Source organism: Dama dama, chromosome 25, assembly GCF_033118175.1.
Source record: "Dama dama isolate Ldn47 chromosome 25, ASM3311817v1, whole genome shotgun sequence".
Lineage (NCBI taxonomy): Eukaryota > Metazoa > Chordata > Mammalia > Artiodactyla > Cervidae > Dama > Dama dama.
In genome coordinates this window covers 18,228,184-18,452,698 of record NC_083705.1, presented here as the reverse complement: position 1 = coordinate 18,452,698, position 224,515 = coordinate 18,228,184, and the positions used below count along the sequence as shown (strand labels likewise).

Sequence of the window (224,515 nt, the reverse complement as noted above, 5' to 3'; positions counted from 1 at the left end):
CAAGTCCCCGCTGGAGCGGACACGGGGCCCGGGAGACCCCGCCCTCCTGTCTCACCAGCGCCCTCTACTGACAAAGCTCCTCACTGTGCCTGCTGACGAGGCTCGGGTGTGACAAGGTCCAGACCCATCACTGCGGAGCAGGCAGTGAAGGCTGGATTTGGACATGAAGGCAATAACGTCCTAAGTGGTACAAGTATTACTTATTACATTTCATAGTTCTGACTTAAAGGAAACAGAACCTAGTTAAATTTAAGATTGAGAGCATATATGTACTTTCAGGTTCATACTGTCATAGAAAAACTTCCTAAATACACAAGAAACTGGTATTAATGATGCATTTCAGGAAGAGGGGCAGGATAGTGGACAGGGTAGGGAGGTTTATTTTATATATAATCATCTAAATTCTGCACCATATACATGTACTATTAAAACTGAAAATACACTCAGATCCAAGTCCTACTCAGCCCTTTTCTTCAAACTTCTGGCCTGTTTTCAACAAAGCAGTCAGCAGCTTTTTTTTTTTTTTTTTGCCAGACCACTCCGCGTATGGGATCTTAGTTCCCCAACCAGGCATCAAGCCTGTGTCCCTTTAATGGAAGTGCAGACTCCTAACCACTGGACCACCAAGGAACTCACCCAGAAGCCTCTTCTTATGCCTCTGATCACACAATACCTTTGGTTCAAAAAGTTTCCAATGAATTCCTAGCTCCAAGAAATGTTGAAGACATTGCAATGGTCTACATATGACCTGACCCCTGGCTACCTCTCTCTTACTTCCATTTCTTTCATTTCTCTTTACTTCCACTCCAGCCAAGCTGGTTTCTTTGCTGTTCCCTGAACATGGTAAACACTCTTGTCTTAGGGCCTCTGCACCTGTCATTTTCTTTGCTTGGGAAGTTTGTTCTCTACATACGTGAATGGCTCTCATTTTCTTTGGGTCTCTATTCAAATGTCACCTCAGTTAGGAGTTCCCTGTTCTTTTTTTTTTTTTTAAAAAGTGTCCCTGCTTCCAATGCCCATCTGCCCAACTCCCTTTCCTATTTCCCTTTTCTCTATGACATGAAGCACTATGTGCTACTGAAAGGGTGTTGCTGAACGAAAAGACGCCGGGATTCTTGGCCTCCAGAGAAGAATTCAATCCGGGGCCAGAGATGAGGCTTGATCAAGCTCAGAGCTTTTGTGTAATAAAGTTTTATTAGAGTATAAAGGAGATAGAGAAAGCTTCTGACACAGGCATCAGAAGGGGGCAGAAAGAATACCCCCTGCTAGTCTTTGGCTGGATGTTATATAATCACTAGCAGTCTGTTAATGGAAGAAAGTAATGTCTTAAAACTCAGAATGGCACCAGGCCCCTCATCCATAAGATGCATTTTGGATAATCTTAGCACCAGATGATTCATCCCAGGCCACAGACCGATTGACTTGAATCTTGTAGAAGGGCAGATTACCATACAAATAGTTTCGTTTACATAAATTAGGGCAACAATATCTGAGTATAACATACTGGTTTGTAAAGCAGGTTCTGAGCCATTAGGCAAACCAACTTGAAGACAGAGTCTGGGGTAAATGCCTAGCACATTAACATAGCTTAAGACAAACATTTCCATAAGAAAAATCCATTGGTTAACTCAAGGTTTGAGAATGGTTAACTTCAAGTGAAACCAGGTGTCGTTAATGGCAACACAGTATTCTAAGAGAAACTTCCTCTTAAATTTGTTTCAGTTCAGTTCAGTTCAGTTGCTCAGTCATGTCTCTTTGCTACCCCATGAATTGCAGCACGCCAGGCCTCCCTGTCCATCACCAACTCCCGGAGTTTACTCAAACTCATGTCCATCGAGTCGGTGATGCCATCCAGCCATCTCATCCTCTGTCGTCCCCTTCTCCTCCTGCCCCCAATCCCTCCCAACATCAGGGTCTTTTCCAGTGAGTCAGCTCTTTGCATGAGGTGGCCAAAGTATTGATTCAGCTTCAGCATCAGTCCTTCCAATGAACACCCAGGACTGATCTCCTTTAGGATGGACTGGTTGGATCTCCTTGCAGTCCAAGGGACTCTCAAGAGTCTTCTCCAACACCACAGTTCAAAAGCATCAATTCTTTGGCGCTCAGCTTTCTTCACAGTCCAGCTCTCACATCCATACATGACCACTGGAAAAACCATAGCTTTAACTAGACGGACCTTTGTTGACAAAATATCTGCTTTCCTTCCAAGGAGTAAGCGTCTTTTAATTTCATGGCTGCAATCACCATCTGCAGTGATTTTGGAGCCCCCAAAAATAAAGTCTCTCACTGTTTCCACTGTTTCCCCATCTATTTCCCATGAAGTGATGGGACAGGATGCCATGATCTTAGTTTTCTGAATGTTGAGCTTTAAGCCAACTTTTTCACTCTCCTCTTTCACTTTCATCAAGAGGCTTTTTAGTTCCTCTTCACTTTCTGCCATAAGGGTGGTGTCATCTGCATATCTGAGGTTACTGATATTTCTCCTGGCAATCTTGATTCCAGCTTGTGCTTCTTCCAGCCCAGCATTTCTCATGATGTACTCTGCATATAAGTTAAATAAGCAGGGTGACAATATACAGCCTTGATGTACTCCTTTTCCTATTTGGAACCAGTCTGTTGTTCCATGTCCAGTTCTAACTGTTGCTTCCTGACCTGCATACAGGTTTCTCAAGAGGCAGGTCAGGTGGTATTCCCATGTCTTTCAGAATTTTCCACAAATTTCTTTTCCTATACATTTGTGTACAGAAGGAAAAAAAAATATCACCAGTTTGTTTCCTCCTGCTGCTTAAGAGAGATAAAAATGTCTGGCACCTGCAGCCTCTTTCCTCCACCTGGAGACCCCTGGCCTTCCTGCTTGACCTCTCACTACCTTATAAACGTCACTTGTTTACTCGCTAGTTCCCACAACTGTGAGCAGGAACATTCATCTGTGTTGCTCCCAAGCACGTAGAAGAGTGCCTCACACAAAGTCAAATAACTATTTGCTGAAATTAATGACTTTCCTGAACCTACAACTACTCTCCAACCGTATTAGGTATTAAGGAAGGTAACATCCAAAACTCTTAGAAAGCAAATAAGCTACCTTCATAACTAAATTTAACCTGGCACATTTTAGGCAATATATTAGCTGCTTGTCATGAAAAATGATGAAACTCTACTTACCCTGTACAAAAAATTTTGTAAAGCTTATCAATCACTTGAACATTCACTTATTTATTCAATAAATACTAATATGCTAGGCACATGTAGTTTCCCCAAGCAAAACCTCTGAAAGAAACAGCTCTTATCATATTAACATCTCCCATAGCTAAATGGACTAGGGAGACTCTCAGGCTATGGACACCAATGCTTTAGACTGAACTAAACCAGTATTATGTTCTACCTCTAGCGAATTTGAACAGAGACTCACATAGATACAGTCAAATGGATGGTAGATGGAACTGCAAGGTGGTGATGAAGAGAACGGCTTGGGCAATCATGTCAGGCAGTGTGTGTGAGGAAGGTGTGGAGGAGGCAGACAGACAAGACAAGTGCTGCCGGAGAATGACAGTATGATTTCCACGCAACAGAACACAGGCTTAGTTCCCAAGCAGCCAGGCCCGGTCCTCTGACATTCCACTTCAGACAGGCCTCCTGCCCTAACCTTGGGTTGTCAGCAACAGTGTTTTACAACTGGTTGTATCTTTACAATACTATCCTTTACCCAAAAAAGCCTATGTAGTTCTGTTTACATCTTTCCATAGGCTCCAACCTACCATATGTACTCCAAAGAAAAGCATTCAGATAGTCAAGTCTTTTTTTAAAAAGTTATTTATTTTTAAAGGCATTAATAAAAAGCTTAACATACTTACTAAGAAAATTACAATATACAAATGGGCTCAGTTACAATTTTGACAGATTGACTTTCTGCACTGTATGTGACTTTGAATTTCTTTTAATCATATTTCCGTTGTTCAGTTATTCAAACTGATTATTCCCTTAAAATATCTGTTTATTTAAGCATGAATCACATGCAACAAGGGGAAATGCAGATGACATGCACCCATCCAACTGTGCATGAAGAAAATGATGAAACATTTGTTCACTTCAACCAGGGCACATTAAAATACCATCTCCTTGGGAGAGAGCTGCATCTGAATCTGAAAGATAAAAAACCTAAATACAATCATGAATCTAAACAAAACCTATTTTCATATAAAATCATGAAGAAGAGAGAAAACAGCAACACCTTCATCAAAGTAAAGTAAATAAAGCTAGAATAAAAATGTGCTAATGTAAAAGACAATGTAATACTAATTTTGATCTTTATGGGACAGTGAGGTATTTAGACAAACTGTGAGATTCATTTGAAGGAATAAATAGACAAGAGTATTCTTTAAAAAAATTCTTAAGGACCACTGGTATTTGATTTGTCCTAACAGAACTTAAGACATATTAAAAATAATGATCAAACTTCTGTGTTAAAAAGAACAGTAATTAGACCAACACAAATGACATTCTACAATTACAGTAACAATAAAACTAGAAATTAAACCTACCTACCTAAAATTAAAATTTATTAAAAATTTCTTAGAATTAAAAACAATTTTGAAATTTGGAATATCCAGAAAATAAGAATTCTACAGAATCAACTAAATTTTCGGAGAAAAATTTATGGGCCCTGAAATATCCATTTTAATAACTAACAGATAGGAAGATATTTTTTAAAACTTCTATGAAATGCAGAGAGTGCAAATCAATCCTGAATATATCATCTGAGTCCAATTTTCATTTTTGTGTTTGTTTTTCTTTCTTTTTTTATTGGCTGAGTCTTATCTTAGTTCCCTGATTAGGGACTAAACCCAACCACAGCAGTGAAAGGACCAAATCCTAATCACTGGACCACCAGGGAATTCCCATTTTTGAGTTTCTTATTCAAGCAGTTCTAACTATTTATAAGGATTCAGGACTCACTCTGAGCAATCTGCCAAAGAACAAAGATTAAAAAAATAAATAAATAAAATAAAATAAATAAAAAATTTTAATTTATTAAAAAAAAAAACTATCTTGCAGTTAAGCTGTAACTCTACTGGACTCTTTCATAAATCTGCAATATAGTGATTTTATTATCCCTTACTTGAAACATTCTGTTAGTCTTCATCTCAGGATTTAATTCACTGTGGTAGCCAGCCTTCAAGAGAGTCCCCAGTGATACCTGCCCTTGTCTAATCCCTTCCCGTTGGCTGTGGGCTGCACTTCTTCAAAAGGACAGAAAAAGGTGAAAGCGATGGTGTGTGATTCAGAGATTGAGTCATAAAGTGTATGGGGTGCTGCTCACTCAGTACTGGATCACTCGCTCTGGAGAAGCCAACTATCTGCTTGTGAGGACTCTCAGGCTGCCTGTGGAGAGTCCCAAAGAGCAAGAGAGCCTCCTGACAACAACCATGTGGGTGGGCTTGAAGCAGACGCTCCAGCCCCAGTAGAACCCTGAGATGATTATTGCCTTGAGCCTGAGGACTTGCAGTCTTAGGAGAACCACCCACCTCAGTTGCCCTTGCATTTCTGACCCACAGAAACTAGAGATAAATAAATAAATATCTGCTGTTTCAAGGTGCTAAATTTTAGGATCGTTTGTTATGGAGCAACACATAACACATTAACCAATGACCTCGAGCTGTGCTTTAAAAAAAAAAAAAGACTAAAAATAAGAACATGAAAGGATGGAATCCCCGAAAAGGATGATGAAATAAATCATTAGCAGTGAAATAAACATCACTATTACACCATCCTTCAGTATTTTTATTCTGTTGTCCGAAATATCGGATTATCTTTCAAGAAGTGTTAACCGAAGTCTAGAGACACCATCCTTGTAATCTTTTTCTTTCTGTAAGCTTTTTTTGATCACAGTTGAAAATTCAGACCTTTTCATTTTTCTGTCCATAAAAGCAAAGAGAACAAAATCGACAGAGAGAGTAAGTTCAAAATTATTAAAATGAGGATTTCCCTGGTGGTCCAGTGGTTAAGAATCAGCCTTCCAACGCAGGGGACGTGAGTTCCATCCCTGGTCAGGGAACTCAGACCCCATGTGCTAAGCCCACACGGCGCAACAACTGAGCCCACACACCACTAAGGCCCGATGCAGCCCAAACAGACAAATAAAGTCACAGAAGAGTCCGCCTTCCAATTCAGGGAATACGGGTTTGATCCCTGGTCTGGAAAGACCCCATGTGCTGCAGAGCAACTAAGCCCGTGGGCCACAACTACTGAGCCTGTAAGCTCTAGGGCCCATACATCCCAACAAGGTAAGTCGCCGCAATGAGAAGTCTGCGCATGGCAGTGAAGAGTGGCCTCTGCTTGCCATAACTAGAGAAAGCCTGCATGCAGCAATAAACCCAGCACAGCCAAGAAAAACACGAAAGAAACAGAACTGATGCCTAACCTTTCATGATGGGTAAAAGATCTGACCTGAAAAAACTCCGAAATCTCACTTCCATTTACTACTTTCTCTCTCTGACATTCCATCCAGTCTATACTCTAAGCCCATCCTAGACTTCAAAACACTGCCAGATACTGAAGACATGATGGAGAATGGGGTCTAGTGCCTTATCTCTAATGATGGAGGAAAAACAAACACATAAATAAAGATAATATACAGTGAAAAGCTATGTAACAGAAATAAGCAGAAAACAGAAGAGGGGAAGTAACACAGATGGAGAACGCGTAAGAAAGCTGAGTAGCATTAGAGACAGTGGCATCACCTGGGCTAACTTAGGCCTTGAAACACGCTATCCTAATGCTCCAGTTTATATGTTCTCTGACTGGAACACGTCAACCCAGTTCACTCCTTGCCTAATCTTTCTGTTCACCTTTTTAGACTTAGCACTTAGCTAAAGAACTTTAATTAAATAAAAACAACTTTAATCGAAGAATGAAATATAGGCAACTATACAGTTCAGTGTGAGGATTTATATTATTTTAAAAATACCCCTCCCAGGAATGCATCGATTTGGAAAAGATGGTTTTTGAAATTTGCTTTTCAAGGTAACATAGAAATATCCACCAAGAAGCATAATGCCCATAATCTTTACTAAGAGTCACAGCATAGAAAGTTACCTTAAGGCTAAGACAGAAGAGAATCAAGCACTATGTAAAAGAACATATTTACTAATGTTATCAAGACGCCAAAGGTTACCAAACTAAAGGAACAGTGATGTAACATACAAGCAATCTAACAGAGAGAATGTATCAAAACATTAAAAATGTGATGTTAAGTGCTCGGGCCTGGTACACTGGGAAGACCCAGAGGAATCGGGTGGAGAGGGAGGTGGGAGGGGGGATCGGGATGGGGAATACGTGTAAATCTATGGCTGATTCATATCAATGTATGACAAAACCCACTGAAATGTTGTGAAGTAATTAGCCTCCAACTAATAAAAAAATAAAATAAAATAAAATAAAAATGTGATGTTAAATGGGGATACACACACACACACACTCTCACAAAATACAGATGACAAACATCAAAATATAGATGAATATGGACCAAAAGTGTAAAATAAAGGCAAAACGGTTGTCTCAGGACGCCCTATAAACAGGTGAGAAAAGAGAAGTGAAAGGCAAAGGAGAAAAGATACACCCATCTGAATGCAGAGTTCCAAAGAATAGCAAGGAGAGATAAGAAAGCCTTCTTAAGTGATCAATGCAAAGAAACAGAGGAAAACAATAGAATGGGAAAAACTAAAGATCTCTTCAAGAAAATCAGAGATACCAAGGGAACATTTCATGCAAAGATGGGTACAATAAAAGACAGAAACAGTATGGACCTAACAGAAGCAGAAGGCCGAGTGCCGAAGAACTGATGCTTTTGAACTATGGTGTTGGAGAAGACTCTTGAGAGTCTTGGACTCTCAAGACTGCAAGGAGATCAAACCAGTCAATCCTGAAGGAAATCAATCCTGAATATTCACTAGAAGGACTGATGCTGAAGTGCTAATACTCTGGCCGCCTGATGCAAAGAACTGACTCACTGGAAAAGACTCTGATGTTGGGGAAGATTGAAGGCAGGATGAGAAGGGGACGACAGAGGATGAGATGGTTGGAAGGCATCACCGACTTGATGGACATGAGTTTGAGCAAGCTCCGGGAGTTGGTGATGGACAGGGAAACCTGGTGTACTGCAGTCCATGGGTCACAAAGGGTCAGACACTACTGAGCAACTGAACTAAACTGATCCTATACTGTATCACAAATCAAAAAGCAAGTCTGATTGTCTATAGTAATACAAAGTTTCGTCTCTGATTCTAAGGATCTCTCTTCAAAAAAGAATTTTTTTTAAAATTTATTTACTTATTTTTGGCCACGTTGGGTCTCAGGGCTTAGCTGCCCTGTGGCATGCGGGAATCTTAGTTTGCTGACCAGGGGCTGAACCCATATCCCCTGCATTGGAAGGTGGATTCTTAACCACTGGACCACCAGGGAAGTCCCTTAAGGATCTCTTTATTGTAAAGGTATGTTTTCCTTTCCACACCACCAACTGACAACATTTGCTGAAAAGATACTTTGACATCATGAGGATTCTAGAGGGGATATAGATCTACCTTTTATCAAACAGTTTTGCATCAAAATGTCTTTAATATTGTTTTACATTAACTTTTTTACTTTTCAACAATTTTCAAACATATATTTTTCACAAACTATAAAATTCATATAAAAGTAAGATTCTCTTTTAAAATGATGGCAGACTTACTCCTTAATTGAAATGTGAGTGCCTTCCTTCTTTTCGACTTTGTTTGAAACCCTGTAAGGAAAATAAAGGAATTTAGAAGAACAGAATACACATTTTATATAGAAGTAAACATTGTTTCACATAAGATATTTCACTAATTCTCTTTAATAAAATATCATCAGAAAATAAGCTTATAGCCTTCAAATGTGTTTTTAAGGCTTTTTTTTTTTTTTGATGTGGACCGTTTTTAAAGACTTTATTGAAATTGTTACAATATTGCTTCTGTTTTTGTTTTGTTTTTTTGGCCCCTAGGCATGTGGAAACTTAGCTCCCCCACCAAGGATCAAACCTGCACCCCCTGCATTGGAAGGAGAAGTCTTAACCATAGGACCTCTGGGGAAGTCTCTCAAATGTGCTTTAAAGTAAACAATTTCCTTCTTTCACTAAGTCTAAAGATGTCTCAAGATGTCACGAAGTCTAAAATATACATACAATGTGTCATACTCATTTATTAAAACCATTAAAATATTTTGGCACTAGACAGAAACATTTCACAAGTTAAGACTGAAATATTTACTATTTTTCCTGGTCTCACCTAGCAGAGTCCTACTCCTGTCTTCTGGCTTCAGTGAACCTCTACCTTCCCCTACACATATACACTTTCTATTTCACTACTCATCTCTATCTTTGAGGCCATAAGATGTATTTTAAAGTGATTTGTTAGTAATAAGCACCAAAGTTAGAGCCTATGTTATTTTAATAATATTACCCTTATTTATTTGCATTCTGTTAGGATTTCTAGAAAAAGAAAAAGGTATAGTTAAGAGCTAGACCCAAACCCTCTGTTGCTCTTATGGGAACAGGTTAGCAATGGAAAAATTGTCAAACATGTATGCTTCTGTGGAGCAATAGTTAAGAATTGCAAGCTGAAGGCAACAGTCTCTAAGCCATTGGAAAACATGTAAGCCATTGGAAAACATGACAATGAATAGTAGCTTCTTCTTTTTAATGGTAAAAATTTCCAAGAGAAAAAAATGTAAGACCTAGGAAATGTGAATTTCTTTGTTTCTGAATATGAACCTATATTTATATTTTAATTTATACAGATATACAAGTAATGCCTCTAAAAGTAAAGATCATTTTCTCTGCAACAAGCTAATCCTAGTACTGAATTTGTGGCAAATATATCAGACAAGGCTACCTTCCCAGGAACTGTTGCTTGAACTGTGAAAGAAACAGAAACAGCTGCAGTTTGCGGATCAGGACCAGTGTTCAGTCTGCTGGGGACTTCCCTGGTGGTCTAGTTGTTAAGAATTCACCTTGCAATACAGGGACACAGGTTCAATCCCTGGTCTGGAAACTAAGATCTCCCCTGGCGAGGAGCAACGAAGCCTGTGAGCTGCAGCTACTGAAGCCTGCAGGCTGTGCAGTTACTGAGCCTACACACCACAACCTGGAGAGTCCGTGCACCGCAACCGAAGACCCTGCATGCTGCCACTAAGACCCAACAGAGCCAAATAAATACAGACTTTTTAAAGTATTTATAAAACAAGCAACAACAAAGTCTACTGAAAATCTGCTAGGTTTTAACAACAGTTCAATCAAGTATGTGAAATATGAATATTTGAGCACAGTTAACTCACTGTACGCATTTCATCAACTCTAATTTTCATCTGTCATCCTTCAAATCAAATATAGTCTAACACGTTAGAACACTGCTATTTTTTAAAAAAACATGCTTATTTATTTGGCTGTACTGGGTCTTCATTGTGGCATGAGGGATCTCAGCTGTGGCATGTGAACTCTTAATTGCTGTGTGTGGGATGTAGCCCCCTGAATTGGGGGTGTGGAAGTCCCAGAACACGGAAGTGTGGTTCTGGTGAGATGTGTTTGAGGTGCCCCTAACAGCCAGCCAGGTGGTGGGGGAAAACAGCCAGCTGGATAGTTCAGAACTAGACATCTGAGAAATTAACAATACAAACATGGCATTTTAAGTCCTGGAGTAGATGAGGTCACCTAGTGAGTTTATAGTTAGAGAAGGGGGCTATAATTTGGGCATGAGGAATCTCACACGGGGCTGTCTATGGAGTCTGGAAGGAGCTGCCAAGAAGGAAGACTTAGGACTGGTAGACTACAACATGTTATTGAAGGCTGTAGAAAAAAGTGCAGTCAAATATATTAAAATGTTCCTGAGAGGAAAGAGAGATAAAGCAGAGAACTGACCATGGAGGTGAAAATCTGAATACAGTGGGGAAGACACATGTCTACCCGATAGGCCTGAAGAGACAATGGGAGGTAAGGAAGTAAAGAGGACAACTAGAGGTAACTTTTTAAAGAAGTCTGTCTTTAAAGGGGAGAAGGAAACGATGTGATAACTAACTAGGGAAGTTAGAATACAGTTGAAGTAAAAGGTCACTAAGTTTAGTGAAACTGGTCCCCAAAGAACTGATGAATAAAAGCAAATTTCGCTATTTTTCTGTGTGTGGCTGCACCTTGTTGCATGCACAATCTTAGTTCACCAACCAGGGATCAAACCTTTGCTCCCTGCAGCTTTAAATAGCTATACTGTTCAAACAAACTGAAGGTTTTGTGGCAACTGTGTTGTCAGATAGCAGTTAGCATTTTTTAGCAATAACGTACTTTAAGGTCTGTACACTGTTTTTAAGACATCGTGCTATTACATACATTCTAGAATACAGTATAATGTAAACGTAATTTTTATATGTACTAGGAAACCAGAAGAGTCATATGTCTTGCTTCACTGAGGTATGCCTATAGTTTTTAACTCTAAGACTCTACCTAACAAAGAAACCACTTTTTAGTTACAAGCAAAACGAAGTCACAAAACCACAAAGTGACTGTCAGGGAAGATGCTGAGTGATCACTTACCATGTAATAACCAGTATGATAACCACTCATGTACCAAGAGATTAACATACTTCCCAAAGCATCAGCATCATCCAGAGCATCCGGACATATGGGAGGTGGTGGCGGAATCATCTGGAAACAGAAAGATATACTTTAAAGTCAGTAGACAAAAACACAAAGTACGGTCATCTATTTTATGTACAGAATGCTGAAGTTAGCTGTATCTTTCCTGACATCCCATGTCATCTCTTGGTTAAATTTTTAAAAAAAAATCTGGTGGAGAAGGAAATGGGACCCCACTCCAGTACACGTGCCCGGAAAACCCCATGGACGGAGAAGCCTGGTAGGCTACAGTCCGTGGGGTCGCAAAGAGTCGGACATGACTGAGTGACATCACTTTCACTTTTCACAGTTAATTTTTCAGATTTGTTAGGCTGATCTTATCTAAGGTGGTGAGAGGTTTTTAGGAGTTAAAAAAAAAAATGTGGGATTTGGAGAAAGCTAACTAGTAATGAATAACAACAAAAGACCAATAAAGTTAAACTGAACAAGAACCAAAAGACAACAGGTCCCATAAAATATTTAAACATTTTGCATTCATTAGACCTATTTATCTATTCCATTATGAATCGATAGGTAAAAAAATCAAGGATAGATACTTCTATGACTTTCCTCAAAAATCATCCACATAGCATTTCAAGTAAAGGTTCTGGCTAGAACATCTACACCACCCCCACACCAATACAGTCTGCCAAAACAACTAACTGTCTTTGTATTTCACCTATTATTGATATTTAAAAGTCTACCATTAGATATCCACAGTCTACATGCCTTGAAAGGTAAAACACTGATCCCTAAGCATGGTGTCATTAAATCCTTCTAGATAGGAGCTACCTCCCTTAGAATGAGACACTTCTGCCAGGAAGGAAGCACACACAACAGGACTCAGAGCTGGGGCTCTAAGAGCACTGAGTCTGCGAAGCAGAAGCTCATTAAAAAGAAAAACCCGAAGGTTTAGCCTCAACTTTTACCCATCAGAACCTGGCCACAGGGATGGTATACAATGACATTTCCAAACTACCTGTGTTCTGGCTAAATCCCAAACTCTGTATGAAAGTAAAGTTTAATCCGAACTCTTCTGCACTTACTGGTGGTCCAGAAGGAAATGGAGGCAGCCAGCATGACAGGAAATGCGGTGGTGGTGGCGGCGGCGGCGGCGGCGGGCCACTGAATTTTAGACCTGACTATAAAGAATATTTCAAAGGAAGATTTATTTACCAGTTTTAAAATGTAAAAAGCAAACAAAAACAAAAACCCAAAACACAAAAAACCAAAACCCCAACGTCCAAAGATTCAAAATAGCTGCCCAGAATAACATCTATATTATTCACATCAAAAAGGTTAGACAGAATCTCACATACCAAATGCTGACATCACACAGACTCTTTTTTCGGCGGGGGGAAGGGGAGGGGGGCCACGCTGTACAGCACGTAAAATCTCAGTTCCCTGACAAGAGAGCTAACCCTCACTATCTGCGTTGGAAACACAGACTCTTAACTGCTGGACAGACAGAGAAATCCCTAGACTCACAAATTTAGCTTTTTTTCATTTCCTTTCTATATAGACAGGGAAAAAAAGCAAAGTAAGGAAAATTTTTCATTACCTAGTAAATAAGAGATCAAATATTCAGCAAGGCATTTCAATCATATAAGACCATATCTCCCACAATTTCATAAACTGTATAATCTATTGGATGTCCGTTTAGTTACATATGCTAACTTAAGAGTATGTATTATAAAAATACATATTATAAACTATAAGCCTCTTCCTTAACAAGGAAATCAGCCCCTGAGACCAACAAAGCATTTTATATATATAAATTAAGAGGTCTGATCATTCTGAAAAAGGTAATATAACACAAGTTTCAATAAGGAGCTCTCAACAGGAAACCCTAAGAAAAAGTTTTAATGTCATGCTTGATTTAAAAAAAAATATTTAGTTATTACCATTGCTTGAAGAGATCAATGTTTTAACAAAACAACTGGAAAGGGATTTGGATTCCATAACATAACCAAAGGTAAAAACCTTTTTCATTTGTTACTGATAACCAAAAAAACCATAAATAAAAACAGTATTTACATTTTACTCTACAAAACAATCTGGGAGCTTCTTTGGATTTCACCTGTACCAGATGTAAATATTGGGTTCTCTTCCAATTTTTATATACCTTATACAACTGTCATAGGGAACTACAGCACAACATCCAGCTGATGATAAAATATTTTCAAACTTAAGTTTGCTAAATTATTACTCTAACATCTAATACTTGATAAAAATTGCTGGGAAAGGCATTTCTATCTTATTTCCTTTTCAGAGAATTCTAGGTATCTATTTACAACATCTGTAGAAAGCTACAAAAGTTTCATGAGGGAAACTCTGGTGGTCCAGGTTCAACCCCTGGTCAGGGAACTAAGATCCTGTGAGCTGCATACCACAGCCAAAAAAAAAAAAAAAAAAACACCACACCCAAACAGTTTAATGAGAAAAACTACAATTCACTTAATGCAGGGGCTGAAGGTTCCAATACTGGTAACCATGTCCTGGGAAACCTTTTCTGGATAGAAGTTTACCTTTCCTGGTCCCAGGCCTGATCCTGGCATATGGGGTGGTGGAGGCAGAAAAGAATTCCATGGAGCAGCTCTCGACCTAATATTATTTGGTTTATTTGGAGGAGACCTGGAGGAGTTCTCACTTTCATCTGTTGAAATTTGACTTTCATTTTCATTCTTTTAAGAGAAAGAAATATACGTATTTTTGTTATAAAGGCATCATTGAGAAAAATTTAAAGCTTCAGTGGATCAAACTGACAATCAGTTATACTATTTAGTTTCTCCTCTAGCCTCTACATCTAAGAACTCTAATTTTTTTTATCCTTACCTCCTGAGCATTTTGCTCTATATTAGCTACTTCAGAGGTTGGGGAAAGTAGATCAGACAGATTTTGCTCCTCTCTATTTCCGTATCCAGTGTAAACCACAACACAGGTTTCTCTCTTAAAATCAATTGAAGCGATAGTAGCTGGGTAAATGCATCCGTCTTCTGACCAAATGGCACAACATTCGTCACCAACTTTCCACTGTAAAAGAAACAAAAGACACACAAACACATTTCTTACAAAAAAGTAAACTGTAATCTTGTTTGAGTGGGGTGGAGTTGGGGGTGGAGTGGGAGTCTCCAGTTAACTGTTCTGGGAGGCAGAATGTTATAGAGAAAAAGATTTGGGGCCCAAAACACAGAAATTTGAATTCTAATAGAAATACCACATCATTCCGCCATTTATATAATCACGGACACGTTTCTTAATCACTCTGAGCCGTGTTTTCCTATGTTACGCGGCTGTGCTATGATCTGCCTCACACGCGTGCTGTGAAGAACAGGGAGGATGGGAAGCGTGTCACGTGCCCAGTATCCTGGCCCAGCACGTGGCAAGTTCTCCTCACACGTCAGCTCCTTCCCCCTTGTGAGACACCAAAATAATTACCTTCGAGGCTGACTGTTTAAACAGAAGTAGTGACTCTGCCCAGAATATTTAGTCCCTGGGTATTAAGAGTTTTAGGAGTCTGAAGGAAGAGGAGGACACCTCTCTCAGTTCTAGGAAAGTCAAACACCGTCCACTGAGGGTGAGCCCTGGGGTACCCCTCCCAGGCAGCACCACCTTCCTCCCCGCCGCCCCAACATACAGTGGACACTGTCCTGAATTTAGCATGTGTCATTTCCTCCTAATTCCTTATGCTTTTACTAACATGCATGTTCCTAAACAAAAAGTTGAGGTGCTTCAGAAATTTTATGATTACATGTCAATGGAAAACACTGTACTAATCATTTAATTAAAGATATTTTACACTATTTAATAAGGACAGTAACAAGAAATTCTTAGAAGTTAAATCTTATGGTTTTAAAATAACCTGCTGTGAAGGAGTTGTGGTGTTCTTTCTTTGGCTTTTATTCTTCTTAGCAGATTTTCTTTTAGGTGTGCCTTTGGGTTTTTCTGAGGCTTCGGAAATGTCACCGTTCTTCAGAGCGTGCTATGAAAATGTGAATAGAAATGTATGTGTTACAGAGTGATATATTATCAAAAAGTCACAACGTAACTCAGCCACTATAAACTGGTCTCCAGGCCCTACCACCTCAGAGAGGCTGTCACCATCCCACGGGCTACAGAAACTGCTCTTGAAGATATCATATACTGATCACCAGCTCTAAGGACCCTTTCAAGCAAGTCTCCTCACTCTCAGCCTTTCCGTAATATTATACTCTGCCAATCATTTTTCTTCTTGATAGTCATGGCCATTTTTGATGACATAGCAATGCAGAGCCCTAATGACTTTTATTACGTCTCTCATTAAGTTCTAAACTTGGGCATTCCCAATAAGAACTGCCATCTTTACCTGCTTAGGATCATCTATTCCTATTACTTCAATTATACTTACTATGCTAACAAATTTCCAAAACTATTATCTAGTTCTGGCTTTTCTCCTTAGTTCAGTATTTCTGACCGCCAATTTCAGACCTTCACACTTACCCCACATCAGTTCTTTGCCCACATCAGTTCTTTTCCTCAGTCTACTTCCCCCTTCAATACCACCATCCCATCCCACATTCAGCCCTATTTGGCTCTGCATTTCATAGCACTCTCTTGGTAACTCTGATTGGTATATTTCTAGTCTAAATGTATGTTGGAAAGCATGATATTGATAAATTGAGAGTTCAGCATCAAGGATGACATGCAGATCTCCTCTTTCCCTCATGCTGCAGGAGTGACTAGGAAAGGAAGCAGACTCCACCCTTCATGCTCTGTAGGACTGTATGCTCTGTGCCTGGACTACTGACGGGCCAGGCAAGGTGCTCAATGAGACTCAGCACCTCAGACAGCACAGAAAATGATCATATTGGACAACTGTGTAAAAGTCTTGTTTGGGTTGCAAAAAACAGGCTTCACCCTGCAAATGAACTGTGTATTTTCTTGACATTTATCACCATTAGGAACACTTGATACCTCATAGGATTTGGGGAGGATTAAATTAATTTAATGTATGTAAAGCACGTGGAACTGTGCTTTAAACACCCTGCAAGTATTCATTACTGCACTATGGCTATTTATCATCAATATTATTTCAATAAGGGCTCGTTAAATATTTTAAAAGTATAATTCAGACTGTCCTTCCACTAATCTGAAATAGAAGACCTCAATAGTTTGATATAGTACAAACATATTCAAAATAATGTTTGAAAACTATTTAAATTGCCTCTGTTAAAGAGATGACATACAGTCAGGTTACCAACTTCTGAAGGAAGATAATTAATTTATGTTATCTTTTAATCTTCAAAATTAGAACTGAGTAATATGCACTGTAACACTTTAGTGTATGTTGTCAGTTTCTTCCCAAATGAGTATACATGAGGAAATAAGGAAAAGAATAAACAAACATTTCATACCTTAAATGAAGCCACAGCTTTATCATATGCTTTTATCAATGCTGTATCATCCCAAATGTCAGAATCATCACTCTGGGAAAGGTAAAGAATAAAAATAATTCATGTTTGGTTGTGTTTCACCAAAAATGTGTCTGAGGAACAAGAGTTATCTTAATCCATACATAATGTTACACTAAAAAGGGGTATTTTAGAACCTAAATAAATCACAAGAAGCCTATTTGCTTAGAGATTATGTGACATTACCCCCAAAGCCAGACACAAGTAAATGTTCTAGAAGTGCCATGAAGTAAATACTTTACAATGTAATTCCTATCCACCAACCACAAGTGGATCTGTTCAGGGGTAACCCATGTTTCAGTCTTTTCAAAGAGCAGATGAAGGGGTTCAGTTTGGCAGAATGGGAAAACATCTGGCCATCCGCTCAGCTGTATCCAGACTATGGGAAGGCTGTTCTAACCACTGACTCTGTGTTCCAAAGAATATTTTTTCCTCTTGATCTTACAATGTGTCTAGAGTATCCAAAAAAAGAATTCTCAAAATGTTTAAAGATAAAAACCATTAATAGTGATTTATCAATTAATTTTAATTTTAAAAGGCAGTGATATTAAGTAATCAAGAAAATACCTAAATAATTAAGCTATTTCTTTTTATTTGAATTTAATCCAATCCAAAAAGAAATATTTTTGAGCACCCACCATATACTAAGCACTTTTCACTGAGAGGTACATGAAATCATGTTCTCAGGAGAGATGGTCTGATCAGGGATGTAAGACATATTGTCACACAAAACAAAAGAATGATATAAAACAAATACAATAAAATATTAAAATGTGAAGTCAGGAATACGTGTAACTCTATGGCTGATTCATATCAATGTATGACAAAACCCACTGAAATGTGAAGTAATTAGCCTCCAACTAATAAAAAAAAAAAAAAAAAGGTTAGTTACCAAAAAAAAAAAAAAAAAAAGTTAAGTCAAAGAAGAAGCATTTTAATTCAAAAGTGGGAAGGAGAGGCTGAGAAAGAATTTTGCCATAAACTCTACTCCTGTCGTGCGACCCACAATCAGGAGGAAACACAAAACCTGCATCTTCTTCCTGAGGAGGAAAAGGTCTGAACCCCAAATTAGGTACCTCAAGTTTTAAGACCAGTAACTGACAGATGAGTCACCAAAACATCTAACTTAAAAAACAAAAGGGGACGTCACGTCCCTGGTGGTATGGTATGGTATGGGTATGAGGATGGTGGGTAAGAATCCACCTGCCAATGCAGGGGACATGGGTTCAATCCCTGCTCCGGGAAGACCCGACAGGCCGCGGGGCAACTAAGCCTGTGTGCCACAAGTACTGAGCTTGCGCGCCAGAGCCCGGGAACCACAGCTACAGAAACCTGTGCGCCCGAAGGCCTGCTCCACAACCAGGGCGCGTGCAATGAGAAGGCCACGCCCTGCAACCAGAGAAAGCCCTCGTGCAGCAACGAAGACCCAAATAAATTTTATTTAATTAATTAAATTAATAAATTAAATTAAAATAAATAAAATGGGTCACTATTAAAAAACAACAACAATAAAACAAGGGGATGTTTGTCTACAAGTCACACAAAGGAACAGAACTGAGGAATGGCTCTGAAAGGGTTCCCATGCTTGGAACCCCTCCTTCCCCATAATACCAGTGCGGAAGCAGCTGACCAAGAGGCGCCCAGCCTTCCTGTAAGAGGCTCACTTGCTTATCTATAAAGTGACGGCCTGCAGGATACACACGCCGGCAAAGCTGCTTCAGTCCTGTCCCACTCTGAGTAACCCTATGGACCGTGGCCCGCCTGGCTGCTCTGACCATGGGATTCTCCAGGCAAGAATACTGGAGTGGATTGCCATGCCCTCCTCAGGGGATCTTCCTGACCCAGGGGTAGAACCCAAGACTTACTTCTCCTGCACTGGCAGGCCGGTTCTTTACTGAGAGCCCCGCCTGGCAAGCCCAGGCATTTAATTTATCATCCATCTGGTGACCGGCTAGGACACTGAGATCAGAGGCGAGGAGTACCGTCTTTATGCTATCTGCCCCACTCCAGCCGGCAAGGGCCCTCTGCTGCTCTCCACAGCACCAGTTGTCTCCCACGGGCGACGTCCGTCCGTCTGACGTCCTCACGTCTGACGTCCTCACGTCTGACGTCCTCATCATCTACGTCCGCTGCACTGGTTTCTTCAGCTGCAGCCCCGGGTGGGCTCATGTTCTTGGGTCCCACAGGACCATCAGTCAAAGAAATGGTCCTCGGCGGGCTGCCGCCCCCAGGGGACGGCACCAATAACAGACTGGAACACACCTCAGTCTTTCTGTGAAACAGGCCTATTTGCTTGTCCAGAAAATTAGGCTTGAGGAGAAGGCTTCTAGTTTGGTGCATATCAGGGATCTATGGAGATGCTCAGAGGCTGCCGGATGCAACATTTTCACCCCCTCTCTCTGTCTGGCTCAAGCTGATTGTACTCTCAGAATGAAGCTTAATGTAAAAAGTGACATCAAAGGCACAATGTGGAGGGGAATAAAAGTGCAGAGCTCTAGAATGAGTTCAAACTCAACTCATTATCAACTTAAAATAGATGATTGTAAATGTAAGTTATTATATGTAAGACTCGTGGTAACCACAAAGCAAAAATCAAAAATCTATAGGAAATACTCAAAAGATAAAGAGAAAAACATCTAAACATACCATTAGATAAAATGATCAAACCACAAAGGGAGAGGAAAGAAGGAAACAGAAGAACTATGAGACCTCCAGAAGAAGTTTCACACAACGGCAGTAAGTAACCTATGCAACAATTACTTAAAATGTAAATGAACTAAATTCTTCAATCAAAAGACAGACTAGTTGAACGGATTAAAAAAAACCCAAACATCTATATGCTACCTACAGGGGACTCACTTCACTGTTTACATTATTTTAGGTATTACTTATAATAACGTATGCAGGAATGGGTACATCCAAAGACATACAGAAGGCCACCAGGTACATGGAAAGATGCTCAACGTCACCAATCATTCAGTTCAGTTCAGTTGCTCAGTCATGTCCGACTCTTTGTGACCCCATGAATCACAGCACACCAGGCCTGCTTATTTAACTTATATGCAGAGTACATCATGAGAAACGCTGGGCTGGAGGAAGCACAAGCTGGAATCAAGATTGCTGGGAGAAATATCAATAACCTCAGATATGCAGATGACACCACCCTTATGGCAGAAAGTGAAGAGGAGCTAAAAAGCCTCTTGATGAAAGTGAAAGAGGAGAGTGAAAAAGTTGGCTTAAATCTCAACATTCAGAAAACTAAGATCATGCCATCCGGTCCCATCACTTCACGGCAAATAGATGGGGAAACAATGGAAACAGTGTCAGACTTTATTTTGTTGGGCTCCAAAATCACTGCAGATGGTGACTGCAGCCATGAAATTAAAAGACGCTTACTCCTTGGAAGGAAAGTTATGACCAACCTAGATAGCATATTAAAAAGCAGAGACATTACTTTGCCAACAAAGGTCTGTCTGATCAAGGCTATGGTTTTTCCAGTGGTCATGTATGGATGTGAGAGTTGGACTGTGAAGAAAGCTGAGCGCCAAAGAATTGATGCTTTTGAACTGTGGTGTTGGAGAAGACTCTTGAGAGTCCCTTGGACTGCAAGGAGATCCAATCAGTCAATCCTAAAGGAGATCAGTCCTGGGTGTTCATTGGAAGGACTGATGCTGAAGCTGAAACTCCAGTACTTTGGCTACCTCATGGGAAGAGTTGACTCACTGGAAAAGACCCTGGTGTTGGGAGGGATTGGGGGCAGGAGGAGAAGGGGATGACAGAGGATGAGATGGCTGGATGGCATCACCGACTCGATGGACATGGGTCTGAGTAAACTCCGGGAGTTGGTGATAGACAGGTGCAAATCAAAACCACAGTGATACATCACCTCACACCTGCTAGAATGGCTATTACCAAAAAGGCAGTAAGGGGCGGGGAGGAGGCTTAAAGGGAGCGGACAGATGTGTGCTTGTGGCTGATTCACTCTGTTGTACAGCAGAAACCAACACAACATTGTAAAGCAATTATCCTCCGATTAAAAATAAATTTGAAAAAATAAAATAAAATATATTCACATTAAAAAGAAAGGTAACAAGTGTTGATAAGGATGGAGACATAAAGGACAGTGGTACACTGCTGGTGGGAATGTAAACTGGCACAGCCACTTCGGAAAATAGTATGAAGGTTCCTCAAAAAACAGAACTACCACATGATCCAGCAAATTCCACTAAAGGAATTTATCCACAGAAAACAAAAACACTAACTTGAAAAGATTTATGCACTCCCCACATTCATTACATTATTATTTACAAAAGACAAGATATGGAAATAACCTAAGTGTCCAACAATAGGAGAATGAAAAAAGAAAATGTATACAGGTTTTCCCCACTACCTGAAAAACCTGAGAGTATTCTTATGAAATCTTTTATAAATGGAGATAGAATAATGCAAAGAATCAATTATGTTAGAATATAACTTGCCAATGGATTAAAAAAAAACAATGAGGATAAAGCACAGATGCTCACAGGCACAGTTCAAAGCTACGCTGCCTTGATGCTGAGTGTGGCTCCTGGGGAAGGAGCTTGGCGGCGCCACGCTCACTACCTGGGCTGCAGGCGGCCTCTAGCATGCCTTGCTGCAAAACACAACACTGAGTGTCAGTTTTACTTTTCACTTTTTTTTTTTTCCATAAAAGCGAAAATCCTCTCTGGATTTCTTTCAGTTAATGAAAACAAGTATTAATGTAGGTCTTTTATGAAAGCAAAGTGGCAGAAAGTCAACTTAAAAAAGCAGGGGATACCTGTTCATATACAATAGAATATTATTTAGCCATAAGAAAGAATGAAATCTTGTTATTTGGAGACTACATGAATGATCCTTGAGGGCATTACACTAAGTGAAATGAGTAAGACAGATACATACCATGTGGTCTCACTTTTATGTGGAATTTAGAAACAAAAACAAAACAACCAAACAACAAAAAGCCCAACCTCACAGAATCAAGGAACAGACTAGCAGTTTCCAGGGACAAGGGTGGAGGAGTTGGGGGAGGGGTTGAAATGGGCACAGGGAGTCAAAATATACCAACCTCCAGTTATAAAGTCAGTCAGTCATGGGGGTGTAACATGCAGCATGCTGACTACAGTTAATAACACTGTACCACATATTTCAAAATACAAAGATTAAAAATCTCAACACCAGGAAAAAGACAATTGTAACCATGCATGGTGACAGATGTAAGGAAAGATATACCCATTTGAATGCAGTTCCAAAGAAAAGCAAGGAGATAAGAAAGCCTTCTGCAGTGATTAACACAAAGAAATAGAGAAAAACAATTGAATGGGAAAGACTAGAGATCTCTTCAAGAAAATTAGAGATACCAAAGGAACATTTCATGCAAAGATGGGCTCAATAAAGGACAGAAATGGTATGGACCTAACAGAAGCAGAAGATACTAAGAAGAGGTGGCAAGAATACACAGAAGAACTGTTCAAAAAAGATCTACACAACCTAGATATATCATGATGGTGTGATCACTCACCTAGAGCCAGACATCCTGGAATATGAAGTCAAGTGGGCCTTAGGAAGCATCACTATGAACAAAGCTAGTGGAGGTGATGGAATTCCAGTTGAGCTATTTCAAATCCTAAAAGATGATGCTATGAAAATGCTGCACTCAATATGCCAGCAAATTTGGAAAACTCAGCAGTGGCCACAGGACTGGAAAAGGTCAGTTTTCCAATCCCAAAGAAAGGCAATGCCAAAGAATGCTCAGACTACCGCACAATTGCACTCATCTCACACACTAGCAAAGTAATGCTCAAAATTCTCCAAGCCAGGTTTCAACAGTACATGAACCGTGAACTTCCAGATGTTCAGGCTGGATTTGGAAAAGACAGGGAAACCAGGGATCAAATTGTCAACATCCGTTGGATCATCAAAAAAGCAAGAGAGTTTCAGAAAAACATCTATTTCTGCTTTATTGACTATGCCAAAGCCTTTGACTGTGTGGATCACAACAAACTGGAAAATTCTTCTAAAGAGTTGGGAATACCAGACCACCTGACCTGCCTCCTGAGAAACCTGTATGCAGATCAAGAAGCAACAGTTAGAACAGGACATGAAACAACAGCCTGGTTCCAAATAAGCAAATGAGTACATCAAAGCTGAATATTATCACCCTGCTTATTTAACCTATATGCAGAGTACACCATGCGAAATGTGAAATGGATGAAGCACAAGCTGGAATCAAGATTGCTGGGAGAAATATCAATAACCTCAGATACACAGATGACACCACTCTTATGGCAGAAAGCGAAGAACTAAAAAGCCTCTTGATGAAAGTGAAAGTGGAGAGTGAAAAAGTTGGCTTAAAACTCAACATTCAGAAAACTAAGATCATGACATCCAGTCCCATCGCTTCATGGGAAATAGATGGGGAAACAGTGAGAGACTTTATTTTGGGGGGCTCCAAAATCACTGCAGATGGTGAATGCAGCCATAAAATTAAAAGAGATTTGCTCCTTGGAAGAAGAGCTATGATCAACCTAGACAGCATATTAAAAAGCAGAGACATTACTTTGCCAACAAAGGTCCATCTAGTCAAAGCTATGGTTCTTCCGGTTGTCATGTATGGATGTAAGAGTTGGACTATAAAGAAAGCTGAGCACTGAAGAACTGATACTTTTGAACTGTAGTGTTGGAGAAGACTCTCGAGAGTCCCTTGGACTGCAAGGAGATCCAACCAGTCAATCCTAAAGGATATCAGTCCTGAATATTCATTGGAAGTACTGATACTAAAGCTAAATCTCCAATATTTTGGCCACCTGATGTGAAGAACTGACTCATTGGAAAAGATCCTGAAGCTGGGAAAGACTGAAGGTGGGAGGAGGAGGGGACGACAGAGGATGAGCTGGCTGGATGGCATCACCGACTCGATGAACATGATTTTGAGTAAGCTCTGGGAGTTGGTGATGGACAGGTAAGCCTGGCGTGCTGCAGTCCATGGCGTCACAAAGAATCGGACACAACTGAGCAACTGAACTGAACTGATGGTAACAGATATTAACTAGACTTATTGTGATCATTCTGAAATATGTATACATTTGTATTCATTAAGCAGTATAACTAAAATTCATATAATGTTGTATGTCAATTACACCTCAATTAAAAAGAGGAAAGTAACATATGGTGGATGATCATGGGGGAAAAAGGCTAGGAAATAAAAACTAAAAGGATTTAGATAGATAGAAAAGAAACTACCAAGCACTCTAAGGACAACCACGAGTCAAAAAAAGCATGGAAGCAAAAATAAACACACTGATTGTATGATTCCACTCATATGAGGGACCTAAGAAGTCAAAGTCATAGAAACAGAAAGCTGAATGGCAGTTACCTCAGGGTTTAAAAGAGGAGGAAGTAATAAATAAGTGTTTAATGGGTAGAGTTTCAGTTCTGCAAGATTAAAAAGTTTTGGAGATCTACTGCACTACAATATGAATATATTTAACACTACTGTAAATGTACAGGCTTCTCAGATGGCACAGAGGTAATGAATATCCCTGCTAATGTGGGAGATGCAGAGACACATGTTCCATCCCCAGGTTGGGAAAATCCCCTGGAGTAGGAAATGGCAACCCTCTGCAGTATTCTTGCCTGGAAAAGTCCATGGGGTCGCAAAGAGTCGGACACAACTGAGTGAGCACACACAAACACACTGAAGTGTATGCTTAAAAGTAATTAAGATGACAATAGTCTTTTTTTTTAAACCACAATTTAAATAAATAAATAAACCACAATTAAAAACTCTCATGGCTCAGCTGGTAAAGAATCTGTCTGCAATGTGGGAGGCCTGGGTTTGATCCCTGGGTTGGGAAGATCCCCTGGAGAAGGGAAAGGCTACCCACTTCAGCATTCTGGCCTGAAGAATTCCAAGGGGTTGCAAAGAGTAGGACAGGACTGAGTGACTTTCACTTTTACTTCACTTTCAAAAATAAAAATAAACACTCTGACAGGTCAGTGAGGCAACAAGTCCAACTAGAATAATTTCCATGCTATAGAGGAGTTGAAGGTAAGTTTGAATACATAGTGTTGGTGAAGGGAAGACAGGTTACAAAACACCATCAATTAGTGTGTTGGATTTTATACAGTATTAGTCAACTGATGAGTTCCAAAGAGGCTGGATATAAAACTCATTTAGATGTAAAATGAATGTCTCATTTTCTTGTTACTATCCACAATACACAGAGAAATAGGTTCTGGTATAAAACTATTAATCTTGCTCTATGATAAAAAGTACTTAAAAATCATTAAGTCGGGGGAGGTGGGAGGGGAGATCAGGATGGGAAATACATGTAAATCCATGGCTGATTCATGTCAATGTATGGCAAAAACCACTACAATATTGTAAAGTAATTAGCCTCCAACTAATAAAAATAAAAGGAAAAAAAAAGGAAAAAAAAAATCATTAAGTCCGGCTTTTCCAGTGGCCTCAGTGGTAAAGAATCCACCTGCCAATCCAGGAGACATGGGTTCGACCCCTGATTGAGGAAGATCCCACATGCCTCAAGAGCAACTAAGCCTGTGTGTCGCAACTATTGAGCCCGTGTTCTAGAGTCTGGGAGCTGCAACTACTAAAGCCCTCATGCCTTGGAGCCTGCATTCCGCAACAAGCCACTGCAATGAGAAGCCCTCGCATAGCACGTAGAGTAGCCCCCGCTCTCTGCAACTAAAGCCAGAGCAGCACGGAAGACCCAGCACAGCCAAATATAAATAAATATACATTTTTTTTAATATTAAATCATTTTGCAGATAAGGAAAGTAACCACAAACAAGTAATTGACTTGTCTTAGGTTATGCTGCCCTTGGAATGGGAGATGTTCCTTGAAGCAGATGATATGTCAATTCTGCCAATACAAAAGGTACTACTAAATAAAAGAAAGTCATACTCCACTCCATCATTAGAAGTGAGCACTTGGGGGAGGGGAAAAAAAAAGAAAAAAAAAAAGAAGTGAGCACTTAAAAGACACAAATACACAGCAGCCCAAACTCATCACATTTCAACTGTTACAAGAAATTTCAAAATGAACCACCAAGATACCCATACAAAGCTATTATAAGAAGAAATATTTTAGGTGATAAAAATTCTCAACCAACAATCACAAACAGAAAATGCAATAGCCATCTGAAATTAAATTGTCAAACAAGCATTTGCAATATGGAAAAAAAAACACAATCAAAATTTCTAAAAACTCAGATGAGAAACGAAGGCAATAAGGAGTCAAATCAGAAGTTAAACAAAATCAAGAAAGAAAAGGAAGAAAAAGTAATGCTGACTACAAGGTACCCAAAGAAGAAGATACTTGACTGAAAAATCTAACGGGTACCAAGGAACAGATGAAAAGAAAGGAAAGAAGAAAGAAAGGAAAATAAAGTGGTAACTGGCAAAAAATATTTAGCCTATGAGTAAATGGGGTTCCTGAAGAATAAAAACTAAACAATTTAATAAACAGTAGTTAGGACTCCTGCTCTTACTGCTAAGGGCCTGGGTTCATTCCCTGGTAGGTGAACTAAGAGCCCAAAAGCCTCGGAGCTGAGCCAAAAGGAAAAAAAAAAAAAAAGAATTAAAATATATCTACTCCATGACCCAGGAATTCGCCAAAGAGAAATAAAAGCATATGCTCATACAAAGTCTTTTACACTAATATTTATGGTGTTTCTATTTTTAAGTTGCAAACTGAAAGCGACCCAAATATTCATGGACAAGCGAATGAATAAACTGTAGCACATTTATGCAACAGGATCCTACAGCAATGAAAAGGAATGAATAACTGATACATAAATGGATGGAACGCAAATTATGCTGAATAAAAGATGCCATATTAAAAAAAAAGATTCCATGTTTGTAAAATTCTAGAAAATGCAGACTAAACAAGGGTGACAAAAAGTGGGTCAGCAGTTGTCTGGGGACAGGGCACGAGGCGGTATGAAAGGGAAGAACTACAGAGGGGTATAAAGAAATTCAAATCCTCCCACACACTGGTAGTACACGGAGAAGCTGGGAAAACATGAAGAAAAGAGATGGCTTGTCGGTCCCTAGCGGCTCAGTCACCAGCTACTGTAGCTCTGACACCGATGTGCATGCAAACACATGAAAGGTCTGCAGGAGAACCGCCCACTAAGACCTTCACAGGCTCCTGCCCCACAGAAATTATGAGAAATAATGACTATTGTTCCAAGCCACTAAGTTTTGGGTGACTTGTTACCCAGAAATAGCACAGAGAACAGACCATCAGAACTGCCTTTTTATTTGTTCCTCAGTCATCAACAGTAGCCCACCTCTGTCCCTACAGGCATTTCAAAATGAAATGTCGTCTCCATATCTCTCAAATCAGTGTGCCAGAGGTGGGAAGGAATCTTCCTTGTTCCTCACCTCCACTTCCAGATGATTCTTCCTCCCTAAAACTCCCAGGTTTGAAAACTCTGTCACCAAACTCTACTTACTGTCCACTATCCCTTCTCACAGCAATCACCTACAGCCTCCTGGGTCACCCTGCTTCATTCCCTGAGGTTTATATCCCAGTACTCTCTCCAACACTACTCTTGTCATAAGTTTTGGTTACTTAAAAACCCGTGTACATGATCCTTCCAATACCCTATCCTTGTTAGTTCTTTAAATGCTTCGCTACCAATGATCTTTTAGAGTGCCCAGTCTCAGCTACCCACTTCTCTGGTCTTTAATATAATCATTAACTACAACCTCTCCATAAACTCAACTAAGAGTCCTATTCTCCAGCTACCACCCGTCAGGCTCTACAACTTACTCCCAGAAGGTTGATGATGACAATCATCTCACCTCACTGGGCCGGGTAAAACTGTGATCTTCCCACTTTTTAAACTGTCTCTCACCATCCTAATGTCCTCACTTTCTTTCTTAGCCAACTCAGAGTCCACCATCAGTCAAGAAGGTAATTCTCTGCACTGGCCTCCTCACTTCATACTAGGTTAAAACTATAACCCTATTAACTTATACTATTCATTGACTTTGTCTGCCCTCACACACCTGGATTTGAATTTAGCTAACGAAAGACACAATCATGCTATCTAGTCTCTTTTAAACTCATAACCACAAATCTGAAGTAGGCCTTGAATATTGCCTAGCAACAATTCCACTACATTTAATCCAACACTCACCCACTCTCCTAGAGGCTCACTTCCTACCTTCTCTCTTCCCAAACCTCCAACACCTGACCCCTGCTCCCTCCTCACTACTGAAGACTTGCTTCTTTTACTGAGAGAATAGCAACAATCAAAACAGAATTTTCATAATCTCCTGCCACTATATCTGCCCATCCACACAAATCTGTACCCATATAACTGAACTGTCAATATTTCTAACAATATTTCTAACAATATTCCATTCCCTCCTACCTACTCTAGAACATTGCTGCCACAATCCTCTTCTTTCTTCTGAAACAACAATTATATCGTCCTTATTGGATCTTTCCTATCAGCCCACAAACATGCTGAAACATTGTTACCATCTTCAAAATAAAAAACCAATTAAGAATCCTCTTTATCTCACTCCCTCTCCATCTGATTTCCTCTCTTCCAGTACCCACAATAAAACCTGAAATACTTGCTTATATGTGTTGCCTTGAATTTCTCCTCTCCGACTCTTGAACTCACTCCAACCGCATTTCACTCAAGAAGGAGTTCTAAACTTCCACAACATTGTTAATCGGCTATACCCCAATACAAAAGCTAAAAAAAAAAATTTTTTTTTAAAGAATGAGTTCTAATCTTACCCCCTTATAAACCTGCTGTACCTGTAGTCTTCCCCATCTTAGTAAAAGACAACTTAATCTTTGCAGTTCTTCAGAACAGTCTTGGAGTTATTCTTCACTTTCCTCTCTCAAGCCTCTATTATTGTATCCACGTGCACAACCTGTTGCCTCCGATTTCAAAATATATCCAGAATGCAAGTGGTTTTGCTCTTCACGGCTAACAACTGGATCATTTCAATAAACTCCTAACTAGTTTCCCTGCTTCGCCCTGGCCTGTCCCTACAGACATCCCACCCCTTCTCAGAGCTAGGGGCTGGACAGCCAGGGTACAATCAAGTAGCGGCAGCGCTCAAAGTCATGAAGGAGCCCAAACTGGGCGAAGAAGGAGCTTGAGGCTGAGGCTCCCAAGTGGGGAAAGAAGTAGAAACATGCGGACACAGTGAGCGGACTGGCCGGGGAAGGAGCGCGGGGGCTGGTCGGCGACAGCGGGGCCTCAACCTCACCTCGCCAGTGCCGCGCCGGAACAGTACCGAGTCCTCCGGCTCCGGAAAGCCGCTGCCACTGCCGCCACCGCCGCCTCCGCCCATCGCCATTGCTAGCCTGCTGCCGGGTGCGCAGCGTGGGCTCTGTCCCTCAGCGAGTGACGACTTCCGCCGCCCGGCCTCTGGGACCGGAAGAGCATGGCGGCCTGGGGGCTGCCGGCCGGTGCGGGGGGGCGCCGTGTGCTCTTCGCTCGCGGGCGCCCCCTGCCTCCGTCGGCCTCCGTCGGGCGCGTCGGTGTGCCGTCTCTGTATCCTGTAAGTTCTTCGATTTCACTTTTGCGTCTGCTTGTAGAGTGTTTCGACCCACAATAAATCCTCTTAGAAAAACAATGTTCGTTGCAGGTCACTTAGAAAATATGGGTAAGCAAGAAGTAAAAATCAGTCCACTGTTAACCGATAATAATATAGCTGCCATTTTTTAAAAAATTGCTTTTAAGAGCTTCATGTACTTGTGCTAAGTTGCTTCAGCCGTGTCCGACTCTGTGTGACCCCATGGACTGTAGCCCACCAGACTCCTCTGTCCATGGGGATTCTCCAGGCAAGAATACTGGAGTGGGTTGCCACGCCCTCCTCCAAGGGATCTTCACAAGCCAGGGATGGAACCCACATCTCTTGGTTTCCTCCATTAGCAGGCAGGTTCTTTACCACTAGCGCCACGTGGGAAGCCCCTTTATGTACTTATGTTCACAACAATCTTTTGAATTAGGGGCTGTTATTACCATTTAATTGATGAAGGCAATGGAACCCCACTCCAGTACTCTTGCCTGTGAAATCCCATGGACGGAGGAGCCTGGCAGGCTGCAGTCCATGGGGTCGCAAAGAGTCGGACACGGCTGAGCGACTTCACTTTCACTTTCATGCATTGGAGAAGGAAATGGCACCCACTCCAGTGTTCTTGCCTGGAGAATCCCAGGGACGGGAGCCTGGTGGGCTGCCGTCTATGGGGTCGCACGGAGTCGCACACGACTGATGTGACTTAGCAGCAGCAGCATTACCATTTAATGGAGAAGGAAATGGCAGCCCACTCCCATATTCTTGCCTGGAGAATCCTATAGACCGAGGAGCCTGGCAGGTTACAGTCCGTGGGGTCGCACAGAGTCGGACACGACTGAAGCGACTTAGAATGGCAAGGCGTTCCCATTTAAAGATGAGGAAACTGAGGCACAGAGCATTTACACAGCTGTCTGTAACCCAGCATTCCTTTAACACGGCCCAGCCATTGCATTTAATATTTCTTCTCTCAAATCTTCTCGTGACTTTTTGAACTTAAAAACATGAATTGTATTGTTTTTTTTATAAATCTTTTTGTTTACATGGGTCAAGCAGGTTTTTAGTTCTTTGTGGAAGCTTACCCTATACTTTTGCAGTATTCCTTATTGAGCATTTAGACTTGCTAAATGGCTTCCATGTTTCTATTGTAATTGAATTTAAAAAAAAAAAAAAGGGAAATTTGAGGGCTCTCTTCTGCTTCTGTAGATGTAAACGCTCACTTAGATTTCTTCAGTCATAATTCTCAAAATGGCAATACGATGCAGAAGTTTAAACAGTTTGGAACCAGGTTTCTTTTTATGTAAATTTTTAAAGATAGACTTTGCATTCTATAATACTCATCATTTAAAAAAATTTGTTGGTTTTTGGCTGTGCTGGGTCTTCCTCGCTGCATGGTCTTTCTCTAGTTGTGGCAAGGGAGCCTATTCATTATTTAAGGCTACAATTCAGCGGGTTTTAGTGTAGTCACAAGACTGTGCATTTCCACCACTAAAGTGCAAAATGTTTTAATCACCCCTGCAAAAGAAACCTTGTATCCAGTAAAGTCACTCCACATTCTCTCCTTTTTCCAGTCCCTCACAACCACTAACCTACTGTCTAGATTTCCTTGCTCTGGGATCATATGTGATCTTTTGTGCCTTTCTTCACTTAGCATGTTTTCAAGGAGGAATTAGCTTTAATTAGTATTTAATGGCAAGTTTCTTTGTTGAAAAAGTATTTCTACTTACCAGAAAGTAAAGAAGTAAATTTCTCCTTACTTGGCTCCTCAATAAAAATGAACCCACCGCAATTTTTATCAGAGAAAACACGTTCTTTTTTCCTTCATGGTGACATCCAGATTTGAATCACTATGTGGATTTTACAAAGTTATTCCACATGGTAGACAAAGCACTCAAAACATAGGGTAGTGGGTTTCCAAAGGAAACCATTTCATCAGATTTGAAGGCACTTATGGAAACACTGGTGATGGACAGGGAGGCCTGGCGTGCTGCGATTCATGGGGTCGCAAAGAGTCGGACACAACTGAGCGACTGAACTGAACTGAATTGATGGAAACACTAAATTTAACATCACAGTCATGGAGGGTCCCCAGTATGAGTGCCACGCCTGACACCTGGCAGGGCCCCACATACATGGCTGGATGTGTAACCCCTACTGCAGGAACAGCTCCGTCCTCTGAGGCCATGGGACCCTCTTACCGGCTAGTCCTGGTGGTTCTGCCCTGTACACACACCACTTTATTTTCATAACTGTTTTTCCTGCTAGCAGCCCCTGTGAGCAAGTGTCTTCATGTTTTATTTCTGTTCTTCTCATGAGGCCAGTTCAGAATAAGTGATGCCTAAAAAGTGTTTGGTAAATCAATGAATTGTGGGAACCCAACCCAGCTCTGGCACTTCTGTCAGCAGGCTAGTCTACTAGAGGAAGGTTATTCACAGATGTATAAATTGCGCTTGCATGAGAAAGAATTTCATTAAGTAGACCTCCAGATGTTCAAGCTGGATTTAGAAAAGGCAGAGGAACCAGAGATCAAATTGTCAACACCCATTGGGTCATCGAAAAAGCAAGAGAGTTCCAGAAAAACATCCGCTTTATTGACTATGCCAAAGCCTTTGGCTCTGTTCATCAACACAAACTGTGGAAAATTCTTAAGGAGATGGGAATACCAGACCACCTTACCTGCCTCCTGAGAAATCTGTATATGCGTCAAGAAGCAACACTTAGAAACGGACATGGAACAATGGACTGGTTGCAAATTGGGAAAAGGAGTACGTCAAGGCTGTATATTGTCACCCTGCTTATTTAACTTATTTAACTTGTATCATGTGAAATGCCAGGCTGAATGAAGCACAAGCTGGAATCAAGATTGCCAAGAGAAGTATCAATAACCTCAGATATGCAGATGACACCACCCTTATGGTGAAAAGGAACTGAAGAGGGACTGCTGGGCCATTTCTTAGCATCTAATCTAGTTGGTGATGAAAGTGACAGTAGTCCAAAGGCGGCTGTTGAAAGAAATAACTCTTTCCCAGCAACAGCTCTTTTGCCTAAAGTTGCCTTCCCTTTGTCACTGGAGCTGTTTTCAAGTTATCGTGAAATGCCAACAGATGGTGTGGGTTAACATTAACAGTAAATCATGGCTTCATAGATTAATCACTGCACAAATAAGTTGATGTATATGTATATACTTTTAAATCTTACATAACAAGAAGTAAAACAAGTCAAACCATTTTCTTTGAAGAACTAAAAGAACAGTGTCTCTGATGATCTTGAAAACTGTATACTGGCTTCAAGGCAGATTGTTCTGTAATCTGACCAACAATAATGTAGAACTTTTCATACATGTTTATAAAATAAATCTTAGAAGAAAAAAATTTAACTTCATGAACTGGAACCAGTCTTTGTGCATATGGAATTTTCACACTAAAAACCTACATTCGATGAATCTTGGAACTTGCCATGATCAAGTAAGTGACTCAAATGATTAGTGAACAAGTTTCCACTTCAGTTCAATTCAGTTCAGTCGCTCAGTCGTGTCCGTCTCTTTGTGACCCCATGAACCACAGCACGCCAGGCCTCCCTGTCCATCACCAATTCCCGGAGTCCACTCAAACCCATGTCCATTGAGTCGGTGATGCCATCCAGCCATCTCATCCTCTGTCATCCCCTTCTCCTCCTGCCCTCAATCTTTCCTAGCATCAGGGTCTTTTCCAATGAGTCAACTCTTCGCATCAGGTGGCCAAAGTATTGGAGTTTCAGCTTCAACATCAGTCCTTCCAATGAACACCCAGGATTGATCTCCTTTAGGGTGGACTGGTTGGATCTCCTTGCAGTCCAAGGGACTCTCAAGAGTCTTCTCCAACACCACAGTTCAAAAGCATCAATTCTTTGGCGCTCAGCTTTCTTCACAGTCCAGCTCTCACATCCATACATGACCATTGGAAAAACCATAGCCTTGACTAGACGGACCTTTGTTGATAAAGTAATGTCTCTGCTTTTTAATATGCTGTCTAGGTTGGTCATAACTTTCCTTCCAAGGAGTAAGCATCTTTTAATTTCATGGCTGCAATCACCATCTGCAGTGATATTGGACTTAGGGTAATATATATCGGTATTGTCATGTAGAACAGCCAATAAACCAAAGACCAAAACCAATTAGTTCCTCACCTTTACTTTATCTTCAGAGTCTATCTGAAGGATAGATCAGGATATCAGAGATGTGTCAGTGATTTGTGTACAAGAATGCTTACTATTAAAGCAGCAGAAAGTTGAAAATTGCAAAGGATGTTTTGGAAGAATATTTGAATGATATTAAGGACAGATAGTAGCATAATTCATAAATGACAGATATAATCACTCATCCAGTATGTAAAGTTTGGATTCATTTCCCTCACATCATATACCAAAATACATTCTAGATGACTTTTTATAAAGTAACCTTTGGGATGGGGGAGATTTTAAAACAGAAATAAGAAACTATGCAAGGACTGAAAACTCAAATACATTTTGGGGGTCAGGCAGGTAAAGGAGATGAGTTAAAGAGGAGTAAGCAATAAGGGGTGCTGGGTACTGTAATCAGTTAACTCAACACTATCCCTCTATCTCTGCACCCCCACTCACTCCACCTACTTCCCATCCTAAACAAAGGCATTCAAGTTCACAGTAAAAATGTTTAACATGTCAGGACAAGTCTGCTGGTTGTCAGTCTGCATCTTGAGTTAGTAAAGAAACTACACATTTAAATTAAAATTACAATGAGATATCACCTCATATCAGTCAGAATGGCCATCACCAAAAAGCCTACAAATAAATGCTGGAGAGAGTGTGGAGAGAAGGGAACCTCCTACACTACTGGTGGGAATGTAAATTGCTACAGCCACCATGGAGAAGAGTATGGAGGTTCGTTAAAAAACTAAAAATAGAACTATCACATAACCCTGTAATCCCACTCCTGGGCATATATCTGGAGAAAATCATAATTCAAAAAGATACATGCATCCCAATAATCACTGGAGCACTATTTACAATAGCTAAGACATGGAAGCAATGTCATTGCTGTCATTGACAGCAATGTGGATAGACCTAGAGTTATTGTACTAAGTGAAGTAAGCCAGAGAAAGATATCATGTAATATTGCTTACATGTGGAATCTAAGAGAAAAAGATATAAAGAAACTTATATACAAAACAGAAATAGACCCACAGACATAGGAAACAAATTTATGGTTATCCAAGGGGATAGGGGGTGGGAGAGATAAATTAGGATTTTGGAATTAACATATACACCCTACTAGATGTAAAATAGATAATGAGTACAGACCTATTGTATAGCACAGGGAACTATGGAACTCAGTATTTTGTAATAAGCTATGAGGGAAAAGAATCTAAAATAAATATACATATATGTATGTATAACTGAATCACTTTGCTATACACCTGAAACTAACACATTATAAATCAACTCTACTTCAATTAAAAAAAGAAACTAGGCATTTGATCATGTAAATAACAACTCTTGACAAAAGTGATGTAAGTAAAATGAAAGGATAAACAATAGTTTAGAAAATATTTGTAACAAGAAAATTGAATATTCTTTACTATATATAAAAAAAGCTTTGTCAAATACAAAAAACAGCAAAGTAAGCTAGTCATAGAAGAAAAAAACAAAAGAGCCAATAAACATAAACAAATGTCCAAACTCTGGAAGCTCAGAATTCAGTCTTCTTAGATTCATATTCTTAACCTGCCACTAACTAGATGGGTGACTTTGGGGAAAGTCCTTAACCAAAACCTCAGTTTCCATAAAATCTATAAAAATGGACATAACAGGACTTGCGTGGTGGTCCAGGGGATGAGAATATGCCTGCCAATACAGGGGACACAGGTTCAATCCCTCATAGTTCAGCCACTTAGTCATGTCAGACTCTTTGCAACCCCATGGACTGTAGCACTCTGGGCTTCCCTGTCCATCACGAATTCCCGAAACTTGCTCAAACTCATGTCTATCGAGTTGGTGATGCCATCCAACCATCTCATCCTCTTTTGTCCCCTTCTCGTCCTACCTTCAATCTTTCCCAGCATCAGGTCTTTTCAAATGAGTCAGTTCTTTGTGTCAGGTAGTCAAAGTACTGGAGTTTCAACTTCAGCATCAGTCCTTCCAATGAACACCCAGGACTGATCTTTAGGATGGATTGCTTAGATCTCCTTGCTGTCCAAGGGGCTCTTAAGACTCTTCTCCAACACCACAGTTCAAAAGCACCAATTTTTCGGCACTCAGCTTTCTTCACAGTCCAACTCTCACATCCATACATAAACACTGGAAAAACCATAGCTTTGACTAGACGGACCTTTGTTGGTAATGTCTCTGCTTTTTAATATGCTGTCTAGGTTGGTCATAGCTTTTCTTCCAAGGAGCAAGCCTCTTTTAATTTTATGGCTGCAATCACCATCTGCAGTGATTTTGGAGCCCCCCAAAATAAAGTCTCTCACTGTTTCCACTGTTTCCCCATCTATTTGCCATGAAGTGATGGGACCAGATGCCATGATCTTAGTTTTCTGAATGTTGAGTTTTAAGCCAACTTTTTCACTCTCCTCTTTCACTTTGATCAAGAGGCTCTTTAGTTCTTCGCTTTCTGCCATAAGAGTGGTGTCATCTGCGTATCTGAGGTTATTGGTATTTCTCCCAGCAATCTTGATTCCAGCTTGTGCTTCATCCAGCCTGGCATTTCACATGGAATACTCTGCATATAAGTTAAATAAGCAGGGTGACAGTATACAAGCTTGATGTACTCCTTTCCCTATTTGGAACCAGTCTGTTATTCCATGTCCATTTTTAAGTGTTGCTTCTTGACGTGCATACAGCTTTCTCAGGAGGGCGGTAAGGTGGTCTGGTATTCCCATCTCTTGAAGAATTTTCCAGTTTGTTGTGATCCACACAGTCAAAGGCTTTGGCATAGTCAATAAAACAGAAGTAGATGTTTTTCTGGAACTCTCTTGCTTTTTCGATGATCCAACGGATGTTGACAATTTGATCTCTGGTTCCTCTGCCTTTTCCAGCCTGAACATCTGGAAGTTCACAGTTCACATACTGTTGAAGCCTGACTTGGAGAATTTTGAGCATTACTTTACTAGCATGTGAGATGAGTACAATTGTGCGGTAGTTTGCCGATTCTTTGGCATTGCCTTTCTTTGGGATTGGAATGAAAACTGACCTTCTCCAGTCCTGTGGCCACTGCTGAATTTTCCAAATTTGCTGGCATATTGAGTGCAGCACTTTCACAGCATCATCTTTTAGGATTTGAAATAGCTCAACTGGAATTCCATCACCTTCACTAGCTTTGTTCATAGTGATGCCTCCTAAGGCCCACTTGACTTCACATTCCAGGATGTCTGGTTCTAGGTGAGTGATCACACCATCATGGTTATCTGTGTCATGAAGATCTTTTTTGTATAGTTCTGTGTATTCTTGCCACCTCTTCTTAATATCTTCTGCTTCTGTTGTGTCCATACTGTTTCTGTCCTTTATTGTGCCCATCTTTGCATGAAACGTTCCCTTGGTATCTCTAGTACTTGTTTGAGGCCTGGCCCAGGAAGATTCCACATGCTGCCGAGCAACTAAGCCTGTTCGCCACAACTACCTGAAGCCCTAGAGCCTATGCTCTGCAACAAGAGAAGCCCCCGCAATGAGAAGCCTGCACACAACTGGAGCGTAACCCCTGCTCACCGCAACCAGAGAACAGCCGACAGCCACAAAACCCCACAGAACCAAAAATAATTAATTATATACATAGTTACATAGTTATATATATGTATATATGTATGTGTATATATATATATATATGTATGTATGTATACATATATATGTATATATATAAATCATTCCACAGGCCATAAGGCATGGTCAAAAAAAAAATACACAGGATTTCTCTTATTCTTTACAATTTTATATGAATTTATAATTACCTCAAAATTTTAAAAAGATTAAAAAGATCAAGTACTTTGAACAATGAATTCATTCAAGGAAGTGCCATAAAAATTAATCAAAAAACATTGTTTTGGTTTAAATTTTAATGATTAACTACAACCTAGAAATCTTCCTTATCAATAGCTGTGTTCTTTTGAAGATGGAAATTTTCTCTAGATTTTTGAGAATTAACTTTTAATTATTTATTTATTGCCATGCTTTGAGGCCTGTGGGATCTTAGTTCCCTGAAGTGACGTGTTAGTCACTCAGTCGTGTCCAGCTCTTTGTGACCCCGTGAACTGTAGCCTACCAGGCTTCTCTGTCCATGGAATTCTCCAGGCAAGAATACTGGAGCGGGTTGCCATTCCCTTCTCCAGAGAATCTTCCTGACCCAGTAATCGAACCGGGGTCTCCTGTATTTCAGGCAGATTTTTTACTGTTTACTAGTTCCCTGACCAGGGGTCAAACAATCCCTACCCCGCTACCCCTGCCCACTTTGGAAGCTCAGAGTCTTAACCACTGTACCAGCAAGGAAGTCTCAAGAATAGACTTTTGAAAAGTCTAAAGTCATTCCTCTACACAGGATATTTTAGACATGAAAATTATTCATTTTTTTAAAAAGGAAATAAAGGGGGACTTACCTGGTGGTCCAGTGGTTGGGACTCTACCCTTCCACTGCAGAGGGAGTGGGTTTGATTCCTGGTCAGGGAACCAGGATCCTGCTGCATGCCACACAGTTTCGCCACAAAAAAAAAAAAAAGGAAGGATGTGGCTTCAAGCATAACAAGCTCTTTGGACTCAAGGCTTATCACTCTAAAGAAATTCTGGAGATAGAATTACAGAAATCAGACTCATAAACAATCTTTGTGGTACAATCAGTCTTCATTATATCTTTTATTGGAATGTAACTTAAGCTGTTGTAATCCTTTTGACCTTGTGTGCACCATCATATAAAGTTGTTTTTTTTTTTTTTTAACCATGTGGTATGTGGGATCTTAAGTTTCCTGGCCAGGGATCAAATCCATGCCCCTGGCATTGGAAGTGCAGACCTTTAACCACTGGACCACTAGGGAAGTTCCACCATCATATAACGTTTTGAAGACGAAAGATAACCCCCACAATAGAACACAGCTTTATTTTACTGAAAATCTGTGTTAATATGAAGATAACTCAGGCTAAAACACGTTTGCCTTATTCATATTAGAGACACTTAGGATTCCACAGTGTTTATAGTTGGTACCATTGGTAAATGACCTAGAACCAGATCTGGTTCAAGATCACTAGAACATCATTAAGATGTTAGGTGAACTCTTAAAGATCTGTCCATTCATGTAGTGGTAGATGTAATTGATGATTAGTAAAAACCTGGATTGTATGATGTGAAAAATCAAGTATTTGAGTAATACTTTAAAGTTATTCATCACTTCATGATATTTTCATTCTTCTTGCAATAAATATGCATGTTTACTTCAGAATAGAGTGAGGTTTCAAATGTCAGTTTCTCTAAGTTAATGTATTTCCAAATTTAAAATCAAATTACAAATTTTTGAAGAGTCTCAGAACAGATTAAATTTGGCATATATATATAATAAAGGCAGTGGATCAGCCAGTAAAAAGCTAGTATGAAGGTTAAAAGACAAAAGCAACTAAAACTATACTTAGAAGCTAAGTAATGCATAAAATAAAAAGATATATCAAAAACATAAAACATAGGACGTGGAGAAAAGGGAACACTTGTACACTGTTGGTGGGTATGTAAATTGGTATAGCCACTGTGGAAAACACCATGGAAGATCCTTAAAAAACTAAAACTAGAACTACCATATGATCCAGCAATAACACTCTTTACAGTATCTGGAGAAAATGAAAACATGCATGCACCCCAATGTGCACAGCAGCATTATTTACAATAGCTAAGATATGGAAGCAATCTGGTGTCCCATCAACAGATGAATGGATAAAGAAGATGTGGTATATATGTGTGTACAGATTCACACATACACACAATTAAATACTACTCAGTGATTTAAAAAAAAAAGAAATTTTGCCATTTGCAACAATGTACATGGACTTGGTAGGAATTACACTTAAAGTAAGTCAAAGACAAATACCATAGAGTTTCACTTACACGTGGAAACAATTAGACTGCAATCAAACAATATTAACTTATCCATAAAAAAAGAGGCACTCTTAGAACACTAAGAGTGAATCCTAATGTAAACTCTGTACTTTGGGTGATAATGATGTGTCAATGTAGGTTCATTAGTTATAAGAAAGGTACCACTCTGGCTGGGGATGCTTGTAACGGGGAGGCTATGCATGAGTAAGGCCAGGGAGTATACCAGAAAGCTAATAAATTTTGCTGTGACCCTAATTTTGCCCCCCCCAAAAAAAAGCCTTTAAAAAAGGCACTTATTCCAGAAAATTTTAAAGCGCTAAGTAGAGTTCTTACTGAGGCTTCATTTAGTTTACCCTCTTTTCGTTGTTGTTCCAAGTTGTTTGCACTATTTTGTAAATTCTTCAAGCAAACTAGTTGATTACAAAGCAAAATTAGATAAATGTATCTTAAATTCTGTTATACTATGTTATATATATTAGTATATGCTATATAGAAACTATTATACTATTATTATAAAGTAGACTTTAAAGATCTACTTTAACAAAGTTTATGGCAAAGATTCTAGACTTGTATACAAGATTCTATTACCTGATCATATTACCTTTCTAATAAATTATATAAATGCTCACTGCTGATAAAAAAAAATAATGTTCACCAATATGTCATATGCATGGTTAGTGTTTTATTCTTTGAAGAATGGTTCTGAAACATCACACTAAGTCAGGTTGGAAGGAAAAGTTTAAAATAGTTTTATAAGGATATAACATATGTACTGACTGTTCACTCTACAAAATCTTGATCATAGAGCTTATGATACACCTAGTTAGCAGTAGCACCCAGGTTTTCCAGATAGTCATTATTTTTCTCTTGTTTGCATAGACTTCTTCTCATTGGCTGCCTTCTGCTTTTGTTGCATGATCTCAGAGTCCCTATAATGGGGAAAAAGGCTATAAGTCGTTATAGAAAAACTATGTTCTCCCTTGTATTCTATAATAATACATTCAGTATCTTAGAAGACAATTAAAAAGAAGATATACAATTTCACGTCTTTCCATTTTCATGGCTGGAGATGGAATGGGAAGGCAAAGAACGGAAATTCTTTGAAGTCAGGTCTTATTTTGAATACAATTTGTACTCAGGTATGTGTGTGTGTCCTAATGTTTCATATATACCACACATATACACATCATTTGACATGAGGCAGTTATATGCAGAAATAATGGTGATTATTCTTGATTGTCAACACAGTTAATTCACTAAATTTTTTCATGAAAGGGGCATTTCTGAAGTGTTCTAGATATCTTAAGTGATGCCTAGGATTAGGACATAGATGTCATTATATTAAGCAATTCAGTTTCTTACAAGCCAAAAGCCAAATAGCTAGTGATGAAAAATGGATTATACTCCAGCAGGATATTCAGGGCATATTCTTAACCCTTTGTGTCTCTGGTTGAACCTGCAAGTACTGTGAACTAAGACCAAACTACCTGGGCAGGATGGTCCATGAGCCCATATTAAAAACATATTAAATCACTATATATTCAACAGCTCCAATGTGCCAGGCACTTTGTTGGCTCTGAATTAAATCCCACAACAACTTTGAGTTATTGTCTTTATGTTTCAGGTTTAAAAGTTAAAGGCTTAGAGCTAACTCATCTGCCTCAAATCACATAAAAACCAAGGTTTGTCCAGTTTCAAAGTCTAGGCTCTTTACTATATTGTCACTGCATATTTAATATTAGCTTTTAGTTCAGGATGAGTAGCTCTGTCCATGTCATTAAGACATTTCTGTAAAGCCAATAGCAAAAATAAAGAATGAGAAGGAAGGAAAAACAAGACAGTTACCCAAAAAATGAGGTATCCTGAATAAAAAGTTATTTTCTGTTTGTGACCAAACTCTGCTGTGTCTGCTGTATGACACTAGTAGTGTTATTGACATTCAGAGCCTCAATCTCTCATGGCTTGCATTGAGGCTACTACTACTTTTCAGGATTGGAATGAATAGAGGTTAATATAGAGCACCTAGCAGAGAGCTTTGTAAATAGTGGGTAGTCATTAAGCAGTGGCTATCACTAAGCCAAGCTGTACTCGATTTCCCAACAAAAATATTATTTCAGGGTTACTGACCTGTACCACTCCACTGATTGGTTCAGCTCTACTCCTAGCTAAGCAAATTTAAAGCAAAGCTTATCACTTAACAATAAATGTCATAGAAAGACAGTGTGAAGTGGTAATTAAGGGATTCAACCTCATTAAACTCTGGCTGTATATCAGAATCACCTAGGGAACTTTTAAAATCAGGTTTAACTTAAGTATAATAAAATGTACTACCTAGAGCACCTTTTGGGGGGCTATGCAGAATGGTGGCATACAGGATCTTAATTCCAGGACCAGCACAGAGTCTTAGCCACTGGACCACCACAGAAGTCTCCCTAAAGCACCTTTTAATATCCAACCCCAGACCAATTAAATCAGGACTGGGTGCTCAAACATAGGTTTGAGCAGACGTCGATGTTTCCCAGGTGGTTCTAATGTGTAGCCAGGCTTGAGGACCGCAGAGAAGCCATGATGAAGCCTGTGCCATCAATTATTCACCTGATCTCCAAGTTTCACATGGACAACAAAATTTGATTTTAGAATAAAATTTCGCTAACTTTTTTTTTTAGAAAAATGAATGATTTTCCTAAAAAAACCCTTAAGCTGTAGTGTTAGAGTATTTCTGTAGCAACTTTATACTATTTGTCATTTATAGTCATATATCAAGGCTGTACATCTGCATTCTCTCCAAGTCAGTGGCTTCTGAAGATATAACTACATATACTTTGTGGCTCTCTCAAAAGAGTTATCAATATAATTGGTGACCTGTCATACAGACAAGTAGAGGTAGGATGTCTGCTTTGAAAATGTTTATCCTTAGCACCTAACAATTCTTTGCACACAGAAGCTAAACGAAATTCTTACGGTTGTTGTGGAGTTGAATGAAATTCTCTGCAAGACAAATTATAGCTTGAGAGCTTCAAATTCTTCATCTATGAGTTGGGATAATGACTATCTCACATAGTTTTAGTATGATTGGCACATAACCGATGGGCAGCTGTTACCTGTTCCTGCAGGTTAGGCCTCATTCTACTAAGAACTTAAAAACTGCTTTCCATTCTTCAAAAATGAAAACTTCTGTGACTTGAGAATTCCTTCAGTATCACTTACCGCTGCTTCCTCTGAGAGGTAGTCAGGCTATCCTCTTTTCTTTTCCCCTTACTAATTTCCTGGGATTTCTTCATGTTTTTCTGGCGGGCAAGTTCTCGTTGATTTCCACCTACAAAGAGAAATAGCCATGTTATTTTTCCATCTCCAAAATTAATAATTCCATTCTAAGGCTCTTATTTAAAAGGATCTGAAGTTTGCTTTTGAAGAGATGAGCCAGCAGCCTACTGCATGCAAAGGTGTTTAGGGATCTGACGACAAGGAGGAAGCTTAAAGGTAAACACTTAAGTTCTTAACAATATTATGGTACCCGTTAAGGTGCTCACTTACTATAAATACCAGACCTCTTAAAAAAGGCATTCCAATGGTCTGTCTATATGGGCCAGTATCCTAAAAAGGTCTGGCTTTTTGAGATGAAGAGAGAAAGATCCACACCACAGATCATATCTCGCACACATTTTGTTGTTTTTAGTCGCTCAGTCGTGTCCTATTTCTTTTGCGACCCCCTTGGACTGTAGCCCGCCAGGCTCCTCTGTTCATGGGATTTCCCACGCAAGAATACTGGAGTGGGTTGCCATTTCCTTCTCCAGGGGATCTTCCAGACCCAGGGATCGAGCCTGCATCTCCTGTATTGGCAGGCGGGTTCTTTACCGCTTAGCCACCAGAGAAGCCCTTGCTTAAGTTGGCCCATTGTAATTCAACTGTTAAGCGAGCAAATACAGATGTTTCCAAGACAGTACCTTCCAGGGCCAAACAAAGAACTAGGGAGGAGACCCTGTGCTCATTAGGCTTCAGGACTTTAAGTATTAAGTACCAGCATAAACCACCTCCAGACCTAGGACCTCGCTCCCAGGGATCTCCTCCACACACCTCACCTCCGGGGAGGGGTTCCTTACGTGTCAACTCGCACCTGTGAGGCAGACACCTACCTGCCAGACCTTTCAGGCCGGACCAGACTCAATCGCCCCTCTCCCTCCGCGGACTAAAAGCCTGGTCCGCGTAGCTGCTAGACCAAAGGGGTTTCACCAGCCCGCCCCTGCCTCCTCGCCCGCCGCGCCGCGAAGCTCGACTTCCTCGCAGGACACTCCCCGCCGCTTTCCCTACCGGTCCGCATACTCACGGGCCATGATGACAACCGGACCGAGCCTGGGAGAGAATGACTCGGAAAAGCAACGACCGCCTCGCACGCTCAGCCGCCGTGCCCAAGCGTTGATCTGGAAGACCGAGCCCCCCCGGGATACGCCTGTGCTCTGCCGGCGGCCCCGCCCACCGAGAGCCGACAACAGCCGCCGGCGTGGCCGGCGAGCGCCTGCGCGTGCGCGGCCAGGAGGGCGGGGCCGTGCTCTGGGGGGCGCCCAAGCCGCAGCTGCGGGAGTGGCACCGGAGGTCGGTCTCAGGGGTCCCTTCGGCCGTGCAAGTTTGGTAGCGTCCTGAAAGCGGCTCCTTGAGTCTGAGAGAGTTATAAGCGTGTGCCGATTTCCCACCCCTGTATCCGGGGCACTGGGGCTTCACTAGCCCCCGTATTTTTGGTGAAGACGTAAACACAACAGTATCCATAACTTTTTCGACAAAGAACATTAGTTTTTGTTGTTGTCTCCCGCATCCCATTGTAGAGGCCGAACGGAGAGAAGGGGGACCGAACAGGTTGAAGGTTAATTGTGAAAGGCGATGTTGGCTGTTTACGTATTTTCCTTCTTTATTCACGCACCAAGCCTGCAAGGTAGGCTTGTGCTGTGCGGTGCTTAGTTGTTCAGTCGTGGCCGACTCTGCGACCTCAGGGACTGCCATGGGATTCTCCAGGCAAGAACACTGGAGCGGGTTGCCATACCCTCCTCCAGGCGATCTTCCCAACCCAGGGATCGAATCCAGGTCTCCCACATTGCAGGCGGATTCTTTACCATTTGAGCCACCAGGGAAGCCCAAGGTAGGCTTAATTTTCATTTTAGGGGAAAAAAAAAAAAAATTCATTTTAGGAAAGAGGAGCCTGAGACTCTGAGACCAGAAGCGCAGACCTAATAAGTAGGGACTGGTAGAAGTGAGGTTCAAATTTAAAAAGGACTCTCAAGTCTCTTCATTTCCCATTTGTCACGGTGGATAGTACTTTAGAGTTCTGTGGATCTGTGCTTGGGTTGTGTGATGGGGAGAGAATGTTAGGGAATGCAGTCTTATCATCAATTCAAAATAGCCGAGAATAAAAGTTATGACCAACCTAGACAGCACATTAAAAAGCAGAGACATTACTTTACCAACAAAGGTCCGTCTAGTCAAGGCTGTGGTTTTTGCAGTAGTCATGTATGGATGTGAGAGTTGGACTGTAAAGAAAGCTGAGCGCTGAAGAATTGATGCTTTTGAACTGTGGTGTTAGAGAACACTTTTGAACATCACTTGGACTGCAAGGAGATCCAACCAGTCCATCCTAAAGGAGATCAGTCCTGGGTGTTCATTGGAAGGACTGATGTTGAAGCTGACACTCCATTACTTTGGCTACCTGATTCGAAGAACTGACTCATTTGAAAAGACCCTGATGCTGGGAAAGTTGAAGGTGGGAGGAGAAGGGGACGACAGAGGATAAGATGGTTGGATGGCATAACCAACTCAATGGACATGAGTTTGGGTATACTCTGGGAGTTGGTGATGGACAGGGAGGCCTGGCGTGCTGCGATTCATGGGGTCGCAAAGAGTCAGACATGACTGAGCGACTGAACTGAACCTTAAACTTACATAAAAGCCATGGAGCATCTACCATTGCTAGAAACAGATGTGTAGATGCTTGGTGCTTATTTTCTTTGTCTATTTCTCTATGACAAACTGAGAAATGTGTAGAGTTTGTCTGGACACCCTAAAATCACCCTATTTTTTTTTACAGTCATTTATTTGAAAGGTTTCATATATATACAAAGGTATAGAAAATACCATGATGGACCTCTAAGTATATATGACCAAGCTTCAACAATTTTTATTTCACCTCATAAAAACTACCTGAGGGTTCTGGACGTGGAATATCTGGATATTGAAAGCTCAGCTTTCCCAATGAGTAGGTGTGTGAACTTGGGAATGTCATTTCATTGTATTAACACTTCCTTACCTAAAAATTGGGGAGGTAATTGTACCTCCTTCACTCATCGAATGAGTATATGTGAAGTGCTCATTGCCCAGCACAGGAATGTACTCACATGTTAGTTATATTGTCATCATTCTTTCAACCTCCCAGAGCCTGTCCTGCTTACCCCTATCCCTGGATCCCACTCATCCTCCTCAGTCTCCTTACAGGGCAGGTGTCTGTTTCTCCTTCGAGTCCTCTTCTGCAGTAACTTGAACAGGGGAAAAGATTGATTTTCTTTATAGAGATAAAGAGATCATCTAGAGAGGAAGGGAGGGGAGTTTGGGATTAAAGTTAAGTGGTAGAATTGTTTCTGTGTGTGGTCTTAAGAGTCTAATTGAGTGTTTTCTTTGCAGCTACAAATGTAGTTTTTGAGTTTCAGGGATAGACATGATATATACTATGTATACAAGTAATACGTGTGTCTGCCAGAGAAAACTGGGGACTTTTAAAATTATAATACTGTTAAGACTATACCAACTTTGATATGTAAACATATCTTATGATTTTATCTTAAATAGTAAAATTGAATCTGACTCTATTCCCATCCCTTTACAAATGAGAAATTAAATCCTAGTCATTATTTACTTCTTTACCTGCAGAATTGTGTGAATACCACAGACTCTTAGGTGCAACAGGACACTTGGGGAAAGGTCTGGTGTCTTCAGTGTATACCAGAATATGCTGTCCAAGGCTGTATGGTTCTGGCCGTAGCTCCGAGATTCTTGAGATATCTTCAGCAGGGGTTATTTTTATCAAGTCCTTGAGATTTCTTAGGTGTGTTTGAGGTCTTGTTCCCTCTCCAGAGTACTGGAGGGAGCCCACATCAGACCTTCATTTCCTTCCCAGTCTTAAAGGAATCTCTTCTGACTTTTCAGCCTTGTTTTCCTACTCTTAAAAACACTTGTCTCTTTTCTCTCTGTTTCTGGATGAACTAGCAATCTCTTTAATCAGTTCAGGATTTTATTCCTTTGACATTTTGTTGTTAATGTAATAAGATGTTCTTGTAGGATTTTCTTCTCCTTCTAAGAAGGAAGTCAGGTCTTTGTTTTCCACCTATGAGTCAGGGCACTTGTATAACCAGTTCAAACACAGGCCCACAGTCTACAGTCTCAGCCTGTTCTCTGGACATTTTCTCTCTCATCATAGAGCACTTCCCTAACCACCCTACACAGAGTAAGTCAGCCTCCCATTAACCTCTGTCATAATTTCCTTTAAATTTCTTTCATGGCATTTAATAATTCTTAAATTATCTTGTTCACTTGAATTTTTCTCTGCCACCCAGTATGCCTTGCTTATTTCTCTATTGCTCCCTCTTGAAGCATATTAAGAATGTTCACATTAATTTACAAAGTTTAAATATAGTAACTTTTAAATTTCTTTAAATTTTTCACTGTGTCACAAGGTTTGTGGGGTCTTAGTTCCCTGACCAGCAATGAAACCAGTGCCCTTGGCAGTGAAAGTGCAGAGTGCTAACCACTGGACCTTCAGGGAATTCCCATTAACTATAATAATTTTTGAACAGAGATTATATTCACGTTAAACAGTAAACAAGATATACAGTGAATGTTGTTCTTCCCGTGACTTACTTCCCAGAAACATGGTTCCCTTCCTAGAAATTAACTATTACAATTTCTTCACACTTGAATTTCTAATCTATGTTCTACTCAATTTAGAATTTTTTTGAGAACTTTATTTTTTGCCTTATTTGTTTATTTGTTTATAGCTGTGCTGGTCTTTGTTGCAGCTGGTGGGCTTTTTCTCTAGCTGTGGTAAGGCAGGGCTACTCTACTTGCTGTGCACGTTGTTATTGTGCTGGTTTTTCTTGTTGCTGAGCACAGGATCTAGGACCCAAGGGCTTTAGGAGTTCAGCTTGTGGGCTCTAGAGTGTGGGCTCAATAGATGTGGTGCAGGGGCTTAGTTGCCCCTTGGCGTGTGGAATCTTAGTTCCCGCACCAGGGATGAGACCCATGTACCTTGCATTGGATCAAGAATTCTTAACCACTGGACCACCAGAGCAGTCCCTTCAATTTAGAATTTTTAAGCCTTAAGATGTGCTGACGAACAGACAGTGTTCTACAGGACCCTCTAAAAATGGCCAGTAGTTTAAAAAGAATTTTTTGGTTACACTACCTGGCGGGTGGGATCTTATTTGCCCAACCAAGGATGGAACCCAGTGCCCTCTGCAATAGGATCATTGGATCATCAGGGAAGTCCCAAGGCCAGCAATTTTAATAATTTCCATCAAAGTGTGGGCTGAGGGATTTACTACTTCCTTCTCCTCTTTTGAACAACTCCTAAGGACCCCAGGAGAGGGAAGGGCACACTGCCACAAGTCTCTCTTTCAGTATTTCCGGTTCCCAGGTAACCCAGGTTCCCTAGTTGACAGTTACCATGGCTCCCGTCGCTGTACGTCATTCTCCGGCGCTGGATGATGACGCGATCAGTTCCGGCGCTCTCCGAGGGCGGGGGAGCAAGCTATAGGAGAAAACTTAGCTATTAGCGTAGCAGGGTCATGAAGAAGAGGCGGCGGCGGGAGATCCCGAGCGGTGGCGGGGGCGCGAAATTGCGGTAGCTGGCCGCTGGGCTGGTGGTGTGGCTTTGTGGGAAGGGCGTAGTTCCTAAAGCCCTCTGCGGGCAGCGGCCGGGGCTCGGGGCTGCGAGCGGCCCTGGGGCCGCCTCCCCGGGCCCCCTGGCTCCGCCATGTTCCGCAGGGCACGCCTTAGCGTGAAGCCGAATGTCAGGCCCGGAGCAGGCGCCAGGGCCTCCACCGCCCCCAGTTCCCAGCGTGAACAAGAGGTTCCAAGGCCGCCGGAGCCTGCCGCAGCCTCTGCTCCGAAGCCAGCGGAATCCACAGATGTGCCCCCGGTGAATTTCGGGGAAGCGGAGCCCCAAGAAAAGACTCCCAAGAGCAGGTAAGTGATCGCAGAGGGGAGCATTTTCATTTGCCCCCGCCTCTCTGGGTGCGTCACCTGGAAGCTGAGCAAAGAAAGTTTACCGTAAAAGTACTCCCTCGCTTGCTCTAAGCCTGACAGTTGAGGCCCACGAACACGCTGCCAACTGCAATTGTTCCGTCTGACCACGGTGTGGCAGGTGTGGGTTTTGTTACAGGGTATAGATTCTCGGGGAGAGGACCATGTCTTCAAGTGGTGGTGGGAGGAATCCCGGTCTAACAGTCTTCGGGAAAACTCACACGTGGTACTATTCATTAGAGCATTTAGGGTACCACTGCTTTCATCCTTTTGAAGTACATTGTAGGGGTAAGTTTTTTTTTTTTATCTTGAAAACATTTATTTTTAAAAGAAGAGCAGTGTTACTTTGATTCTGCTGATTTATGTCAGTGGAAAGGAGGTCTGGTTACTTGTTTTGATTTGTGGGTGTGTCCCTTTAACTTTGGTGAACCTGTTTTCTGAACAGAAAAGCATGTATCATGTACTACATTTGGATTCAGGATTCTTCTACTTAATTTTACAGTTTATAGACTTTGCTCAGGCAGAATTTACTCATTTGCAAAATGGGGATAACTCTCACTTCAAGAGTTATTGTGGAGATTAGAAATAACTGATAAAAACTATCTTGCACAGGACATGCGGAAGAGTTGCCTATCTTTAGGTGTTTAAAAGTGAGGCAACAAAAAAAAAAAAAAATAAAAGGCAACAAAGTAATTGAAGTTAAGATATGTTAAGCTAATAATGACCTCTGCTTCTATACTGTAAATGTGAGGGAACCAATGAAAATCAACCCTATTAAATAACAGTGAGATGGTATAAATTTCTTTCATACTGTAACAGGAAAGTGACAATTTCTTTCTTATTCCTTTTTTTGGTTTGACTTCTTCTGTTGATCTCAGCTGATGCTTAGTAATTTGCAAGTTTTTTAACATGAATTTGTTTAAGAATTTCTCCCAACAGTGGAATACAAATAGCAGTTACTGTAGTGTTGAGACCAGCTGCAGTTGGCAGTGTTCCTGGGCTTCACCTGTTAAATTAATAGAGTTCACAGAGATAATGTTAAGTACATGTGACGCATGATTATTGATAATTTACAGAATTACTCATTCTGTAGTCTTGATCTGTTTAAGTTCAAGAATACAGCTTTCTTACACTTGACATTTTGGAAATATGCTTTGTTTTTATCATATATTTCCTATTTTTTGGGCGGGTCTTTGCTGATTGTAAGAGCCCATAGATTGTATGTTCTTCTTATTGCAACCTCTGTTTAAGTCATTGATTTTTAATAATTGATTATGATTTTAATAATCCAAAAGGCTTTGCTGTTTTGGATTTTTGTCAGACTATTTTTTTTTTTTTTTTGTCAGACTAGTTTTTAAGACTAGAATGTTTCAAAAAAGATCCATAATGCCATTTTTTTTCTTTTTAAAAATAATCAACAGTGTTGAAAAGACTGATGATGGGAAGGATGTTGAAGAATCCAGTAAGCCTTCCTCTACTGTTTCACAGAGAAGAAAGCGAATACCAAGTACTTCTAGTCTGGTTAAACCTAACGTCAGTGTTCCTTCAGAACCTCATCCTTTATCTACAGTTAATCAAGAAGCTCCACAGCCAAGCCCTGTTCCAGCAAAAGAGAAACAGCCATGTTCAGACAGATACCGAATATACAAAGCCCAGAAACTGAGAGAAATGTTAAAAGAAGAATTGAGGAAAGAGAAGGTATGGTAGAAAAATCAGAATTGTGACTGTTGCCTGCTAGATTTCTGGTTTTATGTTAGTTTACTGTCATTTGGAGGAAAAATAAGCATCTGTAACATTTAAAAATTTTTTTTATTTGGCTGCAGTGAACCTTGGTTTGATCTTTGTTGCAACTTACGGGATCTTTAGTTGTGGCATGTGGACTCTGAGTTGTAGCATGTGGGATCTAGTTTCCTGACCAGGGATGGGACCCCAGGCCCTCTTCCTTGGGAGCAGAGTCTTAGCTGCTGGATCACCAGGGAAGTCCCAAAGCATCTATAGCATATTCATGTGGGAAACAAAACCAAATAAGATCCTTCATATTAAAAGAGTATCTCTCTTTGTTAAGAGAAGCAGACTGAGAAGCAGATTGGAGTGATTGAGAAGCAGAATGGAGTTATAAGCTATTTTTGCCCCTATATTAATTTTTCTGTATTTTATTATATCTTTCATTGTTTTTGCTGGAGGCCACAGAGAGAAGTTTTGCATGTGCACACACACATATACACATTCACAAACAAGTGTATTTATAAACTGATCCTTCAGTGAGATTTTTCTCAAGGATGTCCAGTTGACGTGAGTTACATTCATTTGAATTATGACAAGTGTAGTTGAGCAAAATGAATTGGTAATATTTTCTAAACTGACAATATGGGAAATTATGAATGGGGGAAATAAGTGTGTCTAGGTATAATAGAGTCTGCATTCTTTTTCTGAGAGGGCAATGTAACAGAGTAGTGAAACATGTTACCTCTAGAGTTTGATACTTAAGGGCTAAATTTGAGAGTCCTCCCTTACTATTAATATGTGATGTTGAACAATTTAAGTAATCTTCCATGTTTGTTTTCTCACTTGTAAAATAGACTGGTAATAGTATCCATCTCATTGGAAGGTTGTGTAGACTAAATGAGTTAATATGGGTAAAACACATTTAAGACTAGTGCGTACCAATTAGTAAGCCCGAGAAAGGTCAGCTTTTATTATTGGTTTGTAGAGTGCCTCCGTTTTTTTAACTAAGAGGAAGGCGCTTATCTTGGTGCTTTTTTTCGGCTGTGCCTTGAGGCTTGCAGGATCTTAGTTCCCTGTTCCTTAATTCCCTCCCTGTTCAAAGGCTTGAACCCTTGCTCTTGGCAGTGAAACCTGGAGTCCTAACCACTGGCCCTCCAGGGAAGTCCTTCCTTGTGCTTTATGTTTATCTCATTTAAATATCTCAACTGTGTGAAGTGGCCGTCACTATTTATATAGGAGGAAATAAGCTCAGAGCGGTTTTTTCATGCTACAATTTTTTAATCAGTTTATAAAATTTTTCTAAAATTAGGCATTATTATTATGGGAATAATACACTCAATAATACACTTGCAATGAATGTAGTAATGGGCTTATACTTAAATATATACATCTAAAAATCTCTTTAAAATTTTTAAAAATTTATGTATTTTTTTTTGGCCCCCACCAGGAATTGAACCGTGTCTCCTGCAGTGGAAGCACGGAGTCTTAACCACTGAACTGCCAGGGAATTCCCCTAAAGCTCTTCTATATTTGTCAAATAACAGTGCATCTCTGTGTGTTTGTGTATCTAGAAGCAATGGAAAACCAAGTATGCCGTAAATGAAACTCAGAAGCCACCGGATCGTTCCAAAATGACTATGAGAGACTTCATATATTATCTGCCAGAAAGCAATCCAATGACGTAAGTAATCTTTATTTTTATTTTACTTTCTTTGAGTATGATAGTGATTTAAGTGATCACTTTTAGTGATCTAAGTATCACTTTTAGAGTTCATGTTTTCCAAAAACATGTTGATGAAATGTTTAGCACATGTGATGTCCATTTGGATAAGAATTCTTTAACAAAAATTAGTGTTATTTCAGGTAACTATTTTCTTGGGATGGTAAATGATGACCTTTACCTCTGAGATTAAAAATAAATTTCCTTTGTTACATTACCAAGTTGTAGTAAAAACCAACTAAACAGCTTTTCTCTAATCTGGATTGCCCTTTATATTTCTTACGTACTATAATGTGGTCTAAAGGGGTGATCTAACTTTCATACCCTACCTCCTAATTAAATATAGCAACATTTGATTAACCAATCCTACCAGAACAAAACTTCTTTGATCAGAGTTAGTCTGGAGAGGCAGAGAGATTATAATGAATCCCCTCATTGTTGTGTTGTTGATGGTGTGGAAGGTGAATGTAGGGGTAGTGGCATATTTTCAGTGTAGCCTGTTTCACATTCAGCAGGTCTTTGGCCTACTTGAGGGAAGGGCCAGAAACTGAGATTTTGAGTTGTTTGACATCTAGGCGTTGGAAACAAGCCACATAGGTTCCTTCATGCTCTTGCTGAGGAATTGAAGGAAGAGTGTTCCCTTCTTAAGGCCTAACAAATTATTATATTGATAACAGAAGTTTCTGAGTGAAAAATTGAGTGTAGGACCACACCATCATTAGTGGTAGTGTTATGGTATATCAAAAAAAAATTGCAAGTTAAAATTATTTGCTTCTTGCCTCAGATAGAATTGACAAACTGTAAATTACTTATTTATTAAAAGGTATGTTTTTATTTGTGTTTGATAGTTCTTCACTGGAGCAGGAAAAGAAAACTGAAAAATCATCGGCACCAGTCCGAACAAGAGAGTAAGCATCTCGTCTGTTTTGAATATATTCTGTTATGGGTAAAGTTTTTAAAAAATGAAATCAAATGATGCTTCCTATTTTAGTTAAGTTACACATGATAGGAATTTTTAGACTCATAACAAGAATAAAAGCTGCTTGATTTAAATCAATACGAAAGCCTCACATTATGTATGTAATTTGTGTGTTACATAGATAAATAGTGTTATGATTTTAAAGTTTTTAGAATTAAAAAGGATTTTCTTTTAGAATAATGATATTCATATGGTACAAAATTCAAGAGGAACTAAAGTACTGAGAAAAACTTTCTAACTTTGTTTTTGGCCACCTAATCCTTCTTCCTGAAGGCAACAAATGTTACCACACTTTAAATGTGTCTTTCTAGTCTAGTCTATGTCTCTCCAAGCAAACCTGTTTTTTTCTATTTCCTTTTCTTTTCTTTGTTTCCCATTTTCACCTTTTGCCTTTTCTTTTTCTCTCTTTCCATTTTTTTCCCTTAGCATTCTGTATATACTGTCCTTCAATAGGTATAGTTTTGACACGACTACAGAGTCCCTTTTTGCATACAAGCTTTCACTGTCATATATATTAGTTTATTCCTGAGAAATGTCTGCAAAAGGGACTTGCCTGGTGGTCCAGTGGGTAAGACCCTGTGCTTCCACTGCAAGGGGTGTGGGTTCAATCCCTCGTCAAGGAACTAAGATCCCATGTGCCACACAGCACGGCCCAAAAATAAAGAAGTCCCTCCAGGACACTGGAAGTTATTGTAGAGTTGTAATTGTGGAAACATAGCAGAAACATTGGGATTTTCTGGTTATTATTTCAAGTAACAATTCTTAAGGAATGATTACTTTTTGGTTTTTTTTTGGATCATACCAGACAGCTTGTGGGATCTTAGTTCTGTGACCAGGGATTGAACCCAGGCCACGGCAGTGAATGTGCCGAGTCCTAACCACTGGACCTCCAGGGAATTCCCTGTAATGACTGATCATTTTCTTAGAATCTGCATTGTTTTTTTTTTTTTTTTGATTAATTATTTTGGCTTCCCTGGGTCTGTGTTTTTCCTTGGGCTTTCTCTAGTTGCAGTGAACAGGGGCTACTGTTTGGTGCAGTGTGTGGGCTTTCTCTTTGTGGTAACTTCTCTTGTGGAGCACAGGCTAGGCGTGTAGGCTTCACTAGTTGCAGCATGCAGACTTAGTGGTTGGGGCTCATAGGCTTGGCTGCTCTGGACTAGAGATTGAACTCATGTCCCTTGCATTGGCAGGTGGATTCTTATCCACTGTAGGAAAGTCCAGAAATAGGTTTTGTTTTTACAGATTTATAGGTTATGCTTCTTTCAGTAAGACCTGAAAGTGATAATCTAATCGAATGGAAAGTATATGGAATTTGGAACCATTATTTGGAAAACTGTGTTTGGCTTCTTGGTCTTCTCTTATTGTTGTGTAGTGTAGACCAACAGTAATTTATCTTCTCCAAGCATCAAATGGATGTGAAAAATCTAACCCCCAAGGATTGTTCTGAAGAGGTAATAAAATGATCTGAAAATTAATTCTGTATGGGTTATTTTTTGTTAATTTTATAATATCTGTATGGTTTACTCCAGTGCTCTATTGAGATAGAATAGATGAGCATTTATTTCTCTTTTCAAAGAGAATAAAGACTCCTATGAAATGCTACTAGATAAAATTTGAGGAACTCTTATAGCCATGGTCTCAGTAACGCATAGTATTTTCAATTAGGTTATAGCAAAAGTGGAAAATATCTATTAACAGAAGGTTCAAGGTGCAGTAGTTTGTTTTAGAAGTTCATAGTATTCAGGGGATGTTTCTGATGGCTGTATGAACTAACCTACCTTGACATTTGGTAGGCAAGAAGGCAAGACTACTCCTGATGGTGAAGATAACGAAGAAATAGAAGAAGAGTTGGATGATGGGCCCTTGCTGGTTCCTCGAGTAAAAGTGGCAGAAGATGGTTCTATTATTTTGGATGAAGAAAGGTAAGTTAAGAGAGAGATTGTGGTTTTGAGAACAGATGAGTTTTGTCTAACGAGTGAGATTGAATTTCCATATTTCTTACTGTCACGTTGACTGATGTTTATAATTGCATAATGTTATAAATAGAAGGGTGGGTTAGATTCATTTATAATTTTTAGCAATTTTTTATAATTGTGTCCTTTATATGAGAAGATGGTACTGCTGACCTGCCACGGACTAACCTACTACCATTGTTTTACTAATTTTACTGGTAGCTGAAATGAGCTATTGAACTAATCACATGCTGTCCGCAACTAAGCATACATTTCAAAGATTAATTCAGCCTTGATGTCAATATTTATTAACTATTACAATATTCTGGTGTGTGGTGTTAACTGTTGAAAATTCAGTGAAGCATATTTTATGGTTTTTAATTAACTTTCTGGCTTAATTTCTTAGTTATAACATTAAATTTCTCAAATCTGGCAGTGTGAAACTTACTTGTCTTTCCAATGTGTGTTTCTTAAAAAAAGAAGATAAACTAGTAAAAAAAAAAAAAAAAAAGAAGAGGGATGGAAAGTCTCCTTACAGTTTAATTAATAATAAATTGTTTTACACGATATAACTTCTATGATAAATGAAAATATAATGCTGTTAATAATAATTGTTTATGCATGTTGTTTTCCACTATTTTGTGATGATGATTTTATTGCTTATTGTTAAAAGCCTACTTAACTGCTTTGTGTGCAGGAATATAAAATATAAATATAAAATGCTTATATTTCTCAATAACCCCCATTGGGTATTGCATGATAAGATATGTTAAATGTAGGAGACATGCAGAAGTCAGTAAAAAACAGTTATTTAGGTGGCCCAAAGATATTTTGCAGATTTTATATTGCTATTAAGGATTTTGAAAACAAGTTGGCTTTAATTTTTACTCCCTAGCAATCACATTTGAAGTGAATATTGGCAGATTCTTGGAAAATATGCATGCTTCAGATGTATATTACTTTTTTGTTTTGTGTATTATACTTTTGATGTGGTTTTTGCCATGGTAAATTTCAGAATATAACTATTAAATCTCATTTACTGTTTTCCTTACGTGTTTAGTGTGGATTTATTAAAAAAAATATGTTTCTTTCAGTTTAACTGTAGAAGTTTTAAGGACAAAAGGTCCCTGTGTGGTTGAGGAAAATGACCCCATATTTGAGCGTGGTTCTACAACTACATATTCCAGCTTTAGGAAAAGCTACTACTCTAAACCATGGTCAAATAAAGGTAACTGATTTTCATTTTAAATTATGTAGATTATTTATTGGAAATGAAGTGAATTTGTTCCTTGATTTCTGTGTTATACCAGGTATCCCCTGAGTAAAAAAAAAGTAAAATGCAAACCAGCTAGTTTTTCTCTCTAGCTAATTTTATTGGCACCTTTCCCTATCTCCTGCCATGGAACTATGTCTCTGACTTTATCTTAGACATCTTTTTAGGGGTTAGCCTTATGATCATTTCAGCTGGAATATTCTTCATTGTCAAATCCTTGTGCAACAAATATAATTTTAATGAAAAATAACCAGTATTTTTAATGCTCATGATAGTATTCTACCTCACTGTCGTATAATGCAGTCTTTAATGATAAAAAGTACATGTACATGTAAAAAAAGAAAGTATATATTACCTACTGCATGCTGTTGTTTGTTTTACTTACTTTTTATTATAAAAATAGTACAGTTTGTTTTGGGACAAAATTCAGACACAACAGAGTAATACAGAATGAATTTCTGACTTCCCCAGCCCTGTTCTCTTGAGGCTAGTTCTGTTCCTGACTATTTTTCTAGCTACTTTCCTTTCATGTACTACTTAGCACATCTCAGTTGCTTACATAGCAGCAATATACTGGTTCTTTTCTTTTTTTTCAATATACTGGTTCTGACTGAAAGTTTTCTTCAAGGCACTTGAGACCAGATAGGCAGAATGTCTTTTTAAAAATTCCAGCTACTTTAGTATGCACATGCAAATTTTTTAAGCCATATTTTTATATAAAAGTTTAAAGGAGGTGTTCTTAGGTCCATGAGGCTCCTTGCAGTAAAATTGAACTATGTCTGTGTATGTGTTCTTAGGTATATTTCTGTGATTAAAGATTTGATGGACTTTAATAAAAACTTCAGTATTGTCAAATTTACTTTTGCCTCAAAATATATACGTACGTAGGGCTTCCCTGGTGGCTCAGATGGTAAAGAATCTACCTGTAATGCAGGAGACCCAGGTTTGATCCCTGGGTCGGCAGGATCCCCTGGAGAAGGAAATTGCAACCCACTCCAGTATTCTTGCCTGGGAAATCCCATGGACAGCAGAGGTTGGTGGGCTACAGTCCATGGGATTGCAAAAAGTTGGACACGACTGAGCGACTTAACGCTTTTATATACTTAGGTAAGATTTTTTTCCTCTGAAATATTTATAAGATTAATTCTCAGTCTTTCTAAATGTTTTATTTTTACAGAGACAGATATGTTTTTTTTAGCCATCAGCATGGTAGGAACTGACTTTTCTATGATTGGACAGCTTTTTCCTCACAGAGCAAGAATAGAAATTAAGGTAAAGTAAACCCATTACATTTGTTGATTGAAAAGAGATTAAAAATTACTGTCTTTTAAACCTTTGGTTGAAATCTCAGGCCACCCTTTTTTACTACTGTGTTTTTGGTACATCTGTCCTTCTTTATCATTCAAAAAGTAATTAATATAATATTTTTCAATTCTAAAATGAGTACTGTCTCTTTAACCTCAGTATTATATGTTCTTATTTATATCTTTCCGCTTCTGTAATGGATTTGAGGGCATACCAACAAAGCCAATGAAACTGAGGTAAAAGTAGAGTTAGATAATGAAGAGGAATAAATGTACCAGAATTTAGGGGTTAAGGATAGATTTTGAACACAAAATGTATTTTTGAATTTTCTAGGAAAAGAACATGCTGAGTTATGTAGTTCTCTAATTGTTGCTTTCCTAGGCCACTTTAACTTTGAGGAGAACCAATGATACTATATTTTGTTTTTTTTTAAGTGATACTATTAACAACAGCAATGATGTTTATCAGTTAGTGCTTTAATATGCCTAAAAGAATGATCTTTCTCTGTCTTTTGGTTCTTTTTGTTGAGAAACCTCTTCATAAGTTTCCTGGGTTGGAGTGCATTTGAGTGCACACTATTTGCTATAATGCATTTCTAATTCATAGTGAGATTTTTATGCAACCATGGGCTTTCTTTTTCATTAATTAAAGGGACCATTAGGAAAGTTAGATTTTTTTTTTTTTTTAACTAGACCAGGCATAGACTGATTTACTGGAACCATTGTATAACGTAATGGTCTTTCTATTTCTGTAAAAGATGAGGGATCTTGGCTTCTCCGGTAGCTCAGGCAGTAAAGCGTTCTACCTGCAGCGCGGGTAGCCCTGGGTTCGATCCCTGGAGAAGGGAGTGGTATTCTTGCCCACCCCCACCCCCCAAAACAAGGAGCTCCATGGGACATTTTAGGCAAAAACCACTACAACATTATAAAGTAATTAGCCTCCAACTAATAAAAATAAATGAAAAAAAATAAAAAAGATGAGGGATCTTTTATATTCTTTATGTTCCTTTTTAAATATTGATCTCTGATATAATGAGAACAAAATGTTAAAGTTTTTGAAGGCTAGAAGTTGATTGTTTAGGGGAGCTCTCGGATCTGAGTAACTAATGATAAATTTGTCACTAGACTGTTCATGGGGTTGCAGAGAGTCGGACATGACTGAGCAACTGAACTGAACTGAGACTGTTTCTCTTAAAAATAGTTTAGACGCTTCCCTTAAAATTTTAGTGTGAAAAAACAAAAATTTAGTGTGGTCCCAGCAAGTCTTTGAGCAAAGTACAGAAAAGTAAAAATGGACTAGTAAATTATATTGAGTTTCAAATTTTGAACCAACCTTGTATTGCTGTGATAAATCCCATTTAGTCATACTGTATTCTTTTTATATGTTGCTGATTTTTAATATATTTTCTTGAGGATTTTTTGTATCTTTTGTTCTTGACAGTATTGTTTTGTAATTTGCTTTTAGTGCCTTTGTGGTTTTGATACCAGCATTTTGGTGGTCATGGAAAATAAGTTGGAAAGTGTTCCCATCCTGGAATCTGAGAAACTTTATTTAGGATTAGTATTATTTCTCCTTTTAATGTTTGATATAATTTACCAGTGAAATCATCTGGACCTATAGTTTCCTTTGGAGGAAGGGTTTTCATTATAAATTCAATTTCTTTAATACAGATGGGGTATTTATATTTTCAGTTTCTTTTTGTGTCAGTTTAGATGCTAAGTTGTTGAATTTATAGGCATAAAAATTTTATACTGTTCACTTACCATTTTAATGCTTGTAGGATTTATGGTGATATATCTCACTGATTGATGATTTGTCTTTCTCTCTTTTTTTTCCTTGTCTTGCTAAAGGTTTTTGACTTCCAAAGTCTTTTAATGAACCAACTTTTAGCTATGTTATAAATTGTCTGGGTGTTTTCATTTTTTTTTTTTAAGTCTAGCATTTCCTTCCTTTTTCAGGCATACCTCATTTTATTGCACTTCACACATACTGTAATTTTTTTTTTTAATTAAAGGTTTGATGATGGTTTGTATTTTTTTTTGTATTTTTTAACAATAAAGGATTTTTAAATTAAGCATATACATTGTTTTTCTAGACATAATGCTATTGCACCCGTAATAGACTACCTCAGTATAATGTAAACAACTATTTTGTGCACTGAGAAACAAACAAAAATCTATGACTTGCTTTATTGCAATATTCACATTATTGTAGTGGTCTGGAACTGAACCTGCAATATCTTTGAGGTTTATGCCTATACTTACTTTGGGTTTAATTTTCTCTATTTTTTTTCCTTAGCTTCCTTAGATGAAAACTTAGAATGTAGATTTTAAACTGTTCTTTTTTTAATTGAAGACATTTAAAGCTATATAGTTTCATGTAAGCTGTAGATTAGCCTATAATATTGATAAGCTGTTTTCATTGTCATTCAGTTAAAAATATTGTCTAGTTTCCCTTGTGATTTCTTCCATGACATGTCAGTTGTTTAGAATTGTGTTTAATTTCCAACATTGGGACATGTCTAAATATCTTACTGTTATTGTTTTCTTTGACACTGTGCAAGTCACAGGACATAATCTGTAAGATTTCAGTCTTTCTGAAATTTGTTGAGATTTATTTTAAAGCCCATCGTACTCTTATCTCAGTGAGTGGGCACTTGAAATGAACATGTATTCTGCAGTTGTTGGGTGTGGTATTGTCTGAGAGAAGAATTGACCCCTCTAACCACAGTTATCGATTTGTGTTTCTCCTTTTAAATTGATCAGATTTTGGTGTGGTTTGAACTTCATGTGTATTGAAGTTCTTTTATTGGGTGCATTCACATTTTAGCTTGCTGTTGAATTGATCCTTTTATTAGTAGGAAATGTCCCTATTTATCTCTGCTATCATTCCTTGTCCTAAAACAGGGGTTAGGTCAAGAATATGAATATAACTTCTGGTTGGCCTTTTGTATCTGTGTTCCCTATTTCTGGTACTCCACTTATATGAGTTAGTTTGCAAGACTTTGTACTACAGATCGCTAATGCTCTGTCCATTTTTTTCCCAGTCTTTTTTCTTTATTTCAGTTGGCTAGTTTCTGTTACTATGTCTACAGGTTCACTGATCTTGTCTTCTGCTGTCTTCAATCTGCTGTTAAGTCCATTCAGTGACTGTTTCATTTATGGGATTTCAGCTTGGTTATTTTTCTTAGTTTCCATTCCTCTGCTGAGATTTCTGTATCTGTTCATTCCATATTTTCCTTTGAATTCTTGAACATATTTATAATAGATGCTTAACTTTCTGGTCAGCTAATTTCAACATCTGAAATCTGTTTCTGTTGACTCTTTATTTCCTTGACTATGCAACACCTTTTCCTATCTTTTCTCATGTTTTTTTGTGGATTTTTTTTTTTTTTAAATTGCAGGCTGGACATTGTGGATAATGTGTTACACAGTGTTTGGATTATGTTTGTTTTTATTTTTTTCCTTCAGAGTGTTTATTTCTATATTGTCAGCTCTCCTTATTCTTATGAAGTCTTGATTTTAGGGTTTCTTAAGACTGATCCTTACTCTAGATTTCTCTTCTGAATTACAGAAGATAATTTGAGTTACTGTTTTCTGATTTTTCCAAGAACGGTTATGTTACACCATTCTAGATATATAGGGAAGAAGATATAGCAGATCCCTTGGGGCACTGGGGCTTAATCTCATGCTCCAACCCTGGCTGAGAAAGGCTGCTCTAAGGTGTGATCCCTGTCTCTAACTGGTGGTGGTTCTCATGTCTGAGGTGGATGCGTGGATGCGTGTTAAACAAAGTCTTTGCATTCAGGTAGGATGAACCCTGTCATCTCCCTATGTTACCTGGCTTCTAGGGTCTTCTTTCTGTTCCCATTCCTGTAGTAGCTGTTCTCTACTAGACTTTATGCTCAGGGCATACAGAACCCCAATGTAGACCAGCCACCTATGGGATACCTCTACCAGATTCATGAGACTCCTCTTTAAATAGCTCTCTTCTCTGTAGAACCTGCCGCCAAAGGTACTTTACTTCCTCAGCTCAGTGGAATCTCTGGGCTCTGTTTGGCCTTTCTCTGTCTTCCATTGGTTAGGAAATTTAGCCCAGGCAGAGGGTCAGGGTGAAAGCTGGTGTATCTTTTGTGTTCCCCTTGTTTCTGGGATTGTGGAATTGTGGTCTTGCTCTCCCAAGATTGTAGTCTTGTCCAGTGCTTAAAAATAGTTGATGTGTTTATTTTGTTCAGTTTTAAAGGATTTATGGTGGGTTGGATGTGTGCAACAAATCCATTACCAGTTACTTTGTCAAGGCCAGAAATGGAAGTTATGGGATTTATTTTATGATCATGGAATTTGGCTTACAGTGATTCCTGCATGAATTCAGTGACTAATATCAGGGAATTCCCTGGAGTTCCAGTGGTCGGAATTCCGTGCTTTCGCTGCTGGGGCCCAGGTTCGATCCCTGGTTGGGGAACTAAGATCTCACAAGCATGACGAGGCCTAAAAAAGAATGATTAATATCAATACATTCTTAAAAGTTTTAAATTGTTCTGGACTAGATTCTCAATTAGATAAAATATGTTGTAGCTGTGTTTTAGAATTGAATAATGCCTAAAGCCTATTGGCATTCTTCAGGATATTTAGTGATTGTAGCCTGTCACTTTTTATGTGACTTCTGTTATATGTAGATATGACTTCTGTTAACTTTTGAGGAAGTGTTTAAAGAATAATATGATCTTTAAGGGAGAAAGATGATCTTATTGGAAACTTCTATTTTACTTTGTAATAAGGGTTAGGAAGAATGGAAAAGAGGAATAATCTGTAGATTGAAAAATGTTAGTCATGTAAAAAAATGTTGTTGTTCAGTTGCCCAGGTGTGTCCAACTCTTTGCGACCCCATGGACTGCAACACACCAGGCCTCTCTGTCCCTCACCACTCCCAAAGTTTGCCCAAGTTCATGTCCATTGCATCAGTGATGCCATCCAGCCATCTCATCCTCTGACGCCCTCTTCTCCTTCTGCCCTCAATCTTTCCCAGCATCAGGGACTTTTCCAGTGAGTCAGCTGTTCTCATCAGATGACCAAAATACTGGAAAATATAGGAAAGGTTAAACTATAGAGCCTAATGATGTGCCCTTGGATGATGAACAGTAAGGAAATGCAGGAAAGTGATTGCGTTAGTCAGGTTAGTGGGTAGTTTCTTTTGGAGGGAAGAAGGGGTCAGTGAAGAGGTTATTATGTGTGATTTCTCTCTCTTTTTTCAATAATATGATTTTTGTATTCTTAATAAAAGCTTTTAGAGCACTGATCTGTAAAGGGAGAGACTGGCTAATCATTCCCTCCCCTAGGCTGTGTATGTGTATGCCCTCAGACTTTCTGAACATCTTAGGATGCATTCAGCCTTGAACCTTAACCATCTCCATCTTAAAGGAGGTAATCTGGAGTAAAATTGGGACTGGGGCTCTTTGGTGCTCAGGAAAGCATTAGGGAATGTTCCTTCATATAAAGGAGGCTCTAAAGATAAACTTAGCCAGCTTCAAGGTTTTTCTCAGCTGTTTCTTTACAGTCTCCCCTTCATGCTGTTAAAAACATATTAGAATATAAATGTAAGAGGTTTAACTTTGATATAAGTATACTAAATTTTAAAGAGTTAATACTAGTTAGCTTAATTGATCACAGTTTGATCTGTTTCTGTGCTAGTCAACTTTATTTTTTATTTTCTGTCGTCTGTAAATCCAGCTTCCATTGTTAATTCATGTTCTTGATCTTGAGGAGCACAGAGCTTAGTAGAAATCTTTCATCTCTATTTTTTAAAAGCTAAGGGTTTAAGTAATTTCCCTATTAGCAAGTAATTTATTATTCTTTATTTATTAGAGAATCATATGCTATTATAAGAATTTTACTTTGATGTAATTTTTTAACATAATCTTCACTTGTTTAACAGGAGAAAATTACCATAGGGTTTGTTTTGTTTTGTTAACAGAATAAATTTAAACGTGAAGAGAAAACAAATGGATGGAGAATAGACAAGGCATTCCGTAAGTATTAATGCCTCTTTAAGAATGGATGGTTGGGGACTTCCCTGGTGGTCCAGTGGCTAAGACTCTGAGCTCCCAGTGCAGGGGGCCCAGGTTTGATCCCTGGTCAGGGAGCTAGATCCCACATGCTACAACTAAGACCCAGGGCAGCCAAATTAAAAAAAAAAAAAAAAAAAAAAAGAATGGATGGTTGGAAGAGCCCCACAAGTGATCAGTATTTTGTCTTTGGTTCCAGTGTGTTTTGGGTTTGTTTTATCTCCCTATATTGTCATAGGAAGAGGAGCACTGGAAATTTTTCTCTTTAGCAGTTCAGGTCTGGCAGTTGATATAAGTTTGTAGGCAAGGGAGTAACTAAAACATCAAGAAGTGATTAAGCAGGTTTCTGAGTCCCAAGAAATTAGAGGGACCGAGGAAACCACTTCTAAATGCTGTTTATTCTGGAGGAACTGTATTGAGGATGTCATCCTTGTTTCTGGATGACACTATTAAATGATTCCTTACAATGGTAAGTCCATTATTCAGTCAGTAATGCAGACCACCTGCCCTGTGCTAGGCACTGAGAATATCATGGTGAACAGGGAAGATGAGAATCCTGCTTTTAAAGCCTTAAGTCTAAGTGGGTGGGGGAGGAATATAATTGGTAAGCAGGATAATTTCAGATAGTGATTAATTGCTAAGAATCAAAAAAGAGGGAGTTTGGATATTCAGGGAAGGTCTGTCTAAAGGTGTGATATTTGAAGTTAGACCTGATTTGAAGAAATGATGTATGCCTTTCAGGTTTTAACTAATAACCTCATTAAAATGAGGCTGTTAGTTTCTGTTTAAGTCCAGAGAAATACATCAAGGGATCTGTAAAGAAAAACAGAATTAAAGGTACTGTTTGAAGTAGTTCCTATATTCTTTCTTTGGAAGATAATTACCAACATTTCATGATTAATGTGTTCTATGTTCATTTGCTGTAGTGCTAATCTTAGAAAAAAATTCTAAAGCGAGGTACTTAGATTGTGTAGCTTGTATGTTTATTTTCTGAGTATAGACACAAAGGTAGACGAGTGGACACTGCACCTTATCAATGTGGTATTGAGTCCTCAGGAAAACCATTTCCAGGAATGGCTCCTGGAATGTTGTAGTCCTTAACTCTCTCCATTTTAGAGAAGTGGTCTTGAAACTTTTCATTATATTTAATCAGAAAAGAATCCATACATCTATGAACAGTCTTTTTGGGGTGTGGAGTCATTGTTAGACTGTTCTAAAACCTTTAAAATTCACTGTTTGGTGCTTTATAGTAGAAATTGTTTTACTGTTAATGGGTATTTAGTGGAATGGTCCTGATTAATGTTCATTTACCTCCTCCTCTGCGGATATTTGAAAGAGTAGAGTTAATAGTGAAACATTGTAATAAAGTGAGGACATGAAGTGGGTGGATAGGCTTTGAGAACTTCTTGGTCATTCCAGTGTTTTTAAAAAGTATATTTATAATTATGCACAGTGCAATCTTTAGTTTGACTTTTGATAAATAATTCACCTGTGTAACCACCACTCTATAAACAGGCCATGAAACATTTTCATCACTCCAGAAAGACCCCTCTTTCCCCTCTCTAGTCAGTCTCCACTCCAAATCCCAACCCAGGCAACCACGTTTTTCATTTGAATCATCATAGGTTAGTTTCTCTTGTTCTAGAACGTCTTATTTTATTGTTCAGTGGGATTCTGTTATGTGACTGTACTATAGTGATTAAAGTTGTTTGTTCCCTTGCTGATAAGCTCATTTGCTTTTGATGTTATGATACTTAAGAAAAATTAAAACTTAGAAGTTCTTTTCCTTTTTTATTTTAAATAAAAACTTGAAGGTTCTTTTTTTTTTTTTAAACAGAGGAAAAGCGCCCTTTTGACTTCGATTTTTTTGCTCATTTGCTTCAGAAAGTTCTTGCCGAAGAAGAGAAAAGAAAACAAAAATCTGTTAAAAATCAGAGTTCAAAGGAGAAGTCGTCCTCTAAATCACGGAAAAATGTAAAAGGTATTTATTGAAAAGAGTTATTTTACTTAGTAAGAACAGACTTACTGTATTGTCCCTGAAGTCTTAGGGCATTCATACATAGTTCAGGTAGTCGAGATCATTGAGTCATCTGATTGGAGGGAATTGGTTTTCCTCAGTCTTCTAGTTAACTGGCCACAAACAGCAGCTCCCTTTATAATTTTATAATTGGTGTAACTGGGCTGTTTGACATCTTTCTTGTATCTGTGGCATAGTTATAGGTAATACAGGAGCATCAGAATTTTGAGGTGTCATGTTTGCTTACTTATTATTTTTTTGGGTAAATCAGATCTGGCTCAAAAGTGGAACTCTAATTCTTTGAGCTTGTGACTAAATTGTATTGTTTGAGCACAGCTTATTTCTGAGGGTTAATGTTGACTTATACCAGGTAGGAAATTTTTTATATGTGGGTATTTCTATTTTTAGGCTTATATTTTCTTAACTATTTGAATTTTGATCTGAGGACAATGTTTAGCTATAATCTTATAATTTAAAGGATCTTTGAACTATAGGGAACCTTATGTGTTAGCTGTACATCCCAGCCCCTTTCCTTTTGTTTTAATAACCCAGAAATAACCTCAGAGATCCTGTTATTTTTTCTTAATGTATTAACGTGTTAGTAGTGACAGCAGCAGAACTCAACCCAGGACTGTGTGAGTCTGTGATGGGGGACCCCAAGAGGACCCCCAGATTCAATTATTTGCTGAGACTCACGGGATTCAGCATATGTTGTACAAATAGCTGTGATTCATTACAGTGGAAGAATGCAGAGCAAAACTGGCAGAGGGGAGACGCAGAGGTCACAGTCTGGGGAAACGGGCAAGCGTCCACGTGCCACACGGATGTGCTTGATTTCCCAGCATCACGTGGGAATGAGATATGTGAGGGGGCCCAGTGCTTAAGACTCTACCCTTCCAACGCAGGGAGCATGACTTTGATCACAGGTTGGGGAACAAAGGTGCTTTCCTGGTGGCTCAGATTAAAGAATCTGCCTGCAGTGCAGGAGACCTGGGTTCAGTCCCTGGGTTGGAAAGATCCCCTGGAGAAAGGACAAGCTACCCATTCCAGTGCAAGACGATCCAACCAGTCCATCCTAAAGGAAATCAGTCCTGAATATTCATTGTAAGGACTGATGCTGAAACTGAAACTTCGATACTTTGGGCACCTGATGCTAAGAACTGACTCATTTGAAAAGACCCTGATGCTGGGAAAGATTGAGGGCGGGAGGAGAAGGGGACGACGGAGGATGAGGTGGTTGGATGGCATCACTGACTTAATGGACATGAGTTTGAGTAAACTCTGGGAGTTGGTGATGGACAGGGAGGCCTGGCGTGTTGCAGTCCATGGGGTTGCAGAGTTGGACATGACTGAGCTGAACTGAACCCACTCCAGTATTTGGCCTGGAGAATTCCACGAACCGTATAGTCCGTGGGGTTGCAAAGAGTCGGAGATGACTGAGCGACTTTCACTTTCACAAATGACATTGAATTTTATTTTTTGTTTTTTTAAATGTAATTTATTATTTTATCTTTTTTAAAAAGTATTCATTTATTTTTTTGGCTGTGCTGGGTTTTAGTTGTGGCACTCAGATCTCCTTAGATCTTTAGTTGCAGCATGTGCGATCTAGTTCCCTAATCATGGATCAAACCTCGGCCCCCTGCATTGTGAGCATGAAGTCTTCGCCACTGGACCACCAGGGAGGTCCCCATTATTTTACCTTTTTCATATAGTTAACTATTAATATATCTTCAAAGAAAAGCACTAGAAACTGTTTAAAAATCTTTGCTAATAAGGTTGTTCGTTGAAAAACGAATACAGAAAATGAAATTCTTGAACTCTGTCTCCTACCTTGCCCTCAAGTCAAATTCTTCAGCTTTCTTAGGGATAATTATTAGTAAATTATGAGTTAGTAAGAAGGTGGAAAACGCTCAGTTGTGTCCGACTCTTTGTGACCACATAGACTGTAGCCCTCAGACTCCTCTGTTCACGGGATTCTCCAGGCAGGAATACTGGAGTGGATTGTCATTCCCTTCTCCAGGGGATCTTCCTGACCCAGGCATGGAACCCAGGTCTCCTGCATTGCAGGAAGATTCTTAACCATCTGAGCCACAAGAGAAGCCTTTTAGTTAGTATAGTAACTCTTTTCTATAATTTGCCTATATATGTTTGTGTCTTGGAATATATGTAATTGTTTTCCTTAAAATAAAAATGAGATGACACTGTGTATATTGTTCTGCAACTTGATTTTTTAAATGCAACAATAATTTTTGAAATCTTATACTTTACTGCATAAAAGCTACCTCATTATTTACTGCCTAGATTTCTATAGCTTAAATGTATTATAACTTACTTAGTCATTCTCTATTGCACAGTTTAAGTTGTCTTTAAATTTTTGCTAAGACATCCTTAAGTATTTATCTTCTCCACCTTTAAGCATTTTTCTATAGGTTGTTTTTGTAGTTATAACAATTTCTCTTACTTTCAGTGAAAAAAGTTGCCAATGATGATCGAGATGAGTCTGTGAGCCCTAAAATTTCAAACCCAGGAAGGTCGCAAAAGGATGCTCAGACAGTTGAAGAAGAACTGCAGTCTCTGACTTTATCTGAACAGAATTCAGAACAGAATGCATTAGAACTAGACGTAAATCAAAAGAAAAGAAGAAGAAAGAATCAGGGTGAAGGTAGTGAACAAGAAGTGCATCTTTCAGGAAGTGCCATTGTTCAGCCAGGCTCTTCTAAAGGAGAAAAACACAAAAGTAAGTTTATTACATATTTTAACAGCCCCTATATTATTTGTGAAGACGTGTATAACTTAACTGTGCTCCTTCTGATTAATAGCAGCTAATGATGAGTATTCATTGGTTCTGTATTCATGGTACTGTGTTAAACCCTTTTAATTTAAAAAAAAAAAAATAGTTTATTGTTTAAAAAAATGAAGTTAAATGAATTTTTTCCTCTAAATTTTATCTTTGAGAAGTGTTACCTTTTAGGTACTCATATTAACAAGGTTCCAAGTCACGTGTATATAGTTAAATGTGTACTGTATCTGTTAATAAATCATGGTTTTTCATGTCCTACCTCTACAGAGCCCCTCTATGAACCCAAAATAAGTTGTTTAATTTGTATAAAAGGGATGTGTATGTGTTAAGTAGGTTCAGTTGCTCCAGGTCTTTGCAACCCTATGGACTGTATAGCCTGCCAGGTTCCTCTGTCCATGCAGCTCTTCAGGCAGGAACACTGGAGTGGGTTGCCATGTATTCTTCCAGGAGATCTTCCTGGGTCTCGGACCGAACCTGTGTCTCTTATGTCTCCTGCATTTGCAAGGCAGGCAGTTTCTTTACCACTAGCGCCACCTGGGAAATAAATACTCCTGAAATAAATACTCCGTGTTTTCTTTTGTTGACCTCCCGAGAATGTAGACATTTTGACACTTCCGAGTTCCTGGGAAATGAGAGCTAAGAGTTAAGGGACATCTTAGTCTCTTTCTTTAAGAGTTCATATATAGATTACTATATATGTGAATACATATACATATAGATAACTATATCTAAGTAATATAGATTACTTAAAGTAGATAACCAAGTAAAGAGAGGAGGAAAAGATAGTAGCAGACCAGAATAATTTTTCTGTAGAATTTAAATTTTATGTGGTTCAGCTTCACCAAGATTTTAAGTGAATCCTGATAGGTGACATAGTGAGATTTGTAGGCATCATAATATTATGCTCTTTTGTGGCTTACTATTAAAGATATTACAGATAAAGGAGGCTAGCTCAACTATTAAGAAATTGCACTTTGGGCCAGTTTCATAATCCTTACTTTATAGGGTTGTATGTGAATTCCTTTGTGCTTTTTAATGTTTTTGCTATCATTTTTATAATAACATGCATTTTATATTAATAGATAAAGGCCTGTCTTTAAGTCCTGAGATTAATGAAGATGAAGCCAGTAAGGAACAAGAGTTTCCCTGTGTACAGGACACAGATGACCTTGTGGGTTTATCCTCTAGTGAAGACGCTGAGAAAAGAACTGACCCTGTTCTTTCATCAAGGTATTTTTTGTATGGTTACTCACTTTTCTCCATCTTCTCACAGTTCCTGAAGGAGGAGTGTGAAATCTCCACCTGTAATTGTGAATTTGCCTATTTCTCTTTTCAGTTCTGGTTTGTTTTTTCATGTCTTTTGAAGCTCCTTTTTTAGGTGTGTACATTTCTAGGATTGTTGAATCTCCTTGGTGAAACCAGCCTTGCATCACTCGTGTGATACCGTTCTGGTCTTGCTCTTTGTTCTGATGCTTGCTATGCCACGACAGCCTTCTTGTGGTTAATGTTTGCATAGGTTTATCATTTTCTATAAATATTTTCTCTTAATTTTGGTTTTCAGCTGTTTGAATGTGATATATCCTGCTGAGAGTTTTTTATTTGTTTTCACTCTCAGTAAAAAGCACGTAAGATGAGATCCCCTCTTCTAAGTGAGTTTTTAAAATGTACAGTGAGGTTAACCATGAGCACAGTGCTGTGAGCATGGCTGAAACTATCTACTGACAGTGACTCTGTTTCCTCCCCATCTCTGGCCCCTGCTGACCACTGTTCTACTTTCTGTTTCTGTGAGTTACTTTAGATACTTCAAGTACGTGGAATCACATAATATTTGTCCTCTTATCAGTAGCCTATTTCACCTAGCATAATGTTTTCAGGGTTCATCCATATTAAAGCATATGACAAGATTTGTTTTTATGGTCAAATAATATTCCTTTGTAGGTATATATCACATTTGCTTTATTTGTTTGTCTGTCAGTGAATATTTATGGTGTTTCCATCTTTTGGTTATGAATAATACTGCAATAAACATGAAATTGAAGAAAATTCTATAAGATCTGTTTTCAGATCTTCTGGATAAATACTCAGAAGGAGAATTGCTGGATCATATGATAATTCTGTTTTAAATTTTTTGAGGCGCCTTCATATTGTGGCTGCATTTCGGCTTCCCTGGTGGCTCAGTGGTTAAACCGTCTGCCTCCAGTGTGCGAGACCTGGGTTCGATCCCTGGGTCGGGAAGATCCCCTGGAGAAGAAAATGGTAACCCACTGCAGTATTCTTGCCTGGAGAATCCCATGGACAGAGAAGCCTGGTGTGCTACAAGCCCACGGGGTCGCAAAGAGTCGGACACGACTGAGCGACTTCACTTTCTTTCACATACTGTTTTTATTGTGGCTGCATTTTACATTCCACCCAGAGTTCATAAGTATTCCAGTTTCTCCACATTCTTGCCTGCATTATTTTATTTTTTAAAAATTAATATCTGTATATTTTAATTAATATATTTTAGTTAATTACATTTTAAAAATTAATATAACAGCTCCTAATAGGTGTGAGATGATAATTTATGGTTTTGATTTGTATTTCCCTGATGATTGTGATATTGAGCTCTTTAAATGCTTAAATACTTGTCGGCCATTTGTATTATCTTCTGTGGAGAAATGTGTATTCAATTCCTTTTCCAATTTTTTAAAAAATGTTTTTTTATTTCTTTCTTTTTTGGTTGTACCTTGCAGCCTCCTGTGGGGTCTTAGGTCCCTGGCATTGAACCCCTGCCCCTGCAGTGGAAGGGTGGAGCCTTAACTTCTGCCAGGGAAGCACACTTTTCCAATTTTTTAATGGAGCTATTTGTGTTTCTGTTACTAAGTTGTAGAAGTTCCTTTTCTATTTTGACTATTAAGCCCTTGTCTGATGCATAGTTTGCATACCTTTTCTCCCACTCAGCAGGTTGCCTTTGACTTTTGATTGTTTCCTTTGCAGTGCAGGTTTTTAGTTTGATGTAGTCCCGCTTGTCTGTTTTTGCTTTTCTCACCTGTGCCTTTCGTGTCATGTCAAAAAGTCATGGCCAGCACCAGTCTCATGAAGCTTTCCCCCTGTTTTCCTTTAGTTTTATCCTGTAAGGTGTTACCTTTAATGCAGTGGACCTGGGTTCAGTCCCCAGTCCGGGGACTAAAATCCCATAAGTTGTGCGGCACAGCTGAGAAAGGGGAAGAAAAAATGTTACCTTTAAATCTTTAATACATGTTGAGTTAATTTTTGTGTATAAGATTAAGGTCCAGTTTCTTGTGTGTGTGTGTGTGTGTGTGTGTGTGTGTGTGTGTGTATTTCTAGCTTTCCCAACATAATTTGTTGAAGAGATTATCCTTTTCCTATTGTGTAGTTTTGGCACCCTGTCAAAGATAATTTGATTGTATATGCATGGGTATATTTCTGGGTTGTTTTTCCTGATCCACTGGTCTCTATATGCCCTTTTCTGAAAAATCTGATGAAAGCCACTTATTGTCATGTAAAATACATGTATGCACACATGCCAATTTGTTCACACAATTCAGAAGATTAATAGATTCTTTGAAGACAAGCCATAGACCTCAGGTCTTTAACTTGCTGGGTGACAGATATCTAAGTTTTAACTTCAGACACACAACTAACTTCATAGACTATGCACAAAATGATACTGATGACTTTTTAAGGGGGGAAAACAATCCTGTTATGACTGTTTAAATCCCACTGGTTTTGTAAAACAGTGAGCTGATTCTATAATTCTTAAGTCTGTAAGAGTGAAGGGTCATGAATGTAAAGACAATTTTGGAAAACAACTCTGGAGATGAAATGTATTAGCTTATTCTAAAGCTAGATCAAAAGTGTGGTACTGGAAAAGGACAAGTTGAGAGGAACTGGATGTAGAATCTAGGAAGAGAAATTTAGGAATCTGATAGATGGCAGAGGTAGCATTAGCAGTTATCTCCCATATCCTATGATAAACCATAATGGAAAGGAATAGTAAGAAAAGAATGTGTGTGTGTGTGTGTGTGTGTGTGTGTGTAACCAGATCACTTTGCTGAGTAACAGAAATTAACAATATTATAAATCAGCTGTACTTCAATAAAAATAGATAAGAAAAAGAAATATATATGGTAAAAAAGAAATTAGCAGGTAGAGATTAAATTAACCATTCATTAAATGGTGTTTAGATATGAAAAAAATGATAGTAGATCCCTATTTTACTCTATGCAGTAACTTTCATAGATTAAAGATGAGATATATAAAGCAAATCTTTAAAAGTTTTAAGAGAAACTGTAGAGAAATATTTTTGAAATGTCAAGGTTTTCTTAAGACATAAAAAGCACAAAGTTTAAAGGATAAAATTGATAAATTCAACTGCAATAACATTAGATACTTCTATTGACAAAAGGCTCCATGAAGTGAAAAAAAAGAAAAGGCAGCAAAAAATAAAGCATGTCTAAATGTGAATTTGTGTTGAAAGTGAATGCTGGCCACTACCTAGTCATTATCTATATTATTGTTGAAATATTTCATGAATACAGCAGTCCTCTCCTTCCATGGTGTACTGTGAACTGCAACTTGTGTGTATTGCAACTGTGTCCTTGATTTCCATGACTCTTGGGTAACGCGGTAGTACTGTATGAAGGACTACCGGTGATAAATTTTAATGAGAAATAATTCCTAAACTTTACACATACATTTGATTTGTGAATACCGCGTAGTTAAGAGTTTTTCATTTTGTAACTTCTTCAGCACTTAACCCTGTTCTGTGACTGTTGCTGTCTCCAAAGGTACAGTGTTTTAATAACATGGTTCAAGAAGGATCTTAGAGAAACCAAATACCTGTTTTGTTTATTCCATGATATGAAGGATCATCTTCCAAAGTTTTGACTTTGTATATTTTAAAAAATCTTTTAAGTGATTAGTAGAAGATGTATATTACTAAAAGGTTCTTTTCCCAATATATTTTCATTTCCTTCATAGTCAACGAGATGTCATATCAGGAACAGCTGAGACTGCAGACTCAAACACTTCAGACTTGCCTTCATCAGAAGGCGGAGTTAGAGCATTGTGTGAGGTGAAGAGTGCTGTACAGTGTTGTACAGAAGAAAGAGACGTTGACCTAAAAAGTAAATCACTGTGAGTATTTTACATGGTAGGGTTTTAAAGTTTGTGTTTAAAATTTTGATAATTTATCATTAAGAAGTGATAATAATGTTGTTTTCTTAAGGGATTAGGAGGGTACCATAGACCATTTAGTATGTAATTGTACTGTGGACTGAGAGACATCAAAATTTTTTACTTCTGTATCTCATTACAGAAAGATTATCTTTTTTATCTGATGTATAGTGGTGATAGGAGTTATAGCAAAGTGGTAACTTACAGTGAAATTCTAAAATAATTTGGAAACGTAAATATTTGCTATGAGATTTAACTTTTACTTGATCTGAGTTATTTTTCATACCTGTTGTCAAAGTAGTAGATTTTGATATTGATACTTTAAAGAGATTATGTGTTATGCTTGCTGGTGTGAAAATAGTGGTTAAATTAATACCTTCAGTAAAAACAATAAAAGCACTGCAAGACTCTTCCTTTGAAAAGATATCTCAAAAATTCAGATTTCCTTTTTGTCTCCTCAGATGGGCTTAAAAGGTATTTGTTTAGTTTATGAATTTTTATTTTCAGTAAAGCATGGTCACATTGAGAATCAAATTTATTTATTTTTTAAATTGTTTTTGGCTGAGTGGCTTGTGGGATCTAAGTTCCCCGGCCAGGGATCAAACCTGTGCCCTCCACAGTGAAAGTGCAAAGTCCTAACTACTGGACTGCAGGTAATTCCCAAGAGTTATTTTTTTCCAATAAAATTAGAAACTAGTCTTTGGAATAGGCAATATATTCCTGGGGTTCAAACATTCAAAAGTACAAGAAGTTATTTAGTGAAGTATCTCTTCTGCCATGTCCCCATTTACCCAAACAAGTAAACAGTGTTACTTATTTCTGACATTCTTTCAGAGATTAAAACACAAATAACCAAAAAAACCAAAAACGGACATTAAAGCTAATACAGATACACAAAGTACATATTTTTTTTTTCACTCTTTTCAAAAACTTAGTGGTAGAATAGTATACTTGCTGTTTTGTAAGTTTTTGTCTTATATCCTCATATCTTTATGTAAAGGCCTTCTTTATTCTTTTTATAGTTACATACTGTTCTGTTGTATGGATGAATTAAGTTTATATTATCTGTGCCCTGCTGATGACTATGTATGTTGTTTTTACAGGCAGTGTTTAGAAACTTATACCACTGTCCTTTCACCTTTGTGCAGTGTATTTATAGGTTAAGTTTCAAACATGAAATTGCTAGCCCAAAGGATATATTTGTATGTGAGTGTGTGTACACTTATATACATTTGTGATTTTAATAGATGCTTCCAAAATGCTCTTCATAGGAGTTTTTCTAGTTTATATTTCCACTAACAACATAAGAAATGTCTCCCTTAACAACAAACAGTGTTACAAACTTGGATTTTTGCCAGTCTTGATAGATTGTAAAAGAAAATAGTATCTCAGTATAATACATCTACCTCTTCCTCCTTTTTGACCAGGCGTAAGTAATTCTATTATTTTTTTCCCCCTTCAGTCGCTTTTTTAAAAATTTTCTGTACCTAACGAAAAGTCAAAAGATTCGAATAATGAACAATTTGTATATGATTCCCCTTAGAGTCTCTGATTCTTAATATCTTTTCACATTTGTGCTTACTTGCTCTACTTTTAATTGGTATTCAGTATGTTTCTCATTGGGAGTGAAATTGAGCATCTCTTCATATTTCAAACCTATCTTTATTTTTTTTTCTGTGAATTCATACCCTTTGTCCAGTTTTCTAATGAGTTATTATTTTTTTTTCTAATGAGTTATTATTGGTGTTATTTTGCAGGCAGTCTTTACATTTTAGAGAGGTTAGTCTTGTAATATGAGTTGTAAAACATGCCTTGGTTTGTAGTTTGACTTACAACATATCTTTTGGCCATATAAAAGCTTTTGATTTTTATATTGTCAAATTTCTCTCTCTCTTTCTCCTTTTCTTTTTTTTCCTTTTATGGCTCCTGATTTTTTAATCAAGTTTTAGAAAGGCTTATCCTATTTCAAATTTACAAAAGAATTCATTCATATTTTCTCTGTGGTTTCACTTCAATCTTTGATTCATTTGGAATATATTGCAAGTACAATGCAAGGGATGAAACTTATTTTATTCCCTAGTATTACTAGTTTTCCCATCACCATTTAATTGAATATTTATTAAAAAGATGTATTACTTTTGTGTTCATTTCATTCTATTTTGAAATGCTAACTTTATTGTATACTAAAATCATATGTATTTTCAAGTTATCTCAGGTTTTTTTTTTGTTAAAGTTATCTGTTATTCATGTATTAGTACCACAATATTTTAATTATCAATGCTGAGTATTGTAAATATCTGATAAAACAAATTAGTAATCCTTCATTGTCCTTTTGTTCAGTTTTCTTTGCTACTTTTATTGTAAGTAAGCTTAAAAGAGTTCTTTACTAGCTCAAAATGAATTTTTAAAGAATTTTCCAGAATTTCTTTTGAATATGTCTGCATGTTGGTAAAATTTGAAGGATGTTAATTTTCTAGGGAAACTGATCAAACAGAAACTGCTAAACCAATGACAAGAGGACGACTCCAGAGACCTAAACCCAATTTATCAAGGGCAGTTGGGAAGAAATCAGTTCTTTCACGAGCTAAAACAGATGCAGAGGACAAGAGTTTACATAAAGAAACTCCTGTTGAAAAGGTATGGAGTAAGAGGCATATGGAAATTAAAATTATACAGTTTTTTTCCTAAGTAGTTGGAAATAAAAATGTTTAACTTGTAATTACAGAGTAAATGATAATAAAGCCAAGATATAAGAAATTCACGCATTAATAAATTGTCTACTAGCCTCATACATTTTCTTTAGAATGTCAGATGTATCATTTTGAACATCCTTAGTAGTGATAAAGCTATCTTTTGTTTACTTATATAAGATTTTTATTAAATGTATTTTTTAAACCAGCTATAGTGAAATTATACCCACAACTCTCTTTTCTAAACACAGATATAGTCCTCTGTCTTTCCTTTATAGATTTTCTCTTTTTATGAAAATAAACATTTCTGTATTTTTTAGTTATAACATATATTACATTTAAAACTTTTTTCTCTGAAACTATTAATTTATACTCTCTTGGGATTAGTTGATCTTTTTAATAGCTGCATCAGATTAATATTATTATTAATTTACCTACCATTTCTCTGATGTTTAGGTTGTTTCCATTTTTTTTTTAACTCTATAAGTAAAAGCAGTTTTGTAAATAGCAAAGAATAAGTTTCTAGAGGTGGTAGGAATTACTGGGCCATAGTATTTAAATGTATTTTTGGCTCTTGTTATGTATTATCAGACTGACAGTCAGAAAAAAAATGAATCTTAGGAACTCGCTGGCTGTCCAGTGGTGAGAACTCAGTGCTTTCACTGCCTGGGTCTGGAGTCAATCCCAGGTCAGGGAATTAAGAACCCACAAGCTATGTAGCCCCCCCCAAAAAAGTCTGTTTACATTTATATAAGCATTATGACTGTTTGCTTCATTATATCTTTGCCAGTATTATATTATTAAAAATGTTTTAATTTTGCTAAAATAATTCTTTAAATTTCAGTCTGCTTTTTTCCTCTTATGTGAAATCTTTCCATACTTTTTATTATATATTATTATATTCTCATAAGATGTTTTTAAATTCTAGAAAATTGGGAAAATACAGACTTATGTAAAAATTAAAATGGAAATTAATTGTTTAATCCACATGCAACAAACTGTTTCAGGATATATCCTTCCAACTTTTTTTTTTTACAAAGTTGAGTAGTATTGTTAATTCAGTTTTATATACTTTGGTATTTTCATGTTTTATAAATATTTTTTCACATCATTAAATGTCTTTTGAAAACATGATTTTTAATGCCTTCATAATTTTATAACATTTCATCTGTGAGTGTAACTAAATTTATTTAACAGTTTATTCATTATTGGATATTTGTCAGTTTATAGTATTTGCTGTTTTGCATAATGTTCCAGTGACCATCCTTGTACTTAAGTCTTTGTCTATATTTTCTTAGAATAGCATCTAAGAAATGATATTACTGGGTCAAAGAATATGAACATTATTAAAGCTCTTGATAGATATTGGTAAGGATATATCAATTTGTGCTTCTGTTAGTAATGTATGAGATTATGTGTTTAAAATGTTCTCATCTGTGTTTATGATTTTAGCAACTCTCTTCTAATAACTAGAAGTACAAAAAGAAATTTTATTATTTCCACTTATTTATTTATTATAAAGTTTTTATGTTAAGTAGATTAAATATAAAAAATTAAATTTGTAGAATCCCATGGAAAAGGATGGTATTTCTGGAATGGAGAATACAGAGAAAGGGAACCCAGAACCTGACACTGTATCTAAGTAAGTATTTAGGAAATAGAATAAAAATTGTAACTCTTAGGAATGATTGTAATGGCTTGTTTTTTACTTGCTAATGTCTGAATTTTATTTTCAGCTAGTATAATTAAGTCCATTTTTAATTGTAGGGATTGTTGAAACATTTAATAATGCTATTTATGCTTGGTATTACAAGCATAAGTATGCTTAAATAAATTTTGGTGTGGGTCCACTAGTTAACCAAATCTTGTTAGATAAATTAATGGTTAAGATGTATGTTGATGGATAATCTTATTTATAGCAAGGGGTTTCAAAAGGGCCTATTTAGGGGAATTCCCTGGTAGTCCAGTGGTTTGGGCTCTGTGCTTTCACTGCAGGGTCACACATTTAATCCCTGGTTGGGGATCTAAGATCCTACATGCTGCTCGGTGTTGCCAAAAACAAAAAAACAACAGAATATTGAACATGGAGTGAGAACTAGAATAGGTCTTGGTCCAGTATAAACCTGAACCAGTGGATTCCGGACTGTATGTTTATGCCATAATCTGCATCTAGTGCCCTGAAGGTGTATGTTACACAGTGGTGTCCTGAGTGGGTAATAATCTTCCATACTTGTCAGGTATAGATTTTTTCCAATTTTGTGGCGAAAATTTGATTTAAAAGTGCTTTTTTATAGTCATGCTTCTAGGACTATGTCTGTTCTAGAGAGTTAAGGTATTAGAGGTATGTGTATCTTTGCAAGTGTTCTTGACACTTGTGAATTATTTTGTATTCCCAAATGGTTTATTTATTTATACCTGGGAGAAGGGAGTACTGAAAATAAGTCTCTCTGTGATATACGAGTAATTATGTGACTTCAGAATAACCATTGATTTTATTCCTTTGTAATTACTGTAGTTTGAGTGAAAAAACTTGTCTGCAGGAAGATGATCAACCAAAGGCTTTCAGACCTGCACGACTAATGCGGGGCTTATTACAAAGGCCAAAACCAAATGTAGGTAAAGCTGCTGAAAGAAACGAAACTCTTACATCACAGGAAAAACCTGGTGCTGGTATAGAAAAGAATGAAAATGAATCCTGTATCAACAGAGATGTAAGTACTCTGATGACCTCCAGTTTTTTGTTAAACAAAGCATAAGCCTCCTTTCATCTCCTTTTTTTAAAACATCAATATTATACAATTATCTACACTGTTCTTTAAATTTAATGCCCATATGTCACAGCCAGAAGCTTTGCTAATTGTGAAGACACTTAGCTGTCAGCTCTGTGGATTTTAAACATGTATATGATGAATCATCTGCTTTCACCTTATGCATGTTTGGACTTGCTTTCTTCCCCCATCACTCAGCAGGTGTGATTACACTTCCCTTTTGAAGGGAATTACAGGCTTATACTTCTGTTTCGAAAATATAGGTAGGTATCTGAATTTTAACACTGACTTAAACAAAATAGAATGTTAAAAGCTCCCTACTATAATATTCCAACAACAAAGATTATAAATTTTAGATATTTACTTAATAACTGGTCTTTGTGATAAGAGTAAAAATTGGTATGGTTTGAGATTGAAATTTTCTTTTGTAGTAATTCCCAAGGTCTATAATGTGATTATAATAATCCAAAAGATTTAGAAAGACAGAACCCAAGGAATAATTTTAACAGATTACTTGCTTTCTGACTGGGAAGCAAAGGATAGGGGCTTTGAGATGAGATAAAAGGTGTGACTTATGAAATTTTCTGTGTCTTAAGAAAAAACATTAAAAAGTGCCTCTTAGGAAATTCCCTGGTGATCCAGTGGTTAGGATTCTGTGCTTCTGCTGCTGGGGGCCTGGGTAAGATCTGCTAGCTGCACAGCCCAGCCTGGGGGAAAAAAAGTGCCCCTTGAATATCATTTTACAGTTTTGAAATGTTTACCATTTTCCTTGTACTCAAATTGTACATCTTTTTCAATGAAATCTTTTATAAATGGGTGTTTCATTCTAAAATCTAAAACTTTTTTAAAAAGGTATTTGTTTTATTAAGACTCCTGAACAGATAGAAGATCAGTCATGTGAAAATTTTGAGTGTGAAGACGTTGCATCACTATCTGGAAAAAAAGACAGTTCCTTTCAAAATGTGCAGTCAGATGAGCCCAAGGCTGTTAATGAATGTCTGAGGTAAGCATTGTCTTATTGATGATATAATATTTGAATTATATCTAAAGTTTTAGAAGTTATCAAGCATTTTTTAAAAACAATAGCAATAGCAAATCAGATTGATTTGTTATCTGTTTATCAAGTTACATAATATTTGCAAACATACATTCACTTTTCAAGGCAGTTTATCTCACTGTCTTCATGTTGATTTATCACTTGTATTTCGATGAATTTTACCCATCACAAATTAGACCTTGAGTTATTAATAACATGGATAGTTATTAATATCACTTGACAAGCATATTAAATTATGTATCTATATCCAAATGTGAAAATGCTACTTACTTTAGTATTTGTTTCTTTAGGCTTAGATTGATCACACATATGTAAATCATATGTAGTACTTCTATGTATAAATTGATACCTTTTTACAGCCAAAATTCTCTGTATTTGTTATTTCCCCTCTGGAGGATACCAAACTAGATCAATAGAACTATTAGTATGCTTTAAAATTTTTTTTCCTTTTGGGAATATTCAGTGCACAAATAGAATAATAGATTCCTGTGTACCTACTATCTAGTTTCAGCAGTTATTCATATTTTACCAATCTTTGCATTCACAGTCTGGCCTGTGCATACTTTATTAAAGCTATATGAACCCGTTTAAATACTACATAACCTATGAGTGAAAGCTAGGTTTCCTGAACTACTCAAAGATCTCTGTTAGAAGACAAAAAAATTCCTTTATTCCTCTCATCTTTCTCTATTCCTTTGCTTCTTACTTCCCTCCCTGGATCCCCTCCCTACACCCCCAGCCTGTTGCTCTGCACTAGAGATTCCGGGTAGAACCCTGTACTCACAGCTGCATTGCTGCTGCTCTTCAGTTGCTAAATTGTGCCTGACTCTGCGACTCCATGGACTGTAACCCACCAGGCTTCTCTGTCCGTGGGACTTCCCAGGCAAAAGTACTGGAGTGGGTTGCCATTTTCTTCTCCGGGGATCTTCCTGACTCAGGAATTGAATCTGCGTCTCCTGCACTGGCAGGCGATCCTTTACCACTGAGCCACCTGGGAAGGCTGTATAATTGCATTATTACAAATCTCTGATACAAATATTAATTATAGCCTGACACTGTTGAAAAAAGTCTAGGGACTGAAAAAAAAGAAATATCCCTACAGGCAGATGCCCCAGAGAAGGGCTATAATGTAGGTGAGGTGGAGACAGATTTGAAAGAAACTGGAAGAGCGATTTCCCCAAGGGAGAAGATAACTGGAGTTGCTCGATCCTAGTGAGGAAGTCGATTTAGAAGAGACTGAAAGAAGAGAAGTGTCTACACCAGAGAAGGTCTGGGAGATCAAAATAGTACCCAGTCACTGGGTGGTTTTTCATTCAGTTATACATTGTTATTGGTTTTACCACCTATTATTTATGATAAAGCACAAGACAGAGTGTGCTGCTACCTTTTTGGAAAACAAGGTACTTGTAGTAGGTAGTGATTGTTATGTGCCCAGTAGCATTCAGCAGACTGCAAAATGTTTATTTTCTCTTTTGTTTCATTCCCAGTTTATATTATGAAATCACAAGCATTTAGAGAAATGACTGTACAGGAAATCTCAGTTTGAATTGTTTCTAAAAAGTGAGGAGGGGTAGACTTAGTTTTTAGTCATAAGACTGTATCTTATTCAAAGTATACGTCCATCCAGCTATTTGAGATCTTGGTTAGTTCTGGCCATATAAATGAGTTCTTTAACTCTTACGCAGGCATGTGTCTGGATAAAGGATAGTAGGGGTGAAAAGGTAGGCATAGCAGATACAAATTAGTTTAACTCCAAGTAGAGAATGGAAGAGTCTTTCTCAATAGGTATTTGCCAACACTGATATGGATGACAATTAGCAAGAGACTATTCAGGCCCAATTTGCCATTATTCTAATTGACCTAGGGCTTCTGTGGTGACTCAGACAGTAAAGAATCGCCAAAGCACCTGGGTTCAATCCCTGGGTCAGAAAGATCCCCTGGAGAAGGGGATGGCTGCCCACTCCAGTTTTCTTGTCTGGAGAATCCCATGGACAGAGGAGTCTGACGGGCGGTAGTCTGTGGGATTGCAAAGAGTTGGACATGACTCAGTGACTTAACACACTTTCACTCATTGACCTTATTGATAGATTTAATTATTTTAAAAATTTACTGTAATTTCCAAGAATGGAATTTTTTTCTCTCCTTTAATTTTTAAATTTGGCCCAAAGAGTCCTGGTGCTTCATTAATTTTTTTTTTTTTTAATTTGTGAGTTCCTGATTTTTCAGTAGTTATTTCTTAATGATCACATCTTCAATTGACAGTCTGGTTTAAAATTTTATTGTGTGTGTGTTTTCTTTCTTTTCTTTTTTTTTTTTCAGTATTCAGGAGGATAATAGAGCAAATAAAGATGTTCAAATTCCAAAGACTCGATTTCAGAAACCAAAGCCAAATATAGGAAGGAGAACTGGAAGAAGAAGAATTTCCTCAAAGGAAGAGGTACCAAAGGAGGTAATTGCCTCTGAGGAGATGACAGCAGCTTTGAGTGAAACTGCAAGACTGGAAACCTCACTAAGGGAGAAGGAACCTGTGGAGAGTAATGCTACTAAGGAAATGGAGTCAGATTTAAAAGAAATTGGAAGAAAAGACATCTCTTCCAGGGATATAATGCCAGAAATGAGTGATGTCGCTGCAGAAATGGAGACAGATTTGAAAGAAACTGAAAAAAATGACATCTCTCCCAGGGAAAAAATGCCAGAAATAAGTGATGTCACTGTGGAAATGAGGACTGATTTGAAAGAAACCGAAAAAAATGACATCTCTTCCATGGAGAAAATACCAGAAATGATTGATGTCATTGCAGAAATGGAAACAGATTCGAAAAAAACTGGAAAAAATGACATCTCTTCCAGGGAGAAAATGCCAGAAATGAGTGATGTCATTGCAGAAGTGGAGACAGATTTGAAAGAAACTGGAAAAAATGACATCTCTCCCAGGGAGACAGTACCAGAAATGATTGATGTCACTGCAGAAATGGGGACAGATTTGAAAGAAACTGGAAAAAATTACATCTCTCCCAGGGAGGAAATATCAGAAATGAGTGATGTCACTGTGGAAATGAAGACTGATTTGAAAGAAATTGGAAAAAATGACATCTCTCCCAGGGAGAAAATGCCAGAAATGAGTGATGTCATTGCAGAAATGGAGACGAATTTGAAAGAAATCAGAAAAAATGACATCTCTCCCAAGGAAACAGTACCAGAAATGATTAATGTCACTGCAGAAATGGGGACAGATTTGAAAGAAACCGAAAAAAATGAGATGTCTTCCAGTGAGAAAATACCAGAAACAAATGTTATCACTGCGGAAATGGAGACAGATTTGAAAGAAACTGGAAAAAATGACATCTCTCCCAGGGAGAAAATGCCAGAAATGAGTGATGTTACTGCAGAAATGGAGACAGACTTGAAAGAAACCGGGAAAAATGACATCTCTCCCATGGAGAAAATACCAGAAATGATTGATGTCACTGCAGAAATGGAGACAGATTTGAAAGGAACTGGAAAAAATGACATCTCTCCCAGGGAGAAAATGCCAGAAATGAATGTTGTCACTGCAGAAATGGAGACAGATTTGAAAGGAATGGGAAAAAATGACATCTCTCCCAGCGAGAAAATACCAGAAATGAGTGATATCATTACAGAAACGGAGACAGATTTGAAAAAAACCAGAAGAGAGATTTTCCCAAGGGAGGAGATAACAGTGGTGACTGATGCCACTGAGGAAAGAGAGACAGATTTGGAAGAGACTGAAAGAAGAGAAATGTCCCTACAGGAAAATGCCCCAGAGGAAGTTGATATTGGTGAAGTAGAAACAGGTTTGAAAAAAACTGAAAGAGAAATTTCCCCAAATGAGGAGATACCAGAGATGCCTGATGCTGCCGAGGAAGTAGAGACAGATCTAGAAGAAACTGATAGAAGAGAAATATCTACACAAGAAAATGCCTCAGAGGTCAAAACAGTGGGTGACAAAATGGAGACAGATTTGAAAGAAACTAGAATAGAAATTTCCCCAGGGGAAAAGGTATTAGTGGGGATCAGTGCCACAGGGGAAAGAGAGACTGATTTGGAAGAAACTGGGCAGAGAGATGTTTTCCTGATGGAGAAAGCATCAGGAAAGGTGGCTGCCATTGAGGAAATAGAGGCAGATTTGACAGACACTGGAAAAGAAATTTCCTTGACGAAAAGCAGATCAGAAGAGATTGAGGAAAGCCTGGCAGATTTGGAAAACATAGAAAAAATAGACATTTCTCTAAGGGAAAAAGAACCAGAGGAGACTGGGACCTCAGGTCGAGCTGAGGCAGATTCCTTGCAGACCAGTAGTGGTGACGACAGCACTGTGGCTTCACTGAGTAATAGAGTATGTATTTTTCTGTCCTTTAAAAATATCTTTTGAATAGTTTTTTTGGAGAAAAGTTATCAAAGTAATTCCAGGATCATTACCCTTAAATCCAATGACATACAAAATCACTAAAATTTTTCAATTGTGGAGAAGTTACTGTTCTTTTGTAAAATTTTTTTAATTCTTTTTTTTTTTTTAAAGTTACTGTTGTTAATGTCAGTTTAAAGTTACTCTTAGATAAAAGGAGTATAGGAAATTGGACTGAATTTGTGCTAACGCTAATATGAACATACAGTGGAATTATTTCTTTTGATTGTACCTGTATTAGTTTTTCTCTTTATTTTATGCCCCACCTCATTTCACTTTACTTTTAAAAGTTCCTTTTATTAAAAGTGTCCAGTTCATTGAAGTTGAAGATATTCTAACATTTTCTAGTTTTCTAATTTTTTTTGGATAGGTAATGGCATTTGTAGTTTGGAAAAAACATAATGTGCAATATATAGAAAGACTTTCCCAAATTCTGTGTTTCAGCATTTGTAAATTAAATTTCATTTTATTTAAAAATGAAAAACCTCCAAACTTATATATTTTTAGAGACAATAGAATATATAGGCTTTTGTTTGAAATGTATGAGATGGCCAAGAAGTTGATTTCAGTTTCACCATGGGCTGTTTTCTCATAGAAAAATCTGACCGAACTTTCTGGCCAACCCAATATATGTGCTGATTTATTTCCAGGACTTGGGCAGGGAAGTGCTATCCGTGGTTCATACATCTATAGAAGAAAAAAATTCTGAAAAGGAAGTGTCAAGTCAGTTGAGTCATTTGAACATTTCTTCGCAGTCTTCTGAACTTGATAAAATAGAAGACCAGAGGATGCGACCTCCAAGTGTTCCAGAGCAGTTTTCAGATATTAATTTAAGGTACAAGTATATAGGTCTGTGTGCTTTTGAAGAGAAAGCATATAAAGTTATATTTGCAGATTATTTTAAACTAAGGTTTTAAGACATACCATCTGTAGCACAGTGTTGAAAATTTTAAGCTGGTTTATGGGAAAACTGGGAGAAGTTGGAGGTCATTTTGAGAGTAGATGGTGAGAATCACCAACATACAAAATTGTGTGCAACACATACTTTTAAGTCAGTACAGGTGTGAAAAACCTGTATTTTCTTTGTGCAAAGATGATATAATTCTTGGGCTTATTCCTGGATTGTACCACTCATGTTTTTCAGGATCTACCAAATAGTCCAATTTGTTTTCCTGTTAAGACTTAGAATTAAATATTTACTGCCAGTCTCTAAGGTTGTCCTAAGACTCCACTCCCACTGCCCCTTCATTTCATCCTAAAGCTTGATAATCCTTGTTCCAAAAGCAAATCTCTTCCTCAAGAACAGACGCCATGTGAAGTTAAGCTGACACCTTTTGTGAGAAGTAGATTCAAAAGACCTAAACCAAACTTAGCAAGAGCAGCTTCAAAAAGAGAGACTACGAAAGCAGAAAAGCATGCACCTGGGAAGGAAATGGAAGCTGAGAAAACGGAGACTGTTGTGATACAGCAGAACTGTGAACAAACGGGTACTCTCCCTTCTCAACATGTGAGTGTTATTTAAAATGGAGGATTTCTGTCTTAGTTATTACAATTATTAAAGTAAAACATTTGGAGTGAAAAGTTGCAAATGTTTTCTGGTTATTTTAAAAAATGTATTTGATGCATTGGGTCTTAGTTGCAGCACATGGTTTTTGTGGGCTTCTCTTTAGTTAACATAGTACTGGCTTAGTTGCCCCGAGGCATACGAGATCTTAGCTCCCTGATCAGGAATCAAATCTTGAGTTCCCTGCACTGGATGGTGGATTCTTAACAACTGGACCACCAGGGAAGTCCTTCTCATGTAATTTTTATTGTTTGATATTATTGTCGCTCTACTTAATGTACCTCATTATCCGCATGGTTTTTGTAAGAATCTCAAATCTCTGACGATGGACAAATATCAGGGGAAGGATTTTAAGAGGCCTCAACTGTAGTTCAGGTTATTGAACTACATTATGTGACCTAAAATTCATTTGTGTGACCATAAGCCATGTAATGCAGCCACTTTCTTCACAGGGAAATTGAGAATGACAATCCATCTTTATTTCACTCTGTTGTGAAAGTGAAATAAAAAGTTAAAAGCTTGATATGAGTTAAAGGAGATGATTTTTATTTTCTTGATTAACTTAGTCTGTAAGAGATCAAGAAGTACGATACAGCATCAGAAACCTTGAAATAAAACGTTCACACTCATAAGTTGAGTGCTGTAAGTATACAAAGTATGTTTTTGAATTAAGTTCTTTTACAGCTTAATTCTTACTATACTTGAGAACATTTGTGCTTTTTCCTCCTACTCTTATATTTAAAGAAGATAAATCATGGAAATTCCCTGGCAGTCCAGTGGTTAGGATTCTGTGCTTTCATAGCTGAGGGTCTAGGTTCAGTCTCTGGGGAACTAAAATTCCATTAGCTCCATGGCATGGCCCCCTCCTCAACCCCCTAAATCACTTTTGTTGATTATTTTATCCAATTATAAAAATTTCAAATTAAAAAAAAAAACCATCTAAAAAGTTAGTCCTTTATAATGTTCCGTCTCTTCCTCCCAAGTTAATCCCAAGTAGCAGTTTTAAATATATCTACCTAAACTTTTCTGTATAGATACTTATTTATAATAATAGAATGTGTTAGTATTTTCATTGTTTTCCAAAAATAGTACCATATCTTATATTTTTTTTCATGTACAATATTGTGAACGTCTTTTTGGATCAGTATATACAAGTTAAACTTCTTTTAAGTGACTGCTATTACATTGTAAAGAAATTATAATTTATTTATTCAGTTGCCTACTGATTTGTCTTATTTCCAGTTTTTTTTTTTCTTTTCTGAGGAGCTATTATATGGCTACAATAAATATCCTTGTTATAATTTATTAGATACTTACTTGAGTGTTTTTATAAGATACATTTCTAGAAGTAGAATTGCTGGGAATTAAAATTATTGATTGATACTGCCCTATTGTATACAAAGACTGTATCAATTTATTCTTCTAATCTTTTATTAAAGTTCTTATTTCCCTATACTTTTACCAACCCTCGATGAAATTTTTTTTATCTACCTTCTAGGATGTAGCTTCTCGAATGACATCAGGAGAAAAAGACAAATTAGATCCCGGTCCAGAGGAGACTGCGATATTACCATGTGTGCAGACTGAAAAGGACCTTTCACCTTCGAGTTCTTGTGAATCTAAAGCGGAGTCTCAGTCTACACAAGCCCAGGAAAAGGAATTACTTGTCTCTGTGGGGTAAAAAGTGATAGTTTTTAAAAAATCTAAAATAGAATCAAGTGTTCATTTTTTTTTAAGATGTGTTAATGTAGTTTAAAAGTGAGTATCAAGAAAAGTTGGTTTATTTTTTATTCATGTGACAGACTGCCTAAGATAGAAAATCAGTTTTAGTTAACACGTTTTAACACTTGCCTGCTTATATTCACTGTTAGCTGCTTAGAATCTTATACAAAGCAATGCATTTAAAAAATATACCTCGTTACCTCTTTAAAAATTATAGTAAGGTACATATGGGCTTCACCAGTGGCTCAGTGGTAAAGAATCTGCCTGCCAATGCAGGAGACGTGGGTTTGATCCCTGGGTTGGGAAGATCCCCTGGAGAAGGAAATGGCAGCCCACTCCAGTATTCTTGCCTGGAAAATCCCATGGACAGAGGAGTCTGGCAGGCTACACGCGCGTCAGGAAAGAGACACGACTTGGCAACTAAACAAAAACAAAGAAACATATAAAATTTACTGTCCAACCATTTTTTAAGTGTATTGTTCAGGGTCAGTAAGTACATCATCAGTGTCTTGTGCACCATCACCACCATTTATCTCCAGAACATTTTTCTTCCCAAACTGAAGCTCTGTACCCAGTAAAGAGGAACTTCGCGTTGCCCCTTTCTCCATTCCCTGGCAGCCACCATTGTACTTTCTATTACTATGAATTTGGATATTGTAGGTAACTTCACTACCTTTTGCGAATTGAAATAACTTTTTTTAAATAAAATGAGATATAATCAGAAAGTAATTTAATTTTCATTTATTGTGCAAAATGTTTTTATAGTTTTATTAGATTCAAATTTTATATTTTTACAGTAGTTTTCATCTTTTACAATCAAGCTTTCTCTCTTTTCTCTTGTCTGCTTTTCTAGGACTCATAATATAAACACTTTTGAACAAGGAATAAAGGAAAGGGTTATCCAAACTGCTCCACTAGTAAGGGGTCGACTTCAGAGACCCAGACCAAACTTAAGAAAGGCTGGCCCGAGGCAAGTAATAGAAAAAAGTGAAACCAGAGAAACAACTAAGGAAGAAAAGACACTACAAAAGGATGAAACTGGAAAGAAATTCCTGCCTGTGGTGAGTTATTGCTGTGTAATTAAATCAAGCCCTTTAATGCATATTAGAATATCAAATGGTAGCTCAGAGTTTGCTTAGAATATAAGCACCTGATATTTACTCTAGTTAATTAACACATAACGTATTTACTTTTGTTTCAGATTTACTGTTGTGGATTTTTTTTTTTATGAAAATAGATTCCCCTCCCCTCACTAATGAACCTGTTCATTACAAAAATGTTCAATCAGTATAAAATAATACAATAATTACCCCAAAGTCTCACCACTCTGAGGCAACCACTGAAAACCTTTTGATATATCTTACCAGATATATCTCCATGCATGCATGTGTGCATACTTACATAAATTTATATAATAAAATCATTGTATGCATATTATTTTGTGACTTACTATTTTTCCCTTGTTTTACTAAGTGGTTTTCCATGTCATGAGATAGGAAGGTACATAATTTTTAACTGCTGGGTAACATTCTGCTATTTTGAATGACAATTTAATCAATCTCTTATTAATGGAGCTTTTGATATTAGAAAGAAATCTTAAGCAGTTTAATGCCCCATTTCAACAGATTTTGTTTTTCTTTTCTTTTTTTCTCTGCTAAGGGAAAATCTACATTTAAAATAAAGTGATTGTAATCCTTACTTGCCCCCTCCCCCAATTAAAAACAAATGTATTGAACTCTTTGGGAAGGAGATTCGCAACAGTTGGTTATTGTAGTTTTTAAAGCATTACATGAATGTATTACTGCAATGATTGAAAATTTCTCTGTGAATTGGCAATTTTGTTTTGGGCAGCAAAACATGAACATTGCATACACAAGTTTGAGATTTCATTTTAAAAACCTAAATACCTTTCTTAATGATGGAAATATTTTAGGAAGTATGTTCTGTTGCTAAAAATAAAAAACAAAAAACAACTAATATAGTTTTGTCATTTCAGCCAAATTCTCAAATTGCAACCGAAATTGAAGTTGTATCCTCTGAAGTGTCAGAAGGCAGAATGTCTGAAAACCAGAGTCAGGTTCTTTTAGAAAACCTTCATATTAACAAAGTAGATGTTTTAGGTGAAAAGATGAGGTGAGTTTGCTTTTAATCAGAAAATCGTAAAATCTTTCAAAGATAAAGGTTGGATATTTGAATAATTGGTTTTATGTAATTTCACATTTCATAAGTTTTTTGAAAGAAAAATAATTATGAAATTAGAATATTTTAAATATGCTTCTTGGGACTTCCTTGGTGGTCCAGTGGTTAAGAATCCCCCTGCCAAGGCAGGGATGCAGGTTCGATCCCTGATTCTGGATCCACATGCTGCAGGGCAACTAAGCCTGTGCCCCACAAGTACCAAGCGTGCGCCCTGGAGCCCACATGCCCCGGAGCCCATGCTCCCCAACAAGAGAAGCCACTGCAGTGAGAAGCCTGGCAGTGCAGCTGGAGAGTGTCCCCTGCTCACTGCAACTGGAGAAAGCCCATGCGTAGCAGTGAAGACTCGGCACAGCCAAAAATAAACAAATAAAATTTTAAAAAATCTGCTTCTTCAAATACTGTAAGAATTGCATGACTGGTGTTCTCTTAGTTTATAACTTAGCTGAGAAGTTTGGCACGCATCCTCATTTTTAAAGTAAACTTTTATGGGAGAGGTTCTTAAGTTCTTTGCATCTTTAGAAATTTACAACCTACTGATAAAATTCATAAATAGGAAGTGCTGTAAAATACTTCCCATGTGCTGTCCTTAGAGTTGTGTCCCATGCCAAATGATAAGAATGTTATCTTTTAAATGGAACGCTAGACGTTGAAGATATTTTAGAACTAATCCTTTTATTTATTACTTGCAATCTACTTTATTATTGATACACGAGCCCGTGGTGGCTCAGACGGTAAAGAATCTGCCTGCAGTATGGGAGACCCGGGTTCGATCCCTGTGTCGGGAAGATCCCCTGGAGAAGGAAATGGCAACCCACTCCAGTGTTCTTGCCTGGAGAATCCCATGGACGGAGGAGCCTGGCAGGCTACAGTCCATGGGGTTGCAGAGTTGAACACAACTGAGCTACTTCACTTTCACTTTCTTTTATTATTGATTATGTTAAATTAGGATTTGTTAGTTTCTTCTTTTTTTAATGTGTAAGGAAAATTTTAAAATCTTCTCTTTCTTGATATGGTTCATGGTCCATCTCATTTTAGTTTATTACACTATTTTTATAACTAGGTCATGTTTTAGTGAATATTTATTAGTTTTCCTCCAGAATGTCTTCAGCACTTGCAAATTGATTTTTGAGCATTCTAGCTTTAATTATATGGAATTAAGTTGATTTTTGGGAAATGAAAAAGAAATGGTACTCTATCGTTTTTTCACTCTCTGTGAAGCTGTAAGAGTAGGATTTGGGCATGATATCATCTGTTTGAACAAGTTATGCTATTGATTTAGCTTAACTGTATAAACAGTCTACTTTCATTAAGGCAGACTTCTTACGTGAAGCATTTACTGTTTTAGTATGAATTTGTCATTTCTTTTGTTTCCCTTTATGTGTGTGTATGTGTGTCTTAAAAAGCCTTTTTGTATTTGTTTTTCTTTTAAGACTAAATCTTTAACTTTAATTTTAATTAGCACGTGATAAGAGAATGCTTCATTGCAAGGGTCCCCTTGGAGAAAAGCCCTAAATGAAGTGCAGGAGCAAGTCAAGGGATTTGTGGGGAAGGAGGGAACAGCAGTTGAGAAGTACTTCAGGCAGAGCCATGTCTGACATGTTTGAGGGCCAGCATAAAGGGCCGGTGTGAAACAGGGGAAGGGAGGAGCAGTTATATGAAAGGTAAAGACTCAGTGGGAGAAGCACAGGTTATGTGGGACCACTGTCAGGATTTTGATTTTTGCTCTAAATGAGCCTTTAAAGACTAGTGACCTTTGAGTTCAGCCTTTCCTAATACCTCATTTATGACTGACTGTAATTTATAATGGGGCTTCCCTGGATTTAAATGGCTTGCTCAAAGTAACATTGGCAAGTTAGTTTTTAAACTTAACATTTTTAGAATTTACGACTTTTAGACTAGCAGATTCCTTTTTACACTCAGCCTTCATATTTTTTAATAAGCGAGATCAAACTTTAAAACTTGTATATGGAAACCCCTTACCCACCTGCCCCTTTTAGTTTATTTATTTAGTTTTGGCTGCCATGGGTCTTTGTTGTTGCCGAGAAGGCTTTCTCTGGTTGTGACGAGTGGGGGTCACTCTTCATTGCGGTGCTTGGGCTTCTCATTGTGGTGACTTCTCTTGCAGCAGAGCAGAGGCTTTAGACTTGCAGGCCTCAATAGCTGTGGTGCATGGGCTTAGTTGCTCTTCAGCATGTGGAATCTTCCCGGACCAGGGATTGAACCCAAGTCCCATGCATTGGCAAGTGAGTTCCTATCCACTGAACCTCCAGGAAAGTTCCCCACCCTCCTTTCCAGCTTTTAGCTTTACCATCACTGATACTTTCTTCAGAGTATATATTCAGTCTAGTTTTAAAGTTAGCATATTCTTATGTCAAGCAGTTTCTTACCTCTTTTAACTCTAGTAGCAGATTGAGCTTATATATGTATTTAATAATTCTTAAGTACCTTTGTAGAATCACATTTGATTGTAAGTTACTTATGCTTTAATATAACACGTTTTCCCAAATACATTAGCCTACACTTGAATGTTTTAGCTAGCATCATAACCTTGTTACGTCTTATGAACTTCCTTGGTGTTTCACTGCTGGATGAACTTAGCGGGATTGGAACATTTAGAAATGTAACTACTTTGTCGTCTAGGTAATTTATTAGAAATAAGTAAAAGATTAGTCTTTAATGCAGCTCTTTCAGAGAACTCATGATTGATACTTACGTGTCCAGTTTTTCTTTATCCAGATTATATTAGTTTTAAACTTCTTAATTCACATTGTTGCCAGTTATTAAATATTTCCCAGGAAACTTTAGGATAGCTGTTTGTGTTGCCTTGGGAGCTATGGCTGCTGTATTGAATGTTAAAACCTTGTCTTTCTCTGACTTGGCAGATACATATGGGTTTATTTTGATCTTTATGACATTGGCTGTCAGGAAACCCTTTTCTATGAGCTGACAGGCATGTGGTGGGAGAACAGACTCTAGCTTTCAAATCTGCTTTTGAACTAGAAGAATCAAGGTTGTTGGGACCAGTGTATATTTGTGCATGCTTCAGAGCCCAGTTGAGGGATTTATTTAAAGTGTCATTATGAAGTCCATCTTCAACTACTGGCATTTTTGTTTTGTATCTAGTTATTTCTCTGAAAATTACTTAAAGTAGCATGAAACCACACTCCAGAATCAATGAATGAAAGTTAAGAAAGATTGAATATCAATATATTAATGTGAAACTATTCTTCAAGCTAAGTGGAAGTTATAAAAGCTTTTAATGTTCTTTTATATCAGCACATGAGATTTCGTTTTATATGTTTAGTTTTATAGCCTGTTTATATATAGTCCTTTGAACATAGAATTGGTTTGTACCCAGAATTGTTTAACTGCAGTTGCATCAACAGGAATTCTGAATTCGGTTCTTCAACATGATTTGTATTTCATTCTAGACATGGACATGAAACGTATGTTCCTAGTCCACCACAAATGGTAAGAAGGCAGTTCCAAAGGGCTAAGCCAAATTTGGGAAGAGCACAAAGTAAGAAAGAAGCATCAGACATAGAAGAAGACAGAGCAGATCAGAGAAAGGCAAAGCCAGAAGATAGTTTGTCGCAGCGTGAAGATTCTGACAGCCAGCTTCTTCAAAAAGTAAGTTTGAAAAAATTTTTTTTTATTAGTGGGCTCTGTTTATCAATATCATGAAAGAGAACATTTAAAAAATAATTTTGCTTTTTGTATTATAACTATTTTCATGAAAGCTGATAGACTCTCCTAATATTTTGATAGTTTAGAAACCAGTCAGTTGTGTATATGTGTGCAAGCGTAGCGCTTTAAGCCAAACTACCAAACCAAATTACCATACAGATTGTTTCCATGATAATATCAGCTGTTTATTCTTAAATTTAAGGGAAAACCTGAGTTTCTGACATCTCCGGAGGTTTCAGCAAGAAAAGATTCTGTCGGTTCCAAGGAGACTGGATTGGCAAAAGAAGATGCTCCATCAGAAGTTGAACCATCTGGAAGTGTTGGAGAGAAGACTGGAGGGGATAATTCTGTGTGTGCAGTTGTTGAAAAGCAGTGTATCAGTAAACCAAGGTAAAGTTTTGTTTAACAAGTACTTTCAGAATAGTAAATACAAATAATATTCCTTATGGATGCCCTACTCTAATTTATTGATGAGTAGAAAGATGATTTGTTAACAGAAATATGGGTTGTTTTTTATTGACAGGTCTGTTTCTTTCCCACTTTTGATTTTTATTTACTCAAATTTACTTTTTAAAAATAATCTCTGAAAGATTTTTCTTTCCTACATTTAAAATTTCTGGGTATTGAGTATATTAGACATGAGTAGAAACCTGACTAAAGAGTAGTGTGTATTGCCTAAATAACTAGGATGCTAATTTGAATGGAGTCACAAACACAAGTGAAGGGTACCCTTTTCCCACAGTTTTCAAGGAAAGTGGAAGGGAGCCTAAGTTCTAAAAAAATATTGCTGTGATGGATTTCCTTCTTTTCTTTTAACTTAATCTGTTTACTTAGTAAGATAAACAATATGACTTTTTGATCTCTTATTTTGTATTTATTGGCCCAGTGTTCTTTATCCTTTTTTCTTCTAATGATTTCCAGTCTTGTATTTCATTATCACTTAAACAACAAGGGGAAAAATGGCTCACAATTAAAAACTTATTGTGAAAAATTTGTAGCTAGATAACTAAGATTTAACTCTTGAGTGAGAAACTAGTAACTGTAAATTCCTCTCATTCTCTTCACAGCATGTGTTGACAGAATGGGTGGTGAGCATTTTATATTAATGGCTTGAATTGAGATTTCACTTTAAAAGTTGAGATTTCATTATAATCATCCTTGTGCACATAATGACTATGTTGCTATTTTGATTAAACATCCAGCTCCCCACAATTGTTAAAAGAACCAGATAACTCTAGAATTGTTCTGGATCGAAGAAGAGCTCTCTCTTCTGCCTCTGAGCGTGAGATAGATCATAGTAGAAGGCGAGTACGTCGAAAGGTTAAACCGAGCATCCCCAAAGGGCGTGGCTCAAAACGAAGTCGGAGTAAGACCTCCAAGAAGGAACCCAGAGCTCCCAGGTCTGTGCTGGTGACTCTTCGCGCTTCCCAGGAAGAAGACGAAGATGACGGTGAAGACTTTGAGTCTGACTATGAAGAAGAAAGCTATCATCTTGCTCCCGAAGAAGTAAACAAAGCTCCAGTGTTTGTACCTATTGGTCTCAGATCTCCCGAACCTGTTCCTGTTCAGATTGAGGAAACTATGGAAGAGGTAGTTTGAGTTTGGAATCCTTGGAACTTTATCTTACTTGTTTTTTGCTTTTGGTGGATCATTATCTCTTCTCTTAGTGATATTAGAATCTGAGGATTACTAGTATAATTTGTTTGGGGCCTAAATTAGTAGAAATAGACTTGTGTGACCTCCTGTGTTTGGTCAGCCCCTGCAGCTCTGGCCCAGCTCAAGGTAGTGAGTATAACAATACTAAGCCAAATTAATTTCACTTGCAGGCAGGGACCAGCTTGTCTTATTGAGCTATGTATTCTTGTACCTGTAGCCCTCTTGTTTTTAGGAAGCATTTCATAAATGTTGACAGACTGATGAGAGAAATGGTGGGAAAGTAGGGACAAGTTGGGGATAATGGAAAGTAAAATACTAGGTACTAAGAAGACTAGCTCTGGAGGTTTTGCTTTCTGTTCGTAAGAATCACAGACTCTTAAAAAACCTTAAATGTTTCATTTTTGCCAAGATGATGTCAATCAATAAGAATTACTATATTTTAGGTTTTTAAATTGTATATGAATGTGAATTATCTCTTCAGTTTAATATTTTATTTTATGATTCGTTTTGTTTTCCTGTGATGGTATGCCAAAATGAAATAATGAAACTTTTCATGTTGGCAGCTTGTAATCCCCACGAATGTCACAGATGTAGGATGCATAACTGTTGTTGAACATCAGCTTTCATCAAACATAGATGTGATTCCTCAAGAAATGAGACAAGAAGAAAATTTGAATGCGTTATCAGTTGTAAGCATCTGTTTTATTATGTTTTACCTCTGATTCTTTGTTTACTTTCAAAAGACTCAAAGTTTGTTTTGAAAGCTGTAGGTTTACAGTTAGTTCTTAACTAGTATGATTGGCATTATTATTTCTAGGAGCTGAAAGTGTAAATGGTACAAACTAGTGAATAATTTATAGATTTTATATTTGACTTGAAAAGTATAGATTTTTGTGTATGGGAATAGCTCTTAATATCTTCTTAGACTTATGTTAAAATTCTGATGCATTAAATATAAACTGAATTTCAATTATCTAAAACATACTTAGTTGCCTTTTGCTTGGCGCACTCTTGCTCATTTATTTGCTTGGTATTTAACTTGTTTTTATAAATGAAGTCTTATAACTTTTTTAAAAAACAGCTTTATTAAGATACAGTTCACGCACCATACAGTTCATCCATTTAAAGTACACATTTCATTGGTTTTTAGATATTGGCACAGTGAGTTTTTTTTGTCTCCTCAAAAAGAAGTCTTATGCTCATTGACAGTTGCTCCTTGTTTCCTTCCAACTTTCCCCAGACCTGGGCGACCAGTGACCTATTTTTTGTCTCTATAGATTTCTCATTCTGGACGTAAACATATAGTATGGTCTTTATTCATTCATCTGTTCATGGAGATATAGATTGTTTCCATCTTTTGGCCATTATAAATAATGCTGCTATGACCATTCACATACAAGTTTCTGTATGGACATATGTTTTCATTTCTCTTGGGTACATTCATGGAAGTATAATTGCTGTGTCATATGGTAACTTTGTTTAATCATTTGAGGAACTAGCAGACTGTTTTCCAAAGTTACTGCATCATTTTATATTCCTACCAGTGGTGTATGAAAATTCCAGTTTCTTCACATCCTGACTTTTTTATTTTATTTTTTGGATGTAACCATCCTCAGTTCAGTTCAGTTCAGTCGCTCAGTCGTGTCTGACTCTTTGCGACCCCGTGAATCGCAGCACGCCAGGCCTTCCTGTCCATCACCAACTCCGGAGTTTACTCAGACTCATGTACATCAAGTCGATGATGCCATCTAGCCATCTCATCCTCTGTTGTCCCCTTCTCCTCCTGCCCCCAACCCCTCCCAGCATCAGGGTCTTTTCCAATGAGTCAGCTCTTCGCATGAGGTGGCCAAAGTACTGGAGTTTCAGCTTCAGCATCAGTCCTTCCAATGAACACCCAGGACTGATCTCTAGGATGGACTGGTTGGATCTCCTTGCAGTCCAAGGGACTCTCAAGAGTCTTCTCCAACACCACAGTTCAAAAGCATCAATTCTTCGACACTCAGCTTTCTTCACAGTCCAGCTCTCACATCCATAAATGACCACTGGAAAAACCATAGCCTTGACTAGACGGACCTTTGTTGGCAAAGTAATGTCTCTGCTTTTTAATATGCTGTCTAGGTTGGTCATAACTTTCCTTCCAAGGAGTAAGCATCTTTTAATTTCACAGCTGCAATCACCATCTGCAGTTATTTTGGAGCCCCCCAAAAATAAAGTCTGACACTGCTTCCACTGTTTCCCTATCTATTTGCCATGAAGTGATGGGACCAGATGCCATGATCTTAGTTTTCTGAATGTTGAGCTTTAAGCCAACTTTTTCACTCTCCTCTTTCACTTTCATCAAGAGTAGGTGTGAAATGATACCTCATTATGGTTTTAATTTGTGTTCTCAAATGATTAATGATGTTGAGCATCTTTTCATGTGCTTTTATTGGCTATTTTTATATCTTTGGAGAAATGTCTGTTTGGAGTCTTAGCCTATTAAAATTTTTTTTTGGTCCATTTGTCTTTTTTTATTGAGTTGTAAGAATTTTTTTTTTTTTTTAAGAATTTTTTTTATATTCTTGATACAAGTTCCTAATTGTATATATGATTCTCAAATGTTTTATCTCATTTTGTGGGTTGCTTTTTATTTTCTTGACAGTTTTTTATTTTTTATTATTTTTGTTTCTTGACAATTTTTTAGAGTACTTGGAGTTCCATTTATTTGTTTTTGTTGTTGTTGCTCATGCTTTTACTGTCATATCTAAGAATCCTTTCCCAAAGCTAAGGTCTTAAAGATTTACTCCTGTTCTACATTTAAGTCTTTAATCCATTTTGAGTTTTGTTTTGTTTTTTTTTTTTTGGCCATGTGGGATCTTAGTTCCCTGACCAGAGCTTGAACGCGGGTGCCCAGCAGGGGAAGCACCAAATACTAACCACTGGCTTGCCAGGGAGTTTTCCTCATTTTGAGTTAATTTTTATATGGTGTGAGATTAGAGTCCCAGTTCATTCTTTTGCCTATGACTGTCTAATAGTTGCATCATTTCTTTGAAAAAACTGTTCTTTCCCCATTGAAGTTTTTTATTTTTGTCAAAAATTAGTTGGCTGCAGATACGTGGACTCTCGGTTCTGTTCCATGGGCTTATTTGTTTGCCTTAATACTGGAGAGGCGCTGTTGTTTTTTGTTGCTCTGTAGTAAGTTTGGGAATTTAAAATAGGATGACTTACACTCTTTTTCTGTTTTTAGGATTATTTTGGCTGTTGTGGGTCTGCTGCAATTCCATATGAATTTTATTTATTTATTTTTTATATAAATTTTGAAATCAACTTATCAGTTTCTATAAACATGTCAGTTGAGATTCTGATCGGGATTGCATTGAATTGTAGATAAATTGGAGGAGCAGGTATTGCCCTTGTAACAGTGTTGAGTCTTTCAGTCAATGGACATGGAATATAGTCCCATTTACTTACCTGTTCTTTCATTTCTTTCGATGGTGTTTTGTAGTTTTCAGAGTATGAACTTTGCACTTCCTTCATTTGCAAGTATATTTTTATTTTTCATGCTATCGTGAATGGAATTATTTTCTTTAATTTCAAATTTGGCTTGTTTATTGCATTTGATTTTTGTATATTGATCTTATATCCTGCAACTTTGCTGTACTCATTTATTCTAACAGTTTTTTAGTGGAGCCCTTAGGATTTTCTACATACAAGACTATGGCATATACGAATAGAAGTAGTTTTATTTCTGCCTTTCTGTATTACTTTTGTAGGGCTACTGTAACAAAGTACCATGATCTGAGTGGCTTAAAACAACAGACATTTATTCTGTCATAGTTCTAGAGGCTAGAATTCCCAAATCAAGGTGCCCCTGCTGATGGTCCTTCCGGTAGTTGCTAGCAGTCCTTGTCATTCCTTGGCTTGTGGCAACACAATCCAGCCCTGCCTCCTTTGCCCATGATGTTCTTCTCCCTGTATGTGTGTCTGCTTTTCTTATAAGGACAGCAGTCTTACTGGATTAGGGTTAGCCCTAATCCACTATAACGTCATCTTCACTTGATTATATGTAGGAAGACCCTTTTTCAAAAAGAGGTCACATTCACAGTACTGGGGGTTAAGACTTCAACGTGTCTTTCTGGGGGATATAATTCAGTTTATCACACATTCCAGTCTGGATGTCTTACTTCTTTTCTTGCTTTAATTACCATGTCTAGAATTCCAGTACAGTGTTGAATATAGGAAGGGAAAAGCATCCAGTCTTTCGCCATTAAGTTTGATGTTAGCTGTGGATTTTTCATAGGTGCCCTTTTCCAAATTGAAAAGTTCCATTCCTACTTTGTGTTGAGTGTTTTATCATGAAAGACTGTTGGAATTTGTCATATGCTTTTACTGCACCTCTAGAGATGATCATGTAATTGTTGCCTTATTGTATTGATATGATGTAACACATTGGTTTGAATTTTGGATGTTAAACCAAAAAACTGCATCCCCAGGATAAATTCTTTTTAGTCTTGGCATATAATTTTTATATGTTGTTCAATTCAATTTGCTTGTATTTTATGGAGGATTTTGTTTGTCCGTATTCATAACAAATACTAAGCTATTATCTCTGATAATCTGATACCACATTTTTGTGATCTCAGGAACTGAAAGCCCTCCAGCTGTGGCCTGCAGGGAAAAGGGGCCCAGTTTTCTTGGCTGCAGCAGCCTGAGGGAGAGTTTCTGCCTCACTCAGCTGAAAGGAGGGGGAGAACAGTCTTAGTTCAAATACCACGGACTTTCACCTTTGTTACTGAAGTTTCAACAATTTTTCAAACATATATGCATCTTATGCTCTTAAGGTCCAGAGGCTTTAACTGGTGGCTCTTTAATAAATTTTGCCAGTTTCACTGGGGAGAGGGCCAGCAGAGCTCCTCATGCTGTCATGCTGGGCATAGATCCTGTAACAACTTCTCTTTAAAAAAAAAAAAAAAATCAGAATTTTAAATACATTATTTATTTACTTAAATAATTACTTAATTTTTGGGCTGTGCTAGGTCTTCATTGCTGCACTGGTTTTTCTCTAGTCCGCAGAGAGCAGGGGCTGCTCTCTCGTTGTGGTGTATGGATTTCTTATTTTGGTGGCTTCTCTTGTGGCAGAGAAGGGGCTGTAGGGCGCACGGGCTTCAGTGGTTGCAGAATGTGGGCTCAATAGTTGTGGCTCCCAGGCTGGAGCACAGGCTCAATAGTTGTGGGGCATGGGCTTAGTTGTTCACGGCCTGTGGGATCTTCCTGGATCAGGGATTGGAATCCAAGTCTCCTGCATTGGCAGATTGATTCTTTACCACTAAGCCATCAGAGAAACCCCTATACATTCTTAATTTGCTAAAATTTATATAAGTTTGAAGCCAACTTGTAGTATAAAGAATTCATGATATTCTTCAGACCTTGGTGTCCATTGGGTCAAAACTAGTAACAGATATGACTAAAGTTGAAGGATTATGAAAGTGAATAAGAAGGCAGGTGCTCGTTACATATGACCACAGTTAAAATTTACATATAAGGAAAAGGTAAAAGAAGGAGCAAGAGTTGAAAATATTTGATTGTTAAACTGCATTTCTGTTGTTTATGAAATGTTATAAATAATTATAAATTTCTACTCCATTGTAATCAAAGGCATTTGAAAGACCTGTAAAATATAGTGCTTTTTGATATACAGAACATGTATTTGGGAAAATACAGAAGATATTATTAATACTTTTCTTTTGCTGTTTTAGGAAATGACTGTAGGTGAACATTCCCAAGCTGAAACAGGTAACTGTTAATAAGGAAACTGCTAAAAATTCTTGGTTAACCCCAACAAGCACAGTGATTTAGCAGTGGTGATAGTAAATGAGTCAGTTTGCTGAAAAGTTGAAGGAGAAGATTTAGCAGGTGAATGTATTATCTCTAGGAGAAACTTGGATTCTTGGAATGCTGCTTTAGAGAGTGATTAACTGTTTAATAAAGAAGTATGTATTTTCTCTGTTAATGCACAGATGTGAATATTTCCTTTGAAGGTATTGAGTTATTTAATGGGAAGGAGGCACTTTCAGTGGGTTAAAGTCAACAGTTGACACTTTCTTTGTTTGTAGTATATAAACTGAATGGAACACTACCCTTGTAAGGGGTTAGTGGTATGGAAACTTGTTAATAGAGGATAAACACCTACATTGAAATTCTTTTCTAAGCAAACAAACTTAATTTTCCAGATTCATTCTTCTATTAATGTTGGTTTGGTTTTTCAGAAAATACCAACGATGGGAGCACTGAAGCTGCCATAGCCCTACTGACTATGGGAGATCTGGTGTTGCAGTCAGAGATTAGCCCAGAACAGAGTGATGGTAAGAATAAAAGAGGAGTCCTAACAAAAGAAGAAACCTTTAAAATACAATGTCCAAGAGATTATATTCATATTTGAATATTAAGTGACTATCTGCCTTTTTATATTTGAAGTTAGTGTCACTTTGTTGTTTTTCCAGAAAAGGTAATATGTATGAATATGATCCCTGGGTTGGGAAGCTCCCTTGGAGGAGGGCATAGCAGCCCGTTCCAGTATTCTTGCCTAGAGAATCCCCATGGACAGAGGAGCCTGGCAGGCTACAGTCCATGGAGTCGCAAAGAGTCAGACACGACTGAGCGACTAAGCACACACAAGCGCACGCACACGTGTATTGATCCATCCTGCTTACTTGGCCCTCCAAATGTAGTGGCCTCTATTTCCACATAGTACACTGGGCTTACTAAGGATAATGTGTATGCATGGGGTAGTTACTCTACTGAATCCTCTACCTTTATCATCATAAGTATCATTTGTCAGCTAAGTTCATTGGTCACTGATCACTTTATACATGTTTCTTTGGCAAAGGAGCTGCTGCTCTAGATAGACTTCTCAATTACATGACAGTCAAATACAGTGTGAAGGAATAGTAGCAGTCATTGAGATTATTTAGACTATTATGTTAGTTTAAATACGTGTCAACCAAGACTTTTAGTATTTTATTTTAGTCTATGGTCTTTACTATCAAAGGACCTTCTACTTTGAGTGAGTGTGTGTGTGTGCGCGTGCGCGTGCTCAGTCATGTCCAACTCTTTGCGACCCTGTGGACTGTAGCCCTCCAGGCTCCTCTGTCCATGGAAGTTTCCAGGGAAGAATACGGGAGTGGGTAGCCATTTCCTACTTCCCAGGGATCTAACTGTGTCTCTTGCACTGACAGGTAGATTCTTTTCCCCTGTGCCCCCTGGGAAGCCCACTCTACTTTTAAGTATATTAAATGGATAATTATGTTAATAATGCTGCTGTTAATTATTTTAACTGCTGATGAGCGACCTGCCATTGAAGTGTCAGCCTTCTAGGCCCATGGCTCTATAGTTATCAGGGAAGTCTCTTGATTTGCGTTCTCTGTAGGACCCCTTTTTCAGTGGGAAAGTATTGCATTGCAATATGTCACAAATGTCTAGCACGTAAAAAACTGGTTTTAAAAAATCATAAATGAAGATAATCCTGTCTTGAAATTCATCTGAGGTTATATAGTTACTGAAAGCAACAAAAAGATTTATTTTTATTTATAATAACAGTTTCAGTCTATAAGAGTTTTTAAACTTAGAACATGTCAAATTGCTTGCATGAGATATGAGGTCATAAATTTAAACTTGGAGCCAGAAAGAGCATACTTTAAAAATAATACAGACATTTAGTTTCTCAAATGTGTTTTACCCATTTTATCATTCCTTCAGTCCTCTCCTTAATGAATTTAATAAATCTTTAACACATTGTTCACTCAAAAAAAAGAAAATATTAGGGACTTCCCTGGTGGTCCAGTGAGTAAAACTCTGTGCTTCCATTGCAGGGGACACGGATTCAGCCCCTGGTTAGGGAACTAAGATCCAACATGCTGGGCAGTGTGGTGGCGGCTGCATTCCCCTGCAAAAAATATATATATATATAAGAAAATAAAATAGAACTTGGCAGTTGCTGCATGTTGAAGGATTTATTTGGACGTCTATTTGTATTGCACCAATTTTAATTTTCTGGTTTTTCTGCAATAGGAATATGCATACTTCCAGATGCTCCTTCAGTCGCTCAAAGCCATATTCCTTTCAGCCCAGATAATGCAAATCTCAAAAGTGTTCACGAATGCCAGGAGCCTTCTTCACCTGTCCGCAGTACATCTCCATCAGTAGAAGAAAACAAGACTGTATTGGATGTGGATAAACAGAATACTAAAGAAGAAATTGGTTTGACAGAAGAAGTAAAGGAAAGCACTACATCATCCAGGTTTATTTTGCTTTATTAAACTATTACTGTTTTTTGAGTTTTACAAAATAAATTACAGTGTTTAATTAATAAATATATGTAAACCAACCATCAGTTTGGCTAATAACTTTGAGTAATAGTTAACTAAATATAAAGTGGGCAGTGCTAATTTTTCACCCTTTAAAAGTAAGGATTAGCTGATTTTGATTTTAGTTTAATGGTTTACATATTAAAATGAACCACAATGCATGTTTTAAGCTTTAAAGAAACAGTCCTATGTAAATATAGTCCCTGTTTTACAGACCTGGTCCAGATTCTCTTCCTTTCTCAAAGCTTTTAGATATTTCTACCATGTAATAATTTTATCATTAAGAAATGAACACCCTAAATGATGTAGCTCCTGAGAAGATGGCATTTAACTCTACCAGTGCTGGATAGAGGGAATCAATGTGAGAGAATTTTTCCACAGTTGATCAATTTCTCTTCTCACCTGTTTCTAGGACTACAACTTTTGAAGTGACCAATAATTTGAGAAGGAGAAGTAGATTTGCCAAGCCCAAGCCAAATCTTAAGAAGATTTTAGGGACCAAGAGATTTGGTGCTCATCAGAAAGTTCCTAGTCTGTTTGTAACTAAAGGAGAAGAAGTGGAAATTCAAAGAGGTAAACTTTATTGTTCCCTTAAAAGTTACAAAATTACTTTGTCACAAGAAGTTGTATTGTCATTTCAAATGGGATATTCAGTTGTTGCAATTATTTTAACTTAACTATTAAAAAGTTAAAACATACAGAAAGTAGAATGAGCTATAAAATACCCATAAATCCACCAACTAGTTTCAATAATTGTTACGCTTTCACTATATTTACTTGATCAGACTTTCTCTTTATATATATATATATATATATTTCTCTGTGTCTGTTGAATACTCAAGTGTACATTTCTTAGGCATACATGCACGTGGCAGAAAACAAGACAGGACCCAAAAGGGAAAAATTTTAAAAAGTCCTTCCTTTCTTGGTTCCCAGTCCCCTAATCCCATTTCCAGTATCAGTTTTTATTATAGACTTCTAGGAATGCTTTATCTACATGAGCATCTAAATAAGGTGTATGTATATATATACACACACACATATATGTACACACATGTATATTCCTTTCAACAAGAACAAAAATACATGCATATTATACCTACTGTCCAGCATTTCTTGAAAGTGGCAGTTTTGTTGAGATAACTCACATACCATAGAATTCACCATTTAAAGTGTACAATTTGGGAGTCCCCTGGCGGTCCAGTGGTTAGGACTGCATGCTTCCACTGCAGGGGCATGGGTTCAGTCCCTGGTTGGGGAATTAAAATCCCACAAGCTGTGCATAGCCCCACCCCCACCCCCAAATGTACAGTTCAATGGTTAGTATATTCACCTTTTAGATTTTATAAATAATATATTTCTGCCAACATTCGGTGAGGGTATCAGTTTCTCTGCATCCACCCAGACCTTTGTTAGTATTTGTCTCTTTGAGTATAGCTGTCTTAGTGGGTGTGAAGTCCTATCTTGGCGGTTTTGATTTGCATTTTATTTCCCTTTTGACTAATGATGTTGAGTATCTTTTTATGCGCTTATTTGCATATCTTCTTTAGAGAAATGTCTCCCAAGATCCATGCTCATTTTAGAATTGAGTTGTTTTTCATTATTGAGTTCTTTATATGGTAGTGCATTCCATTTTTAAAGATTATTATATAAGTCTTTCCATATGATTGCATAGTGCTCTTATTCCATTTTTTCAATTTCATTTATTCAATTTTTTCAATGGCCTCACTATATTGTGACTTACATGTTGAACCGTAGTCCCACTTCCTTTTCCATCTGCCCTTCCTGCCAAGGTCCCAACCCCTTAGGGAACTAGTGGGAGCAGGAAAAGCAGTGGTAGACTGCATAGATTGTATTCAGTTCTCTCCATGTGTAGAGGATCTGAATATCTAGCATCATTTTCCCCCTGTTTTGGGGAAAACAATCTGGTATTTTCTTTGAGCCAGCAGTGCCTGTGATTCAGTTAGTAAATTCGTTCCTTTGGCTTGAGCAGTACCCAGAAGATCTCTTAGTGTGCAGGGTCCAGTTACCTCTTTATATAGACGTCATTGTCTTCCCATTTGTGACATTATTCTTTACAGATCAGCTCCCTCCCCAACACTTCCCCTAGGGTGCAACCAGCCAGACCTCATGAGTACCTTTCTCTAAACTTACTCTTTGTATGTGTGTTTCTGATTTTACTGCTGTTACAATAAAGTAGAAATAATAGTTGTTGGTGAAGGACAGGGAAGCCTGGCATGCTGCAGTCCGTGGGGTCTCAAAGAGTTGGACATAACTGAGCGACTGAACTGAACTAATAATTGTTGTGGCTGCCGGGAGTGAAATAGGTGCAGTGCAGATTCATTAATTATCTCATTTATGTTAAAAAGTGTAATTGGCCCAGACCACCTTTCTGCCATGTGTAAAAACTTGGTTTTTGGATTAAGAGAAGTTTGGAAGAGCCACTGTATAGTGATCTTTGAAAAAATATATTTCTGATGTGGAGATTTTGACTTTACTATTTTGTAAAGTCTATGTTTTAAATGTGTTTTTTATTTAAGACTCTGAGAAAAATGCTTCTCAAGAAACAGAATTAGAAGATAAAAACCTTGGATCAGTTACAGCAACAAAGAGTGCAGAGCAGAGCAAAGTGGCATCTGTACATGGTATTGAAGAAACCAGTATTTCACAAGAAACACACCTAACTGAAAGGTAAAAGAGGAGAGATGTTCTGGGATTTGCTTCATATTCTGCATCAACTATGACCATAAGCGGTAGCTATAAAAATTTGTTCTATTGCATTTAGTATATCTTAAAAGTTGGAAAACCATTAAATGAGATGAACCTTGACATACCAGCTCTAAATATTATTCTGTGGCTGTCTCCTTGATTTCAGAGATATACTAACCTGTTTTTCAGAGGTGAAGAGCAAGAAGGGCGATCTGAAGAAGTTCCGATATCATCAGTTGCTCCAGCTGTTTCTTCTGAGTCAGGGCCCCACACACTCGGTTTGGGCATGGGTCTTGGTGAGAGCTCTGTTGAAGAGGCTCTGGGAAAGGACTTTAATGGAGACCCTGTGCTTTCACTAAATGTGCCAAAGGTAAAAGAATGTAAAATATAACAGGGAGTGACTAGCTAGTTGTAATTTACACACAATAAACTTCACCCTTTTTAGTGTATAATTTGACAAATTCTGATAAACATATATCGTTATATAACTGATACATAAACAATTCCATCACTTTCAAAATTTTCCAGTGTCCTTTTCTAGTCACTCCTTTCTCTACCTCCAGCTTCTGACAGCCACTAATCTTTTCTTCTTTCCCTATAATTTTGCATTTATGAGAATGTATGTGGTAGAATTTTTATTGAGTGTGTTTTTAGTCTCTGGAACATAGAGATAAAATAACCAATGGTTAGCTTTGTGTACAAGCTTTAAAAAAGGAAGTGTTTTGTACAGAGAGAACTGTTGCTTCAAGTTCCCATAGTTATTCTAATGTGCATCCAGCCCTGAGCAAATCCTTAATCTGGAAGAACAAGTACGAATTAGCCAGGTGAAGGGAGAGGAACATGTACGAAGAACAAGTGTGAAATAGCATGACATGCTCAGGGACTATATATATAGTTGTGAGTGGGATATAAATGAGAAAAGTGCTTAGAGATGAAGTTAGGCAGCTTGGGGACATATCATAAAAGGAGTTTTTATGGCTTGCTAAGGAGTTTGGGTTATATCCAGAGTTACAGAATTTTCCCCTACTGCCCAATTTTTTTAATTTTTACTTTTTATTTTGAAATAATTTCAAGTTTAGAGAAAAGTTGCAAGAATCTGACACAGAAATCTGTTAATGTTTTGCCTCATTTGCATGCATTCCTGGCTGTAAACATTACTCTCTCTGTGTGTTGCTCTCCATTTTGGTAGATACTTTAAAAAAAAGCCAAACCATTTGAAAGTAAGCTGGAGTCCAAGCTAGTTTGCAATCTGGATTTCTTTTATTGCTTCCTCATTATAGATTCAAGTTAAGTGTCTTTTGGCAAGAGTTACTATGTAGGTGATGTTTTACTCTTTTGTGTTGCAGTCCATGGGGTTTCTAAGAGTCAGATACAGCTGAGTGACTGAACTGAACTGATCATATCAGGGGACACATAATGTCAGTTTATCCCATTATTGGTGATACTAACTGATCACCGGGGTACCCACCAGATTTCTCCGTTATAATAGCACCTTTTCCATTTAGTAATTTAGTTTGCATTGATGATTCTTGCCTTAATCAATTAACTGACATTGTTGGTTGCAAAATGAAAGTTTCAGGATCGTAAGCAGTGGAGAATTATAATTGGAATTGCATTTGAGAGAAAACAGTGTTTACAGTTTTGTGGAAAACTGATTGGATGGAGCCATGCTGGAGGCAAAGAGACCAGTTTGTTTCCATGTCCTGATGGTGTGGTGGCTGCTGGGATAGGGATAGAGAGAAGGTTGAGGATTTTGTGTCTCCCTTTTCTGTTACTTCAAAAATCGTTTCATATTCCACACATACTTAACAATTTATTCATAATTGCTTTGTGTAGATATGTGTGTTTATTTAAATGAATCAACATTTTATTGGTACATCTGAAAGTTTCAAAACACCTGAAAAATTCTCTGCTTAGGTTAGCTAAGTTGTTGAGTTTTGAAACAATAACTGTTCACATTGTCAGGAATTCTTTTTAAAACTTAGATTTAGTTAACCTTACTCTTTTAATTTTTTATGGCAGTGTGTACCAACTAGTATTCCAGAAGTCCAGCAAGAGAATGTAAACAATCTTCAAGATCTAACAGGTATGATAATCTGCTTCAATAGTATTGTAGAGCTTAATAATATGTTTTTTACTTACTCCCCATTTGACTATAGAAAAAAAGAAAAAGCAGTTTTGTTGGTCTATGATGATCTTAAATTTTTTAAAAAAAAGACACTTGAAATATTTTGTATATAAGCTTTGTTATTCAGAATTATAAATCTTATAAAAAAAGAATTGTAAATCTTCTCAGTAGAGAATCATCTTTATCCTTTATGAAATTACTTTTTATTTACTTATTTCTTGAGGGGTGTAATTTAGTTTTTTTATGCTTTGGGATAAATTATCTTGAAACTTTTTAGAAATGAAATAAATGAGTGATTTTCTGTCATTTCATGGTTCAGCTTTTCATTTCTAACTTTTAAACTTTGATAGTCAATCTAGTTAATGTACATCAGGATGGTGAGGATGAACAAGCTTTCATTTTAACTCTGGTGGAAATCCCAACCCATGCAGTAGAAGAATATGCTGATAGCACCATGCAGTTAATGCCAAATCCTTTATTGCCGGCGCCCATATTGGTCAAATCAGTGAATACAAAAGAAAGAGAAGACACGAGGTAATGAATCATCTGACCTGCTTCTGCTAGGAGGAAGGGGTGCTTTGTGAACTGAATAGCATTGATTGAACAAGCCATTCACCAACCTTATTTGTAATTGTCATGGGGATCTTATTTAGTAATTATGTGATAAGTTAGAGAAAAATTACTGATTTTATATCTGATAAAGTTGCCATTTAAATGTATGATACTTTGTGTGAAACTTTGTTGGTATTTTAAGTATTTTGAAAGCTAAAAAAAATTAGTGTGGATCATAAAATATCATGTGTTAAAGATATGGCTACATTGTATACATTTACATAAATTTTAAATACTGAAATAAATAACATTCACAGAAATTTACAAAAATAGTACAACGAGGGTGCACTTTAAAATATTTGTGATACTTATTTTCTTTGCTGTAAAATTCTTAAGTTGTATTTTAATAGTCATTGGTTAAGATGCCTAATTGTCTATCAAGTAACATCTGAAATTGAAGCCTTTCATATTAGGAAGAAATATTTTAGACTAAAATTTAACTTTACTGACAAAACATTTATGCCTCAGATTTAATTCAGTATTATGGAATTTAAGTTGTGAGCTTTTAAGTATGAATGGAGCCGAAAACTAACATTTTTGTGGCCGTGGCCATGTATATATTAGTTACTTAGAAGTTTCTTTGGCAGTTTTCTTGAGAGTAGCTCAGCCTTTAACATCATTAAGTAATTAATTTACTGTGTGTGTATTTTCTATGCAGTAGCAGTTTTCCAGTAACCTCAGTTGGTCAAGATGACATGTGTTTATCTAATTCTGAAAGAGATGATTCAGAAAAGTCTGCTGCTAATTTGGATCTTGTATCTAGGAAGAGATATCATTGTAGCCTTGATGAAAGTGACCATGTCCCTCCTGCCAAAAAAACTTCACTCACTTCCATAGATGATTGTCAAAAATATACCTCTGAGGTAAGATGGCATCATCAAACAAGTAAGATGGCCATATTAATGGACCTATTTCTGTTCTTCCTTTAGATTCTATATTTATATAAACATAGTTCTAATAGTTTCTACCATAAATAATCGAGATAAAACTGGTTTTGGACTTTTACTTTCAACTAGTTCTAGGTGAAAATTGACGGATGTTACTCAGGAAACCCATTCCCAGTTCATTGTCATTGGCTAAAGATAAGACTGAAAGCATCATACAGATCTGGATTTTGGCTGTACCAGTTAAGAGCTGTGGAATCTTAGGAACGATACTGAATGAGTTCCCTATTGTGTAAAATGGTAATAGTGATATCATTACGGGGGTGTGTGTGTGCACGCGCACGCGCTCAGTCATGTCTGACTCTTTGCAACCCCTTGGGCTGTAGTCCGCCAGGTTCCTCTGTCCATAGATTTTCTAGGCAAGAATACTGTAGTGGGTTTCCATTTCCTTCTCAAGGGTATCTTCCTATCCCAGGGATCAAACCCGCAACTCTTGAATTCCTGAATTGGCAGGCGGATTCTTTACTTCTGGCGCCACCTGGGAATATCATCACTGCCATTATCATAATGCTTAAAGCTTCCCATTGCTCTTAGGAATAAAACCAGAACCTCTAAGGCCCTGTTTGTTCATTTGGTTGTTTTCTGTGTCTCATCTCATCTTGTGCTGGTCTCTGCCTTACTAACTGCATTGGCCATTTTTCAGTTTCTTGAGTACACCATATTTCTTCATGTTCCAGGGCATTTCTTTTGCTGTCTCTTCTTTTTGAAATGTTTGCTTGCAAAATACACAGACTTCTTGAGCTCAATCATAAACCTCAGGGATGCCTGACAGTACTGTGCGGACTCAGTTACTGGCCTCTGTGTTGTAGGTTTGTTTAGCACCCTCTCCGTTTTTGTTTCTGATACTCATCATAAGGTACTACACTATGGAAAGATTAGAATCTATATTCTCAAAAGGATGGTTGAAGACCAGTAGTCCTTAGATTATAGCTGACAACAGAAGTGGTGTATTCTTCTATATCTAATAGTTTAAAAAATGGTATTCCAGAATAATTTTTAATTTCTTTTAGTATGTGTAAAGTTGAACACCTTTTCATATACTTAGGGCTTCCCTTGTGGCCCAGCTGGTAAAAAATTTGCCTGCAATGCAGACCTCGGATCAGTCCCTCTGTTCAGAAGATCCCCTGGAGAAGGGAAAGGCTACCCACTCCAGTATTCTAGCCTCGAGAATTCCATGGACTGTATAGTCTATAGGGTCACAAAGAGTAGGACACAACTGAGTGACTTTCACTTCACTTCATATGCTTCAGATCCAGTTTTATTTCCTTTCCTGTGACATGACTATATTCTTTACCCTTTTTTTCAATTTGGTTTGTTGATCTTTATCTTATAGGTTTAGAGGAACCGTCTATTTTGAATATTTGTGATATGAGTTGCAAATTTATTTTTCTCAGGTTGCTGTCTTTTTTTTTTTTTTTTGGCTGCGCTGGGTCTTCGTTGCAGTGAGGGGGCTTTTTCTAATTGCAGCTTGCATAGGGCTTCTCTAGCTGTGGTGTGCAAGCGGAGCTGCCATGCACATGAGCGTCCCTGTGGGATCTTAGTTCCCTGACCAGGGATTGAATCCTCAGCCCTTGCACTGGACTACCAGGGAAGTTCCTTCAGGTTGTTGTCTTTTAATTCTACTTTTTGTGATTTTCTTCTGGAGACTTTTTTGCTTAACTTTTTAATATGACAGTCTCGAGACATTTAAAAAGGTAGTTGTTGTCCAGTTGCTCAGTCGTGTCCTGCTCTTTGCAACCCCATGGACTGCAGCACACCAGGCTTCCCCGTCCTTCACTGTCTCCTGGAGTTTGCTGAAACTCATGTCCACTGAGTCAGTGATGCCATCCAACCATCTCATCCTCTGTCATCCCCTTCTCCTTTTGCCTTCAGTCTTTCCCAACATCAGGGTCTTTTCCAGTGAGTCGGCTCTTGACGTCAGGTGGCCAGAGTTTTGGAGCTCCAGCTTCAGCATCAGTCCTTCCAATGAATGTTCAGAGTTAATTTTGTTTGGGATTGACTCATTTGATCTCCTTGCAGTCCAAGGGATTCTCAAGAGTCTTTTCCGGCACCACAGGTCGAAGGCATCTGTTCTTCGGTGCTCAGCCTTTTTTATTGCTAGTGTAGTGTATCCCTATATATCTGTCATCCAGTTTCAACATTTTGTCAGCATTCTATGCAGACATTGTTTCATTTTATTTTAAAAGTATATTTAATGGCATGGAAAAAAGACCATAGCATATCATTATATGCAAAATTATGCCACCAGTTTAACAAATGCTGTTTAACAAATGACGGGCTTCCCAGGTGGCTCAGTGGTAAAGAACCTGCCTGCAGGTGCAGGAGACGCAAGAGACATGGGTTCTATTCCTGGTCGGCAAGATCCCCTGGAGAAGGAAATGGCAACCCATTCTAGTATTCTCGCCTGGAAAATTCCATGGACAGAGAGGGGCCTGGCAGGTTATAGTCTGTGTAGTCGCAAGGAGTCAGACATGACTGAGCATAGCACACATGTTAAAAAATGGTAGATGTACTTTGGAGTGACTATATCTTAAAAAAAGGATGTACAGTGTCTGTTGGGCCTATTTGAGAGTTTTATTTTCTAAAAAGTCGAAGTTATAATTTCAAATTCTAGAATGTATATACATTGCACTTAGATATGCAGACGATTTTTATTTTTCTGTAGTCAAACTTATTTGTCTTTTGGGCAGTTCCCTGATGGTCCAATGGTTAAAACTTGGCGCTCTCACTGCTAGGACCCAGGTTCAATTCCTGGTAGGGGAACTGATATCCTGCAAGCTTAAAAAAAATTTTTTTTTTTAATTAGTCTTTTTATGTATGCCTGTGGAGATTATGTTATACACTGAAAGTCTACCTTGAAATTGATATAAATTCTTCTAATTAATATCATTGATATGTTTAGAATTTATTTTGCTTTTAAGAACAGTGGAACCAAGTTAATTTTCCCCAGATACCTGTTTGTCCCAGCATCATTTATTGAAGAGTTCATCTTTTCTCCACTGATTTAAAATTCCACTTTTGGGGACTTCCCTGGTGGTCTGGTGGTTAAAACTCCATGCTTCCATTGCAGGAGGCACAGGTTCAGTACCTGGTTGGGGAAATTAGATCCTGTCTGCTGCACCGCAAAACCAAAAAATAAAATAAAGGTGTAGTTTTTGAAAAAAAAAATTAAAAATTAAATTCCACTTTTGTCAGATATTAAATTTCCATAAATATTTGGGTATATTCCTAAATTTTCCTTTCTTCTGCATTGATTTACCTATTTGTTCTAGGGCCAGTTTCACACTGTTTTAAAATCATTGTAGCTTTTAGGTGCTTTAATATCTTAAAGGAACAGTCTGTTCTCCTCCCTGACCCCCAATACAATTTTCTTCTTTTTCCAAGATCTCCCTAGTTGCTTATTATGTTTTAAAGTTTATATTAATGTTAGCATTTGCTTATCTGGAGCTTAAAAAAGAAATCCTGTTGGTGCTTGTGTTAGGATCATACTACGTTGATGGATTAACAGAGAGAAAGCTGACATCATAAATGTGATGCTAAATGTACCTATCCAGAAACACTGTGTGTCTTTCCATTTCTTTAAGACTTCTTTTGTGTCTGTCTCTTAATGGTGTTTTACGTTTTTCTTCATTTAAATCTGGCTTATTTCCTACTGGGCTGTATCTAAGAATTTTATCCTTTTTTGTTGTTGTTGCTGTTATCATTAAAATTAAAAGTTCTTTGAATCTAGAATGCTTTACTGAATTCCCCTCATTGTGTGTAATATTTTTCCAGTTGGTTCTCTTGAGTTTTCTAAGTAAACAGTTATATCATCTGCAAATATAATTTTAATTCTTCTCTTCTACTTTTTACACCTTGAATTTCTTTCTCTTTTTCTAATTATATTTGCAACTATAACTTTAAAAAAATCAGAAAAACAGTCCTGATATTGGACATCTTTTTCTTATTCCTGACTTCAGTGGGAATACTTCCAATGTTTATGAAATGGGATGCTGGCTTTTGGACTGCAGTAGTTAATATTTTGTTAACAAAATACCTGTCTATTCAATTTTATGTTTTGTTTTTTTTTCCCCAAGAGTGATACTATTTCATGCTTTGCCTGCAAATAGAGAGATGATGCTATTTTTCTCTTCAGATTGGTTGATTTGTATTAATGTTTTAAAATACTGAATCATCTTTACATTCCTGAAACAAACTTTTTGGCTGTGCCAGATTATGAGATGTTGGTCCACCAACCAGGGATTGAACCCATGCCCTACGCAGTGAAAATGTGAAGTCCTAATGGCTGGGCTGCCAGGGGATTCCCAAACTCTGTTTGATTATGATGTTTTAGTCTTTTGATGTGCTGCTAAATTATGCTGGTAATACTTGATTTGATATTTTTTCACTGATGTAAAACTGCTTAGTTGGATCAGTATTACGTTTGATTTGTAAAAGGCATTTGTTTTCCTCTTCTGTTATGCTACAGAATAATTTAAATAGTAGCTTCAGTGTTTGATAGATGTTTGATAGAAACATCTATCATAATGATTTCATAATGTTTGATAGAAATATTTGATAGAAATCCTCTGAAACATGTCTGACCCTAGTGCTTTGTAGGAGATAACCGATTTTCTTTACTTAGATAGAAAGAAGGAGGACTTTCCTGGTAGTCTAGGGATTAAGACTGCACTTGCACTGCGGGAGGTGATGGTTCATTCCTTGGTCCAGAAAGTTCTACATGCCTTGCAGGGCAGCTAAAAAAGTGGGGGGGAAAAAAAAAAAAAAAAAGTGGGGGGAAAAAAAAAAGTTTTTCTTTCTAAAGAAAGGAAATAAAATCAATTTTGACAACTATAATTTTTTTTTAAATTTTCTTAAAACAGGTGTGTTCAGAGGAATTAACAAATGTTTTGGAGGAAACAGGTGAGTGAAATGATTGCATTTTGCATAGTACCCCTCATAAGTATCATTTAAATTTGGGATAGAAGATGAGTCTTGTTCATTTTTCTCTAAGAATCAAGCCTTTATTATTAGAGGGTGGGTTTTTTTTGGTTTTTTTTTTGGTCTGAGATCTTAGGTTTAGCACTTTGATAGCCCTGAAAAGCTACTTTCATCCTATATTTAATAAAAAACCATATAACTCCAGGATTTCCTGTAGAAGCTCAACAGGTAACATTGAACGAATTGGAAAGCCGTGTGTAAGGGAGTCTCTGTGGGTCCTTAGTTAGCCTTGCCCTTGTTTGTGTTTAGTTAATTTGTGTTGAGGTGCAGTTGATTTCAGTGCTGTGTCACTCTGCGGTGCAGCGCAGTGAGTCTGTTACGCGTATACAGATCTCCACTTTCAGATTTTATTCGCATGCAGGTCATTACAGAGTGCTGAGTGGTGTTCCCTGTGCAGTGCAGTAGGTTCTTATTGGTTATCTAGTTTTATGTATAGTAGTATGTATATGTCAGCCCCAGTCTCCCAGCCCCATTCCTCCTTGGTAAGCATGAGTTTATTTTCTACATCTGTGACTCTTATTTCTGTTTTGTAAATAGGTGCATTTGTAGATTGCACGTATAAGTGATACCATGTGATATTTGTCTTTCTGTGTCTGACTTCACTCAATATGACATCCCTAGGTCCATCCATTTTGTGGCAAATGGCATTATTTCATTCCTTTTAATGGCAGAGTAATACCATTGTATATAGGTACCATATCTTTGTCTGTTCCTCCATTGATAGACATTTAGATTGCTTCCATTTCCTGGCTATTGTAAATAATGCTGCAGTGAACATTGGGGTACACATTTTTTCAAATTGCAATTTTCTCTGGGTATATATCCAGAAGTGGGATTGCTGAATTATATGGTATCGCTATATTTTGTTTTTTAAGGAACCTCCATACTGTTCTCCATAGTGGCTATACCAATTTACATTCCTACCAACAGTATAGGAGGTTTCCCTTTTCTCTACACCCTCTCCAACATTTATTGTGTGTAGATTTTGTGGTGATGGCCATTCTGACATTAGTTTTACCCTTTGATTAGAAAGTGATAACTTTTTCATTTTACTAGTTCAAGAAATATTTATGGAGAAAGCTTTTTTAAGTCAAAATATTGATATATTGATATAAGTATTTTATATCTGAACACAGAAGCTGTTCCACAGCTTTTACCCATTATAATATGCCTGGGACGTCCCTGGTGGCCCAGTGCTTTGGAATCTGCCTGCCAGTACAGGGGACACAGGTTCAATCCCTGGTCTAGGAGGATCCCACATGCTGAAGGGCAGCTAAGCCTTGCACCACAACTACTGAAATCCAGGCACTCTAGAGCTTGCATGTGACACCCGCTAAGCCCAAGTGCCCTAGAGCTTGTGCTCTGCATTGAGAGGCCACCGCAGTGAGAAACCTGTGTGCTGCAACTAGAGAGTAGCCCCTGCTTGGCACAGCTAGAGAAAGCCTGCACGCAGCAACAAAGACCCAGTGCAGCTAAAAATAAAATAAATAAAATTAAAAAAAAATTCCTAATAGTCCAAGTAACTTGACTAATTTTTAATTTAGCTTACCAAGTAGGTTCACGATAGAATAATCATGGGTTTTCTTCAGATATTGCAGTATAATTGAATATTAATTTCAACATATGTACTTACCATTTTTATCTTTTTTGAAGGGGAGTCTTACAAGGGACAGGATATCTTCCCTACCTCAGGAAACATACAGACAATTTCAGAACCTCAGAAAGAGCAACTTGAACCCACTTCTCAGAGTATCAGATCTGGATCTTTTGATAAAATAACAGATACACAAGAAAAGAATGCATCTCAGTTACCTCAGGATGAGATAATGGTGTCTGATAAGGAAGAAAGAACTTGTGCTGCTTCTGAGTTTGAACAAATGGGTAGCATCACATCGTCTTCAAAAACCCCACTAACCAGGTATCATGAGAAAATCTTTAATGTTTCTTTCTCTCCACATTTTGCTCTCAGTGGATAAATTAAACCTATATGGAATAGGTGTAACATGTATAAAGACTAAGTCCAGTACTAAGGATGGTGTTTTGTGAACATACCTCTCTGTCACTAATACAAAGGGAGTAGGTGTCATCAAAGGAAATACAGTTAATACCAGACACTTTCAGAGGACATTCCATATGACAAGAGCTTAACTTTCAGGTAAGGGCTTCCCTCATAGCTCAGTCAGTAAAGAATCTGCCAGCAATGCAGGAGACCCAGGTTTGGTTCCTGGGTTGTGAAGATTCTCTGGAGAAGTAAATGGCAACCCACCCCAGTATTCTTGCCTGGAGAATCCCATGGACAGAGGCGCCTGGCAGGCTATAGTCCATGGGGTCACAAGAGTCGGACACGACTTACCAACTAAACGACAGCCATGACTTTAAGTACTGAAACTTTGACTTTTAGATAGAAGATCTTTAGAATTTAGGATTGCACACTTTCAGATTGTTCATGCTTATTATTTTGATAATTATTTATTCTACCACACAGTAGCTCCCAGTGCAGATGTAGATGGTGTGAGACATAGGGCTGCCATGAGAAGTGGTCTGGAAGTTGTTTCATTGAAATCCCAGATAACGTGTGCATTTCTCTCCCTTGTGGCATACCACAGAGGTCAGCTCTCACTTTCTCCCTGTAAGAGTAAGTGTGGAATTTAAGCCCAAACCAGCTTCTCCCACATTATTTCCTCGTACTAGAAGCAAGTCTGCTGGGTTATGGACATCTGCTGGCTTAGCAACAGCATTCAAATCATTAATGTGGTGTTGGTGAATTGAAGAGGGGAGGATATGTACCAGTCTCCACTAAAGGAAAGTGGGAAGAAGGACATATATAACTTGAAAAAGCATATTTAACAAACCTGTTTCTCTCTGTTATATAAACTACATCTTTTCTGGAATTAGGAATGTGCTTAAAATAGTCATGGGAGTTTGGGTTAAACCAGTTGAGAAGCAGTGTTTTAGAACAAGGGTTCTATAGAGCATTATATAGTATATTGTGATTATATAATCATAGATACATAAACAAGTAAGCATGCTCTGTTGCAATAAACTTAATTATAGAATTGGTTGGTGGACTGCATTTGGCATGTAGATCATAGCTTGCTGACCCCTACTCTGGAGTCTTCCTACTCAAAATGTGGTCCTGGGACCAGTAGCAGGGACATCATTTGAGAACTCAATAGAAATACAGAACTCAGGCCCCACTCCTCATCAACTCAGTTGGAATCCTCGTTTTAATAAGCTCCCCAGGCGATTTGTATGCACTTCTAAGCTTGATAAGTACTACTCTAGAGAAAGCTTTGACCTTCGTCACAAGTATATGTCATGGCATAGTGATTTTCAATACCTAATGGTATCAGCACTTCGAAGATGTGCCACTCATGTGGTATCACATGTGCCAGTTTAGCATTCATGGAAAGAAGTTGGTATTAAGAGTGTGTCTTTCTGGGACTTCCCTGGCAGTCCAGTGGTTAAGACTCCAAACTTCCAATGTAGGGAGCGTGAGTTTGATCCCTGGTGCAGGAACTAAGATCCCAATGGCTGGGCAGCAGGGCAAAAGAAAAAAGTTTAATTATACAGGTATTGATGTTGTCCTACAAAATTTTGTACATTCCTGCTTTTAGTTTCTTTACTATAATAATCTGCCTATGAAAAATTTAGTGACTTTAAAAAAAATAAAAGAATGTGTCTTTCTGGATATTCTTGAATATCTTTACATTTGCATTTCTAGACCTGGCAGAAGACCCCTGGGATTTTTGTCTTTAATATGTTCAAAGAATAGCTTGGACTCTGATGAACCTACGCAGGTTCATAGTAAGAAACGCCTAAAACCTGTTATACCTGTATCAAGACAAAATTTGAAAAGATCTAATCTGCCTAGTGTAAGCCAGAAAAAAACTCAAGAGTCCTCTGATGTTCCATCTCGAAGTGTTATTGACAATACTCAACCTACGAATAATGATAGTTCAGCAACTCAGGTATGTGATAACTGTTCTTTATTTATTTGTATAGAATGGATTGGTTATCAGATTCAACTAGGAAAGACATGGTAATTGCTTTCTTCATCTGGATGTCAGAAATTATTGCAGAGCAACTCCAATCCATCTCCTCCCTATCCTCCCCTACTTATTGGAAGAAGATAAGGTGCTGAATTAGAAAGTTATAGCTAGTTTAGTACAGAGCCATTGAAATAACCATAAATGAACACTTAATTGCCAGTCCTTTACTGCAAAGATCCTTCTGACCTTTTGGCTCCTTTTGTGGAAGCAAAATAAAGCAGTGCTTGCATTTTATTTCCTTGAGGAGAAATGTCCTGACACCTACAGGAATTCAAGGAACAGTTAAATTAAAATTTGCTTGCATGTTTCATTTCTGTGCATTCTAAAGCAAGTACTAGGGCAGAAAAATCTGGGAACTTATATCAAATACTTTGGAAGAATATTGGGGCAACTTATCTCAACAAAGAAAAGGCTGGTGACTATTATTGGATAGCATGGATCCTCAAAGGAAAGAGTATTTTTGTAAAGAACATGTTTAACATTCTAAAAGTATTTTGTATTATTTGCTACAATTATATTCTGAGACCAGAATTTTATGAGTCTTTATTATTGTTGCCAAATTACTTTGGAGCATAGTAATTACCAAGTGTAACAGTGCCAGTTTGGCCACATCCTTACCAGCCTGAGATGTTACTCTTCAAAATACACTTGTTTTTCTTATTTAATATACTGGTGGAGGAGTGGAAATGTAATTTCATTTTCTAAAACTCATTTATTTATTTATTTCCGGCTCTGCTGGGTCTTGCTGCAGTGTGAGAGCTTTCTCTTGGAGGCAACCAGGGCCTACTCCCTGGTTGCTGTGTGTGGGCTCCTCTTGTTGTGGAACCTGGGCTCCAGAGCGTTGACTCGGTAGTTGTGACACATGGGCTTAGTTGCCCCAAAGCATTTAGGATCTTCCCAGACCAGGGATTGAACCCATGTCCCCTGCATTGGCGGGCAGATTCTTAACCACTGGACCACCAGGGAACTCCTGTCATTTCAATTTTAAAATTTGCATTTTTTCAGTTATTAGTGAGTTGGTTTTTTCCCCCCATATATTTACTAGATTCTGTTCCTGTCTCTTTTTAAATTGCTTTTGTTTTGTTTTGTTTTTTGCTGATTTATAGCTTTTGGAATCTCAGTAGTTTTCTTTTGTATGAGATCTTTACACGCATGTAAATAAGCCACATACCTTTTAACTCTTTACTACAAGTATTTTTTCCAAGTTTATTTACTTTTTAAAATTTTGTTACACAAACTTTTAAATGTTTAGTTAAATCTATTACTCATTTCTTGGTAAGTTATTAAATTACTTTTATGATTAAAAGTTTTTCTCCAGAGGTATAAAATTTTGAATAATCAGTTTTAAAACTTTAACTTTAGTCATGGTTATTGACTTTGGTGTATAGGGTGAGGCAAGCATTTAATCTAAATATTATCCTCAAATTGCTACTTTGTTTTTTTTTTACTAACATATTCCACCTGTTTTAAAATGCATAACCTACAAAAGAGAGTTTATAGTAAAATAGTTCCCACATCTGTCCTTTAGCTTTGTAATTCATCCCTTCTGCAGGTATGTGGTATTATCAGATTTTGGTTTACTTTTCCAGAGACATTTTAATGTATACAAATATAAACATTTTTCTTCTTTTTTTATATAAATAATGGCATATCACCTCTTCTTCTCTTTTCTTGTGTAGCAGTGTGACTTGGAGACATTACAAAACAGTAGATAAAAGGCTTCCTCTCTCTTGCTCTCTCTCTTTTTTAAAAAAAAAAATTTATTTTTATTTATGTATTTGGCTGCACCAGATCTTTGTTGCAGCATGCGGGATCTTTAGTTGTAGCATGCAAACTCTTAGTTGCAGCATGTAGGAACTAATTCCCTGACCAGGAATTGGACCTGGGCCCCTGCATTGGGAGCACAGAGTCCCAGCCACTGGACCATCAGGGAAGTCCTTTGCTCTGTTTAAAAAAAAAATTGAATTACTAACTTTTTATTTTGAGATAATTATAGATTATCATGGAGTTTTAACATGCAGTTATAAACAACTATACGGAGGGATCCCATCTACCCTTCACGCAGTTATCCCCAGTGGGAACATCTTAATGAAACTCTCCTCCAGTATCACAACCACCATAGTGACGTTATGACAGTCGAGAGACAGAACAGTTCTGTCACTGGAGGGGCCTTTCGTTTAGCCCTGTTACAGACACGCCCACTTCCCGGCCACCCCCACCGTCTCTATTTTCTGGCATCCTGGTTTGCAGTAAATGTGTCTTTCTGGGACTTGCCTGGTGGTCCAGTGGCTGGGACTCTGTGCTTCCAATGCTGGGGGGCCCTGGTGCGATCCCTGGTCGGGGACTGGGTCCCGCAGGGCACAGTTAAGAGTTCTCATGCTGCATCTGAAGATCCTGTGTGCCGTAACTAAGACTGGCTGCAGCTAAATAAGTAAGTAAAATAATTGTGTATTCCTTTTTTAAAAAGTGTGTCACCCCAAGAATGTTTTATAAATGGAATCATGTATTTGGGATTGGTGTCTTTTCAGTAGTGAGTCATCCAGATGGTTTTATGTATCAATAGTTTGTTCCTTTTTACTGCTGGATAGTATTTCATAATATGGATATGCCAGCTTTGTTTATCCATTTAGCCACCAAAGGACGTCTAGGTGGTTTTCAGAGTTTGTTATTATAAATAAAGCTGTGAACTTCTGCGTGCAACTTTTTGTGTGGACATAAATTTTCCCTTTTTTTCAGCAATAAGGTCCCTCATTGTTTTTAATGATTATGTAATACTCCATTGTTTGGGTGTACCATAGAGTGATACTGGTCTCGCACATAGGCATTTAGGTTATTCCTAATTATAACAACTCATTTATAAGTAGGCCATTTTTCACATTTATAGGTTAAATTCCTAGAAATAGAATTGCTGGTCTAAAGGAATGATTATTCTTTTGACAGACATTGCCTGATTATTCTCCGTAGGGATTATATCAGTTTCAGTTCTTAGCAGCAATGGATGAGAGAGCCTTTTCCCTCACAGAAGTATATTATTAATGTTCATTTTTTGTCTTCTTCATAGATTTAATGTGATAATAGGTTGCAGTTTTTTGTCCCTCTGTGGCATTATCTTTTGATTTTGTATATGGTGGTTTGTGCCGTGAGATATTTTTTATTTTTATGGACATGAATCTGTCAGTCTGCTGTGGTTTGTGGCTTTCATGTCCTTCCTTCACACTCTCTCCCCCACCCTAAGATTATAAACCATTTTCCTATGGTATTTTACAGTAGATTTTTTAAAAATTGATTTTGTTTTTGGCTAGGCTGGATCTTCGTTGCTGCATAGGGTTTTCTCTCGTTACGGCGACGGGGGCCGCTCTCTGGTGGTGGAGTGCGGGCTTCTCCTTGGGCCAGCCCTCGGTGCCCGCACGGGCTTAGAGGGCGCGGCTTCAGCCGTCCTGGTGCGTGGGCTCATGGTTGCGGCGTGCAGGCTTGGTTGTCCCGCGGCACGTAGGGTCTTCCTGGACCAGGGGTTGAGCCTGTGGATTCTTTACCACTGAGCCACCAGGGAAGCCTCTGTGGTCAATTTTTTAAAATGTTTTTATGATTAAGTTTATTGATCCATCTAGAACTTGTAATGGTGAAGTATAATAGGTCTGATTTCGTTTTTGTGAGATAGTTATACAGTTGTCCAATATTATTTATTGGATTATCCACCTTTTCTCAGTTTTTTGGGAAATATCAGTTTTATCAGATACTGAATTTCCATTCATATGTGTTAGGGATATTTCTAGTCTTCTATTTTGTTGATATTCATGTCTGTTCCTGTGCCAATACCATGCCATCTTAATTTTTCCAGATTTATAAGTATGCTAATTTTTGATAGAATTGCTTTGATTTGTGATATTTCCTTATGTACTGTTCTGTTTCATGGGTCCTGTTTTGGTCATTAAAATGTTTTCATTTAGATTTAATAGTATATTTTCTATATTATTAATTTTTTTCACAGAAATTTGAATGAAGTAATAAACGTGTACACTACAGTTAATCTAGTTGTGTCTAGTATATTTGCTGATTTTAATTTTATTATAAGTAATGCTGCAAAGCTGATCTCTTACTATGTTTAGGGTTATTTCCTTAATATAACATCACAGAAATTAAATTATTGGGTCAGTGAGTATAAACATATTTAAAGCTCTTATAGTGGTAAAGAATCTGCCTGCCAGTGCAGGAGACACAGGTTCTATTCCTGGGTCAGGAAGATCCCCTGAGTAGGAAATGGCAACCCACTCCAATATTCTGGCCTGGAAAATTTCATGGACGATGGAGCCTGGTGGGCTACAGTCCGTGGGGTCGCAGAGTCATACATTGCTGAGAGACTGAGTGAGTGAGTACTTATTGCTATATTGCTTTTCAAACAGGTATCAATTTAGACTACCACTATCAATATAAATGTTATATTGCATACTTACTTTTATTATCTTTTTAGGTTTCTTCTAATCGTCCCTTACCGAAAGGAGAATGTAAAGGTGGCCAAAACCGGGTACCTGAAGAGGAGCCAACCACAGTCTCTGAATATTTCTTTAATGATATCTTTATTGAAGTGGATGAACCGGAATAGAAAATCGCCTTTAAAATTTTTTTTTTAAGTCTAGGATTTCCATAATCAGTTATGTCAGCAAAGCAGTATTTAGAAAGAAGCATCACTGGCAGTTTTTCTTTAGGTTGATTTTGAGTATTTATTCAGCTTGATTTGAAGCTTTTATAATCAGTGAAAAACATTGCTGGGGTCCTTTTCATTCTGGTTGGCTCAGCATTCTGGAAATATCAACCAGTTAAGACTGCTTTCTCAGCCAGAAATAACAGGTCTTGTTTACATTTTGACTTTCTGTATTGAACACACGTGAACATCTTCGAATGTTGTGGATGATGTCTGTAAATCACAGTGCTGATGTATTTGGAAGTGGATTGTATTTAACGTTTAGAGAACCTTTTGTGAAGGTTTTTTTATGTTGGCTTAGGGTTTTTTGTTTTTGTTTTAGGATTTTTTGGGGTTTGGGTGTTTTTTTTGTTTTGGTTTTTTAGTATGGTGAAAGCCTTTTCATTTGCCTCTAAATATATGAAAGGAAATTGTGAAACTCCAGTTTAGTATGGTAACTGTTAAAAACTTTTCTATTATCATCTATTTGACTGAAAAATGTGTATTTTTCTAATTCATATTGATGTAACATTAGTCCTAATTGAAGAACTAGTATTTAAACTTACTATTTATAAAGATAAAACATCAAAAAGCTTATTTATTTTTAAATTTTTTATTTAAAAGAAGATTTAGTTTTAATTTTTTACCCCTGAGATTATGGGTAAAGAAGGCATTAACAAATTCATGTTTGTCTCCTTTCCCGCTTTAATTTTAAAGATATTTAAAGTGTTATAACTAAAGTATTTGGATAGTATATATGTTTGAATACATTTTTTTCTCATAGTTCAGTATATTGACTTTGTACTGTGAATTTTTTGTTTTTCTTATTTCTTAGATAATCTCAGGATTTGTATGGGAAAAAGAAAACCTTAACCTTATTTATGAGGCAAATTTCCATACAAAACTAGTCTCCATTACATAAACATATGCTCACATACACACATTCCTTTTTTAAAAAACAATCTCTTGTTAGTTTTCTTTCCCCTATTAAACTCTCCTTAAGAACCTAAGTATGTAGGTCTTTATGGACAGAACATAATTGAGATGTTAAAAACAGAAAATAAGATAACAATAAGCCTTTATTAAGTCAGTGATTATCATCAATATGAATTTATGGGTTGGGTTTAAATTTTGTGATTTACATAGGTAATTCCTTTATCACCCAAGCAAATCTCTGGGGTTCAAATTAAACTTCTGAAAAAAACAGATTTATTCTTTTATATGAAAAGCCCTCTGGGTTAATAATACCTTGGATCAGGAATCAGAAACATTTTCTGCAAAAATATTTTCGAATTTGTGGGCCAGATGCCCTCTGTGGTAACTACTCAACTCTGCCATTTAAGTATGAAAACAGCCACAGACGACACTCACATGACGAGCGTAGATGGATTGGGTCTTTAGTCTGACCCTGTGTTAGACAGTAGTTTCCTTACTTTAAGGTGCTCATGTCATTGCCTGTGAGATATTTGTCACTGGAATTATGAGTTGTGCCTAACAATTAAAACTCTTGATAGCATTATGAAATCAGTATTTCAGTTGGGAAGATATTTTAATGTCTAATTATGTTTGTAGATTGAAAAAAATGGTGACCAGTTTTCAGGTTCACTAGTAAAAGTGGATTTGGCTTGGCAAGTATAACAGTAATCCTAATTTATTAAAACAATTGATATTAGAACATTTCTTATTCATTGCCTTATAGTGAAATTTACAGTTTAAACTTTTTTGTCATAAATGAGGATTTATAAGGAAATTCTCTACAGATATGCATTTATTTATTTCATGTGATTAATATGTTACAAAAATCATGGTTGTAATCACATTGCTATTTTAAATGCCATTTTTATAAATTTTAAAAGTCTCATATTCTGAAAAGGTTTTTTTAGTTCATGTTAGTTTAGGTGTTAGGTTGTCATAGCTAAACTATGATTTTATCCCTTGTTTACTATCACTTTAAATTTGTTAACATCTGTCTCTTGTTCATCTACAATGAGTTAATTTTGTGGAAGATGTAACTTCTTACTGTATAAAGGATAATTTTATCTTTGGGCATTCATTGCATTAGAGAATCAAGTCAGCTAAATTCTCCTACAGTTATATCCTTAAAACTACTCTTAGAGAAAGAAAATCAGTGTCTTTACGTTATAAAGGGGAAAAACTTGTTCACTCCTGTGTTTAGTCTGACTCATATAAAGATCATGCGAAGAATTTGTATTTTATAAATTTTCAAAGAGATATGATTAAAGGTCTTTATTTTTTTCTTGACTTTTCCTCCTGATCACTTTTATCTTAGCAAGTGATCAACATGATGACTTAAAAGCCTAATTGTTGGTAAATGATTGAGGCACAGATAAAAATATGAATATCCACTGCTTACCACCATGTTTTTTGAAATATAGGTCACCATGTATACTATCTTGCTTGACGAAGTCTTTGACAAAAAGCAATATCTGTCATTGTAAATTTTCTTGTTCTAAAGAAAGCAGTTATATTCTGTAGATGTAAATTATGTAAATAAAAGTTATTTTATATTATTTGTTGTGTCCTTTTTTTCAAATGACAATAAAGATATTAATGTGTTAGTGAACGAAAAATAGTCTTAGAAGTACAGTTTATACTTCCACAAAAATATAGTATAATTGGAAGTTAATTTTTTCTTTCATTTATGCTATGGAGGATATTATTTTGATTTTGCAAGAATAAAGAATAGACTTTCCCCACATTTGGGACATATGAAAAGTTGCTTACTTTTTGATTTGCTCCTCATGCAATGAAATTTTAGATAAAAGAACTCAATCTCTTTTACTCTTTTCTTTTTCTGGAGAGAAAGGCAAATGGGAAACTTCAGTTATGGATATAAACCTAGACTTCTGACATTGTCTGACCAGACTTTTATACTTTTTGTCTGGTATAAAAGGATTTTTTGTTTTCTTAAAACTCCTCCCCACTCTTTTCCTGCTTTCTCCCAATATGTTAATCACAATTTGGGTTTTCATATTCAGTATTTGTATTGTATTGTAATTATTCACTGCTCTACCACCTAATAAACTAAGATGACATTTCCTTTCTGGTACAGCTCTTTGTTTTTCTTGGAGTTAAGAATTGTTTCACTTTTTCATTTGCTTTGGGTTTGTTTTTGAACCTGTAGCTTAACCTTCCATACCCTCCAGCAGGCCTGTTTATACTTTATATATAAATTTATACTTTTCGACATGGTCAAGTTGTCAGATAAATTCTTTCTTTCTTCTTCCCCCTTCTCTTCTCACCCCACTACCACCCCGCTCCTGGAAAACTTATGGAAATCTTCCTTCCTGCTTTCATCTTGACTGAGTCTTCACAGGTCTCCATGTGCAGCACAGTTGCCATGCTGGGCCTTCTCTTGTGAATCCCCTACCCTTCTTTTCTGGTTTGGACTCCCTATTTCTGGAGCCCATGTCATTGTTTTTCTTGATTTGGAGAGGTATATCTTCCCTTATTTACTGCGGAAGGATGTGTGGATGATTTTGTAACTTGAGACTTTACCTGTCTGAGAGTTTCCTTTTTCCAGTCTCTCAGTTGGGTTGTGTGTGGGATTCTTGAATAATTCGAAAATAATTTCTGCTTCATTTCAAAATCATCCTCTGATTATATTCTGGTCTTCAGTGTTTAAAAAAGTCTGCTGCCGTTCTGATTCCCCATCCTTTGAATGTGGACCTCTGTTTACATGTTTTCTGACCCTGGTACTCGGCACAGTGGGCTTCCCTGTGGCTCAGTGGTACAGAATCTGCCTTCCAAGCAGGAGACTTGGGTTCAGTGACTGGGTCAGAAAGATCTAGAGAAGGAAATGGCTACCCATTCCAGTATCCTTGCCTGGAGAATCCCATGGGCAGAGGAGCCTAGTGGGCTACGGTCCTTTCCTAAAAGAGTCAGATAACTTAGCAACTGTACCACCACCATTGTGCACGATGCTGTGCCGCCCCCATCCCTTCCTGCCCCCACATTCGTGTCATGGGCCTCTTTAATATGGAAACTCATTTACTTCCCTTCTAGCAAATGTTCCTGCGTTATTACTTTGATAATTTCTCTCTTTCATTTTCACCATTCTACTATCTGAAATTCTCATAAATCAGATTTTTAAATCTCCTTTAGTGGTTCCCTAAGTTATCTTTTCTCTGCTATTTTCTACTCACCCCTCCTCACCCCTTATCTCTCCTCATATTTTTGTTTCCCCTTTGTGTGTGCTGGGGGAGATATTCTCAATTTTTACTTCTACTGGAGCCAAGTGTCTTTTCCTTTTTAGAAGTGACTTTCTTGGTCACAAAGCACAGAAGGCCAAAAGTCGATGCTTCAGACTAACAAATGTGCAAAATTAAGTCACAAAATCTGAGTCCTCCTTTGACTTCATAATTTTGAATTAACAGTTTTGTCCAATGAGCATTTTTGGGTCATCATTTGCATTTAATGAAGTACATAGATCTTAAGTATTCAGTTTGAATACTGACAATGTATACACCTGTGTAAGCGCCCCACAGAGAGAATATTTTCATCCTCCCGGGAAGTTCCTTTAAGCCCTTCCCCACTGCCACCCACCAGGATTACTTTCGCCTGATCTTGAACTTTATATTATGTATTCCTTTGTATCTGGTTACTTTTGCTCAACATGTTTTTGGGACTCATTAATTTTGTCATGTGTTAGTAGCTCCCTGTTGTTGCTAAGTTGTATTCCATTTTACGCCTGTACCACATATGAATATACCATAATTGTCTATCCATTTTCCTACTGATTGTTTCTGAATTTTGCCTCTTGAATAAAGCTGCTGTAAATAGTCTTGGATAAATCTTTTGGTAGACACGTTTTTATTTCTCCTGTTTAAAAACCTAGATTTATTTTTCTAACTACTTGATGTTCTTTGACGTGTTTATAAATGGTATTTTTAAATGCCTATTTTTATTTGTATGTTTATTGCTGGAACTTAGAGATTCTAACAGTTGATTTTTGTATTGCAATTAAGATTTTAGCAAATGGGGATTCCCTGGCAGTCCAGGGTTGTGACTCTGTGAAAGTTCACTGCTGAGGCCATGTGGCAAGGCCAAAAAAAAAAAAAAATATTAAGAAATGTGTTTTCTATACGTCCATTCAGTCTTACCTAGCCTTTCGAGCTATTAAAGCAAGCCTTTTTTATTAAAGCAAGCATTCCTATATATATATATATATATATATATATATATATAGGAATGCTATTTGTTCTTAGAAAACAGACTTAGAAACTCAGTTATTGGGACTTCCCTGGTGATCTAGTGGCCAAGACTCCTAGCTCCCACTGTAGGGGCTTGGGTTCCATCCCTGGTCAGGGAGCTAGATCCCACATACAACAACCAAAAATCCTGTGTGCCCTAACGAAGACAGAAGATCCTGTGTGCTGCAACTAGAACCTGGTGCTGTCAAATAAATAAATAAATGAAACTCACCTATTAGAAGATAAACAATATAAAGTAAAATTTTAAGTAAAATTTAATGCTGCTGGGAAACATTTGCTACCTTCTCATTTATTTAATAAATTTAAAGGGTAGAAGAGTATCTTATCTCTTTAGAACATTGTTTTCCCATCCTTCTAATATTTTCTCATTAGGGAATTCCCTGGCAGTCCAGTGGTTAGGACTCTGTGCTTCCACTGCAGGGAGTACGAATTTGACTCCTGGTCAGGGAACTAAGACCCCACGTGCTCTGGGGGCAACTTAAGCCCACGCTTGCAACTACTATGGAGCCTGTGTGCAGCAACTAAAGAAGCTCACGCACCACAAGAGCCCAAGAGCCCCTGCACACTGGGACAAAAGATCCCACATGCCACAGGGAAGGTCCCATGTGCCACAACTGACAGGATGCAACCAAATATTTAAAACTCAGTTGCATTTCTATGTGCTAATAATATACAAACTGAAAAGGAAATTTTGTGTACAAAAGTAACCATTTACAGCAGCCTCAAAAATAACCAAATAGAACAAATAGAAATTAACCAAGGAGGTGAAAGACTTGCACAATGAAAACTAAAAAACAGTGATGAAAGAGATTAAAGAAGACATAAATAAATGGAAACATCCCATTTTCATAGATTGGCAGACTTTAATACTGTTAAGATGTCATTGCTACCCAGTGTGATCAATAGATTCAGTGCAGATCCTATCAAAATTCTGAGATTTTAAAATTTTGACAGAAATAGAAAATACCTCTAAAGTTAATATGGAATCTAAGGGATCCCAGATAGTCAAAAAAATCTTGAACAAGAATAAAGCTAGAAGACTTAGGTTTAATGATTTCAAAACTTACTACAAAACTACAGTAAAAAAAAAAAAATCATGGTTTTAACATAAAAGACAGACATACAGGACCTAGAATATAATACAAAGTCAGAGATAAACCACTGCGTATGAATTAATTTCTGACAAGCGTGCCAAGACTATTTAATGGAGAATGGACAGTCTTTACAACAAAAGATGTTGGGGAAACTGGATATCCACATACCAAAGAATGAAGCTAACTGTATACAAAAATTATCTCAAATCTAAGACTAAGTGGACTAAGTAAGATAATTTTTTTTCTCATTGTCCAGTGTGTGAGAAATTGTGAGGAAGCTCAGATTGTTTGTTGTTTCTCAGTCACTCAGTTGTGTCTGACTCTTTGTGACCCCATGGACTGCAGCATTCCAGGCTTCCCTGTCCTTTGTTTCCTGGAGTTTGCTCAAACTCATGTCCATTGAGTCAGTGATGCCATCAAACCATCTCATCCTCTGTTTTCCCCCTTCTCCTCCTGCCCTCAATCTTTCACAGCATCAGGTCTTTTCCAATGAGTCAGCTCTTCACATCAGGTGGCCAAAGTATTGGAGCTTCAGTATCAGTCCTTCCAATGAATACTCAGGTTGATTTCCTTTAGGATTAACTGGTTTGATCTCCTTGCTGTCCAAGGGACTCCCAAGAGTGTTCTCCAACACCACAGTTGGAAAGTTCTTTGGTGCTCAGTCTTCTTTATGGTCCAACTTTCACATCTGTACATGACTATTGGAAAAACCAGTTTTGACTAGATGGACCTTTGTCAGCAAAGTGATGGCTCTGCTTTTTAATATGCTGTCTAGGTTTGTCATATCTTTTCTTCCAAGGAGCAAGCATCTTTTAATTTCATGGCTTCAGTCAACATCCACAGTGATTTTAGAGCCCAAGAAAATGAAATCTGTCACTGTTTCCATTTTTTCCCCATTTATTTGCCATGAAGTGATGGGACTGGATACCATGATCTTAATTTTTTGAATGCTGAATGTAAGGCAAGTACTGAGAAAGAGAATGAGCTGGCCAGCCAGGCAAAGAAAAGGAAGTTTATTAAAGGGAAACGAGAGAGTCACTGGCCCTTGAGAAGAACCAGCCTCTTCCCTTCTGGTGGGTCCCTCTTATACCCTCCTGGCGGGAAAGTGGGTCCCCTCAGGGGTGGTTAGTTTATCTTTATTCTGCAGCTGGAGTTTGGCAGTTGGTAGCCTTGAGAAAGCCGAAGGTGTTCAATGGTAGGGTGGTCACTTAGTCTTGGCAAAGAGTGCCAGCGGCCAAAACAGGATGTCACTTGAGCAATGTGGTCAGTTTCATGGGTCACTGTGACTTTATATTTTATTTGTGAGCCATTTTTAACAATGAGATCCCATGTAGGCCCTATCATTGAGTTTTAAGCAAGCTTTTTCACTTTTTCACTCAGATCTGTTATAGACAACTTTGCCTTACTTTGCCAACAAAGGTCCATCCAGTCAAAGCTATGGTTTTTCCAGTAGTCATGTATGGATGTGAGAGTTGGACCTTAAAGAAAGCCGAGTGCTGAAGAACTGATGCTTTTGAACTGTGGTGTTAGAGAAGACTCTTGAGAGTCCCTTGGACTGCAAGGAGATCCAACCAGTCCATCCTAAAGGAAATCAGTCCTGAATATTCATTAGAAAGACATGCTGAAGCTGAAACTCCAATACTTTGGCCACCTGATGCAAAGAACTGACTTATTTGCAAAGACCCTGGTGCTGGGAAAGATTGAAGGCAGGAGAAGGGGACGACAGAGGATGAGATGGTTGGATGGCATCACCGACTCACTGAACATGAGTTTGAACAAGCTCTGGGAGTTGGTGATGGACAGGGAAGCCTGGCGTGCTTCTGTCCACAGGGTCACAAAGAGTCAGACACAACTGAGCTACTGAACCGAGCTGACTTGTTACAGGCTAGGTTTTAGTAGTACGTTATAATCGTACATCTAAGATGTACTTTATCACTACTAGAATTTTTACATTTACTGTTTATGTTCTCTCCGCTTTATAAAAGAGGACATTCTCCAGTGTATCCCCAGCTCCAAAAGAGCGCCTGAATGGGGAATTTGAAGAAATATTTGTTGAATGGACGGTTATCTCCTTTAAAAAGTTTAAGTTCTTAGGACAGTTTAACAAGCCTATTCGGTTTCCAGCTCTCATATAAGAATAAGCTTTTTCAAGTCCCGGAATACCCTTTCTAGCAGTAGGGAAGAAGAAAACGGCACGTAGAAGCACCTAGACAATCAAAGAAACTCAGCCGCAGCACCTCATCTCCGCGCAGGGATTCGCAATGCTCAGGGGCTCGGGGTCAGGCCTCGCGAGGCTGCATCTCTGTCTCTCATTGGCTGAGTTCGGGGGGCGTGATGCTCAACACCGACCAATCACGGGCGGCTTTCGCCCACACGTGCCGAAGCTGGCCGGAGAATCCCGGAGGTTTCAGGCGAGTTGGGACAGCAGGGATCTGGGTCGAGGTGCATCCCTAAGGGGCGAGTTGGCCGGGAAAGCTTTGGCCCCGAATCGGCGCGGGCCGGTCTCACGCAGCTTCCTGCCTCTGTGCCCGCTGCCATGTGGGCCGCTCTGAGATTAGCCCTGCGGCCCTGCGCCCGCGCCGCTGCCCCAGCGCTGCGTTCCTATCATGGGGACTCCGTGGCTTCCCTGGGCACCCCACCGGACTCCAGCTCTGCCATCTACCAGGTAGGGTAGGTGAGCGGCCCGGGTCAGTGATTCCTCTTCACCGACGGGACAAGCTGTTGGCCGGACTGGGGAGCATAGCGGGTAGGCTCCTTTTATCAGTAGCTCCTCTTTGCTCTGGATCCGCAGTCATGATTCTGGGACGCACTAGGAGGTGGTGAAGTTTGAAAAAAGAAAGCAAATCAGATACATTTTAGTTCACTTTTAGCACTGGCACTGTCCTTTGTATCTTTAAAATCAGTGGTTTTCAAAGCCGGTGGTTCTCCGGGAGCTTGTTCGAATTACAGTAGCCTTAAGCCTCACCCTGGGCCTTTTTGGTCTTCCAGGGTGGGGTCCTGATGTTTGCATGGTTAATAAGGTTGGGGGTGAGGAGGGGCAAAGGCCTTGGAGGCAGCTAGCTTTGGGAACCACTGGCCTAACACAGCTAACCCTGCTCTGTGGTTACTAGATTTGAAATAGTTGGTTATGCTAATGGGAAATACTTGTATTTAAATAGCTTTTCTTGGAAGTTGGAGGTGCCATAGGTCACAAAATCAACTCCTGGTTTATGAAATATCAGCTGGAAGTTTTCAGTCTATCCCATGGTTTCTAAGCCTGTACAGATTAAGTTGTACAGATAACTTTCAGGAGATATATTTTATTTATTTATTTTTAATAAATTTGTTTATTTTTGGCGGTGCTGAGGCTTTCTTGCTGCTAGTGGGCTTTCTTTAGTTGGAGTGTGTGGGCTTCTCCTTGCGGTGGCTTCTCTTTTTGCAGAGCACAGGCTCTGGGCCTGTGGGCTTCAGTCGTTGTGGCACACGGGCTTAGTAGCATGTGAAATCTTCCTGGACCAGGGATCAAACCTGTGTCCCTTGCATTGGCAGGCAGATTCTTAACCTCTGGACCACCAGGGAAGTTCCCAGATAAAACATATTAAATAATTCTTCCCTTTGGAAAAGCAAATAGGTTGAAAGAAAATCAGCAGACTGAGGCAGAAACAATATCCAGTGAGAGACTTCCAGAAGTTTTTAGATTTCCTGGGATCAAGAGAGAATGTTTCTTTCAGAAACATTAAATGGTTATTGTGATATAGGCTTTCTTTGAAAGTGAAAGTGAAAGTCGCTCAGTTGTGTCCCAATCTTTGCCACTGCATGGACTATGCAGTACATGAAATTCTCCAGGCCAGAATACTGGAGTGGGTAGCCTTTCCCTTCTCCAGGGGATCTTCCCGACCCAGGGATCCAACCCAGGTCTCCCTCATTGCAGGTGGATTTTTTTTACCAGTTGCGCCATATGGGAAGCCCAAGAATACTGGAGTGGGTAGCCTATCCCTTCTCCAGCGGATCTTCCGGACCCAGGAATTGAACCGGAGTCTCCTGCATTGCAGGCAGATTATCAACTGAACTATCAGGGAAGCCACTATTTAGGTACTTAGAATAGATGTGCAGGAATGGAGTCATATTTTTGTCAGGGAGACAGACAAGAAAGCAGTGCATTGTGATGAGGGGTGTCTAAAGTCTAGAAAGTGATTGCAGAAAGATAAGAAGTAATGAGCAAGTTGGCTCTTGAATGGGTTAAGAACTGTCCAGGTTCAGGGTGGAGAATGGGCCTATACAACCAAAAGAAGTCATGAGAACATGGGTTCTAGGTTATGAAAGCAGTTAGTGGAAGTGAGAACTTGGAAGTCCTGGTGTGGAATTCATGGGGTGGATGGGATTGCTTATGCGGCCAGGTAGAAGAGGGAAGCCATGTGTAGGAGCCATGTTTTGATTTCACTTTGCAGTCTGTTTGCTAAGATATTTAAGTAGAGAAGTGGCATGATGTTGTGATCATGGTAGAATAATCGGTGGAGCAGCAGGGTAGGGAATGGGTTTCCCACTGTATCGAATATGACTTCTTCGTGGTGTGTTCTCTTGGTCGCTGTAGACCTCCAAGTGTTCTCCAGAGCTCCTGTAAGGTTACTTTAGCCGGTTCAGGGTTGTTCTGTGATGTCTCTGTGAGAGAATGAGCTCCTGGAGCTTATTGGTCTGCCGTCTTTTTGAAGTCAGGTCTGGGCTGATGTATTTGATAGCGGCTGCTAGTCAGGGGTTAGGGAGTGTGAGCCCGAGATTATAATTTCTTTCTTTGTGTAAAATGTTTTATGTTCTGGTTTAGTCTGTGAGCTAGTAATTAGAATAGGGAAGTAATTGTGCTATGGTGGAAAAAACACTGGTTTAGTATTTCATATATATTTAAAAGTAAACAAGGAACATTTTTCCACAGCGGGGGAAATCCTGGAGGAAATGTTAACAGTGGCCCGTTCAGTGGGCAGAAGAAGCATTGTGCTTTAAGAACAAGATTCTAGAGCTAGTGAGCTTTGGTTTAAAATTCTGATTCTACTACTTGTTAGCTGAGTGATCTTGGGACTAATTACTTACTTCTCTGTGCCTCAGCTGTGTTGTGGCATTAATGATTAGGTGTATGTTTCATTTATCAAGACAGTTAGTGACAATGCCTGAAGTATACTAAACCCTCGAGAATTATTAGCTCTTGCTACTTTGCCTCCTCTTCTCAAGGTCATCTCATGATCTGTATTAGCTAGATTTTACTTCAGTAATGCTGAGTAGCAACCAATCCCAAGATTTTAGTGTTCAAAAGAACAAGTATTTAGTTTTCACACTTGGGTCGGTGGTGGCAATTCTGCTCTAGGACTGTATTAGATTCAGGTCCACACTGTTTCTTTTCTTTTTTAAAATTTTGGCTTCACTGTGTCTTCATTGTGTCTTCACTGCTGTGTTCTGGGATAATTGTCATGTGGCATGTGGGATCTCACCTCCCCAACCAAAGATCGCACCCACATCCCCTGCTTTGAAAGGCAAATTCTTAACCACTAGACTACCAGGGAAGTCCCTGCTCTACTTGTGTCTTATTCCAGGACCCAGAATGAAGGGGCAGGGGCTGCTGTGGGATGCTCCTCTCATTATGGAAGCCTGGGGCACAAGAGGAAAGAGTGAGGAAATACCTTGTCCCTCTTAAAGCCTCTGCTGGCAGCTGGTACACTGGCACTTTGCCTATATTCCACTTGTCAAATCACATAATGTGGACAGATTCAGAGATTGTGGGGTAGGAAAGTATAATCTCACAGTGAACCTTGGCAAGGGTGGGAGGGAAGGATGAATTTTAAACAAGTAGTACAGTCTACCTTAAGGCTACTAAGGTCCAGCTGTGAGGTCTGAGTCCCATGTGCAGGGGAGGAGAAAGGGTGAATAGGCAAAAAGACACCCTCACCTGCTTGTCCTCTTTTTTAAGGAGCCTTCCTGGAGGTCACAGCTGACAACTTTTGCTTCGAACTCATTGGTTAGAATTTAGTCACATGGCCACACTTGTCCGGAAAAGGAGGCTGGGATTATTTTATTTTGCTTTTATTTTTCTAGTTTTTGGGGATGTCTCATGGTTTGTGGGATCCTAGCTCCTCAACCAGGGATTGAATCCATGCCCTTGGCAGGGCAGTGAAAGCCTGGAATCCTAACTATTGGACCACCAGCGAATTTCCTTCTGATCCTTTTAAAACATAAAATAGGATCCTTTTTCCCCTGGGCTTTGTTTTTAAGGGTAAATTGTCAATAAATGTGAAAGCAAGTATTTCTGAATTGGTTGGTGTCTCCTCACAATAGTATTTGATAGGACAGAAAAAGAAGATGGCATTCTAACCCTCAAGGGGTTAGAATTCCCGAACAAAGTAAAACAAATAGAGGTAAGCTCAATAGACGGGTAAGGAAGGAAGTGTTTAAAATGAGTGGGAGTAGCCAAAAATGAAGTTGGAGATGAGATGGCATATGAATTAGGCTTTAAAAGGGGATGCTGAGGGACTTCTCTGGCAGTCCAGTGGTTAAGACTCTGAGTTTCCACTGCCAGGGGCACAGGTTTTCATCTCTCATCAGGGAACTAAGATTCCACATGCCTCGAGTGGTGGCCAATAAATAAATAGATAAATAAATAAATAGAGGTTGAGATTTATATTGAAGGACCAGAGAGGGGTCGTGGTAGTGCAGAAGACATGGAGCAAAGACAGAGAGGCACAAACTAATCTTTTTTGTATGTTGAGGTTGGCTCAGTACAGAAGTGGCCCAGTGTGGAGGCTACATATGGTTGGCATCTAATGCTGTGCTCCTTAACCCTCATTATGGTAAAAAAAAAAAAAAAAAAAAAAATTTTATTGGTTTCCTATAATACTCTCCCTCTTTTTCCTTGCTTCTGTTTTAGGAAAACTACGAACAGATGAAAGCATTAGTAAATCAACTCCATGAGCGAGCGCAGAACATCAGACTAGGTAAGCACTCAGTTACTCTTCAGTTTATGCTTTTAATTAAGCTGTCCCTTTATTTGTTTTAGAAAAACTAGTAGCATCAAGGTTCTGACTCTTCAAGACTGTGCATTTGCTGTTAGTGGGAATGTAAATTGGGGCAGCCACTATGTAAGACAGCATGTTGTTGTTGCTTCGTTTCTAACTCGTGTCTGACTCTTTAATGACCCCGTGGACTGTAGCCCACCAGGCTCCCCTGTCCGTAGGATTTTCCAGGCAGGAAGGAGTGGGTTGTCATTTCCTTCTCCAGGAATCTTCTCCATCTGGGGACTGAAGCCGCGTCTCCTGCACTGGCAGGGGGGTTCTTCCTGAACCATCAGGGAAGCCATGTAACACAGTGCGGAGGTCCTTAAAAGTAAAAATAGAGTTACCGTATGATCCAGCAATCCAACTCCTAGGCTTATATCTGGAAAAGATGAAAACTCTTAATTCCCCAGCGTTCATAGCAGCACTGTTTACAAGAGCCAAAGACATGAAAACACCCCAGATGCCCATCAACAGGTGATTGGTTTAAGATGTGGTATACGTATATATATATGTGGGTATATACTCAGTCCTAAAAGAGAATGGAATATTGCCATTTCTAGCAACATGGATGGACCTAGAGAATATCATACTAAGTGAAGTAAGTCAGGAAGAGAAAGATAAATATTATATAATATTTTATATATGGAATCTAAAAGATAGTGCAAATGAATCTATACACAGAGCAGAAACAGACATGGAGGTATAGCCCAGTGGCAGAGCATTTGACCACCAGAACAGGCACAAAGACAGAAGGAACAAACCTCTGGTTGCCGAAGGGGAAAGGAAAGGGGCGAGAGAAATTAGGAGCGTGTGATTAACAGAGAAGAAGTTAGTTTGCATAAAATAGATACGGAACACGGATTCACTAAACATGGAGGACAATATTTACTATCTTGTGATAACTGATAATGGAAAATAAACTGAAAAAATATGTATAAATGAGTCCCTTTGCTGCACACCTGGAACTAATACAATGCTGCTATTTAACTATATTTCAATTTAAAAAGCCTGCATTTGTCGGCGGACAGACAGTTTATTTTTAACTAGTATTTGGTCAGTTTTTCTGCTCAGGTAGCACTGCCATTATTTGGGGGAAAGTAGAAATTCAGATTCATCAATTATTATTATTTTTTTTTGTCCACACTTTGTGGCTTGTGGGACCTCAGTTCCTCAACCAGGGATTGAACCTGGGCCCTGGCAGTGAAAGCACCAAATCCCAGCCACTAGAGCACCAGAGAACTTCCTCCTCAGTATTTTAAAACTATTTCTTCTTAAGGTTTTTATTTCAGTCACAGGATCACACTGAAAGTTTTGTTTTACTTGAAGCAACTAAAAACATTTTCTGTTCATTAGTCATATTCATACTATATATTTTATTTTACATAATTGTGCTTTTTCTGTTGTGTTGTATAATTTGGAAATAATTTCTGTGTGGGTTTATTGCTAATTAAATAAATGAGATTTCCTAAAAACTTTGTAATTTGTCATTTTTTACTTTTAAATTGTGGACATAATAGACATTCTTTTTCTTGGAAGAAATTGCATCATAGGAATATAAAATGCTAATGTTTAAATAAGTACTACATCAACTTCTGTTGTGCCTTTATTGGTATATATGATAATTTACTTTAGAAGGCTCTGTGACTTGAAATAACAGCCATTTCCAAAGTAAGAGTCCTCATATTAAAGTACCTGAGAAGGAGCTGTTTGAATTTTATAGCCTTCATTTAAAAAGAATTCTCTGACTCCGGGGGCGCAGTGAGGAGAGAAATGAGGCTGAGCTGGGTCTTGACAGTACTGTCCTTCTGCCTGAGCGCCCTGGTCATGGCCACAGGGGCCGAGGGCAAACGGAAGCTGCAGGTCGGATCTAGAAATGGGTAGACCACTGTCCCATCAAATTGCACAAAGGGGACGTCTTGCACATGCCCTACACGGGGAAGCTGGAAGATGGAACAGAGTTTGACAGCAGTCTGCCCCAGAACCAGCCCTTTGTCTTCTCCTTGGGCACAGGCCAGGTCATCAAGGGCTGGGACCAGGGGCTGCTAGGGATGTGTGGGGGGAAAAGCGGAAGCTGGTGATCCCATCAGAGCTGGGGTATGGAGATCGGGGAGCTCCCCCATAGATTCCAGGTGGGGCAACCTTGGTGTTCAAGGTGGAGCTGCTCAAAATCGAGTGACGTTCAGAACTGTAGCCAAACTGGAGAGGGGTGGTGGAGAGGCCCCCGTCAGGGACCAGACTGTTTAAAGAAAGAAAAAAAACCTTAAAACCCAAAATAAACCAACAAAAAAGAATTCTCTTCAGTATCCTCATATATAGAATCTGTTTGGTCTATCAGCCTGTGGCTTAAGGGTGTTGTATTCCTGGGTATGATCTTATCACATTCAGAGGACAGACTTTGTGTAGAAGTCATTTGTGAAATAATTTGGCAAAATCTTGATGGATTTCTGTTAAGTTTAAATTAAAGTATTTTTTAATATGTTTTCTCCTCTAAGCACTTTAAAGATGGAGATAAGGTAATTGATTAATGGCAGATGGACAGAAAGATCATCTAAAATAGTGTATTCATTTGTGTAGGTATTAGGGAAGAAATAAGCTCAGTATTTTCATCCTTTGTAGAATTTTGAGGTTGGTAGTTACTCTAATAAGTAAGCCACTTTGGTCCAGTTATGTAATCCCTCTTGAACATTTTCAGTATCTCATTTGTAACTTGAGACTCAAGAGTGGGTCTGTGAATTACAGGCATTATTTACTCCAAGCACACATTTCTGTCTTCTTTTGACTTAATAGATTAATCAAAGTTAATTGAAAAAAAACATGAAAAAAATCTGTTTGGAGTACATTGGTCTCTGCCTTTTGTACTGTAGAAGTTTAGTGTCAAAATCAATTAAATCCTCTAAAAGTTACCATGACATGAACAAGTAGATATGAAACTCAGTGTGGGGCCAGTTGAAGCAGAGACCTCATTCAGATGGCAGTAATTGCTCCCATTCTATCTATAAAGATACAGGGGAGAATTAAACAAAAAACAGGCGAAGAGGGTAAACCTCATATAGCTCCTTCTATATTGTGTGTTCTCAGTTGTATCTGACTCTTTGTGACCCCACGGATTGTAGTCTTCTTTCCATGGAATTTTCCAGGCAAGAATACTGGAGTGGGTTGCCATTTCCTACTCGGGGGGATCTTTCTGGCCCAGGGATCGAACCCTTGTCTCTTGTGTCTCTTGCACTGGTAGGCAGATTCTTTACCCCTGTGCCACCTGGGAAGCCATTCCTTCTAGGTTAGGTAGTTGTAATATAAGAAGAATATTATTTTGATAATGGCTGTATCCAGTCCCTTTGGTTTTAAGTCACAAAGATCCAAATCAAACTTGTTTAATCCAGAAGCCAACCACCAAACCATGGAAAGGAAGTGCTGAATGGACTGGGGGACTCCAAGCCCTGCAAGACTTACTTTCTCTGCCCACTTTCTCTTATTTCAGGATGTGCATGTATGTTGGACCACATTCTCTTTCTCCATGAGGTGGGGAACTCGGTTGCTTGGAGGCCAGCAACAATCTGAAGTAAATTGTAAACAATCAGTTTACAATCTGAAGGAAAGATCTAGTTATCCTTTCACTCCAATTTGGAAAACTGTGATGGGTTCTCTGGGGTCCCGTGTTCTCTCCCTGGCCCAGCCACTGTATCCAGTGCGGTGTAGTATGTCACAGTGCCAGCCTGGACCCATGTCCACCAGGACTCCAAGACAGTGGGCAGCTGGCAGCTCCTGAAACTTCATGGCGGTGGCAATGGTTTTCAGGAAAGGAAAGCAGGCAGTCAAAAAGCAAAGGATGTCAATTACACTGTCTCCAGACCACCCTGGGCTTCCTTGGTGGCTCAGTGGTAAAGAATCCACCTGCAATGCAAGAGACAAGGGTTTTATCCCTGAGTCGGGAAGATCCCCTGGAGAAAGAAATGGCAACCCGCTCCAGTATTCTTGCCTGAGAAATCCCATGGACAGAGGAGCTTGGAGGGCTACAGTCCATGGGGTTGCAAAGAGTCGGACATGTCTTCATGACTAAACAACAGCAGATCACCCTGATTTCTCTCTAGGAAGAGAGGGGTGTGTAAAGAGGAGGGTGAGTAGTAAAAACAGGGGTAGCAGACATTTGTCATTCTTTTTGACCAGGTAACTCCTGAACCCCTGTTCTAAGTGTGAGGAAATGGTGTTAAAAAATGAGTTTTTGTCTATTGGATGTGATTTGAGAGGCAAGATATCCTGCTGGTATGCATTTCAGAAAGATGACTAGAATCATACTCTTGAAGTCATCTTGGAATAAGGCATTGTCTCCTGAAAAAGAATCAGAACCCTTGCTGAAATGAAAGTATCTTTTGTTGGGAGCAGAACTGATGAATGAATTACTCCCTTTGGATGTTAAGATTAGTGGGTGTGACTAAGAAGCAGTAGAGTCCGCCAGCCCTGAGCATCTGGGGATGGCAGGCCCTGAGCATCTGACGGGCTGGTTCTAGAGGAGAGGAGAGCGCTGAGCAGGGCTCCTTGGGAGGGAAGCTAGGGAAGGACAAACAGCCTTCCTCACAGTGCTGCCTAGAGTTAGTACTGTTATGCCAGGAAAATGGATATTACACAGGTACATATAATGTACAAGTGATATACACTTCAGTCCATGGGATTCCGTAGGCAAGAATACTGGAGTGGGTTGCCATGCCCTCTTTCAGGGTATCTTACCCACCCAGGGATCAAACCCACATCTCTTACATCTCCTGCATTGGCTGGCAGGTTCTTTACCACTAGCGCTATCTGCAAAGCCGTATGTTATTATATAACATATATATCAGTAATACCTTTAAAGACACATTTTAAAAAATATATTTTACTGAAGTATAGCTGATTTACAATGTTATGTTAATTTCTGCTGTATAGCAAAGTTCAGTGATTCTTGTTCATACTCTCTTCCATTATGGTTTATCACAGGATATTCAATATAGTTCCCTGTGCTAGGCAGTAGGATCTTTTTGTTTATCCTATATATAATAGTTTACATCTGCTAATCCCAAACTCCCTGTCCATCCCTCCGTGACCCCCTCTCCCTCTTGTTAACTACAAGTCTATTCTTTGTGTATATGAGTTTGCTTTTGTTTCTTCAGTTCAGTTCAGTCGCTCAGTCGTGTCCGACTATTTGTGACCCCATGGACTGCAGCATGCCAGGCTTCCCTGTCCATCACCAACTCCCGGAGTTTACTCAAGCTCATGTCAATTGAATCGGTGATGCCATCCAACCATCTCATCCTCTGTCATCCCCTTCTCCTTCCACCTTCAATCTTTCCCAGCATCAGGGTCTTTTCAAATGAGTCAGCTCTTTGCATCAGGTATCCAAAGTATTAGAGTCTCAGCTTCGGCATCAGTCCTTCCAATGAATGTTCAAGCTTGATTTCCTTTAGGGTGAACTGGTTGGATCTTGCAGTCCAAGGGACTCTCAAGAGTCTTCTCAAACACCGCAGTTCAAAAGCATCAATTCTTCGGTGCTCAACTTTCTTTATAGTCCAACTCTCACATCCATACGTGACTACTGGAAAAACCATAGCTTTGACCTTTGTTGGCAAAGTAATGTCTGCTTTTTAATATGTTGTCTAGGTTGGTCATAACTTTTCTTTCAAGGAGTAAGCGTCTTTTAATTTCATGGCTGCAGTCACCATCTGCAGTGATTTTGAAGCCCCCCAAAATAAAGTCTGTCACTGTTTCCACTGTTTCCCCATCTATTTGCCATGATGCGATGGGACCAGATGCCATGATCTTAGTTTTCTGAATGTTGACCTTTAAGCCAACTTTTTCACTCTCTTCTTTCACTTTCATCAAGAGGCTCTTTATTTACTCTTCACTTTCTGCCATAAGGGTGGTGTCATCTGCATATTTGAGGTTATTGATATTTCTCCCGGCAATCTTGATTATAGCTTGTGCTACATCCAGCCCAGCATTTCTCATGATGTACTCTGCATATAAGTTAAATAAGCAGGGTGACAATATACAGCCTTGACATACTCCTTTTCCTATTTGGAACCAGTCTGTTGGTCCATGTCCAGTTCTTTTTTTTTTTTTTTCCATGTCCAATTCTAACTGTTGCTTCCTGACCTGTTGCTTCCTGTTTCTCAGGAGGCAGGTCAGGTAGTCTGGTATTCCCATCTCTTTCAGAATTTTCCACAGTTTATTATGATCCACACAGTCAAAGGCTTTAGCATAGTCGATAAAGCAGAAATAGATGTTTTTCTGGAACTCTTTTGCTTTTCCCATGATCCAGTGGTTGTTGGCAATTTGATCTCTGGTTCCTCTGCCTTTTCTAAATCCAGCTTGAACATCTGGTAGTTTACAGTTCATATATTGTTGAAGCTTGGCTTTGAGAATTTTGAGCATTACTTTACTAGCATGTGAGATGAGTGCAATTGTGCGGTAGTTTTTATTTCATAGATAAGTTCATTTGTGTCATATTTTAGATTCTGCATGTAAGTAATATCATATGGTATTTGTCTAACTTACTTCACTTAGTGAGGCAGTCTGTAGGTCCATCCATTTTGCTGCAAATGGCATTATATCATTCTCTCTTATGGCTGAGTAGTACTCCATTATGTGTATGTGTGTGTATGTGTGTGTACGTGTGCATGTGTACATGTGTGTATGTGTATACACGTGTGTATGGATACATGTATGTGTACATGTGTATACATGTGTGTATTTGTGTGTATGTATGTACATGTATGTATGTGTGTACATATGTATATGCGTGTATGTGCGCGCGTGTGTACAGGTGTGTGTGTGTACGTGTGTATATATATATATATATATACACACATCACATCTTCTTCATTCATCTGTCTGTGGACATTTAGGTTGTTGCCGTTTCTTGGCCGTTGTGAATAGCATTGCTATGAGCAGAGGGGTGCATGTATCTTTTCGAATTATGATCTTGTCTGGATATGTGCCCAGGAGTGGAATGGCTAGTTCATGTGGCAACTCTATTTTTAGTTTTTTGAGGAACCTCCATACTGTTTTCCATAGTGGCTGTACCAATTTACATTCCCACCAACAGTGTAGGAGTTTTCTCCCCACCTTCTCTAGCATTTGTTGTGTGTAGACTTTTTACTGATGGCCATTCTGACTGGTATGAGGTGGCAGTTCATTGTAGTTTGGTTTTGCTTTTCTCTGATCATTACTGGTGTTGAGCATCTTTTTATGTGCCTGTTGGCCTCATGTGTAGATATCCTGAGTTTTGAATTCCTAACATTTCCTAAATAATTTTCAGATAAGAGGAAGGGACAGTGTTTCAAGTTGCTTGGAAGGTTAACCTTTGAAGTTTTCATCTAAGAGAACTTGTGATAAATAAAAAGGTTGACAGTAATGAATGGATTCTTGTCCTCCATTTTGTGTTTTCTTTTCTTCCTCCTCACTGCTCCCTTTATTTCAGGTTTATTCTCAGGGCACCATGTTTGCTCTCCCCTTTGGTTCCCATAGAGCGTGTCAGGAATACACCTGCAAGGCGGGAGACGCAGGTTCTGTCCCCCTGTTGGGAAGATCCCCTGGAGGGTGGCATGGCAACCCACTCCAGGATTCTTGCTGGGAGAATTCCACGGACAGAGGAGCCTGGTGGGCTGCAGTCCATGGGGTGGCAAGAAGTCAGACACGACTGCAGTGGCTAGACTAGTGCTCGACACCTAGCGCTCGTAGCACATAGGACCTGCTGCTGCTGCTAAGTCGCTTCAGTCGTGTCCGACTCTGTGCGACCCCACAGGCGGCAGCCCACCAGGCCCTGCCGTCCCTGGGATTCTCCAGGCAAAAACACTGGAGTGGGCTGCCATTGCCTTTCCCGATAGGATCGCTAGGAGCGGCTTAGTCGTTTCTGTAGGTGGAGCAAGGATTATCCCAGCTGTGTGATTTGTGCTAGCCAGACCTTAAGTATTTTGGTTAACAAGTTAACTGAAGACGTGTAAGTGTTTTGATAGATTTGGAAGTGCTTAGTTTTTCTAAAACTGGGTAATAACTTTATTGATATAGAAAAGTGCAAAATTTCTGGTGGTTGAAACAAGGGCCTCTTAATGACCTTAAATAGGCTTATGTAGGTTTTTAAAAATATTATATTATTAATAGTTGATTTACAATGTCATGTTAATTTCTGCTGTATAGCAAAGTGATTCAATTATACATATATACACATTTTTCGTATTTTCAATTATGGTTTATTACAGGATGTTGAATATAATTCTCTGTACCATACAGTAGGACTTTGTTGTTTAAGAACTTTGTGTAGTTTTTTTTTTTAAAACATTTATTTTTATTTATTTGGCTGCATAGAGTCTTAGTTGTGGCATGTGGGATCTAGTTCCCCAACCAGGGATCGAACCCAGCCCCCCTGTATCAGGAGTTAGCCACTGGACCACCAGGGAATTCCCAGGACTTTGTGTAGTTTTAAAAACCCTTTGGAGTGGAAGTTAAACTGCATGTCTGTAGCTCCAGCAATGCATATAGCATCATTGTAGTCACCACAGTTAAGCATTTGTGCTGAGCATGCAGAAGCTGACCGCTATGTCTCGACTGCCCCCTGGTGACAGCAACAAAAAGATGCTATAAACTGTAAAATGCTTCCTGATTTTAGGAGTGTTAAAATGTGAACAAACTGTGTGTTTTAGAATCAGTGCAATATGGTAAATGAGATTGAAGCAAAACATGGCTTTTCCGGCTCTGACTCTGTGGGGGTGGAGATAATTAATGCAAGAATCTTTAAGAGTAATGTTTAGAAAACTAAGGTGCTGTGACATGCTGTCTTTTTGTGGTCCATGTGAATTCTGTGACCTGAGAATTTATATCAAGGATAGCACTCTTTGTGATTTTTCCTAATAAAATCCGAATTCACTAGATGCTCTGTGTAGCGTAAGGGAGTTAGAGAAGGCGAGGTTCAGGAAAAGAATGAGACCGGCACTTTACAGGAACAGATCACCTTTAATGAGGTGAGAAGGGGCAGTGGTCAAACTAGTGAGCTGCTGCACTTATCTAAGAAAAGAGTGAGTATATATAGGCATGTATGTGGAAAGCTACTGTCTTAAGGGGACCTGTTCTTCTCCAAGGTTGTTCGGAGTAGTTATCTCTTAAATGGCTGGGGCAAGGAATTTTGGAGATCCGCCTGAGGCTGGACCCCCTGGGAGCTGGGTGTAATCAACCTTAACGTCCCTTTTTTTCTTCGGGTGGGAGAGTTCTTTGTTTTGCATAAAATGGTGGGGAGGACCGGAGAGGAGTTTAACTCCAGGCTACTTTGAGCCAAGTAACTTCCCTTCACTCTGAATAGCAAAGTCAAGGTTTAGGCAGAATTAGGAATGATATTGGTCTAAGTACTTAAAAAAAACAAACAAACCACAAATCTATTTTCTTACCTCTTTTTCATCTCACCCTCCCCTGGCCTTTTTCCTGTTAGCCACTTAGTGGACACTTATGTCGCTCAGCTCCCCAAAGACCTTCACCCAAGCCTGGTCTTCTTTGTAGTGCCTTAGTTTCACTTTTCTTTAATATTTATTTTTAAACAGCTTTATTAAGGTATAATTGGCATGCGATAACTGCATTATGTAAAGTGTACAGTTTGATGAGTTTTGACATATGTATATACCCATGGAACTGTCTCTGCCGTCAAGATGATGATGAAAATGTCACTCTCAGAAGCTTCCTCTGCCCTTTGTCACCCTTCTGCTCCCCCCTCTCTCCTACCCCAACACAAATCTCAGTTAGGAACTCTGAATTCCCTGGGGCTGGGCCCTTTGATTTAATTCACGCTACCTTGTAAGTCTTTCTCTTCCAGAATTATTTTCTTTTTAAAAGAGAAGATGTATGATATATTCTTCTTGGTTACCTTAAGGCAGGCTTAGTCTTAAAAATATGCCCTCTACCTCTTCAGAAAAAAATAAAACATCCCCTTAGATACAGGAAAGTCTTGATTTGAAAATAAGGTTGTGTAAAAAAAAAAAATTAAAAAAATTAAAAAAAAATTTAAAAAATTAAATTAAAAATTTTTTTAAAAAATGAAAATAAGGCTGTGCTACTTGGAGGCTTCTTTGAAATCTGTATGAAGGTATTTTCTCACCTAAAAAAAGCAAATCATTTTTAAAAATAGCTGAACATTTCAGTGGACAAGGAGTTTATTAAGATGAAACTCTTAGGCAGCATCTTTTCCCTTACGAAGGTAAAGATGTTAAGGTGCAATACGATGGTCTGTTCTGACCGATTGCTGTGATTGGCTGAGGGTAGGGTGTGGCTATTCCCCAGGTACTGAGCCTGGCAGGTGTCAGGCTGGGTGAGGCTCCATGCACCCCTCACCTCAAGCAGCCTCATCGGGTTGGTTACCCCAGAGAACTCTTCAGTCATGTAATTTCCTTTTGTCTGGGCCAAAGTCAGGAAACACTGAAGACAATCTCTGAGTCAGGATAGCAACAAGAGGGGACTTTTTTTCTTTTTGGCCCCACTACTGTGGCATGTACAGTCTTAGTTCCCCCAACCAGGAATCCAACTTATGCCCCCTGCAGTGGAAGCACAGAGTCTTAACCACGGACCTCAGGCAAGTCCCCAGAGGGGATGTTTTAATTATTATATGATGTGTTCAGCTCTCTCCTGTTCGAGGGCCTTAAAGGTTACGGGTCACTAGTGGCACCTCGGCTTCCCAGGTGGCGCTAGTGGTGAAGCACCCGCCTGCCGATGCAGGAGACACGAGAGACTCAGTTTCCATCCCTGGATCAGGAAGATCCCGTGGAGGAGGAAATGGCAACCCGCTCCAGTGTTCTTGCCTGGAGAATCCCATGGAACTAGGAGCCTGGCGGGCCATAGTCCATGGCGTCGCAAAGAGTCTGAAGCGTGACTGAAGCGACTTAGCACGCACATAGAGTGGCACCTTTAGCTAAGATTTGTTGTGTATATTATGCAACAACCCAAAACCTATGGGACACTGTAAAAGCAGTGCTAAGGGGAAGGTTCATAGCATTACAGGCTGACATCAAGAAACAAGAAAAAAACCAAATAAATAACCTAACTCTACACCTAAAGCAATTAGAGAAGGAAGAAATGAAGAACCCCAGGGTTAGCAGAAGGAAAGAAATCTTAAAAATCAGGGCAGAAATAAATGCAAAAGAAACTAAAGAGACCATAGCAAAAATCAACAAAGCTAAAAGCTGGTTTTTTGAAAAAATAAACAAAATTGACAAACCATTAGCAAGACTCATTAAGAAACAAAGAGAGAAGAACCAAATTAACAAAATTAGAAATGAAAATGGAGAGATCACAACAGACAACACTGAAATACAAAGGATCATAAGAGACTACTACCAGCAGCTCTATGCCAATAAAATGGACAACTTGGATGAAATGGACAAATTCTTAGAAAAGTATAACTTTCCAAAACTGAACCAGGAAGAAATAGAAGATCCTAACAGACCCATCACAAGCAAGGAAATCGAAACTGTATTCAAAAATCTTCCAGCAAACAAAAGCCCAGGACCAGATGGCTTCATGGCTGAATTCTACCAAAAATTTAGAGAAGAGCTAACACCTATCTTACTCAAACTCTTCCAGAAAATTGCAGATGAAGGTAAGCTTCCAAACTCATTCTATGAGGCCACCATCACCCTAATTCCAAAACCAGACAAAGATGCCACAAAAAAAGAAAACTACAGGCCAATATCACTGATGAACATAGATGCAAAAATCCTTAACAAAATTCTAGCAAACAGAATCCAACAACATATTAAAAAAATCATACACCATGACCAAGTGGGCTTTATCCCAGGAATGCAAGGATTCTTTAATATCCGCAAATCAATCAATGTAATACACCACATTAACAAATTGAAAGATAAAAACCATATGATTATCTCAATAGATGCAGAGAAAGCCTTTGACAAAATTCAACACTCATTTATGATTAAAACTCTCCAAAAAGCAGGAATAGAAGGAACATACCTCAACATAATAAAAGCTATATATGACAAACCCACAGCAAGCATCACCCTCAATGGTGAAAAATTGAAAGCATTTCCCCCAAAATCAGGAACAAGACAAGGGTGCCCACTCTCACCACTACTATTCAACATAGTGTTGGAAGTTTAGGCCACAGCAATCAGAGCAGAAAAAGAAGTAAAAGGAATCCAGATAGGAAAAGAAGAAGTGAAACTCTCACTGTTTGCAGATGACATGATCCTCTACATAGAAAACCCTAAAGACTCTATCAGAAAATTACTAGAGCTAATCAATGAATATAGTAAAGTTGCAGGATATAAAATTAACACACAGAAATCCCTTGCATTCCTATATACTAACAATGAAAAAACAGAAAGAGAAATTAAGGAAACAATACCATTCACCATTGCAACAAAAAGAATAAAATACTTAGGAGTATATCTACCTAAAGAAACAAAAGACCTATACATAGAAAACTATAAAACACTGATGAAAGAAATCAAAGAGGACACAAACAGATGGAGAAACATACCGTGTTCATGGATTGGAAGAATCAATATTGTCAAAATGGCTATTCTACCAAAAGCAATCTATAGATTCAATGCAATCCCTGTCAAGCTACCAACGGTATTTTTCACAGAACTAGACCAAAGAATTTCACAATTTGTATGGAAATACAAAAAACCTCGAATAGCCAAAGTAATCTTGAGAAAGAAGAATGGAACTGGAGGAATCAACCTGCCTGACTTCAGACTCTACTACAAAGCCACAGTCATCAAGACAGTATGGTACTGGCACAAAGACAGAAATATAGATCAATGGAACAGAATAGAAAGCCCAGAGATAAATCCACGAACCTATGGACACCTTATCTTTGACAAAGGAGGCAAGGATATACAATGGAAAAAAGACAACCTCTTCAACAAGTGGTGCTGGGAAAACTGGTCAACCACTTGTAAAAGAATGAAACTAGAACACTTTCTAACACCATACACAAAAATAAACTCAAAATGGATTAAAGATCTAAATGTAAGACCAGAAACTATAAAACCTCCTAGAAGAGAATATAGGCAAAACACTCGCCGACATAAATCACAGCAAGATCCTCTATGACCCACCTCCCAGAATATTGGAAATAAAAGCAAAACTAAACAAATGGGACTTAATGAAACTTAAAAGCTTTTGCACTACAAAGGAAACTATAAGTAAGGTGAAAAGACAGCCCTCAGATTGGGAGAAAATAATAGCAAATGAAGAAACAGACAAAGGATTAATCTCAAAAATATACAAGCAACTCCTGCAGCTCAATTCCAGAAAAATAAATGACCCAATCAAAAAATGGGCCAAAGAACTAAACAGACATTTCTCCAAAGAAGACATACAGATGGCTAACAAACACATGAAAAGATGCTCAACATCACTCATTATTAGAGAAATGCAAATCAAAACCACAATGAGGTACCATTACACGCCAGTCAGGATGGCTGCTATCCAAAAGTCTACAAGCAATAAATGCTGGAGAGGGTGTGGAGAAAAGGGAACCGTCTTCCACTGTTGGTGGGAATGCAAACTAGTACAACCGCTATGGAAAACAGTGTGGAGATTTCTTAAAAAACTGGAAATAGAACTGCCATATGACCCAGCAATCCCACTTCTGGGCATACACACTGAGGAAACCAGATCTGAAAGAGACACGTGCACCCCAATGTTCATCGCAGCACTGTTTGTAATAGCCAGGACATGGAGGCAACCTAGATGCCCATCAGCAGATGAATGGATAAGGAAGCTGTGGTACATATACACCATGGAATATTACTCAGCCGTTAAAAAGAATTCATTTGAACCAGTCCTAATGAGATGGATGAAACTGGAGCCCCTTATACAGAGTGAAGTAAGCCAGAAAGATAAAGAACATTACAGCATACTAACACATATATATGGAATTTAGAAAGATGGTAACGATAACCCTATATGCAAAACAGAAAAAGAGACACAGAAATACAGAACAGACTTTTGAACTCTGTGGGAGAGTGTGAGGGTGGGATATTTCAAAAGAACAGCATGTATACTATCTATGGTGAAACAGATCACCAGCCCAGGTGGGATGCATGAGACAAGTGCTCCGGCCTGGTGCACTGGGAAGACCCAGAGGAATTGGGTGGAGAGGGAGGTGGGAGGGGGGATCAGGATGGGGAATACGTGTAAATCTATGGCTGATTCATATCAATGTATGACAAAACCCACTGAAATGTTGTGAAGTAATTAGCCTCCAACTAAAAAAAAAAAAAAGATTTGTTGTGTATATTATGGAAGTCAGAAAATGCTTTTTACCCGGGACAGATGATGTTAGAAACATTTCAAATTTCATAGAGCATATAGTACAGTGCTAGATATTTGTAATAGGTGTAATAAGTGTGGTGGAGATGAGACAGTATTTGCAGTATGTGAGATGCAGAGAAACATATTGCATTATTTCCTTAAGTAATTACTGCTGAATTTAGAAAATGTGTAATATACTGTGGGCTTGAGAATGGGTTGATTTTTTTTTTTTTAATTCCAGTTTGAATGATCTGAAAAATTACCTGTTTTTCATAGAATATGTTAATTTTTTTTTAAAAGTACTGTATTTTGGACTAAGTGTTATATGTTTTTCTGGTATTCAGTTGAATGGAGACCTTATATTGAATTCGTCTCATCTATCATGTTTTTTATCACAGGAGGTGGTGAGAAAGCCAGAGCACGTCACATATCAAGAGGAAAACTGTTACCCAGAGAAAGAATCGACAATCTTATAGACCCAGGGTTGGTACATACCCAGACGTTGGCTCAGGGTGTCCTCTGTTCCATGGTGCTTTCTTAGTGGTTTTTTTTTCTTTTTTGGCTGTCCTGTGCGGCTCTCAGGATCTTGGTTCCCCAACCAGGGATTGAACCCAGGCCCTCGGCAGTGAGGTGCAGAGTCCTAACCATTGGACCACCAAGAAATTCCCATCTTAGAAAGTTTTGTGAAATAAATGGTTTTAAATTCTGGTTCTTACCTAAGCTTCAGCAACAAGTGGTTGTTGTGAGGCTGCGATATGTCAGGTGCTCTTCTGGGTGCTAGCGATGCATCACTGAACAAAGCAGACCAAGTTCCTTGCCCTGCTGGGGCTTACATGGGAGCAGGAGGAGACAGAAAATAGTTGGTAAATGTCACAAATTATATAGTATGTTGGAAGGTGATCCGTGTCATGGGACAAAAAAGAAGAGGTAGACCAGCATTACAAGAGAGAAAGATGAAGATCAAGTTGCAGTTTCAATGCGGTGGTTAGGATCGGCCTCACTGAGGGGTGACATTTGAACAAAGATGGGAAGGAGTGGAGCGAGATGGGCTGTATGTATCTGGGGAGAGAGGGTTACAGGCAGATGGAGCGGCCAGTGCGAGGCTTCTGTGCTGGGAGCTGGGAGTGGCTCACAGATGCTGATATGCCGAAGGGCCTGGGAGGCTGTCTCGTGGGAGCGGAGGTTCAGTGAAGTGGGGAGTAGCAGAAGATGGGGTCAAATTCATAACGCATTTGTGGGTCAGTGTAAGAGTTTGGACTTTTACTCTGAAAGAAATGAGGAAACTTGGTAGGACTTACCTGACTCATGTTTTAAAAAGTTATTCTGGCCACGGGTGAGAGTAGCCTATGTGGCTTGAGGGTGAAAGGACCAGGACCAGCTAGAGAAATGAAGATTCAGAAGTATCGTTTCTGCGGACATGCACACACGTGCCCAGCCTAGAGACAAACACCGTTAACACCTAGTGTGCATTACCACACTAGTGTATATACCGTTAACACCTACACTATTTTCATGCAAACGTGGATCAGACACACTTTTTTTTTGTTTGTTTTAGAAAAATGAAATCTTGTGTTTTATAACTCCCTTCTCCCCCTCCCGCACCACCCTTAATGTATCTTGAACATTTAAGTGAGAGGATAAAAACAGTGGTTAGGAGCTTGGTCCCCTATTTAAGAGCTTATTAAACTCAGCTCTGCCACGTTCTAGTAGTTGAGTGACCTCAGACAACTGACCTCATTGCTGTGTTTCAGTTTCCTCATCAGTCAGTGGGGATCCTAGTGGGATCCATAGCAGAAGGTAGTTCTGAGGACTGAATGAGTGAGTGTTTCTGAAGCTCCTAGGAGAGAGGCTGGCACGTGGTTAAGTGCTACATAAGTGTTAGGCGCTGTTCTCTTTCTATACCAATACATACATCTGTACAATATCTTCAAAGATAAATGTGTTCCTTTGTGTGGCTGTGTTGTATCAATCCCCAAAGTGTTCACACTAGACTTTGTTTTAGACATTCTTCCTTTTATAGACTTTATATCCAACACACATATTTGAAATGTTGCCCCATTAAAGAAAAAAAATCGTTTCCTTTTCCATTCAAGTAACTATTTGAATAACTAACTATTCAAATATGATTTAAAAAAAAGAAAACATTAATTCAGGCAGCATTCTTTCTTCCGTTCAGGTCTCCATTCCTGGAATTATCACAGTTTGCAGGTTACCAGTTGTACGGTGATGAGGAGGTCCCTGCAGGTGGTGTTATTACAGGCATTGGAAGAGTGTCAGGGTGAGTATTCTGACGGTGCTCAGCCCCATGGGTCAGGAAGCAGGCCGACAGGGCAGGGCAGCCAGCACTCACTTGCATGAGAGTGTGTGAGTGTCTTGCTGGTGATATTATTTAGATCTGAGGCTTCCTACCCAGATGTGTTAGATTCATCTGTGGAGCTTCAGGGATGGAAGTCGAAGGGGAAAACCCCAAGCAGTGATCCTGGGGACCCAACCCAAACCTTCATACTTAATCAGAATCTCCAGGGTTTGGACTTGGCGTGGGTAGTTTTCCAAGGCTCTGCAGGTGATCTCTTGCACATCTAGAGCAAAGAACCGCTGTCTTAGAAGAGTAGTTCTCGGAGTGTGGTACCCAGGGAACATCAGCCTCATGTGAGAACTTGTTAGAAGTGTCAATGGTCAGGTCGTCCCAAAAAGTACTAAGTCACATTCAGGGAGTGGAGCCTCAAAATCAGCATTTAAACAAGCTCTCTGGATTCTCCAGTGCTATCCTTTGAGAACCACCATAGACTTAGGGCATCTTGATCGCTGGATACTACATTTGTTTGCGTGTATTTTTGTATGATCTCACACTGACCATGCAGTCACTGTTCCTTGTATTGCAATAAACACTTCCCACTGCCTAGTTGTCTTAATGTTTACCACAATCCTGTGAGAAGGGGTGCTGTTATAACCATCACCATTCTGCAGGTAAGGAAACTGCCTTAGAGTGTTAAAAATAACTTTCCAAAGATCAAGCCACTGGCAAAACTTGACTTTGAGATCAGGCAGCCTGATACAATTGCTTTTGACTCGGATTCTGGTTTACGTGTGTGTTCCTCCACCTTCACCCCTTGATTTGTGCCTTCACGGGACGTGTGACTATAGTCGTTCACCATTGTTGCTTCTTTCTTTCTTCCTTCTTTAATTCCTAAACCTTACGCCCTAGTGATAAATCAAAGAGATAGATGGGTAGGGACCAGAACACAGCCTTGCTTCATTCCACTGAAGATTTTAAACTTTGTAATCAGTGCTCTTATCAGACACCCATTCTCTGAGGCTCTCTATGAACATCAGTAGCCAGGGCTCAATATTGAGTGTATGTACTTTAGCTCACAAGATTCCGTGGAGGCAGGGGCCAAGACCAGACAGATTTTGTCTTTTCCCTGAAGCTGCTCTGGTGTTGGATAATATGACTGGAAAATAATTCACTTATTCAAAACATCTAAAGTAATACTTCACTATAATTAAAGTGACGTTTCTTACATAATCACATGGTTGAATATGGTTAGCACCCTTTCTTTAGCAGATGATAGATGTTTAAACTTGTTTAAACAAAAAAAGATTTGTTGACTCTTAACTGATTTTGGGCCAAGCCAGATCTAGGAGCTCAAACAGCATCACCAGGCCACCAGGCTGGTTTTTGGGTTTGTTCCTAGGCAGTCTGTTTAAGCCTTGAGGCAGAGCGGACCATGAGCTTCCTCAGCTTCTGCGCTATAAGCTTAGCAGCCGCAGTAAGAGAAGACCTCCTGAGGGCACAGCCCTAGGACCAGGGCCCATCGCTGAGCCCACCAGATGGACACTGAGTAGAAAGGCCTGGTCCTTGTGCTCACCTCCGAAGGTGGATGAACTTTGGGGTCAGTCCTGCTGGAACCACATGGATTAAAAATAGAGAAGAGGCAGTTTCTGAAAGAAAGTTTAATTTTGTTGCCAAAATAATAGACATTTTTGCTGGATAGGCAAAATCAATAGGTGTCTAATACAATGTGTGTGTTTTCGTTTTAGCCATGCCTTGCGGCATGAGGGATCTTACTTTCCCAACCGGGATTGAATCCATGCCCCATGCAGTGGAGGCATGGCTTTGTAACCACTGGACCACCAGAGAAGTCTCTAATACAGTATTTTGTGGACTTATTTTACGTCTCATTTCTGTCATGTGCCTGGTTTTTGCCTTGTTTTGGGGGGAGCGTGGCCCTAGGTCTCATTGCTGCACGTGCTCTTTCTCTAGTTGCAGTGAGCGGGGGTGATTTTTCCAGGTGTGATGCACAGGTTTCTTATTGCGTTGGGCTCTCGCAATAAGACTGTGTTGCAGAACACAGTCTCTGGGATGTGCAGGCTTTAGTAGTTGTGGCACTGGGGCTCAGCAGTTGCGCTTCGCGTGCCCCAGAGCACGGGTTCAGTAGTTGTGGCACACAAATTTAGTTACCCTGAGGCATGTGGAATCCTCCCGAACCAGGGATCGAACCAACGTCCCCTGCATTGGAAGATGGTTTTTAAACCACTGGACCACAAGGGAAGTCCTATGATGTTTCCATAAGACTAGTAAAAGTTACTAGTAATGTCCCTTGTCCAAGGTTGATAGAGGCAAGTGACACGAGTCAGAATTTCAGCCTCCCTTTGCCTGACTTCATAGCCTGGGCTCTTTGCTGCACCAGAACTTCTTAAGTTTTTCTAATGCAGCGCCCCCAGGAAAGGGAAGAGTGACCACACTCTGGAGGTGTGAGGTTATGGCCCAGTGACCTGCCAAGAGCCTCAATTCCTTTTGAAGTGATTTGTTTAATATTAAAGTCATTAAAAATGTACTTCTCACTCTGTAAAATGTTAATTATAATGTGGGAAAATGCTTGCTATAACCTAGTGAATAAAACTGATGCTCAGAGGAGAGAAACCACATATCCTAATAAAAGAAATTTAACATTACCTAAGGTCGTGGGCTCAGTTGTTGTTCTCTAGTTCATGTTCAACAAGAACTAAGTAAGTTATTTTTTAGAATTCTAGAGAATATAAAGTGAGGTAACAAAATGTCATAAATATAAAGATTAAATTTTGTGAAGACCACACTGTTCTCTCAAGTTTCAAGTGAGCCTCCAATTTTCAGTTTTCCTGGCAGCACTCAGCAGGCTCTCTGCTGGCCTCTTCATTCACTTTCCCGCTTCTTGCCAGTTGCTTGTGAGCCATGGTACCTGACAAACTGGTTTTGGTGACTCATTATAGTATATGCTTTCAAAAATACTGTTTTAAAATTTGCACCTATTGTTACTTTAGGCAGGATAAATGTTGTATTTTTAACTTCTTTTACTTTTATAGAAAAGCATATGGCAGTAACATGAAGAACTTTTGAAAATATGAAACATAAATACTTTCAATGGCTCAGTTTTCCTTTTTGAAAATTACCTTCCTAAAAGGAAATTCTGAAGTTTATCATGAGAGATTTTTCTCATCTCGAGACTTGGATTTGCTATTGTTGTTGTCGTCTTATAATGTTAGGACTGTTTCATTCAAAGAACATTGCAAAATGTGGCTTAGGTTGTTAGTTTTTCTCTGCTACTGTGGGGTGACGATTCTTTAAAAAAATTAGATATGAGTTTGTAAACTAATTAAAAGTGGTTCATTTTATATAAATGAATATATGAACAGTGATTAAAGTTCCTATACCATAAGATTGCCTACTAATGGCTATCATTAGTGATATGTGTTAATACTGGAAATTGCCAGGTTGTATTGGGAGTGTCTTTATAATGAGATGCAGTTGGTCTTTACTTTTAAAAAAATCTCTCATATTCTCTCTCCAATGAAATTTCTGCCTTTCAGAATAGAATGCATGATTGTTGCCAACGATGCCACAGTCAAAGGAGGTAGCTACTATCCAGTGACTGTGAAGAAACACTTACGAGCACAAGAAATTGCGATGCAAAACAGGCTCCCCTGCATTTACTTGGGCAAGTTATAAGGACTGTAAAACAAACTGCTATTCAGCTAAGAAGTAAAAGGTTGTTTAGAAGGATATGTGTATATATATATATATATATATATATATGTATATGTATATGACATTATCAGTGGGCATTTCAAGAATAGCTATTGGTTTCTCTCATAATTTCAAAAGAAATACTTATTCTTTGTTAAAACCCCTGGGAGAAAGAGTAAATAGAACTACCCATTATAACATCACTGAGGAGGAATCCCTGACACTATTTTGGGGTGTGCTATTTTTTCCTCTACATGAGTGGTGTTTTTTTTTCTTCTATATATTTTTGTTTTTCTATTTATCATAATGGATTCAAACTATGAAAAATAATAGCTAATATTTATGAGTCTCTTGACTGTCAGGTACTAGGTTAAATGCTTGAGTGTGTACATAATTTGGGCAAACATAATTTAAAGAAATTTAATTTTCAGTGAAAGTAAATTTATCTTTGGAATTAAAATACATTAATAATTAAAGCTAAGGATATTTTTAAAAGAACATAAAAGCAAGGCAGTTTAAAATTGGCACTTCCTAGATATTAGCTTAGTTTGTAAAAACACCAGTATCTGTTGTTCATTTCTGTGAATATTTGAACAGGTACAGATGAGATTTCTTTTTCCTGTGGAAGTGAATTTACCTGATTGACTTAGAGTGTGAACTGCTTTGCACATATAGAAAACAACAAATGGGACCCCACAGCTTGCAACTGCTGTGCCCAACACTGTAGGGAATGCAGTTAAGGGTGTCGTGTTGTCTGTCTTCCGCATGGTGAATTGGAGACAGGATATAATGTATTACACACCAATAGAAGACTCATAGTGATAGGTGTAAGACCAGCTAGCTTCCTGTGATGTTGACTCTGCACTCGAAGTATGTGCTGAACTAAGTGCTTTGCATATACTGTTTCACGTCATCCTGATAGCCACCCTATGGTACTCTGCTGGTACCTTCATTTCACGGGTGGGGAAACTGAGGCATAGAATGGCTCAGAAATACTTCTGTGGTCACACAGCTGTGAAATAAGGAAATTCTGTTTTGATCTCAGCTGACATTCTTATCCGCCACTGTTACCTACAGTGAAAAGAGAAACAGAAGGCGATGTGTGATAAAACTATCCCATGAATTCGGTAGATGATGTTTGGATTGTTTTAAAAGAGAGAGAGAGAGAGATCCATTTTCAGTTGAACCGGTTAAGGATTTTTTGCGATTTCTGGGGCTAATCCTCAAAGCAGAGAATGTCCTAAATATTTCAAGTGGAATTTTGCATAGGGGTAGGAGAGCCTAATATGTTTGAAGAAAGCAATACAATTTAGGGAGCTCTGTGGGAGGATTGGAGAAAGAGGCTGCAGAAGAGTTTAGAAAGATAGAGCAAATTTTTTTGTGAATGTAATTAAGAACTGGTGCTATTATCATTGAGATAAGTCTTCCTGTGTATAGGATGTTTTGTTCATTGAGATGTACTTATATCTGTTATTTCCCCTGTCTTCAGTTGACTCAGGAGGGGCAAATTTACCTCGACAAGCAGAGGTATTTCCAGATCGAGATCACTTTGGCCGCATATTCTACAATCAGGCAGTTATGTCTTCTAAAGGCATTACACAGGTAATTTCTTATTAATGAGATATGTTGCTTTTTGCATCAAATGTCTTTGCTAACCAGGTATTTTGAGATGACTTAAAAGAGAATTTTACTTTTTTTGGCTATGCCATGCAGCTTATGGGGTCTTAGTTCCCTGACTGGGGATTGAACCCAGGCCCTTGGCAGTGAGAACATGGAATCCAAACCACTGGAATGCCAGGGAAGTTCCAAAAGAGAATTTAATATACAGTTTAGTCTTCAAGAAATCAACTGATAACCTTATGAGATTTCCCTTGTATGTTGTCTGTCTTTTTTCCCTTGTTGCTTTTAATATTTTATCTTTGTCTTTAGTTTTTGTCCATTTATTACTGTGTTTTGGTGTGTTTCTCCTTCGGCTTATCCTTCTTGGGACTCTGTGCTTCTTGGACTTGGTTGACTATTTCCTTTTCCATGTTGGGGAAGTTTTCAGCTATTATCTCTTTGAATATTTTCTCAGGTTCTTTCTCTTTCTCTTCTTCTGGGACCCCTATGATATGAATATTGGTGCATTTAATGTGTCTCTTAGGTTGTCTTCATTTCTTTTCATTCTTTTTTCTATATTCTGTTTTGTAGCATTGATTTCTACCATTTTGTCTTCAGGTCACTTATCCATTCTTCTGTCTCAGTTATTCTGCTATTGATTCCTTCTAGTATGTTGTTCATCTCTGTTCTTTAGTTCTTCTAGGTCTTTGGAAACATTTCTTGCATCTTCTCCATTCTTGTTTCAAGATCCTGTATCATCTTCAGTATCATTATTCTGAATTCTTTTTCTGGGAGGTTGCCTATCTCTACTTTGTTTAGTTGTTTTTCTGGGGATTTATCTTGTTCCTTCATCTGGGACATAATCCCATTTCTTTTCATTTTGGTTAGCTTCTGTGGTTGTGGTATTAATTCTGAGGCTGCTAGGATTGCAGTTCTTATTTCTTCTGTCTGCCCTCTGTGGATGAGGATGAGAGGCTTATACAGGCTTCCTGATGGGAGGGACTGGCTATGAGCAAAACTGTCTCTCACACTCTGGTGGGCAGGACCATGCTCAGTAAAACTTTAATACAATTGTCTGCTGGTGGGTGGGGCTGTGCTCCCTCCCTGTTAGTTGTTTGGCTTGAGACTGACCAAGTCCTAGAGTCTAGAGGCTCTGCGCTGTGTGTGCTAAGTCATTTTAGTCATATCCGACTCTTTGCGAGCCTATGGACTGTAGCCTACCAGGCTCCTCTGTCCGTGGGATTCTCCAGGCAAGAGTGCTGGAGTGGGTTGCCATTTCCTCCTCCAGGAGATCTTCCACCCAGGGATCAAAACGGTGTCTCTTTTATCTCCTGCATAGACAGGTGGGCTTTTACCACTAGCACCACCTGGGAAGCCCCTTGAGGCTCTGTGATAGGGCTGTTGGCATCCTCCAAGAGAAGTGATGCTGAGACCCATCTCCCAGGACTGCTGCTACCAGGGCCCTTCTCCCTGTAGCAGGCCACTGCCCACCCACGCGTCTGCAGGAGACCCTAGACACTCACGGGTAGGTCTGACTCAGTCTCCTGTAGGGTCAGTGTTCCTTTCCCCTGGTCCTGGTGCACACATCGTTTTGTTTCTGTTTCCCCCAGTCCTGTGGAGGCCCTGTAATCAAGTCCCACTGGCCTTCAAAGTCAGATTCCCTGGTGATTCCCAGTCCCTTGGCAAGATCCCCAGGCTGGAGAGCCTGATGTGGGGTGTAGAACCTTCACAACTGTGCAACAACTTCTTTGGTATTATTGTTCTCCAGTTTGTGGGTCACCCACCCAGCAAGTATAGCATTTGATTTTATGGTGCTTGTGCCCTTCCTACCATTTCCTTGCAGCTTCTCCTTTGTCCTTGGATGTGGGGTATCTTTTTTTGGTGGGTTCCAATGTCTTCCTGTTGATGGTTATTCAACAACTAGTTGTGATTTTGTTGCACTGGCAGGAGAAGACGAGCACATGTCCTTGTACTCTGCCATCTTGAACCGATCTCAAGTACATGATAATTTCAAACTGTGATAAGTTCTATAAAGAAAAACATAACTGGGTAAAGAGACAAAGGATAATCAATACACAATTGACTAATTGTGTATTCTTTTTCCACAGAAAGCCTAGTCAGATTCATCTACTAAATATGGGAATATTGTTATGGTGTAGTAAAGGTTAATTCCAAAGGAAACGAGTTTTTAAAAAGGAAGGACACTGAGTCATTGCTTTTTTAGGATGATACTCTGGAAAAATTTTAGTGTATGTATGAGGAGACATGCATAAGAACGTTACTTGTAGCATTATTTTTTATAACAAAAGTTAAAGAACACAGTAAATGACCGTTCATGGGAGAGTTAAAATATTCAGCTGTTAAAATGAATGAACTATGGATTAAAGACCTAAATGTAAGGCCAGAAACTGGAAAACTCTTAGAGGAAAGCATAGGCAGAAGAACACTCTTTGACATAAATCATATCAAGACCCTCTATGACCCACTTCCCAAAGTAATGGAAATAAAAACAAAAATAAACAAGTGGGAACTAATTAAACTTAAAACTTAAACTTAAACTTAAACTTAAAAGCTTTTGCACAGTGAAAGAAACTATAAACAAAGTGAAAATATAGCCCTCAGAATGGGAGAAAATAATAGCAAATGAAACAACTGACAAAGGATTAATTTCTAAAATATATGAGCAGCTCATACAACTCAATGCCAGAAAAACAAACAACCCAGTCAAAAAGTAGACAGAAGACCTAAACAGATATTTCTCCAAAGAAGACATACAGATGGCTAATAAACACATGAAGAGATACTCAGTATCACTCATTATTAAAGAAATGCAAATCAAAACTACAATAAGATATCACCTCACACTGCTTAGAATGGCCATCATCAACATATCTACAGACAATAAATGCTGGAGAAGGTGTGGAGAAAAGGGAACCCTCTTGCACTGTTGGTGGGAATGCAAATTAATATAGCTGCTATGGTGAACAGTACAGGGATTTCTTAAAAAAAAAAACAGGAATAAAACTACCAGCCATCTCACTACTGGGCATATATACCCTGAGAAAACCATAATTGAAAAAGGCACATGTACTCCAGTGTTCATCGCAGCACTATTTACAATAGCTAGAAAATGGAAGCAACCTAGATGTCCATTGACAGATAAATATATAAAGAAGTTGTGGTGCATATATACAGTGAAATATTACCCTGCCATAAAAAAGAATGCATTTGAGTCAGTTTTAATGAGGTGGATGAACCTACAACCTATTATACAGAGTGAAGTAAGTCAGAAAGAGAAAGGCAAATATCGTATATTAACATATATATATATGGAATCTAGAAAGGTGGCACTGATGAACCTATCAGCAAGACAGGGATGGAGATGCAGATATAGAGAACATACTTGTGGACACAGTGGGGAAAGGAGAGGGTGGGAGAAATTGAGACAGTAGCATTGAAACATATACATGACCATGTATAAAATCAGATAGCCACTGAAAATTTGTTGTATGATGTAGGGAGCTCAAATCTGGTGTTTTGTGACAACCTAGAGGGGTGGGATGGGAGGTTCAAAAAGGAGAGAATGTATGTATACCTATGCCTGATTCATGTTGATGTATTGCAGAAACCATCACAATATTGTAAAGCAAGTATCCTCCAATTAAAAATAAATTAGAAAAAATAAAATGAACAAACTAGAATTGTATGTGTCAACAGAAATAAGTCTCAAAGAATATGTTGGGTTAAAAAAAAAGCAAATGTATAACCAGTTGCTCTGTATGCAAATGTTAAATATATCAAATAATCTATTATTTGTGTCTAAACAGGTACATGGGAAAGAAACACTCACCTTTAGAACAGTGGTTACTTTTGAGGTGGGAGGGAGGAGAAAAAGGCTAGTAGGAGGTCTGTAGAGCCTTCAACTGTATCTGAAATATTTTATTCTTTTAAAAAAATTCAGAAGTAAGTTTAGCCAAATGTCAAGATCTATTGAGACTGGGCATTAGGTAAAGAATATTTATTTTATTCTAATCTTTTTTGTATGTTTGAAATATTTAATGATACTGCTGCCATTCCTTTAGGTCTTTTTTTGTTGTTATTGAATTTCTTAAGTTTTTAGTATTTTTATTAATACTCTAATAATTAGTCATCACCTGCAATTATTATATCTCTTCTTTATATTCTAGCAATATAATGTATTGTTATTTTTATTCTGTATTTTACTGTTACTGTTATGTGAACTTCCCAGGTGGCACTGGTGGAAAGAACCCTCCTGCCAATTCAGGAGACCTAAGAGATGCAAGTTCAATCCCTCGGGTCGGGAAGATCCCCTGGAGAAGGAAACGGCAGTCCACTCCAGTATTCTTGCCTAGAAAATTCCGTGGACAGAGGAGCCTGGTAGGCTACAGTCCATGGGGTCGCAAAGAGTCAGACACAACTAAGTAACTTAGCAGATTACTGTTATGTGACAAATTTGCCTATCTCTACGCTTTGTTTATCTAAACAGAAACTTCAGCTTTGTTCACTTTTGCACAGTCAGCCCTTCCATCCATTATCTGGTAAGAAATTCTTATTGTGATCTTTTGTCTTTTAGGAGAAATTTCTGGATGCTAGGTGTCTGAAATCAGGTAGCACCAGGGCCGCGCTGCTTCCCAAGGCTCTAAGAAAGACTCTGTTCGTCTCTTTGAGTTCTGATGGCCCCAGACGTTCCCTTGGCATGTGGCCGCATGACTCCAGTCTCTGTCTGTCTTCACATGGTCTTCTCCTCTGCGTCCCATCTCCTCGTTATAAGGACTCTTGTCACTGGATTACCCCTGGGTAATCCAGAATGATCTTATCTCAAGATCCTTAACTTAATTACATCTGCAAAGACCTCCCCCCCCCTTCTCCCCCCCCCCCCCCCCCAGTAAGATCACATTCACAGGTTCCAGAGATTCGAGTGTGGACATTCAACCCACGGTAGACTTCTGCCACCTTGCATGCTTCTTCTGTGCTCTGGCTTTCGGTTCATGTAGCTTCTGTAGAAACCACATAATACGTCAACCAACATCTAGCAAATATTTATGGAGAAGCTGCTCTAAGCCAGGCCCTACACTGGTGAGTAAAACTAGGTAGAGTCTCTGCTCCTGTGGAACCTGAAGCTTAAAGAGTGTTTTAAAAACTGAGTGTTTTTAAAATTAAAAGTGTCCTTCTATATTTTTAATAAACATTTATCTGCTTATCATAAAATATCTAGTATGTCTGAGGCATTTGACTGAATGCCTTCAGTCTGCCTATTTAATTTTTGTTTCCTAAAATGTTTTAAAAATTGTATTCGTTTATTTATTTTTGACTGCACTGGGTCTTCATGGCCGTGTGGGCTTTCTCTAGTTGCGGCGAGTAGGGACTGCTCCCTAGTTGGACTGTGCCACGCCAGGGCCTCTCACTGCTATAGCTTCTCTTGTTTCGGAGCACAGGCTCTAGACTGCAGACTCAGGAGTTGTGATGCATGGGCTTAGCTGATCCATGGCATGTGAAATCTTTCCGGACTAGGGATCAAATCCACGCTCCCTCTATTGGCAGGTGGAATCTTAACCACTGGACCACCAGGAAGGTCCGTATTTCCTAAAAATGTTAACATCAGTATTTCCTTAACTGAGCTGCTTCTCATAACATTTGTTTTTTGTATTTCACCCCAGTAGGATGTTTGTGGTTAAGGTTTGCCTTCCTATATTCTTTTTTTTTTTTTTTTAGTAAATATTTATTTATTTGACTGCACTGGGTCTTAGTTGCAGCATGTAGGATCTTTCAGTTGTGGCATATGGGATCTGGTTCCCTGACCAGGGATCTAATACAGGCCCCCTGTGTTAGGATCACAGAGTCTTAGCCAGTGGACCACTAGGGAAGTACCCCTATATTCTGTGAACCTTGTTGAATTAAAAAAAATCTAATTGTTATCATACACTAACATCTATGGTGCCTCTTCTAATCTTTTCCCCAATATATGAATGCTAAATTGGTTATCTGTACTGAAGCTATTGCTTTGAGCTTTACTGAAAAAGTCAAGATATTTGTGAGCACTGTTCTATCATGTTGACTTCCCCTCCTTTTTTTTTTTTTCAAAGGAACAAGTACCCCAAAAAATGAGGCCAAAAGAAAAGGACCTTTTCTAACTTCTGCTGTTCCATGAAGCTTTTCCTCCCTGGGTTACCAGACTTCTTAAGGTTTGGCCCAGTATCTTCATTCCTGACTGCTTAGTCTCCTAAAAACCTTGCTGCCCTCAGAGGTCACCACTAACCTTGGCCTCCTGGAGACCACGCAGACTGTTGGTTTTGTCATTTCCCCTTTCCTGAAGTTCTGATTGTGTGTGTGTGTGTTAGTTGCTCAGTTGTGTCCCACTCTTTGCGACCGCATGGATTGTGGGTCCCCACGTGACCCACCAGGTTGCTCTGCCCATGGGATTCTCAAGGAAAGGATACTGGAGTAGGTTGCCATTTCCCTATCTGGGGGATCTCTCCTGGCCCAGGGATCAAACATGGGTCTCCCTCATTGCAGACGGATTCTTTACCGACTGAGCCACCAGGGAAGAAGTTCTCCTTAGGCCACTGGTTTCCTCCTCCCCCTCTCTTCGTGTAATCCTCCTGCCCCACCTGAGAGCTTGTCCTTGGTGGTGTATAAAATTTTATGACATGTCTGCCCTCCACCCCCACTTATTTACCCTTAAGGTTCTGTTGTTTGAATGATCCTGCTGGTACCCTAGGCTCCAACTAGACTAGACGTTGTGCACTGAGCTCTCCCTGCTGATTCATGTCCCTTCACCGGTGTTTTCTGTGCTGCTGGTGGCGCTTTCTTCCTGCTCTTTTCCCTACAATTGAAACGTTGATGTCAGCCTTGACTCTTCTTTGCTTTTACCCCTGCTTAATCCCTTTAAGTAAATCTTTCTTACTTTTGTACCCCCAGGTACTCCTTTGATGCTAGGCAGATAATCAACATATTACCTACTGCCTTTACCATAGGTAGTTCAGGCCTTTTCTGTCTATGTACAAATGTTGTTGTTCAGTCGCTCAGTTGTGTCTGATTCTTTGTGATCCCGTGGACTGTAGCACGCCAGGCTTCCTTGTCCTTCACCATCCAGAGCTTGCTCAAACTCATGTCCATTGAGTTGGTGATGCCATCCAACTATCTCGTACTCAGCCGTCCCCTTCTCCTCATGGCTTCAGTCTTTGCCAGCATCAGGGTCTTTTCTAATGAGTCAGCTCTTGGCATCAGGTGGCCAAAGTACTGGCGCTTTAGCTTCAGCATCCCTCCTTCCAATGAATATTCAGGAGTGATTTCCTTTAGGCTTGACTAGTTTGATCTTCTTGCTGTCCAAGGGACTCTCAAGAGTCTTCTTCAACACCACAGTTCAAAAGCATTCAATCCTTTGGTGCTCAGCCTTTCTTATGGTCCAACTCTCACATCCATACATGACTACTGGAAAAACCATAGCTTTGACTACACAGACCTTTGTTGACAAAGAAATGTTTCTGCTTTTTAACATGCTCTCTAGGTTTGTCATAGCTTTTCTTCCAAGGAGCAAGCGTCTTTTAATTTCATGGCTGCAGTCACCATCTGCAGTGATTTTGGAGCCCAAGAAAATAAAGTCTGTCACTGTTTCCATTGTTTCCTCATCTATTTGCCATGAAGTGATGGGACCAGATGCCACATCTTATTTTTTTGAATGTTGAGTTTTAAGCCAGTTTTTTCACTCTCCTCTTTCACTTGCATCAAGAGGTTCTTTAGTTACTCTTTACTTTCTACCATAAGTGTGGTGTCATCTGCATATCTGAGGTTATTGATATTTCTCCCGGTAATCTTGATTCCAGTTTGTGCTTCATCCAGCCCGGTATTTTGCATGATGTACTCTGCATGTAAGTTAAATAAGCAGGGTGACAATACATAGCCTTGACTTACTCCTTTCCCAATTTGGAACCAGTCCACTGTCCCATGTCCAGTTCTAACTGTTGCTTCTTGACCTGCATACAGATTTTTCAGGATGCAGGTAAGATGGTCTGGTATTTCCATCTCTTTAAGAATTGTCCTGTTTGTTGTGATCAACACGGTCGAAGGCTTTGGTGTAGTCAGTGAAGCAGAAGTAGATGTTTTTCTGGAATTCTTTCACTTTTTCTTTGATCCAGTGGATGTTGACAATTTGATCTTTTGTTCTTCTGCCTTTTCTAAATCCAGCTTGAACATCTGGAAGTTCTCAGTTCATGTACTGTTGAAGCCTGGCTTGGAGAATTTTGAGCATTACTTTGCTAGCATGTGAGATGAGTGCAATTGTGCGGTAGTTTGAGCATTCTTTGGCATTGCCTTTCTTTGGGATGGAATGAAAGCTCACTTTTTCCAGTCCTGTGGCCACTGTTGAGTTTTCCAAATTTGCTGGCATATTGAATGCAGCACTTTCACAGCATCATCTTTTAGGATTTGAAATAGCTCAACTGAAATTCCATCACCTCCACTAGCTTTGTTTGTAGTGATGCTTCCTAAGGCCCATTTGACTTCACACTCCAGGATGTCTGGCTCTTCACACTCCAGGATGGTGTGACTGATCACACCATCATGGTTATCTGGAACGTGAAGATCTGTTTTGTATAGTTCTCCTGTGTATTCTTGCCACCTCCTCTTAATATCTTCTGCTTCTGCCAAAGTGGAAACAGTGCCCAGTTGTGGGTGTGTCTGGTGGTGAAAGTAAAGTCCAATAGTGTAAAGAACAATAATGGCATAGGAACCTGGAATGTTAGGTCCATGAATCAAGGTAAATTGGAAACAGTCAAACAGGAGATGGCAAGAGTGAATGTTGACATTTTAGGAATCAGCGAACTAAAATGGACTGGAATGGGAGAATTAATTCAGATGACCATTATATCTACTACTGTGGGTAAGAATCCCTTAGAAGAAATGGAATAGCCCTCATAGTCGACAGAGGAGTCTGAAATGCAGTACTTGGGTGTAATCTCAAAAACAACAGGATGATCTCTGTTTGTTTCCAAGGCAAATCATTCAATATCACAGTAATCCAAGTCTATGCCCCAACCACTAATGCCAAAGAAGCTGAAGTTGAAAGGTCTTCTTTGAAGACCTACAAGACCTTCTAGAATTAACACCAAAAAAAAAAAAAAAAAAAAAATGTCATTTTCATCATAGGGGACTGGAATGCAAAAGTAGGAAATCAAGAGATATCTGGATTAACAAGTGAGTTTGGTCTTAAGAGTACAAAATGAAGCAGGGCAAAAGCTAACAGTTTTACCAAGAGAACGCACTGGTCATAGCAAACTCCCTCTTCCAACAGCACAAGAGACGACTCTGCACATGGACATCACCAGATGGTCAACACTGAAATCAGATTGATTCTATTCTTTGCAGCTGAAGATGGAGAAGTTCTGTACAGTCAGCAAAACAAGACTGGGAGCTGACGATGGCTCAGATCATGAACTCCTTATTGCCAAATTCAGACTTAAATTGAAGAAAGTAGGGAAAGCCATTAGGCCATTTAAGTATAACCAGAATCAAATACGTTGTGATTACACAGTGAAATTACACATGACTACAGGGTTATTCTTTGTCTTGTTCCCTTTTTTTGACCAAACTTTGTAGCCTGACACTGAAGACCTCGTGTGATCAGGTTCCGACCTTGCTAGCTTTATGGCTCATGCACTGTAAACTGCCACGAGTCTGAACCGTTTGCCGTTTTTCATATGCACCGTGGTCATGAGTTTCTGCTCAGATCCACCGAGCCCTCTTTCCCCTAATCTAAGTGGGTTGCTTTGTCTCTAACCCATTTTCCAAAGTCCATCTTAGATGCCACCTTTTCCAGGAAAGCTTCCGAGAATCCCTTACTGGAAATAATCTTTTCTGCACCCAACTCCCGTAATTCTTGTGCTTTGCCTTACTAGTAGCATTTATCCCTTTTATCTAGACATATCCTGACTAATTTCCCTTACTAAACTCTATGCCACTTGGGATTAGAGACAATATAGGATTATTTACATCCCAACACATTTATTTGCCTACCAAATAATTTATTAAAAGAGTGAAACTCTTTATGGCTATAAAGTGGTTCTGTTTCCTGTGTTTTAATCATTGGCAGGCAGATTCTTTTACCACTGCGCCATCTGGAAAATCCCATGTTTTATTATTTATTGTATTTAAGATGTTAGCTTAGATGGATTGTTAAAAACAATCTTTTTTTTTTTTTTGCATTTTACTGTATAAAGCAATCACTGTTGTAATTGCAGTTATGTTATATATGTGCATTATATATATATATATATATACATATATATATATATATATATATGTGCATTTTGATAGCGAGCACTATGTGCTCTGTCGTGTCCGACTCTTTGCAATATCATGGACTAAAGCCCGCCAGACTCCTCTGTCCATGGGATTCTCCAGGCAAGAATGCTGGAGTGGGTTGCCATTTCCTTCTCCAGGGCATCTTCCCAACAGATGGATGGACCTGCATCTCCTGTGTCTCCTGTCCTGGGAGGTGCATCCTTTACCACCAAGCCGCCTGGGAAGCCCAGTGAGCACCAACTTTCTATATTGGTTCAATTCCTGTTTTCTTCCCCAAGATTGGTTTTTATTTAATATTATTAACCTTGACCATTTTAAATCCATTTATCCATTTCTAAGAAGTATGTCTCTGTACAACGATCTCTCTGTTATGTCCTATATTTTGCAGCTGTGAAGATGTGACTAGATTCCTACAGATCTTCCCAGTCCAATCATTTTGTTTTTGCACTCAAGAAAAAACAGTTAACTAGATACTCTCTGTATTCTCTCCTGTTTCATTTTTCCTTACTTTCTCATAGGTTTTAGGACCTCTGATTTGTCTTTGAAGTTTAAAGACTTGGCATATTGGTGTCCATTAGTCTTTATTTTCTTTTGTGGTTCCCGCATTGCTGACTTTTTAAGTGTAAGACTTACAGTTCTCTTCAGAAGTGGGATCTTAGTGTTTGTTTTCTTCAGGTCTTACATTGCCATTAATTTTTATAGTCTAGTGAGAGTCTAGTCTGACTGATTTTTGCTCTGATGCATTAATTCTCTTCCTTGTTTTACTGTGATCCTTACTACACCAGCAACAAGTATTTCTGTTCTTATTAACAGTTTATTTCTTCGGAAATAGGCGTCATTCACCTAGCCATGCTAGTTGCAGATCCTCAGGCCTTTCTTCCTTTTTTCTTCTTTGTATTTCTGCCTGTTCTTTTTGGCGATGGACCTGAAATTATTCTCAAAGTCCTTACTTTCCTCCTTTTCTTACCATTTCCTTCTTATCCATTTTGGCTTAGCTTATTATTTTTGTAATTTATTTTCTTTGCTTCAGGCCTTGGTAAATGTTTTGAGGGTCTTAGTTAGGATAAACACTGTGTATTATTTTTTAAATGCACATGAATCTGCTCATGAAACCAGACAGGGTTAGGGTTAGAAGAAACCACTCTGTTTGATTGTTTTGAAGTTCTCTGATAAAAAGCTTGGGGAAGAAGCAGAATGTTCTGGGTAAGGTGGATTTTTTTGTTTTCTGTGTACATTTCATCCTATCCACTGGGCACAGATAAGCATGCATGTTATAGGATCAACAGTGTGATCAGATGGTTTAGTTGATAATATTCTTAAATTCTAGACAGCTGTTGACTTGATATGTGTGTATCATGGCTTTTATTTTTTTAATGGTAACACTTTAGGTGCCTTGTGTTCAGTCGTGTCCTACTCTTTGGGACCCCATGGACTGTAGCCCACCGGGCTCCTCTGTCCATGGGATTTTCCAGGCAAAAATACTGGAGTGGGTTGCCATTTCCTTCTCCAGGGGATCTTCCCCACCCAAGGATTGAAGCAAATAGTGTGATACAGGGAGTATTTGCTTTCTATATTACTTTGAAAGGAAAAAGGAATAAGATGAGAGATTTAAAAAAAAATTATAGTTTAATGGCTTTTCCATCAAGCAGCTGAAAATCTCCCTCCCCAAGTTCTGTTACATTTATCAGAGAGAGCCTTTGAACTGCATGGTCTTCTGCAATTGTTCAGTGGAAAGATGGAGGTCTAGGGTTCACACAGCTTCTCAGAATTAGGTATCAAACCTCTTGACTTCATCTCAGAGACCCCATCCACAGGGCAGGCTGCTGACCTATAATATGTAATTTGTTTTTGGTACAATGGCAACTAGTCTCTGTGCAGGCAAGACCTGGAGGGTAATGAAATTTTGTCTAAAGTTTTTCCAGACTCTTCCCTCTGTTCTTTAGCCTCTCGTTTCCTTTCACTGACAGCTTTTGCTGTGCTGCCCGTGGTGGTGATGACGAGGTTGGTACTGTCAGTCACACATTCTCAGCCTCCTGGCTGTTTTCTTGCTCTGGATTTGAGTTTTTGAGCCGCCATAGCACTGCTGACCCTGCAAGAGGGATCTCTTGGTTTGTCTGCGTCACAGAGCAGGCCCACCTCAAAGGTGAAGGAGTGGACAGTGGCCTCTCTGTGGAGCTGCTGGGAGGTCTCGTGTCCTGATGCAGATGAAGGGCGCTGTGATGTCTCTGCTGCCACGGTGCCTGGGCTGCATCACCCACACAGCCAAACCCATGCTGAGTGTGGCCCGCACGGTTTATGGCCACAGAGCTTCCTTGTGTCCTTTTGGTGTCCTCTTAGTAGAGAAAGCAGCAGAATCTTCTTTCTGGGATTCTGATCCTTTGTTCAGCATGGCCCAGTGTAAGGTCTTCACTGTACTCTGGACAAATGCTTTGGGGCCTGAAAGTCCTCGGTGCTTTGGGCCCTGGGGTCCCCACGCTCTGTGAGAAATAGCGGCAGACACAGAGGCAGAGCGCTCGGTGCCCATTCACTGTATTCTGTGAGTGAGTGAAGGACTCAGAATTAAATGCAGAAGAGGAGATTGTGTGACAGTGGTGACTTCGCTGTGTTCTCTTATTTCTATTTTCAGAATTTGCTTTAGCGATATTAAGTTTTCCATTGGATGCTTAGAACTGGTATAGCCTCTCTTTCTTATTGATGAAAAATGTGAGAATATTGATTCTTATATACTTAGTCACTCTAACGCTTGTGTTTTGTTTTAATTTTATGTTTTATAGAAAAGTAATTTATTGAGATTATATTTCACATACTATACAATTTACTCATTTAATATGTAAATTCAGTGGTTTTTAGGATATTTACAAGCTTGAATCAGTTTTAGACAACTTTATGACTCCAGAAGAAAATGCCACACCCATTGGCAGTTAATCTCATTTTTTAACTCAGTCCCTCCAGGTAACCTATGGATGTGTCTATTCTGGACATTTTGTGTAAATGGAGTTGCACAGTAAGTGGTCTTTTGTGACTGGTTTCTGTCACTTAGCATAATGGCTTCACAGTTTATCCCTGTCTTTCCCTTGGTTTCTCATCACTCTCTGGGGTGGCACAGAGTGTTAGTGCTGGTCTGTCTCCCACCTCTGGACTAGAGGAACAGTTCACAGATACTTAAAGAGCAACAGCAACAAAGCACTTCAAACACAGGTTATCCCAGGTCTTCAGAGGTGCCTCAGTTGCAGTCACATGCTGCTGCTGCTAAGTCGCTTCAGTCGTGTCCGACTCTGTGAGACCCCATAGACGGCACCCACCAGGCTCCGCCGTCCCTGGGATTCTCCAGGCAAGAACACTGGAGTGGGTTGCCATTTCCTTCTCCAATGCATGAAAGTGAAAGGTGAAAGTGAAGTTGCTCAGTCGTGTCCAACTCTTCCCGACCCCATGGACTGCAGCCCACCAGGCTCCTCCGTCCATGGGATTTTCCAGGCAAGAGTACTGGAGCGGGGTGCCATTGCCTTCTCCGCAGTCACATGAGGGAGATGATTTTTGATCTCTGTATTAGTTCTCCATTACTGCAGAACAAATTATCCCCAAACATAGCAGTTTAAAACAACAATGCTTATTGTCTTGCAGATTCTATGGATTCAGGGTCTGAGCATAGCTTAGCTGGATCTTGGAGCCCTGCTCTTAGCTGGATCACGTGACTGACTGCATCCTCTCAAGGCTCCACCCCATTCCTCATTCACTGGCTGATGGCAGGATTCAGTTCTCTGCAGGCCTTTCTTAGTTCCTTAGGAGCTGTCGTAGGTTCTTTCCTATTGTGGGCCTCTCCATAGGGCACATCACAGCACATCAGCTGCTGCATTAGAGTGTGCAAGCAGGTGGGCAAGAGAGAGGGCCAGCAAGACAGAAGACGTGGTCTCTCATACCCTGGGCACAGCAGTGATGTCCCATCACTTGCCATACTCCGTTTGTTAGAGGCATATCACTAGATCTACCACACACTCAAGGCAGTGGGATCATATAGGATGTGCATACCAAGAGTCTAGGATGATGAAGTGGGGTGGGGGTGTTTTAGAAGCTGCCTGCCACAATCTCCTACCTATTACTAAGCAAAGGTCTTCTCTATACATTTGTGATATCTTTTCTAGCTTTGGAGAAGTGGATTGTTGATTTCCTTGATTATAGAGCTTCTGCAGAGAAAAGGCGCCTGAAGTGTTCTTTGTTGTCATTTTTCAGCCTCTCAGTCATGTCTGACTCTTTGTGACCCCATGGACTACAGCACGCCAGGCTTCCTGTCCTTCCCTATCTCTCACTTTGCTCAAACCCATGTCCATTGAGTCATTGATGCCATCTAATCATCTCATCCTCTGTTGCCCCCTTCTCCTCCTGCCCTTAATCTTTCCCAGCATCAAGGTGTTTTCCAACAAGTTGGCTCTTCACATCAGGTGGTCAAAATATTGGAGCTTCAGTTTCAGCATCAGTCCTTCCAATGAAAAGTCAGGGTTGATTTCCTTTAGGATTGACTGGTTTGATCACCTTGCTGTCCAAGGAACTCTCAAGAGTCTTCTCCAGCACCACAGTTAGAAAGTGAAAGTTGCTTAGTCATGTCCGAGTCTTTGAGACCCCATGGACTATACAGTTCATGCAGTTCTCTAGGCCAGAATACTGGAGTGGGTAGCCTTTCCCTTCTCCAGGGGATCTTCCCAACCCAGGGATCAAACCCAGGTTTCTCACACTGCAGGTGAATTCTTTACCAGGGAAAGAATCAATTCTTTGGTGCTCAGCCTTCTTTATGGTCCAGCTCTCACATCCTTACATGACCACTGGAAAAAGCATAGCTTTGACTATACTGACCTTTGTTGGCAAAGTGATGTCTCTGCTTTTTAATACGCTATCTAGGTTTGCCATAGCTTTTCTTCCAACGAACAAATGTCTTTTAATTTCATGGCTGTAGTCATAGTCTGCAGTGATTTTAGAGCCTAAGAAAAGGAATGTGGTAAAATTCCCTGACTAGATGTGCTAATAATTTGTCAGCTATTCACTTGAGAGACTTTTCTGCTAAATTGGTACATCTTTTCTCTCCACCCTGAGATGGCAGAATGGCATTTCGTTTCATTTCCCTCATTTTTGTCTTACGACATTTTGACAAAATAACTCGTCTTTCTTTGTCTCCTTCACGCCCCCCCACCCCCGCCACCGCCCCATTCTTGGTCTCAGACCACTACTTACTGGCGGTTGCTCCTCTTTTCTCTCCTTTTGTTCCATATTGTTTTCATGGAACCCTGCTGTGCCTCTTTAGATCTTTTGAAAATTGTCCTGTTTTATATTCTTACATCATTGTGACTCTTCTCTAGTTCCTTGACTTTTTTGATAGTGAAGTAGTTTGAGTGGATTCTAGTGTTCTAGTGCAGAGAACAGGGTGATAAGGTGAAACTGTGTCCTTTGTTTCTGATATAAACTTAAAGAAAAACCTATAAAACATTTCAAACTTGAAAGTACAGAGACTAATAGAACCGAGCACTGATGTACCCTCCACTTGGATTTATGAAGTACTAACCTTTCCTTTGTTATTTTTTGCCTAACATTTTTTTATTGGAGTATAATTACTTTGCAATTGTTGTGTTAGTTTCTGCTGTACAACGAAGTGAATCAGTTATATGTATACATGTATCTCCTCCCTTCTTAGCCTCCCTCCCACACCCCTATCCAGGCTAAGCCCCCTGTGCTGTCCAGCAGCTTCCCGCCAGCTTTTTATACCGTTTTACACATGGCAGTGTGTGTGTGTTGATGCTCCTCTATCAATTCATCCCACCCTCCCCTCTCCTCCAGCCCCCATGTCTGTTTTATCTGCATTTCTATTCCTTCCCTGCAAATATGTTCATTAGTACCATTTGCTTCAGATTTTTAAAGAATTTATTTATCCAAAATATCCCTTTCAAAATATTGTATTGATAGACCTGTTGGTTATTTGCATGTTTTTGCTATTATAAACATTGCTGTGATGAATATTTCTTTGTACTCATGGGCAAGAGTTTTTCTAGCCATAGATATTTTAAAACAAACTTCTGCAGGGAGGTGAGGCAGGGGCAGGGGGAGAAATAGGTGAGGGAGATTAAGAGGTACAAACTTCCAGTTGTAAGATGAGCCGTGGGTATGAAATGTACAGTGTGGGGAATACAGCCAGGAATTAGGTCCTATCTTTATATGGTGACAGACCTTGGCTGGACTTATTGTGGTGATCATTTTGACATGTATAGTGATATCAAATCCCTATGTCATATTACAGTAACTAATATAGTGTTTAGGTTGATTATACTTCAACCAACCAAACAAACCTACAGAAAAAGAGATCAGATTTATAGGGATTGGACAGAAAGGGAATTGGATGACAGTGGTCAAAAAGTACAAACTTATAAGATAAATAAGTAATGTGATATAATGTGCAATATGAATAATATAATTAATGCTATTCTATGTTATGTATGAAAGCTGTTCAGAGTAAATCCTAAGAGATTTTTTTCATCATAAGAAAAACATTTTTCTTCCATTTTAAAAATTTTAGGGATTTCCCAGGCAGTCCATGGCTCAGACTCCATATTTCCATTGCAGGGGGCATGGGTTTGATCCCTGGTCAGGGAACTAAGAATCCCATACATTGCATGGTGCAGCAAAAAAAAAAAAATTATATCTAAGTGAGATGGTGGATATTTTCTAAACCTACTAAGATAATCATTTCATGATACATGTAAGTCAAATCATTATGCTGTACATCTTAAACTTAGGCAGCCCAGTATGTCAATTATATTCCAATAAAACAGAAAGAAAAAGACTTCTCAGTGATTGATAAGCAAACAAGCAAAACAGTAAGTGATAAACATTTCTGTTATATATTGACAAAGAAATGTTAAAGCTATTTTTAATAACATTACATGAAACAGTAGAAAATGCCTTTCGTGACAGCCATCTAAATAGAAAAATGTTAACTCATGCTGCCTTCTGCTTTTGGATTAATAGTAGTGTGGCTTTTTTCTTTTTCAAACTAGGTATTTATATGACTAGAAGGAAAACTGATGGAATATTGGAATTAGTAAAACTACTTTCATATGGTAATTTAAGAAAATATTCACTACATACTTCTCTTATTTTTCTTCGTGGTGGTATTTATTCCTATCTAGGACTAATCAGCAAAATCTATATTTATTATTGTATCATACTAATCTCTAAGCAGGAAGTTTTTAAAAACTTTTATCATGGAAAATTTTAAGCACCCACAAAAGTAGAAAAAATAGTACTGTGAACCCTCAAGTATTCATCACCCAGCTTCAACACAACTGACTTTCTTTTGAGCAAGATTTTCAATTGTGAGGCTAACATTAGTTTTATATTTAGGAAGTCTTATATTCAGGGTAACACAAAATTAATGTTGCTCATTTGGAGAATTATTTCAGTATTCCTATGAAGTAAGTGGCAATTGTTTAGAGGACTTATTATTGCTATTATTATTATTAGGTATAAAAGTTGTCCTTTTAATGTGATTTTGCTAATTTGTGGGTTGACTGTGAGTTTCTCCTCTCCATTAGTCGCTCAGTGTAGTGGTCTGGCCAGTCTTCCATTTGACAGGGAGGTTGTCCACAAGCTTTGTAAAAGTGTGACCTAAGCCCTTCAAAATGTATTCATACAAAAATTAGGAAACAGTTCTAAACACTTCGAGAACTCCATTTTAAAAATGAAACACAGGGAGTCCCGTGGTCGCCTAGTGGTTAAGATTCCAAGATTTTCTGCCATGACCTCGGTTTAATCCCTGGTCAGGAACTGAGATCCTGCAAGCCACACAGTGCAGACAAACCCCCCCCCCCGAAAAAAAAACAAAACAAAACCCAAGAAAAACAAAGACAACACAGGGACCAGCTAGTCACGCGCCCTGGTACTGTGCGTGGGCCTGCAGATCCCGAGGCTGTGTTCACTGTCGGAGCTGACTGCATGAGTGTCCTGTGTGCTTGGATTCCAGATAGCAGTGGTCATGGGCTCCTGCACAGCAGGCGGGGCCTACGTGCCTGCAATGGCTGATGAAAACATCATCGTCCGCAAGCAGGGTACCATTTTCTTGGGTGGACCTCCCTTGGTAAGAACCTGCTTATTCGTTTCTTTTTGGTAAGAACATAGACTTGCTTGCTTGATTGAAGTAAAATATGCATAATGTAAAATACACCATTCTAACCATTTTTACGTACACAGTGCTCTGGCATTGAGTATAGTCACTTGTACAGTTGTCACCACGATCCATCTCCAGAACGTTCTCATCTTCCCCAGCTGAAACTCTGTACCTATTAAACACCAACTCCCTATTCCCTGCCTCCTTCACTACCCCAGAAACCATGATTCTACTTTGTCCATGAATTTGACTACTTTTGGAACCTCATTTAAATATCTGTCCTTCTGTGTTTGCCATATTTCACCTGGGAAAATGTCCTCAAGATTTGTCCATGTTGTAACATGTGTCAGAATTTCCTTCCTTTTTAAGGCTGAATAATATTCCAGTATACATGTATATACCGCATTTTGTCTATTTATCCTTTAATAGACTTTTGGGTTGCTTCCACTTTGAGGCTATTTGGAATAATGTGGCTGTGACCATGTGTATGCAAATATCTTTGTGAGTCCCTGCTTTCATTTCTTCTGGGTGCATGTTTAGAAGTGGAATTGCTGAGCCATGTGGTAACTGTATCTATATTTTTGAGGAATCACTTCATTCCTCTTTATAGCTGAGTAATGTTTCATTGTATGAATAGGCTGTATTTTGTTGACGCATTTATTGGTTGATAGACATTTGGGTTGTTTCCACTGTCAAAGGTACTAAAATATAAAACATTTTCCTTTCTTCTGTGATCTGTCTAGCAGTTGTGTTTTTATTTGCTATTTCATGACATCGCACCCCCCACCCCCGGCCCAGGCAGCTCTGCTTCCCATGGGCCCACTATGACCCCAAGGTTGTGCCATCTCCATGTGAAAATGTGCTTGGTACCCGGATGGGGGATGGGCAAAAGGCCAGCCCTTAGCTCCCCACCCCCCACCCCCACCCCCCAGTGGCCTGTTGGCGAGCACATCTCAGCACTGCCTAGCCCAGGTCAGTGACGGGCTGCCATGATCCTCCCAGAGACACCCTGGGGTGCACGCCTGACCTATGACCCTGCTCCTGAGCCAGCGCCCCACTGGGGACAGATGGAGCAGTCGCTGGTCAGGGGCGGGGAGGAGAAGGTAGGGCAAGACCCGGGGCGCAGGCACCGGTCAGCCAGGAGGCAGGGAGCTGAGGGGGGGAAGACTGCAGGAGAGCTGTAAAGCTTAACACGCGTGCTCCGCTGTCCCATCAGACTCCACACAGAAAACAGATTCAGAGATAGAATCGGTTAGACTTTGGCTAGGGTAACCAGTGAGCATTAAACTCCAAGCTCAGGGCTCTTCTGAGAGTGGGGCCCTGTGCACCCTCACTGGCCACCTGCCTGTGAAGGAGGCCCTGGGGACCGGATTATGTTATCCCTGGCTTTCCCTCACTCCCCATTTGACCATCTGCAATACTGTGGGTGCCGCGTCCAGCGCGGCAGGTGGCAAAGACCGGAAACGGGGGCGGGCGCGCAATGAAAAGGCAGACGTATATCGTTTGGCAAGCGGGGACTCCTCCTGCTCTCCGTGGCAGGAAGACAGAATGGCTCCTTTCAGCCCGCACTTTTATTGGTAGAAGTCACTTGAGATCATTAGGGAATAGCTATCCTGGGGAGTTGGATCAGCACACCGTAAAGAGGGAGTCAAGTTAAGGCTTTGCTGTTGATCAGAAATGACTTGTTTTATTTCCATGGGGACAGACGCAGGGGCAGGCAGTGAAGCGGAGCAGAGAGCACGTTCCGCTCCAAGTATGTCCGTTTGGCATGCTTATAGGACAATCACGAGAGTGCAGTTTGCCGCACCCTCGAGTCATGGGGCAGGTTCTGGTCTCTGCTCTGCCAGGCTGCAACATCTCCCCCTTTTTGTTTTGATTGCAGGACTATCATGGTCAGTCCAGAATAATAATATAGGGCTCTTTTTATGTTAAATTTGGAGGTGCCCCGTTAGGATCAGGGAACCAATGGGAATCGTTGGTCCAAATTGTAGGGTAAGTGTCAATCCAAGTTAAGGGTCTAGCTAATGGAGGGTCTGGGACATAAGTCCAATACAAATCAGCATCTGCCCCAGTTACAGCACAGGAGACCAGTGCCAGCACAGCCAGCAGCACGGTCTCCTGGGTCTTAGGTGTGTGAGTGTGCAAGAGCATCTGTTTGTTCTTTTGACTGAGGCTCTTCAGTTGTCCGCAAGTCATAGGAGGTGCCTGACGAGTGCGTGGTTGTCATTCTCACTTGGGTGGGGGGCCGGGGGCAGTCTGCCAGGCGCAGCCTCTGGACTTTCTTTGTCATCATCGCCATGCTGATTGTGGGATCCCACATCTCCTGTGGCGCAAATGGGGGATCCATGGTAAAGCTTGATGCACCTGCTTGGTATCTAACCAGGGCCTTGACCTGTGGAGACACAACCACATCCTCCTCCCCGTGTTAGTAAGGGGGTTGGTCCTTCCCGTGGACCACCTTCTGGCGCCTTCCACCAGACCTGTGGGTGTTGTACTGAAGGAGAATGTGAATGGTGTTTCTCATATGGGATTGATTTTTGGTCATCTGTTGTGAAAAAATTTAAGGTTAGGAGAGCTAGATGCAGATGTGCAGGTGGAGATTTCCCTGCTATTCCCAGTTTTGTTTTAAAAGTTGACTTTTAAGAGCATAATGTGCTCATTCAACAATAACTTGGCCAGTTGGATTATATGGGATGCCTGTGGAATGGCTAATAGACCGGAGAGAGCAACAGATTGTAAAAGCTTTACGGGTGTGAGTTGGCCCGTTGTCAGTTTTAAGTTTCTTTGGAATGCCCATATGAGCGAAAGCAGCTAATAAATGGCATTGGGCATGAATGGTGGCTTCACTGGGATGAGCAGAAGCCCAAAGCATGTGAGAATAAGAAGCAATAGAAACACAGAGGTAGCTAAGGTGTCCAAACTCAGGAAAATGGATTATATCCATCTGCCAAATTTCATTTGGAGTAACCCCTCAAGGGTTAACTCCAGGTGGTGGAGGTTGGTAAGCACTGACTTGTTGACAGGAAGGACAGGCTTGAATGATTTGTGTTGCCTGGGATTTAGTAATGTTAAACTGATGTCTAAGGGAGCGGCAGATCGATGAAGAAGTTGATGAAACTGGTAAGCCTGCTTAAAAATGGGCATCGTTAAAAGGTCAGCCTGAGAATTGCCAAGGGTGAGAGGCCCCAGGAGAGGGGAGTGAGCTTGAATATGTGTAATAAAGAAAGGAAAGGAACAGGAGCAAACGGCTTTTTGAAGTTGGAGAAATGGGAGGAATAATTCCTCAGAATTAACATGTTTAATTTTTGCAGTCTCAATAGACTTGGTCATTCCAACAACATAGGCAGAGTCACTAAAAATATTAATAGAGATCTTTAGAAACAAGTACTGTAATTTCTGTTACTAGTTGCACCCGCTGCCGAGGTATGGGGAGTTACTAGAGTTTCTCACTCCTCAGGATAGGTAATGCCTGCTTTGCCATTGTTAGAGCCATCTGTAAAATAAGTAGGAGCGCCTGGGGTAGGCGTGGCCTTGGTGACTCTGGGCCACACAAAGGGAGTTGGGGAAATCAACTGTAATAATTTATGTGCAGGAGGGTGATTGTCTAAAATGCCTGCAAAAGCAGTGAGGGCAACTGGCCATGATAAGCAAGTCTGTCAAAGATGCTGTTGTTGAGTTTTGTCAAATGGAACATGAATAGTTTGAGGATCAAAGCCAGTTAACTGGCAAGTATGCTTTCTTTCTTGTGTAATTAAATTAGACACAAGAGTAATGTACGTCATCAGAGTTTTGCCCTCCTGAGAATGTGCCAACAGCCATTCTATGATGCCAAAGGTGGGCTGTTCTTGAAATACAACTCCCATAGGGGCTTCTGGAGAAGCTACGACAATGAACAGAATAGGATGATCATATGATTAAGTTGAGCATTTTGAATGGCAGTATTTACTCTATCAAGTTCCTTTTTAGCTTGTGGCGTCAGAGTCTGGGAAGAAAGGGCTGAGTCCCCTTTAAGAGTCTCTGAACTGGTAAACTGGTGAACTGGTAGGAATGCCCAAAGCAGGGCACAACCAATTAATATCTCCTAAAAGCTTCTGAAAATCATTTAATGTTTTGAGATTATCGCATCTAATGGGTACCTCTTGGGGTATAATGGTATGTTCTGAAACCTGATAACCTAAATAGGAAAAGGGAGCTGTTCTTTAAATTTTTTGGGGGGGCTACATGTAGTCCCCATCATATAAGATCATGTTGAACTTGGTGAAAAAGTGGGTTTAAGAGAGACTTCTGGGGCAGCTAAGAGTATGTCATCCATGTAGTGAATGATGGAGGCTTGAGGACAGAGGGATCGAGCTCCCTCCAGAGTGCTAGCCACGTACTGTTGCCATAACGTCATCATCCCCTGAGGCAGCATTTTCTATTGGTACCGTTTCATGGGGGCTTGTTGGTTAATACTGGGTACTGAAAAGGCAAATTTTTCTTTGTCTTGTGGAGCTAAGGGGATTGTATAAAATCCGTCTTTAAGATCCAGAACTACAATTGGCCAGTCTTGAGGTATGGCCAAAGGGGATGGGAGTCCAGGCTGCGAGGCCTCCATGGGTTGCATTACTACATTAATAGCTCAAAGATCATGAAGCAGCCTCCATTTGCCTGATGTTTTTAGGGACTGTGAAAACTGGAGTATTCCAAGGACTAGTACTTTCCTCTATGTGTCCTGCTTGAAACTGTTCTACCAAGGCTTGTAAATGCATAAGTTTCTCCTTTGTAGAGGCCATTGATCCACCCAAACAGGTTTAGATGTAAGCCACATTAGATGTGGCGTGTAGTGACAGAGAAATGTCAATGGCCCTCATTAAATATTTTTATATGCTAGCTCTTTTCTGTCCAGTTTGGGTTGAATAGGTAAAGGAGGATCTCCCTGTAAATTTTTTCCTGGCCCTTTTCCTGGTTGTTACCCAGTTCTCACCATCATGTGATCTGCCTTTCCCTTGTTGGAGAGAACTAGGTGCCATTGGGTAAGCAGTTTGTCGGGCCCTAGGCAAAGCTGTTTGTCGGGCCCTAGGCAGGGAAGAATTGCTGAACTCTGAGCAAGTTGTTGGTTCTCCCAAGCCTGAGATTTTTCCCTGGGGTTCAGTCACGGGCCAGTCATCTGGCCACTGATGAGAAGTAATGATGGAAAGTCAGCTCCAATATCTAAGAGACCAGAGAAGGTTTTTCCTTGAATTTTAACCTTACAAGTGGGCCAATCTGAGAGTATTTGTTGAGTAAAGCACACTACTTGATCACCTGTACTCCCAAATCCTCGTTTTCCTCTGGTGACAGGATTATAATTATTAGGGGCATGGTAAGGCAAGAGACGGAGAAGGCAATGGCTCCCCACTCCAGTACTCTTGCCTGGAAAATCCCATGGATGGAGGTGCCTGGTAGGCTGCGGTTCATGGGGTTACTAAGAGTTGGACACGACTGAGCAACTTCACTTTCAATTTTCACTTTCACACATTGGAGAAGGAAATGGCAACCCACTCCAGTGTTCTTGCCTGGAGAATCCAGGGATGAGGGAGCCTGGTGGGCTGCCGTCTATGGGATCACATGGAGTCGGACGCGACTGAAGTGACTTAGCAGCAGCAGCAGCAAGGCAAGAGGAGGAGCTGAGCAGTTCGTTGACCTTGAGGAATGACATGGAATGAGTGAGAAAGAGCCATTACTTTGATTTCCCCTGAATAGTCTAGGTCAATAAGGCCAGGAAGAATTTGGAGGCCCTTGAGAGTAAGGCCACTTCTGCCCAGAATGAGTCCTATGGTCCCTGGTGGAATGGGGCCTTAGATCCCAGTAGGGATTGCTACAGGGGGTCCGATTCATTAATCTGAACAGCTACTCTGTTGGGAGGTCCAACCCAGCACTTCCGCTGGCAGCGGCTGAGAGGCTGGAGATAGGCTGAAGGGTGTGCTGGAGATCCTCACCAGCTATGTCCCCATTGTTTGTGGGGCCTAGGGCTGGCCCCATTGGCTGTTTCCTGGCTGTAAAGGGGAACTATTCTTAGGAAATTTTGATCTGTATTGATTAGCCCAATGATTGCCTTTCTGGCATTGAGGACACGGTCCCGGTGTTTTATTGTTACAAGTAGGTGGAGGTATTGTAATACCTGTTTTAGGCCAGGAATGGCAGTCCTTTTTCATATGTCCAGGTTTTTCACACTGAAAACATTTGGCAGGGGAAGAGCTAAAGTTATTTTTAAAGGCAGCACAAATTGCTTGAGCTAGCGTGGTTGGTTTGTGAGCCTGTGTACCAGTATTCTGACATGCTCGCACAAAATCGGCAAGGCTGCCATTTTGACGAATAGGGTTAAGGGCAGCCTTGCAATCTTCATTGTCATTTTCATAGGCTAATTGTTTTAACAAAATGTCCTCCACTGTAGGACTGTTAATTTGACAGTAGAGAGCAGATGAGAACCAGTCTACAAATTCAGTGAAGTCTTCTTCAGGTCTCTGTAGTATTTTAACAAATGAACCGCTAGGCTTGTCAGGGTCTGATACTGTCTGCCACATCCTTCGGCAGCACTTGGTGATCTGTTCATATGCTCTCACCAGTGTATCTTCATGAGTCAATTGGGCTGTTGGACTGGTATATTGCCCTGTGCCTATGAGCATTTCAAAAGTAAGAGTGTGTCCAGCGGCCAAATTAGCATGGGCTTGCTTTTGGCACAACTCAGTATAAGAGGCAAAAAATCTGTAAATAATGGGGACCACTTAAAGCTGCTTTGGCTAACATTTTAACATTGTAAGGAGAACTTCTCCCACGGAAACAAATTTCCAACAGTTCCTGTGTTAAGGGGAATTAGCTCCATTCAACCTAACACTAGATTTTAGTTCCTTTAAAACATTGATGTCAAAAGTTTCATGGGTTGCAATAACCTGAGTGGGATTATTGGGGTCGGGCCTGTATTCATAGGGAAGGCAAGATGGTCCTCAATGTCTAAAGCACACATAATAAGGGTGGAGGCCATGGCAGGCTGAAATTGAGTCAGTGGCTTATCCTCCCAAGACAATTCTGGATCCGGTAGAGGTGGCGGTGGTGGAAAATCAGCCTCAAGTTTAGGTGGCAAAGTGGGGGAAGGGTAAACAAGAGCCGCTTCTGAGGACACCGCCTTCTGGCATGATCTCTCAGTCTGTAGAGGGTATAGGACCAATCGCACTAGCCCCAAGGTCGCAAATAAATACCGTCACGGCTAAGAGATCCCCTCTCCTGTGTGCTGTTTTCAAGTTTTCTCTCACTTGATCCCAATTTTCAATATCTAGAGTGCTTTCTTCCAGAAACCAAGGACTGTATTTCACCCCCTCTCTTAGCAGTTGTGTCAATTGCTCCTCTTTCACCTGCGCTCTAGCAGTCTGGAGGAGGTGCCTCAAAAGCTGGAGATAATGTTTCTCAGCTTTACTCAAATCATTCCCCACTGTTACCCTGACTTTGTAAGGCAACAAGGGACTTTCCCCCTTAGAGTCTGAGGGCCTGGTTGCGATCCAGGCGTCTCACTTACCTCTGGCTGTCTTCACTTTCAGTTTTTTCCCTGGGGGGGAATTCTTCCCAAGTTCAGGTCCCTGTTTGGGCGCCACCTGCTGCATGAAGCACAGCAGGTGAGAAAGACCTGAAACGGGTTGGGCGCGCAATGAAAAGACAGACACATATCGTTTGGCAAGCGGGGAATTGGGGGTCCTCCTGCTCTCCGTGGCAGGATGGCAAAATGGCTCCTCTCTGCCCGCACTTTTATTGGTAGAAGTCACGTGAGATCATTAGGGAATAGCTATACTGGGGAGTTTGATCAGTACACCATAAAGAGGGAGTCAAGTTAAGGCTCTGCTGTTGATCAGGAATGACTTGTTTTGTTTCCATGGGGATGCATGCAGGGGCCGGCAGTGAAGCGGAGCAGCGAGCACGTCCTGCCCAGTGTGTGCGTTTGGCATGCTTATAGGACAATCACGAGGGTGCAGTTTGCCGCACCCTCGCGTCATGGGGCAGGTTCTGGTCTCTGCTCCGCCAAGGCTGCAACAGCGAGTTTCAGGAAAGCAGCAGTCACCCTGCAGTTCTTACGCCACAACTTGATCCTAGATTTCAGAGGGGTAAACAGAGGGTGGGTGAAGACACAGGTAGTTAGTACAGATGACAAGGAAACGTCCCCCTGTGTATGTATAATCCAAGAATATTAACAAGGTAAACAGAATAATGCCAAGGAAATTCTAAAGGTACAGTAAACCTGCAGTGGAGTATTATTCAGCCATAAAAAGGAATGAGGTTCTGACACATCCTACAACATGGATAAACCTTGAAAGCACTGAGCCAGACACAAAAGGACAAATACTATGTGGTTCCACTTCTATGAAACGTGTAGAACAGGCAGATTCACCGAGACAGACAGTAGGTTAGCGGTTGCCAAGGTATAGGCTGGGGGTGTGTGGGGGGGAATGCTTCTTTTGAGAATGATGGAATGTTCTGGCATTAGGTGGTGGTGATGATTACACAACCTTGTTAATATAATAAAGAACACTGAATTGTGTTCTTTTAAATGGCGAGTTTTCTGGTACATGAATTATATCTTACAAAGGAAGTTTATTGCTTCAAAAGTTTGTCTTTGGTTTTGGAATATTAACACAAGTTTATTAAAAAGAGTATGTTAAAAGATCTTATGCTTTGTGTTAATTTTCAATAACTTTTTTACTGAGGATCAGGTAAGCCTGAAAAACTACCATTTCAGATGTAGTAAAAGTCTCAAGGCTTCATTCCAAAAGCCTGCAGAATAATACTAAATATTATTCTTTAATATCTTTCTAGCTATATTCATAGCAATTGTTGTTTAATTTACCTATGTATAGTAAATTTTCCTGGGTAGTTCTTGTTTGTTTTTTTATTAGAGAATGAGTACAGATATGACTGGAATTTAAAACATCTTTTTGGGAATAAGGCATTATCATAATATGGATATAATGTTGTTTTTGAGAGAGGATTTTGTCAGCATCAGGATAAAGAGGATAAAGGTCAACATCACATTGTCTGTTCAGTGGATTCAGATTTAACTCATACCTTAGAAAGGAGCAACCTGGCCGCTGAAGTCTGCAGTTCTGCTAGAGAACTGAACCCTGTTCAGTCGTGTGCCATCAAAAGGCCATGTTTATAAGCAGAAAAAAAGCAGCAGCAGCCTCAGCTGTTGGAGAATTCTAAATTGTGATGCTTGTTTTACTGAAAATTGAGAAGAGGCTTTGCAGGTTTCACACATGATGTGAGGTTGAGGTGCCATAGCTTTCCATAGCTTAAGGTGGTTGAAAAAAAAAGCACAGTAATAAGACAAGGTTTTGAAGGAGCTGTTTTGTTGTCCTATCTTTTATTGTCCAAGCTTGTTATTTAATAGAATGAGCCATTTTCTTTTTCTCTTAAACTTTCATCAAATTTTTATATATGTCACAGTTTCAGACATGTGTGAGTGTTTCAGTATTAACTGATGACAAATTTTATTTTTTCAGTTGATATTAGTTCCCAGAAAATGAATATCATTTATCAGTTATTTATTAGTTTTTACAATTTTAAATATCCAGACACCTTTGTAACTAGTTATTATCTGGACTGAATGTTATTTTACACTGAATTTTTTGGGAAGAAGAGAATCAAGAATTCAATCCTGGGGGTGGAATAATTGGAGGTAAAAAATTTAATTACTTCTCCCTGTAGAATAATATTTAAGACAGAGCTTTTGATGTAGTGAATAAGTCATCCCTATGCTGTATTTTAGATTAATGTTCATTATTCTAATAAAAGCTTTTAAAAAAATTACTTGGAGAAAAAGAAACAAATCAACCAACTCAATGAAGTAGGAATCAATAAGCAATTCCTAAGGGACCAGGTTGGCATTTAGCCTTAAATCATTTTTCTTGTTAAAACTTCTCAGACTGTAATTAAGACATTCTTAATTTATTACTTAATGTTTCTTTCTTTTTGGTCATATTCTCATGAATCTTAGATGTGGGTAATCATGGAGATTTTTGCCCCCATCTTAAAGATACTATACCTTTAAGAGTTTGTTTTTGATAGTCACTGGAATTATTCAGCAAAGGTGAAAAAAAAAATAGCGTTACTCCAGTACATTTACTGAGTGTCCAGAGATGAATAAATCACAATTTCTGCCATCCAGGAACTCACAGTATAGAAAAGATGAGAGAGACACATGCAAATTAGTGAAATACAGTCTGGCAAGTGCCATTAGAGGTATAAGTAGAATACGCTTGAACCACAGATGGGCAAGCATTGCTCTGTTAATACCATGGAGTGTCATTAACGGTTTAAAGACCTGGACGGATCAGGGAAAGCCACATAGAGCAGGTAGGTCTTGAAAGATAAGTGGGGATTCATTGGGTGGATGAGAGAAAGAAGGGAGCCCAGGCAGTGGGAACAGCATATGCACAGATACAAAGGCTTTAAGGTACATGTGGAGGCAGGATAGCGTAGGGGAAAGAGCGTGCTTTCAAGCCAGGAATGTCTGGGTTCAAGTCAGTTTCTGTCCCTTGCTTGGGGGCTATGGGCAAGTTCCTTAGTGACTCTGGGTTCACATTTCTTGTCTGTAAGACTAGAGACAGTATTATCCAGGTGGGTTAAATGAGAAACAAAATAGGTAGTTCTATGAAAGAAAGGATGGTAGATATAGCCAGGTTAGGGGATGTATGGGAAAGCATTTTAATAACTCTTAATGGACAAAACTCACTTTTGACTTTTATCTTTGTTGTAGGTTAAAGCAGCCACTGGAGAAGAGGTGTCAGCTGAGGATCTTGGAGGGGCTGATCTTCACTGCAGGTGAAACAGAAGCAATTGTTTCTCCTCAGGATTGATTGTCATTGGTCTGTTTAAAAGAAATTTCAAATTATTTTTTTCCAAGTGTTAAAGTTGCCAGATCAAACCAGTTTACTTATTCTAGATCTGCAGTTTTGTGGTTCAGTTCTTTAGTGTTTCATTTCTAAGAAAGAGCATCAGGTTTTTATTGTAACCTAGAAAGACTGGGGAGACAGATTTATCATTTATTTAACAAATATACATTGAACACCTGTTATGTACCAGGCACTGTTTAGGTATTCAAGGTAATAAGATAGACATTGTCTTTGATCTCAAGAAGCTTATTGTCTAGTCAGGGAGGTTTGTTTCACATCCTTCAAAATAGAACATAAATGTGTATATATGATAAGGGCCATAAAAAAAGAAGTATAGGGAAGGCGTATAGAAGGTAGAGCTAACCCAGTGGCGTGCAGGCATTATGACATTGCTTAATTAACACTTGTTAAGTGGAGTACAAGGTGCTGGATGGTAAGCCATGATTCAACAATAGACCATAAGAGAATCTGAAATAGAGAAGTTTACAAGTCACAGGTCCTAGAGAAATTACACAGCACACCTTGAGGGACCACATGAGGTGGTCAAGCCAGAGTGCCCAGAGATGAGACAGGACCTGGGGTACATGTTTTTATTAGGGTCGATGATTGGAGTGCTTTGGGGTCCCCTGACTAGGGCTGGATTGGTCAATCAAACCAGAAGATTGGGGGTACTGTTAAGTTCCTTGGAGATTGTATATAAGCATACCCACCGTGAGAGGCAGTGGAGACTGTTGATCTTAAGGGCTGTTGGGGAAGCTATTGAGAACTCACATTTGCCCATGACTGAGCTGCTACCTAGGTCTTGCTTGAGGAGCCTGTGTCCATTCAAGGTCCCTGCAGGCTGCATGGAATACTGAGGAATAGCTTAGCTAAATGCTCAATAAGAGGTAAACACTGAGCTTGTTCTCTGAGAAGGGAAAATATCCTGCTTTGTGGCATCTGCCAATCTGTATTCCTGCTTTGTGGCATTTGCCAATCTGTATTTGTGGTATAAATTATCCCACTATGCCTGATTTTAAGCTACCAATGATACGCCACTGATCGTGGCATCAGGAAGAGATACATATAATTGGCTCTTGTGAGTCAGGCATGAGCCAGCTCCATTACATCACTGGTTGGTCCATTAGTTCAGGAGTAAGAATACCACCATCTACCTCCTAGAATTTCATGAGGATTAAATGAGATATTATGTGTAAATTGCTTGAAATAATACCTACTTTAAACTAAGTACCTACAAATGTTAACTGCCATTATTATCATTGTTTATCATCATAATAATCAGTATTCTTATGAGCAATTAGGAAATCATTGAAGAGTATTAAGGACAGATGTGCTATTATCAAATCTTTCATTAGACAAATCCCTCTGGTTACTTAGTAGCTTGGCAAGAGTATATGAGGGACCAGTTGGATGGTTGTATCAACAGCATAGGTGCTGCTGGCTTAATGGTTATGGTGGTGGTGAAGGTAGGAAGGGAGTAATCACATTTGTACTCTATTTTAGAGGTAGCATTGAGGGATTTGTTGATGGATTTCATATATGGGACACAGGAAAGTGAGGTAACGAAGATGATGACATGAAATGGTTTTATTCCCTGAGTCTGGGAGGACTGGAGGAGGGCCAGAGTTGGGATGCAACAGAAGGATCAAGTGTTGCTAAGTTAGAGATGCTCCAGACATCCAAGTAGAGATGCTGAGTCGGCAGTTAACTATAAGCGTCTGGAGCCCAGATCAGTGCTTAAGAATCAGCAGCACAGAGGTGGAATTTATACCATGGGACTAGGTAAGTCCACCTCCAGCTGAGTGTAGATAAGGAAAAGGGCCCAGGACTTAGACTTTAAAGAACCCAGACGTGAACGGCAGGTAGATTTAATCACTGATTTCAGTGGCCTGGGAGGTGCAGTAAACCTTTCTTTGCTCCGCCGTACCAGCAACCAGGAAGGCAGGTGGCGGTAGGAACAGTCTAGTGAGTGGGAGAAGGAAAATATGTACATTTCCACTCTCCTGTCAAAGAACACTGCTATGCCTTTTGAAGAGCTGGCTAAGGGACCTATCTCTGCCTCAGTTTTTTGTTCACTCCCTTCTCCCTGAGCACTTACTGTGGATGGATGAATTATACTAAGTGTTATGAATAATGCAGAAGAATTTCAGGCCTAGTCCCTGCCCTCAAGGATTTATAATTTAATTAGGCAGATAAATGACAGTCACTTATTACTTAAAGTTCCTTGTAGTCAGGAGTTTTCTGGTGTTCTCAGGTTTTGGGCTTAAGTCTCCTGCCTCTGGATTTCAGTTTTATTCTTCCTGTAGTCTCAGGACTTCTCCAACTATACAGCCCTGATAAGAAAACTTCTAGGTTAATGGCTAAAAGATTCTCCCCCGTTAGGGACACCCAGAGAGGTTCACAGAGTCACATGAAGAAGAGGAGAGGGAGGAGGGAGATAGAGATGAACAGGAGGAGAAAAAGGGGGACTCAAGAGGAGAGAGACAGATCTACGCAGCTGTCTGTTCCCAGAGTGTTCTCCGTAGCCCAGTCACCTACAAAGATTCACAGAATTGGATTGGGAAGAGAAGGGGAAAGGAGGAAATAGAGGTGTTCTGAGGTAGAAAACAGAGAGTCAAGATTGGGAGAGAATAATCTTCGGTTTAAAAATAGGGCTTCTCTTCTTTTTTTTTTTTGTGTAAGGTTATAGTGTATTGGAAATGAAAATTAAGGAGTAGTAGAGGAGTACTAGAGGACTTTAAAAGAAATAAGAGAAAAAGAAAAATAGAAAATAGAAGAGAAAAAGGAAAGAAAAAAAAAAGAAAAAGAAAAAAAAAAAAAAGAAAGAAAAAAAAATTTTTTTTTTTTTCCCTCTAATTAAAAAATCGTAAAAGTCTCCTTTCGAAGACAATGGGCTGCTTTTCTGGGCGCCTGATGACCTCAGCTAGCGATCAGAAGTTGTTTTGCGAAGTTTGCTCTGCGTTCAGTTATTCTTTTGATGAATTTGTAGGAGAGAAAGTGGTCTCCCCGTCCTACTCCTCCACCATCTTTAGGCAGATAAATGAATGAACTAAAAAACAATTACAGATCGAATATGCTAGCTTGCGTCCAGTTAGGGAGTGTGGGATTGACATGCACGCACTGCTATATTTAAAATAGATAACCAGTAAGGACATACTATGTAGCACAGGAAACTCAGCTCAATGTTATGTAACAACCTAAATGGGAAAAGAATTTGAAAAAGAATTGATGCATACATATGTATAACTGAGTCACTTTGTTGTATACCTGAAACTAACACAACCTGTTAATCTGCTACTCCAATATAAAATCAAAAGGTGAAAAAGTTAGGGGTGTAGATTCTAGGATTCGTCTTTCATTTGCCTCACTTGTTACCCTTGTGACTAGACAAACTACTAAACTTCCCAGAGCCTCATTTCCTCATGTGTCAAATGGAGATGTGAATTGCTTCTGCCTCACCGCACACTGTCTGTGGCATACTAAGTGCTCTATTACTGCCAGCTATTATCATTAATAATAGCTTGTTGAAAGTCATGTGGATTAGGTGGTGATGGCTTTTTTGGGAACAGTGTCATAAAATTTACTAGTCACAAGTTGCTTTGGTTCTCTCTCTTGTTATAAATAAATACATATTTGTACATCTCTGATTTGTCATCCTTAGTAGTTAATTTGACACAAAGCTTTACATAATAGAGTGTCTCATCAAAAGTTTCTCTTTCCTACTATTTTGGTAAATACTAGGCAGTTTTTAAAAAGACATTTTATTTTAAATATTTACTGATTGGGAAGCAATCTCTTCTATTTCTCTTTGCTTACCGAGTTACTGTAGTGTAGATAGAAGTCAGTAAATGCAGCTGATATTATGTGTGAAGTGTTTGAGAGATACGGTCAGTTGTAAAATGCCTTATTAAGTTGAAGAAACTGAAGGGTCTACCATTTGCAAAGGTATTGGAGGACACATGGTCCCTGCTCTTACTGAGGAACATCCAAGCCCAAAGTGGACGGTGACATGAAACCTCTGTGAGCGTCCTATTCTGGACCTGTCTCCCAAGGATTTGGTCTTTTCCTTAGACAAGACATCAAAATTTAGACAATGGCAACTTAGTCTTTGCTCATTTGTTGTTGTTTAGTCACCTAGTCGTGTCTGACTCTTTGCTACCCCATGGAGTAGCCCACCAGTCTCCTCAGTCCACGTAATTCTCCAGGCAAGAATACTGGAGTGGGTTGCCGTTCCCTTCTCCAAATCTTTGCTCATAAAATAAACTAAAATTCTATTCTTTTCAGGTATATATTTTTGCCTGACTCTATAGTCCTTATTAAAATATTTCATTAGAAAGTCATAGCCATACATCTACAAGTGAAATAACAAGCCATCTAAGAACCAGAGTCTGCCCGTGCTTCATTCACATTGAACTTGAAATTGAGAAGGAACTTCCATGGCGCTTAGCACAGTTCCATGTTATCAGTGCCCATTTTCACCATTGATCTGAGGGACAGTGTTTTCAAGCCTTTGTGTGTGCTACCTGCGACAGCTTGCTCTGGTGATGTAACTTGATAAGGGAGGCCTCAGAAATGAGAAGTCACAGTTGGCATCTTCACAGTTGATGACGATGATGAAGTTGTGATCATCTTCACAGTTGATGAAGGTACACAGTTTGTACCTCTGTGAGGTACAAGCAGTTGTTGTTACCAACTACATCATGAAAGTGGGCAGCTGAGGTTCAAATTTATCATATGCAATTTTATCTGCGGTGTATGGGATGAGCATCAAATACAAATTCTTGTCAGTAAGGCCCTGTGGTCTACTAGAAGAAAGTCAGGATTGAGAAATATAAGGTGAGGATTTTTATGCAGCTACTGGTGGTTCTAGGGCAAGGTATATAACTTCTGGGTACCTCAGTTTTTCCTGTTTGTAAATCAAGATTAATAATACTGTTTTGCCATGGACGTTATGAAGATCAAATTATATGACAGTTATTAAAGTGTTTTAGGAGCAAAAAGATGTCATCCTTAGATGAGAGAAGATTCTTGGGGTTTAAGATATTTAATTATTTTCCTTTTCCCTGTTCTGATTATTTTAGTGTGCTTTACTCTGTAGAAAGTCTGGAGTAAGTGACTACTACGCTTTGGATGATAATCATGCCCTTCACTTAGCTAGGAAGATTGTGAGGAGTCTAAATTATCAGAAGAAAATGGATGTGAGTTGAATTTGTTCTTACATTTTTTAATTTTTCCAATGCATTTTGGCTTATATCACCTTAAAATAATATCTTTAAACATGCTAATGTTATCATTCTGTATTTCTGCAGGTTACCATTGAACCTTTTGAAGATCCTTTATTTCCTGCTGATGAATTGTATGGAATAGTTGGTGCCAACCTTAAGAGGAACTTTGATGTCCGAGAGGTGTGTAAAGTGGAACTGTGAGCTATAAGCTATGCTGTCATAGTTTAAGGCATGCGTTTAAACTTTGTGTGAATTAGTAAGCTGTATGTATCCATTTTCAAAGCTGAAGTCTGTTTTATATATGGGACATAAAAGGGAAAGATATCTTACTAAAAGAAAAAAGGGGGAACACCTCTTAATTATCAGCAAGTTTTCACTGCACGATGCCTAAGCTTGCTTTGTTCATATTTAGTGCTCTGTATTCCTGTGGACATGAGGAAAGATGCAGGACAACGTTATAATTTCCAGCTATTTCTTTTTTGGGTTCTTATTTCGGGAAATGGATGGAATGTCAATGAGTCATTGAAAGAAAAAACATACCCTTTTAGATCAATAGGACATGAACAAAGGATTAGACTTTTGATTACAGTTGAAGATGTTGCTATGGTTACAGATTGTCTTCCATGGTCTAGGTCGACAGTTTTTAGTGCTTGCATACAGCATGTAATCTTTTCTGGCAGAATACTTTTTAAATTAGGAAATTGTCCTAATATCAGATTCTGTGCCTTTAATATTTTGTTATGTTTCCTCTTGACTATAAAACTATTATGTGCTAATTGTGAAAAATATAGAAAATACAGAAAAACAAAAATTGCTTATAATTCCACCATCTAGAGAAAGCAGCCAATATTTTGGTATTTTGGCTTAATGTGTGTGTATACATTTTTGTGTAGTTCAGATAGTATATACATCTATACTAGGAGTGGAAATCAATGCTTAAATTATAAACATTTCCCCATTACTTAAAAGTTCTTCATGAAATATTTTTTTGTAGCTAGGTCCTCATTATTATACTAGTACTTGGTGACATGGCAGGCACTCAGTAAATATATTTTTGGATGAATTGATGAATGTAATATCCAACTTATGGATGTGAGCAATTATTTATTTAGGAAATACCCTATTATTGTTAGAGAGTCTTAAATCCTGGATTTTAATGGAGCTTCAACTGGTACTTCACTTTGGCAAGGTAACTTAGTTAACTATACATTTTAAAATTAGGTTTTCAGTTTGACTTCTCAGTTAATTACAGGCATAGAGAAAAAATGGTGCTTACAGGGATGATGTCCCTGAAAAATGAGTTGTTCTAATAGTTAAGTTTTCTAGATGGCTAAGGATTCATTCTTTCAAGCATAATCACTTTTTTCATATATTTGACAGTATTTATTGCATGCTTTTTCTGTGAAGATACTATTTCAGGATCCAGGGGTAGAGAAATAAGCAAAACAGATGCAAATCCATGCCTTTGTGGTAGTTCATCTTTCTTTTTTTTAAACAGTATTTCAATTTCATCTTAATTGGTATCTTTTTATAAAGATAAACTTCTGCCTTCTTAAATTGTATCCTAGCTTATTCATGTTCATCACTGTGATGATAATTTATTATATTTTTCTGTAATAGCAAATAAGCCTTGTTTGGAGATCTTATTAGCATATGGAGCTGTGGGAATGCATTGGGGTAATTGAAAAACCCAGTTCTGGCCCTTGTTTCCCTAGTCAGTGGTCTTGGGATTGAACCTCTGAGCATTGATTTCCACTCCTACAAATAGGAACAATATCATGTGATATGTCTGCTTCCTAAAGTTTACTTCTTTGGGAAGATGAGTTAGTATATTTTATGTAGTTGAATGAGCTTCACCATAAAGCAAATAGAAGGGAGTTTCATGTTAAGTGGACCCAGGTTTCTCTGACCTTGAGTGATTTTACTTTTGTATGGAAGAATGGTCATTGTCATATGTTTGTTTTTCAAAAGGTGTAATTTTAGAGCTCCATAGCACTTAGACAACTGTTATGTCCCCATTATATTATTGGACCTTTTAAGGAAAATAACTAAAACATAATTCAAAATAAGTTATTCACTCATTTTTCAGCCTTTGCATCTTGTAAAATATGTCTTTGATTGACATGGTAAGCAGGGAAAAGGAGGTTTGAATTGGACTGAAAAAATGATGCATAGCATCTAAAATAGGTTCTGAAAAAATTTGGAATATGCTTCAGGTTTAGAACACTTTGAAATAGTCCTGATGTTTAATGCTGAGCATTGAGGATTATCTGGTAACTTTGATTTCTATAGATTAATTACATGTATATGTACATGTGTGTATGTAGAAATACCTGTCAGATTCAGAATCAGTGAACCTTTATTGAAGACTTAATAACAGCTGCCTTTCAGGGAGTGCCAGGCAGTGTGCTTTATTATTAGCACTTAAGTATTATTATTATTAAACAGATGAGGAAACTGAGGTTTCGAGGATTTTAGGTAACCAGCCTATGACTCCAGTTTCTCAGTGATGGAGCTGGGAGACGTTGGGAGTCAGAGCTGGTTCTTCATCTCAGCATTATTTTCTTAGATTCCTTTGTCACTGGTTCATCACACTTCACAACTTTGTTCTGTGTCTGCAGAAGTGGGAACTGAGACTCAGAGGGGCTAATTGACTTACTCCAGGGCACACAGATGACCCACAAATTATACGTGATACCTTAGGTTGGAGCCTAAGTCTTCTGACTCTAAGGCTGGACCTTTCTTTCTTTCTTCTTTTTATTTTAATGCAGTCTCTTAATTGAAGTATAGTTGATTTACAATGTTGTGTTAGTTTTAGGTGTACAGTATACTGATTCAGTTTTACATATATGTAAAATATGCATATGTGTGTGTGTGTACACACATATATTCTTTTTCAGATTCTTTGCCCTTTAGGTTATTACAAAATATTGAGTATGCTTCCCTGTTCTATGCAGTGGGTCCTTGCTTTCTGATTGAATCCCTGGCCCTCAGCTAATACATTTGACAGATCTTGAAGCTCTGAGTCCAGTAACCAGCCCTTATAGTCTCTGCTTCTCTGCTTCTCAGCCCTTGTAGGATGCCATGTGATTCAGTTCAGTTCAGTCACTCATTCGTGTGTGACTCTTTGCGACCCCATGGACTGCAGCACACCAGGCTTCCCTGTCCATCACCAACTCCCGGAGCTTCCTCAAGCTCATGTCCATGAGCTCACATCCGGTGATGCCATTCAACCATCTCATCCTCTGTCTTCCCCTTCTCCTCCCACCTTCAATCTTTCCGAGCATCAGGGTCTTTTCCAATGAGTCAGTTCTTACCATCAGGTGGCCAAAGTATTGGAGTTTCAGCTTCAGCATCAGTCCTTCCAATGAATATTCAGGACTGATTTCCTTTAGGATTTACTAGTTAAATCTCCTTGCAGTCCAAGGGACTCTCGAGTTTTCTCCAACACCACAGTTCAAAAGCATCAGTTCTTCGGCGCTCAGCTTTCCTTATAGTCCAACTCTCACATCCATACATGCCTACTGGAAAAACCATAACTTTGACTAGATGGACCTTTGTCAGCAAAGTAATGTCTCTGCTTTTTAATATGCTATCTAGGTTGGTCACAGACCAACCTAGGTTGGTCTAGGTTGGCCATGTGGTACTGTTGCTTTTATAGTGAAGTGTAATATCAGGACTCAGAATGACTTCAGGGCATTAACCATACAAGTCAAGTGAAATTCTACTGAGATTTTCTGAACAGGGTGAAATTTTGCGAAAGTGACAACTTCATTAAGAATTTGTTTTCCTTATGAATAACTTGAATGCAGAAAGCCTTTTATAATAAAATTTCTCAGGGACATTGTTATTTTTTCCTCTTAGGTCATTGCTAGAATCGTGGATGGAAGCAAGTTCAATGAGTTCAAAGCCTTATATGGAGACACATTAGTTACAGGTATAAAGATGAAGAATTGAAAATATGAACATTTTATGATGCTTTGAAAACAAATGATCTCTTGTCTCACGCCTCTGATGCACTTGGCATGAGCTTTGTTATTTAGAGCAGTACAAATGTGTGAGTCAGTATTCAAGAGGAAGTGTTTTGTAAGGATCATTTGCAGCTGAATGGCTTTATGAATCCAGAGTTGAAAATCATGAGGGCAAAGTCCTATGGTCCAGGCCCTTATTCTGTAACTTTGTGGCCTTAGCTGTATAAAAAGGTTCTTATCATCGTAAAATTAACAAAATATTTGTAGTTCTTTTTATTTCTCTGGATAGCTATAATTGTTTTGAAAATTTCAGCATGGTCTTCTTCATTCTTTAGTCTTCAATTCAACTGTGAAGTTTCATGTGATGTTTTAGTTTCCCAGAAAACTGTAGACTGAGTTAAACCTTCTCACTGTCTCTGTGTAGATCTTATGTTGATGTGCACAAATACTAGACTGAGAATACAGGACAGAATATCAAGTCTGAAAAAGCAAAATAAGAATATTTATAAAAGTTAATTCATTTACCTAAAGTGTTGTTTGTAGGCCTTTGGAAAAAAAATATTTGAAACATAGACACCAGATCCATAATAATCTGTCTTGGACAAACAGCAAAACAGATTTAGGCATTTTATATGGTCTTGTAGAAGCTCCAAAATGTAGTAGTTAATCTGAAGATAACATATCAGAGTAGAGATAACAAGTAGCTGCAAAAATCCAAATTGCAAATATACATTGAGGTTTAAGGATAAGTCACAGCACTTTCTTCTGTTCTGATTTATGAGCAAGAGAAGGGTTCATACTGGGAGTGGAATTTATGTGTTTGTATGTAGGTGTTTAAGTGATTAAGAGCCTTTTGTTTGATATATAGACAGGATTTGTCACCAAAAAGCTCAGGATGTAACCCTCATTGGGCAGCAGTTTAAAACAAGTCAGAACTGTTTCAACTTCTTTCTTGAAGATGGATGGGCTGTCTTTGTCATCTCTTTTTATGTATTTGCCCTGGACTTGCTAAAAGATTTATGGTAGCTTTGCCCCCTAAAATACCAGAGTTATATCCACTTTCCTCCATTTCTTTTAGTCTGTATTGGAATTCAAATAAGATTGAGGGGAGGGGAGGGGAGTGAGAGGAAGAAGAGAGGAATGAGAGGTGGAGGGAGGAGGGAATGAGCCGGTGAGGGAGGAGGGAGAGAGGATGAGGTGGGGAATGAGAGGGGAGGGGGCATGAGTGGGAGCAAGGAGGGAGAACAGATTTCTCCAAGGATCTGGTGCTGTTGGCGGTTCTTACAGCTTTCCTCCTGCTCCTGCACTTAACCAGAGGGGTTTCACAGACATTTCACTGTTTTGTTTGACCCATAGGAAGCTGGTGAAGATGTTCCCTTCATGGGTAGGTGACCCTAGTGTAGCGAGGGATGTGCCTACTCAACAGAACTAAGGATGGATGGAAAGTCTCAATAGTTAACAGGGCAGAACACCTTCAGGGTTGGCACCTTATTGCTGAGACAGGGGCCAGATTCCCAGCTCTTTCTGTGGGACAGGCCAGGACTCAGAGTGGACTGCTAGAGCTCTGGGCAAGTTTGCCCCTCTCTGAACTCCTCTGTAAGTGGCAGTGCCATTTAGGGGGTGCAGCATAGGGTTTTGGCTGGGATTTTAGTCTGAAAGGCCAGGAGAAATATAGGTGACCATCAAATCAGTGTTTCATTTTATCACATTAAATAGCCATCAGTTCACTTCAGTCACTCAGTCGTGTCTGACTCTTTGTGGCCCCATGGACTGCAGCATACCAGGCTTCCTGTCCATCACCAACTCCTGGAGCTTGCTCAGACTGATGTCCATTGAGTAGGTGATGCCATCCAACCATCTTATTCTCTGTTGGTTATTCTTAAATAGCCATAAGAATTTTTAAAAACAAATCAAGACAAAGCCAGAGAAAAGAACAAAAATAAGTCTTAAGGTTGACATTCTCTCTTATCCATTCACTTTTTGAGCACCTGCTTTATGTTGGGCCCCCTGCACTGGGGGTCTTAGCGGCAGCCTGTCCAGCTTGAGCTTGGAGACGGAGCCTGGTCTAGGAACTGGTAGCATACTTCCTGTGACCCACTCTCACAAGCCCAGTTTGTTGGTACTTGGCTACCAGCTACTTGACACCTGTCTATATTTCAGTAGGTTTGGAAATGTCTCTAGTCACATCCTTCACATTTACAAAATAGCATCTTAGAATCACCTAAAGTATCTACTTCTCAAAATAACAGGGTTTTCGTCACCATTTTTCTTCTCTCTTCTGGTATGTGTGTGTGTGTGTGTGTGTAGTGGGTATTTGGAGTGGTAGTGGAAGTGGTGGTGAGACAAAAACAAAACTTGTGAAAGGGAGGAAGAAAAAGATGCAAGCAGAGAGAAAAGGGAAGTGGGGCGATACATTCTTCTAAGTTTAACTGTATTTCTTACCTTCAGCTCGGTTACCACCAGGCTTGATTGTTCCTGCTTTTTGAAAAGATTTGTCTTTGCTGGGTTTATCCCCTTTATTTCAAAGGGATATCATTAACACAGGTATTTTAAGGCAAGCTGGTCACTTGAAACTGGCTGATAACTCTGGACATTGACCTTTTAAGGGATCCATGTCTCTGACTTGTTCTGGTTCAGAATACTCTCTGTGTCTGGTACATAGTACATGCTCTTCCATACATGTTATGTGAGTGAATGGATGACACACTGGCCCAATCATCTAACCAAACCTGTCTATCAGACAAGTGGATAATTTACTTTACATGTGACACAACCCTTTCAAGAAAGCATAAATCCAAGACTTTAGTGCTTTAGAAATAAATCGTGCCCTGAGCTGTTTTGCACCATAGATGAAATCTCTACCTTTTAAACATTGATTTGAAATTAAACAATGTATAAATATGTCTGCTTGTTGTGAATTAAAAGCCCTCTGAAATACATACATCTTTTTTTTTTCCAATTTTCTTTTGAGGATTTGCTAGACTATTTGGATATCCAATAGGTATCATTGGAAACAATGGAGTTCTCTTTTCTGAATCGGCAAAAAAGGCAAGTACTGTTAAAAATGTTCCAAGGTTTTCATGTTTTAATTTAAACATATCAAGTAATGAGTGAAAATTTATTGCATGAAAGCTTTCAAATATTTAACCAGATGCCTTAGCAAACACAACACTGTGTGTATGTGAGCATGTGATGATGTATGTGTGTGCATATTTGTTTGAGACAGCTTTATGAAGGTTTACATAAACATGATGAACTGTCTTGAGCACTATTAAGATACAAATGACTGTTTTAGGAAAGTTCTAATACTCGAATTATAACTGCTATGGATTGTGTGTATATATTCTAAGAATATGGAAATACTTGTCTTGATAGTATTTCATGCACTTGAGGGATTCAGAGCTATTAATACTGTTCTTATAGTTCTGAGACGTGATCTGCTCTATTCTATCCTGTCATCATTTTAACCTGATTATGTTTTCACTTTTTGGAAACAGGAAGATAGTGAGAAGTGTTACTGAAGCTCTGGTTTTAAGAGAGGAAATTAATGAATACCTTTTTGGTTCAGTATTCAGTTTCATATATCATTGTTTCATTATTTACCTAAACTTGGATAAATGTAATTAATGTACTTATTTGATAAAATGTTTTCTTAAGAAAATAAAAATGTTTAGTGTTTTGTTTTTCCTCTTCATAAGGTAGATAAATAATAAGGTGAAGCGTCTCTCACTGAGGCAATTAAGCACGTTCATACCCTAATTAGGAAGAATTTGTCTTTGGTGGAACGTTTTACCAGTAAAGTTGATTTCTGGATTCTGTATTCATTGTCATTTCCCCACTGTGTTTATAAGATGAAAGTATAGTAAAAATAAAGAACAGAAAAGTCAGCTACACTCTTAGCAGAAACAAGAGTAGCATTTTATTGGGTAGCATTTTATTATATTCCTTAGTTTTGTTTTTATTTCCCTCTCTTTAAAAAACAAAAAACAAAAACCAGAATGGGTACTGCCATTTATAGAGAGATTTTGCTTGCTTTCATTTAATAGTATGTATAGTGAGTGTTTCCTAAAATACTAAATATTCCTAATACACTGACTTTTAATGACTGTATAATATGCATATTTCAATAGAGAATATGTCAGACTGGGGTCAGCAAACTCCACCTCATTTTATTTGCTGGCTTGTCACAGATAAGCCCAGGAGAAGAGCTGTGTTTGGCCCCAGTCTGACATTTCATTTGTTGAAGTTAAGCCACACAAGTCTGTGTGATTTCTTCATCCTCATATTTGAGGTTGAGCAATTGCTTTGCCATCTTGTACTTGCCAAGGCATTTTCAGCTAAGTTAAAGGCATCTGTGAATAGAGAGTAAAATATGAAACAAATGGTTTACTTGTTCTTTTACTCATATAATCTTTAGAAAAATAGGGAAAGGAATATTTTTGTGTCATTAACTAATTTCCTTAGCTTAAGGTTAAAGGGTCTCTAGCACTTATCTAAAATTCCATTTATTTGAAACACGTTGGTAGGAAAGATATATTTTACTATAACCGTGGTGCATGAAAGAATTTCAGATGATCATCAAAACATAGATATCCCAGAAGGATTTATATTCAATCCTTTTAAAAGTGGAGAACCAGAGAATGCCTTATGGTGAGACTCAGAAATCCTCGTTGACAAGCAATTCTTTCTTCCCTGTTCCTTAAGTTTTCCTTGTTGTTTGGCATGTTAGTGATTGGTGTCGTCTCTGACACAGGAGTTGTGGTATGGTCATATGCCAGTGATCACACAGGTGCTTGGGCAACACAGGTTCAGTGCAAACCATAGTCATGTGTTCCGTTGACAGTGGGTCCGCACTGTGGTATTACCATCACTGTTACCGTCAGGTCAGACTAGCCAAGCAGAGGGTACTCTTGCTTTGACCCCAGTGTGGTGTTTGCAGGATGCATGGTGATTACAGATTTGTTAACCTCCTCTATAAAGATTTTTCTTTTACTTGCTTATAGGGGGCTCATTTTATCCAGTTATGCTGCCAAAGGAATATTCCTCTGCTCTTCCTTCAAAATATTACTGGTAAGAAAATAGTTTCACCCGTTTGGTTGCATTTATTTGAGAGCTGCACTGTCCAATATGTCTCACATATTGGGCAGTGCCAACATAGAACACTTCCATCATAACAGAAAACTTGATTGGACTTGCTCTCTCTAGATTATCTTCAAAGGTTAATGCTTCATGAATCTTAAAGATTTGGAGGAGTTTATGCATATTTCTTAGCAAAGCAGTTTTTGAGTTTCATGCACCACATTCAAGTGACCTCCTTTTACTCCTGCATATCTGCACCCACCCACCCAGAAAGCAGCAGTATTCTGAGCCAGTCCCACTGTCATCAGTGCCAGAGGATGTTGTGTGACCCCTGGTCCCTTTCCCATACTTTGTTGCCCTTAAAAGATTTCAAGCACATGCTCTGGTCCTCCCTTTTCCTCATCTTTCATTGTGTAATTCTCCCTGAAGCAACATGTTTTTTAAATGGACACTCATATCCTGAACCAAAGTCTGGAATTGGAGTTGTGACTCCGAAGAACAATATGACCGATGTCACCTGTCCAATGTCATGACCCACGGATCATTGTAATAAGGTGGATAAGATGATTTTTTAAGGGCTCTTATGATTCTAAAGTTCTTTTTCCTGGAATTCTCTGACTTTCTTATTTATACTTTTTGTGTGTTGCCTGGTGTTTGACATATAGGAAGCACTCTAATACGTAGCTTAGCTGGAAACTTTTTCTACCTCAGAGTCATGCATGGTTATCTCAGGTTCAAAGGAAGAGAAGCCCCTTAATTAGTTGCTGGGATCAGGCATGCCTTTATGAGGAGTTTGGCCTTTGACAGTTAGCAGGGCTTTACACAGTACTGGTACTAAAACATCTTCATCTGGTGCTGTTCTTGAGTTGAAGATCCTTGGTTAGATGACTCTTGAGAGAAGTCGTATCCAGATGCGGCCAGAGAGGACCCTGTGTGGCCGACCTTCTAAGAGGTCATGTGAAAGTCTTCTGAAGCTTTGCTAGTCCAGAGACCTGGTTTCTAATAATGATTCATTGTTTATTAACCTCCAGTAAGTTAAACTGTGTGCTTGGAAGTTTCCTACATTTTTGTTGTACTTTATTTTTAGGTGTGTTGGGGACAGACAGCAGAGTTTGGTTACAACACTGTATTTGAGGGGCCTGAGTGACATCCATTTGGAGATATGTGATGGGCAGTTGAGCAGCCTTGAGCACAGGTGTGTTAGCTGGAGGTGAACATGGAGGCATCCATGGAGATGGTACTTAAAGCTGTGGGAATAGAAAACACCCAGAGAGAAGAGAAAGGGACAATCTTTGAGTAACTTTAATTTCTTCCAAGAGATGAGAGTAAAGGAAGAAAGGCAGCATGATTATGTTGTTCTTTATGGTGAGAGAAAGAAGGGTTGCAGAAAGCCAGGTGAAATGGCTTGTCTTCTTTTTCAAGGTAAAATCATTCACAGGGACAAGAGGGGCGGTGGAGTGGTGGGTAGGGGCTGAGAACTTTTAAAGAGTCGATATTTGAGATAGAAAACTCAGCAGTGGCCACAGGACTGGAAAAGGTCAGTTTTCATTCCAATCCCTAAGAAAGGCAATCCCAAAGAATGGTCACACTACCGCAAAATTGCACTCATCTCACACGCTAGTAAAATTCTCACACGCTCAAAATTCTCCAAGCCAGGCTTCAGCAATACGTGAACTGTGAACTTCCAGATGTTCAAGCTGGTTTTAGAAAAGGCAGAGGAACCAGAGATCAAATTGCCAATATCCACTGGATCATCAAGAAAGCAAGAGAGTTCCAGAAAAACATCTATTTCTGCTTTATTGACTATGCCAAAGCCTTTGACTGTGTGGATCACAATAAACTGTGGAAAATTCTGAAAGAGATGGGAATACCAGACCACCTGACCTGCCTCTTGAGAAACCTGTATGCAGGTCAGGAAGCAACAGTTAGAACTGGACATGGAACAACAGACTGGTTCCAAATAGGAAAAGGAGTGCATCAAGGCTGTATGTTGTCACCCTGCTTATTTAACTTCTATGCAGAGTACATCATGAGAAACGCTGGGCTGGATGAAGCACAGACTGGAATCAAGATTACCGGGAGAAATATCAATAACCTCAGATATGCAGATGACAACACCCTTATGGCTGAAAGTGAAGAGGAACTAAGAAGCCTCTTGATGAAAGAGGAGAATGAAAAAGTTGGCTTACAGCTTAACATTCAGAAAACTAAGATCATGGCATCTGGTCCCATCACCTCATGGGAAATAGATGGGGAAACAGTGGAAACAGTGTCAGACTTTATTTTGGAGGGCTCCAAAGTCACTGCAGATGGTGATTGCAACCATGAAATTAAAAGACGCTTACTCCTTGGAAGGAAAGTTATGACCAACCTAGATAGCATATTAAAAAGCAGAGACATTACTTTGCCAACAAAGGTCCATCTGTTCAAGGCTGTGGTTTTTCCAGTGGTCATGTATGGATGTGAGAGTTGGACTATGAAGAAAGCTGAGCGCCAAAAAATTGATGCTTTTGGACTGTGGTGTTGGAGAAGACTCTTGAGAGTCCCTTGGACTGCAAGGAGATCCAACCAGTCCATCCTAAAGGAGATCAGTCCTGGGTGTTCATTGGAAGGACTGATGCTGAAGCTGAAACTCCAGTACTTTGGCCACCTCATGCGAAGAGTTGACTCATTGGAAAAGACCCTGATGCTGGGAGGGATTGGGGGCAGGAGGAGAAGGGGACAACAGAGGATGAGATGGCTGGATGGCATCACTGACTCAATGGACATGGGTTTGAGGGGACTCCAGGAGTTGGTGATGGACAGGGAGGCCTGGCGTGCTGCGATTCACGGGGTCCCAAAGAGTTGGACACGACTGAGCGACTGAACTGAGCTGAACTGATTGTGGAAATGTTACAGGGAGTCAAGCCAAAATGCATAAAGGAGTTTCTGAGCTGTTCTGAGGGCCCAATTCAGAGGGTTGGGGTGGGTACCCAGAGGAAGCAGATGGCTCCTGGTGAGGGCAAGGGTTGTTCTATCAGTATTGTTGTAGCCACAGCAAGTACAGGTGATCTAGAAAAAGTGGTTGAATTGAATTACCCAATGCAGGAGATGTGCAGAGCAAGAACAGCAACTATCAAGTAGGCATGTGAATCTGCATATGGGGAGCGAGACAGATGAAGCCTGACTTGGTGTCTGTAAGGTGAAGAGGAAAAGGACCCAAGGCCTGGAAGGCCCAGGGAGGCTGCAGATCAGTTTCAACAGAGCTGGGAGCTTGGAGAAGTAGAAGGATCCTGTAATGATAATGAGAATTCTTTTATCTTGCTATTGAGTCACTGACAGGGACTCTGAGCATCTCTCTGAAGCATTAATTTTATTTCCTCAAAGTTTTAAAGCAGCATTTCAGAAGGAATAATCTATGTTGTGAACCAGGTCAGTGAGCCCTGAAACCCGCAGTTTCACGGTTGGACTTGCCCCAGTACTTTTTCCTTAACTTGCCTCATCCTGTTCTTTCCTCACCAAGCTGTAGTTTTGAGATTAATTTCTTGAAGATATGTGGCATTGTTATCTTGTCTGAAGATTTCTGTGTGTATCCAGATGAAACATTTAAGCAATTTTTTAAATGATTAGAGAAAATTTTATTTTAGCCTTAAAAATAAATTTGGGAAGGGGTGTATTTCACATATAAATATTTTATTAGGGTGAGAGACCTCTGGTAAAATATATATAGTTTGACAAGATGTCTTTGCAGTACCTTGGTGAAAATGACTGTGCACATTAATCTCATCACCCTGAGGCTCTCATTCTGTTCTCTCCTCGTAGGATTTATGGTTGGTCGAGACTATGAAGCTGAAGGAATTGCCAAGGATGGTGCCAAGATGGTGACCGCCGTAGCTTGTGCCAACGTGCCGAAGATAACTGTCATCATTGGGGGATCTTACGGGGCTGGAAACTACGGGATGTGTGGCAGAGCGTATAGGTAGGTGGTTGTCATGACTTTCTCTGAAAGAATGAATCATACTTCAGGTATAATTATGAATGGTTAGTTTATTTCAAGTTTATTTGAAACATAAAATGACATTCACAAATCCCAATCAATTAGGCCATAATTTGCATCCTCTGGAGGGGTGAAATGAAATTTAATGCTAAAGGTACCACTTGGAAGAAATCCAAAGTGGGATTTAGGACATATTTTCAGATGGCTGATAATGAAAATACTATATATCATATCATAACTTGTGTGATGCAGCTAAAGTCTTGTTTTGAAGAAGGTGTGTAGACTTTACATATACATACTGGAAAAGAGGTAAGGCTGAAAACTACTGAGCCAAGCAGCTAGCCCAAGAAGTTCAAAGAAGAGCAGGATATTAAAACAAGAAAAATAGAGACAGGACATAATAAAGCACAAACATTATAAAGATAGAAGAATCAGGAAAGCCCAAAGTTGCTGTTTAAAAGGGTTACAAACTTGAGAGTCCCCTGTTAAAACTAAAAAATAAAGGGAGAAGGTGATGTATCACCAACTTTAGGAATGAAAATGGCATATAACCACACATAAGAAGAAGATCTTTTGAATACATTTTTGCCCAGTAAATTTGGGCAATAAATTGGAATAATAAAATAAAATGGAAAAATATAATACATCGAAACAGACATTAGAATCACCTGGAGAACTGAAAAATTCTACCATGCTGAAGCCCCACTGCTGGAGATGAGCTTGCCGTAGGTTCTAGGCATTGTTTTTGTTTTTGTTAATCTTCAGATAATTATAGCATGCACCCAGAATGAAGAACCACTAATTTAAAAGGTAAACATGAGCCTCTGCAAATCTCTGTGTTGTAGAGTGAATTCATTTGATCATTCTTTCATTTCTCCCTGCATAGCCCAAGATTTCTCTACTTGTGGCCAAATGCTCGCATCTCAGTGATGGGAGGAGAGCAGGCAGCTAACGTGTTGGCGACAGTAGCAAAGGACCAGAGAGCACGGGAAGGGAAACAGGTAAATTACTGTTTGAGTTTCCCCAGGCAGGAGCCGGGGAGCAGGCACCCAGAACCCCTCCAAGTTCATGGACACGGTTCCAACATGCAGGGCCTGGCTTTACCTAGAAGATGCTGGCCTGGAAGTTGTTTTAGCAACTTAGACCTCCACATTCTCCATCTCTCCTTTTAAAGCCATTTCATTTGAAGTAACTTCTTGTAGTAATTTATACATTTTTTAGAATCTCTAAGAAAACACTTCAGAACTCTTGCCTGTGAGTGCCTGAGGCATAAAGGTGTTTGATTCTTGGTTATTTGCAGTGAAAGAGATTTAAATAAACCTGACTTATGTCTTTGGGTTTATGATCTAAAGCTGCAGAATTTTGTTTCCTATTTTACTTGTAGATTGTTGTTTAGGATACCTTGAGTGGGAGGCCCCGTCCTATAATGAGAATTGAATACCATTATTACATTGTGAAAGTATCAATGAAGAGGCTGGAAAGGACCCTGGAAGCTTGACGAAAGGCAGATCAGCAAATGACTGCTTTTAGATGGAGTCTTTTGTTTGTGTCTGTTAGAGATTCATCTGAAGTTGTGCATTATAGTTTATTATAACTTACAACTACTTCGTGATTGGTGAATGCTCCTGAAGTTGCTTGGATGCCCTGTTTCATCATAGTGAGGCACAGCACAGAGGAGGCCCTGCCTTTCTGGGCTCTCAGTTCTGTCATTAAGAGATTGATCATCTGGTCAACCGCCTGGTGTGTGGAGTGAGGATAGTCTAAAGCCAGAGGGTGGTTCCTGCCTCCCTGAATGCATCTCATCCACGCCTCTCATCCCAAGTGACAGGAATTCTGCGGAATTGAGGTTTCAGGTTCACTTTAGTGCTGACTAATATCCAAGCAAAGGAAAGCCTCACTTTTGTGTGTGCAGAGGGGCATGGAGGAGTGGGGTCTATGAAATTCTACCTGATGTTTTGAAGACATGTCTTAAATGCTAGCCCAGCAGAGTGATACCTTATTAAATAGTCATTTGATTAATTTGGTATACAGATATATGAATTCATCTATTTTTATGTGTTAAAGGAAAGTGTAGGATTTTAGTGGTTTTCCCATTAAATTCTTGAGTTATAAATGACAATAACCAATGAAAGTACATAAGAAAAGCTTGGATTTATTTGAAAAAAAAAATCTTTAAGTTGAAAATACTTTTCAGGATTTCAAAGTTAAGTTGCATAAAGAGTTTGCAGTCTGAATTAATTATCACTTGTTTCTGGCAATATGGATGGGCAAGCCCTTAAATGTTAATTATAGAAAAATCTCAGCTATCTAGAAAATTGCAGAGATTATTTAAAATGTGGTTTATTGTCTTATCCCTTTAAACTTTAAAATCTTTAAAATTTTGGCTGTTTTGAATGAAAATCCCCAACTTCTCCACCTCCTTAAACAAAAGCTGTTAAATGTAATATAGCCCTTTTGTTATGTTGTATAATTCACATCCAGTTGCTCTACCCTGCTGAAATATGTGATAACCTTGGTGTTGACTTTATGTTAAGCAACTTCAGGATATTGGCTCTGATGAGAGAGATGTAACTGCACTAATTTATTAGATACTCACGTCTCAGGTGAGATCATATATGTTAAAGCATCACACGTAATCTACACCTCACTGTTCAGATGTTGGTTCTAACACTGTCATTCATGAAATCTGTTGCCCCCTTTTCCCTTGAGTTTCTCTTGAGTGGATCCGTCGTTCCCCTGCAGGAGGACTTACTCATGGTCACTTTTCTTTCAGTTCTCCAGTGCTGATGAAGCAGCTTTAAAAGAGCCCATCATTAAGAGGTTTGAAGAGGAAGGAAACCCTTACTATTCCAGTGCAAGGTGGGAGTCAGAGAATAACCAACTCTTTGATGGGCACATCTTGACAGTCAGAGCAATAGCTTTATGAGATCTGAGCAGTTGGCATCATCTAGCCCTCGTGGGAACCAAAAAATAACTTTTGGACACAATTTCGTACTGCTGTTTCTGTGATGGAAATGCCTGCTGCTGAAATGCTGGCTCTTCTTCCAGGCTGGACTTTGGATCCATCCCTGTTGGTCTGATCCTGCCACTCTCCCCGCCTCTTCCCTTAGCCCACTCCTAGTTGAGTGGTCCAAGGCCTGGACCACACTGGGGCCAGAGGTGGACCACACTGGGCTGGGAAGTTGAGTTATCATCCTGGCTGTGTCACTTTCAGGAATTAGTTCTGCAATAATTTTTGCTCAGACACATGAATCCCTGTCAACCCCCTCTCTGATTATTTTGCTCTTACCCCATTTAAACATGAAAATGGTCAAACACTTAGTGACACTTAACAAGTGAGCCTGGTGTATTCAGAAGGTGATTATTCATAGCAAGGGTCCACGTGTCAACACTAAGCAATTACCTCACATACCATTGTAGTTCTTATTCTGTTTGTTTCTTACACCACTTAAATGAGGTAATAAATTATCCCAGCTGTCCCCATTGGAGACATGTGTGTGCTTTCCGACCTCCTTTTCCACAGCTTTAATGTTCTGCATTCTGAAGAATAATTTAAGCTTCATGTCTTCCTTTTATCCTTTGGGCAGATGGAAAAAAGAAAATAACTATTTGTGTCTTTTAAAATTAGATTATGCTGTGATTTGTGTCATTTACTGGAGAAATCAGAGAGAAGGGAGAAAGGAAAATCAAAAGTTAGAATCCATGTCAGTCCCTTGAAAGCATCTTTTGTGGCAGACTCTGCTCCTGGTGTTGGGGGGCTGCAATGACTGAAAATACTTATCTCCCAGAGCATTCACAATTTTAAATTAATACCATTTGGGATTTTGGAAAAACCTGTTTCTCTTCTTGTTAATATGTATTTCTGAAAGCAAATATCCAAGTGTATTTTGTTGTGGCTGGTCATTGATTCACTTAATTAAGAACAGAATATTTTATATAGTCTTTGGTCTGAGAAATTGTATGTTCTTTTTTGCCCTCACTGAAACAGGCTTACGTAGTAGCCAGTAGAAGCTAAGAGGGAATAGAAAATCATATAAAAAGTTAAAGAGAAAGTATACATTATAAGCTCACCTGTAACTTTGCTTGTACATAAGACTTTGAAATTCACAAGGACAATTGGAATATTAAACTTTGAAAAATAGCATATTTTGTGTGAGCCATTAATTTTTCATCCCTAGCTAGACTGAATCCCTTATTATTTTCATACTTATATTATTATTATTTTTAATGGAGTATATTCAAGGCAGGAGAGCAAATGACCCAGTTAGACTTATCTCTGGGATTTCATATTGAAAGACTAAGGTTTTTCTGTTAATTTGTAGATGTTTACTCTGTTAACACAATTGGTGGCATGGATATACCAACTTTGTTTCAAAGATGAAAGGATTTTTAAGCCAGCTTATGGCACCTTCCTTCAGTTTGATAAATCTGTTTAATAATAAATTTCCTGGTCTGTTTAGGCTTTAATGTGGCTCGGTGTGTCATCATCTGTACTGTAACCTCCTGTGTTTTTCTTAGTCCGTACATGTTACATGCACAGCATGCCAGTTTTCTTCTTCTCAGTTGTTTTTATAACCAAACTTATCCAGACATTTGATTAAGGACCTCTTAGCTGGAGCAACCTTGATATCATTGTGCTTGCTATGTTACTCTGCTGTAGGTTCCAGAAGGGCTTCCCGGGTGGTGTAGTGGTAAAGAATCTGCCTGCCGATGCAGGAGACGCAGGTTCAATCCCTGGTTCGGGAAGATCCCCTGGAGAAGGAAGTGGCAACCCGTTCCAGTATTCTTACCTGGAAAATTCCATGGACAGCGGAGCCTGGCGGGGGGTTACAGTCCATGTTGTTGCTAACAGTTGGACATGACTGAGCACACAGGCATGCAGGCTTCAGAGGGAGTGTATAATCAATTATACAAACAGGTTACAAAAATAATTTTTTGATTGCCTGTTGATACTTTAGGGTACTTGTTATGAATGTTTTATGAGCAAAGATTTGATTCATGGTCTGTCAATGTAAGTATGGTTTAATAATTGATGCTATGTCTAGATACTGAAGGCAGTTTGTTTACAAAAAGCAAACCTGACACCCACTAATGACCTTTAAAAATATTGTTTCTTATTTATTTTTCTGTATAAATGTGAGGTTGTCCATGAATAGCAAACTAGGATATCTACTTGTAAATTTTTTCTGAAATCAGTTTAAAACCGTTACTTGCTTTTCCTATTGTAGCAAAAAATAAAGAACTACATATGAAGATGCTTATTTTATTAATAAAATGGACTGAGGTCTATTGAATAATTTTCATAGTTTCTTAGGAGTTTGGGGGACTATACCTTTTTCAGTGGGGACTTTGGTTAGAGACTCTTAGCTTGGTTTATATGGATCTCCATAATAATAGCAGTAATATATCATTTTGGTTTGAATGTTTGTGTGGACAGAGGAGGGATGGGAAAGCTTTTCATGAAATAAATTATTTTAAAACCAGGGTTTATTTTGAGGTTCCTTGTAGTAAGCTGCTCCTAAAGCCTCAAGTTCAATTTGACATTCTGTAGGGACTGAGACAAGTCATTTTTCTTTTCTTCCTCTCTCCTGTTCTTGATCATGGTTTCTATTGTGAGATTATAATACACAGAAGCTCATCAGGGGATCCATATATTACCTGCAGAAAGACCTCCTTAGCACTTTTAGGCATTGTGAGTATAACTGGGTGTTTGGTGCAGGATTCATAGTCACTCACTTTTTGGTCTTTTTTCAGGCTGTGGGATGATGGGATTATCGATCCAGTGGACACCAGGCTGGTCCTGGGCCTCAGTCTTAGTGCTGCCCTCAATGCACCCATCCAGAAGACTAACTTCGGCATCTTGAGGATGTGATTGGAATATAAAGCATCTTCTACTGGACGTGTACTGAAAATTAATACATTTGTAGCCTTAAAATTGTAGACTTTTTCACCATGTCTATTAATAGTAAAAGTGCTTTAACACAGTGCACTGTTCTTTTCTACCTTTAAAAAAAAAAATCAGTGAAGATATTTATCTGATGAAGTGCAATTCCTTGTAAATTCTCTTAGAAAAGGCTTTCTATGGCTCAACTCTTCCATGCTTAGAAGGAAGGAAATAATTTAGAGTTATCCTTTCTAAGCCATAAGAAGTATCAGAAGTTCTGTAATCTTTAAATTCCAGGTATTATTGAGATATTTTAAACATAAAATTGTATTTCCACTGACGTGATTGCTTTGCCAATTATGCATGGTGATATTTTAATGTACTTTAAAAAAAAAAAAAAGCATCTGTTACTTTCCCCTCCAGCCACCATCCTCCTCCTCTCCATGGCATCCTCCTCCCCTCCTTCTGGCTGTCTGCACCCTGGGTTCTGTTTTTCTACCCATTCTCGCCTCTGGTTTCTACTGTCAGCAGCCCTCTCCAGGGTCACCACTGACCTCCATGTTCCCGAAAGCAGTGGGTCTTTTTCCAGCCTTACCTGATTCAGTTCCCTGGGGCATTCACATCAGTCAGACACTTCCTTCCAGCAGTGCTGCTCCGGGCTTCCGTGCTGTAACCTACCAGCCTCCTTGCTGGTCCTCCTTCAGTTTCCTCTGCAGGCCCCGCTGCCTGTGCTCATTCCTCCTTCCCTTCACCATTTGTCTTGATTTTTCATTAGCAATGTGTGAATACATTCTTACTCTGAAAGATACAAATAGCACAAAAGTGTCTCTTTTTTCCTTTTAATTATGGCAAAACACACCTCACATAAAGTTTACCATTGTAACCATTTTTAAGTGTGCAGTTCTGTGATGTTAAGCACATCACAGTTGCTGGTAATCATCACCACCATCCATCTCCAGCACTTTTCATCATCCCAGATTGAAGCTCTGTTATTAAATAATAGCTCCCCATTCTGTCTTCTCCCTGCCCCTGGCACATTTCCTTTTTCTTTTTTTAAACTGAGATAATTGAATGTAACATTATATTAATTTCAGGTGTACAACATAATGATGGGATATTTGTGTACACTACAAAATGATCACCAACATAAGTCTAATCATCATCCATCATCATGCACAGTTAGGAAATTTTTTCTCTTTTTTTTTCTTGTGATGAGGACTTTTAAGATTTACTTGCTTAGCAAATTTCAAATATGTAATACAGCATTATCAACTGTAGTCCCCATGCTGTACATTACATCCCTGGACTGACTTATTTTATAGCTGGACCTATGCTACCTTTTGACCCTCTTCAGTCATTTTGTCCACCCCCACCCCCTCCCTTCTCACAAACACTAATCAGTTCTGTATAAGCTTGTTTTGTTGTTTAGATTACATATGTCATTTAGATATGGTGTTCCTCTTTCTCTGACCTATTTCACTTAGCATAGTGACATTGGGGTCCACTCTTGCTGTTGCAAATGGCAAGCTTTTATTCTTTTTGTGGCTGAATATTTTTCCTCCTCATTCTTAAATGTATGTGTTTTTCATGGCTTCATGTGTGCTCTCTGGCCATTTTAGCCTTATGGCTTTAGTGACCATCCATATGGGGATGATTCCTGTGTTGACAGTTCTCAACACAGCTCTCCCCTGAGCTCCAGACCTCTATGTCAAAGAGGTTTAGGGAACCTCAGAATTCGATCCTCATGTTCAGTTGATTTTGCCTCCTGACCATCTCTTGAATTCCTCCACTAGTTTTGTCCTTTACTGCAGAGCTTAAAAGGCATCTCCCTGCATCCAGTCTTCCCTAGTCCAGTCTCTGCATCACTCTGCAGTTAGAATGGCCATTCTAAGGTGCACATCTGTCATGTTGCTTCCTTACTTACGTCTTTCGCTGGTTCCACTTAGAAGTGCCAAACCCCTAATGCCCTCCATGGGTCTTGATCATCACTTCTGAAGTCTCATCTCCTTGACTCCTCTTTTCACATTGGGTACTCCTCCCATTCTAGACTTCTTCCAATTCCTTGAACCTAAAAAGTCCTTCCCCTCTTAGAGTCTATGAGGTTCTCTCTGCCTGAACTCTTCTCCCTTCTACTGAAACACTTTTTATCTCTGTGGTTTCCCTGGGCTGGGTTAGACACCTGTTATGTGTTCTTATAGAACACCATTTTCTTCCTCTGACTTACATGTTTATAAGAAATATAAGCATTTTAAAAAAAAATATTGCCTTCCTGCTAGAATGTAAGCACCATAAGATCAGGGATCCTCCTGCTTGACCTGTGTCCCCAATGCCTGGTACTGGTAGGTGCCCAGATATGTGTCAAATGAATGAAAAGTTCGTATTTTAATTGTATTTAAAATGAAGTGACTGATTATATGATCTGATACTACTATGAAATGCTTTCCTAATAAAATTAATATTTCAAACATTTGTGCATGATGTTCAGTTTAGGCTGCATTGTGTATCTGAAGTCAGTTTAGTTCTTTGAGATGTGAACAGATAGAAGATCACAACTCAGAGGTAAGTTGGATTTTCAGATGAATGTTTGAGGAGGTCCTGTGGAGGAGGAGACTGCCAGTTGACCCCTGACCTCGAACGGGGCAATCATTGGCTCCTCCCCGCTCCCCCGACCGCCCACCATTCCCATAGTTGGCCAAAAGCAGCGTGGAGAAAGTAAGGTGTTGCCGAGACCGTCTGGCCCAAATACATGAACTGAACTCAGATAAGGACTCTATACAATAACTTGTAAGATTCTGGCGAGCGGTGCGGGGTCCTCCCGTTCGGCCTCCGCGCGGGTCTGTGAGTTTCCTGCGTTAATGAACCCGCCTCTTCCCAGTCTGGAGCGGCTGCCTGTCCTCTCTCCTTGCCCTCCGTGTGGCGGCTGGTTTGCCAACCAGCAAAGGAACACAGTGAGTGTTTTTAAATAGTAAATTATATTAAATTTTCAGTTGAAATTTACATCCATATCAGAAAACAATGATTTTTTTTTTTTTTAAACCAAGACTAGTTGGTATTTCATTGGTAGGAACCATCAACAAGGCAAAGAAAGACTCATGCTATTTTAGAAGTGTTTTTACCTTTCTTTAGGAAGATTATAGTTACCACTAACACCACACTTAAAATATTTTGTTCATTTTATCAGATAAAAAGCATTTATAATGCTTTGCCAAAACAGGCAGCAGGTTTTGCCTGCCCTTTGGTCTTTATTTAGGTATCATTGATATACATTATGTAAGTGTAAGGTATACAATGTGATGATTTGATGCACTTGCATATTGTGAAATGATTACTACAATGTGGTTACTTAGCACATCCATCAACATACATAAAGACTACTTTTTCTGTAATGAGAATTTAAACATTTTGGTTACTAAAATATGAATTTCAGCTAGGATAATATGAATATCTTAGAATTTTGAGTATTTCTTAGAATTTTAAGAAATACACAGTTCTCAAGTAGGCTTCCTGGGCACATACAGAATAAAAAAGAGACAAAATTACTTCTCTTTTTCAGTTTTCAAGGGAAATGTTTTCAAGTGAGGATTTGTCATGCTAGCGGAAGGCACTGGTGAATGTGCAAGTGAAAAATTGATCATTTACCAAAAGTTCATGACTGCATGCAAGGCATGACTAGAGAAAGGGTGTATATTACCTTTACAGGGGCAAGAACAGGTTTTTGAATGATATCATTAATAAGACTTTTAGGATGGTGGGGGAGGATCACATAGTTCTTGTTAGTTGTAAATTGTATTGATGACAGTGTTCTGGAAGGGTGATTGTTGTTGAGTGCTCTGGCCAAAGCTGGATCTTTTAATGACTGGCGCTGAAATTCAGTATTTAGAAATGAAAGAAATGAACTAGATACTTATGGTCTCCTGTCATTTATAACATTTCTCTGTAAACAGCACAATTAAGTACAACTAATATTTAATGATGACGCTGGTTTTCATCATTTTCACACAATGCTAAAATAACTATTTACTGTGCCGTGAATTCTCTTGTATCTGGAGTCAGGATGCTAAGGATTAAGTTGTTCTTGGAGCTAAATGAATTATCTGTCTGCCTTTGACCTTTGTAGGCAAGCGTGCATTCCAGGTGAGGAGGGTTATAATCAAGGTGACTGTATAATTGACCAGCCACTCTGAGCCCTAGTTCCATGAGAAACAGGTGTGAGCCAGAACCGACCAGGCTGACTCCGACATGTGGTTGCTCTCTCTGTAATTCACTGTGCTGATGTTACACGTCAGGTGTTGATAATCCTTGCAAACCAGTATTCTAGATAGCTGCTTTGTAGTGGCTTGAAAAACACAGAATTATTCTCTTACAGTTCTGGAGGTCAGAAGTCTAATCAAAATGGCAGGGCTGTATTCCTTCTGAGGCTTTGAGGGGAAATCCAATTCCTTGCTGATTTCAGCTTCTAAAGACCGTCTGCCTAATGTGTAAATTTTAATGTAGATTTCCGTATGATATCAAACACATGACATGTGTTAGTATTCTAGAGAGCTATGTAATTGACTCAGGAGGGAAATTTACTATAGGGCAAGGGCAATTTGGTTTTCTGTGGCTGCCAGCATTTCAGCATGTCTGGAAGCTTTTTCTTTCACAAAGGTGACCCACATCACAGGTTTGAGCTGCTCTTTGAGTTAAGGGAGAGAAGTGTCTGAGGGAGAACAAGGTCTTAGAAGGTGGAGATTTAGTGGAGAACTTACTGAAGAGAAAATGTGACCAGAACTACTTGTCAGAAGTACACTGGAGAAAAGGAATTTTTTAAAATGTGTTATTGAGTAGATATTAACTGTAAGATGTGAACAAGTAGAATTTTGGAGAACTTGGACCAATATAGAGATTTCTATAGAAGATAACATTTTCAACCATACCTCTATTCATCACATTCCTATAGCTATGTGATAATTAAAAATAACTTTTCTTGTAAAATGATTTATAATTAAAAACCCAACAATGTTATTTGTAGAAAACTTAGAGACAGATGAAGAAAATAGGTGAAAGTTCTCTGGAATTTCACCACCCAGAGATCACTGCTATTAATAATTTCCTGTATACTATTGTCTTTTTTTCTATCTGTGGGAATTTTTTTCACAGAAAAACTTATTCTGTAATCTGCATTTTCACTTAATGTAATGTGACTTTGTTGCCATGTTTTTATGTCATTTACTATCTCCTCTACAATAATCTTGATGTTGCCTGATACTGCTTTGTATAGATGCCCTGTTTGATTTAACCACTGCCGTATTGTTGGGCACTTAGGTTGCTTCTGGTTTCCCTCTATTATAGATAATGCTGCAACAAGTATCTTGTAGTTTCTTTATATGACTATGATTATTAGTACAAATTCCTAGTAGTGGAATTGTTAGATCAAGGTATATGTTAGATCAAGCTTTTTAAGGCATGTTACTAAACTGTGCTCTATAAATGTACATTTATGGTACAAGTATTGCTGGGTATAATGATGATGCTGGGACTTTCAGATGCTGAAATAGCTTCCAGTAGAGTCAAATGGTTTACAAAACGAGTGTTTCCTTTAATTCTTAAAAGTTGTGTGTAGGAGACAGTGTCACATCGGTAACAAGTTGTGAAGACAGCATAAATGCATGGGAGGTGTCATGGTTGTGGAAAGAACACTGGGCTGAAAAGAACGGGGAGAAGACCAGCTCAGTCCTAGTTCTGCTACTGAAAAATTGTGGGAACTTGGGGAAGATAACAGGGGACCAAAATCAGCCTCTCTGGCCTAGCGCTAGTTGTTTTCCTTCCTTTGGCAGAGGCCCGTTTTCTTTCTTCCTCCCCAGGTGACCCCTATCTCTGCCAGTTCTAGGGCAAGTGGGCCGAGGAGGCAATTGTACTTATTTTTGCTAGAAATTTTTGCCAGAAACTCCAGGCTACATTCCCTGGGGTTGCAAAGAGTTGAGTAGGACTAAGTAAACACCACTTTCACTTCATCAACAGACAAAGTAACTTCTTAGGTAGGCTTAAGTGTACTTTTGGTAGCCTGAAGATCAAAGTGCTGGTCTTATATGAATGGCTAATAGATTTTCCACAATCCATTTTGAAATGTAAACACTTTTCATTTATTATATGCTTGTTTGCAAGTATTTGTAAGTTTCCTGGTTTTATTTTGGAGCACTCATGGCAAAGAACTCGCCTGTGAATGCAGGAGATGTAAGGTTTGATCCTTTGGTCAATCCCTGAGTCAGGAAGATCCCCTGGAGGAGGAAATGGTAACCCGTTCCAGTGTTCTTGCCTGGAGAATCCCATGGACAGATGAGCCTGGCAGGCTTCAGTCCATAGCGTCGCAAAGACTGGGACATGACTGAAGCAATTTAGCACGCACGCACACACTCACTGGTATTTTAATTTTATTTTTTCCCTACTTTGTGTTGATATTAATGTGGCCTAACCTTCTTTTTCCATCATGAGGGATATAGGAACAGTAACCAGAAGATCAGTTTCCTAGAACTGAGCCCTGTGAAGGACAATGAAGTCTTCTAACTGAGTCACAGTTTAAATCTATACCAGACTGGATCTAGCGTCCTGAGTAGAAGAACCTGAATTGGCTGCTAGACAGAGAGCTCAATTTGGAATCAAAAGATTTGTGTTCTTTTCCAGCTGGTGGTACTAACTAGCAGTCTGATCTTGGATTAGTTTTTCCTTATCTCTTAATACAGGGGTGGGACTAAATGAGTGGTTTTCCATCCCAGTTTCACACTGAAATCAGTTGAGGTTCAAAAAAAACCAAAGAACCCTTATATCAGAATCTTTGAGGTGTGATGGATATTGTTTAAAACTCCCGGTAACTGCTCTTGAACAATGGTTCTCAAATTCAGCTGATAGCTGAATGGCCTTGAGGGCCTCTTAAAATGCAGGTAGCTGGGCTCCACCTTAGATTTTTATTTCACAGGTCTGGAGTGGGCCCTGTAATATGCTTTTTCTAACACATTTCCTGTGGATGCAGATGTTGCTGGTCTGGGTATCCCATTTTGAGACCCACTCACCACCTAGACTATCTTGAGTGCACGCACACTCAGTCGTGTCCGACTCCTTGTGACCCTGTGGACTGTAGCCTGCCAGGCTCCTCTGTCCATGGGATTCTTCAGGCAAGAACACTGGCGTGTGTTGCCTTTACCTACTCCGAGGCTATCTTGAAGTTCCTTCTAAAGTTTTAGGATTCTTATATCAATTTCTGCTTTGATGATATGATGACTCTCATAGCTTTTTAGTTAGATACATTTCTCTCCATCTCTCATTTTCAGGATACCGGGAATTTGTCTTACCTTCTAAGCCAGTGGCTAAATATAATCACCTAAGGAGCTCAGGTTATAAAAATTCTGATGCCCAGGCTGGACTCCAGATAACTAAATCTTTCAGGTTCGGATGCAGGTATCAGCAATTTGTAGAACTCCCTCAAATGATTCCAGTCTGTGACCCAGGCTGAGAGTCACTTCACAGGGCTAGAACAGGAGATTTCAAAAGGAGCCACTCTTCATCTCAAGACACTTCCATAAACTTAAAATCTGAAATTTCAGATTGTATATACATTTTTTGTTAGGTACTTACTCACAACCTAGAGAAAAACTTGCCTTATTTTGACTTCTATGTGTACCTCATTTCAGGCTATTTGCTGTAAGTGGTTCAGTTCAGTTCAGTTGCTCAGTTGCATCCGACTCTTTACGACCCCAGGGAAGCATGCCAGGCTTCCCTGTCCATCACCAAGTCCCAGAGCTCAATCAAACTCATGTCCATTGAGTCGGTGATGCCATCCAACCATCTCATCCTCTGTTGTCCCCTTCTCCTCCCACCCTTAATCATTCCCAGCATCATGGTCTTTTCCAATGATTCAGTTCTTCATATCAGGTGACCAGAGTATTGGAGTTTCAGCTTCAGCATCAGTCCTTCCAATGAACACACAGGACTGATCTCCTTTAGGACTGACTGGTTGGATCTCCTTGCAGTCCAAGGGACTCTCAAGAGTCCTCTCCAACATCACAGTTCAAAAGCATCAATTCTTCGGTGCTCAGCTTTCTTTATAGTCCAACTCTCACATCCATACATGACTACTGGAAAAACCAAAGCTTTGACTAGATGGACCTTTGTTGCAAAGTAATATCTCTGCTTTTTAATATGCTGTCTAGGTTGGTCATAACTTTTCTTCCAAGGAGCAAGCCTCTTTTAATTTCATGGCTGAACCCACCATCTGCAGTGATTTTGGAGCCCAAAAAAATAAAGTCTGTCACTGTTTCTACTGTTTCCCCATCTATTTGCCAGGAAGTGATGGGACCAAATGCCATGATCTTAGTTTTCTGAATGTTGAGTTTTAAGCCAGTTTTTTCACTCTCCTCTTTGACTTTCATCATGAGGCTCTTTAGTTCTTCTTCACTTTCTGCCATAAGGGTGGTGTCATCTGCATATCTGAGGTTATTGATATTTCTCCTGGCAATCTTGATTCCAGCTTGTTCTTCATCCAGTTCAGCGTTTCTCATGATGTACTCTGCATAGAAGTTAAATAAGCAGGGTGACAATATACAGCCTTGATGCACTCCTTTTCCTATTTGGAACCAGTCTGTTGTTCCATGTCCAATTCTAACTGTTGCTTCCTGACCTGCATACAGGTTTCTCAAGAGGCAAGTCAGGTGGTCTGGTATTCCCATCTCTTTCAGAATTTTCCACAGTTTATTGTGATCTACACAGTCAAAGGCTTTGGCATAATCAATAAAGCAGAAGTAGATGTTTTTCTGGAACTCTATCACTTTTTCCATGATCCAACGGATGTTGGCAGTTTAATCTCTCGTTCCTCTGCCTTTTCTAAATCCATCTTGAACTTCTGGAATTTCATGGTTCATGTACTGTTGAAGCCTGGCTTGAAGAATTTTGAGTATTACTTTGCTAGTGTGTGAGATGAGTGCAATTGTGTGCTAGTTTGGGCATTCTTTGGCATTGCTTTTCTTTGGGATTGGAATGAAAACTGACCTTTTCCAGCCCTGTGGCCACTGTTAAGTTTTCCAAATTTGCTGGCATATTGAATGTAGCACTTTCACAGCATCATCTTTTTTTTTTTTTTTTCTTGTCTACAGACATTTTATTTTGGTGCCTCCCCCCCATTATTTATGAAATAACCTTTTCAAACAGGATTTTCTTTTTTTTTTTTTTTTTTTTTTTTTTCTGTTTTTTTTATTATTATTTTTTTTTCCCAGTGGGTTTTGTCATACATTGATATGAATCAGCCATGGATTTACATGTATTCCCAATCCCGATCCCCCCTCCCACCTCCCTCTCCACCCGATTCCTCTGGGTCTTCCCAGTGCACCAGGCCCGAGCACTTGTCTCGTGCATCCCACCTGGGCTGGTGATCTGTTTCACCATAGATAGTATACATGCTGTTCTTTTGAAATATCCCACCCTCACATTCTCCCACAAAGTTCAAAAGTCTGTTCTGTGTTTCTGTGTCTCTTTTTCTGTTCTGCATATAGGGTTATCATTATCACCTTTCTAAATTCCATATACATGTGTCAGTACAGCATCATCTTTTATGATTTGAAATAGCTCAACTGGAATTCCATCACCTCCACCAGCTTTGTTCGTAGTTATGCCTCCTATGGCCCACTTGACTTCTAAATGTACCTCATTTCAGGCTATTTGCTGAAAGTGTTTATCAGTAGCTAAAAGTTGCTAATGAGATTTATTTAAGGTGATGGAAAGAAGTGAGATCAGAACAAAAGTAAAAATAGAAGTATTCTACATCATGGGCCATCACAGCAGCTGACAAGTGTTTTCTGATTTGGTTCTTTATGCCTTAGTGCCTTTGCTGTAACTTCTCAGTGAATTGTTTTCTGAGTTGGTTCTTTATGCCTTAGTGCCTTTGTTGTAACTTCTCAGTAAATTAAACAGAAGGTTTAAGTCTCTCAGGACTTTTGTCAGTTCCTCACTCCCAACCAACCGTAACTAGAAAAAAAAGTGAAATGTTCATCAACATCAGTGGTTGATAACTTGAGGTACATTTAAAACATTTTTCATTGCAGCAAAATATACATCAAAATTTTCCATTTTCACGATTCTTAGGTGTGCAATTCAGTGGGATTATTCACATGGTTGTGCCACCACCACCACCACTGTGCATTTCCAGAACTATTTCATCACCCCAAACTGAGGCTCTGTGTTCATTAAAAAATAATTGCCATTCTTCCCTTTCCCCCAGGCCCTTCTGTTTTCTGTCTCCATGAACTTGCCTGTTTTAGGTATCTTATGTAAGTGGAGTCACAAAGTATCTGTTCTTTTGTGTCTGGCTTATTTCACTTAGCATAATGTCTTCAAGGTTATCCGGAGATTATTTTTAATCAATTCTGTCTGTGTCACAATTGAGTTAGGCCCATAAAGTCATCAGCCTCATTTCAATTAAACGCACGCACAGGTGATAGAGAACATTTCTGTTTCCCTGGAGCCTTTGGGAAATCATGTGGGATGGGCAGCGGTAGGATGTGGGTTGGTCTTGGGCCAGGCACCAGCCTCTTCCTAGTTGCTCAGTTTAGATGCATGGGTGTCATTGTGATTCCTCCCTCTTCCTTACCCTGACATTCTTATTCTTGTCCAGTAAGTATTATTGATTATACCTCTCCATAGCTACCTAAATCTTCCTTGTTTATCACTGAACCAATCTCAATTCAGACCATCCATTCGTACTTAGATTGGTACAAGAGCCTCCTAACCAGTCTCCCTGGTTTTCACTGCTATCAGTCATTACATCATTAATTCATTCAACAAATATAGTACATGAACATTTCTTGTCAGGCGTTGAGCCGGCTGAAGTTACAGAGACTTGTGCTGAACTATTTGAGTCATTTGTCTCAATAAAATAAATCTGATTATACCCAAGCATGTCTGATACTAGAGTCCAACTCTTCACAGTCCATTCATTGCCATCCAATAAAGATGGACTAAAGATTTAGGACTCCTGGCAGGTGAAATTAAGGGGTTAAAACAAAAAGAGGAAATCTAAGAGTTAAAAAGTACATAGCCCTACATCTAATTCTAAAAGAGAATAAAAAGCTTATGTGTAGAACTGGGGAAATCTGACCCTGTAGCAGTTCATAGGGGGAAAAAAGGCCAGAGGTTTTGGTTATCAACAGGTTTGCTGCTGCTGCTGCTGCTGCTAAGTCACTTCAGTCGTGTCCGACTCTGTGCAACCCCATAGACGCAGCCCACCAGGCTCCCCTATCCCTGGGATTCTCCAGGCAAGAACACTGGAGTGGGTTGCCATTTCCTTCTCCAATGCATGAAAGTGAAAAGTGAAAGTGAAGTCACTCAGTTGTGCCTGACTCTTCGCGACCCCATGGACTGCAGCCCACCAGGCTCCTCCATCTGTGGGATTTCCCAGGCAAGAGTACTGGAGTGGGGTGCCATTGTCTTCTCCATCAACAGATTTGGTAAGGGTTAATAGTGTGATGAGA

At 39.0% G+C, this 224,515-nt stretch overlaps 4 protein-coding genes and 1 pseudogene across 9 annotated transcripts; 3 read left to right on the top strand and 2 right to left on the bottom strand.

Moving 5' to 3' along the window:
* Positions 1-3,792: 3,792 nt before the first annotated feature.
* On the bottom strand, positions 3,793-29,559 carry LOC133046688 (survival motor neuron protein). Of its 3 annotated transcripts, none has more exons than XM_061129609.1 (9): positions 29,411-29,559; positions 17,068-17,139; positions 15,537-15,656; positions 14,510-14,707; positions 14,203-14,358; positions 12,721-12,816; positions 11,594-11,704; positions 8,726-8,776; positions 3,793-4,139 (listed from the first exon to the last, which is right to left on the bottom strand). In XM_061129609.1, exons 1-8 carry the CDS (start codon positions 29,498-29,500, stop codon positions 8,729-8,731), a joined length of 891 nt encoding a protein of 296 aa, XP_060985592.1. In that variant the 5' UTR covers positions 29,501-29,559; the 3' UTR covers positions 3,793-4,139; positions 8,726-8,728. The 3 variants fall into 3 exon arrangements, with proteins under 3 accessions (XP_060985592.1, XP_060985591.1, XP_060985590.1); XM_061129608.1 differs by lacking the exon at positions 29,411-29,559 and adding an exon at positions 18,990-19,891 and having other exon boundaries at positions 3,793-4,155; XM_061129607.1 differs by lacking the exon at positions 29,411-29,559 and adding an exon at positions 18,990-19,573.
* Positions 29,560-40,459: 10,900 nt separating this feature from the next.
* Positions 40,460-44,284, bottom strand: LOC133046682 (small EDRK-rich factor 1). The gene is made up of 3 exons (XM_061129594.1): positions 44,122-44,284; positions 43,005-43,113; positions 40,460-40,726 (listed from the first exon to the last, which is right to left on the bottom strand). Exons 1-3 carry the CDS (start codon positions 44,126-44,128, stop codon positions 40,654-40,656), a joined length of 189 nt encoding a protein of 62 aa, XP_060985577.1. The 5' UTR covers positions 44,129-44,284; the 3' UTR covers positions 40,460-40,653.
* Positions 44,285-48,588: 4,304 nt separating this feature from the next.
* On the top strand, positions 48,589-129,101 carry BDP1 (B double prime 1, subunit of RNA polymerase III transcription initiation factor IIIB). Of its 2 annotated transcripts, none has more exons than XM_061129592.1 (39): positions 48,589-49,016; positions 50,495-50,771; positions 52,370-52,479; positions 53,367-53,426; positions 55,291-55,419; positions 56,544-56,677; positions 57,900-57,994; positions 63,998-64,052; positions 65,926-66,069; positions 68,573-68,842; positions 69,988-70,135; positions 73,889-74,044; positions 76,561-76,720; positions 78,339-78,415; positions 79,289-79,484; positions 80,411-80,544; positions 82,918-84,955; positions 85,675-85,859; positions 86,309-86,531; positions 88,087-88,265; positions 89,164-89,371; positions 90,307-90,443; positions 93,941-94,139; positions 94,399-94,586; positions 95,399-95,786; positions 96,416-96,541; positions 101,588-101,624; positions 102,098-102,193; positions 103,899-104,127; positions 104,607-104,767; positions 106,735-106,885; positions 107,093-107,273; positions 108,926-108,989; positions 109,382-109,565; positions 110,305-110,506; positions 115,450-115,489; positions 117,221-117,485; positions 119,292-119,538; positions 124,088-129,101. In XM_061129592.1, the coding sequence occupies exons 1-39, from the start codon at positions 48,805-48,807 to the stop codon at positions 124,217-124,219; spliced, it is 8,217 nt and encodes a 2,738-aa protein (XP_060985575.1). In that variant the 5' UTR covers positions 48,589-48,804; the 3' UTR covers positions 124,220-129,101. The 2 variants fall into 2 exon arrangements, with proteins under 2 accessions (XP_060985575.1, XP_060985574.1); XM_061129591.1 differs by having other exon boundaries at positions 48,590-49,016; positions 110,302-110,506.
* A 3,902-nt stretch (positions 129,102-133,003) lies between these two features.
* Positions 133,004-215,488, top strand: MCCC2 (methylcrotonyl-CoA carboxylase subunit 2). Of its 3 annotated transcripts, none has more exons than XM_061129587.1 (17): positions 133,004-133,290; positions 137,512-137,578; positions 152,326-152,410; positions 154,104-154,205; positions 157,775-157,902; positions 159,421-159,533; positions 177,850-177,963; positions 188,753-188,817; positions 193,987-194,086; positions 194,198-194,293; positions 197,978-198,050; positions 201,056-201,132; positions 203,088-203,154; positions 206,965-207,121; positions 208,026-208,140; positions 209,913-209,998; positions 212,894-215,488. In XM_061129587.1, the coding sequence occupies exons 1-17, from the start codon at positions 133,162-133,164 to the stop codon at positions 213,009-213,011; spliced, it is 1,692 nt and encodes a 563-aa protein (XP_060985570.1). In that variant the 5' UTR covers positions 133,004-133,161; the 3' UTR covers positions 213,012-215,488. The 3 variants fall into 3 exon arrangements, with proteins under 3 accessions (XP_060985570.1, XP_060985571.1, XP_060985572.1); XM_061129589.1 differs by having other exon boundaries at positions 133,257-133,371; XM_061129588.1 differs by lacking the exon at positions 177,850-177,963.
* LOC133046541 (peptidyl-prolyl cis-trans isomerase FKBP2-like) lies at positions 139,254-140,450 on the top strand (annotated as a pseudogene).
* Positions 215,489-224,515: the final 9,027 nt, after the last annotated feature.

Excerpts from the sequence above, each read along its gene's own strand:
- LOC133046688 (XM_061129608.1), bottom strand. The coding sequence starts at position 19,244 with ATGATGAGGACGTCAGACGTGAGGACGTCAGACGTGAGGACGTCAGAC. Across the intron at positions 15,657-17,067 it reads AAGCTGTGGCTTCATTTAAG|CACGCTCTGAAGAACGGTGA; the intron begins GTATGAAATGTT and ends ACATTTTCATAG. Across the intron at positions 14,359-14,509 it reads TAGAGCAAAATGCTCAGGAG|AATGAAAATGAAAGTCAAAT; the intron begins GTAAGGATAAAA and ends TTCTCTTAAAAG.
- LOC133046682 (XM_061129594.1), bottom strand. Across the intron at positions 40,727-43,004 it reads ACCTCTCAGAGGAAGCAGCG|GGACTCTGAGATCATGCAAC; the intron begins GTAAGTGATACT and ends TCCCCATTATAG.
- BDP1 (XM_061129591.1), top strand. The coding sequence starts at position 48,805 with ATGTTCCGCAGGGCACGCCTTAGCGTGAAGCCGAATGTCAGGCCCGGA. Across the intron at positions 78,416-79,288 it reads GAACCTGACACTGTATCTAA|TTTGAGTGAAAAAACTTGTC; the intron begins GTAAGTATTTAG and ends TAATTACTGTAG. Across the intron at positions 104,128-104,606 it reads GAAAGCACTACATCATCCAG|GACTACAACTTTTGAAGTGA; the intron begins GTTTATTTTGCT and ends ACCTGTTTCTAG.
- MCCC2 (XM_061129587.1), top strand. The coding sequence starts at position 133,162 with ATGTGGGCCGCTCTGAGATTAGCCCTGCGGCCCTGCGCCCGCGCCGCT. Across the intron at positions 159,534-177,849 it reads CTTCTAAAGGCATTACACAG|ATAGCAGTGGTCATGGGCTC; the intron begins GTAATTTCTTAT and ends CTTGGATTCCAG. Across the intron at positions 201,133-203,087 it reads TTTCTGAATCGGCAAAAAAG|GGGGCTCATTTTATCCAGTT; the intron begins GCAAGTACTGTT and ends ACTTGCTTATAG.